Source organism: Rhinopithecus roxellana, chromosome 8 (genome assembly GCF_007565055.1).
Source record: "Rhinopithecus roxellana isolate Shanxi Qingling chromosome 8, ASM756505v1, whole genome shotgun sequence".
NCBI classification, from domain to species: domain Eukaryota; kingdom Metazoa; phylum Chordata; class Mammalia; order Primates; family Cercopithecidae; genus Rhinopithecus; species Rhinopithecus roxellana.
This window is the reverse complement of record NC_044556.1, coordinates 23348738-23637095: the sequence shown is the minus strand read 5'-3', so window position 1 is coordinate 23637095 and position 288358 is coordinate 23348738. Positions and strand designations below refer to the sequence as shown.

The 288358-nt window shown below is 38.9% G+C and overlaps 2 protein-coding genes and 2 long non-coding RNA genes across 16 annotated transcripts; 2 read left to right on the top strand and 2 right to left on the bottom strand.

Annotated features, from left to right (window-relative positions):
- The first annotated feature begins 85923 nt into the window (after positions 1–85923).
- On the top strand, positions 85924–93151 carry LOC104679538. The gene is made up of 2 exons (XR_750338.1): positions 85924–86039; positions 92968–93151. It is a non-coding gene; the product is annotated as an uncharacterized LOC104679538 (long non-coding RNA).
- Positions 93152–150373: 57222 nt separating this feature from the next.
- Positions 150374–167970, bottom strand: RWDD3 (RWD domain containing 3). Of its 5 annotated transcripts, XM_030936208.1 has the most exons (5): positions 164481–164561; positions 163749–163865; positions 152884–153371; positions 150947–151062; positions 150374–150848 (listed from the first exon to the last, which is right to left on the bottom strand). In XM_030936208.1, the coding sequence occupies exons 3-5, from the start codon at positions 153322–153324 to the stop codon at positions 150734–150736; spliced, it is 672 nt and encodes a 223-aa protein (XP_030792068.1). In that variant the 5' UTR covers positions 153325–153371; positions 163749–163865; positions 164481–164561; the 3' UTR covers positions 150374–150733. The 5 variants fall into 5 exon arrangements, 4 of the variants coding, with proteins under 4 accessions (XP_030792068.1, XP_030792067.1, XP_010383448.1 ...); XR_004058829.1 differs by lacking the exon at positions 163749–163865 and having other exon boundaries at positions 152867–153371; positions 164481–164636; XM_030936207.1 differs by lacking the exons at positions 163749–163865; positions 164481–164561 and adding an exon at positions 167783–167970.
- Positions 164865–194623, top strand: LOC115899154. Its single transcript, XR_004058830.1, has 3 exons — positions 164865–165096; positions 177735–177858; positions 194581–194623. It is a non-coding gene; the product is annotated as an uncharacterized LOC115899154 (long non-coding RNA).
- Positions 194624–202333: 7710 nt separating this feature from the next.
- On the bottom strand, positions 202334–285273 carry TLCD4 (TLC domain containing 4). 9 transcript variants are annotated; one of them, XM_030936210.1, is made up of 10 exons: positions 284566–284694; positions 283915–284033; positions 277742–277844; positions 255584–255688; positions 254858–255023; positions 248838–248927; positions 246250–246308; positions 244775–244869; positions 226402–226475; positions 202334–208380 (listed from the first exon to the last, which is right to left on the bottom strand). In XM_030936210.1, exons 5-10 carry the CDS (start codon positions 255010–255012, stop codon positions 208062–208064), a joined length of 792 nt encoding a protein of 263 aa, XP_030792070.1. In that variant the 5' UTR covers positions 255013–255023; positions 255584–255688; positions 277742–277844; positions 283915–284033; positions 284566–284694; the 3' UTR covers positions 202334–208061. The 9 variants fall into 9 exon arrangements, 8 of the variants coding, with proteins under 8 accessions (XP_030792070.1, XP_030792072.1, XP_030792075.1 ...); XM_030936212.1 differs by lacking the exons at positions 283915–284033; positions 284566–284694 and adding an exon at positions 278108–278142 and having other exon boundaries at positions 277742–277992; XR_750337.2 differs by lacking the exons at positions 255584–255688; positions 277742–277844; positions 283915–284033 and having other exon boundaries at positions 202334–204769; positions 205558–208380; positions 284566–284755.
- Positions 285274–288358: the final 3085 nt, after the last annotated feature.

Genomic DNA, 288358 nt, shown 5'->3' with positions numbered 1-288358 from the left:
ATTTGTTTATTTTTCTATGGTCATTTATCATTTGTGAAATTTAAATAAATATACATAACTAGATACATACAAATGTGTATGTGCACTGTGCATGTGCAGCCACCCATTCAGCAGAAATGAGATAAAGTGACCTAAAGCCATATGTGATAAAAGACAGGCGCAGCCTGTAACAGGTTGAACTTCATAAAGCAAGGAGAATACAGCCCACCCTTTACAAGACAAAGGTAAGTCTTGCCTGGCTGACACAAACAGGAACAGTCTCTGCTGATGGTTGCCATTTAAAAAGACTTATTTCCCTGGAAAGGCTCAAATGGGAGACAGTCTCTACTTGGGACTCCTTTAGTAATTTGTTTAAGTAACTCATGACCTGCCAAAAATTAGAGTGTCCACTTAGACATTTACATTTTAAATGGATAATAAGTCAAATCTTCCCAGTTCAAGAATGTGGTTCTACATACAAAGTGGGTTTTTGGGCTAGTTGGGAGGGAGGTTACATCAGATTTCAGAAAGAAACAAAAGGTTGGGAAAGGGAAGGCAGAGATGGAGGTGGGAATGGAGAGATAGAGGGGTAAGAATGGAGACAGTGAGGAGACAGCGATGTCCTTTCCTAATCATTGCCAGTGAAAAGTAAAGCCTCATTTCTGGCATTCTTGTTTGATGATGCTTTGAACAAATGCATTTTTTTCTTCACTCTCTTTAATTTTCTATTGATTCTCAATGGTTGGATACACAGTCACTAGAAATCTTTCTGCATTTTTCTCAGTGTATAGTTTTTACAATTCAGTGACTTAGAGTCTCCCTGGCCCTGTACAACCCATTTAAATAGCCTTGCCCCACCCTGATATTATGTATCACCTCTTTTCACCTTGTTTTCGGAACCTTGATGCCCTATCCAAGCCATAGCTTTATATTTTTATATAATTATTTTTCTTTGGAAACAAAAAAAACCCTTGAAAAGTATAGAGAAGTTGCAAGTACAAAAAACTTCTTCCATGCATAACTTGGAGTAAGGTACTGACCTGATGCTCATCACCCCAGAAAACTTTAGTATGTTTCAAACAAACACAGTCCCCTGTATAACCACAAAATCAGATTAACATTGATATATAACTATTGTCTATTTCTCAGAACCCCCTTCAAGTTCCACCAATTGTCTCAATAATGTCCTTTACATCAGAAGAGTTCAGTTAAGAATCATGCATGGCTTTTAATTTTCATGTCCCACTTGTCTCCTTCAGTCTAGAAAAACTATTCTTCTTTCCTTGATGCTTATGGCCTCAACATTTTTGAAGACTACTGGCAGTTACTTACTAAAGTGTCCCTCAGTTTAGATTTTTCTGGTGTTTCTCATAATACAGGTTAGGCATCTCTGGCAGGAATATCACAGAAGTGATGCATCCTACCAGGTGGCACAGAATCTTGATTTATCTTATTAATGATGTTCACTTTGATTGCTTGATTAAGGTGGTATATGCTAGGTTTCTCCACTGAAGTTACTCTTTCTCACTGTTTAATTAATAAATATTCTGTAGAGAGATACTTTGAGCCTATATAACTATCCATTTCCTCATCAAATTTTGAATTATTCATTTATTTATACATATATGAATCCATGGTTTCTTATTTTATACAATGGGTTATAACCTATTACCACCATAATTTATTTTGATGCTGAAATTGCCCTCAGGTTGGTCATTGAGGGCCCCTACAAGCAGGTGCCTGTGTTCTTGGCAAGTCTCCATCATCCTTTGATCATTTCCTCACTTTCTGGCACAAAATGTTCCGGCTCATCTTATATTTTCCCTCCCCAGACCTGGAATGAGTCGAGCTCTGGTTTCTCTTATTACAGAATGGTATTTAGAAACCAATATTTGGCTGCTAAGTGTGCTCATTGATATTAGAAGAGCTGCTGCTCCAAGATCTTTACAATGCACAGAGACAGGGAATATACAAATATATGTGTATTTGTGTGTATGTATATGCATGTGTGTATGTAGTACATGTGTACATGTAAGTAGTATATGTGTATACACATATGTCACAAATACATTTAATATTTATATTACTTTTATATCTGTTATCTATCTATAATCATAAGTTCACACTAATATCTCCAAACTAAATACAACACCACAGGGTTCATTTTAGTTTTCTCCCCGCTGCATGTGTATCTTTCTTCTCCAAAACTGAGAACTTGGATCCCATTAATGTTAATATATTTATTGCCTTGATCTATCACTGTAACCATTCCTCCATCTCTGCTGCCATCATCTCCTCTGCATGAAACACTCCTCACTCAGCTCAGACGTTGACACCCCACATGAGGCGTCTGTCCATGTGCATGCCTCCAACACTATGTAGACTCTGACACCACACTGTAGGCCTGTCTGATTTGACACCCTCTTCACTCTACTTGAGCTCTAACACCAAACATCGTCCCCTCTCCACATAGGCACCTGTTATGCTCTGCCTACCTGCTAGCTTTAAGAAACACTTGTTCAGGAATAGATAAGAAAGGAATGAAAGGGAAGGAAGGGACTGGGAGGGGAAGAAGAGTCATGAGTCATAGCTTAACCCATGTATTTTTCTCCTCATTCTTCCATTTCATACTTCAGTTTAAATGCATATTTTAACATTGCCTGAATATGACATAAGTTTGTCCCGTTTGAAATTCTGCTTTTAGATCTAGAAGCATGTCCCACAAATTGAAATTCCAGTTTTTATGAAAATCAAGTAAGTCTGCATGAGGTATAAAACTAATTTAATTGGAATTCAAGGGTTCAGTGATGAATGGTTATGTATATGATTCTGGGCAACAGAAGAGAAGTCTGGTTCCATACTAAGATTTTTGAGTTATAGACATGGATGTAGTAGTTGAAATCATGGGAATGAATGAAACTGTCCAGGAAAGATAAGTGTAAAGTTGGAAGAAAAGGAAGCCTAGGGTAAACTGGTATTTAAGGACAGTCAAAGGAAGAAAAAAAATTGAAAGCTTAATCAAAAATAATAAATAGGTGAATTAGAAGAAAATGGTGCCATAAAATCCAATGTAAATAAGAAATTTTTAAATGTTTAAAAATTTGTAAATGAGAAATTGATGATTTAATCAATCATGCAAAATGTTGTGAAATAAAAGATCTAAAGAATAGCCATTGGATTTAAAGATAAAAGTGTAAGAGTAACCAGAGATGTCAGAAAGGCCCAATGGCTATTGTTGATGGAAACAAGGCAGGGATGAGGTAGAAGCTTGAGAAGGGTGGTCAAGATGACGAAAGCCAACTATAGAGGTTGGAAGAAGGAACTCCCTAGGAAATTAGGCTGCACGTATGCTCTAGAGTAGATCTTTCTCTTTGGCCATTTGCTCCTAAAGATAAGCCTTTGGTCTCTAAGCCCCCTGAGCAATGTTTCTAAATTAAAATTTTAGTTCCAAAACCTGAATTCTCAACATTCTATGTCTTGGACCTCAAATGAAAAGCAGATGAAGGAAAGAATTGAGTCATAACCATAGTTACTGGTGAAGGTGGTGAAGAGAGATGTATATCATGTAGGAGAGATAAAAAACATGTCATGGAAGAGATGATTTTTTAAATATCCCTATGATATTAAATCAACTGCTAGTTTTAAGGAGCACCATGTTTAGCCATATTCTTAGTGGTCACAAATGCCTTTTGGGCCTTTCTGACATCTCTGGTTACTCTTACACTTTTATCTAGACATATACACTGCACAGACTCACCTCAGGCCAGTGCTGGCCTCAGATCAATTGCTGAACCAGAAGTCTGAGCTCTCTTCAGGGTATCCCACATTGCAGATTTCTGGGCTCTCTTTTCCCATCTGCTTATCTTTCACCATGGTTCTATGGAGAAAGGGACAGCTTTTAATCATTGTGCTCCTGGATAAGCAGAATCCTTCTCTATAGTGTTTTCTGTATTCAAACTTTAAATCCTCTTTCTTTTGGTCAGAATTGTTGTATTATGTCCATACATGTGGAAAGTCATGCTATTGGTAGCTATAAAAAAAACCTTACAATTTAAAAATTCACCAGCACTCTTTCCTGCCATCTATATCTCCATAAATATAGATATAGATATAGAGGATATAGAGATAGATATGTATGTATGCATGTGTATGTATGTATGCATGTATGTATTTATGTATGCATGTGTATTTGTGTATATAATACATATATGATATATATACCAACAAAGTTGGTAAGCAGATTATTCAGGAACAGCACAAATCTATCAGCAAGCTTGGAAAAAATGATCCAAAGTATTTTACACACATATATATGCATGAATATTATGTATATATAACATATCATATATAATTATGTTTATATTTATATATGTATACATAATTATATGTTATATATACAGGTATCATAATGTATGACTACATATTATATAATATATAATTATACACTATACATTAACATAATTATATATATACATTAAATATATGTAATATATTAAATACATATATAGTAAATATATTACATATTTAATATATATTTATGTATATTATATTTTATATATAATATATACACATAATTATATGTATATATTATATATATATGTATACATACATTTTTCCCAGGCTTGCTGATAGATTTGTGCTATTCCTGTCATGCTGAATAACCTGGTTACCAACTTTGTGTGTTCATAAGCAGTTAACAAGCCAGGAATTAGAACAGTATTAACCAGAGCAATTGATGATTAAATATATACAGTCTTAAACTAGTTACTATTGTGCTCTAAACACCTGAGTCCTTGGCCAGAGTGTCTGAGCACATTAGTTAACACACATTCAGGCCCATTTAGGCCACATTCCTTTGTGGCCTTTAAATGGTGCCTGAAAATGCTTATTAAACCTTGTCCTTACATAAAGATTTCTATATCCAGTGTCATAGTGGAAACACATTTGCATACATTGGACATCATTGGCCATCCATAGATTCTGGGGCATGGCTATTGCTCTCTCAGCAACTTTATGTTAGCCATAGATTCTTTATTTTACCCTGTGTGAGCCATAGATCCTTTATTTGTGGCAGAAACTAAAAACCTCTATAGGACAATGGGCCTGAAAATGAGCTTTAGAGCATAGTAATTTACACATATATCATCAAGGCAGGCTACAAACATAATCTATGGGAACCTTCGGGCCTCCAGCTTTTAATAAGGCAAGCAACAAGTCAAGTTTTACGTGAGAGATATTCAGTTTCAAAATGTTGATAAGAGACACTGTTCTGTATAGTAAGCATCCCACAGAAATACTGTGTGCAAAAGTGCCCACAGATTCCCAGCTGGCAGAACTGTGTCTGTAAGTTTTCTCTTTGCTATGTAGCACTCTGGGAATTAAAGTCCACCAGCCATAAAGCTTGCTCCTGTCACGGCCAACCACAACTGTCTCTAATTAGTTCTGGTTTGTAGCTTCCAGACACAAGTATCCAAACACACAAGCAGTCCAGTTTCCCCATCTGGTTCTGCAAAATGCAATGCATAATGTCTTTCTATGATGATAAGGGAAATAAATCACATATACACACACAAAAATACATACATACACACTTATCTGTTATAACACACATACATACACCATTTTCTTGGAAGGAGGGAGATGCATTTTTCCATATCAGTAAAGACTACTAAGTTTTATGACCACGAATCCCGAAGAAAATAGTAGATGAAGCACAAATTCCAGCAGAACAGAAAAAAGCTACTATTCTCATTATCAACACCATGAATTTTATGTTTTGTTCATCTCAATAAGTCTATATCATGATGTCACACTGGACAAATCTAAATAATGAGTAACTCCCAATGTGTGAGTCTCAACCACACTCACGCCCTCTAAGGTCACATCCCACCACCAAGGACATACTCTACCTCTGTGTTTCTCGTATACTCCATTCTACCTTATTGCTCTCACTACTCTATTCAGAGATATCACTTGGAGCTGATTAGCATTAGCATGCTACATTAGCATGATTCTCCAGGTCCTGCACTTCGGAGGGATTTAGAACCACAGCAGGAAGAAGCAGAGATAAAGAACTAGTGTCCGGTAGCTAAGATCTCAGCATGCAAAAATAACTTAACCTTGACTGTCTTTCATCCTTAGGAAGACCTATTCCTAACACCTCTGCCACCTACCAAAAGCTTTTCTTGATCGTCTTATATCTGTTGACTGAGAATGTTTCTGTGTTCATTTTAAACAAATTTTACCTTCCGAAAGATATGAAGGTAATGGGAATATTTTGCTATGTCCCAGTCTCCACACCTCCTAAACATGGACATGATCCTCCTCACTATCTCCTTCCCATCTCCCTTTTGTGGGGTTAACAGACAGGCTCTCTCAAATGTGCCTCCAACACTGTAAGCTCCCGGACCCACCCATTTGAAGTCTAAAAATCTAAGCATCCAAAGGAAAAGAAATCTAAAACAATACCAACTTTAATTGGTATAAATTAAATAAATTGATAAATGCCCTTTTTTCTCTTTCTTCTTATCAAATATAAGTATTTAATTATATGTCTGTACTTAGACTAGACTGAAGGCATAGTTCCTGCTGTGTAGACATGAAATAAATGTTAGGTGAAAGAAAATATACAGTAAATGAATAGCTGGTTCCATTAGCCATCATCGTGCATTTGCCAGTGTTAATAGCATCCACTCCTGGGTAGTACATTTTTCTTTGCACTTTGTACCTCATCCCAATGCCTCATCTTTTTCTTTGCAAATCTCTACTCTCTCTCCACTAACGTTTAACAATTAAAATTTTCAAAATCATCAAAATGTTCTTTCTCACTTGTCTGTCTCTTGATTAATATGGCTTAGTCAAGCTGACTTTTCTTTCAGCTCTCTGAGCATACCTGTTCACATATTGCCTATATTTGAACAATTTTAAAATGTTGATGAGAGACACTGTTCAGTTTTTAAATGTTAAGAGACACCATTATCTCTTATCAACATTTTAAAACTGAACAGTGTCTCCTATACTTGCACAATAGCATATACTTGAAATGCAATTTCTGCACCCCAATATCATTTATTCTAGCCAATCACTATTCACCATTCACCTGCAGGTCTCAGCTTAAAATTGCTTTCTTTAGGGATACCTAAAACAAGATTAGGAGCCTCAATTGCCATAGTATCTCCATAATACTTTTCATAATTATAATTGAATAATTATGATTGGGTTTATTATTAGTTTCTCTCATTGGACAGTAAGCTCTTTGAGGAACTTTAACAGCAGGGTTGAGTGAGATGATGTGGACAATTTCTACCAACTATAAACTACAGAATGGCTGGGTGGAATTTTAACTATATATTCAAACTCAAAAAAAAGGAAAATAGAAATCCGTGGGCATACAAAACAATGAGATGTTAAAGAGAAAAAAACATCAGAGCATTAAGCAAGAGTTAACCCCTCCAAGAAGAAGTAACGTGATGACAACAAAAGCATAAAGCCTCAGATGAAAGACATGGACAAAAACTGTTGTACGGTTGTTATTCTAGATATGAGTTAGTATAGTATCACTTAAAGGTAGACTAAGAGTTCCATAAGTTAAGAATGTATACTATAAATCCTGAAGCAATCATTAAAAAAAAAAAAACATCTAGTTCTAGATCCTTGAGGAATTGCCATACTGTTTTCCATAATGGTTGAACTAGTTTACAATCCCACCAACAGTGTAAAAGTGTTCCTATTTCTCCACATCCTCTCCAACACCTGTTGTTTCCTGACTTTTGAATGATTGCCATTCTAACTGGTGTGAGATGGTATCTCATTGTGGTTTTGATTTGCATTTCTCTGATGGCGAGTGATGATGAGCATTTTTTCATGTGTCTGTTGGCTGTATGAATATCTTCTTTTGAGAAATGTCTGTTCATATCCTTTGCCCACTTTTTGATGGGGTTGTTTGTTTTTTTCTCGTATATTTGTTTGAGTTCTTTGTAGATTCTGGATATTAGCCCTTTGTCAGATGAGTAGGTTGCAGATGTACCATATGACCCAGCCATCCCACTACTGGGTATATATCCAAAGGATTATAAATTATTCTACTACAAAGACACATGTACACGTATGTTTATTGCGGCACTATTCACAATAGCAAAGACTTGGAATCAACCCAAATGTCCATCTGTGACAGACTGGATTAAGAAAATGTGGCACATATACACCATGGAATACTATGCAGCCATAAAAAAGGATGGGTTTGCGTCCTTTGTAGGGACATGGATGCAGCTGGAAACCATCATTCTTAGCAAACTATCACAAGAACAGAAAACCAAACACCGCATGTTCTCACTCATAGGTGGGAACTGAACAATGAGATCACTTGGACTCGGGAAGGGAACATCACGCACTGGGGCCTATCATGGGGAGGGGGGAGGGGGGAGGAGGGAGGGATTGCATTGGGGAGTTATACATGATATAAATGATGAATTGATGGGTGCTGACGAGTTGATGGGTGCAGCACACCAACATGGCATAAGTATACATTTGTAACAAACCTGCACGTTATGCACATGTACCCTAGAACTTAAAGTATAATAAAAAAAAATAAAATAAAATAAAATAAAATAAAAATAAAAATAAATTAAAATTAAAAAAAAAAAAACAAAGTTGCAACTTTAACATGCTTCTTTACGCCAATAAATTCTACAGTTTAGATAAAATTAACATATTTCTTTTTTTTTTTTTTTTTTTTTTCCAGACAGGGTATCATTCTATTGTCCAGGCTGGAGTGTAGCAGTGCAATCTGGGCTGACTACAGCCTTGACTTCCCAGGTTCAAGCAATCCTCCCATCTCAGCCTCCCAAGTAGCTAGAACTAGAGGCACATGCCACCATGCCCAGTTAATTCTTGTATATTTTGTAGAGATTGGTTTTCATCATGTAGCCCAGGCTGGTCTCAAACTCCTGGGCTCAAACAATCTGTTTGTCTCGGCCTCCCAAAGTGCTTGGATTACAAGCACGAGCCACCATACATAGCCAAATGGATATTTCTTGAGAAACACAAGCTACCAAAGCTCATTGAAGAAAAAGACTAGATCATTTGAATAGAACTATGTCTATGATAGAATGTGAATTTGTTATTAAAAATCTTCCCATAATGAAAACTACAGGCCCCAAATCCTTCACTGGTGAATTATACCATGTATTTCAGGAGAAAAGAATAAAAGTTCTACATAAACTCCTCCAGAAAATTAAAGAAGACAGGATACTTTCCATCTTATTTTATCAGTATTAGCCTGATTACAAAACCCGGCAAAGACATCATGGAGAACATGATTATCCATGTGGAAAATCCAAAAAAATGATTTAAAAAGCTATCAAAACTAATAATTGAGCTTTTACAAGGTTATAGGATATAAGACCCATCTGAAAAATCAATTGCATTTCTATATACTGATGATACAGTAGTTTCTTAAAATATTAAACATATATGGCATATAACTCAGACTTCCCACTTCTGGGTATTAGAAATGTAATCATATAACTCTACAAAAACTTGTACTTGAAGGTGTGTAGCAGTTTTATTTGTAACAGCCAAATATTGGAAATAATCCAGAGCCTCATCAATAGGCAAACGGGTAAGCAAACTGTGGTACATCCATATAGCAGAATACTACTCAGCAATAAAAAGTGATAAGCTATTGTTACACTCAGAAACGTGAATTTCAAAATCACTTTACTGAAAGAAGCCACAAGAAAAGAATATACATTGTATTTTTATAATTCTATATATATTGAACTCTAGAAGATGAAAAGTTTTATATCATGACAAAAAGCAGATCAGTAGTTACTTAGGAATCAGGGGTGAGGAGAAGTAAGAGTGACAGAGAGGAATTACAAAGGAGCAGAAGGAAATTTTTGGAATTTGCAATGAATATGTCTACTATTTTGAGGTGATAGTTTAATGGATACATATATTTAGTAGTTTTATCAGAATGAATATTTTATATATATACAGCTTATTATAGGTAAATTACACTTGAATAAGCCTATAAAAATAATCAAAGGAATGGAAATGACAATTTTTTAAAAATTAGTAAATTTTAAAATACCTAGATGTGAACAAGTACCAAATAGAATTTTTTAAAATTAAAAACATAGTCATCAATTTTGAAAACTTAATGGATGAGTTACAAAGCAGACCAGCTCCATCAGAAAGCAAATTAACAAGGTGTAAAAAAGATATAAGTATATTATCCAAGTGGCAGCTCATATAGCTAAATATATGAAAAGTATAAAAGAATCATTAAATGATACGAAGGGAAAATGAGAAGATATGACATATATCTCAAGAATTCAGAAAAGAAGAGATATAATGGGTGAATTATAATATTTGAAGTCATAAGGCTGAAAATTTTCTAAGATTTGAGAAATAAGTAAATTTAAAATTGATGAATCACACCAATAACAAGAATTGCAAAGAGAAAATAAATGTCAATCTAGAAAATTCTATAGCTAGCTAACTAATCATTTAAAAATCAAGACTAATGAAAACCTTTCAGACCAAGATTGAGAGAAAGTCGTTGGTTAAAGAACTACTAAATAGTATCCTTCAATAAGAAGGAAATCAAATACAGACGAAATGAGTGTGTTGCAAGAAGCAATAGTGACCGAAGAAACTGGTAAATGTGTAGATAATTCTAAACAAGCATTGACTGAAATCGGGAGGAAAAAAAGGAAAACAATGACTGATATTAAGACAGTTAAAAACAATTGAAATAGTAGGTAATAATCACATGAAAATTAGGAGGGCAAAGGCCATCAGTAAACTATTACAAATTCCACATGCTGTTTTGGAGGACCACAAACATGTTTATGAATTTTGGGCTTTGCTAAGTGAAACATTCGTATTAATACTTAAAGATAACTGCCCAAAACTAAACAAGTAAAAGCAAAGTCTGGTATAGTTGACACAGATAACATTTTTGCTAAATAGGATTAAAAAATAGGTGAACTGAACTTCAATAAGGCTATAAAAATCATCAAAAGAATGAAAATAATAATTTTTTTAAGTTAGTAAATTGCTAATGACGGTTATTTACTTTTCGAAGTTAGTGAAGAAATACATTGCTTGTTATTTTCCATATTTCTCAAAGCATACCTGTATTTTCTTAATGTGATATTACTTCTGTTATTGAGCTTCTTAAGTACAAGGATTCCCAGAATCAGAACCACTAGGATATGCAGTTGGATTGTGTGATCTTGGGACTGTCCAGTAGAGGCAATGAGGCAGTACAGGATGATGCCTATTAGCACAGGCTTAGGAGTTGGAACTCCTGAAGGTAAATTCCAGCTCTTTCATTGATTAGTGGAATGGTCTTTAGCCAGTTACTTAACCTCTGATTATCATAGGTACCTTACCTAAAATGCTATTGTCCTTAAGTGTTGCCACTATTTAATGATATAATTCATTGAGACAGTGCTTAGTAAGGTATCTGGCATATTGTAGGCATTCAATTAATGGCAGTTTCTGTTATTTCTGCACCTCCAAGTCTTTCCCAGGACATGTTGATGATTTATGAGAACAAGTGTCTGATCACTTGGTGAGAAGTAAGTGCTAACTTGCCCAGGACTGATCTCTTTTATTCACGTCTCCCAGAAAAAGAAGCTAGCTCCCGCAAATTGCGTGGATGCTAACTATGGCTTAGGACTTAAGACAATCAATCCTGGCCAACCCAAATCTCCTATCCCACACACCATGTATCAAGGGAAGGACTGGCATCAAGGAAGCTGATGTAAATCTTTCTCCCAGATTGCCCTGACATACAGATTCAACTCCATGGCTCAGAACTCAGCTTTTTGACCACAGAAGGGACAGGCTGGTTCTCCATCTAACACTATCCCCAAACTGGCCAGACAGGACTGGAGTTAAGGTTCTGCCATGACATATTATCATGGCATCCACACCACTGAGCTCATCAAAGGAGAGCCCAATGCTTCCTTAACCATGTGGTTTGTAATCCTCAAAGCCCACAGCCTCACCCCTGGTCCTGCTAGATCCTTATGTGCCTCCCTGGGATGCAATGGACAATGATGAACCTGCACACTGCTACTGCCCTACCCTCAGAAAGTTTTTCCCAACGAACACTGCCCTAACAGGCTTTGTGTGAGTACTGCCTAGCCATTTGCCCCTGTCTATGTGACAATCCACTAACCAGACCTAAGACACAGATGTTGAATTATATGGATTCTACTCCTACTGGCTCTCACCTACCTTCCCTGAAACACTTCAGGCAATCACAACCCTGGATATCTCTTCAGGAATCAGCTCTGATGTCTTCTTTGTTCTGCCTTAGGCACAAACAAGTCTTTGCTCACCTTGCCCGTATCAGTTCTGTGGCTGCCTAGTCTGTCCTATGTCCTCTACTTCCTTTCCCTGGCTAATTACATTGATAACTTTATACTACAACTAAGGTCTTATTTGGTACTGAGCAAGGAAACCAAAGTCTTCCTCATTCATTGGGGAAGTTGGAAAGCAGGGATCAGATGGATTGTCTACTGCATAATCACAATACAGCTAGTTGAGGCAACTACCGTGAAAAGCAGGAAAAGGTCTATTAACCTCAACCTGCCAGTCTCTAAGTACCCAACATGGCATGATAGTGAACCAATTAATGAGCGATCAATAAGTATAAAGTGGTGTTGGAACAAATTAGATAGAAAATAGTCAGAAATGCAAGATTCATGATATTGGTCTGGGCAGTAATTTCTTGGATATGACACCAAAAGCATAGGCAAAAAAAGCAAAAATAGACAAATGAGATTGCATCAAACTAAAAAGCTTCTGCACAGCAAAGGAAGCAAACAACAGAGGGAAGAGACAATCCACAAAACAAGAGAAAACATTTACAAATCATACATCAGATAAGGGATTAATATCCAAAATATACAGGGAACTCAAACTACTCAATTACAAGAAAACCACCCTATTTAAAAATAGTCAAGGGACCTGACAGATAGTTCTCAAAAGAGACACATAAATGGCCAACAGATATATCTGAAAATGCTCAGCATCTCTAAGCACCAGAGAAGTGCAAATTAAAACTACAATGAGATATCACCTCACACCTGTTAGTTTGGCTATCTATCATAACATAAAAGAAACAAGTGTTAGTGAGAATGTGGGGAAAAGGGACTCTTGTCCACTGTTGGTGATATTGTCAATTAGTACAACAATTTTGGAAAATGATATGGAAGTTCCCCCAAAAATCTAAAAATAGAATTTCATATGATCCAGCAATCCCACCCACCTCTGGATATATATCCAAAGGAATTGAAGTCAGTATGCTGAAGCGATGTCTACGCTACCATATTTGTTGCAGCATTATTCACAATACCCAAGATATGAAAACAGTCAAAATGCCAATCAATTGATTAATGGATTTTTTTAATGTGGTATAAATTCACAACAGAATACTATTTGGCCTTTTAAAAGCAGAAAATTTGTGACAACATAGATAAACCTAGAGGACATTATGCTAAGGGAAATAAACCAGGCACAGAAAAATAAATACCATGTGATCTCATTATATGCTGAATCTAAATAAGTCCAATTTGTGGAAGTAGAAAGTAGAATGACGGTTACCAGAGGCTGAGGGAGTGGGATATGAAGGGGGAGATGCTGGTCAAAGGACACAAAGTTTCATTCAGACAGGAGAAATAGGTTCTGGAGATCTCTTGCACAGCATGGAGGCTATAGTTAATAATAAAATACTTTATATTTCAAAATAAATAAAAGAGAATTTTAAATGTTCTTGCCTCAAAGAAATGATAAATATTTGAAGTGATAAATATGTTAATTAGCCTGATTTGATTACTCCACAATGTATACATATATCAAAATATTATATTGTAACCATTAAGTATAAACAATTACTATATGCCAAATAAAAATAAAATAAAACATTTAAGAAAGAAATAGGAATTCTAAAAATGCAAGATTCATGTTTGCAACAAACTGAGTCATTCAAATAACAGGCTAATCAATCATTTATTTAACCCTGGATGGTATAGATTGTTTTCTTTTTAACCAAGAGGTCAAATGCATATAGCAGATTGGGGCCTTTCAAATGCAGAAATACAGAAACATCAGACATCATTACACAGACATGAGTTTAGTTCCTCTGCTTTCTACCTCCATCTTCTATTCATTTAACAAATATATATCATGCACTAGTCTAAACGACCCATAAAAATGGGGTGGAAATTCTGGGGTACTGTTTAAATCTTTGATGATTCCATATAAGAAACAATAAGCAATATCTGTATTACCACAAGAGAAACTCAGTCTGGAAATATTGACTTCAGAGAAGAATTTTGCATAAGTCATGTCCAGCGGGGTTTCATTAGTGATGTAGCAGAAGTTGCTCAACGTGGAGGGGTCTCTCCCTGAGGCAGCTTGGTGCTGCAGACCCCAAAGGCAGAGTTACAGCAGAGCTCTGCTGCAGAAGTGCCTGGAAGGTCACTTCTCGGCCCACCCAAACCTGTGTGCAAAGAAACCTGGTGGCTACTTTTTCAGCTTGGACAAACCTTTGACCTGATGGCCAGAGGAGCTCTTTCTGTAAATCTTTACACCCAAACAAAATTCACCTGTTGACTTGCAAGGAAACAAATATTTTTTAAGTGCTTTAAAAAAATGAACTATTTCATATCATGAGAAAAATCTCACCTTAATTCATCTGAGGGCTCATCTATTCAATTCCTCAACCCATTCTACGGTCCTTATTAATTATCAAAAATTATTTATGCACTGGTTATTTAGATAGTCGGCTAAGTTCTTATGGAAACAAGAAAACACATTTTTTAAAATTTGCCAAAATCTGCTGTTCCCTTTCCCTCAGAAGCACAGAAAGTGAGTTCTTGTGGTTTCTTAGATGGATGACAGATTTCTATCTAATTAATCCAGAGCCCTGTGTATAGAAATGACTGCAAAGCAAACATGTCTATTAACAAAAAGCAGTGATTACTGGTTGGCACTAGGCCAGCAACTCTACATAAGCAATGAACTGATGCGTACAACTGTCTCCGTGCCATATGGGTTCTGCTGTAGCAGTGAATTTGATCCAATGTAAGGTTAAGAGATGTCAAATTTAACTGGGTTTAATTGATACTGGTAAGAGGTTCTAAATAAAGAAACAGTGTGTGCACCATCAGAAACAGGCAACACGTCAGGCTCTATCCTCCCAGTTTGTTGGCAACTCAGTTACTGCCAGACATTCAAATTAGTTTTCAAATGCAACTTTCTCAAATACGATTTTTTGTGGAAGTTGGGTTAACAGGTTTCTCGGCAGCTAATTGGGGCTGAATATTATGTCATAATATAATTACATCTGCGGTTACTTCTCTCTTTATCACAAAGTTCTTGTTTACACAAACCATGTAGAAAACTCACATTCAGCATGCCCATTATGAACTCACTATTCTCTCCAAACTCACTCTTCCATCTGTATCTGCTGTTCAGACAAGGGTCCCTTGATAACCAAAGAGAAAGATTTTAAAGTCATCTTGACTCCTCTAACTTTCTTATCTTCCACTAATCCCCATAAATTCAACTTCACACATGTCCCTTACATGAGTCCATTTCTCCCCACTACCAACTGTCCCACCTTCACCATGTCTCCCCTGAGTTGTAATAGCTTCCTAGTGGAATGCCCACCTATCCTAACCATTCTTCCCAACTGCCAGACACTTCCCTGTTTAAAACCCCCAATATTTGTCTTCCGTATCTCCTAAGAAAAAAATCAGACTTTAGAGTCCTTTTTGCTATACCTGCACCTGCCCACTCACTGTCAACCTCCAGCATCCCCTTGATCCAGACACCCTGGCTTCTTATCCTACCCTCGGCATGTATGTGCAAGCATTTTTGCGCTGTTGCCTCTGCTTAAAACACCACCCTTACGTTTTTCCTGAAAATTAAGAGAGGAAAAGCTCAAACCTTACTTTTCTGAGAAGCTTTTTCCACCCCAAGCAGAACTCACCGCCCTTTTCTGTACTCCCACAGCTCATTGTTCATAACTTTATTATAGCACTGATGTGACGCATTAGAGCTGTGTTTATGTCTAACTATCCATCTCGATTATGAGTCCCTGTGACTCCTATCCATCTCCGTTATGGAAAATCATGCCGTTTATCTTCGTACAGCTGAGTTCCCCACAGTGTTGGGCCTGACTCTGTGATGGCGGAGTGAGGAATACACAGAAGGGCACATCCAAGCCATGTGGACAGGCTGATTGAACCCACATTAACAACTGTATCTCACCCGCAACATGACAGGAGATACCTCCTCTCATCTAGGGGATGGACTCCATTTCAACCAGGTGCATCTTACCAATTAACAATGACAACCACAAATGTTTATTGAGCACTACATTTTGCTCAGCACTTTACAATCATTGCTTCATTTATTATTCACGAGTGTCCCATAGGGTGAGGTTTTCTCTCTGCTTTTTTGTTCTTTTATCTAGGACCTGGCACATGTAAATATTGTTGATGAACAGACAAACTATGTAGTATATTATTACCTTCATTTCACTGAGAAAGAAACTGAGATGCAGAGATGTTAAACAACTTGCCCAAGTGCTGTGGACTGAATTGTGTCACCCAAAGATTCACATGTTAAATCCCTAACCCCAATGCCACTATATTTGGAGATAGGGCTTTTAGAGGAAAATTAAGGTTAAATGAGTCCTAGGGCTTGATAAGTTCGGTGATTTTATGAGAGATAAAGAGAGAGACACCTGTCTCCACTTGCATACACCAAGGACAGGTCATGTGACAACACAGCAATAAAGCAGCAAGTCACAAGCCAGGAAGAGCACCGCACCAGAGCCTGACCATGCTGGACTCCTGATCTCAGGTTTTCAGCACCTAGAAGAACACGAAAATAAATTTCTGATGTTTAAGCCACCTAGTCTATGCTATTTTCTGTAACAACCCAAGATGATTTAGACACTAGTTATTTAGAAAAATTAGGAAATAGAAAACTCAAAATTTTAACCTAGATTAACAGATTTCAGAAGCTTTATCCAGTCACTATGGAGTATTTATCAAAGTATGTGTTGTGACCCACTAGTGGTTCTGAATGCAATCTACTGGACTACAATCAGCAATTTTTCTAGAAGTTGAATAGACAGGTATAGAATACAATTAAAGAGATAGAAAATATCAGAGTGTGTCACTGTTTAAAGTAATATAAGTAATCCTTGAAAAACATGTCACTTTTTTCTGAGATGGAGTCTCACTCTGTCACCCAGGCTGGAGTGCAGTGATGCAATCTCAGCTCACTGCAACCTCTGCCGCCCAGGTTCAAGTGATTCTCCTGCCTCAGTCTCCCAAGTAGCTAGGATTACAGGTGTGCTCTACCACACCCGGCTAATTTTTGTATTTTTTTTTTTTTTTTTTTTTTTTTGAGATGGAGTCTCGCTCTATCACCCAGGCTGGAGTGCAGTGGCCGGATCTCAGCTCACTGCAAGCTCCGCCTCCCGGGTTCACGCCATTCTCCTGCCTCAGCCTCCGGAGTAGCTGGGACTACAGGCGCCCGCCACCTCGCCCGGCTAGATTTTTGTATTTTTTTAGTAGAGACGGGGTTTCACCGTGTTAGCCAGGATGGTCTCGATCTCCTGACCTCGTGATCCGCCCGTCTCGGCCTCCCAAAGTGCTGGGATTACAGGCTTGAGCCACCGCGCCCGGCCTAATTTTTGTATTTTTAGTAGAGATGGGGTTTCACCATGTTGGCAAGGCTGGTCTTGAACTCCTGACTTCAGGTGACCCGCCTGCCTTGACCTCCCAAAGTGCTGGGATTACAGGCATAAGCCACCGTGCCTGGCCCATAAGTCACTTTTCGAAGTAAGACTTTAAAAACATAAGTAAAACCTTTGTTCCAGAAATGTGGAGGGGAGGTGTAGAGGGCATATGCACCCCAATGTGATATGTATCTCTCACTGTGAGTTTTATCAAAAATATTTTTATAAACACTGTGTTTTTGCCATACTGTCTCACAAATAGCCCATCCATCCTATCTCTAGCCAGACCTCTTCTGATATAAGGAAATATCATGTACCCATAGGTGAGTCCTGATTTTCATACTGCTTACACAATTTTCCTCTTGGTCATAGCTCATTCCAGCATGACACGGTTTGACATTTAATCTCTACACATCACACATATATGCTCCCTTACTTATTTTGTGCCCATGTTTTTTTCTTGCAACAGTGGAAGCTGACCACAGCTTGACTGTCCATCCTTACTCCCCGTTTTCTACAATTCTTAACTTAGTCTGTATCCCTGCAGCACTCTTCTAAGGGCTTATCCATTACAAATGCACACTAAATGCATGTGCAATAATTCAACTAATTGATCCAATCAAGTAGATTATATCCATTTGAGAGCTTCTGTTCAGTCCCAAAAGAGCCCAGATTCAGTCATGGAGAAATCAAGCAGGCATTAGCTCTGATTCTGGAAAACTTGGGTTTTTGTTCCTAGAATCAAAACATCAGTAAGTTTCGTTTAATACTGAGACAATGTGAACATCTATAATTTTCTTTCTGGCTCAGTCGTGATCACTATATGGTAGTCAGGCTCATTGTGGTGGGGGAGGGTCTGGTATACTCACCCAAGTGATATAGGCACAAGTGACAGCCACCTCAAGGACCATATCTGGGTATGGGCCATTTGAGTAGCTGTCACCACAAAGACAATCTTGTCTGGGCCCTGAGTATCGAGACCAGACATTCTGCAGGACAGGCTTAAGGGGTGCCAGTCAGCACCATGGACAGTTCCAAGTGCACCTGACTGACTTCAGAATAGCAGGAATCCCTTTGATGTGTAGTCAGCCCCAGCATACTTGGCTTATTGCCTCTCCAATGTACAGCCCACTCCACACAGGTGCCTCAAACCACAATGGGCTTTTCAGTGTCAGAGACCATGTGGTACTAGGCCCAGGAGTCCCTTTTCCAAGATCTGGAGATAATACTTCCTCCTCTGGGTCTAGACAGGCCCCTCAAATGAGGAAGGGGAAGAAGTGGTGGGTTCAGCTCTCCCCCACCCCTTGATTTAACATCATCTTTTTGCAACGTCCTATATCTTCTGTCACCCAGGTCATTACCTAACACAGGTAGGAGTTAGGGGAGACAGTGTCTGGCCTATCTGTAAAGTATATTTATTAATTTTCTGATTGCCCAGCATCTCTTCCAACTTAATTCAGTAATATATCCCAACTTTTGGTGAGCTACTTCTCCCCTCACAGTATGCTATGTCTATTAATCAAAATGGCTCATCATCCCCAGGTAACTTGGCAGACATGTGACTCATCTTGGACAATCAGATGCTTCCTTCCTAGAATTAGAAGATAAGAATAATAGTAAAACAGTCAGAATTTCCTTATTACTGGTAAATTCTTGACCCTGAAAAGACAGCTGACTATTTCCTTCTATCAAGACCCTCTGAGGCTTCATGTTTCCTGTCTGTTCCAAATCTGGATCTTTAATCTCATAAGCAACTTCCCTATCTTTCTACAGATATCTCTTTTGCCTAAATTAGCCAGTATTAGTTTCTATTGCTTATAACCAAAAATTCCTAACAGTTTCATCTACTAAGGATAAAGGCTATGCCTGGAATCTTGAGATGGAAGGTAGAGAGGATAATAAATTTATAATTGGCAGTTAAGCCAACTAAGAGACTACAAGCCAAGACTATATGAAATTTATTTCTAAATCCTTACACACCTTAGAACATGCTTTATGGATAGTTGGTATTCAAAATGTACCTGTTAAGTTGGGGCATATATAAAAATCTATAAAGTGAGCATGACTAAGAGAGATAGATGGATGCTGGTTAAACATTATTGTGAATAGTGCATATTTTGGAGGCAAGAAACAGCTCTCAAAGAAGTTACCGTTACCTCTTCACCTCTCTCTCTTCCTCTTCATATCCCTCTCACTTTTAACAATAAATACAAATTTCAAAGCCTCATCTTAGCTCTCTCATTTGTTAGGGCATCTGTTATACCATGGAGTAAAGCATTGGAGCAAAGTAAAATAAAATTCATGTAAAATAAAGGCTTTTTCAAAGAATTCCTAAATTTTGATCCTTTCTGATATTCCCCTGACTCCAGTTAATAAAAATAGCTACAGTTAATAAAACATTCTATCCACTCCTTTTCAATGCTGCCTATTATTCTTGAATGCTCAAAAGCCCCAGGCTCCCAGCCAGGTCAAAAGGTTTCACAAAACATCCACGAATTATTTCGAAGCAGTGAGACTCCCACAGCATGCCTCCCCGGAAACTGTAAGGCAAGAAAATCCATCCTCTCTTTCTGAACGAAAGTCAGAATTCACAGGAGGAGATATAAAGAAACCACCAGATAAAGGTTTATTCTTATTTTGCACCTTTAGTCTGTAATCCCAGGTACGCCCCTCACCTAAGTAGGAGCATTCCTTCCCAGGAGAAGAATCCCAGCACACTGTCTATGACAATGTATTTTCAACATTTTCTATAACAACCACAAATTCTATTTTTAAAAACAATTCCATTCTTTGATATGCTGGAGGGCATTCATAGTTTTCTCTCCCAAACACTGAAGGGAGAAAATTCTCCCACCTTAGCCCTTTGGTCTTTTCTCTTTCAATCAGACTTGAGCAGGTTCAAGTTGAGCCTGCTAAAAAAGGAGCCTCTGTTCACTCCCCTGTCAAACCAAACCTTTCTGCACAGCCCTTTGGCTTTGCTGGATGTTGTTATAAGACCCAGTCCTTACAAGCAACACAGTATTTCCAGCCTGAGCTCTCCACAATTTGATTCCTCATCCAAAATGTAGTATACTATAAGAGACATACCATGGCTATAAGATTAATGATAACCATAGGGCCCACTCATCCATCTCACAGGGCCTACACTATGTGTTACTTAGCAGTATGATGTAACCTGGCCTGGGGAGCTCCAACTCTGGCCCAAAGATTACCCAGTCTCTGTGATAACGGGTTGCCCTAGAGACAAGGCCACCTCAGTACAGATGCAATTTTCACAAACCTTAAAACAAAGCTTACCCTTGCAAGAATAGTTTAAACTCCCTTTATGAAATAAGTACCTGGTAACTGGCCCAGACAGAATACAGGTATAAGAAAGGGGGAAGGAGGCCGGGCGCGGTGGCTCAAGCCTGTAATCCCAGCACTTTGGGAGGCCGAGACGGGCGGATCACGAGGTCAGGAGATCGAGACCATCCTGGTTAATACGGTGAAACCCTGTCTCTACTTAAAAATACAAAAACTAGCCGGGCAACGAGGCGGGCGCCTGTAGTCCCAGCTACTCGGGAGGCTGAGGCGGGAGAATGGCGTAAACCCGGGAGGCGGAGCTTGCAGTGAGCTGAGATCCGGCCACTGCACTCCAGCCTGGGTGGCAGAGCAAGACTCCGTCTCAAAAAAAAAAGAAAAAAAAAAAAAAAAAGAAAGGGGGAAGGATCCCGCAAACTCTGAGAATGGTATCCAAAGGAAAACCTCCCCTTCAGGGGGTCATCTGACCTCTGGCTATATCTGGTCCATGCCACCGTGAGAGTGTTACCAGAAGAAACTGCCTGAACACCAGATGGTGCCTGATTCTTATCTTTGATGCAAATTAGACCAAATAGGGAAAAGTCACCTCTGGGGAAGCTGGTTAACCAGGCCCACCTGACAGCCCCAAACACCACATAAAACTGATTCTTTGTGTGTGAATTGTGACTTTAGAGTGATACCCTTAAACCCCAAACTGCCCTATCTGCTAATGTATATAATTCCTCCCTGGTTTAGTCCTGACCCACTGGAAGAGTGGGCAGTAGATTCTTCACTGGCATTGCCAACAGCAAAAAGGTTATGAAACGAAAAAGATAACAAGTTGCAGGGAAGAACAACAGAGCTATGCAAACCACCCTGCTGTGATAGTTGCATTTTAAAACCAAATCAAGTTACTTAGCAAACAGAATCCACACTCTCCCATGAACTCAAAACACTAAATAACTAATTAATATTTTCATTGCTCTGGCTATGATGCCTTCAGCAAGTTTGTGATAGTTTTGCCAGATCAAGTATTCAGAACTATTTGCTTTATAGATTTTTTAGTCAAATTATTCTTTATCCTGGTCTGAAGAATCCTAAAAGTTGGGGGAAATGGTGGGATATTTTTCTTCTTTGTTGCTAACACATGTTTGTACATAACAATTTTTTAAAAAACAATTTTAAGCCAAGTAAATATTAGGAGCACTACTTCCCAAGTCCAGAACATTTCACATTCATTCATTTACAAGATATTTCTTGAGCACCTGCTTTCTGTCAGGAATGGTACTAGGCTCTATCCTGGAAACTGTAAAACAGACATAGGATGAATTTTTAAATATCTGTCTTTTTTAATGTGTTACTGGTCATCTTTGCCTTGCAAAATAATCTCTTTTATTAGCATAAAGTCTTTTTGTAGACATTGCTTTGCTGTCTTATTTATTTGCAAAATTAGAGCTTTGTGAGAGCCTGCACTTCTACTAAGGTTTCTATTAGACTTGGGTTTTTAAGAATTATGATCTTTTATAGCAGCACAATTGAGTCTCAAGGCCCAACTTTTCTACAGCAGTTTCAGTCACAACAAAAACTTTATTATAACCAAAAGCATGCCAAAGTCCTGCTGATGGCAGGTCCAGAGGCAGTGTTCAGTTGACCTCTAAATACCTTCCTGCTGGCTGTGACCAGGAGCCACAGGAACTGGTAAATCTCCATGGTAGGTTTTGCAGCTGTGGTCCCTCCCTGACTGTGATGGTTAATACTGAGTGTCAACTTGATCGGATGGAAGGATTCGAAGTACTGTTCCTGGGTGTGTCTGTGAGGGTGATGCCAAAGAGATTAACATTTGAGTCAGTGGACTGCAAGAAGCATAGCCACCCTCAATCTGGGTAGACACCATCTAACCAGCTGCCAGCAAGGCTAGAATAAAGCAGGCAGGAGGAGACGGAAGAGCAGATTTGCTGAGTCTTCCGGCTTTCATCTTTCTCTTGTGCTAGATGCTTCCTGCCCTGGAACATCAGATTCCAAGTTCTTCAGCTCTTGGAATCTTGGACTTATATCAGTAATTTGCCAGGGACTCTTGGGCCTTTGGCCACAGACTGAAGGCTGCACTGCTGGCTTCCCTACTTTTGAGGTTTTGACTCTCACTGATACACCACTGACTTCCTTGGCTCCTCGACTTGCAGCCGGCCTATCATGGGACTTACCTAGTGATCATGTAAGTCAGTCCTCCTTAATAAACACCTTTTAATATATACATATATCCTATTAGTTCTGTTCCTCTAGATGACCCTAACTACTACACCCACCATCACTGTTTGCAGGTTCTCTTCCAGGAGAGATATTTGCTGTGACCACCATCCTCTATAACCTCTCCTCCAGTTTCTTCCTCAGGATGATCCAAGACACCAGAGAGCTGAAAATTATCTTCCTTTCACCAACAATAAAGGGAGGGGAATTGTTCTCAATTCTCTAAGTACAGCTCAATCTCCTTCACTGGGGAATCAGAATTTGACTAAATCACGCCCCAACTTTCCTATTTCGTTTCCTTCCTGAGGGAATTCTGGTCAACTGCTCTGCTTACTACCTCCCAAATGGGCCCTAAGCTTTCTCATCATGATTTCTTTACTCAAAACATCCTTCCCACCTACAACACCCTTCAAAATTCTAACTTGCATTTAAACCTAACTAAAACCTCATCCCCTCAAAACAGTTTTTCCTTAACTGATTTAGACTGAAATCATCATACTTACCTTTTCACAAATTACAGTAATTTCATGGCTGAAAGATGTTGAGTGTCTGAATTGGGACAGTGGCAACAGGAATGCACATGCAAGAATAGACTCAAAATCTATAATGGTAGTCAAATAAATGGTCAGGGCTTGGTGGATGTTGGTGGATATTATTATGGATGCCTCTTGCCAAAACACTGTGAGGCTAGCACCACGGAAGGAATATAAGCCTTTCCTCTGCAATTTCTACTAGGCACAATATTTAGAATGGGAGGCAGAACTGACCACTGGTCAAAATTCTTAAGATTTTATATCTTCCCCCAAGGAAGTAGAAAGTAAACAAACATTTTAATAGCACAGCAATCTGTTGCCAACCCTAATTACAATAATCTCTCATTCTGAAATTACTTTTTTCCTCACTAGTTCTTTCATCACAGACGCCCAATTTGAAATCAAAGATAACTGACATCACCTCTAAAATTTTCATTACTCGAAGTATGGGAAACAGAGGATGTATGGTTCATGCCCCTTGAGCCACACGTGTGCATGTCTCAGTCTGTCTTGCCCGAAATAAATTTGCTACAATCACTGTTTTTACAATATGCTAAAGATATATTACCAAAATAAGCTTGTTCCTCCACAGAGTAAGTAAGCCGAAGGCATTGTGTTCCATCTTTACAATGAAATGCAGATTTCTCATTGAAAGACTAATCTCCAGTTTCAAAAGACCGAACAAAATGGTGCTTAAGAAGAATTAGAGCTGGTTAAATATAAGCTGCTAAAAACATCCAGGACAAGAATATTCTACGGGTACCAACGCGTTTTCATCTGCTTATGATTTAAACAAATTCCTTTCAGAGGAAGATCTTATCCCAGTATTTTCTTCTGAGATCAGCAAACAAAAATCAGGAAGTATACTGACCCAGAGCCTTCTTTACCTAAATGATCTTATTTCTCTACATTTGTATCAGTAAGAGATTGCCTCATATTAGCATGATTGACCCCTCCTCTGGTCTGAACCTACTCACAGCAGAATGGAAGAGAGACCCACAGAGCTCCCTATGCTCCTGGTGGGCCACACATGGTCACATTTGCTCAGCATCTCCTCTCAGACCTCTACTCACTGGCAGATACCAGTCCAAGGTCTGCCTAAAACTAGTGACCCATTCCTTCCTTAGAAGATGTAGGGACCAACTTCAGTACCTTCATCCCTGTCACCTTCACAGCCCCATATAGTTTTCTCTATCTGCCTATCTAACCCCATGTCCTTTCCTTTAACTGCCCTCCCAACCCTTTTCAGGGTCCTCTGGAAGTCATGGTCTGTTAGGAGTAAAAACACCTAGAGGCTGGGTGCAGTGGCTCATGCCTCTAATCCCAGCACTTTGGGAGGCCAAGGCGGGTGGATCATCTGAGATCAGGAGTTCAAGACCAACCTAGCCAACATGATGAAACTCCGTATCTATTAAAAATACAAAAATTAGCTGGACATGATGGTGGATGCCTGTAATCCCAGCTATTCAGGAGGCTGAGGCGGGAGAATCACTTGAACCCAGCAGGCGGACATTGCAGTGAGCTGAGATCCACCATTGCACTTCAGCCTGGGCGACAGAGCAAAACTCTGTCAAAAAAAAAAGAAAAAAAGAAAAAAAAAACCTAGAAACTCAATTTCTCTGAATACATCACCTTCTCATGCCAATGAAAATCTCCAGGAGATCCCAAAGGCACAGTTTTCCCCAGTCACTACACTGGTTGTGTTTTTCCTCTGATAACATTTTTCCTGAAGGAGCGGGGAGCTCTCCTCATTGCCTCTTCCAGACTAACACTCCTGACTCCATCCTGTAAACCCAGTCATACCATCTGATACTTCACATTGTTGTAAGAGTCTACCTTTCAACCTGTTGATGACTCTCATTAAATGAAAGAATGGGTCTTTGCTCACTGTCTTCCTCTCCACTTCTCTAACAATGGGGGGTGGTTAAATAATCACATAGATCTCACAGACTTTTGTTCTTTTTGCTGAATTTATCCTACATCCTGCCTCAGCCACTTATTTTCCTGGTCACACCCTGTCTCTTCTCATTGTCAATAACTTCACTCCTCCAAAATATTGGCTTTAAGTGTCCCTCTCATTACAACCTCTGAGCTTTCCATCTTGATCATTGTTTTTACCACAATTGCAGTAACCTCAGGATATAGAAATCTTGGACCTATCATCCTTTCACTTCCCTCCTTCCCCAGTTTAAATTCCCTGGTCCATCTCTGACATTGCCTCGCATCTACACTCTCAGCTCTCATCTGCTCATCTTGCCCTTTATGTATGTACTCAGTCAACAAAACCACAATCCTAATTACATTCAGCTGTCTGCCTACTCCATGCCTACACCCAAGCCAATTCTGAAGGCCAGAGGAAATCTCACAATCATTTGGACTAATCACACTTTAAAATCATGACCACAAACCTTAACAATGTCCTCAACCTTAACCAGGAATTCTAGCTTATTGTCCTTGCCAGTTCACTCTCCTGACCTCTGAGACAAGTTTTTCTCTCACACACTGACTCTTCTTCACTTGAACTTTCAACACGTCCTACACATTGGTCTCTCAAAGACATCATATCTTGTTTTACTAAGAAAGGAGGAACATCCCAAAGAGAAGTTTCTTATCTTGCAACCAAACCTGGCATCCTCTCTGCTGCTGTGCCTGCACCTTACCTGCCCTCCTATAACAGGGCTTGAACTGTCTGTCCTTTCTAAAGCCAGCCTCTCCATCTGTGCAGTGGATCCTGTCCCCTCTTGCCCATATGAGGACTTCGACACAGTCATTGTCTTCATTCTCTCCTGGCTTGTTACCTGATCACACACCTTCCTCCTTTTCCCATTAATTCCACTATCCATTTCTTGGCTTCCGTTTACAGTAAAACCACTCAAAACATTGCCATGCTCTCTGCATCCACTTACTCGCTACTCATTCTTTCTTGAACCCCTACCATTCAGGTTAATATCCCCCCATTTCACTAAAACTGTTTTTTCAAGGTCGTTAATGACCTCTGCATTGCCAAACTTAATAGTCTTTTCCTAATTTTTGTCTAATTTGACTTCCCAATATCATTTGATTATTTAATCATATCATCATTTGATAATTCTCACTTTTGGGAATATTCTTTCTTGGACTATAGAACATCATATGTGTCTGGTTTTCTTCTTACCTCACTGTCTGTTACTTTCCAATCTCATTTACTGGATTCCTCATGACCACTTGAGGCTCAGCCCTCAGCCCTCTTCTGTATCAGGATTCATATCCCTTAAGTCATCTTATCTCTTCCATTGCTTTCCACACCATCTGTGTGCTGATGGCCCCAAATTTCTATCTCCATCCCTGACTTCTCGCATAAACTCCATATATATCCAACTCCCTGTGTGACATCTTCACTTAGATGTCTAATAGGAATCTCTTTAGGTGTACTTCAAAACATGCTAAGAATCCCTGCCATGATGACCAAGAACCAAGAGAAGATTCAATATCAATAGTAGTCAGACAGTGACAAACCATAAACACAATGTGATTTTTCCATCACCTCATTATTACCAATTATATTGCTAGGAATATTCACAACCATGTCTTGTGTGCACATTGCACATACTTTTGTTTTTCGACTTAAGATGCCAAACTTTTCCAAAATAAATATATATTCTCAGCTGTGTTTGCAATTTTTTATTTTTAACATCACTACTGCCAGTCATTTAAGTTTTGTCATTCTGTTGTGTGTGTGGTGTTATTACATCATCCTTTTAATTTGCATTTTCTTGATTACTGGCAAAGTTGAACACCTTTTTATTACTGACCAAGCAAACTGAACTATGAGATTTAGGATGAAACTTAGGTGCCTAAACTATAAAGAAAGCCATGGAAGTGGTTACCATAAAAATCAGGGGAGTAGTTACCCTCCGGGGGCAAGGAAGGTAAAATCACCAGAAGAGGACATGCAGAGAGTAAGGGGTTTTCTGAGTACTGATGAATGTATTTTTTGTTCTGTGTCGTAGTTACACAGATGTTCACTTTGTGATAAAACACTGGGCTGTAAAGTCTTGTTTTGTACAATTTTCTACATGTGTTTTATTTCACAGCAAAAAAAATTAAACAGAAGGTTAAGTGAAGCAAACAAATACTATTTGAGTACTTACTACATGCTGGGCCATATGACAAATACTAGGGACCCAAAGATTAATGAGAAAGGTTGTTTCCCTCAGGGTCACCATGAATCATGCGATTAATTGGTGGCAGCCAGAATTGCACCTGGAGCACTGAGAACCCGTGAAAGATGTTAGGAAGGAGGGGGATTTGTGGCAGGCCTCGAAATGTGAGTGGTATTGGATAAGCAAAGAAAAGGAGGGGCATGATGGCCATCTTTAGATTTATGACCAGAGCAACTCCCAGTCTACACACACATTGACACTGACACTCAGATGCCCACAGTCACACACACACTCATGGTGTGCATTTGCTGGAGCTGCTGTAACAAAGTACCATGGACTGGGTGGCTTCCACAACAGAAATGTGCTGTCTCACATAGTTCTGGAGGCCAGAGTCTGAAATCAAGGTGTCGACCAGGTTGGTTCCTTGGAGGCTGTGAGGGAAGGATCTGTTCCAGGCCTCTCTGCTTGGCGTGTACATGGCTGTCTTCTGTCAGTGTCTCTTCACAAGCTCTTCCCTCTGTGAGTGGCTCTGTGTCCAAATTTCCCCTTTTATAAAGACAACAGCTTATGGGAGTACAGCCCACCCTAATGCCTCCTTTGAACTTGATTGTCTCTACAAATACCTCTCTCCAAACAACGTTGAATTCTGAGGTATTGGGGCTAAGATTTCAACATAAGAGTTTTAGGAGGACACAATTTTACACATAACACTCAACATACATACGTACTCACAAATGTACACACATCCATGTTCTCCCATACACAGTCACACATACACACACACAATCTCACAATACACATACGCACACCCCTTTACCCTTTCTCACTCATACCAACGCCCTCTCAGGCAGGCAGGCAGGCACACGGAGGGTCCCGCATCTGCAGGGGAGTTGCTTCCTCCCCCATGCTGCCACCCACAGCACCCTGTCTCCTTGGGTGGGAATGTGACCCAAGCCAAGGAAAACAGAGTCTCTCACCAAGCATGAGCCAAACTGGAAGTAAAGGAAGACAGCCCCCCAGTCTGGTGGCAAATTTGGGAAGATATACACTCAGTTGCTACTGGAAACACTGTTCCACTGTAGTACAGGCCAAGGCCTGTCTGCTGGACAACGAAGAAGAACCACAGGAGAAAAAAAAAGTGAATCTCGATTCCCATATCCCCGGGCCCCAGCCGTCCATTGGTCAGCTGCACCCTGACAGGCTCACAGTATGGTAACTCCCTTTCCCTGCTCAAGTTAGTTTGGTGTAGATTTCCGTCACCTGTCATTCAAAGAGGCTAGAGCTTTGCAATGGAAGTCTAGAAGGCCTGAAGAGACCATGAAGATACAGGGTGAGGGATCAAAACGAACTTGTCACCATGTCTGATGAAAAGCCTTCTCTTTTCTTTTGTTCTATTTTGTTTCACTGTCACAGTTGTATACTGTTCTCCAGCCACACCACGTTCTTTCAGTACTGCCCCAACCTCTCCACCCACGGCAAACTTTAAAATCCTCCCTGCTCCTTATAGATCTCTGTTTATATGTTAAGTCTGTCCAAAAAACATTTCCTGACCACCCTAAGAAAGGCAGTTTGCTCTCATACTACCTTCTAACTCAGAACTTTAATTGCTTTCTTCATAGTCCTTTATCACAGTTGGCAATTATTTTATTTGTATACTATTTACTTGGGTTTATCTCTCTTCCCCATTCTACTCTAAGCTCACTAAGGACAGAAACTGGGTGTGTATGTTCCCCATTTTATCCCCCCAAGCCCAGCACCCAGTGTGGCACTGATGGCTGATGCAAGAAAGTCAGGAAGGAAAGAGACAACGAGAGAGGCTGATGGGTTCTCCATCCCGCAGTAACTTCCCAGCTGTGCTCTCTAAAATCCCAGCATTCTGAGAAGACTGTTTCACTGGCAATTTCACCCTAGACTTCTGTGCCTATTGCTCACTGAATGCCATGCTGTTTTACCTGCTGGGTGATTCTTCTCTGTTAGTCTCCCAGGCCGCACACCCACAGGAATGCCCCTGCTGCGTGACCTGCTTGCTTTAACGGCGGGGCAGCTGTGCCTCTTATTTTTAGCATGGTCACAGGTGTCGTGTATTACCTTGTTTTGGTTTTAGCCAATGACAGAAACATGTTAAGAATTCTTAAGTGACTGTTACAAACGGTAATACTCCCCCACCTTCATTTTTGTAATTTCTTTACCCCAAAGGCTTTCCTCCGAAGGTATGCCATAGACAATGCTGGCTTTCTTGGGACAGAGCAGTGAAGAGCAGTATCATACTCAAGCACCGGGACATGCAGGCAACTTTCTGTCTGGAGAGCCCTCTTTGGGGCCAAGGATACAGGAGTACTTAAAAGTCTCTACTCACAGAATCCTGTTTGAAAAAAAAAAAAAAAAAAAAAAAACTGTTATTTGTTAACTTGTTTTTTGGGTTTTGTTTTTGTTTTTTTTGAGACAGGGTCTCACTCGGTCACCCAGTCTACAATGCAGTGGTGCCATCACAGCTCACTGCAGCCTCAACCTCCCAGCTGAAGCGATCCTTCCACCTGAGCCTCCCAAGTAGCTGGGATTACAGATACTGGCTACCACACCTGGCTAATCTTTGTATTTTTCACAGAGACCAAGTCTCACTATGTTGCCTAGACTGGTCTCTAACTTCTGGATTCCAGTGATCTGCCCACCTCGGCCTCCCAAAGTGCTGAGATTACAGGTGTGAGCCACCGCACCCAGCCAAAAAACCTTTCCAAAGTAAAACACGTGAAGGAAATGACTATGGTTTATTAACAGAGTCTTAGAAACCAAAGCCTTCATTTACCACAATGACTAGCCCAGGGGAAAAAAAGAGTTTCCTGTGGTGTTTGTAAGGTGCCTGAAAACCACATTTCCTCCTCCTTTTCCTTTCAGATACTCAATCTCTGGGAAACCCAATTGACAAGTTTCTGGCAATTCAACACCATGTAGTATCACACGTCAGAAATCGGTATGGAATGTTACACTCGCTTTTCCTGTAACTTCTTACAGCCTTTAAATTGTCATCTCTCTAACTACATTTCTTCAAACAATATTGCCATTTGAGTGGTATCAATCAGACAGGATTGCCCTTTGATGTCAAAACTCTCAGTCAGCCCACGTGAATAAATTCTGATTACTTCTGTATTCTGGAAAGAAAATGTATTTTTTCAGATCACAGTCATGAGCTGTGAGGGAACATTTAATAAAAAATAATATTGACTTCTCATCTGTAGGTGTCTGGTGCTAAATTTAGTGTCTTTTGCTAACAGAACCACCCTAGGCCTAGCTCCTTTTTAACCATGGTCTTAACACTCCACTGCTTTGCCTAATTCCTAATTCTAAGCAACTCCCATGGCCTAGTTTGTTTTGTTGATTTAAAAAATGCGCCAGTTTAAACTTCACATTTCAGGTTTGATTGCTGTGGGACAAACTGGCTCATAAATCTTTGCTCAGCTACTAGTAACTAGGGAGAAGTCGCTTTCTTCAGTAAACATCCCCTGCTTCTCAGTAATAGGGTGCCTTCCATCACCCAGAGGTTTTTTCCTTTTAATTGAGTGTTTGTTGAAGCATGACTCTGAGATAGGAGGCCTATTCAGGAACAGAAATTGCAGCCCAAAGTGCCCATTACTTACCTGAGACAGGGCCTGAGACCAGCTGCACCTTGCAGAGCCTGGACGCCGGGCGTGTGGATTCGGGCTGCTGGGCCGATTAGCGACGTTGCCAGAAATGACAGGGATGCAGGGAGATCAGGGGAGCCTAGGTCTTGGTATTCTCTCCATCACCTGCAAACCTGAGGGATAATAATAATAATAATAATAAAGTAGGCACTGCATCTTTGCTCCCTCCTCCCCACCAAAAAACAACCTCTCCCCAAAATGGAAAATTCAACTTCTCTGCATACCAGAAACACACTTCTGTGTTTCCCCGTTTTTTTGTTTTGTTTTGTTTTCTTCTCTAGCAGTCAGAAGTCTGCTTCCAAAGCTTCCCCTACCATCCTGATCTGAAAGGAGAAGAGAGCCAACATCTTTTCAATCTCCATTTTGAGCCAGACATTATATTAGCTGCTTCAGTATATCATTTCCCTAATTCTTCCAACAGGGCAATTAACTTGGTCCGCGTGTTATGGACAGCTACTGGGAAGACCTTTGCTCTGTCTTAGCTCTCCCAGTCCTGATCTCATGGGCCCCATTTTTCCTAGCCCAGAATTCTTCTTACACATCAATATGGATGAGGTTTTACTTTGAACTGTCCATTCTTCCAAGAGTGACAAATGTCGGATTAAACTGCAAAACTCCCCAACTTCACATTCACTGCATTCACCTCCAATCAATACATGCGTTCTGGTGCTTCCCAGCAGGAAGATCGTCCTCATTATGGCCCGCCTTGGCAATGTGGGGAACTGCTCCTCCCAGCCCCTCAGAGCTTACGCTATTTTGCACATGCCCTTCTCACCCCTGATGTGAAGCACTATAGTGTCTGCAAATGTGATTTATTTGAATTCTAGCAGAAACATTTGTGGTACGTCTGGGTGGTCCTCTGTCTTGAGCTGAACCTCGCAATGCTACAGAAATGGGTTATTACTGATACCTGGAAATAGCTACAGTTTCTTTCTTGGCTGGGATAAATTACCGTGTGACCTCTCAGTGGTATCCAGTATGTGGTGAGCCCTTAGCCTTCAGACAAAATGGCGCCACCATCACAAATATCTGTCCTGCAGAAATACCTAAAGTTTGCTGTCCCCTGTATTCTCTAACATAAACAAGCCTCTGTTTTGATCCTTCTCATTGCCCTGTTCCTGTACACACCCCTTCTCTGTTGCTTGGCTCCCATTACCCTCCCCTAACTGAAAGTCCCTCTGCTTCCTTACTATGAGCTATCTATTCTTCGATAAATAACTTGAAGCTCTCCACGGAAGGGGACTGACTGCTGAGCTGGGTTTTCAGAAATGAACAGAGAGAGCTGGAGAACAGAATGTGCAGAGTTACTGCAGGCAGGAGAAATGTGTGCACAGGAACAAAACACATTATATTAATATTTGGGAACACTCTGATCAGGCATTGTTTGTCTATGAGAAGAAGACACCAGCTCTAAGAAGCTCAAGTAAAAAGTAAGTTTACTGTTAGTATTGAAGGGAATAGTAAGGAAACCAATTTCAGGTAGTAAGGCCAAGAACTAGCACCACACAACCTCCCATGTCCACTTCAACCTGAACGTCTGCCCCATTCTCCTTTCTGATACTCCATTTCCTCTACCTGTCTATTCTCAAAATTGTGACTTTATGGATTGGGCTACCTGGAAATAGTGTTAGCCCTAATTTCACAGCCTTAACACTTCCACCTCTCCTAGTTCAAACTACCTAGAGGAAGGTCATGTGATTAGTTCGGCTCGGGTCAGGTGATCACTTCTGGCCCAATCAGCTGTGGCCAGAATAGTCCACTGTGAGCATGGCATTTGGACCTGTCTCTTCAGCATCTACTATGGTTGGAAGGCACCTCCTAACACAAAAAAAGTAGGCTGAGCTGGCAACCTGTGTCTGGACAAGAGAACCCTCAGCAGTTCAGTATTTCTGAAACTTAAAGAAAAAAGCAAAGAAGGATGGTGGAAATGAAATCTTGTTCTTTGCTGGCTGATGAGTGCCCCTAGACATGGCTCTATAAATTGTTGATTAGGTCATTTTAAAATATATATTTATGTGCTTTCAACATTTTTTAAAAATTAGATTTTACTAACCTTTTTCTCCCATTACTTAAAAACATTTTCAACTGTTGGTATCATAGGTGAGAGAAATACTTCAGTCAAGCCTTTCTCCTCAAGCGGTTCCCAATGACTCTACCAAGTCCTCTTTCCCTGTTCAAGATAGTTAGGTTCTATGCCAAATACCTAACAATTCCCCTGCAGTCTTTTTTTCTTTTTTTTTTTTTGTACCATGGATTCTGGCATTGGTTTATATAGTATTTATTTTCCAAACTAGATTATAAGCTTTTGAACATAAAAACCTGCTGTTTCTATATTCTTGCTTCTATATTTCCTTGACTGTCATATATACTTATTGGAGATGGACTATCTGGATATCTATCATGATGGACTTCAACACTATATTACAATACAATAAGTAGTCTCTTACGACATGTATTGGTCGTGACTCTTTTGGTCATGAATTGCAGAAACCAATCTAAACTAGCTTAGGCGACAAATGGGAATATATTGGAAAGTTATTAGGTCCTATCACATCTAAACCGTGGGAAGGGCAGAGAGATAACTGGACAAAAGGGCAAGAAGATTCAGAGACTCAAAAGGAAAATCTGTCTCTCTTCCTGCCCCTATTTCTCTTCTTTCCTGTCTTCCTCCTTCCTGCCCATCTCCTTTTTTCATCTTTACTTTCTCTCATTTTTAGACTGGTTCTCTTGATGGTTTCTAAGTTTAATATCTTACATATTCCAGTGCTAAAGAGAAACTGACTGTCTTTCTTGGTTAGAATTTTAAAATTCTATTTGGTTGGCTCAGCTTGGGTCAGTGAACCACCCTGAATCAATAAAGTATATGTGGGAATGGGGTTTAGACAGAGACTCTAAAAACACGGCTTTGCCTGCTGAATCTACAAGAATGGAGAAAAGCAGTTCCCAAAATAAAAGGTGTTTAAGTAAAGGTAATACTAATTACTGCAAATGGATAAATCCCTAGCTTTCTGTGGCTTAACATAGTCAAAATTTATTTTTCACTCATGACACAGTCCTGATCAGGTGGCTCGTCTCCACGTGATGCCCAGGAGGAAGAGAAAACAGGTTTTGGTGGACATGTACAGTCTCTGTCACAGAGGCATGCTGTCCCCTAATGAAGAGAATGGAAGAAAGGGAGTTCTTGGTCTCCCAAACATTAGATGCCCAGTATGCCAGACATAATACATCTGCTAATAACACAATCACCCAGCAACAATCATGAAAAGAACGCTACAGACAAACAAAAAAGTAGCGGATATAAAAATGTATTTGTTTCCACAATGCAAAACAAAGTTGAACATGAAATTATAAAGAACCTCAAAAAACATGCTAATAACTCAAAAACAGGAATCGTGGGGTTTTAAGAAACTGTTTCTTTGCATTTCATTCATTCAGAGGGACCACCCTGAGTGCTGTCCTTGTTTCATGAGATTCTGGTCTAACAAAGTAGTAGGTTCTTGCATCCTCCCCAACTACCCCAGAGAATGATAAAATTGTTTTATTTGGAGGCATGTTCTCTCCAAAGGCTTTTTGATTTAGTGCCAGAGATTACAGTACACTAATACAGTCAAAGCCGGAATCAAGACCTTTCTTCGTTCCAGTTCCTTGATGGCAGGCTTAAATACGCCTCCTCATAGGATCTTTATTTGCCACAAAGAGACTGCAGCTGATTCCTTCCATTTTCCAGGCCTACTCTTATCATTTCAATTAAACAAACTCTTGGAACAATGCATACTGCTGTCATGATCAGTCTCTTTTAGTTATCTCCAGGTCAGATAGATGCCTCCTCCAACTCTCACTTGCAGGTTTCTATGATGCCTTTGTGCCCTGTTCCCATTCATCCTCCTCCTTTCCTTCTCCTTATGGAAGAGCAAATAGCTGTACCATTTCTTCATGTTACTGGCTGAGAATCCACTCCATACCTCAGCCAGCCAGGTTCCTCTGACTGCCTTTATCACCTTTGTTATCTTAAACATTATAGCAAAGTAATTGTTAGTAGAGTCCTTGCAGGGGACGTGAGTAAACAAAGTAATTATAGAGGAAGCTAAAAATTGTAGGACAGAGAGAAAATCTACCTATGTACAATGACAGGTCCCAGGAAGTTTTCAAGACTGATGGATAGACACAAACATTTGCAATTTAGAAAAAAAAAATGTGCGTCAAACCTTTGAGCTTATGAAAGCATCCCAAGTCACTGCCTCTTAGTCATAGTTCACTGCTAGGACTCTTAAACTCTGAGCCCAACCTGAAATAGGGCACAATAGGTGTTGCGCAGAGTTCCTCCCGGAATCCTCTACATTCTCACAATGCCTTTATGAAAGTACCTGCCAGATATATCATCCACTTGCCTCTCCTTGATTGGAAACATTGAAGCATGGTAAAGGTGGAGTTAACCACCTGCCACGTGACAGAGTAGCAGAGAGAGTTCGGGGAATAAAACTTGGGATTTCATCCCTGGGTGCCTACCTTAGCATACAGCCATTCTGCTGCACATGTTTTTCATAATGTACCTCCGAGGGTTTGAATTATTGCTGGGTTTTGCTTTTTTAGGTGGATAGGGAGAATTCAGGTGGAGAAGACTAGTAAAATGCAAGAAGTTAAAGCATTATTGGTATAACAAATAGAGAATGTTTTGTTCCAGTCGAAAGAGCTCCAATATTTCATCCCAAAGTCATCTTCTGGGAAAACCGAAATGTAAGGAGGCTGACACATACTGAATAAGATTTAGTAGGCACATTTCCAGGGTATGCACAGAGCCTGAGTTTTGCTGATTTTACACTTCCTCTTTAACCTTAGGTCTACCTGCGCAAATATCTACAGTGTCTCATGCTAGTGAACTTTCAGGGCAATGTAGTCAATAGAGCACAACATTTTTATTCTACATTAGTTTCTCTTTTCAGATACTTATATTCGCAAGGCATACTCCCTGATCACAGTCAACTTTCTCTTTTAAAATCACGTTATGCAAAAAACAGTTTCCAGGATAGTTTTCCCATACAAAATAAAACCTGAGGAAAAATGCCCAGATATTAATAATGATTGCTACAAGAAGGTTATTATGAGTGATTCTGAAATCTCTGCTATGAATTCATACTTTTAAAATCAGAAATGAAAGATAAAATTAAAACCCCTAACTGTTTTAAAGGTTTAAAGACACACTGTGCAGCTCCACGTGAGTCCGTGTCACCTCTACAGGGCAAGGCAAAGCCCTTGAGTGAACGTGCGGAGCAGCTCAACTCTTTCAGCTGCTTTCTGAGGCTGTGACCAAGAGGCAGCGTGGTACAGTGGTCAACCTGAACACCTGGTTCTCAGTCCTACAATAGCTACTCTGTTGTTTGATCTTGAGCTCAATACATCATGCCTTAGTGCTGCAGATGTCTCATTTCTCATCTGTAAACTGGGGCAATTAAGCATAATGCCTACTTATAGGGTTCTATGAATCATAAGAATTAAGTGGGGTGATATAAAAAAATCCAGAGCACTGTCCGGTACATGCTAATAACTCGATAAACACCAGGTATTGTATCAGCCAAGATCCAATCAGAAAGAAGGTACTACTCTAGATTTTTTTTTTTCTTTTTCAACTTTTATTTTAGATTCATGAGGCACATGTGCAATTTGGTAACTGGGTATATTGTATGATGCTGAGGTTTGGGGTACATATGATCCCTCTCCTCAGGTACTGAGCATAATATTCAACAGTTAGTTTTTCAAGCCTTGCCACCCTCCCTGCCTACTCTAGTAGTCTCTAATGTCCGTTGTTGCCATCTTTATATCCATGAGTACCTGATGTTTAGCTCCCACTTATAAGTGAGAAAATGCAGTATTTGGTTTTCTGTTCCTGCGTTAATTCACTTAGGATAATGGCCCCCAGCTGCATTCATGTTGCTGCAAAGGACATGATTTCATCCTTGTTTATGGCTGCATAGTATTCCACAGTGTATATGTACATAGTTTTCTTTGTCCAAACCACCACTGATGGGCACCTAGATTGATTCCATGCCCTTCTATTGTGAGTAGTGCTGTGATGAACATGTGAGTGCATGTGTCTTCTTCATAGAATGATTTGTTTGCTTTTGAATATATACCCAGTAATGGGATTCCTGGGTCAAACAGTAGTTCTGTTTTAAGCTCTTTGAGAAATCTTCAAACTGCTTTACATAGTGGCTAAACTAATTTACATTCCCACCAACAGGGTATGTGTTCCCTTTTCTCTACAACCTCGCCAACATCTGTTGTTTTTTTGACTTTTTTATAGTAACCGTTCAGACTGGTGTGAGATGGTATCTCATTGTGGTTCTGATTTTCATTTCTCTGACGATTAGTGATGATGATTTTTTTTCATGTTTGTTGACCATTTGTATATCTTCTTTTAAAAGTACCTGTCCATGTCTTTTGCCTATTTTTTAATGAGGTTGCTTTTTGCTTATTCAATTATAATTATTTAGGTTACTTCTAGATTCTGGAGATCAGACCTTTGTCGGATGCATAGTTTACAAATATTTTCTTCCATTCTGTAGGCTGTCTGTTTGCTCTGTTGGTAATTTCTTTTGCTGTGCAGCAGCTCTTTCATTTAATTGAGTCCCACTTGTCAATTTTTGTTTTTGTTGCAATTACCTTTGAGGACTTAGTCATAAATTCTTTCCCAAGGCCCATGTTCAGAATGGTGTTTCCTAGGTTATCTTCTAGGATTCTTACAGTTTAAGGTTTTACATTTAAATCTTTAATCCATCTTGAGTTAATTTTTGTGTATGGTGAAAGGTAGGTGTCCAGTTTTATTCTGCGTATGGCTAGCTAGTTATCCCAGTACCACTTATTGAATAAGGAGTCCTCTCCCCATTGCTTATTTAATACAGGGAATTGATTATACAGATAATGGAAGAGATTAGGAGTCAACAGAGAAGGGCAGAGAAGCAACTCAGAGATTAGCAACAACCAGGAAGCTAGCATCACCCCTAAATTGAAGGGACAAAGGGAAGAGGTGGAACCACCTGGCAGAACCTGGAACCGTGATGCGTCTGTTGAGTGAGAGCTGAAGCCATGGCAGAGACTCGGTTGCTGCCAGAGGAGCTGCCCAAAGAAGAAAGACAGGAGAGATGCCCTGGACCCCCTCCTCCTGCCCTCTAGTCTTTTGCCAGTGCCACTCATTAGCCAAACCTCTTTTCAAACTGAAAGAGAAGGGAGCCTGGGAAATGTAGTTCCCTGCAACAGACAGCAAGGCAGAGAAGAGCAGGGAATGGAGTGGAGAGCAAATGCCCAAATAACTGGCATAACCATTATCCTTATTTTCCAAGAAGTATCTCTTTAAAGGAACTTTGCATTTGCCTAAAGGCATATTAAGCAGTTTTTCATAATGTCACTCTTTGTAGCTTCCTCCTAAGCAAATTTTGAGAATTTTTGCAGCCCAAGGTTCAAGTCTAGTGACTATCACCAAGCAAAAGGTGTATCTTCCATCCCCATGTGAGACCCATGCCTCTGTTTCTTTGACATGCTGTAAGTGAAGTGCACTGAGTCTCTCCTGAGTGTTCATCACAAGTTTCTAATTTCTCCATGCCCTCCACAGCATGCATAGCATAGACATTCTTATGCATACTCGAGCTTTCTGTACTTCAGTTTCCATATTTGTGACATGAAATGCTAATACCTACTATACCCTGAAGCCCAACCTTTTTTAAAAGCACCTTATAAACTGTAAAGCACTTTACACAAATGACTTGTCATTACCTTTTGATTTCTGGGCTGATGCTCTTTTTGCTACCCCATGCCAGTCCTCTTCCAGAAATAACTAATGATTCTGACATGTTAAAAGACATCATGAACCTGTGTACAAAAAAAAAGTGACTGCCAAATATAATAGGTTCTGCCAAATTTCAGATGTGGTCCCAAATCAAATCAGCCTCAGGGCAATGCTGACATAAAAAATGAACTTGTTCACATGTTAGAGAGCTCTTAGCCAGGCTTCCCTACACAACTACAGTCTTGTTTGGGATCATCTTCCAAAATATAACAACTGATGCAAGTAAAAGCATATTTAGCACATTTTACTATCTCAAAAGCATGTTTAGGCACATTTTAAAACACAAGGTATTGGACAAACAGAAAATCTGCCCAATCCTAAAAGAGAACCACAAACAGCTTCCCTCTTATGGATTGGCTGCTCTGTGGCAGGCACTGTACAAGGCACTTAACAGACCTCATCCTGCAAGATCAGTGTTATTAGTCGGGAAACTGAGGTTCAGAGGTCCAAAGCACCATTCTCGAGGCCATGCAGCCAGTAATCAGCAGAGTTAAAAGTTGGACCAACAACGTTCTGCCAAACATCTTTCTACTACATAATACTGCATCCCACAGTAGAATGTGTGTTTCTTCATTTCCCTTTTGGCTGCTCCAAACACATGCTATGACCCTGGCAGCTCAGTCTCACACCATGTGGCCCACACCTGGCAGGAGCTCCAAGCAGGCTTACCTTGTTTATAGAAAACACTGGCATGACAGTGCATCCCTCAGATCTCTGTTGGCAAGGTTCAAAATTGAGCAATAGGTCCAGCGTCTGCTCTCTGTAATCTATAACCACATTCACATGGAGGCCTCACTTTCTACCACCTGCTGCCAGTCAACAGCTGACCACAGCAGGAACATTAAGGTAGGGCCATCCCTGGAAGATAGTAGATTCTTCTGACAGGCACTTTCGACTCTCCTTCAGCTTAAGACTCTTCCATCCAGCTTTATTTCCTTCCCTCTCTTATTCACAAGGTCCAGACCTACATCATAGTCTGATGGCTGTCCCCACTTCCTACATTCCCTCATAGGCATTTCCTCTAATAAATCTCTTGTCTGTCTAATCCAGCCTGAGCATCTCCTCCTGAGAGCACCCAGACTAAACAGCATCTCCTACACTGTCCTTGTTCTTTCTCCTCACCTTCTATCTCCTGGTCTCAAGTTTCAGGTCGCAGGGCCCCAGCACCCAGCTGCAGTCTTAGTGGACCTGGCCAATCAATCTATTCCACCCACACCACTACTACTAGCCTCCAAATCAGAGGTGGGACTAAACTTTTTCCCCATCTTTAACACCTCCCACTTCAATACCTTTTTGCTGCTTGAATGTCCGCTTATTGGGGAAGAAAAAAATGTTATAAACCTCTTGTCTCTAGGGTGTAAATATTAGTAGTTTAATGGGCTTTCTCTCCAGGGAGTCTGCATTTTAAAGAGGTCAGATAAGGAGGACAATCCCTTGACCTAAAGAAATGAATAAATTTACAAATCTTTCTTGAGTACCCACATCAGGGAGCTCAAGACAAGTTGGATTCAAATTTAAAGAGTAGAGCTCCGGAGTGGGATTTAAACAGTGCTGCCCCTTGTCTGGAGAAATCTTTTCTCAGGGCAACTACGCTGCTCAATAACACTGAAGGCAATCCCAAATAAAGCCTTCCCTACCCTAAACATGCCATTCTTTTCAAGAGTGACCTGGAAATGCTCTTCTTCATGTGATGATAGAAGGGTTTCAATTCAACTTGCTGTGGCCTGGGTAGAGGAGGCCACTCAAAATCCAGCAGGTGGGGGAAGAGTTCCTTGATAAGTTTAACCTGGTCTTCTACCACCTTCTCTCAAGTTACAATCTCTTACCGTAATTACAAACAAGCCAGGAACTCTGTGGTGGCATGTATTATCACAGAGGTTACTCCCTCCTGGGCCTTACAAAACATTGGCCAGATGTTTCTTGGGCACTGAGCTCCTTGGGCAAGGTGATTTATTTACATGGGTTTGCTCCCCTATACATAAAAAGTAAGTAGTAGCACTTGGGAGATACTCCTCCATCTTCCTATAAAAGCCAAGAGTGGAGAATAAGGTACTATCTTCAAAGTACTTGATAAAGTAGTTCCCCCTTATCTTCCGGGGATACGTTCCAAGACCCCTATTGGATGACTGAAACCTGGATAGTACCAAACCCTATAGAAGTATGTTTTTTCTACACATAAATATCTATGATAAAGTGTAATTTATTAATTAGGCACAGTAAGAGATTAACAACAATAACTAATAAGATAGAACAATTATGACAATATGCCAGCATCACTACTCTTGCACTTGGAGCCATTGTTAAGTAAAATAAGGGTGACTTGAACGCAAGCACTGCCATGCCACCTAGACACTCTATCGACCTAATAACCAAGACAGCTACTAAGTGACTAGCAGGTGGGGGGTATAGGGTGGAAACCTGAACAAAGAAACGATTCACATTCCAGGCAGGACAGAGAAGGACAGCATGAGATTTCAGAACAGCACACAGTTAAAAACTTACAAATTATTTATCTCTGGAATTTTCCATTGAATATTTTCAGACTTCAGTAGACAGCAGATAACTGAAACCACCAAAGGGAAAACTGCGGATAAAGGGGAACTGCTGTATATAATAAAGTCAATAATTTCTTATTGTCAGCTGGAAGGTGTTATGAGTGCTCAAATGTTAAAACAAAGTAAAAACCTCTGAGCATTTAATAGAGGGAATAATTAGTCAATCATTCAAATGAGTGTGCTCAGTTTGTAGCCTCCAATTCAAGCTAATTACATACACTCAAATCTGTCATTTTGCACTCAAAAAAACCCTCACACATGTATACACACATACACACACATGCTTAAGCAACAAGAAAGTTAACCTTGTAATGCAAAGTTAATGCATCATTACTTTTCTGCATTTTAAGCACAAAAGTCTAAAAATGTGCAGTTACTATAAGCCATGGCCTTTGACTCCACACCAACTAGCACAGTCTGGCAGATAGCACTCCCAAGTTTTTTTTGTTTTTTTTTTTGAGAGGGAGTCTCGCTCTGTGGCCCAGGCTGGAGTGCAGTGGCGCGATCTCGGCTCACTGCAAGCTCCGCCTCCCGGGTTCACGCCATTCTCCTGCCTCAGCCTCCCGGGTAGCTGGGACTACAGGCGCCCGCCACCATGCCCGGCTAATTTTTTTTTTTTTTTTGTATTTTTAGTAGAGACGGGGTTTCACCGCGTGTGCCAGGATGGTCACGATCTTCTGACCTCGTAATCCACCCGCCTCGGCCTCCCAAAGTGTTGGGATTACGGGCGTGAGCCACTGCGCCCGGCCTAGCACTCCCAAATTATTAATACACAGATCTGCTTCCACTTTGGTCACCGACTTAATATATGATACTAAAAAGGCACTTATCCAAACCGTGCCTGCATTTTCCCATATGTAGAAGCAAAACAAGGCATTCAAGTAATTTCAGGTTTCCCAGTAGCTGCATGGGAAGGTCATAGATATTCATGAGTGTAGCTCATAACTCTTCCTAACCCTCAGAACAAAATCCCACTGCTAAGCAAAGACATCCCAAAACCTTAGGAATGTTGTGACTTCTGAGATAATTCACCCACCGGAGTCAGACTGCTTAAGAACATTGGATGGGTGGAAAAGGAACATCTCAACCAGGAGAGAAGGAACTGAGCCAACAAAGGGCTGCATCTGGTGACCTTGTGCCTCCCAGTGGTGGAACCCAGGGCTGCTGCAGCCAGAAGTCTCTAACAGTGGTAAGTAGCCTTATTCAAAGGCAGAGAGACTGTACCTTCTTTCCCCCAGAACCGTTATTCTTCACAGATATACAGAAAGTTCCTCCAGTGGCACAAGGTACAGATCTATGCCACAGGTGTTTCTTTTGTACTTGGAATCACCTCTTCATGGAGTCATCTCTGATCAGACCTGTCCATCCTCCGGTTCCCGTTCTCTCTATGCTTCCATAATATTTTTCATACTGTGCTATAAATACTGCTATGTTTGTGTGTCTTCCTGATAGTTGATTTCCTTGAGAGGAGAGGGTTATGATGTCTTTAATAAGGGCCTAGCCAAGTTCCTGGCACATAGTAAGTGTTCAATAAATTTCTAATGAATAAATGAATGAGTGAGATTATAAAGGACAATCAAGCACAGTTGTGCCCTTAAACAACTAATAATCCTATGAAGGTTAATAAGACTAGAAACCAAACATTTATGACAAAACAGAATATAAGAAGGTGTGACCAAATTCTATAGGAATTTAAATGAGGAAATCATCTCAAAAGTGAAGAAAAAGGATTTTAAACAAGGTCTGAAGTAGGGAATGACATCTAAGAAGAGGCAGGGCCTCCGCAGTCTGTATGATAACGCACAAAGCCCCTCTGACTTTATCTCCTACCAAATCCCTGGCTCCCTCTGCAGCAGCCACAAGAGCCTTTTATTATAATCTCCAACTCACCAGCAAATCTCTACCTCAGGGCCTTTGTACGTGATACTCCCTCTGTCTGGAATGCTCTTCTCCCAGATATTCACATGGTGAACTCCCTCACCATCGTCACATCTTTGCTTAAACATTACCTGCTCAATGAGGCTTACTCTAACCACTCCATGCTAAATTGCAACCCACTAACCCCCACCAAAGTTGCCAATTGCTCTTACCCTGCTCTGGGCTCTCTTGTTTGCTTTTTAGTAATAGATCTTATCTAACATGCATTAAAGGCATTTTTTAGACTAATTAATTGTAAAGTCCAGTCCAAGTTTTATTTCAAACTCGCCACAAGAAAAGGGGCTCCTGAGAACACCAATTCCGAGGTTTCTCTCTTGTTAGACATGTTTCTAGAAGGAGGGAAAGCGGTTAGATAACATTGTTAGACTAGGTACAATAAAGGAATGTCTGGTTAGAAGTTATTAGGCCTGTCACAAGACAGATGATTAGCTGGGCAGATAAATTTAACTTCCCAAAAGGGAATCTTAATCTCATTCAAGTTCAATGATGTAACTAGTGTATTTGACACTCAGAGCAGATCATTTTTTCTCTCTCCTCCTTAAAACAGAATTAGTTTTAGGAATAATCACAAAATTAATAATAAAAATGGCCAGAAAAGAATCAGAGACAGTGAAATTTTTCTGTAATTGAATTACATGTTCATAGCCTGCTAGTACTGAAATTTAACAATGAACAAAGAAAAAAATTAAAATAAATGTTACAGCACAAAAAAGGAAACAAAGCAGTGGATCAAAAATTTTCATCTCATTCATGGGGAGAAAACTTGCATCTACATATTGTTTGCCTCAGAAATGAACAACACTGCCATTTAATGTTAAATATTTAATTATTAAATAATTACATAAGACTTGTTTTAAAACAAATTTCTATTTCAGTAATATTATTCAAATTTAGTATATATCTTCTGTATGAACTAAAATTTTTACTTTCCAAACAAAAATATGACACTTGGCCATTCTCACTTTCATTTTTTTAAATTGCAAACAAATAAACATGGAGAATAATGGTGGTTATGTAGTGGCCATATAGAATAACAGAATTGAGCCAGCCGCTAGTGGCTCACACCTAGAATCCCAGCACTTTGGGAGGCCGAGGCGGACAGATCAGTTGAGGTCAGGAGTTCAAGATCAACCCGGCCAACATGGTGAAAACCCATCTTTACTAAAAATACAAAAACATTAGCTGGGCATGGTGACGTGCACCTGTAATGTCAGCTACTCAGGAGCCTGAGACAGGAGAATTGCTTGAACCCAGGAGGCGGAGGTTGCAGTGAGCTGAGATCATGCCACTGCACTCCAGCCTGGGCGACAGAGCGAGACTCCATCTCAAAAAAGAAAAAAAAAATGATGGAATTGATATAGCCCAAGTTCAGTTTCTGTGTCTCTACAATCACTCTGCTATTGTTGTTTATGTCAAAACTACTGTTTAAACTCAAGCACATCTACTAACCCGGGATAGGAGGCACATTCTGTTCCTGAAGCAAGCACTAGTGATTCTGAATGTGTGTGTGAAGGGCAAGTGTGGAGGGAGGGACTTTATAACTAAGAGTTGTCTGAATTAATTTTGATGTAGAATAAAGTGTTTATTAAAGAACAGATAATAAAAAGGTGCTAATTTGAAGTGTATGTGTGTATTAAAATGTAAGAGTAACCATAATAATTGTTTAAGACTTAGACCAACAAAAGAAAAGGAAATGAATGAATTTCCTTTATCAATGAAGTTGTCACTGGTTCATGGTGACAATAACAAGCAGACCACTTTTTGTTGGTTGTGTTGCGGTTTGGTAACTCCCTGCAGACAGCACACTCCTCATTGCTTGTGCCTGGAGGGGGTCCGCCCATTGTTCCACCCTTGGTAGGCTTCTGCTATAATCTGACAGCATTTTATTGAAACATTTTTTCAGAAATCTAACAATTCTGGCTTGGGATCATTTTCTTTCTCATATAACACATAGTTAACTATTTCATTGATTAACTCCTCCTTAAGGGCAGGGGTACATGTCGATTTTACACTCTGTTATCCCAAACACCTAGAACCGTGGCACATAGGAAGTGTTTATTAAACTGAAAATTTCTCAACTAATTCTCAACTATCATGACTTTATGGAGAGAGTCTCATCTACCTAAATTAACTATAGTTTTCTCCCAAGACCTATGCTAAAGATCCAGGAAACCGCTTCTTTAGTGTTTAGAGTATCAGAACTGAGAATCCCTTCCCCGTCCCCGCAAGCCCCATGTCCCCTCCAGACTCATGGGTGTGTGACACAGACTCAGACTGTGTCGGCTGATTCTCCAAGTCTGTTCTGAGGACCCTAATTCTGAATAATAATAGCTGTCTGGTAAAAGGAGGAAGAGGGGAAGATACCCTGTTATTAAATTATTTTAGGAAATTTTTCATTAACAAAATTAAGGAAGACTTATTTGGGTTTTTTTTTTTTCACTACAACAATTATCGGGGTTTGTTTTATATTGTCATTCCATATTGTATAATATGCAACATTTCCAACATTTTTATGACCATAGTTCTGAGAATTTCTGAGAAACTCTGTACTGCAGTGGAGTAATCTCCTGACCTCCTAGCCCTGCACACTCTTAATCTGAACATGAATACGATAAAAGTGCCTGCTTCATGGAGCTGTTGTGAGGACGAGATACATTAAGCCACCGGCAGCACATAGAACAGTCCCTGACACTTGACCAAGTCATTAAATGTTGGCTACTGTTCACAGAATTTTGTATGTGGTTACTTTAATCTGAGAAACTCAGGTTAACTATAGCATTTTTCTCATCCCACTTTGTAAATGGACAAATCAAGGCACAGATTTTTTTTAAAAAGTTAAAAATAAATGTGAGTCCTGTCTGTAATCCCAGCACTTTAGGAGGCTGAGGTGGGCGGGTCACTTTGAGCTCAGGAGTTCAAGACAAGCCTGGGCAACATAGCAAAATCCCCTCTCTATGAAAAAATACAAAACTTATCCAGGCATGTTGGCTCATGCCTGTTGTGCCAGATGTTCAGGAGGCCAAGGAGGTCAAGGCTGCAGTGAGCCAAGATCTCGCCGCTGCGTTCTAGCCTGAGCAACCCAGCAAGACCCTGGGAAAAAAAAAAAAACCTAAATCTATTGTCAGGAGGATAACTATAAGAATTACTAAGGCTACAAAATTATAATTTGTCCACAAATTTAGCATAATACCTTAAAGTACTGTTTATCACCCTATGTTCCCATTACCCCAGAGAAAAGTGACAAAATGCCAGAATAACCAGGGTCCATCTTCTCTGGGAAACCAATTTTGCTTCAAGGTTTTGGTATTAAAAAGTTAAATAATTTAACTCATAAGTAATTTAAACAACATATGTATATTCTTAAATGTAAATATCTCAGATTAGAATGCAAATCCTATGAAATTTGAATAAAAACATGAACATTTAGATAAATATTTTCTTCCTGCAGAAGACGCCTTGAGCAAAGCCCCAGAGCCCTTGAACTGTCTGTCCCCCTCCTCTGACATGATGGGTAATCTGATGGAAGCTCTGAGAGGCACTGCCTAGAATTAAGCCCTGTGTGTAAACGAAGCAAGGAAGAAAGAACATGTGCTATCAAATATGATTCATGATTCAAATATATTTTAATATCTTATTCTTTTCACACTCTGAGAAACCATTCTGATAATGTGATTGTTTTGTAAAAGAGTGTATCTTCAGATAATATACAGATTTTATAGCTATTGCACAGTTTTAATAAGCAAAAGACTTGCTAGGTTGAACTGGGTTCAGCCCAAACCACTGTACAATTTAATTCAACACAATATTCCTCTGTTTAAAGTGCATGTAATTGCCAATTTATACAGTCACCAAGACCAAAGGTTTGCTAAATAGAGTTCTGCAAACATAGTATGGAATGCTTTATCCCCAAGTACCGTAAACTAAAAATGAATGAAACTAATCATTAATCAATCATGTATCTAATTCATTTCAAGGGCTTCTTTCAACTGTACAATTATCCAATGAATAAATTCAAATCCACCTGTGTTAGTATTTTTCTAGATCTTATCACCATAAGTTTTAAAAAATCCTTAGAAACTCCAGGAAATGTGTAAAATGAAATTGACATTATCTTAAACAGTATTAGATTGTTATTCCCTCTTCTTTCATAAAGATTTTCTTTATGGAGAGTTATTCTTAAATAGCACTGATAGTTCTGAAAGTTTCCCCAAGTGCTCCATTCTTAAAGAAATTTTTATTTAAAGGATGAACAATGCATAACACTGCTTAGTGTGTGTGGGTTTCAGTGAAAGGCATTATACTGTAAAATCTCATTCTACAACTTTTTTTCCCTCTAAATTGTAATTTTTGAGACGTAGTCAATATATTGCTTTGTGTAAATAGATCTAATTCTACTAACTGGAAAAAACACTCAACACTCATGACAGAGGTTATTTCTAGGCACCTAGGGAGGGGAATGAGTCTTGGAATGGCAGACAAAAGGCCTGTGAACTTTATATATAATGTGTTATTTATTTTATTAAATATTGAAGTAAATCTGGCAGAATGGCAACAATCCTTGGATGTTTTCTTTGTGCTTTTCTGCAATTTTAATTTTTTTCTAAATTAAGTAAATATATTAAGGATTTGAAAATACAGTCTTATTTTCTCACTGAAGTAAACAAAGACAAATTTTCCTTTTATATGCAAACAACTTTTTACAAAATTCACAAAGAAAGATTTTGCTGGCTGTTTAATGTCTCCTTTGCTCTTTCCTCTGCTTTGGGGGCTCTGGCCCCTCATGCTCATGCGCACAGCAACACGGGTCCAGTTAGCTTCCCAGAAACCTGCACTGCACATTGATGCATATCTTACAGGCTCTTCAGGCACCCTATTCTGTTCTCTGCATCCTTGCATCCCACACAACCCCTCCTGAGTCACCCTGGGAAGAGGATGATCGTTCTGAAACTCGTGCCTATGGACATGCACTTTCTGGTATTATCCAGTGCTCTTTGTGGGCCCTTGATCAACAATTGACTTTGAATAAGATCTTCCCCTGTGAGGGATGAAACTCCAAAGTAAAAGCAAGAAATCTATGTTTACAAGATGGCAAAGCCCCTGATTCTATGTGCTGCTTCCCTCCATTCATTCAGTGACTCTTTTTTAAGAGGCTGCTCTATGACAGACACTGTCCTAGATTCTGGGGATACAGTGACAAGACGAAGATCTGTCCTTGGAGTTTCCCCCCTTGTTGAGGAGTTGGTAGATAGGCAATGGACAAATTAAGTAAGTAAGCATCTGATACATGAGAAGGTGGAAAATACTATGGACAGTAATCACAGATACAAAACACTTAGGGGTGGTGGAGGAAAGCCTCACTGCAAAGGCAACATGTGGGCATGTTGAAGGAAAAAAAGTTGTGATGCATGTGAATATCTAGGGCTAAAAACATTGCAGGCAGAAGAAAAAGCAAGAGCAAAGGGCCTGAGGTAGGAGTATGAATGGAATGCTCAAAAAACAGCACCCCCGTATATGAGGAATGCAGGGTGTGGCTAGAGAGATACCCAATTGCAAAGTTTGCTCTCCTCTCTGTGTGAATGCTACTCAGTGTAGTTATCAGAACAGCAGCATTGGTCTCACCTGAGAATCTGTTAGAAATGCAGATGCCTATATGTCACCCCGTACCTACTGAATCAGAACCTCTGGGTTTTTTGTGGTGTTTGTTTGTTTGTTTGTTTGTTTGTTTGTTTGTTTGTTTGTTTTGAGACGGAGTTCACTCTTATTGCCCAGGCTGGAGTGCCATGGCCCAATCTCTGCTCACGGCAACCTCCGCCTCCCAGGTTCGAGTGATTCTCCTGCCTCAGCCTCCCGAGTAGCTGGGATTACAGGCATGCGCCACCACGCCCGGATAATGTTTGTATCTTTAGTAGAGATGGGGTTTCTCCATGGTTGGTCAGGCTGGTCTCAAACTCCCGACCTCAGGTGATCCTCCCACCTTGGCCTCCCAAAGTGCTGGGATTACAGGCATGAGCCACCACGCCCGGCCCAGAATCTCTGGGGGTATTTTAACTCTCCACCTGATTCTTATTCATGCTAAAGTTCTCCAACACTCCTAATAACAAAAAGAAAAAAACATCAATTTTTGGCTTCAAAAATTCTAAGATGAAAATGTAATTCTGTCCCTTGCTAATACTCTAACATTGAATTCATTGCACAATTTATCTAGGCCTCAGCTTCCTTGTATATAAGGCAGAGAAATTCATGCCTGCTCATTTTAACCAAGAGAGTTACTTTTAAAAATTTAAATATCATTATATGACGAATTAATGGGTGCAGCACACCAACATGGCACATGTATACATATGTAACAAACCTGCACATTGTGCACATGTACCCTAGAACTTAAAGTATAATAAAACAAAAATTGAGAGATCCAAAAAAAAATGTAAATATCAAATGTGATGGCAAATATTAAAGGAATGTGGTGACTGTAAATCTCTTGACAAATGTGGGTTTTTACTATTATGAACATAAGCCCCCAAGTCCATCCACCCTCAGGCATTTGTACTTTTCTGTACCCCTTATCCTATACCCCCACCCCCTCATCCCCTACAACTACCGCCAATGCTATTGGGTTGGTCAAGACTTGCCCACGGAAAGCTTACAGTGAGTCTGATCTGGTTTTGTTCAATCTGGCACAGAGCCTTGGCATTGGAGACTGCAGCTGGTGTAGCGCTGTCATGATATATATCATACCTATCCTCGCTTTGGCAGGCAAGACTCTTGCCACCAAGCATTTCAGACTAGGATAATGGCACAACAGAGATGCTTGCCACACTTAGCCCAGAACACTTCCATCACTCTTTCTATCCCGAAGTATTTGTTATGTTTTATGCAAACAATACATGTTTGCTTGGTGTATGCAGTGGAGAGGACACTGGGTTTGGAGTCAAAAGAAAAGGGTTCCAGCCCCCAAGTTCACTAGATGACCCGGAGAGCTCACATTACCATTCTGAGCTTGCCTTTGCTATCTCCTTCCCAAGTAGGTGAGAGTTATGTAAAATAACATACATGAAAGCTCTTTGTAAAAAATAAAGCACTACGTAAGAGAATAGGACATTGTTATCATAATCCAGTTCCTCAATAGGTCAGTCGCTCAGTAAACAGCCGACAAATATTTACTGAGCCCACAAAGTACCTGGCTCTGTGCCAGTCTCTGGGACACAGCAGTAAATGACAGAATAAAACCACACCACATGTGGCACTTATATTCTAATAGAAGAACAGAGAAAACAAATAGCAGCAAAAGTGAGATATGTAGTCTGTCCAATAGTTATAAGTGCTTTCAAGAACAATAAAAAAGAGGAAGCTGGAATGTAGGAGGAAGGGGATTATAAGGTCAGAAAGGGTAGCTAGGAAAGGCACTGCTGAGAAGGTGCATTTAACCAAAGACCGAAAGAAGGGATCGAGTCCGCCTTAGTGTTCCAAGCTCAAATCATGCTCAGAACATGTTCAGACCAGTTCTAGGTCTGCTTGACCTTCTGGATCTGTGATCCCAGAATTTTCCTTATTTCTAGCCTTTTGTGACGTATTTGGGATAGTTCGCTGAATATCATCGGTGCCATGGATAACTCATACAAAGACACAAACCCAAGCCATGTGAACAGCCTATTTGAAAACTTTTTCTTTACTGAGGCACCTGGGACAGTGGCTGTTGAATGAACTCCTCTTCTACCAACCCCAGAGTCCAGTGACTTTTCACCAGTATGAAGATGGGAACCACTTGCTATACTTATAGACTAGAGATAAACTTCATGTCCATCTTATTTTTATTGTTAACATACTGTTTTGATTCTATCATTCACTCCTGTTTGCTGAGCATCTATTATGAGCTTAGTATTTTGCAGCTATATTGAGAAAAGGAATTTTAAAAAAAAAAATGACTATAGCACTCTCATATTGTAGAGGGACAGGATTCATATTTAGATATCTAGATGAATTTTTCATTTCTGCAAAGGTGGACTCCAGAACCTAGTGTGAAATGGGAATACTGAGTATGCTATGTAATCAACTAAGAGAATGCTTTTATTTTCCAGCGGCAGATGTGGGGGTTGGGGTTCAGGGAACCTGGAAATAGAAGAAGCTAAGAAAAGGTGACAGGGACTATGGGAGCAGGTCCCAAGACATGGAGGGCAGCCAGAGTTGAAACAGCATGAGAGTAATGAGAATTCCCTGGGGCTAGAATGGGCAAGAAGTTTAGGAACAGTAAAAGCTAACATTTTATTTTAAATGTATTTTCTATTTCATGCTGTAGAGCTCCTCCATCATCAAAACCCCCAGTAAAATCTGCTGTATACAATAACTTTCCTATTGTCTTTAGGGAATGAAGGAGAATGGAGCTGGATCTATAACAGGCGCTACAGAAAACAAGATGGCAAACAAGGTCCCAGCAGAAGCCAGAGTTGAAAACAAGAGAACCAGGCAAATGTAAGCACCCACCAGACCCACCCACAGAGAATCCTAGGGACTGAAGTCATTTTATGTTTGCCTTCAACTTAAGATAGGTCCCAGATAATTGGAGGATGTGGGGACCAGGATGCCTCATTGCACAACTCCAGCAGGCACATTACAGTCGGTGCGCAGGAGCATGACCCTCAAGTTACAAACACATCATCTCATTTAATCTTCACAACACTCCTGGAAGAAAGGCATTGTTACCCTTGTCCTACAGAGAAAGAAACCGAGACTCCAAGAATATGTCATATGTCAAAGTCATTATGTGTCTAACAATTAGGGGGAATCAGTGTTAAGACTCAGTTCATTCTAACCTCAAAATCGATTCCTATTTGTATATGACCTATTTCTATGAAGCGGTGAATGCAAGTGGGTGCCCCACAGACAGTTCTTCCCACAGTCCCTTCCCTCTTCTCTAAGATCCTCATGGTTCTAGGTTCCCCACACCTCTATCTCTGTATCTGCCACTAGAAAATGAAAACATTTTTTATTTTATTTTATTTTATGGCATATTCAACACTTCCATTTCACACAAGGTTCTGGAGTCCACCTTTGCAGAAATCAATGTAGTTCTGCGACTTCAGAACTATACTTCTCTACCTCAATTCAGGCAGCAAGAACCAACAGAAACTTAAAAGGACCCCAAAATCCAGTAATTTTGAAACACCACATCATAGCTTATCCAAAAACTTTGCCTGTTTTTTATTCAGACCTATGTGCATGCAAATATATACACATAGGTCTGAATAAAAAACAGGCAAGTTAGGCAGAAGTGTAGAGGAGTTCATAAGTGAAGGGAAATTATGTTGCATGAAATACTCTGCTTGCTTCTTTCTGCCTTAGTCTCAAATCCAAACCCCACTCCATTTTAAATATATAATTCCGTTTTCTAAGGCAACTCCAAAAGATCATTGTACTCTCCTGTTTCCCTTTCCCCTATGAAAGCTACAAATGCAATCAATTTAAATTATCACCAAGGCTGTAGATTGTAGCCAATCAACTCTCAGCACCAGAGAGTCCTGAAAGCAAATCTTATTTCCCTGGAGCCTTTCCACCTTCTCCATTATCTTCTTCTCTCCCCAATAACATCCTCAATATCTTCCATTCTGCTTGCAGTCAGTGCACGTGCTCCAGGCATCCAATACTAGCCTTCTCGACATTTTCATTTTCATGTTTATATCTTCATTTCCATTCAGTCCTTAGACCCCTCTCTATGTGACTCAACCTTCAATCAGGACAAGTGTTTCTTTGTTTCTTTGATGCTGTGAGTCCAGTGGAATCAAGTGGCTGCAAACAAGTGTTCTATGGCTTGTCACTCTGACCAACCAACAAAGAATCTATGCTTGTGACAAGCTAATTTGTTAAGATAAATCAAATCCCACCATGTGCCGGAGTACTCACTCTGAAGGACTCCCTGTCACTGCTTCCAGAGAAGCTTGTCCAGGCTTTAGTCATGATCCAAAAGACTCTTCATCAAGCAAAGACAGAGGATGCTATTAGTAGAAACTGAGAAGGTGGACACATCCTTCCTCTTGCTAGGCTAGCTGTTATTCTTAGACCACCCAAATAAAAGTACCAGATCTTATATAAGCCCTGATGCCTGTTCTCTGAAGGGAAATCTGTTTTTGATAGTTCAAGTTTCCCCAATTAAAATTTGCAACATAAAAATAAGCAAGTGGAAGGAGAAACGAATGCTTTTCTTTTCACACAATGCTGTTGACAATCTAGTTATTTCTCTGCTATAATAATCCAAACCATGATGTATCTCCCACCCCATGGTGGCATGACTGCAGGGACCCTCACCTTGATCACCTGCATAGATCTTTTCTATTTTATTTCAAGTTGACAGGGAAGTCATTGTACCACTTCTTTAAAGACGCTGCATAATGAAAGATACAAGAAGCACTTTGGAAGCTGAAAGAGTTCCTGTCTCCAAAATTTACTGGCCCTCTCTTCTGTGGACTGCAATCATCCCAGAGCTAATCAGAACTCGTGGGGAGTTGATCTGTTAGAAACCAAACCACTTAAGGCAAGAAGGAAATATATCCGTTCATGAGAGTGAAAAGCCTAGGGTAGCTCTAGACTGGCAAGGCTGGATTCAGGTGTTCCAACACTGCCGTCAGAAAGCTGTCTCTCTACAATTCCATCTCACCACTGCACAGTGAGAAGGCTGCCAACAGCTCCACATCCATTTTCATCATCTCATAAAGCCTACTGGAAAGACAGCCTATTCCCAGAAGTTCCAAAGAAAATCTTAGCATTGTGTGTCATTGCCATAGCTTGAGGAGGTGAAATGGCTAGACCTGTGCTTATCCAGGAGCTCACAGTGAGGTTGTAGACCGAATCACATCAGCTGAAAACCACAGAGAAATGTTCCCAAATGTAATTGAGTTGTTATGACCAGAAAAATGAGTGAACAGGTACTGGGCAAAGACATGAATGAAGGTGGACAACTGGCCAGCCAAGAGGCACTGGCTCATTTCAAGCTTACCCTAGAATTCGTCAAGTGTTCCATGTTCAGTGTTCCAGAGGCTCTGCAGAACCAGAATGCTGAAAAGAGGAGGGAAACAGTGTACACTACCAGCTGTGATAGAAAAGAATGGCATCTTTTATTGAGGAGCAAAATTGCACACCCAAACACCACCACCACCATAGCCCCAAACCCCACCACCATTCCACTGGCTTTTCTCCTCTTCCCTCCAGTCCACCCTCCAGCTCACCCTCATTCATCCCAAAGCTGCCAAGTCGGGGCTTTTTTTTTTTTGTTGCTCTTTTCTTTTTCCTCCCAATTTGTGCTGGAAAGTCATCTAAATCTAATATTCTTTTAAAGTAAGTAACCTCTTATGGATGACTGCTGGTGAGTTCAGCCATACCAATAACTAACAGAATTTTGCATTCCCAGGTATAAAACAACACATATCTGAAACCAGTCATGTCAAAATAAAATTTTACATGCAGCAACACCAGAACAAGGATCAAGAATCAATGGGATAAGCCAGAGTTCTAACTGTATAAAATTGGAGGAGGCAGGAAAAAAATGCAGCAATTTGCTTCAGATGCTCTATCTCCTTAAAGCAGACTCTAGATCTCACACTTCCTGGAGGATGATCCCAATGGCCTCCTGTGTTGGATACAAAAGAATCAGAATGTTCCTTCCTTCAAGGAAGGCAATCATATACTTATTGAATGGTTACTAAGAAAGTCCAAACCCTAAATGACAAAAAACAGAGTTGCCAATTATGGTGAAGAGTCTAGCTACCATAGGCAGTTAAAGAAGGAAGCTATATCACAGGACTGCTCAAAGTTATTCAGGAAGGTCTGTCTCACAATATGGGATAAATGTCAGTGTTATTAGTTATATCTGATAGGATTCTTTGAGAACAAACTACTGAGATCCACAATGGTTAACTTAACCATAAAGGGGGTTATCAAAAAAGCTACAGTGTGGCCCACAAAATTGAAAGAATAGCTAAAGAATGAATGAATGTAACAAGGTCAAGACCTCTCCAGGGATCAAGGCTGCAGCAGAAAATTGATATCCTAGCAGGGTGCAGCTTTTCCATCCAGATCTCACTGCTCAAGAGTTTAGTGTCCCTGAAGAGAAACTGATTGACCCAGAATGGGTCACATGCCACTACCTAGTTGTCAGGGGTGGTAGTATGTGGGGTGTGGAGAAGAAGACACTTAGACACCTTGATTGACTGTTCAACCAAGGCTGCACCCAATGTGGAGAAGGAATTCCAAATGACATTGGAGTACTATTACTTGAAGAAAAGGGCAATGGTGCTCAATAGAGAAGGAAGGAAGAGGGAAGGAAAGAAGAAGAAAGGGAGGGAGGGAGGGAGGAAGGAAGGAAGGAAGGAAGGAAGGAAGGAAGGAAGGAAGGAAGGAAGGAAGGAAGGAAGGAGGAGGGAGGGAGGGAGGGAGGGAGGGAGGGAGGGAGGAAGGGAATAAGAAAGGGGAGGAGAAAGGAAGGGAGGGAGGGAGGAAGGAATGGAGGGAGGGAGGGAGGGAGGGAGGGAAGGAAAATGGGAAAAAGGAAGAAAAAAGAAATAAAGAAGAGAGGGAGGAAGAGAAGAAGCAGGGAGAGACGAGAAGGATGAGAGGGAGGGAAGGAAGTTACTTAACCTCTTTATATTTTAGTTTTCTTTCTACAAAATGGATGTAATTACTGCGTATACTTCCTAGAAGTGTTGTGAATACCACATAAAGCACTTAGCACGGGGTTTGGAACGTAGGAAATGCTCGATAATTTTAAGCATTTATCCTAGATGGGAAGACACAGAAGGGACACTTGTCAAAAAGAAACAAACTACGTGCTGCTCTGAAATAATTGCTAATTTTTTTATTATTAACTTACTGAAAATCATCAAATGAATTAACTATCCAAGATATACAGCAGAGCAATAGAAAGAGATACAGAGTGCAGTGTGTCTCCAAACTGGAAAAACTCAGGAGCATCATGGCATATAAGAAATGTAAGTTGACAGAGCTGTCTACCCATGAAAGTGGGATTGTAATCTGAGTTTTCAGCAAGTATTTTAATGCAATGGTGAGTACTTAGTCCAGGGAGAAAGTCCTAGAAGCCAGACATCCCTGACATATCCAAAGAATAGCTGCACATTTAATCCCTCAGCCTCCTTGCATTGCCCATTAACATGCCTGCTCTGCTACTCAGCACAAGGTTCCAAGTCTGTCACACTTGGCTTCTGCTTAAGTCTGTTTGGAGTGATGACAATCAGGGTCCCATACTGGCTGGCAATCCCTTCCACACAGCTGCACTAAAGGAAACCTCCAACACAGTAGGAGTGTTATTAGAGGCAAACCAGCCCTTTGTTAGGTCCCAATTAGGCACAGGCAAGAGCCAACTATGATGGTGCGGGGAGGAGAGATATTTCAGGTAAGAACTCCGAATTACATATAACTTCAACTGAGGAAGCTGACCTTCTAGGAACAGTGTTCCTGTGCTGGTACCTAAGCCATGCAGACTGTCAACTAGCCAGTCCTTCCTATGCACAAACCTACACATGTACATGATATGCATCTGATGACCATTTCTCAGCAAACAAGTGTATTATTGAAAATGGAGAATTGGGTTGAGGTGAAATGAGAAAGGGGGAGGCATCCCCATCAGCCTGCTATGTTTCCATCACTGGTGTCGGCTGTTCTGTTCCATCCTAAAGGGGAACTGCTCTCTTCCGCATCATCATGTCATTTTTATTATGCTGGCAAATGATAAGGCAAAAACCCATCATCACAGACCAGCCTGTGAAAAACTAACTAACAATATGTAGTTGAAAATGAAGAAGAAAGTCTTGCATTTCCTTTCACCTGTAGGGGAAAAAAATGATGAAGCCCAAGGCAAGCTCCTCACCATTCAGCAGTCCATCTTACTTTAAAATATACGGCATACAGACTGAACAGGAAGATTTCTGCTATGCACGGCAATTGTTCCATTTTCTGTATTTCATAACCTGCAATTTTGAAGCCATGCTTGGTACACACGCTTGTAAAATAGTCATATCAGATAAAAGCAGAGGGATGCTAAACTATTGGAAAATAAATCAAATTCTCAGCAAGCCGTTATATCCATCATGTTGCAGCAAGTGCACGTATAGTTTAAGCTCTGCGCGCACAGTCTATCCATTGTAATGATTTGGGGTCAGGATCCTGCCACATGCATTTAGCATTCACTAAGAAGTAAACCCAGGAGTGTAGCAGGGAAAAGTACCGAGCTGTAGCTTTTGGTCCTGGAAGTTGCCCTCGTTGTATTTGTTTGAGTATAGCCATTGTATCTAAATAGCAAGGCAGAGAAGAATTAACACATGCATAGAATGTGACTGTTTACAAGGAGCTTGCATGAGCATTATCTCACTTGATCCCCCAAAGAAACTCAGAAGATGAATGGAGAAAAGCACTCGCATGTTACAGTAGCACAAAGACATTTGGAAACATCTGTGAAATGTTGAGTAAAAAATCTGAAAACCCATCCACACCCACCCCCATTCAAAACTAGGGTGGGAGTGTCAGAGTGATGTTTCAGCAATGTCTTCTCCTAGAGCCAACATATTCACATTTGACCACAACAAATATTCCATGTCTTTGATTTTTTTTCTTTTAACACAAACATAAGACTAGTTTATTAGATAATTGCACAAGACTTTGTGAAGCCTTATGTAAGCACCAAATACGAAAATTATTCAGAGAGAGAAACCAAAACTTATAAATACCGTTAAACAAAACTACACATTACACTGTATACTAATATGGAGTATTAAAAAATATTTCAAAATGTTCAATGTAAAAAAGTAGAAAAATATAAAAACCACAGATTTTACTTGAAAAAAAAACATAAAGCTTCAAATTTCATGTCTGAAAATCACAGAAAAGCCAATTTGTTCACAAGGCTACATAATAAGTCTTAACCACATCAATATAGCACTCTCCCAGAAATAAATGTCCAACAATTAGCCTCCAATTCCCTCAAACCTCCACTTCCTTTCAGGATGAATTCTTCCTGATTCTTTTCTTCCCTGCTTGCCAAGACCCCAGATTTGATCATCCAAAACATTTTCTTTCCCCTGCTTTCCACTTTGTAGTATTTGTTCTTCCCCTTTACCATTAATTGAAAACTCAACCCTGGAACCATGCTGTAAACCATGCGTTTCACCTCTGGAGAGGATCACAGGATGCCATAATCTGGCCCCTATATTATCAGCTTGACTGCTACAACAAAATATCATAGACTGGGTGGTTTAAATACCCTACATGTATTTCTCACAGTTCTGGAGGCTGGATGTCTGAGATTGAGGTGCCAGCATGACTGGGCTCCTGGCAAGGGATATCTTTCTGCCTTGCAGATGGCTGCCTGCTACCTGTGTCCTCATGGCCACAGAGAGGAAGCTCTGGTATCTCTTTCTTTTCTTACAAGGGCACTAATCCCATCATGGGGAAATCCACTCTTGTGACCCTATCTAAACCTAATTGTTTCCCAAAGGCCCCATATCCAAACACCATCACACTGTGGGTAGAGCTTTCAACAAATGAGCCTTGAGAGGACAGAATTCAGTCCTTAGCAGCCCCATTTCCAATTCCTGATGTCATCCGCTAAATGGCCTTCAATGCTAGACAGCAGTTCTTCTACTAATTCCTGAAATATACTCTCATATAGTCACTCTCCTAAATTTATATATGAAACCAAAGAATTGCCCTGGCCATAGCTAAGGTTATATAAATACAATGTTACTAATACACTTGTGTGAAAGAATAGAACATCAAAAGCGAATGTATTGAAGAGTCCACACAACAAACTCTTCTCATGATTCTGAAAATCCCTTCAGGGACTCTCCTAAAGTTCCAAAAATTCTCCTATAATTAAAAATTGTTTTTCTCCAAATCTAGCATTTAATATAAATAAACATTGACTTCCTTTTCTGTTTTTACAATTTTATTCTTGTTTGCTGTTTTAGCAACTGATTTTCTTTCTACCTTACAATATAAATGTAAAATATTTCAGGTACATTATGGATGAAAAAAATTGTTTAGAAATATAACCATATTCATAGTATTTCTTTGGATAAGTGCTTTCTGAGTTTCAAATCAGCAAGTTTTGAAATAAGCTTATAAGAAATAAATAATCTGTAAGTTGGGGACTATCCTATAGGAAGCATCATATTTTCCAAAATAATATTTAAGATTTGAGGCAATATAATTAAATTTAGAAAAAAATTCAAATTTCATACAGGGAAGGGAAATACATACATGGATCAGATGACAACAAATACCAATGTGTAATTACTGGTTCTTTATGAAAGTGGAAACTTTGCTGTAATACCAGGTTTCCATATATGAATTGAAGAATGAACCTGTTCAACTTATTAGAAAAGTTAACACTGGCTCAAAACAACTTTTTTAAAAGTGTGTTCTAAGAACAAACTATTAATATTTCTGTAGCATTTAGAACCAAGAAGGACAATCAATCAAAAGGAGAAGTATAACAAACATGCCAGAAAGATCTGGAGATGATGTTCCCTTAAAGCATAGATGTGACCTGGTGGAAAACTTCCAGTTATCAATCTGAAACTGTAAAATTCCAAGGAATTTTACTGTCTTGTAGACCTCCCATTGCCCAGAGCTAGCCAAGATAAGTCATGGGCTCACCTGTCACATTAACCTTAAGGGACACATCAGGTCCTGCTGAAGAGGATATTCAAATCAATCCACTACTGCTTCCCACACCCTGCTCCTTCCAACCCACTGTCAAGTTCTAAGAAACTACCAGAAGATCTAAAGTCATCTTGGGAGGAAGTGGCCTCAGACCTGGTTAACAAGTGATACCTGATCACCACTCACCTAGTCTTTTATTTCTACAAATTTTAACTCCAGTCCTTAGAAAGAAGCAGAACCAGGGGATGAGCACCATGAACTGAGTTTTTCTGAATCCTGAAAAATTTTCCTTCTCCATTTTGAAATCATTTAACCCCAAACCTCAGGTACATATCAAACAAGGAGACTGAACTGAGAAGGAGACGAATTGAAAGAAAAGGTCTGAGACACAGGGCAGGCAAGAGATGCCTGGACCCTTTCAGCTGCTCCATCCCTTGAAAGCTTTCGCCCCACTGGGCTAGCAGCACTCTTACCTTCCTGGAGAAAAGTGCTTTTGATCCATTATTTTAGAGAATAAGAATATCACTTGTCATTGCCCTTTTTAAAAAGTCATCTATAAGTTAATAAATTAGCAAGTAGTTTATATATCAACTTTAGTCAAATGGGCTTCACATCATATAACAAGTCTTTGAATTTAGAATTTGAGAATTTTTGAATATGTCTTCTTTGCGATTATTACAGTCAAATATGAAATATTTTGCCTACACACTTAAAAATATGCCATGTAAATTATGTTAAATGCTTATGGTAAATATCTGCACTGGAAGGAAAAATCTGGTCTCAAAGAAATTAGGGCCTGAAACTTCATACAGATTCAATAAATACATGCCAAATGAATAAAGTGAGAGTTAATGTGTATTAATTTGTGCTAAACCTAATGCTACGTCTGTACATATTCTCTCACTATGATATGATTTGGCTGTGTCTCCACCCAAAATCTCATCTTGAATTTTAATCCCCATAATCCCCATGTGTCAAAGGAGAGATCAGGTGGAGGTAATTGAATCATGAAGACGGTTTCCCCCTTGCTGTTCTCATGATAGTGAGTGAGTTCTCATGAGATCTAGTGGTTTTATATAGTTTTAGTAGTTCTTCCTGCATTCCTTCTCCTTCCTGCTGTCTTGTGAAGAAGGGGCCTTGCTTCCCCTTTGCATTCCGCCATGATTGTAAATTTCCTGAGGCCTCCCCAGCCGTACTGACCTGTGACTCAATTAAACCTCTTTCCTTTATAAATTACCCACCCTTGAGCAGCTCTTTATGGCATATGAAAATGGACTAATACAAATCATTTGGGTGCTGTTTTTATTTTATGAATGAGGAAAGAGCTACTTGTCCAAGGTTACAAAGCTGATCAATGATGTCACAAAAACTCAAGAAGAAACTATATGTAGTTGGGATGTTGACACAAGACCAATATCCAGGAACATAGGTTCTAGCTCTGGCTAGGCCACCAGTTTTCTATAACCTTGAATATGATTCTTGATTTTTTTTATCCTCACTTTCTTTATCTAAGGTTCTCTTCCAGTTCTAAAATTCTCTAATTCTATAAATCTATGGCATCTTGCACCTGAATTTCAGTTAAAGATCCTTTCAGACAAGTGGCTGGATGAAATCCTCCCAGATGTGGTGTAAAAACCACACAGTTCTTCTACCATGCAACACTCTCATATTAGTCATGCCTTGAGTGTACTACCTCAATTTTCTAATCCATGCAAGTGCTTAATTTGTTGTATGTAATTTGTTCTCTTTCAAGTTAATATCCCTGTATTATAAAAACCAATAAACACACATTGAAAATAATTACAAAGATATAAACCTCTTACTTTGCAAAAATACGTTGTAACTCACGCATTTTTCTACTCAGCAACATTTACTATGTGTTAAAAATGATGCTCTATGCAATCTTAGGCAGGAGAAAATGTTTCCTAGAGAAATTTTAAACATCCACATGAAAAAAAGAGAATACACATAATCAACATAATGATCTCAAGAATGGAATCAACAGAAATAAAATCACCTGCTTTGGTTCTTCTGGAAAATAGCTAAAGATAAAATCAATGCTAGCAAGAGGGGTGGCTTTGTTAGCCAGCATCAACTAACTGCTGTTCAGTGGGTGCATTTGTTTATGGCTTTACTACTAAAGCAATGCAGAATCAATAAAGTTGTTTGAGGGCCTTGAATTTCTTACTCTATATAACTACTGATGCCAACCCAGGGAGGGCTAGTAAGATGGGCAGTATGGCAAAACAGGCCCGTTTAACTGGAGCTTTTCTCAGAGGCTCTGACCACTGCCTCTAAGGAGACCTTAAAGCAAGACCTCAGTGGATTCAGGCATCCACATTACAAATTGTACTTCATGAGACACTCATTCAGGTCAATTAACTGTGAGAAATATTGCATATCTATCCTTTTCTGAATACGTACAAAGCAGATGAACTTATTAAAGTCTTTAAGAAGTCCTTCATAAAGATATATACTTAAATTTGTTTATATCACTTTCTCCAAATCTATTGTCCATAGGACCCCTCTTATCCAATATCTATTAACACCTCACAAAGTATTCTAGAGAACATGGTCTCTTTAGCCACTGCTAGGTCTACTGATTTCATAACATGAAGACTGAACAAGGGAAAGGAGAAAAGGGACTACCATTCATGGATCACTTACAAGGGGCCTCACTTTGCTCTCAGGGTTTTAAGTGCACACTTTCATATAATCCTCACAACAATCCTGTGAAATAATATCATATTATCTTCATTTGACAGTTAAGGGAACTGAAAATATATGTGAAATTGACTGGGAAAAGTACTTACAATTAAGTGAAAAAAAATCAGATTATAAATATGTTTATAAATATATGCATATATCTATTTTATATAGTCTAAATATTGTTAACTAGCAGCATGTAGGGATTTTTAATTAAAAGACATTGGTTTCTCACATTTAAAACTGAGGAAGTTTCCAATGTTTTTAAAAATCAGAAGCTTTAGCAATGAGGGGACCCTTCTTTTGGGGAACATCCCTCTAATACTAAACAGTAGCTGCCTCTTTAAGTGAGGTCTGAAATCTCCACTTGCCCAGATTCCATCTGGCTCACTTAACTCACACATGCCAGCTGTCTGGTCCACACAAACATTCAGGTGTCTGGTCTAAATAGAGATATGCCAAAATGCTCTAAGAAAAGCACTGTGGTTTTGCCCTAGGTTATAGCACATCAGAACAGCTCCTACCCTAACAGAACTCCGACTCTAGCAGGAAATACAGACAATTCAGCAAGCAATTTCATAATTGCTTGGAAAGTATTAAGTTGTAAAGTATTGAGAAAATGAAGGAATAACTTTGGAGCTCAGAATGGGAGCATCCAAAGAAAGTGATTTTTGAGCACAGACTTGAAAAATGAATAAGAATTGTCTAGGGAAATAAAGAGGGTAAAGAGTATTATAGGAGGTAAAGAGTATTGTCGATGGACCCCACAAATAAACATTTTTTGAGCACTGTTACACATAGGGAGTAAATGCAACCTCTACAAGCTTGTAATCATTTGGAGAGACAACGGGCCGTCAGAAATAGGGCACACAATGTCGTTGATGAGCATGGGGGTTCATAATTTCAACTTGGGACTCCGGCAAGGAGGTCTTCCATAGCAAAGTCACTCAGACCATCAAGAAAAAGGCTGAGAAAACAATATAATATGATAATAAGAGCAGATTGTCCCAAATGCATGGCAAATTCTGGTTCCCCTCACTCATGGCATTCTCGTGACTGAGGAAGTATGAGTGCCCAAGGCTCATACCCCTAAGGAGCGCACCCACAGGGTGAGCTTGAGGAGACAGAATGTGTTCAGTGAGGATGAGCGTGGGAAGTCACACAGCCCACAGGAACGACGGTTGGCCAGGGAGGTTTGATATGTTAGCAAGTGATGTATCCATCACACCACAGCTTCTGAGAAGTTGGATCACCTGGTCTTTTGCTTATGTCAGGATTTATCTTCCCAACTGAAAAGAAAGTTTGAATCCTTTTGATTTATGACCACTTAAGATGTTGCAAGAAACATGCCTGGCCATTTATGTTATTGTCCCATTTAATTTAACCACAAAATAATCATTAGGCAGAAATTAGTATCCCATGTTATAAAAGAAGTAACTGAGGCTCAGTGGTTATACATCTTGCTGAATATACATCTTACTGCCATGGCAGTAGTAAGTGGCAGAATCAGACTGAACTTAGGCATTCCAAAGCCAAAGCTCATACCCTTCGTCAGCGTTTTGCAAACTGTAGATAGAAAGACCCATTACTTAGTAATAACATCTACTGAGTAGCTTACAGTATAAGAATTTATAAATGAAAAATATAAGATAAAACAGAATAAAGTATCATGTTTCACATAAAATAACACTAAGTTCACTTGACCCTTGAAAAATATAGGTTTGATCCATGTGGGTCCATTAATACACAGACTTTTTTCAGTAAATATATTGGAAATTTTGGGGGAGATTTACACCAATTTGGAAAAACTTACAGATGAACTATGTAGCCTAAAAATATTTTGTAATTAAGAAAAAGTTAAGCGTGTAACAAGCAGATAAAATATATGTAGATACTAGCCTATTTTATCAAATAAAATAAAATACACACAAATCTATTATAAAAAGTTAAAAATTTGTCAAAATTTACAAGACTTCATGACCAAGAACCCAAAAGCAAATGCAGCAAAAACAAAGATAAATAGATGGGACTTAATTAAACTAAATGGCTTCTGCACAGCAAAAGAAACATAGCAAGCAGCTAAGTTAAAATCAGATTTATTTCTCAAAATCACTACATGCCCAGTGTTCTAACTCACACTCACTCAGGACACCTGGCTGATGGAGGCTCTGCGTTGAAAAGCACTTTTACAATCACTACAGTACTGAGGAAGACACATAGAGAATAAGACATAGTCTCTTAAAGCTTCCACATTGATATGACATCTATCACTTATATTTTAATAAGCAAAGCAAGCGATGTGGTCACATCTAATTTCAAAAGTATAGCAAGTACCACTGTTCCATGTGTCTGGAAAGCAGAAACCTGGAAGTATTGGTCAAACAGCACTGTATTAGTCCATTTTCACATTGCTGATAAAGACATACCTGAGACTGGGTAATTTATTTTAAAACAAGAGGTTTAATGGACTCCCAGTTCCACATGACTTGGGAGGCATCACCATCATGGTGGAAAGTGAAATGCACATCTTACATGGCGACAGGCAAGAGAGGGAATGAGAACCAAGCAATAGGGGTTTCCCCTTATAAAACCATCAGATCTTGTGAGACTTACTCCCTATCACGAGAACAGTATGGGGGAAACCGCCCCCATGATTCAATTATCTCCCACCAGGTCCCTCCCACAACACGTGGGAATTACAAGAGCTACAATTCAGGATGAGATTTGTGTGGGGACACAGGCAAACCGTATTAAACACTAATGACTATCAGAGGAATCACTGTCATGTGGCAATAGTTGAGGCCATGAAGATGAATTAGATCTTATTCTATTCCCAGGGAAGAAAATGCCAACACATATTTTAATAATATGGTGCCCATACTCACATTTCCAAATGTCCTACTGGCATCTTAAATACAAAATATTCTAAGCCAAACTACTTATCTTCCCTGCAAAAATGAGTTCCCTGTCCTCATTTGGATATAATTTTGATTAATATCATCTCGATTCGCTCAACTGTCCAGGTGAATCACTTTGGATTCATCTTTAACTCCTCCTTGGCCTTCACTGGCAGACCCAATCAATCACAGCTCTGTCCACCCAGTAAACAGCTCATGAATCCATCCTTACTTCTTCATTTCCACTCTCACTACCTTGGTGCCAGCCCACATCATCTCAACCAATGCCAACTATCCTAAATAAGGTTGTACTGCTTTTATACAATGAACAAACTCAGAGATCTGTCTTACGAAAATTGGCTGTTATTGTACCATAAATAGTTTCTATAATCTTTTTCTTAGTATCTTCTTGAGATTTGGCAAATATCTTTTCTTGAAAATGCCTCCTATTTTGGAAAAAATCTAGGTATAGTGATTGAAGAGGAAGAAAATATTTAGAGAACTCTTGAGAAGAAAAAACAGGAAGAGGGGCAAGAAGAATCGAGGATACTTATGACTGCCCTGTCTCATGAGAATAGTCACCTTTCAAAGTTCTCTCTGCCTCTAACTTAGAGGGTTTATAGTTTTATTTTAAAGAGAGAAACTGATTCCTTGTGAAAATCCTTTATAGTGCTGTAGGAGTTGAAATCACAAGACTGAGTAGAATCTCCAAGGAAGGTAATGAAAAAAAAAAAAAAAAAAAAAAAAACAGAAAGATGAGGAGTAAACTTGGAAGTGTGATGTACTGATGAGGGAGGAATAAGAAGAAAGCAGAGCCAGAGCCAGAGCAGGGCAGGAAAGGAACAGACAGGAAGGTGGGGGAAGCAGAACAGTGAGGTGTGTGTTACAAGAAGGGGTAATCGGCAGAGCTAAATGCAGGTGCTGTCCCGGAGAAAGAGCACCTCTAAAGCTTTTGATTCAGTCATTGGGTGGTTGCAACCTTGAAATCAACATTTACAATTGGAGGATGGGGTGCTGGAGTACAGGCAGCAAGGAATAAGTGAATGGTCCCATGGCAGCAAAGGTAACATACTCCGCCAAAAGTTTGGTAGTGTGTTAACAAGGAATGACAGCTCTATGAGGCAACAAGTTCTAAAAAAGATGTCCTCAAAGGCAAGGAATACAAGTAACATATGTTTCATGAAGGGGAAAGAAAGAGAAAATGGGTGAGAATGAAAATGGCAGAAAAAAAGATAATACCAATGAAAAAAGATTCATTTCCTCTCATCTAGACATTCTCCCCAGCCACAACATAACTCATTGGTATGACAGCAGCTAAGGATGGGTAAATTCATATTTTGACCATTTCATTTTTTTCTGCCATAGCCCTTTAAATGTTTCCATTACTTCACTTAAAATTATTGCATATAATAACTTAAAAAAGAAACCAGTTCACATTAACAAGAAAGATCTACAAGTGAAATTTTGGAAAAGATTCCAAACCTCCTTCTATCCCCCCTCAAAAAATTCTACTCTTTTATTAAGAGTAGAGTTGTGTACTATTAATGATAATAATAGCATCATTATATAATATTAATGATAATAATAGTAGCTAACATTTACTTTATTCTTATTATGTATCAAAACCTCTGCTAATTCTTAACACAAACTTATGAAGCAGGTGTTACTAGATGAGAAATCTGAGACTACCACCGCATGTTTTCTTCTAGTACTTTCATAACTTCCTGTTTTAGCTTAATTCATTGAACCCTTTGGAATGTACCCCACCATCATGGTTGAGAAGAAAATCTAACTATGTTTTTCAAATATCTACACAGGTGGTCCAAAACTAATTCCAAAACTAATTTTTGAATAGTCCACTTGCACCATATACTAAAAGTCCATATATATTTAGACCTATTTGTGTGTACACCTGATTATTTCTAGATTTTTCAATTTTGTTTAATAGATCTGTCTCCATTCATTTACACTGTTTTATCTACTTGATTTTTAAAATATGTTTTGATATATGGTAATGTTTTCCTCATTTCCTTACCATCATGATCAATATTGTTCTTTTTCAGAGTTTTGTTAGTCTTTATTTTTCATGTGAACGTTTTTTGTTTTTTCTTTTTTTTTTTTTTGAGTCAGGGTCTCACTCTGTCACCCAGGTTGGAGTGCAATGGCACAATCTCGGCTCACTGCAGCCTCTGCTTTCCAGGTTCAAACAATTCTCCAGCCTCAGCCTCTCAAGTAGCTGGGACTTCAGCTGCGAGCCATTAACATTTGGCTAATTTCTGTATTTTTTGTAGAGACGGGGTTTTGCCATGTTGCCCAGGCTGGTCTCAAACTCCTAGGCTCAAACGGATCTGCCCACCTTGGCCTCCCAAAGTGCAGGGATTACAGGCGTGAGCCACTGCGCCAGGCCTGAACTTTATAATTGAATTGTCTAGTTTCAAAAAACAAATTCTTATTTTTGTTGCAATTAACTTAGAAAAAAATTGACATCTTTATGATGACTTCTGTCTATCTGTTCAAAGTTTTTCAATACACTTATTTGGCATTCCGCGGAAGTGTTTTAAAGTTTATTTTGCTATTTTTTAATCGATCGCTCACATTTCTTCTAGCATGTACTCTTAGGCATTCAGTATTTTGGGTTGCTACTGTAAATAGCATATCTTCTCTTATTCTATCTACAAGCTATTAATTTATTTGTATTAATTTCTTCTCACTAATTACAAAATTCTCTCATTGTAGTGTTTTTTCAACTAATTCCCTTGGGAATTCCAGGTTAAACCTCACATTATCTACAAAAAATATTAATTTTATTCCCTCCTTTTCATGTATCTGCTTTGGCTCATATTTAAATAATGTAAAATAATACAAGTGATAATGGACATCCTTAACATTTTTTTTCCTTTGAAAGGAGTGTCACTATTGTGTGCCATTAAGCTCATGATTCTGGCTTTTCTACTGAGCCTGATATATTTTATCACATTAAGGAAAATTCATCGATTCCTATTTTATTAAATACATAGATATTAATAACTGCTTTTTAAACTATAATTTAGATTCCTTAGCATTGTGGCAGATCTAAAACATGGTCACAAATTATTTGACAAATTATTTGTCCCCTAGAAACGTGAGATGTTTGCCACCTCTCTTGAATCTCTGCCAGCCTGTGACTACTTCAACCAATAGAGCACATGTACAGTGATGCTATGTGATTCTGAGGCTGGGTCTGGTCTGAATGTTTGTGTCCCCTTTAAATTTATACATTAAAATCATAGCCCCCAAAGTGATGGTATTAGGAGATGGAGCCTTTGGAAGATAATGAGGTCATGAGGGTACAGCCCTCAGGAATAGGACTAGGAACCTTTTAAAAGAGGCCCTAGAGAGCTAGCTAGCCCCTTCCACCATGTGAGAACACAGTAGGAAAGCACCATCTCGGAACCAGAAAGTAGGCCCTCATCAGACACCAAATCTGCCAGCACCTGATCTGGGACTTCCCAGCCTTCAGAACTGTGAGAAGCCAATTTCTGTTGTTTATGGCCAGCCAGTTTACGTATTTTGTTATAGTAACCTGAATATACTAAGACTGAAAATTGGTACTGAGAAAATGGATATGGGGTGCCGCTATAACAAATAACTGAAATATAGAAGTGGCTTGAGTGGCCATGGAGGGTGGATCACGAGGTCAAGTGATCGAGACCATCCTGGCCCACATTGTGAAACCCTGTCTCTACTAAAAATACAAAAATTAGCCTAGCGTAGTGGTGGATGCCAATAGTCCCAGCTACTCGGGAGGCTGAGGCAGGAGAATCACTTGAACCCGGGAGGTGGAGGTTGCAGTGAGCCAAGAGCATGCCACTGCACTCCAGCCTGGGTGACAGAGTAAGACTCTGTATTGAAAAAAAAAAAAAAAAAAAAAAGAAGAAGAAGAAGAAGTGGCTTTGGAACTGGGTAAAGAGTAGAAGCTGGAAACATTTTGAGGTACATGCAAGAAAATGCCTGATTGCCATGAACAGACTATTAATGGCAACTCTATGAGGGCCCAGAAAGCAACAAGGAGAGCTGTAGAGAAAGCCTCAGTCTTCTTAGGGAATACTTAAGTAACCCTGAACAGAATGTTGTTGGAAACATGAACAGTTAAGATCCTTCTGATAAGTTCTCAGCTGGAAATAAGGAACATGTTTTTCGACAATGAAGGAAAGGTCATCCTTGTTATAAAGTGGTAAAGAACTCGACTGAATTGTGTTCACGTCCTAGTGTTTTCTGACGGTAGAACTTATGAGACTAATCTCTTTATCAGATGATTGTTTGGTCACACCTTTGGTGTTCTCTGTCACCATTCTATCTTATTCTTTACAATATGATACGCTGAGAATATTTCAAATCTTTAACTTTTGGCTTCCCTTTTGATTAATGTTAGGAGGGCAGTCTTATGTGCAGTCTTTTGACCCCCACTTGGCCACATAAGAATGGGAAACTGAAACACTTCCTTACAAGAGGTAAAGTGCTCACACAGCCTTTGTCAGGCACATCACCTTGTGTAGAAAGCTATTTTCCTGTTCCATACTCAGTAAGTATTCTTTTGTTCTGTTTCAGCATGTGCGTCCACGCTGTTGAAGCTGACCTTGCTCTGTATCTTGTCTATGTAAGTAAAGGATTGCTACATCCAGTGCTTGATTGCACTGTTCCTTCCTTAGCAATTCCTATAGCAAGATGCAAGAGGCAGAAGTGTTTACGGTCCTCCTCTAGGATGCACAGTGTTCTAACATGCACAGTGTTCTTGTCCCCTGGAATTGATAACCCGTACACAGTGTTCCGTACAGAGTGTTCTGCCCAGTGATTGACAATTCCATCTTAAATCATTTCTCTCATCTCAAATTTTACTAGAAACAGTCAAGAATAACCAGGCTACTCCTTCAGCATTTTGATTAAATATTTTCTCAACCAAATATCCAATCTTCCAGTGCCTTGATTTTGGACTTGCCAGTCTCCAGAACTATAAGTAATAAGTTTCTTTCTTTTATAAACTATTTCATTTATGGCATTTTGTTATAGCCACACAAATCAACTAAGGCGGTGTATTTGTTCTCACGCTGCTATAAATAACTGCCCAAGACTGGGTAATTTATAAAGGAAAGAGGTTTAATTGACTCACAGTTCCATATGGCTAGGGAGGCCTCAGGAAACTTATAATCATGATGGAAGGCACTACTTCACAGGGTATCAGGAGAGAGAATGAGTGCCAGCAGGGGAAATGCCAGATGCTTATAAAACCATCAGATCTTGGCAGGGCATGGTGGCTCACGCTTGCAATCCCATCACTTTGGGAGGCTGAGGTGGGCAGATCACAAGGTCAGGAGATCAAGACTATCCTGGCCAACATGGTGAAACCCCATCGCTACCAAAAATACAAAAATTAGCCGGGCATGGTGGCAGGTGCCTGTAATCCCAGCTACTCAAGAGGCTGAGGCAGGAGAATTGTTTGAACGCGGGAGGTGGAGGTTGCAGTGAGCCAAGACAGTGCCACTGAACTCCAGCCTGGGCAACAGAGCAAGACTTCGTCTCACAAAAAAAAAAAAAAAAAAAAAAAAAAAAAATCAGATCTCGTGACACTCACTGACTATCACAAGAACAACATGGAGGAAACTGCCCCCAAGACCTGATTACCTCTCCCTGTTCCTGCCCTTGACAAGTGGGGGTTATGGGAATTAAAATTCAATAATTCAAGATGAGATGTTGGGTAGGGACACAGCCAAACCATATCCAACAATTATAAAAGGTCATGAAGCTTCCTCCTTGTTCCCTGTGGACATTTGCTGTTGGATTGCCAATGTAAGAAGTCTGGCTGGGCACGGTGGCTCATGCCTGTAATCGCAGCACTTTGGGAGGGCAAGGTGGGTGGATCACTTGAGGCCAGGAGTTCAAGACCAGCTTGGCCAACAAGGCAAAACCCCATCTCTACTAAAAATACAGAAGCTGGGCATGATGGCACATACTTGTAATCTTAGCTACTCAGGTGGCTGAAGCAGAAGAACCACTTGAGCCCAGGAGACAGAGGTTGCAGTGAGCCAAGATCCACTCCACTGTACTCCAACCTGGGTGACAGAGTAAGACTCTGTCTCAAAAAATAAAAATTAAAAAAGGAAGTCTGACAATCCTGAAGCCAACATGCTGTGAAGAAGCCCAAGCCACATGAAGAAATCATGCTCAGGGGCTCTGGTTGACAGTCCCATATGAACCAAGACTTCAGTAATCCTAGCCTGTGCACAGGCCATGTGAGTGAAGCATCTACAAGATATTTCTAGTCCTCATCTATTTGTATCTTCCCAAAAGAGGTCTCAGATATTGTGCAGCAGAGACAAGTCATCTCTGCTATACCCTGTTTGAATTCCCACAAAATCTGATAATTTGATAAAATGGTTGTTATTTGTCACTGAGTTTACAACAGTTAGTTTTGAAGCAATTGAAAATCAGAACTGATGTAATAAAATGCTTTATTTGTCTCATTTAATGATTTTTGACCCGAATTCTACTTTGTCTGATATTTAGATTGCAATCCTTAATTTCTTTTGTTTGAATTTGCCTCTTTTGCCATTTACAACTTTTCTAAATCATTTTGTTTTAAGTCTTTGGAATACGGCTTACAGTTAGGTATTTCTTTAGAATCTAATCTGAAGGTCTTTCTCATGTAATAGTTGAGTCAGGCTCATTTATAATTTTTAATGTGATGGATATATTTTGTTTCAGTTCACTTGTATTATTTTATATTTTCTTAAGTTTAGTTTGGTCAACTTTGAGAAGGAAAAAAAGAGAAGGAGGGATGGTGTGCTTTATGTGTGTGTAGTCATTCTGCTCTTTGAGGAATTTTCTATTTTTATTCTATTGGTGCATTTATAGTTTTAACTTTTTAAAAAAATCCTCAGATTTTTAAATTTTTCGATAACATCTATTAGTTTCTTACTTTCTCTCTCTCCTCTCTTTCTTCTCATCATCTCTCTCTTTCTCCTCTACCACTCAATGACATATTATCTTTGTCCTTTGAAATAAGCATTTCACTTTTACTACCTCACTTATCAATAAAATAGTTTGATTGTCAGCTGTTGCCCATAAGAACTCGGCAAACTTAACCTACTTCCCAACTTCTTTGTCTCTTTCTTTTCTTCATTGTAGTTAGTTGTTCATGTAGGAATGACGTTCCTACATTGTCATTTATATAAGATTTATATTCTGTTCTGTTACCCTAATTTACCCAGTTGTCTTTCAAATATCAGTTAGCTTCGTGGTCATAAAAGAATAAAGCTGGATTCATATCTTATACCACATGGAAAAATTAACTTAAAACACATCAAAGACCTGAGTGTGAGAAGTGAAACCATGAAACTCTTAGTTAAAAACACAGGGGGAAAGTATCATGACATTGGCTTGGCAATGAGTTTTTGTACATGACACCAAAAGCACAAACAAGAAAAGACAAAACAGATAAATTGGACTCCATTAAAATTAAATATTTCTGTGCATCAAAGAGAACAATCAACAGAGTGAAAAGATAACCAAGATAGCCACAGAATAGGAGAAAATATTTGCTAATCATATCTCTGATGAGAGGCTAATATCCACAATATATAAAGAACTCCTACAACTCCACAACAGCAGAAAAAAATAAACCCAAATTTAAAATGGGCAAAGGATTTGAATAGACATTTCTTCTAAAAAGATATATAAATAGCCGATACTCACATGAAAAGATATTCAACATCACTAATCATTAGGGAAATGAAAATCAAAACCACAATGAGATGCCCCGTGACACCCATTAAGATGGCCACTATCAAAAAAATAAAATAAAACAAACAAAACAAAAAATGACAAGTGCTAGCATAGCAAGAATGTAGAGAAATTGGAATCCCTCTGCATTTGTTGGTGGAAATGTAAAGCTCTGCAATTGTTGTGGAAAAAAACAGTATGGTGATTCCTAAAAAAATTAAAAATAGAACTACCATATGATCCAGCAATTCCACTTGGTATATGCTTGAGTCTTGAAGAGATATTTGTACATCCATGTTTATAGCAGCATTATTCACAGTAGTTGAAAGGTAGAAGAAACCCAAGTGTCCATCGGTGGATAAATGGATAAGCAAAATTTTGGCATATACCTACAATGGAATATTATTCAGCCTTAAAAAGGAAAGAAATTCTAACACATATTACAACATGGATAAATCTTGAGGACATTTATGCTAAGTAAAATAAGTCACAAAATGATTCCACTCATATGAGGTACCTAGAGTAGTTAAATGTGTAGCGGCTGAAAGTAGAATGGTGGTTGCTAAGGGATAGAGAAAGGGGGATGAGGAGTTATTGTTAAATATAATCAAGTTTTAGTTTTGAAAGATGAAGAGCCCAAGAGATTGGTTGCATGACTATGTAAACATACTTAACACTACTGACCTGTACACTTAAAGATGATTAAGATCATACATTCTTTGCTATGTGTTGCTATGGTTTGACTGTGTCCCACAAAGTTCATATGTTGGGAGCTTAACTCCCAGGGCAACAGCATTGAGAAGTGGGAACTTTAAGAGATGAGTAGGTCATGATGGCTCTGCCCTCATCAATAAATCACCGTTCTTATCATGGGAGTGAGTTCATGATCACAGGAGTGGGTTACAAAAGTGACTTTGGCTTCCTCTTAGAGAGAGGAACTCACAACTGTTCTCTCTCTATGTGATGCCTTCTACCATGTGAAGATGCAGCAAGAAGGCCCTGATGGGGTGCAGCCCCTCAGTCTTGGACTGCCCAGCTTCCAGACAGTGAACCAAGTAAATTTCTGTTCGTTATCAATTATCATTATCATAACAGAATACCAGGCTGTGGTATTCTGTTATAGCAACACAAAATAGACTAAAACATGTATATTTTACCACAATTAAAAAGAAACTTTAAAAAGAGAGAGAAAAAACATATACACTAAAAGAAACTCAAAGATATAATCAATTGCAAGATATGGCCTTTATTTGTAGCTCTATTTAAACAAATTAACTATTTTTTAAAAAAATATATTTTTAAAAATTATTTTAAAAATTTTTTTTAATTTTGAGGCAATCACAGAAATACAACCACTAAATGGATGTTTTATGGTATTAAAGAATTGCTATCATTTATTTTTAGGTGTGATAATGGTATTGGCATTGTGTTTTAAAAAATATTTTTGTGTAATAGAGATACATACTAAAATAGTTATGGAAGAAATGAAATGAGGGATTACTATTCACTGGAGGATAGGGAGAGAATGATGAGATACAGATGAATCAAGATTGACCATCCAAACTGTTGAAGCTGAATAATGGGTACATGAGATTTTATTAGACTATTCTCTTTACTTTTGTATATTTTCATTTTTCTCCTAATAAAAATTTCAGTTCCAGAAAGAAAAATAAAAAGCTTACTGCTAGTTCTTTTGCCACGGTTATACAAGCCATCACTTGATGGCAGAACTTCTCCCTTGAGTTGCTTATTCACAAAAAGATCCTGGCAACAGAATTCCCTGAAATCTTCTGTACACATGGGTGGATATAACATCCTTGACTCACACTTTCTTTCTCTGAGAATTTGAAAGGTACCACTTTTCCACCCTCTAGTGTTGAATATGGCCATGGATATGAAGATGAACTTAGCTGATTGTTTTCCCTTTCCAAGTTACTTCATCCTTTTACTGCCCGAAGAATTCTTCCTTCATTTCTTAGAGTTCAATAATTTCACTAGGGTATTACTTGTTGATGATGATCTGGGTCACTTTTCCCTGGGGCATGCGGTGCCTTTTCAATGTGTAGAGTCACATATTTTATTATCAGAAATTTTTCCTGAATCATATCTTTAAACGTTTGGGTTTTGTTTCATTGATTGTGTTTCTCATCTACAACTTCAACTGCATGTGTCTGGGATCTCCTTTTCTTTTCTTTTATGTTCATTATTTCCATCACTGTGTTTTTATCACATCTCTCTTCATGTTTCTTCCAGTTGTGTCATCATTCTGGAATTACATATTTCCTGAATTTCAGCACATGTTTCATATTTTTCATCGACTACTTACTTCTCCTCTGTGTTCTTGTGTTTCTGCTTTGGGGTCTTCCTTCAAAAGTAATTGCTCAATTATGACCATTCTTGCAGGAGTAAGATGGTATTGCACTGTGGTTTTGATTTGCATTTCCCCCATCATTAATGATGCTGAGCATTTTTTATAATAGATGTTGGCAAGGATGCAGTGAAAAGGGAACATTCCTACACTGCCAGTGGGAATGTAAACTAGCACAAGCACCATGGAAAACAGTGTGGAGATTTCTTAAAGAACTAAAGAGTAGATCTGCCGTTTGATCCACCAATCCCACTACTGGGTATCTACCCAGAGGAAAATAAGTCATTCTACAAAAAAGATACTTGCACATGTATGTTTATAGCAGCACAGTTTGCAACTGCAAAAATATGGAACCAGCCCAAATGCCCCATATATATATACACATATATATATATATACACACACACACACACACACACATATATATATGCAATGTATGGCCTTTATCTGTAGCTCTATTTAAACAAATTAACTATTTTTAAAACATAGTTTTATATATTATATATATTTTTCTTTTATTTATTTATTAGTATATAAATATATTATATATTTATTATATATATATATATATATATATATATATATATATGATGGAATACTACTTAGCCATAAAAAGGAATGAATTAATGACATTCAGAGTAACCTGGATGGAACTGGAGACCAGTATTCTAAGTAAACTAACTCAGGAATGGAAACCCAAGCATTGTGTGTTCTCGCTCACAAATGGGAGCCAAGCTATGAGGATGCAAAGGCAAAAGAATGATACAATGGACTTTGGGGACTTGGGGGAAAGGGTAGGAGAGGGTTGATAAAAGACTACAAATTGGGTTCAGTGTATACTGCTCAGGTGATGGGTGCACCAAAATCTTACAAGTCACCACTAAAGAACATACTAATGTAACCAAATACCATCTGTTCCCCAAAAACCTCTGGAAATAAAAAAATTAAAAATAAATAAATAATGATGTCTCTAAAGTCTTATAAAGCACAGCACAGAGTGGATGATCAATAAATGAATACACTTTTTAAAAAGGAATTGCTCAAGGTAATTGCCTCATTGCATATGTTTTTATTTTAATTCATGGCAAATAGTTAGGACATGATTTTCATCCACTTATGAGTATTCTCCATCTGCCAGTGATTTTGCTGCTCTTTCCCACCATTTTCCATATAGGATATTTTTATCAATGCCCTTTTTAAAAAACTTTTCACCACTGAATGAGTTACATTTTCCCAAACAATTTTCAAGAGGTCTTTTACTGTGGAGGGGCCAGGTGGCCTTTCAGGCTTCATTCCCCTTCCTGTTGCCCCAGAAATAAACTGCTTCCTTCAAATACAGCTCATCTTTGGTTTCTTTGTTCAGCCTTCTCCTATATTTCTCAGAGCCAAACCAGGATAGGAACACTTTTGCATCGACCCTGCAAACCTCAATTCCAGAACACTGTGTTAACATTAGCACTTCAGGTGAGTCCTGCGCCTTCAGGATGAGTATTTTTGCTGGCACTTCCTCCAATCTGCCAACCCTGGACTCTCTCAGTGCTGCCTCCTTCTGCTTCCTCCTTGGCAGCCACCGCACAATTTCAGTGTCTCCTGGCAGCCTTTACAGATGTTGCAGAGTCTATGGTTTATATTTGCCTTTTGAGCTTTTCCTTTTCAGTTTGGTTTTTGGTTTTTCTTTTGCATAATTTCTAGGACAGGAAGGGGGAAATGCTGCCATGCATAGCCTGGTTTATATCAGAAATCTGACAACATTTTTAGGAATATACTCTTGAGAAGCTTTCTGCTTCCCATTTTATCATGGTTGACTTTAGTTTTGTTACTCTGATTTTAATGAATTTACCCTCTATAAAAATAGTTCGCTTTTTTCTCACATTATATGTGTATAAAACTTGCTTTGTCCATTGGAGGCTTTCTTAGAAAGAGTAAAGCATCTCATCTGGGAAAGCATAAAAATAATGTAAAGGGAATGATAAGCCCAGATGCAACAGAATTCTTCTACTCAGTCAATCCTGAAACGGGGGCAGGATTATTGCAAACCAACTTATGATGCCTTACCAGCTGCTGAATTGGATCTCGCTTTAACTCTGCAAGATGATGGGATGAACTTATTTTCTTTCATGTAATGAAACCAGGATCTTTCATGGTCAGTAAGAGTACGGAAGCATCTGGATTCATTGACTGCAAAAGACCTTAATAGTGCGTAATTCGCTGGGGGAAAATTGTGTGTATCATATTGTCATTTTGCATCTGTTACTCTGATTAGGATCACTGTAATACATTCAAATTCATTAATGGTGGCTACTTCGGATCCCTAAATAATTAATGGAATCATAGGTGTCTCCCTAAGCAACAACCCGATGGCACTGTGTATTAGGCAGCACTGTGAGCTCTGAATAAACAGCTCTGACACAGCGACATCTGTTTTGTCAGGCACCTCCTCTTGCACCAGCTTTCCTTAGCTGAGCTTGGGAAAATGGGCAGAAGCAAGAGTAGAAATCAAAGGAGATAGTCAAGTAGACTCTGTGTAGTGGTTTGATGTGAAATGCAGGATGCCAGGTCCCAATTCATGCCATGAATCGGAATCCCTGGATGGTGGAACCTGGGAATCAGCCTTTTAATAGACACCCCAATGATTCTTATGTGCCCTGTAGTCTGAGAAGCTCTGGCTAGAGACCTCTCTCCCAAGGGAAAAAAAAGACAGCAAGATAGGGAAAATGTTACGTTGTGGATCCTAGCCCACTGGGGTACTATAATAGAGTGTGTGAATTTTTCTTACCCTACATGCTTAATATGGTTCCAAGACTTGAAGGAAATAATTTCTCCTATTTCTGAAACATAAATAAAACGTCCCCACGCCCACCCAATTTTGTTGATTTCTGCATGTGCTCTGAGGATGAGCAGATGTCCCCAAGTGAAGCAAAAATGTTAGTATTCTGAGACTTCTCCCAGAGTAACTTAAAGAAATAAAAAGCCAATTTATTAGACTATGATTAAAAATGCACACACAATTAACTGTGGAAGTGTGCTTGTTTCCCAATATCCTGAGGACAACAATTTTTGGCAGATTTTTCAACTTATCTGCATTTCATCAAAGTAGGAGACTATACAAATAAATGGCAGTGGCGTATCCTAGGGCACTAAAGAGGTCATGAAAATATCTATAATCCACACACATTGCAAGTGTTAATAAAGATAATGTCCTAGTCAGGAACTGTGAAGTTAATGTGTATTTGTAAATGTCTAAAGAGTAGATGGAGAGAAGAGAAAGAGAGGGCGAAAAGAAAGTAGAAAGTGAAGGTTGTAGAGGGGACCAGGAGAAAAGATGGAAGAACTCTGATGCAGTTTACATCCCAGAAATCACTCTGCTGTGGTTGCAGAAAGCCAGCCTGGGTTGTCTTTCCTCCTGGCTGCTCCACAGAATGTCCTCCAGAAAATAGCCATGAATGAGCTCAGTAGCCTCCCACTACCACAATGAGAAAATCAAACTATCAGCAACATTTCAAAGTAAATGAAGGGAACCAGAGGATGAGTGCAAATTCCAGGTGTCTAAGTTTGTACTCACACAGCAAAATAATGCCGTGGACACAGTGGAGCTAATGTAGGGCAAGCAAGAGACATCACTTGCCAATGGAAGTGGGTATTAAAAGAGGAGCTAATTTTAGCACAATGTTATTAATAGCCACCATTTGTCAGGTCTTACTAAGTGTCAGCATTTATTTATTTAAATTTAATCCTCACTGCCGTCTTTACAGATTGCACTCGTTTTACTAACGAGAAAATTGCAATTGTAATAAGGATGCTCACCTAGTGAGCAGTGGAGCCAGGATATGACTCCTACATGTCTAACTCTGATGTCCATGCTTTTAACCACAATTTTACTGTGGAAGATGCTGTATCTCTTCAGTGATATAGGGTTGCCCTCCTGGTAAGATATGCAGGAGAGTCTGCATCTATGAGTCTACACTCAGTTTGGCTAAACGAGAGATGCCAAGCCATGTAGGACAACTCATCTGGCTTTGGACATATGGGCAGCACACTCTTTGGATGAGGGCTGAGACCAGAAGTCAAGAATTTCTGTTTCCATCAAACCATGAGTTACATGTAGACAATAAACATTCATTAAATACATGATTTAATTTTGCTTTTGTCTGTCTTTGTTCCCAGTGTTAAGCATAATATTGCCTGGTACATAGTAAGTGCCCCAAAAATGCATGATTAATGACTCAATAAATACACGAACTAGTGAATAAATCAATCAGTGTACAGAGAAATGAGAATTGCCACACTCATCTGTAGGAAATTATTGCACAAAGAGCAATACGCCAACCCTAGATCATCAATCTTTTCTTGCCATATGTGGGTCCCAACATTTTTTCACAAGTAAAGGGAATATGGCATTGTCATAGTTACTTGTATAACAGAATGTGTGCTAACAGCAGTAATGAACAAAGCCCAGGCCATGAGCAGTCCCAGGCTGATGACTCATACACCACCAGAGCCTTTTGTCCCCAGTCATTATTTTCCAGCATTTTCTTGCACTGCCCTTTTGCTACAAGAATCAATCTGGAGTTAATCATTTGCTCTTTGACCTGAAGCATACAGATTTACAGTGCACTTTTTAGGGCTATGAAATCTTTGTTTTGGATTTTCTATAGTTTAAAGATCAATTTTGACTAATCAGAGGTAATTAGAGATCAACATACCCTTCCAATCTCTATTTAGGGCCTGGACAGGTGTTAAAAACCTACGTGATTTCCAAGTCAACATTCATTTCACAGGCAAATATAGGAAGAACCCATGTTTGGCAAATATAATTTCTAGTTGTGCAGCTTTCAATTGACAAATGCCTTAATGATGGAAAAAACAAAGGACAGAAGTTAGACTTCCTACGTTTCCAACATGTTGGTTGTTATCACTATTAGATGTGTGACCTTAAACAAATCACTAAGCCACACTAAATCTCACTTTGCCCAACTGAGTAATGAAGTGTTGAACTCTCTGCTAGGTCTATAAACACACACATATCATCTTATTACAGTCTATCTTACTCTATTAGTTTGCTTTGTTTATAAACAAGCTGGTGAATTACTTGAGGATGTGTCATAAACTTTCCTTTTTGTTCTCTTCCATTGCTTCTAGAACCGTTAAATACAAAAAGCTGATCAGCAGTGAACTAGATAGAAGTAAATCAAGGTTCCTTGTGTTTCCCTACCAAGGTTTTCAAGAATATGAAAACCTTCCCAAATTTATGTAACAAAAACTCTTCAGGAATCAGAACAATGTGCTGCATTTCTATAGGGTTTTTCTTTTTTTGTTTTATTTCTCAGATATGTGTGATCCCTTAAATACTGTGTGTGTGCATGTATTTAAAACAATCTGTGCTTCTTTCACTCTTGGTTAAAAATTTTATTGGTTTCGTACATAAAATTCCCAAAGTAAAATTTTCATTGAAAATAGAAAATACTCAATTTCTGTTTGCACTAAGTGGCTGACAATTAACAAATGAGTCATGTGTATTCCCTTCCTGTAACTAATGTTCTGCAAGCCGAATTCATCAATTACAGCAAGGACACAATATTCACTTTACCAAACATCCAAGTTTCTTAGATGTTGCACCTTTTTGTGTATGTGTTTGCTTTCTCATTCTCTGCGTGTTCTATTCATAAATTGTGTCCAGCAAATTATGGCAAAGGTGTTTCTCTCCTCTATTGCCACATTGCAATCTATACTTAACTGCAGGGTAACAACAACGGAAGCCATAACTAAAAGAGCCAACTCTAGCCCTCTAAATCTGCAACTACAGCTTGGGAAAAATCTTGTATCAGGGTGTTACATGCTAGATTTAATGTGAATGTTGTAGTCTGAAATGAAAATTATTTGTACAGCTGGAATATAACATTTGCATAAGTTACAATTAAAAGGGAAAATATAATTACAAATTTTCAACTTAATTTGAATGGTTTTTAAAATGCTCATTTGGCATAGGCAACAGCTTGCAGGCAAACAGAACACACTCTCAGAGTTGCATCCCTTTGTCTGGGTAGCAGTAGTGAGCTCATTTTGAAGTGCTTGCTTTAACCCCTGAATCCCAACAGCAACCAGCATTGAGAACCTAAAGTACAAGGCAATGTTTGTTTTCAAAATAGGATCACAACATACACAGTGATTCATAAATATTTGCATCTTTTAATTGTTTCTAAAAATGAAGTGGCAAGTGGCATCGCACAGGAATGTTATTTCTCCCGTGGAGCGAATGAGCAGTGGAATTTTAACTAGTTTCATTCCCTTTCAGTTCTCAGATCTGAGATCGTCGGTCATATCTCCTGTACAATGTTTTCCTCATATCACAGTCTCTTTAATGGCTCCAGTTTCTGATTTTTTTTCCTCCTTAATTACATGTCCTTTTCTTGTAGCTACTTCATGCTGAAGGCATGTCATTCTTCTCAGAGACAGTCTTGGCTAGGTGTCCATGGACCAAGTCCATTTGTTCATTTGTTTTCAGGATTTCTTTTCTAAGAGGCAAAGGAATCCTTTTATTATCCTCAAGCTCAAAAATTGAAATTTTCATAAAATACTTTGTACAGCATGTTTACTTGAAACCCTGCTTCCCCAAAGTCATGATATTTGTGATTATTATGTAACATGCATTGTGTTGCATCAATGAGTTTTGTAAAAGAGAGGAAAAAGAGAATATTATTCCATTCTGTCTTTCCCAGAAAAAAAGCATCCAAACAGACATATAAACAAAAAAATTACTGTTACTGTGAATTACACAATGAACTGTGCCTTTCTATTTTCCCCTTTCTATTTTCCCAATCTTTCTTTTCACAGCTATCTCCAAATAATGAGACACCAGAAGATGCTCTTGAAAAAAAAATAAATTATAAAAACTGATCCTTTGTTCTATTTACCCTGGAATCTGAAAAGAAAACTCCATGCCAAAGAGAAAAACATAAAGTAATAATACAACCCAATTTTATCTTTTTCCTGAGAAACTACAAAGGTACTCAGTTGATCAAGAGTATTATTAAGTAGTGTGATTTTTTTAAATCACAGAAATCTTGCTTATTTTAGGAAGAAAAAATACATAGCAATGAGAGGACCACCACACCACCTTCAAGAAAATGCTCCTTACAATGACTTGCTGAAACCAGTGACAGAACCACATTTCCCATGCCCTTGTGGATAATCATCTTTTGGGCAATGGACTTAGAAAAACTTCATCACTCTTAACTGGGATGTAAATGTAATACATGTATCTGATAAGTGCATATAAATGTAATTTATCTTGAAAGGAATTCCAAGGTTTTAGTAAATACAATGCTGGGGTCTACAGCTTCCTTCCTAGTCCATTAGCTTTCCCATTTCTTTCCTCTTTGATGTTCATAGTGGACAATTGTATCAGCCCCAGCCAGTAGCAGACCATTTCCTCAAATCATATTTCCCAAACGGTGGAGATTTGTCACTGGTGAGATCATTTTAGTTGCCCATACCCCAATATTTAAGCTATCTGTTTTTTCAAAAATATAACACACTTGTGATTTCACCAATTTTATCAAATAGTAAGAATTTATCCAAGAATAAGGCTAAATTATTCCATTTTAAATTGATAGAAAGAAAATATTGAGAAAAAAGCGCAGATGGTATGCAGATAGAGCAAAGGTCATGAAAGAGGTATGCAGATGACTAAAGTTTAGGAAACTGTCCTAGAAAAATCACTTCTCCATCAAGAACTGCACTCTTAAGGAAAAAAAAGAAAGAAAGAAAGAAAGAAAAAAAGTACTTCTCAAAAAATTTTTGGAAGAAAATTAAAGACCCAGAAAAGAACCAAATATTTCTCATTTTTACTTTTCCCTTTGATTCATGAAAAACATTTTTCAAAAAGACCAAAAGCACCACAGCACAAGGACTTCCCTTGCATGCAAAGAGTAGATCTGGAGAAGGCATTCTGGGGAAGATGTAGACATTTTTTGACAAGGCTCCTCCCAAGAAGACAACTTGTCAAGGAGAGCCTCAGGCAAGTTGAGATGGCAAGGGTTGCCACTAGCAGCTCCAGCGGTCACACTAGGGTAGAACTAGAGTGATGCTGAGCACCAGGCGAGGACCGCCTACAAATGAGGGGCACTGCATGGGGCTCCCACAGAGGGAAGCAACCAAAGGTGCAGGGTTTCAGGAACAGCCAGCCACCCTGTCTCCCAAGCTCCCACCACTCCACATCTCGGGCTCCGTCTGTCTTCCCTTACCTTCCCTCCCTCCCTTCCCTTTCTTTTCTCCTCCACTGTCTTTCACCAACTGAACTGATTATAACTGTGTAAACTCTATTTTTATTATTGAATTTCTTTCTGTCAAGTTCTTTGTTTTCTCTTTTGAGTTTTAAATATATGGGTGACTTCAAAATTTTATATTCCCAGTTCCCCAAAAAGGTTAGAATTCAGCTAAAAATGGTGATATGTTGGCTTTTACTTGTATGTGGTTGTGAGATAGATACGTTGTGTGATTTTGTGTCCACTCCCACCCCCACCATTGAAAATAGAGCAAAAATTGGAGCTGAAGAAAAAGAATTATTTTCCCTTTTTGGTGGGAAGAGTATTGCATGCAATACGTTACAAGGGTAATTTTGAGAGTGAAAAATCACAAGGAAGATTCTCGAGAAGGATGTTTCCGAGAACCATTGTGTTTTGTTCTTTCTACTATCCTGAAGAAGTCATGCCATTTCCAGTGGTAACCAAAGGAAATCTAGAATTATTCACCATTAAGACAAAATAGGTCATTCTTCAAATGTTCCTTTACTTCCTTTTTTATATAAGCTGCACCTCCCAGAGTGAATGTCAGAATCAATCAGTTGGGTAGAACAGAGGTTTCCACCCTCATTTCCCCAGAGCCCTACCTTTGATGGGGGGCAGGGGTACTATAGGAGAGGGAAAGGGGCACTAGGAGGAGCGATCTCCAGGCTCCACACCTCCTTCAACCACCACAGCCCCACTTTTGTCTGTTTAATAGAGCAGTCATTGAAAATTTCCTTTGAAAAAAATGGGTCTCATGTTTTAAAAAATTGTAACATAATGGGAATAGAAAAACTAATGTGCTTGGATTAACCCTGGAAAAACAGGATATAAGTTATAAGGATGATGAATGTTTCTTCAGACTAATTGTTTCTTTCTAATTCCTCACAAGGTTCATGAAATTATATGCTGTTCTCCTGTGGGATCTACTAACCTTGCACCTTGCGAATCACTCTCCACTCCCCTCACTTTCTAGTCATTAAGCTGGGGTGGTCAGGGGTTAGGGAAGAAGGAGGTGCAGTGGGGAGGGCACATAAAATAGATGGATTGGCTGCTCTCCCCTACAGTTTTACATATACTTGCCAAATATGTAAGACCTCTGTTCTGATAAGAGTGAGATAAGCCTAAATGTTTCTTACAGACAAAGTTGACAAGATTCAAAAGTGGTTTGTGTAAAAGAGACTCAATCCCAAAGGGGCATTTGATTCCCAAAGGGAAGCAGATGTACTTCATCTGGAATATCGTGATGTTCCAGAAGAACTTCAGAAGTGTGCCGGTCGGAAGGGAGCCCTGTGAGTAAGTGAAATGAAGCGTGAATAACTGCCTAATTAGTGGACATGAAAACTGGACAGTCTCCAAAGTCGTCAGAGATGACCACGCTTGCCAGACAGCTTCCTAGACTAAGGGTGAGTCCATTCGTAATCATCCCAGCTGGGAGGTGGCTGGGAGATTTGGCACAGGGCTCGGAAGACTGGCTAACCTGGATAAAGTCATTCAAGGCAATCAGGCGTGACATCATCTCCATGGCTGAGGTCCTCTGGTGCAGGAGTTCTAGAACTTCTTGCGGCCACTCCAATATAACAACACTCAGGAATCACCTCCACTACTGCTGGGGCAGGCAGTGGGAACAGATGTAGAGAGGGTAAACTTTATTACAAGGAATGAGGAAAATGGAATTGATTCTGATATGGGGCATTGTCAACCATTAGCTCACATGACAGCCAAGAAGATAGAGTCCTGTCCCAATCAATATTATAAGAGGTGAGTCCACAGACCACCCACAGACCAAGGAGACATCAAGCCTCTGAACCATAGATTCAAAACCTCCATTCAACAGGAATATCAGGGAGTTCTTTGATATCTAGCTTTCACGTGTTAAAGCTAGTTGCCTCACCTTCCCACTCCTATTTTTGCCTAGAAAACAAAGTCCAAATTCCTTAGCATCAAGGCTCTTCAAAATCCAGTCCATTCTATTTTCTCAGTCTTCTCTCTTGCCATGCCTTGGCCTGTTCTCTGTTTTGCAGGGAATATAGATTGCACTAGCCCCTTGGTCTAGTTATGTCCATTTCTAAAGTCTCTGGTAAAAACACGTTCATATTTCAGGATGCAGTTCAAGTTTCACTTCCTTCTCTACATAGTTCATGACTCCTTTGTGTTAAAGACACAGTTCAAGCATCTACCTTAGCACCTTACTTGAAGACGAGTCTGGGGAGAACAGTCCTTGCTTCAGCTTCAGTTGAGACATAATTACACAATCTAGCAAGCCAGTGGTGTGCACCCAAGAATCACATGGCACTGAGAGACTTAACTGACTATGCTTATTTGCCCCAGGGTAACTGTGAAATAGGGCTTTGGAGTGTGGTATCAGTTTCTTGCATCTATCCCAAGCCTAGCCCCACGGACACCTGTCTAGGTCCTTGTAGATGGGTGATTAATAGCATGAATCTAAAGCCAGTTGCCTGAATTCAGATCTCAGTTCTGTTGCTTACTGGTCACCTTGAGTGAGTCAGTTAACCTCTCTGGCCTCAGTGGAGATGAAAATAATATGGGGCTGTTGTGAGCATTACACAAGTTAACGTATGTAAAGCTCTCCCAACACTGCCAGGCACAAAATGAGCCTCATGTAAGCATCAGGTACTACATTTAGGAAGAGAGACGATGGTAAGTAAAAGTTTATTCAATTTGGGAGCACAAGTCACACTAATTCAGAATCACTAAGTTGAGAGAAAATTCAAAGAGGGTGATCTTCCTAGTTCCATCATCAATTAGAAGCAGCTTAGCTCATTGAAGTGGTGGCATCGTGGTGGGGCTAGAAGCAAGGGTAGTCCCAGCAGAAGGCTTGGGCACATGACAGGGGCAGTGGTGCTCAGATAGAGGTGGCAGCAGGGGCAATGGCATCGCCAGGTGGTCTCTGTGACACCCACAGGTGGCATCTCAAGGTGCTCAGTGAGTGAAGACTATGTAGAAGTGACACAGAAGCCTGCTGGAAGCGATGACACCCAGTGGCCATGGGACTTTGTCAGCAAAGACAGTGATGAACAGCATGAGAGATCAATATTCCGGGACACCATGGGGCAGATGTCAGCCTTATTCACATGCCCATGAGAGAAATTCCCTGGGGTCGATCAGAAGTTCGTGGAGGTGAAGCTTTGCCAGGTCCTCATGAATCCAGTGTGACAAATTCCTCAAATTACCATTGGTGTGAGCTCATTCTTCCAGAAGAGGAATATCGGGAAATCGTAGAAAGCACAAGCTTTAGAGTCAGTCAAGCTTGTACTCCATTCAACTGAAAACACTTCCTGAGCACCTGTTTCATGCCACAGGCTCTGCTCTAGTTGGTAGAAACACTACAGTGAGTGAGGCAAAAAGTGTCCTCCTCACAGGACGTTCCCTTACAGAGGGAGACACAGTTGATAAACAAGTAAGCAAACACATTAATGAGATGTTTCATGTGATAAGGGCTGTGAAGACAATAAAGTAGGTAATGATGTAGGAGAGGAGTACAGCAAACCACTTAAATAGAGAAGCTGGGTCAGTCTCTCATTCACAGTGAGGATGCAGTGGCCAGAAGAGGCAGCCCAGGGAAAATCTGAGGTGAACCCTCTGGTAGGAAAGACTTGGCAAATTGGAGGAACAAAAAGAAAAAATAGTAAATCTAAAATAAGGATCAGCAAACTCCAGTCTACAGGCCAAATCCAGCCTGCCGCCTGTTTATGTCAATAAAGTTTTATTGGAATATAGCCACGCTCATCTGCTTATTTATTATCTATGGCTGCTTTCATGCTAGAATAGCAGAGTTGAGCAACCACAAAGGAGACTGTATGGCCTGCAGAGCCTAAAATATTTATCTGGCCCTGTGCTGAAAAGTGTGCTGATCCTGGTCTAAAGCATTGTAAACAAGCTAGAGGGAGAACAGTAGGAGATGAAGTTTAAGGGATCAGGGAAGGGTGGCAAACTGCAAGGCCTTGTAAGCCATGGGAAAGGGCTGGGATTCTGTTCTGCATGTAATGGGAAGTCACTGGAAAAGTCCAAGCGGGAAGTATGTGATCTGACTTATGTTCTTACAAGGCCACCCTGGGAGCTTAAGAAGAGTAGATTTCCAGTCTTTGGAAGATGGATCATAGGGCCAAGAGGCAACCAGAAAGTCTACCAGGTGGCTACTGCAGAGCCCAGTGAGAGACAAAGGTGCCAGGGATAGGGATGGTAGCAGTGCCAATGCAACAAGTGGTCAAGGTATATTATTTTAGGTAATATTTTAGGGGTTTAGCAAGCATGAGAACCCTTACTCCACTGTGTAACCTTAGGCAAGTTATTCAAACGCTTTAAGCCCAGTTTCTTGTCCAAAAAAAACCCTCGGAGCACTATTGTGTGGATTGAATTACAAAATACATCTGAGGTGCCTGTCAAAAAGTTAAGTGTTCAATAAATGTCGACTATGATTACTATGTGTTGTTGTTGTTGTTGACTGATGAGGACTGTGGAAAGATCAGGTTGCAGCATACAGCTCATTGTGTCAGTTAATGGTGCTCTTCTCTCCCTGATTAAATTTGTGAGTTCCCTGGAGACAGGGAAGCTCCGTTATTCATCTTTATATCCCCAAAAGTATGCCTGGCACATGGTAGATGTTTAATAAAAGGTTATTGATTAAACTATTATTTTTTAAGAAAGGAGGAGTATTATCTATTCTGCCATTTTTCACCAGAAGTGTTTTGTTTTCAGGATTGATATAGCACATTTCTGTGACACAGAACCATTCCGAAGATACGGAGGTAGCTGTCTCTAAGGAAACCTGGTACCCAGCAAAGGAAAACTCAGATGCTATTCTTTGGAAAACCTCTAACCTGATAAAATACGTCAATGTTTGCAATAATGTATTGAATCTGGGCTAAAAATTCACCATGCACTAGAAATCCAGTCTTATCAGATACATATCAAAAATCTCTACCATAGTGTGGATGAGAACAATGAGTCCAAAAATCATTGCTCTAATGTGTCAAGCTGTTTTCAGACTAATTTTAAAGCGGTTGGATATTCTGATCCCTTGCTCAGCCATATTGAAGGGTCCTCCATTTTGCATTATTACCTCCTTCCTTTTATTCATTCATGAGTCTGCCTTTAAAACTAAAAGGATTTGAATTAAAATTGAGACTTCAGAATTGTTTGTCAACTTTCTTATTCTGTGGCATTACCACTTACCAAAAAAGACTGGAAATCTACGCTTCTTTAGAAGTTAAATTTTGTCATTATATGATCATTTCAAATGAAATTAAATATGACACAAATTTTAAAATAAAAAATGACACCTGTAAAATACATACATACTCCTAGGTGACATTTTTATTTTTAAAAAGTGGTTAAATACCATAGTGGTCATACAATACAAAATCAAAAAATCTTCAAAGGGCCAGAAAATAAAAAGTTACCCGCTGCATTTACCTGTTATATTCAGAGTAACTAAATGTATCCTTAACACATATATGTTGCTATATCTGAAAGAGGAACTCTAATTACTTAAAAATTAATAAATTACCACTAGGTGAGAAATGTCTTCAAGGCAGTCAACCGAATCATAGCAGTATTACACAAACTTACCAATTTAGCTAACAAACCCTAAAAGAATGAGAAAATAAAAATAAGTAAAATACTCAAAATAACAGGACTCTATAAAAGAGGATCCATTATTATAGTAAAGAAAAAGCTGAAATGCTTGCAACACCAGGGAGCAGCCATGAGGAAGGATTTTTTTTTTTTTAAACACGAAGCCTGGCATCTCACAAATAACGTATGTTCTATATTATGTGGCAGTTGCTATGGTAACAACCTTTATTTTCTGAAACAGTACACAGATGTGTACAACATACTAACTTACTGGTTATAAATTACAGCTTTTCCCATAGTTCAATAACTTAAGAATTCTACGTTTTTGAAATCTCCGAAGTTCTGTTGTTATTACATTTCTTTTAGGAGATAATTTTCCTTGTTCTTTCAAAATGAGAGTGTTCCCAGACCAAGAGAGAGGAGCAATGAGAAAATGGGGTGTCTCAGAGAGTAGCAGTGGACTGAGTACTGTGGCTATAGAGTCTGTAGGAAACCCACTGAAAGAAGGAGAAAATTACTTTAATGAATTCATGAACAGTAGTCGTGAAAAACAAGTCGCCAGCAAAATGATGTCATAAATAAACTTATGAATTGATTTATTATTATAAGGTGCCATATTTGCAGTTTTAAAATAAATGAAGATTATTTCTTAGAAGTGTTACAAACACTAATATAATTTTACAAGGTACAATAGTGTGGTTGCATGAATTAACCCGATTTTTTGACTTCAAATGAAATGTTTTGAGTCTTGAAAAGACCCGAATCTGGGGGAAAACGTATACTACTATATTTAATAAGGGATTCGTATCCCTTTGTCAGGTTATAAAGCAAAATACAGATTTTTACTGATTGGGATATTTTTATATTCTAACCTTTATCAACAAATACTTGAAAAGTGCTTTCTGCATACGGGGAACTGGCTGTCCATGCTTAGATGCATACTGACATGTGTAGAAACATAAGCTATAGGAAAGGTTAGTTCTATAGATGATTTTTTACTATTATAAAAATTTATATTATATTTTCCATGTGGATCTGAATATTTTCTTTAAATAGGTAGCTCGCATCGTAGGTTTTTTAGAGTTATCAGAAAGAATCATCTCTGCTGCATTTATGAGGTGAGAGTTCATTACCTGGGAAACATTTGAAAAATAAGCTTGTATAGCTAGCATTTGCAGTTAAAAACCATCTATCTTAAATAAGAAAAAAGATTTCTAATTATAAGAAAATTGTAAGTACTCTTACATAAAAAGTAACAAAGCATCCCTGATTTAGAAAGTCCAGTAACTGCACTGCTAATGGCTTTTCCTAACAAACATAAAACACTGGGAACTGCTATTTCAAGTCACAATACGGTTACATTCAAATTCAAAATTGTCTTATAGCAGCAATGACAATGAGAAACAATTGAATACTGTGTAGATAAGACCAAACCATTTTGAAAAGCCTGCACCATTAAGTGGTTGTTAACATTTTTGCTAATGCTTTCCACACACACTCCTTTCTATATCTTTTAGAGATATATTAAAAACAGGACCATGACTAATCCATTCAAATCCTTGCGCTATCAGAGAGAGAGCGAGAGAGAAAGAGACAGAAAGAGAGAGAGTTAAGTTATCACCTAATGGGGGCTTAGTGGCTAGAACTCAGAACCCAGTAGAAAAAGAGTACTTCACTGCTAGGTGCATTTTAAAAGTATTACTTAAATTACATTTAAGTCATCAGATAATTATGAACTTTCTTCTCTTTTATATTTATATGGCATATTTATTGAATTGCACAGTATGCTTTTACAATAAAGTGCTTTTTACGTTGCCGCCTTTGTTCATCCAAAATAAAACTGACAGTTATCCTTTTATAAGCTATTCTGAGAACATTTTCTCTTCTTTGAAGCTGATTGATGCACTACTTTAAATGTTCCTGCAAATATCTTTTCAATTCAAGTTTTTGCATAATGTAATAAGAAGATAAAAGAATTCTATACTTCAACAAGAGACATTACAAAGCAAGTAGAGACATTATCAAGGGCATTAACATGCTCCTAATAGCAATAAAACCTTTTAACTGTCTGATGTAGAACATGCTCCCACCAAACCACCACATATTATGGTAATTGGCTCCAATTTCTGAATCTTACATTGTAAAGTTACAAAGAGTTAGGTAGAACTGAAAAACAAATCTCTAATACTCATCTTGTTACTGTTCCCATTATAAGATGTTTACTTTCTACCTCTAAGGAGAACTGGTCTGCTCTGTTGTGCTGCTCTTTACTGTGCTATCATATTTTTGTATCTTGTCTCATTTTTATTTCTACTCACTGATATCAAGACACTTTTTTTCCCAAATAACTCTTTTCTAACTCCAAAACATCACAGTAACACAAATAGCATTTTCCTCAGAATTTCAGTGTAACAAATGGGTTCTCTGTACATGCCTGTGTCACGTCTCATTCACTTTATGTGTTCTCTCATCACGGGCAGATACAACAGGGAAAAATAGTCCATGAGGACGCTTTGACTTTTCTTTACAACGCGTTACTAAATGACATGAGTAGCCTTTCCATCCTGGCCAAGAGGAAATATAATTTCAAACTAAAGTTGAGTTCAGATTCTGTTAAATTAAATAGCAAAGAAACAGTCACTCTTGGCTTTACTCCTCTTAGACAGGAAGCAGGGCAGTGGGGAATTGACATGAGCCATTCCTCGGTGATTAACCTGCAGTTTATGTTGTTTCTAGGTGACGTGTCCATCGTGCAGGAAGCGTCTCCGAGGCTGGCGAGAGCAACTTGTCTGCTTTGAGAAATGCAGATCTGTCAGGATCCAGAATCGGACTCTGAAAAAGCTGTCATTTCATGTCTCTAAAACAGCCTTTGATTTAATGTACAAGATGTCAAGAAGTAAAGGACAATAAAATAAAAACCAAAAAAGGAGAACTATTTCAATTAAGAAGCATTTCTATATCAATTCTTGGAAATCAGATAAAATAAAAGCTGTCAGAATCAATCTCTTTTAAAAGGTTGATTTTTTTGTGGTGCTTACATACAACATGCAAGACCGGAAAAAGCACAAATTACTAGCACAGAGCAGCCAAACTTAAAAATTCCTTTCTCATTAGAGAGATATCTGCTTATTAAATTTTCCTAATGGATCTAGGAAAAGTGTTTTTATGGCTGGGCTGAGAACTGAGGAGAGAAGGAAAGAAATAAACCCTCATACAGAAAAAAAGTCACAGATGTAATCTCCAGTTCTACATGAAGGAGTTTCATGCATTTCCAAAAATTTCATCTTTAATTGACGATAATTAAAAGCTTCATATAACATTCTAGAAATCTACCTTTTATTGCTATGGGTTTTCAATGATGTTTGAATGCCTTTTTCAGAGAAAGATAAATATTTCTTGAAAGATTGCCCTATCACCCCAGTAATCAAATATCCTAAAGGAGTATTGAGAAAAAAATCTTTACAAAATTTGAGGCAACCTTTTAGTTAAGAGTATAATAATATTAAATAAAGATACAAGCATTGCCAAAAGTAAATAAATAAAACTCTTCTAAATGTGACTTCTTATTATAGAAGACATCACTTTCATTTTCATTTAGGTTGTTTTGTTTTGTTTTGCTTAGAGTTTTTCTCAAATTTATTTATTTTTTAAATTGACAGATAAAATCGTATGTATTTACTGCATACAACATGATGTTTTGAAATCTATACACACGTCGTGGAATGGTTAAAGTTAGCTTATTAACATATGTTCATTTGTTGTTAAAATATGCTGTTTAAGAAACATGCGTTACACTTCCAGCTTTACTCCTGTCCTTAAAATTTTTATTATGCATTTTATTCCACATCTTTTATTGAAAAGGCTATTGGGCAGGGAAAGAAAAGATAAATTAATTTGCTGTCCCCCAAAAGGTTTGTCTATATCAGGGGTATACCCCTTTCAGTAGCCTATTTCTGGCACCTTTATTTTTTAAAAATCAACTTTTTTTTTTAAAGGGGACTATTTAAAGAAGAAAATTCACTCCTTGATCATCAAATCAAGAACTTTTCTTAAAGTAAGCCTTCCACAAGCAGTAAAGGAAACAGCCTAAGAACTTCCTCCAATCAAAAGAAGAAAAATAACAAAATCAGCTCACCCGTGATTTCCTTAATAAACTCAAAAGAGATAAAATCCCATTGATGCCTCTAAAAGTAAAAATGAGGAAAGGGCAACTTTATTGATTCCCTGCAAACCAACGAACGTGTAGCTTATTGATAACGCTAAACACCATCTAAGCCTTTAGTGATTTTCAACCAAAAGTCTGCCTCTGAATGATGGTTTAAATCATCGTATTAATATATTAGGGGAAAATTACCATGGGAGACACTTGGAAATTAATTAAAAACGCTGCACTCAGTTTGTTTGTGAGAGAAGATAAATATCACACATGGGAAAAGATGCCTGACAACCGCCATAGTTTTCAGATCCAAATTAGACCCTGACAGCTATGTCTTTGTATGACTCTCCTTGGGGTATGATAAGCAGAAATATAGAATATGAAGATTTCTGATAGAAGTATTTATTACTGACACTTCCGAAACATTCCATGTGTGGCATCAGCAAAGCATGCTTCACCTCAGACAGAAATGTCAGGTTTTCTTCCAAGATTTGTTTTTTTCTATTCCTCTTCCCCCATTCCCATCCCTCCCTCCCCATCCGCTACTACCCCCCTTCGCCTCCAAAAGATGATCTTTTTTTAGAAGTTCAACAGCAGCCCCTGGTGGAACTCAGCAGTTGTTTCAGCCTGAGCACAGTTGTTCAAGCAACTCCATTCATCTTGTCAATAAAAAGAAAAGTCTGTACATGTGTATATTACCCCATCAGTATGCTGTTCCTGCAGGTCAGGGATCAGAATACGACCCTGAATGTACAAAGGCAGTGCTTTATGATGGTAATTTCAGCCAATTTCGGTAGCTGGAGTTTTGAAAAAAATATATATATGTAACAAACAATAAACATCTGTCTCCAATGTCACATTCATTTTATGCATGAAGACCAATAATTAACTGCTCGTGAATAACGCTTACCACAGAGTGCGTCAAAGTGAAGAGGCCCCACACACGTGAGGGGGTGATCGCTATTTTGTTTGACTCATGTTGTGACAGATTCAGCTTTGTCACTTAGCAAAATGAGCTATACAAAGTGACAAAGAAGGGATTTCTCTGGGTCAGAGCTCAGAAAGCACCACAGTATGCTACTGCACCATCAGAATGGGAAGCTAGGCTTAACAAGAAATCCCACCAAAATGCTCTTCAGAGAGACCATCTCTATTCCTTTCAGGCTTAGTTGGCAGCCCCAGATTACCATGTGGGGCAAGGGGGAGATGTGGGGCTCTTTGTCTGCATTAGGCAGTGTCAGTCTCTACACTTCACAAAGCTGCCTGGGAGAGGGGCTCAAAGCCAACTCCACTCCCTCTGGAGCCATCTCCCTAGAGAACACTTTTTTCTTAGCACAAAGCACAGTCCTATTGCTAAGCCCCATGCCTTTGGGGCCACATCACACCAAAGGAGTTGCCTTCCCAATTCACACAGAGGTGCCATATAGGCTCCTGGAGGCTCTGATGCTAGGCAAGGAGAAGGAGACTTGCATAATGAAGAGGATGGCTCTCCTGACAGAGTTTCATGTGCCCCGGGGTTGAGGAACACAGCGGGCATTCGCCCTCCAGGAGGCTCACATTAGGACACAGTTGTAATGAGAAATTTACTCAAAGACTCAAAAGTCTACTTGAATAAATTTATTCGATGCTTATTTTGCTTGTGTATTTTGACTTCTCTTCTTAAATGATGAGTTTTTTAAGAGGAAAAGCAAACTGTACTTTTAAAGCTTAAAATAGCTTCATGATAAATGCTAGGATCGAATAAATATTATTTTATGTGAAAACATGGTTTTTAAATTTTGAAAGTATTGTACTTCACATTAGCCCTTCACATGACCCTGAAGCCATTTAAATCTCTGGACTGATCTCACGTGAAGCTGAGTCTCACGTGAGCCAAGGAGTCAGCAAAGGTTTTTTTTACAGGGAATGCACTTGCACTGACTTAAAGAAAGATTAGAAATTGGCTACAGAAAAGAGGGGGAGAAAACATTAGAGGGCAAAATAGGAGAAAAATTACTATATCCCAAGGAGTGAAGATGTAAAACTACATGGTATATCCAAAGAACTCCAGGAAGCTTGATATTGCCAGAGCACGAATTATAGTATGAGAAAGATGGGAGTGAGGTAGGAAAGACTTGGAAAACCTTCTCTGCCCTCCCAGAGAGATGGGATCTGTCCTATGGGTCATGGAGAACAATTAAAAGACATTATGTAAAGGAGTGACCATATAGGGAAGGAAGGAGACTGACAGTCAGAAGACTGACCAGGAGTGTTGTCAAAGAGGATAAGGACCTGAATTCTGATGGAGGATAAGGACCTGAACACTGAAAGGAGACAGTGATTTATTGAATATGGACCCTGAGGGATGGGATGGGTCTTAGATAACTCCTAGGTTTCCAGCATAGGAGACAACAGAGATTATGGTGCCATCAACAGGGTTAGAGGCTGCAGGGGTCGAAATAGGTTTAAGGGGAGAAGATGACACTCTGAAGAAGTACTTCTCAAAATATGTCCTCAAAAATCCTCCACTGGCCTCCAGGCAGCTCCTTGTAACACTGATTATTAACACTGCCCTTGAATGTCACAGCTGGAGAGGGACCTAACAGATCATTAAGCCTGGTCACTTTCAAGCTGTGTGCCATCAAGTTGAGGGGTGCTAGGGCAGGCAGGACTCCAGGCTGCCTCCCCAGATGCAACCCAGGAGGGTCCACTTTTACCTAGTGTGTACATTATAATTCTTCATAAGACTTAGATCACAAAAAGAAAATCACAGTTTGAAAACCACTGACAACTCTTCCTTTTACAGAGAGGAAACTGAGACCCATGGAGGTGAAATAATTTGTCCACAGATACAAGTCTATAGCAGAGGCTGAGCTAGATCCACGACACAGAGTTCACCACATGTCAGTTTCAAGTGTCCTCCATGCTGCAGTTTCCTCCATGAAGTCACTGCTTTTGCTGTGTTTTTTGGAGCTAGCTTCAAAAACTTCCTCATAAAAGAAACTCAGTTAGCAGCTTCTTCAGTTGTATGTATTTAATAAATATTCATTGAACATCTTCTGTATGCCAAGCCTTCTTTTATCAAGAACACCTGAGCATCTCTGTTTGGATTCCCAGTTGTAATTTTTGATTCTTTGGGAGTTCTGACAGGGTCCTCAACTAGTATTCAACTGTAACTGGATGTGGTTATGACACAGGAGGGGTTTTAGTCCCTAGTAAACAGGGTTATTACCAAAAGCATGGGTTTCCTAATTCCCTGGAAGATTATAGCTAATTTATATGTTTAAGGTAATTTTTGAAAATATGTTTTTAAAAATCTATAAATTTTCTAAAGTATTTTAAGATTCTATTCATAATTTTTTAAATAATTACTTTTTAGATGTTACATTAATTTTTTCACATATACATATAAGAACTCACTGGAAATAATGCCCCAAAACTCAATAAGCCTAACTTTACAAAACTTAGAACTGGTATCTGAAGTAATTACAGGATAGATTGTTTTCCAAAAACTGAGAATTCAAATAAAATAAAATAAAATAAAATGAATTTGATAAGCCCTTCCTCCCCATCATACTAACTCAACAGCTGCTTGTGCCAATAGAGTAATTCCTAAAACAAGGAAAAGCAAATCCTTGCTCAATCTAGAGAAATAGATACAAATGTAGCTAAGGGGTTACAACAACCTGTTGACCTTTTTCTAAAATATTACGCAGTCTTGAGAATCTTGTCCCAGGACTCCCAGAAGGGAGCAGCGGGCTTGCCTCATTGTAAAGTGTGTGAGTCAGGGTAGAAACAGGAGCCAGCCGGAGAGTCTTCCTGCTCGTGGACTGCCAGAGATGAGATTCGTACAGGCCCTTTCAGGGTCATTATCTAACATCTTGCTGCAGGAAGGAAAACCACTGCTCAGTCTGTCTTGCTGGGGAGTTCATTCTTCATCTTATGAAGCTCTTTAAAATACAGGACCAAGGAATCAGTCTTTCTTCCACTGCCTCTTTATACTTCACTACCCAACCCCACCCCGTTTTCTTTCTGTACTCCTCCCATCTGCAAATAGTTTTTAAAATCAGAAATTCTGCATATATCAACAAGTATAACATCCAGTTAGCAGGGGTGGGTTGCAAGAACAAAGAAGTGGGGAAAAAGGAGAAAATCCAAGATTATGGAGCAAATGGATTTCAAGACTCACTCATTACAGCCTCTTTCTTTCTTTCTTTCTTTCTTTTACAGGATCTCACTCTAATCATGCAGGCTGGAGTGCAGTGGCATAATCATGGCTCACTGCAGTCTTAACTTCCCAGGCTTAGGTGATCCTCCCACCTCAGCCTCCTGAGTAGCTGGGATCACAGGTGTGTGCCAACACACCTGGCTAATTTTTTAGTAGAGACATGGTTTTGCCATGTTGCCCACGCTGGTCTTGAACTCCTGGGCTCTAGAAATCCACCTGCCTTGGCCTCCAAAAGTGCTGAGATTGCAGACATGAGCCACCACACCCAGCCTAACCCATTTCTTTATAGGTGAGAAATCAAAGTGACTCATCTAAGATTACCCAACCCACTGTTCTCACATAGTGGTATTATTGAGTATAGGAGGCAAATAAGCAAACAGGAAAGTTTTAAAGATCAGGCAAAAGCTTTACTGGCTCCACAGGACTGCATTTCCATCAGTTTCGTTTACATAGGGAAGTATATTAGTGAATGGTCACAGTGAATCTTAGAGGGAACAAGCATATGGTTAGTGCTTATCCCCATAACCTATTGAGACCCAAGGAAATTCAGAGTTAATGTTCGTTTGAGATGATCATGTTTTGGATATTTTGATCTGGTGTCCTGGAAAATCTCATTTAACAGCAATTTTGTTGATTCACTCAACAAATGTTAATTAGAAGCTTACTCTACACCAGCCCTCCAAAGTCGTGAGCAAGAGAGCCCAGGTCTTTTACTCTCTTGCTTATCTGGTCTTAACCTTGTCACTGCATGGTCATGGTGCTGGAGCCATATTTCCTTCCCAAACCCAATAAATGTACCTATCAGCTTTTTCATACAAAGAAGTTGAAAATGACTTTAAAATCTCTTGAAGTTCATGTTCTGTGTCATAAATAACACTATTGGTTTATCATCTCTATTTCCCTCCTTCGGGTGTTCTGGCTTCCTTCTTTCTGAGAACTCGTCTGACTGCCATGTGGACTGGCCTTGTCTAGATGCAATGACACTGAGTTACACATTAATGGAACTCCACATAGCACATGAAGCTTCACTGGGAGCATTTAATGAAATGAAATGTTTTGGTGAGCTCTTCAAATTCATTAGAGTTCAATGATCAAAGACGTCCTGGAACAGATAACTAAATGTGGATTGGAAATAGGAGGTAGATAGGTCACAGAATCTTCTGGCAAGTCCTTGGAAGCATCTGATCAAATGCTAAAGATCTAAAACCTTTAGTATGACTATGAAATTAGTATAGACCCACATCCCTAGGAGTGAAAAAACTTACACTGGGTCTAAAACATAGTCTATTGACTATGAAAAAGCAAATTGTCAAATAAAAAAATGGAAAATGTGACCCAGGTCTGGGAGGCAATGGTCCTACAGATTAAAAAGGTGGCTCATCTGGTCCCTAGAGGAGTCAAATTCATAGAGACAGAAAGTTGAATGGGGGTTTCTCGGGCTGGGAGGAAAGGGGACTGGGGAGTTATGATGGGTACAGAGATTTGGTTTAGAAAGATGAAAAAGTTTTTGTAAATGGGTAGTGGTGATGGTTGCACAGCAATGGGAGTGTATTTAATACCACTGAACTGTATACTTAAAAAATAATTAAAGACCGGGTGCAGTGGCTCACGCCTGTAATCCCAACACTTTCGGAGGCCGAGATGGGTGGATTACCTGAGGTCAGGAGTTTGAAACCATCCTGGCCAACATGGTGAAAAAACATCTCTACCAAAAATACAAAAAATTAGCCAGGCATGGTGGTGGGTGCCTCTACTCCCAGCTACTTGGGAGGCTGAGGCAGAAGAATCACTTGAACCCAGAAGGCGGAGGTTGCAGTGAGCCGAGATGGTGCCATAGCACTCCAGCCTAGGCAACAAGAGCGAAACTCCATCTAAAATAATAATAATAATAATAGTAATAGGAAGTTTTATGTTATGTGTATTTTAACACAATTTAAAAAGTGGAAGCTGGGCAGGAAAGAAGAGTATAATGGATTGTCCATATTAGTTCATTCTGCCTAGTTCCTAAACCAGAATTTACCCACATGAACATTTTGAGCTTTGGCTTCTTCATATATAAATGTTAATCATGTTGCCAAATTCCCAGTTGTTTGAAAGGATCAAATTAATTTTTGAATGTGAAGGGGAAAAAAGCATGTGGCCCATCTAAGTATTCAACACATATTACCTCTTATTACTGTATCTCTTCTGGATATTTTAACTTGCTGCTTACTACTATGATTAAAAATATTACACAATGTCTTCAATAAGTGTGTGAAAAATTTCCTTTAATTTCCACATTAGATATAACTTTTTTGCAGATAACGAACCATATGGGAAAAAAAGTGATTTTGAAATATTGTTCTTGCTTTCTCTACTTTTATTTTATTAAATTTAGTTAGGATAGGGTTAAAAGTCAAAGCAAACATCCTATCAGCTAACAGTATTTGACTGACACCAAAAAAGTTCCATTGGTATGAGAAACTGATTGCAAGTAAAATGGTCTAAGGATTCCTTGAAACACATCCTATAACAACCCATGTCTTTCTCAATTACCAGAATGCTCTGTAATACCTGACAAGTATTTGTCAAGACAATATACATCAATAAATTTAATTACACATTTATTGAACTTATATTTCGTACAAAATATTGTGCATGGTGCTCCGAGAAAAGTTACGATGTAACATACATGTTCCTGTTCTCAAGGAGCTTGCTGTCATGAAGAAAAGTCAATTTCCTCAGCAAGTCTTGATGACATACTTCTCCCAAGACAATTCTGAATAAAGGTAAGAAAAACTGAAAATTTTTTCCAAACTGTAAGAAACCTTTGATTGAATCACTGTGTCTTATACCATAGCTTGGAGGATATATTTTCCTTTATGCATTCTGATATTTGAGAATAATGAATTCAAAAATTACTGGAAAAAGAAGATCTGTAATTGACTGCCTAGGGAAACTATAAAAATCCGTTCAAAATTCCCACCAAGAGTAGAAGAGAAGTGGATTCAGATATAGTCTGAAATCTTCCCAAGCTTTCTCCACTGGAATTGTAATTAGTGAGACCCCTTTAAGCAATTTTAAAACTGCTTAATTTAAATACAGGAAGTGTTTCCTTAGGCTCCATAATACTTCGGCAGAGCTGATCCTATTTCCTGAGATTAAATAGAAGAAAATTCTTTCCTCGGGAGACTGAACCACACACAATAAGATCATTCATTAGAATGTTCATATAAATTCAAAATATACCAGGGGAAGACCAAATGTCTTCTTCATAAAGGGTAACAGCCTAGAAATGCCAAGTGGAGCCATGACTGGTTTTACTCTTGAGTTTTGGCCTTTGTGGAATATGGGTTCCCCAGGAAGAATTATTGAAGTGATAACTCATTTTCACAGTGAAACCAAGTACAAGACAGCTAAGATAAATAAATTAATTATTAAATCTTTTATTCTAAATAAAAACCATCTGTCAATATTATTTGTTTTTTAACAGTATTTACTCATGAAAATAAAGCTTTTACTTCTATAATGTGATTCTTACTCTACTTTGCACCACTTAAGACTTAGCAATTGGAAAATCTCATAAACTTTAGGAAGTCTGCATTTTGACCTGTCAGGGAAAGGGAAAGCTTAAGACCAAAACCTACTACTCAAATGCCTGATTGGTAAGGGGAGTGCAAAAGGATACCTCTAAAACTTTTGCACTGTTCCATAAAAGAAAGGGGAACACTTTGCCATCTCTTGCCATCCTTCCGTAAATTTACATCACCTCTCTAAATTTGATAGCTAAATAGTATTCTGATGGTTGTTGAGACTTGTGTGTCAGATTTTAAAACATGATTGTTGAGGCTTACTTTGATGGTGAGATTTTAGAGGCCTATTTCCCTGCTTAACAAATGTATTATAGAGTGATAGATAACAGAGATTCTAAGGATTACAATGAGAGATCAAGGAGTTCACCTGCAATATCTATTGCATTGACAGCCGACTTTATTGAAGTTTCACAATATTAACTGCCTCTCTGTGGACTGGCTTAACCAGGTAGGTGATTATCAATTTATCACCAGTCAAAACACAGATTGCTTTATGTACGGTGTCTGTGGCATAATCATGTACCTTGAATCTCATCAAACTTGAATGATCCTACTAGGATGATTCTTATAAGACTGAGAAAGAAACATTAGTTGGGAACTTCTCTAATGAAATTGTGTCTAATTCTCAGTTTGACAGAACATGATTCCTGGAGCATAGATCAAGAATTCATCATTCCGAAAGAGGGTAAAGAAAGCCTGAGAGATAGAATGGAGGGAGAACTAAGGTTATTCACTTCCTCTTCTTGAGCCTTGCTTCCTTTAACAACTCCTCACTCCCATTCCAGGGACAGAAGGCAAGAAATTGATCAGTCCTCAAAATCCACTCCAGAGGGGAAGACTTGTGCCCTGAAACTCCATCTAGCAGTATACAAACGGACTGAATTACATATAGGAAATTATCTGGGATAACCATGGACCAGCACCGAGATGTCTGCATGACCTATTTGGCCCTATTTTCAATACAGCAAGAGGTTTTAAGTTTTATAATTCCACTCTATTTTCTGATTCTATCTTTTAACAAAGTCTGATCTTTCTCCACATATTGAATTCCGTTAGCTGCTATCCCAATTAATATTTGTTGAAGGCAGGCAATGAAAGAGAATATTTTGGCCTTAAGTTTTTGTCTGATTAGGGCACAAATAAATAGCTACACTAGGCAGGGCACAGTGTAGCCTGTAATCCTAGCACTTTGGGAGGCCGAGCAAGAGGATCACTTGAGGCTGGCCAGGAGTTTGAGATCAGCCTGAGCAACATAACAAGACACCATATCTACAAAAAAATTTAAAAATTAGCCTGGTGTAACGGCACACACCTGTGGTCCCAGCTATTTGGGAGGCTGAAATGGGAGAATCACTTGAGCCCAGGAGGTCGAGGTTGCAGTGAGCTATGATTGCGCCACTGCACTCCAGCCTGGGCAACAGAGCAAGATCCTGTCTCAAAAAAAAAAAAAAAAAAAAAACTACACTAGCAAACACTGATTGACCACTATGTTAACCAGGCACTATTCTAAGCACTTTTTCTATATTAATTTGTTTCATCTTCTAACCCTATGAGGAAAGTACTATTATTTTTCCTGTGTGATTCTTGATAAATTTGATGAATAGAAATATTAAGTAACTTGCCCAAGATTAGTCAGCCTGCAGATTGAGCCCCAGTGGATGACCCTGGAGTCTTATAAATTCTAAAACCCAATCTCTTTTCAGTCATACACTGATTAGATTGAGATTGAGTTTCTTTGCCCTTATTCTAGCTGCCTACCATTGTATAAGGTAGAACCTCTAGAGTAGTCATCTTTAGAGGTTTTCATACAAAATGTCTGGCACTCGATTAAAAAAAAATGCCAAACATACCAAGAAACAGGACAAAAAGTAAAAAGACAATAGAAACAGGGCCAGAGATGATCCAAATAACAGAGTTATCAAAATTGGATTCAAATGGTCAAAAAACAGAGGACAAGAAAGCTTCGCCAAATGGAACCTTAAAAAAATCAAGTGAAAATGCTAGAACTGAAAAAAATATAATAAAGCTAACAATTCAGTCGATGAGTTTAATAGTAGACTAAACACAGGTGAAAAGAAGATTAGTACTGTAAGATATCTCAGTAGAATATACTCAGACCAGAGCATGAAGAGAAAAAAATAAAAATACAGAGAAGAGTACAAGAGACACATGGGAGATGGCAGAATCCTAACATAAGTGTACTTGAGGCCCCGGAAGTCAATTAGAGAGGAAATGGTGGCAAAAACCAATATTTAAAGAGAAAATGTCTGCGAATTTTCCAAAACAGACAAAAGATGTTAAACCTCAGCAGGATAAATACATTACATTCACTTCACAGTAAAATTGCCAAATGACAAAGACAAATAATACACCATAAGAACAGCCAGATAAAAAAACAAATTACCTTCAAAGGAACTACAATGACAACTAAGTTCTCAGCAGAAACTGTGGAAGCCACAAGAAAATAGAGTAACATCTTGAAGTGCTGAAAGAAATTGTTGGCAACTTAGCAATCTATATCCAGCGAATACCTTTCCAATTTAATACAAGATGTTGTAGATAATACAGATTTCTGTCAGCAGATCCATACTAAAAGAAATACTTATGGGAGTTCTTTAGACAGAAAGGAAATGATCCCAGCTGGAAAGACAGAATTACAGAGAGGAATGAGGAGCAACAGAGAGGTAAATATGAGTATAAATATAAATGCCTATTGACTACAAGGTAATAATAATAGTTTATGGAGTTTAAAATACATGTATAATTAAAATGTATGACAGCAATAACTCAAACAGACAAAGGAAATAAATGAAGTTAATATGTTCTTAAATCCTAGCATTGTCTGAGAAGTGATAAAACTACTAATTTATATTAGACTCTATTAAGTAAAGAATGCATGTTATTATAGCCAATAAATATAATTCCAAATATAGCAGTAATTACATTAAATGTAATGGACTAAATGCTTCAATTGAAAGACAAAGTTTATCCAACTCAAAGAAAAAATAAAAATTCAACCTAAATAAGCATTATCTTAATTATAAGGACACAGAAAGGTTGATAGTAAAAGAATGGAAGGAGAGATGTGTAAACACTACTATCAAACATAAAAAAGGAGATTTGATAATGGTGTTTAAAAATTAATCTACCGGAAAGATAAGACAATTTCAAATTTGTATTCTCTCAAAAAATGTAAAGCAAATATTGACAGAGCTAAAGGTACGAAGAGATAAATCCACAATGATAGTGGATACTTTAACACATTTTTCTCACTTACTAAATGATCAACTAGATGGTATCATTAATAAACTTGACTTAGTTCATATATAAAAAATTCTGCATCTAATAAGGGAACATGGGACATTTATCAGGACTGATCATATGCCGGGCCATAAAACAAGTCCCCCAGTTCAAAAAAATTTCAAAATATTGAAACTTTTAATGTGTTTTCTGACCTCAGTAGAATTAAGCTGGAAACCAGTAACAAAAATGATAACTAGAACATTCCACAAATATCTGGAAATTGGTCAAAGAAGAAATCACGTTGGAAATTAGAAAATATTTTGAACCAAATGATAATAACATAACATATCAAAACTTGTGGATATAGGCCAAGTTGTCTTAGTGGAAAAAGCCAGTGGCAGTGGTTACTTGGGAAAAGAGGGATGATGACCAGGAGGCAGCATAGGCAGGGTCCCTTGGGAGTTGGCAATGTTCTATGTCTTGCAGGAGGAGGAGATTATATGAGTGGTTACCTTTGTGAAAAATTCCCCAAGTTGTGTATTTATGCTTTGGGCATTTTTCTGCATGCATGCTATATTTGAAGAAAAAGTTTACTTAAAAACAAACTAGAAATTATTCCTGACCCCTCTTTTTCTCACATCCCACATTTGGTTCATCAACATTTCCTGTTGCCTTTAATTCAAAGTACATCCAGAATCTGGCCATTTCCTGCTACCTCCCCAGCTACTAATCTTGTCTGAACCAACAGCATCTCTCTCTCTTCATTTCAATTTCATGACTGCTCTCCCTGCTTCTGCCCTTGTTCCCTATAGTCTTTGGTCAACACAGTGACCAGGTGAACTGTTAATGCTGAATCAGATCATGTCACCAATCTCCATCCACCAAATTGCCCAATTGGATTCTTATTTCATGCACAATAAAATCCAAAGGATTCTTACAATCTTTGTCTCTACATGATTTGAAACACCATCTCCTCTCCTATACCACCTCCTACCACAACCTTGTGTTTGCTCTGCTGTAGCCCTACTGCCACATCACTCTTCCCAGGCAGGCCAGGTACATTCCTGCACCATGACATTTGCACTTACCATTCCCTCTCCCTGTTTCTTTCCCTAGATTCACAAAGCAGGTCTCTCCAATATCACCTTCTTCTGTGACCATTATCTCTCATTGCAATTCCCTCCGCCCCAAACAGCCTCCAATCCCTCTTCAGTTTAATTCACCAAATATTAATCCAGCAACACAGTATGAGGCAAGTACTGTTCTAGGTGCTCAAGGCAAAACAGCAAACAAAACAAAGATTCCTGCATTCATGGGGTTTACAGTCTAGCAGGGGGAAACAAACAAACAATAAGCATAAATGCATTAATAATTATACAGTGTGTTAGACATATATAAATGCTATGCATAGAAAACTAGAACAGGGTAAGGGATATTAGTGACACTGTTCAGAGGGGATGAGAAAAGAGTTGTAATTGGAAATAGCATGTTCGGGGCAAGCTTTAGTGAGAATAACATCAGAACAAAATTTTGAAGGTAGTAAGGAAATTAGCCATGCAGATGCAGGGGAAGAGCTTTCCAAACGGGCAGAACAAATGCCAAGGCCAAAGATATGAGTGAGTGTGTCTGACATGCCTGAGGACCAGTAAAAAGGCATCCACGGCTACAGTGGTTTGTAGGGTGAGCAACTGTCCAAGTTTGCCAGGGATTCAGGGGTGTCCTTAGATGTGTGACTTTCAGTGATAAAGCAGGAGCATCCATGGCAAACTAAGACAGTTAGTTGGTCGTCTTAGATGGAGATACTTTTTGGAGGAGAGGTCAGAGAAGTAACAGGAGGAGGGTGGGGAATAGGGGTTGGAATAGGAATTCTCATGAAGAACCATGAGAACCATTTTAAGGATCTGGTCTTTTAGAATGAAAAAAGTGGGAAGCCACAGGAGAGTTTTAAAGAGAAAAATGGTATGATCTGACTTACATTTTAAAAGACTTGGTGTGATTGCAGTGTTGAAAATGGGATATAGAAGGACAAGGGCAGAAGAAAAGCCACCATCTTGAATGCTATTGCAATAACCCAGGCAAGAGATGATGCTGGCTTGGACCAAGGAGCTACCAGTAGAGGCAGTGATGAGTGGTCAGATTCTGGATATATTTTGAAGGTTTAAAAAAAAAAATTCCTAACAGGTTGGATGAGGGATAGAAGAGAAAGAGGAAGGATGACTTCCAGAGTTTTGATCCAAGCAACTGGGAAAATAGAATCGCCAGCAGCTGAGATGAGAACAAATGAACACAGAGCAAGTTTGGAGAGAAAAAAAATTAGTTCCATATTATGTCCTCTTTTCTCCTTTATTTTCCTCCATACCTCTTACCAACATTGACATACTATATATTTTACTTACTTATTTATCATCTGTATTCATCCACTAGAAGGTAATCTCCAAGAAGGCAAAGACTTTTGTTTTCATTCACTGCTATGTCACCAGCATCTAGAATAAATTTATTCATTCCATGAACATTTATGGAATACTTCCTAGATGATTGGAACTGTGCTAGGCTCCAGGAATACAATAAGCACAATATATGTTCGTAGAATTGCCAGATAAAATATAGAATGACTAGTTAAATTTGAATGGCATATAAACAATGAATAATTTTTAGTATCAGTATTTTCTATACTCAAATATTCAAATATGTATGTTCCATATTCAAATATCCAATTATGGGACTACTTATACTAAAAATTATTTGTTGTTTGTCTGGAAACTACATTTAACTAGGAGTCCTGTATTTTTATTTGCTAAATCTGACAACCCTATGTGCTTTCTGCCTTCAAGGAACTTAGAGTATGATAGGATATATAGACAAAGAAACAATCTGTATGTAATAACCTAGGAATCCAGGACGCCATCAGAACACACAGGAGGATAACAAATAAAGATTCTAAAGGGGCATCCAAGAAGCTTCCCGAAAGAAGTGATGTGGCAACCAAGAGTAGTATTATCTACTGGAAAAAGAGAAGAAAGAGCATGCTGGGAAGATGGAACAACATGAGCCGAGCTTGAAGGCAGGACAGACTATGCAACCCCAGGAAGTTGAAACTTGACCTGGTATCCTGAATGCACCTAGAGAGCATGGCTGTGTGAGATGGGAGTTGAAGGAGTTATATCACCACAAAATATTGCTGCAATACACACTTGACTGAACAATTACTTTACCAGATATCTAGACTGAGGCCAGAAAACATAAGCACCTACAGCCAAGAACAAGAGCGGTAATAGTGACTGTCTTCCCCACCCCACCAGGCCGTTGTGGCAGCAACCACAGAGGGTTCTGAGATTCACTGCCCACCAGCAGCACTTTGTCAGGCTGAACCATCATGACCAAGGGCAAAATGGAGGATGGCTTCATTCTGAAGGGTAATGTCCAGTCCCCAGCTCCCTACAGGTAGAAACAGGCAGACAGAACAGAGACTAATTTCCTAAAAACAGATAAACACCATGAGGAGTTTGGGGAGGGAGGAAATTCCATGGAAAAGACTAGAATTTACTTAACAAAATGGGCAAAGTTTGGAGCCCTTTGTGACCCTATTTTGAATCCACAGGATGGGGAAAGTCTTGTGACATTTGGGTTCTACTGGAGCACATGTTCTCAGCAAGGGTGATCTTACCCAAAGGAGGAGAAATTGGTTCTTGAGGGGGAAAAAATCTAGACATTATAATGGCTTGTTGCCTTCCAAAAGGTCACAATGCATAAAAAGATACACAAGTCTTTCTGTGTTATTAAAATTCCACCAGAGAATGGAGTAAGGGGAAAAGTGAGGAGAATTAAGCGGGGGGGAATGTTTAAAAAGGCTATTTGGGGGAAATAATGAGAAAAACTGAGAAACATTAAACTAAAACAAAGTTCTACTTGAGGGCTGGAGACCAGACAGCTTAAAAGATGTGATGTCCTGGGAGATGAGTAGGGGGCAATGATAGGAAGGAGTGGAATGGAGGGCATTCTGAGTGGCAGAAACAGCGTATGCACAGGCTTGGAGAAGGTAAACAACATAAAATGCAATCGCGTGGTCAAATAAGATAAGGTCTGAGAAAGGTTTATTGGATTTAGCAATTAGGAGGTCACTGGCCATTTAACCTCCTTGTGCTTCAGTTTCAATACTTGTTAAATTAAATTGAAAAATAATCTCTAAGGCAACTTACAGCTCTAAAGACTCTTTCGCCAGGTTGGATCTCTTTACACACAGAGACACACAAACACATCCACACACTTACACGTACTCCCAACACACATGCTCATCTTTTTTCTTAATCTGATGTTCCTAACTCTCTAAAACTATATATGTCTTCGGAGAGTTCCAGTTCTCTTCGTTTAATTATAACAATGCTTTGAAAAAAATCAGTTATGAGAATCTACAGTGTCCTGATAAAATGAGCTGCTGAACAATAAACTGGTGAACATTATTTCCTATAAATGTTTCTAATGCCTTCTAAATACTTTTTATAATGTAATAAACTCTTTAGAATGTGGACATCAAATTTTATTTCATTTGAAAAAAATGATTTTAAAGCTCAGATTTACTCAAACAGGGCAAAAAAATTACTTTCTCTTTAAGCTATCACTCATTTATTAAATATTTACAAAGTGCCTACTATGTGTCAAATAAGATATGAGTTGGGGAAATATCAGTGAGTAAAACAAACAGTTCATAGCTTCCAGAGCTTAGGAGGAGGAAAGGGGATGAGAGTAATTAAAAAGTTGATGATGTCTGCACAACTTAGTCATTGCTATCATTACAACATTGGTAACATATCTGAAGCTTGCATGTTCCTGAAAATAGAGCACTGAGGAACAGGTAAAGTATCACTAAGGGGCAGCACAGACAGCAGTCACTCAGGAAAGGGTGTTCTTAACCATTTTGGATCCATAAACCCCTTCTTGGATATTGGTTTTTAATATGTAAAATAAAATTACAAATGAAAGCAATTATATTGGAATACAGTCATTTTTTTAAAAAAATGAACAAGATAGTAACATATGTACTTCTTTATTACATTAAATAAGTCAGGCAGCTGTTCTCATACTTACTGTAATTCTGAGGTAGTGACAAGCACAAATGACATGGGGAGGTACTTGCACCTCTATAACATGTTCTGGAAATATTTGTGATTTCTAGAGATGACAAAGTCACAGATACAGCTAAGAATCCTATGGTTGTCACCTACATTCATAATTGAACAATGTTAAATTTCAGCTGGAGGTTAACTAAAGATTTTTTTCCAGTCGAAATTCACAGATTCCCCTGAATTCCATCCAGAGACCTCCGGAATTGGAGGTCTGTGGCCCCCTGTTCTAGGGCATTAAGCTAAATCAGGATTTTTTTTCTTTCAATAACATAGCTCCATGGTCACTTCTAGAGCTACAGCTCTATCACTGGGACTGCTCAAATGTGTAACTTGTTCATTACTTGGGACACACTGCCATCCCATGGCTCCTCTTGAAGAGTTGAGCATTAATAACCGACAACAAAGCAGCCTTTTAGGGCATTAGACCAAACCTGCAAATTAATGCACCGGTTCATCACAATTCATTAATCAAACTCAGACTGGGTTTAACAACAGATTATTAAAGACTCAAAATTATATCCACGGGAAAAAAAAAGCAGCTCCCAGAGGGTCAAATGTAATGTGAATGGTTTTGCATAAAACCATAAACCTGCTATTAAATTAAAAACAGAAAAAATTATGTCCACTCCTTATCTCCAGGCATTTTTTTTAAAGGAATGCTACACTAATTTATTTCTTCGCTGTTCCTGGTTACACGGTAAAAGACTAAAAGGTTAAAATGCAATGGTTCTTTGATGTTTGGTTGAGCAACTTTCACTAACATGTTCTGATTGAGGTGAAGAAATTAATAAAATTATTTCCATAATTCATTACTAATGGGAAGCTGTCGATGCTTTCAGCTGACAGTTCACACGAATTCTTCTCAGACACTGAGACCCCTCATGGTGACTGGCTGCTGGACTCACTCCTTCTGACTGTGTTCAGCAAAGCAGAGCCTGGCTCTCTGGTCCCACCGTTTCTTGATCTCTCACCTCTGTGTGTTTGTTCTTGACAAACAAGTCTATTCTCTCTGTGAACAAAAGCAGAAGGGGAAAACAATGATTTTAATTTTTCTTTCCCTTCAGGGAATTTAGGGAGCCCCTCTGGGGAAATCTCGATGACTTGTAAACATTCAGAATGCTATAATTTGGCAGATCACAGTGCTGCAACCAACTGTGCAATGAATTTTCTTAAAAGGTTAACATTTTAGTGCAGTAATCATAGATAAAGAGCATAACAATAATAAGATGTGTGGAACAAACAAATTTAAAGAACTGTATGGTGTTGCAACATCTTTCCTCTTTCCCCATTAGAATTGAATCATTAGTTCTTTCTGGTTTTGCAGAAACAGATGCAAAAATTACTAGCACACATGCTGATTAAGGTAGGTAAGGGACATTTCTGGAAACACAAAATGTTTTATTCAAATTATGTACCTGTTTGATATGTATAGGGTGTTTTGGTCTTAGTACTGCCTGTTGTAAACTCCAGACTCCTAAAGGACAAAGACCACATCTATGTTATGTATCTGAAGATAACTAATAACTTCTCTTTGAAGATAAGCTCCTATACATTGGTCATACCAAGATGGCATCAAATAATATTATGGGTGAGGCAAAATATACCAGAAATTACATATTTGATTAATACATTATTCTATTACATATGTGTGTGTATTTACATAAACATAAAATAGAATAGAAATAATCTAAGTCAGCATCTTCAAAGCACTTTATAAAAACAGTGAGATTCTAATACAACATGACTCAGGTTGAGATTTGGGTTATATTGTTGTGGTTACATCATGAACAGCAAATACAGAGTTTAATTTTGTCTCCTTTCCCAACCCCCAGTGCTCTTTCCTGCTGGCTCAGAATCATAATCCATTTTAACAAAACACAACAGACAGCCTTGCCTAATTGCTTAGTGATAACTTAAAATGAAATGTATTCACTCTATCCAGGTACAGAACCTGGAACATAGTAGATACTCCATAAAAATTTATTGAAATGAAAAATGAAACTTCCTCCCCTCTTTCCAAATGAAAACATACTGTGTTACGATTATTCTTCCAAAATTAACTTAGTCACTACTGATTCCCACAAAGTGTTATCATAGAGATTAACTGCAAATAAGTTCTTCATTAAAATATTTTGGATTAATGCAGTGAGCCCTGAATTTCATGCAGATGTTTATGACTCTAACAGGAGGGAGAATGTATATACCAGAAGAGAAAATTATACTTACTTGAAAACATGACTATAAAACTCTTATCATAGAAACTAGGGACATTGCAGGCCACCAAGATATCAAAAATGAGGTAAACCTTAACTTTTGAATGATGGCACCCTGTGTAAAAGAGTACTATTGAGATTCCTTACCTCTCTAAGGTGAAATAAGTGGACAAATAATAGTAATAGCTACAGTGTATAAAGCTCTTACTCTGGAACAGAAATCTACTACTTAGATGACATGAAACAGAAGCCCATGATGTAGATGGTGTGGGTATTAGCATGACCCTTCACAGACCAGGAACTTCAGAGAGCTCAACAGCTCACCTAAGGTCATACAAGGGAGTTGCAGAGCCAAAACGCAGTTACATCTGGCTGACTCCAATTACTCGCTTCTCCTCTCTGATCTTTTCCCATACATGCCCTCCACTAAAGCTACCTCAAATGGAAAAAAATAAATACTGAAGGAAAGATTTGGGCCCCATACATATTTTTGTGTCAGTTTTCCTTAGCCTACAAAATATAAGTGCCAAAATAGCAAAGTGCTCGACAGCTTGGGCCATGGCATCAGATTGTCTAGATCAGCTTCCCAGTTCCATGACTTCCTTGTGCAGACGATTTTCTTATCTTCTTTATGCCTCAGTTTCCTCATAAGTAAAATAGTTATGGCAATAATAGCAACATTGTGGGATTGTAGTGATAATTAAATGAATTAATAAAGAGCAAGTGCTCAATCCTGGACACATAGAAAGTGCTGAATAAGTGTTTAAATGTTGGGTGCTAGTTTTAGCTCTTATGGCTATATTAGAAGACAGATTTGGTCACCCACAAGTCAGCTCATTAGTTGATCAGCTTCCAATCATCAAGTTTTACTGAGCATCTAAAATATTGCAATCTAAGCAAAATAGCCTGAAAGTAGTCCTAATCTAAGACGTTGGGTCGTAAATTCTTTGACGTAACAGACAATTTGGCAATTCCTCACTAAGTAACCAAGAAGGGGTCATTAATGACCTTGGAAAGAATTTCGTTTAAATATGATTGGGAAAGAAAAGCTTATTACAGGGGCTAAGAAAACAGAATAATAAGGAAATTAAAATAGCAGTATAGGTGATTCTTCTTGGCATTTTGGTAGTGAGTGCAAGGAGGGAATTTACTCAAGGGCTTGAAAGTATACAGGAGCCGGGCGCGGTGGCTCAAGCCTGTAATCCCGGCACTTTGGGAGGCTGAGACGGGCGGATCACGAGGTCAGGAGATCGAGACCATCCTGGCTAACACGGTGAAACCCCGTCTCTACTAAAAAATACAAAAAATTAGACGGGTGAGGTGGCGGACGCCTGTAGTCCTAGCTACTCGGGAGGCTGAGGCAGGAGAATGGCGTAAACCCAGGAGGCGGAGCTTGCAGTGAGCTGAGATCCGGCCACTGCACTCCAGCCCGGGTGACAGAGCGAGACTCTGTCTCAACAAAAAAAAAAAAAAAAAAAAAAAAAAAGAAAGTATACAGGAAACAAGAAAGTAACTTCAACATCAGTGATATGCGGCAGTTGTAAGAGAGAGTAAGCAGTTGGGGATTACAGCAATACTTGATGCATTACCATGACTAAGTGACCCAGATGAGCTGATCTTTGCTACCCATTTTTATTTTTTAATTAATTAGTGTTTTACCCCAAATCAATCATTTTATCTTTCTGGGTTTCAGTTTTTCATCTCTTAAATAATAATGAGGGGTAAGGGTGAGTGAACAGTTAGCAAAAACATGACAGAGAAGGAACAGTTGCCATATATTTTGACCATGAAATCACTAGAGCTTCCAAATTAATATATTCTTTGATAGTGTACAAAAGAGAGAACCAAGATTTACCCTTGCAATGTGATTTCCAATGTTCAAATGTAGAAATTAAGGCCCTAGATCACCCAGCCAGGAATCACAATATTGAGATTTGAACCCACAGTGGAGTCTCTTCAGAAGTCTGTTATTTCCACAACTTCAACTTGCCCTTCTAATGAAAGGAGAATTCAAATAACATTTGATGACTATTATCTCTTAGGTGTAACTAGTTTTTATACATTGTAACTATTAGACACTTTTAGCCAATTATATATAAGAATAATAAATATATTGATAATGTTTCTTGTTTGTAAAAACTGCTTGAAATAACACCTTCTATACTGGCTCCAACATATGATAAAACTAAGTATCTGAATATTTTAGCATTGTTATTAGAACTGATGCAACACTAAATTAAAAATGACCACATATAGAGCACCCACACCCATATAACCTGAATTAGATCTTTGAAACATCATACTCATTGACTGAATATTAAACACTTGGATTCCCTGCTGTAGGGAATCTTTTAAACTACTACAAGCAAGGGGAGCCAATGAACTGTCTAGACACTGGGGGCAAACACTTTCTAGACCTTTTCCTCTTGGTTGGAAAGGCAAAGGGATTTTGTTAGTTTATGGGAGAAGATAATGAGAAGAAAGAACACACAGAAGTCTAAGGTAAGCTGAACGAGGTATAAATTCCTTCTTTGTAGGAAAGGAATCTTGCCCTTCATACCCTACCTAAGTTACTCCCAGGTAAAGATGTCTAAGTGACAGAGGTCTTCACCACAAGTCAAATCTACATGACCACAGGTAAACACAACTGTTGAGCTTTATTTCTAAGCTATATTTCATAAAATCGCTCTCTCTGGATCAATAAAATGCAAATGCTAAAATTATCCTGTTAACCATCAAAATAAAAAGGACCTTGAGAATAAAGTTGTCATTCTTAATTAAAATGGTCTCTTTAATTTCTTTGCTCTAACTAACTAAAGTAGATACTAATACTGTAAACACTTAATTGACTAAAGAAAGATTCTATCCATACCCCCAATTAGAGAACACTTAATTTATATATGATGCAGCTCATAACTATTTAGCAGTATGGTTGAGATAAGTCTCTTTGGCCTACTTTTTAAATGATTAAATACTCTCCATCCAACTGAATGGATGTCTTCCGAGTTGCATTTTGCATGCTAAAACATTCTTTAAACACATAGGCCATCACTCAGATTTAAGAGGAAAAAAACCTTAGTGACAGTACATTCATTATGTCTTTATTAACACAGGACTTTTCCATAGGGTTATGTGCAGCTGAAAATGAGGTTCAGTTTAATAACAAAGCAAGCATTCCTAGCACTACAAAAATTATAAAATTTTAATGTTTAATGTGTTGTTTAATTGTAGAAAACTCTGAAAAGAATAATATCCTTGAAATTTACTATGCAAATACTCTTAATTTATGACAAATAGTTCCTTAAAACACAAGTATTAAATCTCTATTAGATTTGTTGAGGTAATGTACTAATATGCATCACTAAGGTCTTAAATTTCTAAGTAGCAATGCTGCTTGTTAGATGCAAATAAGGATTACCTTAATTAAAATACACTATCTACAGCCTCTCAGCAGATTTAGCTCAGTCTTTATATAGGACAGGTTCATTATCTATCTCAAGTTAATAAAAGTATGACCTACTGTGGTTATGTCTTTTAAAATTTAATTTTAATTACTATTTTGTTAATGGAAACAAAGCACAAAAGAATTGTGAGTATGATCTGAAAGCAATTTTGAAAACTTAATTAAAATACCTCTTGAAAGCTTCAAAAGGAATTTAGCACTTACATGGTTTGATAATGATGGCCTTACAAATACAGCGTTAGATACCAACTCTCTAAAAAAAATGTTGAATGAAACGTACTTTAGAACTATAGAGCTTCCTTAGTCTGCATTTTGAACTAATGGGCCAACTAAATAGGTGTAAACATAAAACTTTTAATTCAAAATTTCAACATTAGACAAAAGCTCTTAACAAAGAAATGAAATGAATAACCATTACACAACGCCTTTACAATACATAAACCTTAAGTGCATTCAGAGTTTTTACATAAAACTATAATCGTTTAATCCAGAAAATTGCAGATGTGTTCAGTTTGCCTTCTAGTCCTTCGGGACCTGAATATAAAATTAAAAGACTAGTAATGTTGTATAAAATTCAGTACCAGAGTTTTATTAGGCAGCTTCCACTTCCATCTAAATTTCAAAGGTTTATACATATATTATTGATCTTATCTGTGAACATATTGGTTCAGTTAGGAGCCTTTAAACATAACACAATCCATAGATTTTATTGAGATTCACTACTCCTCATGAAAAAGATAAGAATATGAAACGGAGGGTATAACAAAGAGCATGCTCCAGGCCAGAAATACAGTCTTCGTGATATTCAAAATATATTTAGCAACTCTTACGTTACAAACCTAGCAATGTTATGGTTCATACTGCAATGTGCATTTTTGTATCAGACTACTTGACTACTTCTAGTAAGCAAAATCCCTGAATTCATTAGCAATAATAAATTTTTTTTATGATTATTTAATGGAAAAGGCATTTTGCCAGACACCACTCCCAACCATGTCCAAAAGAAAAACATATCCACTATGCCCTTCTATTTAGCATAGAGTCATGAATCTAATCTTTAAAACATTGGAATCCTAACTTCAGAAATAAAAGAAATTGAATTTAAAATGAAAAATGAGAACATATGACTAAAATAATGAGATATCAATTAAGTTGAGATACTACTGAATTTCAGTAATTCTATATTAAGCTAGAAATGTGATTTAAATTCACACCCACAAATTTGACCTAATCTAACTAACTAAACAAAGTCTGTAAATATAGAAGATTGTATCTTTTGGTATATCTTTTTATTCACCAACAGAAAATTGCCAATTTATAAGTGAGTTGTTTTCTCAGAGTTTATTTACATGTCATATTTTTGAAACTTATGATGAATATTACCCTAGAAGTAATAAATGAAGATTAGGTTTTCCTGAAAAAAAAATCTATAAAAGCTCAATTTAGGCTTATAGCATATCTGAAATATCTGCAATGAAATATAGCAGGAAGCAGGATTGTTTCATACTAGTAATTAAAGACAATGGAAAGTCAAATAGAATAAAAGATAGTTTATTATTCTTAAATGCTCTAGGAACAATAGATTTAACTGGATGACAAAACAACATGAAATGAGATGTCTGTGAGCATTCTGTAAAGGACTTCTGAGCTTTTTCAAGGTCTTTGGAAGTGGTTACCACCAGTTCTCTATTAGGGCCTAATTTCACATGACTACATAACAATATGTATTAGTTGTACAATTATGGTAAATTTTAAAACTAGTGCCCTTCCCTTCCCTCATTACTGGTATTCCCTAATATTAATGTTGTTTTCATCATAATGGTAAGAATAATCAATAATGATAAGAATAATTTTTAACTTATAGTTGAGGTGGAAAATGAGCAATAACAGAGAAAGATTTTTCTGGAGATAATTAAGCATGCATTGGAAGCGAGGAAAGGGGGAAGGAAGAAATAATGGAAAGGAAAAGAAGGGAGAAGGGGGTTAAGAAAAAAGTGTATACATGTGAAAAAATAGTAACTTGAGGTCCATTGGTGTATGGAGTTTTTTGTTTGTTTGGCTTTTATGTTTTTGTTTAGTGTGTGTGTGTGTGTGTATTGTGTGCGTAAAACAGAGAAGAAAAGGAAGCAGCAAGAATGGTATGGTTTCCTAACACCATCCTTCCATTTAAGTTAGTTTTTTCATTTCAATTGTTTCTTTTGAAGGCAAACATGCCAAAACAGTGAATGATCCATCTGATCCCTTAATACAAAATATAGTGGCTTATGTTTCTAAAGTGAGAAGCATTGAGAAGGGGTATAATAAATAATTCTTAGAATAATTCAGCAGAATTTTTCCATAAAACCACAGTGGTACATCTAGTTCTAGATCCTTGAGGAATTGCCATACTGTTTTCCATAATGGTTGAACTAGTTTACAGTTCCACCAACAGTGTAAGATGAATTGATGGGTGCTGACGAGTTGATGGGTGCAGCACACCAGCATGGCACAAGTATACATATGTAACAAACCTGCACGTTATGCACATGTACCCTAGAACTTAAAGTATAATAAAAAATAAATAAATAAATAAATAAATAAATAAATAAAAACCACAGTGGTTTAGCTATATTATTGCAAAACATTTTGTTTGTATTTTGGCCCTCCAGGACCCATGCAAATTATTGAACTGAAAATGTACTGCATAAAATTCATTACCAGAGCTATATTAGGCAAGGACAAAATAAAAGTCTCAGAGACTTTAACATGCTTATGTGCATTGAGACTCCTTAAGAGTGTGCAGTGCTTCCGCACAAGTCTGAACTTCTCTCAAGGGGTTAACTCTCTGTGGTAGTATTCTGTGAAACACATTCTGTGAAGAGCTGAGTTATAGTCACAAATGGGACAAAAATTCCCACTAGCACCCCTATTGCCCAATGATCCCCACTAACACCGCTATTGCCCAGTGATCCCCACTAACACCCCTATTGCCCAGTGATTCCCACTAACACCCCTATTGCCCAGTGATCCCCACTAACACCCCTATTGCCCAGTGATTCCCACTAACACCCCTATTGCCCAATGATTCCCATTAGCACCACTATTGTCCAACAGTATTTTGGAGGATCTAGCCAATGCAGTAAAACAAGATAAAGAAATGTGGCATAAATTGGAAGGAAGAGACAGTATTGTCATTCTTTGCAAATGATATTAGAAAATCCAAGAAAATCAACTAAAACCTATTAAAACTTATAAGAGTTCAGAAGAATACAGAAAAACACAAAATCAATAATTTTCACTTATACTAACAGCAATCAGCTGGAAAACATAATAGAAAAAATATTCCACTCATAATAGGAATTTAAGAGGGAGAGAGATCACCCAAAAGAAAAATGTGCAAAGAATATTAATAAGCAATTAACAAGAATATGCAAATAGCCAATTAACATATGAACAGATGTTCAAACTCAATAATAATCAAAAAAATAAATTAAAACAAGATGCCATTTTCCCCTTATGAGAACTGAAATGATTTAAAACGTGGTAATACCATATCTTGACATGAAATGTGGAGGGAAAAGATATTTATATAAGTAGTATTACTCAGAGTCCAGACAGAAAACAAAGATCACATTAAAATACGGTAATTTGAAGAGCGTTTAACAAAAGGATTATTAATATGGGTGAGGATAGGGTGGAGAGAACCTATAAAGGACGGTGCAGTCCCCAGGGCTACAAACAGAGGGACAAAGCTGAGCAGACAGGCTCAATGACCAGGAACTGTGACACTGGGTCAAGGGAGGCAGCCACAGCTCATCAACCCTGCAGACAAAGCCAGGAGAAGCAAACCTCAACTGAACTCTCCTCTTTCCTTCTCATCTCCTGCCAGTATCTCTCATTAATCCAGCACTACCATAAGGCAGAAGCCAAGGGACCTTTACTCTCAGGTCAGCCTCCCAGAGCACAAAACAGGCAGGAGTTGGTACAGATGGAAAGGAGTATGGGGTGCACCTGGAGAAGCAACAGAAGATATCCAGTGTGACAGTGTTGGGGCAAGTATAAATTAGTAAAGCCAAATTGGATGATAATTTGGCAATAAGTGACAAATTTAAGTATTCACATATACCACAATATTTGCACAGTCATTTTAAAAACCAAAAGTCAGTCATGAGAAAAATATCAAACCACTAGCAGTGGTTGTCTCTGAAGAGGAAAGGTAGAGAAACTCAAGGCTCTAGAGTCAGCCACATATGGGCTTACATCCTGATTCTAGCTGCTCAGTCAATAATCTTTTGACTGAAAACATACACACACACACACAGGAAAAATAAAACCAACCCAAGGAAAAAGTTTTGGTCAAGGCTTGCACCATCAAGCCATAGGGAATCCAGGGGCAGATCTGCCTTCAGAAATGCCTGGATCCGGGGAGTCAAACGTCATCAGGTTTTTTCTTTCTCCTTCCCAGAGCCTACCAGCACTGCTTCCTCATACTGGCGTCATTCTCCCAGGTCAGCTGTTCCCACAAGTTCAATCCATGGCTTCAGGTAATAGTAAACTTATGTTCTCCAAGACTCGTGGCTAAAGAGAAAAGAGGTTCCCTGGCACTTCAATTAAAATTATTTCCGGAAATGCTGCTGACTGGGCATGCCTGGATCACATGGTCAACCGTGGACAAATAATACAGCCGGCCAGGGCAGCAGGGCGTGGGGTTAGACCCTTTCTGACACACATGTCTACCCTGCAGCCACAGGGTGTGAGAATCTGATTACCCCCCACCACAATCACATTTGGGATAGAAAAAGCACAATTCCCCAAGAGAGAAATTTTTTTCTGAGCAGGAAAAGGTAAATAAACATTATATAAATGGTAATCTTAGGCAATACCTAACATCTCTAAGCCTCAGTCTCCTTATATGTGAAATGAAAGAGATGGTCATATCTATATACTAGGGTTGTTATGGGATTAACCCTGTGGGTTAATCTTATTCTTATCTTTATTCTTATTCTTTGTCTTATTATTCTTTTTTTTTTAACCTCCACCTCCTGGGTTCAAGCGATTCTCCTGCCTCAGCTTCCCGAGTAGCTGGGATTACAGGCATGCACCACCACGCCCGACTAATTTAGTATTTTTAGTAGAGATGGGTTTCCTCCTTGTTGGTCAGGCTGGTCTCGAACTCCTGACCTCAGGAGATCTGCCCACCTTGGCCTCCCAAAGTGCTGGGATTACAAGCGTGAGCCACTGTGCCTGGCTGTCATCTTTTTATTCTTATCTTTCTATTTCATATTATTTTTAACATAATACGTATTGTTTTAATCATGAATAAGAAAGATGTTTCCATTTGAGAAAAAAGAAGTTAACAGCATTAACTGAGGAAGAGTCATCAAGTAAGTTAATCATTTATGATTCAAAATTTGGATTGCCCTTATATTTGCTATTTACAAATTACTTACTATAACAATTACTGCACTAAGTGTTTTACATACATTATCTAGTTTAATCCTTACAAATATTTCATACAGAAATTCCAATTTTACTGACAAACCTGAAACTCAGAAAAGTAAACTAATGTACCCGAGAACATAAAGCCAACAATTAATGGAGCCGCTATGTAAAGCCAGGTCTGCCCAAAGCAAGGAGGGATCTGCAAACTACAACCCACATGCCAAATGCCAGCCACCCTTCATTTTTCCACGGCCTGTGAGCTAAGAATGACTTTTACTGTTTTGTTTTGTTTTGTTTTGTTTTGTTTTGAGACTAGGTTTCACTCTCTCACCCAGGCTGGAGTACAGTGGCATGATCTCAGTTCACTGCAACTTCCACCCCCAGGTTCAAGTGATTCTCCTGCCTCAGTCTTCCGAGTAGCTGTGATTACAGGTGCCCACCACCATGCCCGGCTAATTTTTGTTTTTTTAGTGGAGATGGTATTTCACTATGTTGGCCAGGCTGGTCTCCAACTCCTGATCTCTAGTGATCCCCCCACCTCGGCCTCCCAAAGTGCTGGAATTACAGGCGTGGGCCACCGGGCACCCAGCTGACTTTTATATTTTTTAGTTGTTGAAAAAATATAGAAAAAGACTTTGTGATGCATGAATTATTTGAAATTCAAGTTTCAGTGTTCATAAATAGCATTTACTGGAACACAGTCATGCTTAGTTGTTTAAATATTTCTTATACCTGCTTTAACGCTGCAGTGGCAGAGTGAAGTTGTTGTGACAGAGATCATATGGACCACAGTAACTAAAATATTTACTACCTGGTCTTTTGCAGAAAGTTTGCCAACACCTGGTCTAAATAAAAAACACATCATCTTTCAAATACATCTCACTGTCTCTCCAGGTACTGCCTAAAAATTATACATTGGTTGCTACCGTTGAGAGATCTCTAGGAGCCCTAGCAAGAATATTTCAGTGCAAAAAAGATAAAAGAGGATGAACAAATTCAACTTGTAAGAATGAAGAGAGTTCGATGATAATGTCTGCTCAGGACAAGGTAGAAGGATACAGGGTTATTGGTTCTTACGTGACATATGGACTGACCATTCAGTTACATGAAATGTTATCAAGTTGAATACCTGAACTCGATATCACACAACATTCACAAAACCTAATGAGTCAGGAAAACTTTTCTGAGAAAAGAAAGTTTAAAAGTAAACCCTACCTTACATTCTAAATTTATTCAATTCAAAAGCAACAAATAAAAGGGATAGAAGTAATGGCTTATTCAAATTCTTATAATGGAAAAAAAGAAATTTGAATTGGCTTGTAAATTTCAGAAATAGTCTGCTTTTTCACTATATACAAAATATATGAACTTCCAGATTCAAAGCAATCCTAGAGGTTTTCTTAGTGCATTGCCTGTTTTATTATACCATTACTACCTTAAAACATCCTTGGAAATTATCTACTATTTTCTCAAAAATCTCTTTAAGACTGAACAATCACATGTGTTCACATAATCTTTTCTTATAACCTTAATACCTAAGCAATGTTTTTGATATAATCAAAATATTAAGAACAATTTTTCATCAGACAGACTCGTAAATTCATGACTTCCTTTTATTTTATTACTGATGTACTGTGTAGCTTAGATATATATGGATTTTAGTAGGTTTTAATTGATACATAACAATTGTACATATTTATGGGGTACATAGTAATGTTTTGATACATACAATTAGAGTGACTGATTTAGGGTAATTAGCATATCTATCATCTCAAACATTTATTATTTCTTCATGTTGGGAACATTCAATATTCTCTTTCCAGCTATTTGAAACTATGTACTATTGTTAACAATAGTCATTCTCCAGTGGTATAGAATACTAGAACTTATTCCTTCTATCTAGCTATAATTTTGTATCCTTTAATACATTTCTCCCTATTCCTCCCTTTCCCCTCCCCTTCCAAACCACTAATATCCTTCATTCTACTTTTTACTTCTATGAGATCCGCTTTTTTTTTAACTTCTATATATGTGTGAAGGCATGCAGTATTGAATGTTCTGTTTCTGGCTTATTTCACTTAACAAAATGTCCTCCAGTTCCATCTATGTTTCCATGAATGACAGGATTTTACTTTTTTATTGCTGAATAGTATTTCATTGTGTATACATACCACATTTTCTTTACCCATTCATGGACACCTAGGTTGATTCCATATCTTGGCTATTATAAATAGTGTTGCAATAAACATGGGGATGCAGTCTCTTCAATATACTGATTTCCTTTCCTTTGAATAAATGCCCAGTAGCAGGACTGCTGAATCATATGGTACTTCTATTTGTGTTTTTTTGAGGAACTCCCATATTGTTCTCCATAGTAACTTCCCTAGTTTACATTCCCACTAACAGTGTATGAGTCCCCTTTCTCTGTATCTTCACCAGCATTTATTTTTTGTCTTTTTTATAATAGGCATCCAAACCATGGTAAGATATCTTACTGTTGTTTTTACTTGCATGTCCCTGATTATTGCTGATGTTGAGCATCTTTTTATACCTTTGTTGTTCGTTCGTATTTCTTCTTTTGAGAAATGTCTGTTCAGATCCTTTGCCCACTTTTTAATCAGATTTTTTTTTTTGCCTTTTTGTTATTGAGATGTTTGAGTTCTTTGTATATTCTAGATATAAGTCTCCTGTCAGATGAACAGTTTGCAAATATTTTCTCCTATTCTGTAGGCTGTCTTTTCACTCTATTGGTTGTTTCCTTTGCTGTGCAAAAACTTTTTGGTTTGATATAATCCCATTTGTTTATTTTTGCTTTTGCTGTGTGTGCTTTTGAGGTCTCATTCATAATAAGTCTCTTCCCAAGCCAATGTTTCCCATATGTTTTCTTCTAGTAATTTTATAGTTTGGGTGTTACATTTAGATCTTCAATCCATTTACAGTTGATTTTTGTATAGAGTGAGAGATAGGGATCTAGTTTCCTTCTTCTGTATATGGGTATCCAGTTTCCCTAGCATCATTATTAAAGAGATTGCTCTTTCCACAATAAGTGTTCTTGGCACCTTTGTCAAAAATCAGTTGACTGTAAATACGTGGATTAGTTTATGGGTTCTCTATTTTGTTCCATTGGTCTATGTGTCTGTTATTATGCCAGTACCATATTGTTTTGGTTACTACAGCATTGTATTACACTTCAAAGTCTGGTAATGTGATGCCTTTAGCTTTGTTCTTTTTGCTTAAGATTGTTTTGGCTCTTTGGGATTTGTGTGTGTGTGTGTGTGTGTGGTTCTGCACACATTTTAGGTTTTATTTTTCTATGTCTGTGAAGAATGTCATTGGTACTTTGATAGGGATTGTATTGAATCTGCAGATTGCTTTAATTGGTATGGTCTTTTTAATAATATTTTTAATTCTTCTGATATGTAATCATGGGATGTCTTCCATTTGTTTATATCCTCTTCAATTTCTTTCACCAGTGTTTTGTAGTTTTCCTTGTAGAGGTCTTTCACCTCCTTGGTTTAAATTTATTCCTAAGAATTTTATTTTATTTGTAGCTACTATAAGTAGGATTACTTTCTTGGTTTATTTTTCAGATTGTTCACTCTTGGCATATAGAAATGTTACTAATTTTTTATGTTGATTTTGCATCTGGCAACTTTATTGAATTTATCAGTTCAAAAATTGCATGGTAGAATCTTTAGGTTTTTCTATATATAAGATCACATCATCTGCAAATAGGGACAATTTGATTTTCTCTTTTCCAAACTGGATGCCCTTTATTTCTTTCTCTTGCCTAATTGCTCAAGGTAGAACTGCAGTACTATATTGAATGAGAATGGTAGAGCAGGTATCTTTGTCTTAGTCCAGTTCTTAGAGAAAAAGCTTTCAGCTTTTTTTCATTCAGTAAGATGTTAGCTGCAGGTTTCTCATACATGGCATTTATTATGTTGAAGTAATTTATACTTAATTTACTGAGATTTTTAATCATGAAGGGATGTTTAATTTTCCCAATGGTTTTTCTTCAACATTTAAAACAATTACATAATTATATGATCTTTTGACCTTCATTCTACTGATGTGATCCATGACATTTTATTGATTTGCCTGTGTTGCACTATCCTTGCATTCCTGGAATAAATTCCACTTGAGTATAGTGTGTTATCTTTTTTTTTTTTTGAGACGGAGTCTTGCTCTAGACAGTGGCATGATCTCGGCTTGCTGCAAGCTCTGCCTCCCGGGTTCACACCATTCTCCTGCCTCAGCCTCTGGAGTAGCTGGGACTACAAGCGACCACCACTACACCCGGCTAATTTTTTGTATTTTTAGTAGAGATGGGGTTTGTCCATGTTAGCCAGGATGGTCTCAATCTCCTGACCTCGTGATCTACCCGCCTCGGCCTCCCAAAGTACTGGGATTACAGGTGTGAGTCACCGTGCCCGGCCAGTGTGTTATCTTCTTGATGCGTTGTTGGATTTGCTTTGCTAGTATTTTCTTGAGAATTTTTGCACCTGTGTTCATCAGGGATGTTATTAACCTGTAGTTCTCTCTCTCTCTCTCTCTCTCTCTCTGTCTCTCTCTGTTATGTCCATATCTGACTTTTGCATCAGGGTTATACAGGCCTCACAGAAAGAGTTATCAAGAAGAATTCCCTTTGCTTTAATTTTTTTGAATAGTTTGAAAGAATTGTTATTCATTTTTCTTTAAAAGGTTTGATAGAATTCAGTAGTGAAGCCATCCAGTCCTGAACTTTTCTTTGTTGGGAGACTTTTTATTATTGGTTCACTCTTGTTATATGTTTTTAGTCTGTTCAGATTTTCTATTTCTTCTTGATTCAACCTTTTTAGGTTGATAAATTGTCCAGTAATTTATCTATTTTCTTTGTGTTTTCAAATTTGTTGGCATATAGTTGTTCATACTACTCTGTAGTGATTGTTTTTACTTATGTGGTATTCATTGTGATGTCTCCTTTTTCATTTATGCTTTTATTTATTTTGGTCTTCTCTCTTGTTTTTCTTAGTCTGTCTGACCATCTTTTATCTTTTCCAAAAAAGCATTTTTGTTCATTGATTTTTTTATGTGTATTTTTAGTCTCAATTTCCTTTATTTGTGCTCTAATCTTTATTATTTATTTCCATTGACTAACTTTGGATTTAGTTTATTTTTGCTTTTCTAGTTCCTTCAGATACATCATTAGGTTGTTTAAATATACGTAGTTTTTATGTAGGCATTTATTACTACAAACTTGCCTCTTAATACTGCTTTTCTAAACTTGTATAAAGTTAATAATTTTTTTAAATACTGCTTTTGCTGTATCTCAAATATTTTGGTAAGTTATATTTCTATTTTCATTTGTTTCAAGAAATTTTGTAAATTTTATTCTTAGTTTGTTTCTTCACTTATTGGTTATTCAAGAGTATGTTGTTTGTCATGTATTTGTATATTTTCAAATGTTCTTCCTCTTACTGATGTCTAGTATTATTCCATCATGGTTCAAATAAGAAACTTGATGTGATTTCACTTCTTAAAAAACTTTTGAGGTGTGCTTTGTGTCCTAACATATGGTCAGTACTGGAGAATGTCCCACATACTGATGAAAAAAATATATATATTCTGCATCAGTTGGGTGAAATGTTCTATAAATGTCTGTTAGGTCTATTGGGTCTGTGGTATGATTTAAATCCAAAGTTTCTATGTTGATTTTCTGTCTAGATGATCTGACCAATACTGAGAGTGGGATGTTGAAGTCCCCAGGTATTATTGTATTTCAGTCTATCTCTTTATTTGAATCTAATAATATTTGCTCTATAGATCTGAGTGCTCTGGTGTTTTGTGCATATATATTTACAATTGTAATATTCTCTTGCTGAATTAATCAGTTTATTATCATATAATGTCTGTCTTTGACTGTATAGCTTTTGACTTGGAGTCTGTTTTGTCTGATGTATGTATAGCTATTCCTGCTCATTTTTGGTTTCTAATCGCATGGAGTATCTTTTTCCATCCCTTCTCTTTTGGTGTATGTGTGTTTTTGCTGGTGAGGTGAGTTTTTTGCAGACAGCATATAGTTGAGTCTTAGGTGTTTTTTTAAATCCATTTAGCCAGTCTTATATTTTTTAAATAAGAAATTTAATCCATTTACATTCAAGGTTATACTTAAGATGTACATACATTTTATCTAAGCTTTAAGTTATTTATTTATAAACCTAAGATAACATGGAATATTTTAAGAATTTGACTAGAAACTTTATAAATTCCCTTATGGTTTCTGACACATGTCAAGTAAGTACAAGGCATTCTCCTCATGATATCTGCTACATACTTAATGTTCATGTCTCTCCCAAATTCATGTTGAAATTTAATCTCCATTGTGTAGTCTAAGAGGTGAGGTATTTTGGGGAGTGATTAAGGGTTTTGCCCTTATTAATGGTATTAATGCTATTAAAAAAGAAGCTTCAGAGAGCTGCCTTTTTTTTTCAATTCCTTCTACCATGTGAGGACACTGCATTTGTCCCTTCTAGAAGATGCAGCAACAAAGCACCATCTATGAAACAGAAAGCAAGCCCTCACTAGGCACCAAATATACCAGCCCCTTAATCTTGGGATTCCCAGCCTCCAAAACTGTAAGAAATAAACTTCCATTACTTATAAATTTCCTAGTCTAAGATACTTTGTTTTAACATTAGGAACAAACTAAGACAGAATCACTGACTCTATTTCTCAAAGTTAAAAATATGAGGTCCCCTAAAAGAACCACAAGGAGTGAGCCACTGGGCTACAGGAAAAGTTAGGTTAGCCTGAGGACAGAATGTTAGCACTTGTTAGCTTCATCATCTTGAGCAAGTTACTTAATATTTTAGCTTCTGCTTTCTCTATTATCTCAGCATTGGTGTATATTATGTGTATCAAAGCCCTCTGCAGATGGTGAAGTGTTATAAGAGATGTGAGTTTGTATATTGTCCTTAATAATTTTCCTTAGAAGCTCAAAGGAAACTGATTTAGAAACACAATACATTGCATAGATAGAATCAGATCTTTTTTTAAATTTTTTTATTTTTTATTATGATACTTTAAGTTCTAGGGTGCATGTGCACAATGTGCAGGTTTGTTACATATGTATACATGTGCCATGTTGGTGTACTGCACCCATTAACTCATCATTTACATTAGGTATATTGCCTAATGCTATCCCTTCCCCCTCTCTCCACCCCACAACAGGCCCTGGTGTGTCATGTTCCCCACCCTGTGTCCAACTGTTCTCATTGTTCAATTCCCACCTATGAGTGAGAAAATGCGGTGTTTGGTTTTCTGTCCTTGCGATAGCTTGCTCAGAATGATGGTTTCTAGCTTCATCCATGTCCCTACAAAGGACATGAACTCATCCATTTTTATGGCTGCATAGCATTCCATGGTGTATATGTGCCACATTTTCTTAATCCAGTCTATCATTGATGGACATTTGGGTTGGTTCCAAGTCTTTGCTTTTGTGAATAGTGCTGCAATAAAAATATGTGTGCATGTATCTTTATAGCAGCATGATTTATAATCCTTTGGGTATATGCCCAGTAATGGAATGACTGGGTCAAATGGTATTTCTAGTTTTAGATCCTTGAGGAATCACCACGCTGTCTTCCACAATGGTTGAACTAGTTTACAGTCTCACCAACAGTGTAAAAGTGTTCTTGTTTCTCCACATCCTCTCCAGCACTTGTTGTTTCCTGACTTTTTAATGATCGCCATTCTAACTGGTGTGAGATGGTATCTCATTGTGGTTTTGATTTGCATTTCTCCGATGGCCAGTGATGATGAGCATTTTTTCATGTGTCTATTGGTTGCATAAATGTCTTCTTTTGACAAGTGTCTGTTTATATCCTTTGCCCACTTTTTGATGGGGTTGTTTGATTTTTTTCTTGTAAATTTGTTTAAGTTCTTTGTAGATTCTGGATATTAGCCCTTTGTCAGATGGGTGGATTATAAAAATTTTCTCGCATTCTGTAGGTTTCCTGTTCACTCTGATGGTAGTTTCTTTTGCTGTGCAGAAGCTCTTTAGTTTAATTAGACCCCATTTCTCAATTTTGGCTTTTGTTGCCATTGCTTTTGGTGTTTTAGTCATGAAGTCCTTGCCCATGCCTATGTCCTGAATGGTATTGCCTACGTTTTCTTCTAGGGTTTTTATGGTTTAAGTCTAACATTTAAGTCTTTAATCCATCTTAAATTAATTTTTGTACAAAGTGTAAGGAAGGGATCCAGTTTCAACTTTCTACATATGGCTAGCCAGTTTTTCCAGCACCATTTGTTAAATAGGGAACTCTTTCCTCATTTCTTGTTTTTGTCAGGTTTGTGAAAGATCAGATGGTTGTAGATGTTTGGTGTTATTTCTGAGGGCTCTATTCTGTTCCGTTGGTCTGTATCTCTGTTTTGGTACCAGTGCCATACTGTTTTGGTTACTGTAGCCTTGTAGTATAGTTTGAAGTCTGGTAGTGTGATGCCTCCAGCTTTGTTCTTTTTGCTTTGGATTGTCTTGGCAATGTGGGCTCTTTTTTGGTTCCATATGAACTTTCAAGTAGTTTTTTCCAAGTCTGTGAAGAAAGTCATTGGTAGCTTGATGGGGATGGCATTGAATCTATAAATTATCTTGGGCAATATGGCCATTTTCCCCGATATTGATTCTTCCTATCCATGAGCATGGAATGTTCTTCCATTTGTTTGTGTCCTCTTTTATTTCGTTGAGCAGTGGTTTGTAGTTCTTGAAGAGGTCCTTCACATCCCCTGTAAGTTGGATTCCTAGGTATTTTCGTCTCTTTGAAGCAATTGTGAATGGGAGTTCACTCATGATTTGGCTCTCTGTTTGTCTGTTATTGGTATATAGGAATGCTTGTGAGTTTTGCACATTGATTTTGTATCCTGAGACTTTGCTGAAGTTGCTTATCAGCTTAAGGAGATTTTGGGCTGAGACCATGGGGTTTTCTGGATATACAATCATGTCATCTGCAAACAGGGACAGTTTTACTTCCTCTTTTCCTATTTAAATACACTTTATTTCTTTCTCTTGCCTGATTGCCCTGGCCAGAACTTCCAACACTATGTTGAATAGGAGTGGTGAGAGAGGGCATCCTTGTCTTGTGCCAGTTTTCAAATGGAATGCTTCCAGTTTTTGCCCATTCAGTATGATATTGAGAGCCAGATCATTTTTAAGCAAGTTTCCAATAACTACCTACGGTTAGAAAATTATGGTATCTATGTCACATGTAGCATTATAAGTAAGAATTAAATAGGAAAATGTTCATGGGTTGAGGGAAACAGGGTACATATTGCTCTAACTCACTCATATTTTCTTTGTCTCATTGGGCTTGATAAAACTACTACTCTTGATTGGAGATTGCATATCACCTGGCAGGTTAACTCTTCTATACTACAGGATTTGAGTTCAAAAGCTGATGACAAAACCACCGTGGGTCTAAAAACTCTTCTCAGTTTTACTGGGTAAGGCAGCTGATGTTACTATGCCTGTTAATTAACCCCTGAATCCCATCAAGGTATTTGAAGTATAAACTTAAGATGAAGACAGATAAAGTAAAGAATTTCAGAGTATGCATCTTCCTGCCCTATGCCCTGTTCCTATATTCGTTCAACAAAAAGCAGATTTCATAGCATTAGTCTAGATCCACTAAAAGGTGTAAAGTATGCACTTTGAGATCAAATAAAAACATAACACCTCAGACAATATTGTCAAATATACATTTTACACATGTCTGGTCTTACAGAATTTTCTTGTTCTCCTTGTAAGTGTGTATTTTTCATATAGGGAAAGGATAAATAGAATTCACTGTTGTCTTTTCTTATTTGGTTAAACATTGTAGTATTAGACCAATGATAAGATATCAACTACTGTTATTTAGAAATTATTTTAGTTATAGACAATGGTCTGTTTGTCTTTGTTGAAAATCAGCTCCAGGATCATCCTTCTTATATTTCCATTAACTATGAAATTAAATAGAGAAGGCAATTTTTAAAAAAAGAAATATTGCTTTTAGCCTGAAACTCTAAGTGTTGAATTTCTGCCTGCAGTGAGTTTTTTCAATTAAATTATAAACCATGGGTAATAGAGATTTATAATAGGAAAGCTGATACAATCTTAACTATAGGGAAACCATCCGACACGCTCTATGCAGTATATGGATGGATTATTTGCATTAAATTATCTTTAGAAAATGCAAACAAAACAAAGAAAAATGTAAAGCTTGTCACATTATTAGCATAAAATTAAAGTCCTTGAATGCATAATTGTTCCATACCCAAAGCATTAATGGATTTTATTCTTAGAGTTCAAAGACCTCCTAATTAACATGCAAAATGGCCTCATTTTATAAACAAAAATTTTCTTCCTACTCAGAAAAGACAGTTCTTTGCTGGAGGAAAATACTATGAAGTTTAAAAAACACTAACTAATATTGATATAAAAGCCCACACATCATATTGCCAAAAACAATAACCACTAGAAGCTATTAGAATATTTATAGCTCTTCAGCCTATTATGAGTATAAATTCTATGATTAGCCAAATAATACCTAGCTTAGGAAGATTTAAGTTCATAAACTAAAAGAAAACACAGTCTTTCTCTGGAAATGTTTACCTATTTGAATAACAATTTTTTAAACTATTAAAAAGAAAGTAAATTTAATAGAAAGGGAAATTGTGGACCTACCGGTATAAATTTAAATTACATGACTTCAAATCTAATTTTACAAAGCAAGTACCCTCTAATTTACATTGCCCTAGTTGCCAAGATTTGTAACAGGAAAAAAAAGTTTAAATTGCACAATTTTTTTAAAAGCATGCAAAAAAATGGATGATTCTCCAGAATTCTAATTTTTCTTATATTTCTAAATAAATTTTAGAATACTATATCCTTAGAAGTGATTTACTAGGTTTTTCTTAAATTTATTTCCAATGTAGCTAGTACTAAATGACTGATTTTATTCTGAGTATTTATGTAGTTTTAAAGAATTTATGCTTTTTAGAGTTTGACACACGTTACAAATCAAACTACAACCACCACAATATTGTCGTGTTTTAGAAAATACAGTAATTTCTTTCAACCAAGAAATAATGTTCCTCCAAAAGAGATATGAGGTCTTAAAATATAGTGCAGTCCCAAAATGTCTCACTTATTTGAACAATGGCAAAGAAATCTATAGGACTTAATCTCCCATTGTAACAACAGGTTCACTGCCAAGATTAGGAATAATATTCCCCTAATGTGTAATATTCATATGGCAAATATGAATATTAAGTAGTTAAGAATCTACTATGTGCCAGGGAGTGTGCTGGGCACTCATTATTATGATTATCCCATTGGGGCCACATATTTATATTTCACAATATTTTTTATACACATTCATATTCACATTTGTATTTGCCAACTATAACCTGCTGTTAGAATGTTAGAATCCTTAATCAGAATGTTCAGCATACAGATATATGCCAAACATCTTAGAAGAAAGTTATTCTTTTAAAAAACTTTTCTAGGGTTAATAATGAAAGAAAAATTAACAATTTATTTTTTTTCAAGTCCTTACCATGTAATCAATACTAAGTAAGCAACTGAGAATGAATGAATGGTCAAATGACAGTATTAAACCATATTCAGGTAAAATTCCCATTCTACTCTAAATTAGCTAAAATCAGAAAAGTCTAAATTTACTTTAAAATTGAAGAAATATAGGTTACATATTTAAAACTACTTCAAATGTAAAAGTGGTTCTACTTATTAAAAGGTCTTGTCAATAGAAGATTCTGCTATTATCTCATTAAATAAGCAGGTACAGGTAAAAAAAATGACGTTTATCATTTGTTTCAAAAAATCATGTTCTAAAAAAGACTATAAAATTTGTTCAACTCAAGAAAGGCCCAGTGACCCAGAATAATGGCTGAGATTTAAAGTGTTTTTCTACTTTTCCACAGGAAAAAAAAAAAAAAAAACAACTAACCCTTTTGCTAACTATGCAGACAATGGTTGAAATCAGCCCTGTGTAAAATGCTATAAAGAATGTGTTAAAAAATTACATTATTTGATTATTTGTTGTATTTTAAAGTCTTAAATGGGACATAGCAAATTATTTCATTTATAAAGCACTCTAGAATTTACAAAGTGTTTTTCTGCAAGCCGCTTTAAGGGTCTTAGTCTATCTCAAGGATGAGGCTTCCTTGAGAAATTACTACCCACACTACCTGTGACAGTTATATTGTATTTCTGGCTAGTTAAACCATGTCTATAACATAGAATTCAATTCTGGATGCCACATTTTAAGAGGGACATTGACCAATTAGAATGTAATGAAAGGCATATGTCCAGGTGAGTGGGAGAAGCTATAATTTTTGATAAATTATTCAAGAAACTTGGGAGGTGAAGAATAAGAAAAGACATAATAACTACTTTCAAATATTTGAAGAGCTGTCATAGAGAGAAGAGTATACTAATTCCGTGTTGCTCCAGAGGCCAGAACTAGAATAAAAAGCCATAGGTTAAGAAATGTAGATTTTGATTAAATGCAAGAAATAACTTTCTGTCTACTGTGCTGTGCAGTAACCACAGCTGCTTACAAGGGTGACACTAATCTCTGGAGTTTTTCAAGCAGGAGGTGGATGGCTAATCACAGTTACAATTTTTAACAATTACTGCACTGGTTGGAAAGTTGAACTAAAAATCTCTAAGCTTCTTCCCAGGTTTCAAATTCTATTTGTCTATATAAAATGAAATGCATAAATGTAGCTCAAAATGAGATTTTTATTGTATGCTCATTTATCTGACAGCAAAATATTTTAATTAGATTTTCAAAAAATAAATATAAGATTTTGTGATACATATAATGCTTACTCCCTAACAAAAAATCGTCTGGTCATTTGAAACTCCCAATATGTATGAAACAAGAAATATAGCAAATTTCAGGCATCAGGTACTATATGTTCTATTCATACATAAATAATTGCAATGTTAAGAAAAGAGATTTTATTTGTGAAGAAACTCTGGAATTCACTGTGAGTATAAATGTAAGGATAATTTTACAATTCAAGAATAAAGGAAATTGGCCAGGCGCAGTGGCTCATGCCTGTAATCCCAGCACTTTGGGAGGCCGAGGCAGGTGGATCACTTGAGGTCAGGAGTTCAAGACCATCCTGACCAACATGGAGAAACCCTGTCTCTACTAAAAACACAAAAATTAGCCAGGCGTGGTGGCACATGCCTATAGTTCCAACTACTAGGGAGGCTGAGGCATGAGAATCACTTGAACCCAGAAGGTGGAGGTTGCAGTGAGCGGAGGTTGCAGTGAGCCGAGATCACACCACGGCACTCCAACCTGGGTGACAGAGGGAGACTCTGTTGCAAAAAAAAAAAAGAAAGAAAGAAAGAAGGAAGGAAATCATCTCTCCTCTCTAAAGTACCAGAACAGAATGGAGCAGATATTTTCCCTAAAAGGCTGTAACTATTGGACAACAATTGTTCATTGGTTCCTTCGGTTCTCTTTGCATTATATACAGGACTAAAGAGCTAATTATCTCCCGAGTATAGTTTTATAGACCTATGTCCTAGTTGTGGTTTTGCTATCAGATATATGAGTGGCCTTGGGTAAGTTAACTTACCTCAGTAGCCTCACTTTTTAAAAAAAGCAGATTAGATGATCTTTTTAGTTCTTTCTAGTTCTCAGGTCTATGGATTCTACATATACAACACGCCACTTATGCAGTCAAGCACTGTCAACCTTCAGGAGCAAACCATAAACTTAAAACCAATTTCTAAAACCTGTAATTGTACCAAGGGAAATTTGTTGTGATCGGTTGTTGCACTGACTGAAAGAAGATCCACTCTCATTAATGATGATGACTATAAAAGCTAACCCCTGCTACCATAAAATAAAACCATAAAATTTGGAAGAAATGGCAAGAAAGGGAAAGAGAAGAGAGCAAAGAAGACAAAAGACAAAAAAGAGGGAAGAGGAAAGAAATCAGTAAGCAGCCAGTCATTACAATGGCAGAGATTAAAAGAAGCATCAAGAATGGCAAGTAGGGAAAAACAGAGAGAGAAATGAAACAGAGGTAGCAAAAGGAAGAGTGTCAAACACTTTCTGGAAGCTGAAGGCAATGGGGCCATTCAGAAAACGTGGAAGGTGAGGTTCTTCTCCCTCAATAGAACTGGAGAGCTTCCTGATATCACAACAGGATGGAATTGGGGCTGTTAGTGCCAACCCCCAGGTGCATTGTACTTAGTAAATTCAATCTACTCTGCTTATCAGATGACTGCAAAATATGGAAGCTGAGGTTCTTCTACTTCAATAGAACTGCAGAGAGCTCCTTCATATCACAACAGGGTGTAATTAAAGCTGTTAGTGCCAACCCCCGTTGCACCGTGCTTAGTATATTCAATCTACTTTGAATATACTGATTTGGTTTGGCTCTGTGTCCCCAACCAAATCTCATGTGGAATTGTAATCCCAGTGTTGGAGTAGGGGCCTGGTGTGAGGTGACTGAACCATGGAGGGCAGACTCCCCGCTTGCTGTTCTTGTGATAGTGAATACATTCTCATGAGATCTAGTTGTTATAAAGAGCATAGCTCTCTCTCTCTCTCTCTCTCTCTCTCTCTCTCTCTCTCTCTCTCTCTCTCTCTCTCTCTCTCTCTCTCTCTCTGTCTCTCATGCCGGTCATGTAAGACATGCCTACTTCCTCTTCACCTTCCACTATGATTGTAAGTTTCCTGAGGCCTCCCCAGAAGCAGAAGCCTATGTAGCCCACACAACTTAGAGCTGATTAAACCTCTTTTCTCTGTAAATTACCTAGTCTCAGGTAGTTCTCTATAGCAGTGTGAGAACAGACTAATGCACATGACTAAAACATTTTAAAATATTTCATCTCCAAAATGTTTCCAAAAAGGCCTTGCTAATTAAGGAACTGACCTTTGGATTGTGGGGAACTTCATTCATTCAAAGTTAACTGAGATGCTCCCTTGCACATGGAGTTGGTTTATGAATATAGATACATAGATGATTTATAAATAGATCTAAATAACTTCATACTTGAGGACCTAGAACAAAGCTCTAACTATAAAGAAATCAAATGTTTTCCACCCTTCTCTCTATTCTCTTTCTACTTGGGTTTTTTGGGAATTCATACTCTTGTGGCCTGATAATGTAAATCCAGCAGTGGGCCTAAAGAAAACCAAGAAGTGACCAGATATTAAATTCACAGCAGATTTTTCTCCCTTTTCCCCCACCCTGTGTGTTATTTTCATAGGAATCTGTGTCTTCAGGAGAAATAACAGCAAGAACTTTAGTGCCATTCTAAGTATACTATCTTAACACCATAGAAATTATGAATAATTATTAGTAATAATTCTAGGAAACAGACTATAATAACAAAAAAGCATGCCAAATTGTCTTGTACTTTATTAGAAACATAGGAACATAAACTGAGAATGTGCTAAGGTGATGGTTTGCTACAAATAGTCAAAGAAATATTTATTTAATATGATACAGGATGGTATTTTAAAATATTAACTTATTTGTCTTTTCCCCTTGCATTTTGTTTGTATCTTTTTCTCAGCCCAAATCACAAGGTCATCTCACCTTCACTGCAACAAAGAAGAGTTGTTAAAGCTGGACACAGGTAAAGAAAAATTAAATTCTTGGATATTATATTTCAAAAGCTTACTTTAAGAAAATCTAGGTTTCTAAGAACTGTAAACAAAAAGTTTAAGCCATAAATAATAGATTTGGAATGACTTAGCGTCAGTCACATTTTATACTCTGTCACTTGTAGTAGGTTCCAAATTTCGTATATGTACCTCAGGACTAGATTTGATGACATGTGATAGAAAACTTAAAATGTGGCTAAAAGCCACAGAGTTACATTCTTTCACATAAAAAAACATTTAGAGGGTAATTCCTATTGTCTGCTCCACTTTCACCCTCAAGCTCACCTCATCGTCCCAGACTGCCTTTAGAAGGTCTGGGACCGTGTCCACATGCCAGGGGGAGGAAGGGGGAGGGCAAAAGAGACAGCGCCCAGTGAACCAGCACCTTCAAGAAGCCTTCCTGGAAGTCACATTCAGGACCCAGAATTTCGTCTTATGGCCCTGCCTCGTTTAAAGGAAATCTAAAAAATACGGATTTTATTCTAAATGGCACTGTGCCTAGGTAGAAATTGGGGCTCATTACTATAAAGGAAGGTTAAAACGGAAACTATGTAAACACCTAGTGATCTCTACCATCACTAGCTTTTCTCCCACTAGAGAACATAATTTTCTCTGGGTTGCGGTTTAAGACCCTTTAGAGGAATTGTTTTGAGAGGGTGAGACAGTAGAGCCTGAAGTAAGGGGAACCAAACTGAAAGGACCAGGTGGACAAAGGCAAAGGTGATATTCATAGACCACCTAGGGTGAGCCCCAGGAAATGATCTGGGAACAGAGTCAGTGCCCTGCCACTACCCAGGCTCCATTTAAGTGAGCACCTTATCTCACTGTGCAGAAGACCTTCGTTAATCATCCTGACCACTAGTTTCCGGAAAGGGACCCCCAAAAGCACAGTGGCCTATTACTGCACCAGAAGTATTATAATATGTTCTGCTATGCTCTGAGACTTGGCATGGCCTGCATAGGCAATCCCCCTTACAATGGCTCTGGACATTCAGAAGACCACTGAAACAGAAATTATTACACCAACCATCAGGATGCATCCTGATTGTATAAAAAAGCACCAGCACACTTCACACCAGCACAGGACTAACTCAAGATTGCTCAGAACCAAAACTGGTGAACAATATCCTCTTTATAGATGTAATCCTGCCAGCATTGGTTCCTAAAATAGTTTATTCCAAGCTAATTACTTGTTTCAGACTATTTAAGGAAAACTACAGATAACCAAACGTAAACCTTGGTGTAATATCCCACCCACTAGAGTGATTAAAATGAAAAAGAATAGCAATACCTGTTTTTGGTGAAGGAATGGAACATAGGTAGGTTGGTGCAAAAGTGATCACGGTTTTTGACTGGGCACAGTGTCTCACATCTCTAATCTCAGCACTTTGGGAGGCTGAAGCAGGCGGATCACCTGAGGTCAGGAGCTCAAGACCAGCCTGGCCAACATGGCGAAACTCCGTCTCTACTAAAAATACAAAAATTAGCCAGATCTGGTGGTGGGCGCCTGTGATTCCAGCTACTCAGAAGGCTGAGACAGGAGAATTGCTTGAACCCGGGAGGCAGAGGTTACAGTGAGCTGAGACCATGCCATTGCACTCCAGCCTGGGTGACAAAAGCGAAACTCCGTCTCAAAAATAATAAAATAAAATAAAATAAAATAAAAATAAACACAGTTTTTGCATTCAAAGTAATGGCTAAAACCACATTTACTTTTGCACCAACCTAATACATTGCCAATGGAAGCATAAAATGGTGCAACCACTTTGGAAACAATTTGGCTATTTCTTATAAAATTAAACAGACATATCATAGAAATTCTACTAGATATTTACCAAAAGATGTGAAAATGTGTATCTATAAAAAGACTTATACCTAAATATTTATGCAGCTTTATTAATAATATCCATCAATAGGTGAATGGCTAAACAAATTTATACGGTGGACTACTGGCCACCAATAAAAGGGAACAAAGCACTGATACACAACATAATGTAGATGAAATCACAGACAGCGAAAGAAGCTGGACACAGAAGAGTACACATTATTCAATAACACCTTTATTCTAGAACAGGCAAAGCTAATCTACAGTGATAGAAATCAGAACAGTGATTACCTAAGGAGGGAGAGGGGAGGAGACTGACTGCAATGGGGCTGAGGGAAATTTCTGGGGAGGTGGAAAGATTCTGGGGAGGTGGAAAGGTGGAAAAGTTGTACGTGTAGATTGGTTTTCTCTCTGGCCAAACCCAGCAGCTGGAGTCACCCCAAGAACAGTGACAGGGGAATCCCTTCAAGGGACTATCCCAAAACTTCCTGAGATTGGGCTGGCTTGGGTTTCAGAGAAGGAAGCACTAAACTCCAGGGTGACCAATCTGAAGCATGTATTAGGGGAACTTACAAGTTACACAGGAGGAGGCTGCAGCAGGTCTGTCTGAGCGACAGTGAGGGGAGATGTTCTTCCTGGGTATGTCTGCAATGAGGGGTCCAGTTATGGAGTTTATGTGAGGGCTTAAAGAATTTTTCTGAGCCGCCTTCTACATGTATAGTAATATGATCAATCTCTGTGTTTCCAGCAACAACCTAAACAGCTTTATCAGTAGCTGGGAATGTTCAACATCCTAGCTCGGATTCAAGGATGCAGGAAAAAAAGGTAGCTGGCCAGGTCACAGAGTGGTCAAGGCACTCTGTTTTTCTTGGCCAGGACACAGGAAGAAAGCAGAGAGGATGTTGGCAGACCCAACAATTGAAGTAGTGGTTGATGATTACAGATGTGTGCATGAGTCAAAAGGCATCAAACTGTAACCTTAAAATGAGTGAATTTTATTTTTATAGTCATATTATTAAAAAAAAAAAAGAACTTCTGTTCATCAAAAGACACAAGGAAAAGGCAAACCACAGAGTGAGAGAAGCTAATTGCAATACATATATCCAACAAAGGGCTCATATCCAGAATGCATAATGTACACCCAATAAGAAAACAGTCTGCCCAGTAGAATAATGAATGAAGGATTTGAATATACAATTCACAAAAGAGGATCTCCAAATGGCTAACATATACTAGAATGTGCTCAATATTATTAATATCCAGCATCACTAGACACACACTCTAATGACTAAAATTAAAAAGACGGTCAGTACCAAGTATTGGCAGGAGTGTAAATTGCCCCAACCACTTGGGAGCACAGTTTAGCATCATCCAGTAAAGTTGAAGATAAGCAAACATTAAAACCTTGTACTCACACTATTAGTTATATACTCAACAATTATGCGTATTTACATGTACCAGGAGGTATCAAAACAATATTTATTGCACCGCCATTTGTGATAGCCAAAAATTTAAATATTTAGATAAATAACAATCTATAGTAGACTCGATAAATAAATTGTGCTATATAAATACGATGGAATACCATACAACAATGAAAATGAATGCCTTATAGCTATATACAATAAAATAGATGAATTTCACAAATGTAAGACTGAGCAGAAAAGATCAAACTTTATTATAAAGAGCTTTAAAAAGTTAAAAAACTAAATTATACTGTCAGTTTACTAAGGTACTAAAATAAAAAAACAAGGAAATGATTGCCATAAACATCCAAATAGTGGTCAATTCAGGGGGTTGAGACTGGGAAGTGTAAAGATGCTAGCAAAGTTCTATTTCTTGAACAGGTGGTATTTGTACAGATTTTACTTCATAATAATTTCTTTAGCTGTACAATTATATCTTATTCATTTATGTATGAGTGTTATATTTCACAACACAAACAATTTTTTAAAGAGGCATGGGAGGTGATGACATAATAACATAATAGATATCAGTTCAATGAACAAAACAAAGTGGGAATCAAAGAGAATGCTATTTATAAGAGGAAATATTTGAGCATTTTTATTATTGAAGGTTAAAAATGTAAGAGAAAATTAATGTTATGAAATCTCACAGAAGACAGAGGATGGAATCAAGTGTATAGGCAAGTGGTCTTACCTTACAAAAGACAACCATTCTGTCTATAGATTAGGAAGGAGAAGGGAATAATAATACAAAGAATATTTGAACCAGAGGAAGTATACAGAAGGTCATATTGGGTGATCTCTGGCAGTTAGAATGTTATTGATGGAGATTCTGAAGACTTAACTTATATTTGTGATCATAGGTTTTGTTTTGTTTGAAGTTTCAATGTACATTCATATATACACAAACCAGTGTCTTTCCAGAATCCAGAAGAGGAGTTTAACTTTCTCTAGTAACACTATTTGTTTTCATTTCACATAACTCAATATTTACTGTGCCTCCAATAAGTAAGGTCCTACGCTCAAAAACTTCCGATCCAGTAATGAGAAGAACAAAGTACATTTAAAATGATAACATATAGGCCGGGCGCGGTGGCTCAAGCCTGTAATCCCAGCACTTTGGGAGGCCGAGACGGGTGGATCACGAGGTCAGAAGATCGAGACCATCCTGGCGAACACGGTGAAACCCCGTCTCTACTAAAAAATACAAAAAACTAGCCGGGCGAGGTGGCGGCCGCCTGTGGTCCCAGCTACTCGGGAGGCTGAGGCAGGAGAATGGCGTGAACCCGGGAGGCGGAGCTTGCAGTGAGCTGAGATCTGGCCACTGCACTCCAGCCTGGGCGACAGAGCGAGACTCTATCTCATTTAAAAAAAAAAAAAAAAAAAAAAAAAATGATAACATATAGTATATATTAACAAAAGGAAAGGAAGGAGAAAGAGAGGGAAAGGGAATAATTAATGTCAATTTAGTTCCTACTATGTGTCAGACACCGTGCTAGAGGCATTTGTGCATTATTTAATGTAATGACAAGTCTAAGAGGTAAGAAAGGGGTATTATTCTGATTGATTGTACATATGTCAAAACTGAAGCTTGCTACAGGAATTCAGACCAGAGAACAATTATTGATCCCAAAATAGGGATCAAGCAGTTTATATAGGAAACAGCTCTGGAAATATAGAAAAGATGTCAACAGACAGTTTGTAGAAGAATGGACAAGAAAAAAATAACATTTCAAGAAGAAGGACAAATTTGATTATATGCAGAGGAAAGAAAAATAAGCAATATTTATATAGTTTGACTGAGGCAAAAGAAGCTACATAGAGAATGAGTGGAAAATAAACCCAGAAAATAATGATGTGGGGTCAAATTGAAAAGGCATTTGAAGATACCAGAGTGAAGAGTTTACAACTAATTCAGTGATACCATTACTTGAGGAAGATTTATCTAGTCCACGTCTGCCATCCCTAATTCACAATTCCAAAATCCAAAAAGTTCTAAAAAACCAAACATTTTAAGGTTTTTTTCTGAAACCTTAAAAAGTCAGTCTAATCTGAATTCATTCAGCATCCAAGTTTAACCTGAATCAAAGTGAGAATATTTATACTCTTTATTTATCTTAATGTGAATATTCACATGTTTCACTGAAGAAGTAACTGTGTTTGATTACAAGATGTTGCCCCAGCCTCATTGGGTAGATTTTAAAATATATGGTATAACCATATTACCTTTCTAAAACTGCAAAAATTAAAAAGGAAAATCTTCATTCTAAAAACAGATTTAATACCAACAGTTTTAGATGAGGGATTATCAACTGTAACAATGTATAGAATGGAATAAGTGGAATAACAGAGGTGAGAAGGCCAGTTTGGTGACCTCCAATAGTCCTGGTCACTTACATACAGTGGTGGCCATGAGAATGGAAAAGATGGGTGAATATAAGAATCACGGGACACTATACTTGGAAGCTAACTGGATATAAGGGAGTTAGGAAGAAGTCAAAGGAAAATCCAAGATTAATCCTGGAAGCCTAGTAGTAATTTCAACAGTCAACAATAACAAAAATGAGATCATTAATGGATTTACTTTAATCATAATGGATTTAAGGTGTTGGAAGGACATCTAGGTTGTAATGTGAGGCAGAGAGTTAGAAATGAGTGTTTAGAGGTCAGGTGAGAGGTCAGGACCTGAGGTGTAAATTTGAGACTCAACTACATAGAGGGGAACAATGAAAGTTATGAAAATGTATGGAATTCTCAAAGAATCAAGAAATTCATGCATGGAATTTTGGTAAATCGTGAGCACTTTACAGCATAGTTCTCTTGGCTGCATGAAAGATCTGTTGCTAAAGATTAATAAACGCTAACCATGCCTTAGTGATGGAGGGGCAGCGTTATCAGAAGCACCAGAAATGCACCAGGTAAAGGCTCACACAGATAAAAGTGCAATTCCTGGATTCCTTCCTTATAACTACTTCAGGGTGTCTTGCCAACAGTGAACTGAGCAAACACAAGTTTACAGCTTTGGAGAGATATCCCAACGCAGATGAGCTCAGTTAAAAAAAAAAAATCAAAATATATCCTTCAGTCAACATTTGTTATACTCCTAGGTTAGCAGAAATGTAGTTTTTTGTGGAATCTGTTATCATGGTTAGTTGTGACTCAAGAGGAGTCACTCAAGCCAAAGTAAACTATAGTTTGTCAAGTTGTTAACTTATTTTGTAAAAGGTATCTGTTTTACCGATGCTACTACAAATTCATATCAGCATTTAATGTTTTATAGCAATGAAACCATGGTAGGGAAGAGATGGCAATGAGTTAAGCTGATATGAACTGAAAGCCACATTCCTCACCTCTAAAAGCAAAGCAACTGACAGAGTATTTCTTGAGAGGTGTGATAGTTAATTTTATGTGGCAATTTGAATAGGCCCAGTTCTTGGTCAAACATTATTCTGTTTCTGTGAGGGTATTTTGGATGAGATTTACATTTAAATTGGTGAACTCTGAGTAAAACAGATTGACCTCTATAATGTGATCGGGCCTCTTCCAATCAGTGGAAAGCCTGAATCAAATTAAAGGCCGACCCCACCCTCCAACTCCACCCCCAAGCCAAAGGGAATTCTGCCAGCAGACTGTCTTCAGACATCAACTGCAACATTAACTCTTCCCTGGGTATCCATCTTCAGAGTCTTCAAACTTGAACTGCAACACGGGCTCTTTCTGAGTCCGCAGCCTATCAGCTCGCTCTGCAGATTTATGACTTGCTAGCCTCCACAAATGCATGAGCCAATTATTTGAAATAAATCTCTCTCTCCCTTTCTGTCATACACACACACACACACACACACACACACACACACACACATTGGTACTGTTTCTCTGGAGAACCCTTACTAATACAAAAGGGATGGAAGGAATAAAGCAACATAACCAACTGATCTAAAGAAATCGAAACCTATGATCCAGGTTACTTAGAAAAAAGCAATCTTCTCAAAAACAAAATGGTGGAAAGCAAACTGATTGAGATATTAAATTAGTTGAAATAATTAACTTATCAAACATGAAGATTCCATTCCCCAACTTTTTTCACTTCTTGGTAATTTTTATGCATCATTGGCAATTTTGCAAGTTTTAGGTATTTCTGTGTGTTTTTCATAGTATGGAGATTGCTCCTACTTTGAATCTTTTAATTTCAAATTCATTTTCTTGCCCTACACATTTTATAATAGTGAATACTTTAAAACTTTTTTTATTGCCCATAGTTAGACTTTTGTGCATCAACTAACAAACAAATTAAGCTACTTTGTGAAGGTTCCAAAATTTCAACAGCACTTCATCTTACATAGCTGTATTTGTACTATTATTTGAATGGTATGTGTTCCCTTTCGTATAAAAATAAGTGAAAAACAACAAATTGAAGGATCAAAAATAAGTGCTAACAAGAAAAATTCTCATAAAGTTAGCATAATTGAGATAAGATGGAGATCAGTTGTCATGCTAAGAAAAGTGGATGTACAACTCTATCATACAACAATCATTAATCTTTACTCACTTGAGTATTCAATCATGAGGAAAAGAACAAAATTTAAAATATGTAAGAATGCTAAAGCAATATGATCAATATTGTTTGATTGATAGACAAAGGGTAATTATGAATTTTATATATTTTTAGCTTTCTAGGACTGGAATGTCCTTTACAATATGTATGTCTATTTTCAACTTTCACATTCAATCTCCTCATATCTATTTACGAACATATAACTATAGGATAATGCTTCTCAAACTTTAATATGCACACAAACCACCTGGGAATCTTATTAAATTGTAGATTCAAATTTGTGGGTCTGGGATAGTGCATGGGATTCTGTATTTCTAACAACAGATGATGCTGGTCCATGAGCTACAGCTTGAGTAGTAAGGTTACAGGAGACTCAAAAGTGCAAACATTGCAAAATTACTTAGTCCATGATTCACCAAAATTACCAGTAGGAGGAAAAAACAGTGACTGATACTCCCCAATTCTACCAGTTGATTTTAAACCAAATTGTCTTCAACTTTGCTCATCTTCCTGTGGTTGGTCCCTTTTCATTCAGGTATTGGTTCAAATGCCATCTCCTTGGAGATTTCTCTAACTACTCTACTTATAATAGCCTACCCTTCAGCATCTATCTTACAATTTTGTCTGTGGCTAAGCCAAATTTTAGGATTGAAATATTATTGTTAATTACAAAGATTTAAGAATTATCTTTAATATTTTTATTTACTAAAAATATTGTAATAATTGGCACTTTTAAGCCAAGCTTACTTTTATTGGGGAAGAAATACAGAAATATATCTTAAAGTCATTGTATAGCTTAATGAATTATTATAACCAAAATGTCTGATAAACCAGCATCCTGGTCAGGAAACAGGAGGTCGCCATCTCCCAAAAAAATATCCTTGCATGCCTCTCTCCAGTCACAACCCCTTCCATGCCCCGATTTGTAACTGCCATCCTGACTTTTATTATAACAACTTCCTTGCTCATCTTTTAGTTTCACCACTTAAGTATGTGTCCCTCATAATTAAGCATCATTTTGCCTACTTTTGAATGTTTGGAATCAGATAGTATATATTCTTTCATGTTTACTTTACTTGGTTCAATGTTGATTTTTTAAAGATGGATCCATGTTGCCCCATGAGGCTGTAATTCGCTCATTTAGTTTGCTGTATAGTATCCCATTGTATATGTACACATTTTTGTTAGGTATGTACCTGGAAGTAGAATTGCTGGATTATAAGGTATAGAATCTTGAGTTTTTATGGATAATACCCAACTGCTTGTTCAAAACAGTTGGGTCAAAATATATACTCCCACCAATGGTATATCAGCATTGGCATTGCTCCACTTCTTTGCCAACTCTTGCTATTATCCATCTTTTTAAATATATATATATATATTTTTTTTAATTTTTATTTCTGTACTTCAATGGATGCAAATATTCATCTTTTACATTTTAATTGTTCTAGTGGGTGACTAGTGGTAACTTACTATAGTTTTATCTCTGCATTTCCCCTGATTACTAATAAAGTTGAGCCCCTTCACATATGTTTTTGTGGCTATTTGGATATTGTCACTTGTGAAACACTTGTTCAAAATTCTTGTGCCCATTTTTCTATTAGGTTGCTATTTCTTATTAATGTTCTAAATATTTGAACAATAGCAATTAAATGTGTTCAAATAACTTCTCCCATTCTGAGTTTTGTTTTTCTATTATCTTTAATGATATCTTTTGATGAGCAGTTGTTCCTAGTTTTGATATAGTACAATCTATCAGTCTTTTCTGTACGGATTATTGCTTTGTGTCCTGTTTAAGATTAGGATCCAAAAGTCAAGAAAATATTCTATATTCACACAGGACTGTAATCCATCTGAAATTAATCTAGAGTATATGAGATAGGGGCAAAATTTAGTTGTGCCAGGACCATGTGTTGAAAAGACTATTTTGCTGAGTGTGATTCCTGTAACATCCCCATTTAACTCACCTTTTGGGCTTGTCCAGAATCAAGTTGGTCTTAGAGGGTAACTGCAGATTATCAAATTTAAATAGCTGGTGGCTCTAATTACAGCTGTTCTTCCAAATATAGTCTTATACTGAAGCAAATCAACATACCTCTGGGTATTTGATATCTAGCTCTTGATTTGGCAAATACTTTTTACTCTATATTAATTTGCAAAGGCCACAAGAAGTAACCACAACCACGAACTTCCACTTTAGGACTGTATCTTACTTTAGGACTCTCTCAACCTTTCTGTGTCATAAACCAGTATTCAAGGACTTCATTCACTTTAACATCTCACCAAACTTGCTTATTGAACCTGGTGAAAAGAATGTAGCAAAAACCCTAAATGCCTTAGAAGACACTTATCAGCGGGAGAGAGATAAAACCCATGAAAATGTAGACGCCAATTACCTTAGTGAAGCTTTTAAGGGTCTAGTGTTTTAAGGTATATCCCAGAATATTCCAATGTGAAAGGTTACTTACTTTACCTTGTACTCCTACCATTAAGGTATGATGTTTCCTAGGTATCTTTGGATTTTGGTGGCAATATATCTCATATTTGAATGTATACTCTGACCTACTTACTGATTAATTCTTGGAGTTGCCTGTTTTGAGTGGGGCCCAGAGCAAAATAATAAGCTACAGATCCAGACTATAATGAAGCTGCCCTGCTACTTGGGCTTGATGACCCTTAAGATCCAATGGTGCTCAATATAGTTATGGCCTATAACGATGCTATATTAGAGAACTCACAAGCCCAACAGAGCCTTAAGATTTTAATCAAAGCCATGCACTCTTCTGCAAATAATTATCTTTTTTTTTTTTTTTTTTTTTTTGAGATGGAGTCTCACTCTGTTGCCCAGGCTGGAGTACAGTGGTGTGATCTCAGCTCACTGCAAGCTCCCCTCCTGGGTTCAGGCCATTCTCCTGCCTCAGTCTCCTGAGTAGCTGGGACTACAGGCACATGCCACCATGCCAGCTAACAGTTTATGTATTTTTTGCAGAGACATGTTTCACCACATTATCCAGGCTGGTTTTGAACTCCTGAGTTCAAGTGATCTACGCACCTCAGCCTCACAAGTTCCTGGGATTACAGACGTGAGCTACCACAATCATTTCTATTGCCTGTTTTTTCTGCTGTTTCTATCTTGTCTCTTCATGTATCCAGTTACCTCTGATCATTTGCTAGATACTAAATTTTAAAATAATTCATAGATATAATTTGAGGCCTTAGGAAGATGTTAGCTTCCTTCAAAGATGTGGAGGACTTGAGAGTATTAGAATCACAGAGACTTTCATCCAAGAATTCTCAAACCTTACCTATAGTCTAGGACAATTGGTTTATGTACAGTTCACCTTTATTAACACAGTGTAGTCCTTTGGGGGTCCTACCTCTTGGCCCCACCTGCTTTATCCTCCAGACCCCAAATTTACTCCCTAGATCTTCAAGCTGACAAAAATGAACTCAGCCCTTCAGCTGACTATTGCAGGGTGGCAAATGTACCCATAGGAAGAAACAGCCCTAAGTTCTAGGTTTACTTCTCTGAATTCCTCTCCCCTCCAGGATTTAGCCCAATTTTCACTGTCTTATTGACTTTGATTCTTTTTAAGAGGATGTGTTTTATATTTTGTTTTTAGTTTTCTTCAGTGAAAAGCTGGTCCGCCATCACTGAAGCAGAAGTCTTAATTATCTTTTCATAAGTATCTCAAGCTGAAAAGAAAGCAGTAGAGTTTGAGGCAAAAATATCAATGGAAATAATTAAGAGTCTCTTCCTCTAATACTAAAGAAATACCAAAGAGACTCCTAGCTTTTTGGTATATAATTTAAAATTTTCTTTTATCCAAAGGTCAAATTACATTTATATAAATCGCTAACTCTGTCAAGATTTAGTTTTCTATTCTGATGTGTGTGTATCTGTGAAAGACTTAGATGTAAACATCTAAGAAAGTAATAATAACCAATACTTTTTAAAAATAATTTTAGCAGATAGAAATATCACTAAGTTGGAGAAAGTCATTATAGCAAACATTCAAGTTGATCTGATTCAAGCTCTTCTGTAAAGAGTCCAATTTGAGGATGAAAGGCTAAAGGGGCACCAGAAAGCATAAGCAGAAAGATATTTTTGCAGAGAAGAGTCAAGGTAAAATATTGTATCATGATCCCCTCAATCCATCTCAACCACATGGCCAATATTCTCCACTCTTTTCTTTTTCATTATGTTAATTTTCACTGAAACTTCAGTAAATCAAATGAAGGGGTAATAATGAGCAACCCCAAATTTTCAAGCCTATTTTCTGCGTACCAGAAGGGTAGCTTCTCCTTGCTCTACATGCTCTTGCCATAGAATAATCTAACTACATTTACCAGTTCTCCAAAACACGCGCGCGCGCGCACACACACACACACACACACACACACACACACATCAACATACTAGAATGAGAGTAAATAAACTGAACATCTCCTCATTAAAGAAACCCATAAAATAATCAACAGATAGGTATAATTAAATTACAAAGGTACCTGAAAATAAGACAATCAGATTGAACTGACATCATCACAGAACACTACTATCAAGAAACACTGTTCAGCATGCCACATTCTCCTCACTTCCCTCCCCCATCAGTTATAATTGTACAATGATATCACTATACTTCATAGGTGGCAGTGAAAGGGATTCACTTGGCCTTTCTTCCATGACTCAGCCCCTTATTTTAGCAGCCCAGGTGGCTTCATGCGTACAAATATCCTTTCTGAGATATAAATGTCTACTTATATTTTATTAGAGATTTTAATATAAGTTTTATGACTTCTTCTCTCATCAGTTCATGATAAATATATTTTACCATGTTTTGACAGATTTCATAAGAAATAAAAATAGTATTTTTATATAATTTTCTCCATCCAGCAAGCCAGGTTCATTCTGTATGAACATTTCTCTTCGTATAAAACAAGAAGTTCAATTTTTCAAATAAGAATTTTAACTGGAATCAAACCTCTAGTCCTAAGGCTAGCAAGTATCATGCTATTCTAAAACACCCTCAAAAAGCAACTGTAAATCTGGTTCTATAGAACTTTGTATTTAAACTAACAATTTATGTAATTCCATAAAAAAAATCGGTGTTATATTTTTCTTAACATTTATTAAAACATTAGACATAAGCTGGATGGGGGAAAATGGTGATCAAATGCTAAAAATATAAACATAAAAAAAGTAAACATGAAAACAAATCTCTTTTTAAAAAATCATTTAGTTATAAGAAAATTAGCCAGAAAATTACATAGTTCCAAACAAATATTGTCTATAAAAACAAGTGCTCATTTACTGTATTTTTAAATGTGTCTTTTAAATAATGTCTCATCTACTGAACCTAGTCTTTCCTGGCAAACATTAGAATATACAAGTTTTCTTCATGTTTAATATTTCATAAAACAGAACTGGCTTTTGTTCCTGAAGTTAGAATGATGCCTATCATTTTGCTTCAGAGAAACTAAAATTGCTCCCTGGTGACTATTTCAATTAACCACTCCCAAAATCCAATGCAAAAACAACAAAAAACACTGCTATTTTACTAAAAGATTCCTGTCTTCCATTTCATTTTACCAGCGCAAGTACAAATTCGGAGAAAAGCTTCTTAAGTCCTGCAGTTTCAAATTCCTTTTGTAATTCATCCAACGCTGAATACTCTTTGACTTCAAATGCCAGAAACCTGCATTATACAAGAGAAACTCATGAATATGCCTAGATTTGTCAGAGTATAATTATCGATTCAGTTGCTTTTCCATCTGCAATAGTACTAAATTATACCTTTTGTGTTCTGTCTGTACTTTTGTTTCAAACAGCACACTAATCATTTTCTCTTTGCATTTCTTTCCACTTGAGTCCACATCTACTTTGGAGGTTTTCTGAAGAATCAGGTACTCCTAAATAATAAATCAGTACATTAAATACGTATCTTACTCTGAATCTCAAAGTCCTAGTTGTAAAGGAGTCATAAACCTGTAGGCTTATTTTCATGCTTAAAGAATACCCCCTTTTTAAATCAAGCAGTAAGAATTTTTACATACTTGTTTTTACGTACTTGGCAGAATAATGTAGTGGTGGATACAGGAGTAAAGAACAATATAATCCAACTCCCCAAGTTTAAATCTGGATTGAACTGCCTACCAGTTCTTACTCTGGGCTGGTTACTTAAATCCTCTGTGGCTCAGTTGCCTTCTCCATAAAATGGGAGGATCTACCTCATGGGGAAGTTGTACTGATTAAATGAAATAATACATGCAAAGTACTAGAGGAGTAACTGGATATAGCGCCACGGCACACTTGAAAGCACAAGCCACTGTTCTATTACAAATTCAGCAGCTAAATGACATTACCAGGCACACAGCACTTATCATTCCAAATTGATAGCATCTATAAATACGTACCTATACATCCTCAATCCTAGTATACAATCTTATAAAAATATGAGAAATTTATATAAAATGACATTTTAGAAAGAGCTGAAAAAAGATATCCTAAAAAAGTATTATTTCTCTACATTAGCAGGGTTCTAGTAAATATAAATAAATACTTGTTAATTAATTGATGTTTCAATCCGAGTAACAACATCTGCAAAATAGCTGTGTTTAGCTTAATATTCCTGAGCTGGCTTAAAGAGAAATCTGAGCCTTTTAGGTAAAGATGAGCAAGAAAATTAATTTGTATTTATTTTTTGTCAGCTATTATTCTACCCAAAAGGATCAAATGTTATAGATATACTACAAATCACTTTAAAACAAGAGGTTCCTCAGTCAGCTCCAATCCAAGATATGTATTAAATCTGAATTACTGTTGTATCTATATACTGTAACCCAGCATGAGTCTGGTTAACCAAATGCCAAAGTAGTTTTGTGGTAAGAGCCCATCATGAAAAAACTAGGTCATTATTCTACAAATCTTTAAGATTATAGGCTGTTCACACTAAATTTGTCTTAAATGAATTCAAATGTAATTATTCGTGACCTAACCTATCTGAAAGTATAAAACCTATTAAGTGATTTGTAGCTCTTCTAAGATTTAAAATATAAAAAAGTTTTCCTCATCTTGTCTCACCTAAAACAGGTCAGATGAGATAAGAATAAGAACTTGAAAAATCTGAAGATGATGATGATTTTGAAAGCAATTGCTGAGATAAGTCAGGTGGAAAGCAAAAGTTAGGTAGGAGGTGACAAGTTGACAGCCCTAATGATTCTACTTCTACTAACATGAAATCTCAGTTATAACAGACAAGCTCCTGTTTCCAGGTATTATAGATACCAAATTAAAGTGTCAGAATGTATTTTTAACAGCCAGAAAGTTACAAATCTTGCAGACTATCCACAAATACACACCTTGCTGTGCCAAAGTAAGGGAAGAAGTATTAATATGCACAAACTTTTCGTGCACATTTATAAAGTTCAAGCTCATAGCTAATTACAGAAACAAACACTCATGTGCCACAGAGCTTTTAAAATAACCTGTCACTTTATTAAGTAACATGATTTTTTAAATGTAATCTTATTCTTCAAGCTTTGCAAGTTTGTACTTGTAATTAGCAGTCAGACATTCTTTAAAAAGAAAAGGAACATCCATTAAGATGATAATAATGAAAGCAGAAACATCTTAATAATTAATCTATCCCATTGTTACAAAACACACTTAAAGACACACCATTTTAAGCAGAAAATAGCCAGATTCATACTCAACATTTAACTTTTTGGCACCTTGAGGTTGTTTCTGTCTCCCTGTAGTAAAATCAGTATTATTTTACCCATGAACATCAGTCTTCCTGTCAGCCTTAAATCTGAAGCCCACTTCTCCACAGTTTTGACATATTTAGTCTTTGCTCTCATGTGATCTAAATGCAAAAGAGTTATCCACAATCCATCATTCATGGTCGTGCTTGTTGAAAAAGTACACTTTTCATTGCCACTGCCAGTTTCTGGTTGGTTGAGGATATGCCTAAGATTCTGCTGAATCCAGAGAACCAGCTCATGAACCATAGGCTCCGACATAAGGCTCTCTGCTTGCTCAAGTAACTTCTCTTTCACAGTCACACACTGGGCCCTGGTCAACCGTTCAGAGTTAACCGAGATACCAGGCAGACATGAAGGATAATTGACTGGCAAATGGAACACCAATTCCAGAGGTATATCCGCATCCATAAATCCTTCAGCTTTTGTGTGAATTCTGAACACGGTCCCATCTGTCTCTGAAAGGCATCCAAAAATAATCATTAGCTGTACATTATTTAATTTGAATGGAACACTAGGAAGTTCAAACTTTTGTCTCAAATGTCTATTTTTCATGAGAAAACTTTGAGCTATTTTATGAAGGGACACATAATACTAGGAAAGCTATGATTCACAAATTATTTCCTTCAACCATACACATGTATTCATGTGTTCACACACACCAGCGCCCAGGACTTAACTGGCATTTACACTTGCTATCACCCCATTTTTATTAAGTTACCAGAAAGGTTTTTCATCAGATAATTTTTTTTCTAGCCAGACTTAGTTGATAATTCTGAAATCCCTAATAAACTCCTATGCGCTTTCAAAGATACAATACCATGTATATACAAAATCAGTAATTAATTTAAAAATTATACACTAAATCCAACGAAAGTCATTTTATGGGAAGTCCAAGTCAAAGCAAACAATGGAATCCCCTGTGGTTGTAGGGTTGCAGAGAAACTGATGACTGCATGTGACACAGTAACTGCCTGGAATGTTCTCTTCTTATTTCAAATACATTAGTATCAGTGTAACATAAAGGTGGCAAGATGAACTGAAATTGAGTGGACATCAATTCTGCTTCTTCCAGCTCCTAAGAAGGAAGGGAAAGCACACATAGGATATCATATGAAATCCTCTGCTGTCTTTCAGATTTGCTCGGCTTCACCCTCTGATGTGTTCCACACCACTTCACGCCACTTTTCAAAAAGATGATAAAACGTCAGGCTGAGTAGAACAGAACTGGGTGCAAATAAATCTCTCTGAAGCTAACTTGCCTCTCTCCACCCCTACTTCCCTCTGCATGTGCCTTTGCTTTATTCCTCTGCATGAGAGAAGCAGTCAAATCTTTCCCATTTTCATACCTGGACTGCTGCTCAACAGCCTCAGCAACTGAAACCTGAATGTATCCCCAATTTAAAGAACGGAACATTAAAATTGCTTCCTAGCCTTCTGATTCCACATATGTAAAAGCCATTGCTACAGACATTGATTCATACAGGACCAGATACATCTGTTATAGAGTTTTTCTTTCAGACACTCTTCAGTACCAGCTGCAAGGAACGACTATTTTAGGACATCATCTGGAAACACAGTTAACCGTTATAAATAGGTGTATTTCAGAAGAAAAATTTTCCAAATGTAACTTTGTACATTCCTCCAAAACCCATTATGTTTCTCAAAATCCCTTCTTCTTCTGTTACTTTTTTTTTTTTTTTTTTTTTTTTTTGAGACAGAGTCTCACTCTGTCGCCCAGACTGGAGTGCAGTGGCACGATCTCAGCTCACTGCTACCTCCACCTCCCAGGTTCAGGAGATTCTCCTGCCTCAGCCTCCAGAGTAGCTGGGATTACAGCCATGTGCCACCATGCCCAGCTAATTTTTGTATTTTTAGTAGAGACAGGATTTTTCTATGTTAGCTAGGCTGGTCTCAAACTCCTGACCTCAGGTGATCCGCCCACCTTGGCCTCCCAAAGTGGTGGGATTACAGGCATGAGCCACCACACCCAGCCTAAGTACTTATCCTTTTTAAAAATATATTTTATTGTTACAGCAGGCTGCCTATGTTAAAACAGTACATTTCAATACGTAAAACAGACATTACAAACAGAACTGCAGACAACACATGACCATTTAGGCTGAATAAACTCTCTAGTAATCATCTAGAGAGTTGACACTCTCTCTTCAAGGAGGAGGAGAACTTTTAAAGATCTTCAATCATTCATCATTCAACATTCACTGAACACCTACTAAGCTCAAGGCACTGTACTAGTCTCTGAGGGAAAATGATAGGTAAGACACGGATCCCATCATATTGACTCAATCCAGTGTTTCAGAACACGAGAGCGGGGATATATCCCAAGTGATCTTCCTTGACTTCTCTTCTACACCTAAACATTTCTTTATTCATCTTTATTCATAAATATGCATACATATACATGTACATATAATTTATATAAACATAAATGTCTGTGTTGGTAGATAATTCTCCAGGGATCTGGAGTGGGAGTTCAGTCAGGGTGGTGGGAAAAACTGTAGAAGAAAAATTAAAACACAGTTATAGGAAATAGTCACAAACCTTCTTGGAAGGCTGGGGTTTTGCATAGCTTCAGTAAAAGATTTGGCTGAAAGCAGCCTAATCCTCTTTACCTTGAGTTGATAGCAAAAGAGCAAATAACAAGGGAATGTGGGGGAGTTTACCTAAATAACTTGTTTACTCATGTGGTCCTAACACCAACCTTTTATTTTCCATGGGTGCATGACTGCTCTCTACTGGGGGTGGGTGAGGGGATGGCAATGTTAATTACCCACTAGTGGTGTTTACTCGTGGCCTTTGTCATTTAATCTGTACTAAATAAATGTGAACTTTGCCAGCTTATTGGGGCCCACACTGCAGATTCAGGAGCAGAACCCCCTTAGCCACACTGACAGGCAAAATATCTGTGTCAGTGTACATCTCTCATCCATCGCTAGGTCAGTGTGTGCAGGTCAGACGGCTACAATCTAGCATTTCTAAATGCCTTCTGAAAAAAGGACATCAACAGCTTTGTTCAAGGACATTTGTATAACCGACAGCCTTGGAAGCTAGAGTTTCTCCTCCAGGTCAGGGGGCAGATTTGTTTCCTAAGCAATATAAGGTAACATACTCCTTCAGGACAAAGATTGAGCAGGATCACTAGCAGCCCCCTCATAAGACCAGAGGGTTCCTAAGCTCACTGCCCCTCAGCTATAACAAAGACCCACTGAATGCATAGTATGCACCGCAGTCTACCTCCACATCACACCATTGAACTTGGGGGACAAGGAGAATCAATGTGAACACGAAGCTAATGCTGCCTGCTGTGCAGTAAGCAGTGACTGTTCAAATCCATCTGGGTTCACTGTCTCCTTACTGGCTGAATCCATGGAAGTGTGCTAGTGACCAAGGAACCTCAGTTGTCATTGCTACCTAGGAACTGCTGGGCTACTTGATTACACTTTTTTTATTTTTAATCATCTTGCCCTTTTTCACTATTTTATCTGAGAAAGAAGTGTCCTCCTCCCTTCCACAGGAAACCCTATCACTGGTCTTGTGCTTGTTTTTTTGTTTTTGTTTGCTTTTTGAGACTGGGTCTCACTCTGTCACCCAGACTAGAGTGTAGTGGGATGATCATGACTCACTGCAGTGTTGATCTCCTGGGCTCAAACAGTCCTCCCACCTCAGCCTCCTGAGTAGCTGAGATTACAGGCATGTAATCATGCCTGGCTAATTATTATTATTATTTTTTGTAGAGATGGGGGCCTTGCTATGTTGCCCAGGCTGGTGTTGAACTCCTGGCCTCAAGCAATCCTCCCATATTGGCCTCCCAAAGTGCTAGGGTTACAGTTGGTGTGCCACCACACCTGGGCAGTACTTGCATTTTCTAACCCTCCCTCTAATTATTCCTCTCCTCTACTAAGAAAATATTTATCTTCTTGTATGAAAAAAAAAATTCAGTGCTACTAATTTCCTTAAGCTACTGACCTATCATTCTCTATCCTTTCATCTGCAGTCTTCTTAAAATATAATTCTCTCATCCATTTTCCCACAAGCCACTCTCTACTCTCTTCGCAACTACTTGTACCGTGGCTTCCGACATACCTTGTCTCTGAAGCTCCTTTCTCAAATGTTACCAATGACCTCCTAATTACCATTGTGCAAGAAAGAGAAAACTCAGCAGGAGTAGGGTGCTCAAATTATGCACATTCCCACGAACAGCCTGTCTTCAGGACTGGCCCATGGCTGGCTCCTAAGAGCTGAGCTAAGAGTCCTGGTAACATTCTACCTGTTAAGAGTGTGGGTTCTATCAGGAGGTGAAGCTTAAAGTGAGCAGAGATCATGTCACTGCACTCTAGCCTGGGCGACAGAGTGAGACTCCATCTCAAAACAAAAGAGTGTGGGCTTTATTTTTTATTTATTCTTTTTTTTTTTTTTTTTTTTTGTATGCCTGAAGTGTTGGACCACACAGTCTGATTAAAGGATTTAGGCTAAAAATGTGATTTATGGTAAATCTTCTTGCTCTAGAGACTGGAGTCTGAGTAGCTGAAATGAGTCACGTAAGTATTACATGCTGACAAGATTGACCCCAATTAAAATTCTGACAAGGAGGCTCAAATGAGCTGTCCTGGTTGGGAACACAAGTCACATGTTGTTACACATGATTGCTAAGAAAATTCAGCATGTCTGTGTGACCCTACTGGAGGAGACGCCTGGACACTTGCTCCCAGTTTCTCCTGGACTTCATTCCATGCAACTCTTTCTTTGTTCATTTTAGTCTGTATTCTTATGCTGCAACAAACTGCAACCATGAATATAACAGTTTTTCCGGGTCCTATAAGTGCTTCTGGCAAATCACCGAGTGTGAGGGTGCTTTGGGCACCCCTGACATAGCCACATTCTGTGGCCCTTATCCAGTCCTACCCTTCTATAGCTTCTGAACCTGCTGAACCAGTCTCAAAATTCTCTTCCCTTACCTCCCAGACACCAGTGTCCTGGTTCTTTTCCTACATCCCTGCTCATCGCTGCACTGTTTTTCTACTTTTCCTAAACCCCTAAATGACAGGCATTCTCTAAAGCATAATTCCACAAACAACTTTCTTCTTCCAGTTTTCTAGACTTTTTTTTTTTTTTTTTTTTGAGATGGAGTCTTGCTCTGTTGCCCAGGCTGGAGTGCAGTGGTGTGATCTCGGCTCACTGCAACCTCCGCCTCCCAGGTCCAAGCAATTGGCCTGCCTCAGCCTCCCAAGTAGCCAGGATTACATGTGCCCGCCACCACACCTGGCTCATTTTTGTGTTTTTAGTAGAGATGGAGTTTCACCATGTTGGTCAGGCTGGTCTCAAACACCTGACATCAGGTGATCTGCCTGCCTTGGCCTCTCAAAGTGCTGGGATTACAGGTGTGACTCACAACACCTGGCCTAGGCATAAAATCTTAAAGCTGCCTTCCACTTTTTTTTCCCCTCCTTTCATACTTAGCATTCAACTGCCAAATCCCACAAGTCCTCCAGAATTTCTCTCCCTTCCATCCTCCTAATTCAGGCCTTTCTCTGGCTTCTGCAACAGTGGTCTCCTCGCCGCCTGCCTCTCCCCACACTAAATCATCCCAATACCACTCTCCCAGACTGAAATGAATTACAAATTCCTCCATGCAACGCCTAGGGCCAGCCTACCACTCTGACTTCCTCTCCCCTCACTCTTTGCTTCATTACCCGTTTTATACCATGTACTCAGTCTCAGGTGTCCCATCTCTGCCTCTTGCTCCTACTATCTCCAAGAAGGCCCTTAACTTTCTGTCTACTAAAATTTTGTCCAGTTCCACAGTTCCTCCCTAAGTCCTACCTAATGACTTCCACGGTATTTCAAACTTATTTCATGGTATTTTCATGCCCAGAATTATTGTGGTTAAACTAAATTAACATTTTTCCAGCACTGAAATATCTTGATTTTCTTTTTAAACAACAACCAAAATGGGGGGATACAAAAAACCTTTTAAACTTTACAGTCATATAGCTTTTGGAATTGTGCTAGTAGCTTGTAATCATGGATCTCACAGGTACAGAAATCCCTGGTACCTGTGTTAAATAATGGGCCCAAAGATGTGTACATTCTGTTCCCCAGAAGCTGTGAATATGTTCCCTCACATGGCAAGAGGGTCTCTGCAGACATGATTAAATTAAGGATTTTAATGGGGGGGATTATCCTGGATTACCCAGGTGAGCCCTGAATGTAATCATAAGGGTCCTTATAAGGAGGAGATAGAGATTTTACTACAGAAGAAGGCAATGTATCCACACTGAAGCAAGATGCTATGCTGCAAACTTTGAAGAATCCCTTTCTGATCAAGACCCTGAGACCACCCATAGTGTTCTCCAACCTGTGCCATATAAACACCCACTGGGTCCTCTCTAGTGCAGGAAACCACATGGAAGAAACATGTTGGTAGTCCAGGGGGAAAGTCTTGAAAAGCTATTGAACCAGCCATGTCAGTCCTTACCAATTTTCATTTTTCTCTGTGTTATTTTCTGGTCCTAGTCAGCAAACAGAATAGCAATGGGTGAAACTCCTGACTTTCACATTAGAAAACTGTGACCCCCATACTAGTTACATGTTTGGAAGAAAACTGCCTTAGTTCTTTTAAGAACTGGAAAGGATTAGCATTCTTCCTGATTGGTCTTGGTAAATCCCCCTACCCACCAGCTGCAAAATAAGATTATACAAAATGATACTGTCATCTCTACAAGAAACTGAAAAGCCCAATAACAGCCTCCATTCTTCTGGTATTTAATGTGGCAATAAAATTACATACTTTTAAAAACTCATTTTCTCCTGAAAACTCTAGAAGTATGTATTGTACTCTTCCATTTCTCATCTGCTTGACATTGTACAAGCAATTAAACTGGCTCCTTTTTGCCTCAGAATTTTTCATATAACACATGCACTGTAAGTCTGATTTTTGTTTTCTTTTTTTGCCATAATGAAAAAGAAAACAAAGTTGCCCCCATCTGCTTTAAGGTTTTTAACAGCTTAGAAACAGTGATTAGCAGAAAAATAATTATGCTCTAAATCTAACACTAATCTCTGCCCCTCCATAGCCCCCCAAAACTTTAGTTAATAAGCTTAATTCACAAACTGATCATTCTCAACAAACATCTATGCCCTAGAAAACTTAAGGCTTGCCCCCAGAAAACTAACATTTCCTAAGTCCAAGGCTATTTTCATGTATTCTAAAGGTATGCTCCTAACCACATTCCAAACAGAAATTCAAACTAGAGAAGCTGAACTTTTAGAACTCCAAATTCACACTAATGCTAGATTTAAGGTTTCATTCTACTTCATAAAATACAACACACAACAGAAACTCTATAAATGCAAATAACAGAAGATACTTTTTAAAAAGGTAAAACTGAAGAGAATGGGTTCTTCAGGATTCACTAAGAGCCCATTAAGAAATCATTTACATACCATATACATCTGACTTTCCCTACACTTGTATTTTTTTCTTTGCAATTGTTATATATCCTCAACATACAACTTTGAAGAAAACCACTAAGAAACCTCCAGCACCCTCTCATATTTGATAAGACAAGACTGTCTCCTCTTGCTCCCGGGCAGCTCCCAGGCAAGCATACACCAGTGCTTGTTTTATGCTTCAGCTGGATTTTTACATAAGTTTCAATGTAGCTTCAGAAGGAAAAAAAAAACCTAAAAATAAATGAAGCTAAAAGTAGCAATCTCATCGGTTTTACAGAAGTGAGCTCAATACCGACAATCAGCAGAAAACCGAGCTGAGCAGATTTAGAGGGGTCAATGTGTGACAGTCACGATTTATTTTATAAAAGGGTCCAAACTAATCTGAACATTAGTGTTGATAAAATACAAAAATTCACTCTGCAGCTTCTGTGAAAACATATTGCATGATATTGGATTCTCCCATCTTACAACTTTATCTGTTAGATTATTTCCAGAAGCACAACTGCCACATAAAATGAACATTGACTATGGCCACATAATCTGTGTCACTCAATTTCCCCATCAGGAAAATGGCGATACAACACCAATCTCACGCCTCTCATAGATCCACACATACATGCAGAAACACTCCCCTTTGGGACTGTTCTGAACATAAGTTGGCTCACACTCATGTCTTTTCTCTGGGTGCTCATTATCTCTTTCTCTGGACAAGTATTTCCTTGCTTTCCAAGAACTATTTTCCTGATGCAACAGCCCCATCTCTCTATTAAGGAGCATGATGCAGTGCAAAGGTCCATACACCTGGAGCCTGGTGGTTATTTAACCAGTCTAAGTATCAGTTATCTTCTCTGTGAAATAAGACCAATAGCCTCATCAAGTAACATGTATTTAAAGTATCACAGACATGGCAGGTCACCCCATCAAATCTGGCACCTGGACTGACTACAATGCATAGAAGAAAACAGAATATCCCTAATGGGGTCTATCCACAGCCCTCCCTTATAGATGAGAGTGTAGGGACTTACTTAATTTGCACCCCTAAGAGATGGTTATGCCTCTTACTATGAGCTTACTATAACCATTGTAAAGAGATCAAAAGGCAGATAAAATCCCCTGAAATTCTCAGCATAAAATTAGTCCAGCTAAATGGAATCCAATTATTCGGCTTCTTCAATCTTACGGCCTTAATAGTTGATCCTTGGGTTAGCAGTCTGAGTCTTGCTGGGTTATCGTGTTACCAGGAATGCAATTCCTCTGCAACATTCTCCTGATTCCAGCAGCAAAAGGGAGAACCTTATTTGGGGGAGGCCAGAAAAGAACTGGTGTTTAGAGTGTTCTGGTATCAGGTGTGTATCCTCCAACCCAAACTGACAGTGATGGTGAGTGGTAGCCAGCAGTCTACTGCATGTTTACTGTGGTCTGTTAAAGAAGTCCTTACTCTGTAAAAAGATGTTATGAAAACCATGGGAAAAAAAGAAAAAAAAAAGGCCTTACCTTACCCTTAATTCCAAGTTGTGAACATCAAACATCCCCATTTCAATCACTGAATTGTTCTACCTCTCAGCAACAAAATGTCCTAAGTTGTTACACTGAATTCTTTTATAATTCAATTACTTACTGATGCCAGAACACTGAATTAAATTAATTAGGAGGCATGGCTTGAAAGTCATGCTCAATTTAACAGCAGATAAAGGGTCCACAGTGTTCTCAAGATTAAGAAACTGTTTTCTTTCTATGCTTACATTTTTGGGTTTTCTCTGACCCTTCAGCAGTGTTTTATGCTCAGCTGTGTACTAATGACCCAGACCATTACCAGTTCTTTAAGGTGTGATGGGAAATTGCAGGTTCATTTTTCCAGGATATTCCCAACTGAGCCATAATAAAGGAATTTAGGAAAACTGATGATCTCTTCAAATAGCTGCCTCAGGCAGAAGTAATTATCACTAAAGAGAACAGTGGAGACAGAGAGGGAGAGGGTGAAGAATTATCCAATCAGAAGAGGGATGACAAGAAAACACTAAAAGTGAGTAAATCCCTTCACATGGATTTTAAACAATTGTTTCAAAAGACACAAGTCAGGCTGGGCACTAAAAAGAAAGCAACTCCATTACACTAATAAGTGCATAGTGCCTGGAATATAACAGTGCCCCATGAGTGGATGTAAGTGAATGAATGCAAGAAGGAATAAATGGAAGTCAACTCCCTGTCCTTCAGGGAATAACACATCCAATGGATACCATGAAGGATCTTAATCTTAGATGGTTTTCTCACAACATCCAGCCCATTTTCAGACTACCTTTTTTTTTTTTTTTTTTTTTCCTGAGACAAAGTTTCACTCTTGGTACCCAGGCTGCAGTGCAGTGGTGAGATCTTGGCTCCCTGCAACCTCCGCCTCCCGGGTTCAAGTGATTTTCCTGCCTCAGCCTCCTGAGTAGCGGGGATTACAGGCACATGCCACCACGCCCAGATAATTTTTGTACTTTTAGTAGAGACAGGGTTTCGCCTTGTTGGACAGGCTGGTCCCAAACTCCTGACCTCAGGTGATCCGCCAGCCTCAGCCTCCCAGAGTGCTGGGATTACAGGCTTGAGCCACCGCGCCCAGCCTAGACTACCTTCTTAAAGGTAACCTTCTTAAAGGTTAACCAATTTATGGTCAGAAAGTCAATTTTAATAGTAGCTACAATATAACATTAGAACGATAACTCTCATGCCCCAAACATGTACATAATGTATCTGAAAGCTAAGTGAAAGCTGAGTCACTGTACTTTCTCCTAAATGGCATTTTTTTTTTTACTCAATAGAAGCCACATACAGGGAAAGTTTCACCTATCATCAAAAAATAGTCAAAAGAACCTCTCTACACTGTAAGCTCCTAGAGGCCATGGGTAGCGGTGTCTTTGAAACCTTGACAAAGTCTGCAGGCAGCAGGGATTCAACAAATGTGGGCTAAATGACTAATAAAGCTCTCAAGAGCTTGTTTTTTAAAAAAAAGTGTCGGAAGACCCAGGCGCCGGTGGCTCACGCCTGTAATCCCAGCACTTTGGGAGGCCGAGGCGGGTGGATCACGAGGTCAGGAGATCCAGACCATCCTGGCTAACACGGTGAAACCCCGTCTCTACTAAAAATAAAAAAAATTAGCCGGGCGTGGTGGCGGGTGCCTGTAGTCCCAGCTACTCTGTAGTCTCAGTTACTCCGGAGGCTGAGGCAGGAGAATGGCGTGAACCCGGGAGGCGGAGCTTGCAGTGAGCCGAGATTGCGTCACTGCACTCCAGCCTGGGGGACAGAGGGAGACTCCACCTAAAAAAAAAAAAAAAAGTATATATATATATATATAAATTATTTTTAAAGTATTATATATATACAAATTAGCCAGGCATGGTGGCGCACGCCTGTGATCCCAGCTACTCGGGAGGCGGAGGCTGTAGTGACACGAGATGGATCCACGACACTCTAGCCAAGGCAACAGAACGAGACTCCACCTAAAAAAAAAAGTATCAGAAAAGCAAACAACTTGGAAATAGAATGCAGATAAAGCTGAGGTTGAGCACTGGATACATTAAAAAGTTCAGTCAACAAACATTTACCAACTACCTATCATGTGCCTGGCTGGCACCGTTCTAGGTACCTGGAGAATTACCAAACAGACCCTGCCCTCCTGCAACTTAAGACGTACAAATACCCGTGTAAAGTTAAAATCGGGGAGTGCTCTCGTGGGCCTAGGGCACAGTGCTTAGGAATGACAGAACAACGAGGAGGCCTCAGGACAGGCTTCTTTACAGGGTGAGATCTGAATAGTGGGAGGCTGGGGAAGGGCCTGGGGACGCGGACCGCAGGGGCCCGCGGCTCCGGGAGCAGGACTGGCGGCAGAGGCCCTAGTGGGCCGCACCGCTCTCTTAGTTTCTGGGGTCGCCTCAAACTCCCGCCCGCTGCGACACCACTCCGGCCTCCAGGACGCGTCACTCCATCATTCAACTAACCCGGTCCCCATACGTGGGCACAGGCGGGGTGCCCAGGCTCAGTGGTGGGGAGGAGCCGCAGAGAGAACGCGGGTGGCCCCTCAGGGCGCACTGTCCCTCCCGCGCGGGGGTAGTCACCTGAGCGGCTCAGCACCTCCCACTCGTGGGGCCCGCAAAAAATCGCGGCCAGTGCCGAGAGTTCCTCACGCACGGGCTCCGCCATGGCTGTGGGCCTCGCCGCCTCAGCGCTTCCCCTTCCGCTGTCGCCGCCGCCGCCTCCATCGGCCAGGAAACAGCACTGCCTGCGGCCACCTGGGGGCACCCCGCACCTCCGCAGCCGGGCAGCACGGGGGCGGAGCGAGATGGGGCGGGGGCGGAGCGAAACGAACGTGGGCGGGGCGAGACGGGGTGAGTGTGGGGGAGACTGGGCGGGCTGGACCCTTAGAAGTTCCGCCCAGAAGCTCTTGCTCACTAACTACAGACGCGAAGCTCAGGCCCTCGGTTTGGAGATTTTCTTGGAGGTCGAGGCCCTGCGCCTCTGTCTGCACCCGAGGCGACAGCCCAGCTTACCCCCGGCTCTTCTGAGCACAGGGAGGCCTCCCAGCAAAGCCTGAAACCCTCTAAGTTTAGCTGCAGGCTTCGAACCCCCACCGTCCCCGCCCAGCCTTGGGCTGCTGAGGTGGGGATGAACTGGGCGAAGGACACTTGGGAGTTAGGAAGAAACAAACAAGCAGGGAAGTGACCGGGAGATGAGGTGAGACCTTGCCCTGCTCAGGTTTGAACTGAGTGTTGGAGATAACCACAGTTAACAGAATAAAATTCTTCGCCCCCGTGGAGCTGTTAGCAACCCTGGTGTCTGGGAAGCCCGGAAGAGGCCCGGGTTAGTAACAACCTCCAGGATGCCCTCCGAACTGGTACTGGCGCAGGGACTCTAGACAAGGTCCGGATTCCCGAGCCCCTCCCCTTACGGGTGCAAAAAGGGAGGGTCAGGACCTGCCAGTCCTGGCTTCGGGATGTTGACTTGACGGACCAGGACTCATGGGAACTGTGCGCCAAAGTCCTGGGAGCAAAGTGTCCTAAGGCTCCTCGTTTGTCTCCTGCCTTCACAGGGGACAGCCCTGCTGCAGGTGGCCACTGGGACTCCTTGGCCGTTGGGGGTATGACCCAAGGGTGTAAACACTAGCTTTGCAGTGTTTTCCATTTCGTGATATTTGATGCCTACAATACAATGTGACTCTTGAAGCTTAATGAAATTATCATTCTTGAGTCCAGCACCTAAATTTTAAAATGTGAGCAATATCAATAGGGTAACAGAATAAGCAATCTATTCTGTTTTGATTATAGTGAACAAGATTACAATACTTATCTGCAGTAGGTCTGTCTCTCGGATGTTTGCCTGGTCTTTGCTTTTCCAGTAACAATTTAAAATTTGGCAGCCCCCAAAAGCAGCTGGTCTTGCTCATGGAGTTCTCACAACTTTTGTTTGTATGAGAAATCACATTTCATGAGATAAATATGAGAATTTAGGTCGTTATGCAGTGACTCCTGTCACTGACATACAGAAGTCAGAACAAAGTTGGCTGATTTTAAGACCCTGCATTCATTCACCATTACCATTCCTGCTATTGGTAAAAAAGGGATCTGATAAAGGAAAAGATACTGGCTTCCCGGAACAGAAAGGAAACCGAACAAGATGGACTGCAGGGAAAATGCTTTTCAGAAGATGTCATGGGATTTCAGTGACCCCAAGTAATTAGGAGCACATAATTGGGAAGATGAAGGCTTATTTAAACTCAGTTATCTCTGATATGGCCAATTGGCTTAAAGAAAAAAAAAAAAAAAAACTCCTTTATTTCCAAAATAACAGATGTTCCAGCAGTTCAGTAGGTTCAAATTAACTGCTAAAGAGATTGAACAGAAGAATACATTTTTAATTTAAAATATCACTGTCATTTTAATTCAAAATCCAGTGTTAACGATTAAAAGTCAAAACAATTTGGTTTTTGACTTATTTATTGAAAATAATCTATAAAATAGGCCGGGTGCAGTGGCTCACGCCTGTAATACCAGCACTTTGGGAGGCCAAGGAGGGTGGATCACATGAGGTCAGGAGTTCGGGACTAGCCTGACCAACATGGTGAAATGCCGTCTCTACTAAAAATACAAAACTTAGCTGGGTGTGGTGGCAGGCACCTATAATCCCAGCTACTCAGGAAGCTGAGGCAGGAGAATCGCTTGAACCTGGGAGGTGGAGGTTGCAGTGAGCCGAGATTGCACCTTTGCACCACTCCAGCCTAGGCGACCAAGTGAGACTTGTCTCAAAAGAAAAAAAAAAAATCTATAAAATATTCAAATAGTTTTTACTTATTTTTAATTTTCCAAATTTACTATATGTGAGATGAGTGAAATAACATGAAGAGCGAAATTTCAGCTGTAGGAAGGATTAGGAGGCAGTTGCTGAAGACCGCTGTCAGCAAGAGGTCTGTGAAAATTGATTAAAGAGTACATCAATCTATTATTAAAATTTTCTTGTCAACAGGTTTCTTCTTTGCTCTTCCTTTCTCAGTTGATTTCTTAACCTGCTTTTCATACCTCATTTAGCATGTTTAAATAAAAAAGAAGTCAATGTGAATGTCTTTTAAATTGACACTATCCTAGGGCACTGAAGTCCCATGAATAAGTTTCTGCACTCTGACATTTGGAAATAATCATCTCAGAGACTGCATAATGTCAGCTTGATATTTCTCACACTGTGAAAATATCAGCTACATGTCAAATCTCTAAAGTCTACCTTAATGTAATAAGTTTCCTCGTATTCACAGGCTACTGAAAATTCAAAATATTTAAATGTAGGATGAATGTCTACAGCTAGAGCATTGTCTATCTCCATCTCTATCTCTCTCCTCTCATCCTTGCACACACAAACGTGTATGATTTGCTAGAACAATTATTATTTTTACAAGCAAATTTTCTAAATAGTTGGTTCCCCAAGACCATAAGGGGGAAAAGTTTAAAACCTTTTGCCTTCAGTTAAAACTAATAACCCAGAAGATAGTTATTTTCATTTTGGGGGGAAACAGTTCTACTCACTTTCTCATGAGTAGTATGTAGACTTACTCAACTCTAAGTTTGAAATCTTAAGTCAAAACTCACATGAGCATAGAAATGAGAATGCACAATTTCAAGAATATTAGGAGAGTTAAGTGTTATGTCAAAAAATGGTGAGGATCCTAATGCTGGAGTGAAGTGTGATAAGAAAAAATATCAAATCAAAACTCATAAAGGTAAAAGTGCTTTCATGAACCAACAAAACAACCAAAAGAGGACTTAAATGCCAACTTCCTAAATAAATCTGAACTCCAAGAAACTGTGCTACTGGTTCTGTCTAAAGAGTTTCTGCAATCGCATACTCATTTCACAAAATGTTCTTAGATACTCACTGATTGTTGTCCGGGCTCTGCAGGCTGAGTGTGGAGAGGAGGAGAGAGTTAGAGATGAAAATAAGTCCATGTTTCCAATGACTACAGCCTTTGGTCTAGACAAGTAAACACAATATGCAACAATTACAAGTTCTTTCACCAAGCTGAGGGTACAAGAATTACCACATTTCCTTAGTGGTGTGAAGTTCAATATTATGGTATAGGTTAAAGTAACAGAGTAGGAGTAGCATATACCTCCCACAATTTCCCAGGGGAGAAATAATTTGGAAATGCTCAGGAACACAGTAGCCCTCCAAAAGTACACAAAGTCTGAGATGTTAACTGGTCATAGTTGTTTTGTTTTGTTACAGTATACAGATCATAAATTTATTTTTCATCATGATAAAAGAAAAGCAAATAAAATATATGAGAATTTGCTACTGGCTCTGTGATCATACCATTGTGTGGAAAGATCTGCCTCCATCATGTCCAAGTAATCTGCACTCCCTCCAAAATATTGGCTGCACTCTGCCATGCTTGATTTCTATGCGTGAATGATATCAAGACAGTTCCAGCTTGCTTTATGGGAACCCATCCATATGGCCCAAATTTACCAATATAAAAGCTCAATGCCTTCTCAATGTTATAACAACAAGTCACTGGTATCATTAGGGTTTTTGAGTTTTTCTAGTTAAAATAGTATCCAATATTTAATTTTGGTGATACTATAAATGGATTCTTCTTATTCATTATGTTTTCCCACTGTATTACTAGTGTAGCCAGTTTTTATTGTCTAAAAGAGGGTTGAGGATTGTGTGACTTTTTAAATATCCATTTCCCCAAACTCATAAAGGGACTATCCATGAGTAAACTCTGCCATTTTAGCAAAAGTGATTGCAAATGGAAAGATAGATGTATATCAAGGAACCACAGGTAAAACTGGGAAAATTAGAACTGGATTTCCTTTTTAAAAATTATAGTGGAAGGAAGGAAGAAGGTAGGAAGGGAAACAGAAAGAGAAAAAAGGTGGGAGGAACAGGGGAGGGGGGAAAAGGAGGAGAAATAGGGAAAGAAAAGGATGATTTTTATGAGGCAAAAGAAGTCATGAGTTAGGAATTTGTCTTTATGTCAGGAAAAAGTAAAAAAGATTGACTTGCCTGCTTCTTAAATAAAGAAGTCTGAATCTTGATTCAATAACAATCTGAGGTCTGAAATTTGATTCAAAATAATATAGGAGGGGGGAAGAGGCCATAGTGTGAGTGGGGCAGAAGCTGATCATAGGATAATGATTGATGGGGTGGAGCATGAAGATTCAGTATTTCATTCCCTCTACATTTGTGTATTTCATATTCTTTTTAATAAATGTTAATTTTTAAAACGTGTTCAGTAGATAATACATCAGGATATTTGACTTGTGCATAATGCTCAACTAAGGAAAAAAGGACAAAAATAAATCAGGAAAATAGGAGGGAAGAAAAAGGAAAACCAGAGCCAAATGGAGTGAATAGAGTTGGTGGATGATATTAAGAGACAGAAGATGACAAGTTCTAAAGTGATGTGTTTAACAGATGTATGATTTAGGATTAGTTCGGGTGTAAAAAGCACAGAGCCTAACAGTGCAGTGGCTTTAACAAGATACAATTGGTTTTCTCTTAAACGTTCAAGTCTGGAGGTAGGCAGAGCTTTGGTGCTCCCCAGTGTCAGGATACAAGTTCCATCTATTTTGTGGCTCTGCTCTGCACAGATTTGATTCCCATGGTCATGCTGTGGTCCAGGGTGGCTTTTGGAACTCCAGCTACCAGTTAGAAGAATGGGATTCAGTCCAATTTCATTGGCTAGAACTCAGTCCCCATGACTGCTGCCAGTTAAAAGGGAGCTTGAAAATGTTGGTTTTAATCTGAGAGGCCCTGTACTCATCAAGATGAGTTTGGGTCAGATGGATAGCTTGCAATTTTTTTTTTTCCATTCTGTAGGTTGCCTCTTCACTCTGTTGATTGCTTCCTTTGCTGTGCAGAAGCTTTTAGTTTGATGTAATCCCATTTGTCTATTATTCTTGTTGCCTCTGCTTTTGAGGTCTCACCAAAAAATCTTTGCCTACACCAATGTCCTGATGCATTTCCCCTATGTTTTCTTCTAGTAGTTTCATAGTTTCTAGTCTTAAATTTAAGTCTTTAATCTATTTTGAATTGACTTTTGTATATAGTGAAAGGTATCTAGTTTGTCTCCACTAGAATTTAAACTTCCATTAAGCTTCCAGGTGCCTTATCATGCTTGTTCACCTCTGTATCTAGATTTTAGGAATCTAAAAGAGTGCCTGGCAGATTAGGAATTCAATACATATTTATTGATACAAATAAACTCATCATAAAGTTCATAAATTCTTGATCAAATAACTTAGACTTATCAAGCACCTACCATATGCTAGTCATTTTATAAAATTTCAGGCATTTTTATGAGTGAATGAGACATAGTCACTGTCCTCCAGGCACTTGGAATCTAATCCCAGAAGAGCACCAGCATTTCCTGGGATGAAGGGATGAAGGTCCTGCCAAAGAAGTAAAAGACCATTGGAGAAGGCCTAGGGTGCCTGGTTTGGCCATTGTGATAGAGGTTCCCAATCATAGGGTTAGGGGAGGAGGAAGAAAGCTTAAGAAAATGTGTCTGGAAAGATAGATCTCTGACTTTATTAATTCAGCAAGCATTCACTGAGCACCTTACTATGTGCCAAATATTGCACCAGGTCCCAGGGAAACTGGTTTGCAACAGCAATCTCTTAGAAGTTATAGTGTAGTGGGAAGGGCAGATCTTAAAAGATCATACATGTGGTCATCTGCAGCCTGCAGAAATCATGGGAGTAGATGATTGCCGGTCTGAATCACAAGAATTTCACAATGACGGTGATGTACTTCCTGGCAATGAAACAAAGAAGCACTCTTTTGTTGGTGTTTCTAACACAATCTGGATCAAAACAATAACCCCTTTGTGGGAGTGTTGCTGCATTTCCCTGTTGTTTTTCACTTTTTAACATTACTTCCTTCTGTTTTTAGTTGAGGACAGAAGTCAAAATAGAAAAAAATCTCCCTTGTAGCACAATTGCCACCTGCTAATACCACACTGGCTTTTGTTTCTATTTGTCTGTCTGACTGCCTCTCTCTCTCTCCCTCTCTCTCTCTCTCTCTGTGTTTCTGTCTTTCTGCCTTAGTGATATAAAAGTTATCTAAGAATAAAAGGCTAGGCTATAATACTTTGTCATTTGTGGTTTTAGGTAAAATCTTTGTATATTTATGTGATTCTCATTGCCGTTCAAAACATTAATTAGCCAGAAATTTTTTCACTGATCGCTTCTTTAGTTTCAAAATGAACATTATACTTCCAGATGAAACACAGCCAGAGCTTCTACTATTGGGATCATATTACCACATACTTTGTCATTACCTCTTTCCCCTTTTTCCTAAGATAATTCCTTACTTCCCCCCCCCGGTGAACTCTTATTCTTTCAGATCTGAATCCCACTCCTCCTATACTTCCCCATCACTTATCATATGGAACTGTATTTGCTTATATGTCTATAATCCCAGTAGATTATGACTTTCATGAGATGAGGGTGCATTTCTATGTCATCTTGGGTGGTATTGTGTCCATAATTGGTGGGTTCTTGGTCTCGCTGACTTAAAAAATGAAGCCACAGACCCTCACTGTGAGTGTTACAGTTCTCAAAGATGGTGTGTCCGGAGTTTGTTCCTTCAGACATTCAGATGTGTCTGGAGGTTCTTCCTTCTGGTGGATTCGTGGTCTCGCTGACAAGAGTGAAGCTGTAGACCTTCGCGGTGAGTGGTACAGCTTTTTAAAAGGCAGCACATCTGGAGTTGTTTGTTCTTCCCAGTGGGTCCGTGGTCTTAATGGCTTCAGGAGTGAAGCTGCACACCTTCGTGGTGAGTGTTATAGTTTTTAAAGGCAGCAGGGGTCCAAAGTGTGAGCAGCAGCAAGATTTATTGTGAAGAGCGAAGGAACAAAGCTTCCACAATGCAGAAGGGAACCCCAGCCGTTGCCGCTGGCTGGTTCAGGCAGACTGCATTTATTCCCTTATCTGAGCCCACCCGCATCCTGCTGATTGGTCCATTTTACAGAGAGCCGATTGGTCCATTTTACAGAGAGCCGATTGGTCCATTTTGACAGAGTGCTGACTGGTGCCTTTGCAGTCCTTGAGCTAGACACAGAGTGCTGGACGGAAAAGTTCTCCCAGTCCCCACTAGGTTAGCTAGACACAGAGTACCAATTGGTGTATTTACAAACCCTGAGCTAGACAGAATACTGATTGGTGTATTTACAAACCCTGAGCTAGACACAGAGTGCTGATTGGTGTGTTTACAATCCTTGAGCTAGACACAGAGGGCTGATTGGTGTATTTACGATCCTCTGGCTAGATATAAAAGTTCTCCAAGTTCCCATCTGGCTCAGGAGCCCAGCTGGCTTCACCTAATGGATCCTGCACAGGGGCTGCAGGCAGAGCTGCCCAGCAGTGCTGAGCTGTGCCTGCACTCCTCAGCCCTTGAGCTGTCCATGGGACTGGGCGCCACAGAGCAGGGGGCGGTGCCCGTCGGGGAGGCTCGGAACCGCCGAGCCCACTGCAGGGGAGGAGCTCAGATGTGGCTGGCTGCAGGTCCCAAGCCCTGCCCCGCGGGGAGGCAGCTAAGGCCCAGCGAGAATTTGAGTGCAGCACAGGCGTGCCCGCACTGCTGGGGGACCCGGCGCAACCTCCGCAGCTGCTGGCCCTGGTGCTAAGCCCCTCACTGCCCTGGGCCTGCGGTGTAGGGGGGCCGAGCCGCGGAGCCCGCAAACACGCTTCCCGGACCTCGCGCTGGCCTGGACACACGCGACCCCGGTTCCTGCCCGCGCCTCTCCCTCCACACCTTCCTAGCAAGCAGAGGGAGTCGGCTCCAGCCTCGGCCAGCTCAGAGAGGGGCTCTCACAGTGCAGTGGTGGGCTGAAGGGCTCCTCGGGCACCGCCAGAGTGGATGCCAAAGCCTAGCAGGCGCCTAGAGTGAGGGCTGCTAGCACCTTGTCACCTCTCAGTATCTCCAACTCTTAGAACAGGGCCTGGCATGTAAAAGGCATTCAATATTTGTGAAATGACTCAAGAATGAATGAATGCATGGTTATAGTGTGTAAGTAAATATGTTATGGTTCACTTTTCTTATTACCTCCACTCTGATTTCTACCAGATTTTGTTAGATCTTGAACATGTTGACACACATCAGTGTTAAGCAGGTAGATTAATACTGATGTCTTTACTTGATTCACATTGAGAGTAGTGAAGAAAATACAAATGGGCAAATGAAACAATGGATTAATCCTAAGGAAGCCCCACAGTTTCATACAGGAGCCGAAAAGACGAGTGCATGCCACCTTTACAGTAACTTTTCACATTTGACTAATAGTTGCTTACAGTTACTACTTCACTTGATTGTATTATGTGCAAATAAAAATGGCTTTGAAAGTAATTTAAAGCTACTATACAATATAAACTTTTGACATTACTGGGTTGAGTCTGGAAGTCAGGTGGTAGGTAAATCTACACAGTTTTTATGTCCCAAACTGAAATGAGATACCCCATGGTACCTGATCCAGGCTAGCTAGAAATCTATCATATTTCCACCTGAATAAGTGAGTAGGGTATAATGTTTTGTTACTATACAAGTTACTATTAATCACTTTTAAAATAACTAAGTCACTCATAGATAGGCAAGTGATGTGTAACAATATAACCATAGTAATTAAAATTAAGAAGAGGCATTTAGATATCTTACTCTGTAAGTCATGATCTCTTAAGAAGCTTCTTTTTCTTTTGTATTTTTTTAAAATTTTTCTGATGCTTCTTTTATTTTTCTGATGCTTCAATATGTTGTTGACCATGGCTTAAATTAACAGATCAGATTATGTTGAAGGGGGTAGGGGATTCACTGGAGAGGGACCCAAGGGAACTTTTTATTGTTGATTAAAATGCTCTATTTCTTAATTGAGGTAGTAGTTACATGAGTTTAAGCCATTTAACTGTACCTTTAAGAGCTGTGCATTTTATTTTATGTGCATCTTGGTTTTTTAAAGTATTGGGGGAAAATAGACAGGTAAGCAAGTTCATATTTTCATAAGATTCCCTTTTTTCTGAATTTGAGCTGAGTATGCTCTCAGCTTAAAAATTGAAGGGAATTTATTCTTTTAAAAAATATGTAAGCTTTGCTACTGCTTGATTTTTATGTTATAACAACAAATCTTGGCAAGAAAAAAATACAGGTTTCAAGTGTCTTCAAATGGCACCAATCTGTCTCTGTGAATGAAATGATAACACAATTGAAGAAAACTAAATCTTCATTTAGGGAAAATTGTTTTTAGCCTAAAAGCTCAGCCTACCATTGTTTCTTTTGATCTGTTAATATTAACCAAAAGAAAAAAAATGATCGATTCAAGTACACCTTATTTTACACAGACTGTTATTCAAAAAAAATTTTTTTTTGAGACCAAGTCTCGCTGTCACCAAGTGGTGCGATCTCAGCTCACTGCAATCTCCACCTCCTGGGTTCAAGCGATTCTCTTGCCTCAGCCTCCTGAGTAGCTGGGACTACAGGCATGAGCCACCACACCTGGCTAATTTTTTGTATTTTTAATAGAGACAGGGTTTCACCATGTTGGACAGGTTGGTCTTGAACTCCTGACCTCAAGTGATCTGCCCACATCAGTCTTCCAAAATGCTGGGATTACAGACATAAGCCACTGCAGCCAGCCGTTATTCAAATATTTTTTAATGCATTAAACAAACTCACCATTTCAAATAATTTTATAATGATATTTATTTTTGGCAAAGTCAGGTACCTATAGTGATATGGGCAGTCTAGTATTCTTTATATATCACTTTTTATTTTATTATTATTATTTGTAGAAACAGGGTCTTGCTATGTTGTCCAGGTTGGTCTAAAACTCCTGACCTCAAATGATCCTTCTGCCTCAGCATCCCAAACTACTGGGATTACAGGTGTGAGCCACCATACCCAGACTGTATATCACTTTTTAGATGCATTATATATATATATATTTTTAACATCTCTGACATCAAGAAGCTCCGTACCGTCAATGGCATCTTGCCTTGGCATTAGCCAGGCAGCAGACAAGATGGCTTGTACATGCATTATTTTGTCATTTCCTTGATGACTTGATTTCTGAGATCATGAAATCTTACAGAATGACAGAATGACTATTAACATCTTGGAAAGAAGTCCTGGAGGTGTTAATGGAGTTTAGGGGGGAATTGTTTGTTTGTTTGTTTCTTAAGTAATGCAATTTCACCAATGCTGTCAAAGAAACAAAGGATAATACATATGGAAGAATACAGACACAAATGCCTCTGAGTTGAAATGTGGTTCACAGACATGGAATGTTAACAAGTTTTGGGAACACTGTAGCCAAGTTTTGACTGATATCTTCCTTTCTATGTATGAATAATACTGATATTTGATCATATACATCTAACTAAATCTAAAAGAGCTTTTTCAAGAAGTATAAAATAAAAATTTCAGGTGATACATAAGCCAGAGTATAATTGGCAGCTATTTTCTTTTGGTAGAGCTACATAAAATAGTGGCCCATCTCACAATTGGTGGCACCTTAGATTCTATGACAACTGATCTTTGTCAGTTAGCTTTGTGTCTGTTGGCTTTTCAGCCAGGGTTATGGTGGAAGAGTAGGGACAAAAGACCTGGAATCAAATAATATCTTAAATGTATAACAATAACTGTACCATTTATTGAGTAGCTACTATAGGCCAACAGTTATGCTAAGTGCATTATGTACATTATTGCATGTTATTCTTCCCAAAAACCCCGAAAGGCAGTTATTATTGAACTTTTATTCCTTCAGAGACATTAAATAACATGTCCAAGGTAAAATTGCAAAGCAGAATTTGAACCTAGTTTTGAGTGACCACACCTCAAAAAAAAGCTCTTACTTTCTGTACAGCAACTTCCCTCACCCCACCCCCAACATCCCTAGGAGTTCAAAGTGAAAGCTTAAAGAAGGTGCTGAGAGCTAGAAAGAGAGAGAATGAGAATCCCAGCAACATTCAGTCACTGTTCAGGTTGTTCTCAAAGCCAGCTTTACCTTTGATTTGGTGGTGCAGCTCTTTCTTCAATTATGTAAGATACCTTAGAATCCTAATATCAAATCATCCTCTTTTTTTACCTTAGCTAGTTCTATTTGGGATTTTATTCCTTGTAACCAAAACCATACCATTGTAATGTATACCATTTATACATTTTACTAGTAATAAGAAAATATTACTTTTCACACACCTCTAACAGCCAGATTTGAGCCCTGCTGTCTCGCTTCTTTAAAAGTGCAATGAATGAAGCTGGCTATTTCAGTTACAAGTCTGTGGCTTTGGAAGCATCTGATTCTCTGTAGGATTAAACTATGCCCTAATCAGCACTGGGTAAGAAGCAGTAAAATAAGCACAAAGAACTTAGGCCATGAGTCAGCTCAGTTTTCCTGAGCAGCTCTGTTTTAGTGCAAGTTGCTTAACTTTGATGAAAGTTTCCTCCACTGTAAAAAGATGCAAATTACACGATGATTTCTGAGAACCTTTCTGGTTTTTAAAATTCTTTCCTCTTGCACAGATTAAAGTCATCCAGACATTGCATGGATTACATGTGAGTATATCCAGTGGATTTCATGGCCCGTTTCACTCCCAGTTTCTTTGATATGTATTGTCTTCTTAATAGAATTTAAATTCAGTATTGTCAAGTGATATGCTTAACAAAATTAAATGAAGACAATGCCATTGTGCTCAGTAGTGAGAATTTCTAAGAACTATGAAATATCTATGGATGAAATAAAAGAATAAACTGATGTTATAAACCTTATCTCCAACTACCTCATGATAGTTTTTATACTATAAGACTTGTGACTGGGGAAAGGAAAAATCACTAAGTTCTGAAATGGGACAGAGAGTTTCCATTCTCCCTGCAGTTGAAGTCAGATCTTCAAAGCTAGATAATGAGAAGGAAATGGAAATGTTCTTGTTTTTCCTCATGGACTATTGATTTTATTTATTTTTTTCTTTTTTGAGACAGAGTCTTGTTCTGTTGCCCAGGCTGGAGTGCAGTGGCACAATCTAGGCATACTGCAACCTTCAACTTATGGGTTCAAGCGAGTCTCATCTCTCAGCCACCTGAGTAGCTGGGATTACAGGAGTACACCACCATGCCCAACTAATTTTTGTGTTTTTTGTAGCGACAACGTTTCGCCATGTTGGCCAGGCTGGTCTTGAATCCCTGGCCTCAAGTAATCCACCTGCCTTGACCTCCCAAAGTGCTGGGATTACAGGTGTGAGCCACTAGCACCTAGCTTGATTTTAACTTTTGTTACCAAAATTGAATGTGGGATTGCTTTTGTCACCAAAATCATGACCTTTGAAAAGCCCACCTTAATAAGTAACTTGCAATTATAAAAAAGTTTGTGTACTCAATCTTAGCCAATTGATACAGTTTTACAAATCAAAAACTAAACTCCTTACCCAAAATGTTGACTTGGAAAAACAAAGCATAGGATGCAATTTGGAAATCATTATATTATTGTTTCTCTCAAAAGCACAAATCATTTTTTTCCCAACAAAAGTAGAATTGATTCAATAAAGAGCGTTAAAGTTATAATGTATTTGAAAGGATGCGACTCAATATATTTTTATATTTAATGGTGTCATATGATTCACTGAAAGAACCATCTCCAAAGTCAGTAATATTTATGGCTTGGAATTTTTGATAGCTTTGTATTGATGCTTAACCTACTGATACTTAAGCAATTATTCAGGGTATGATTTCCATCATGTGTTCATTACTTTGAGTAACATTTTAAGAAAGGGAAAGCAAGGAAAGGAACAAAACTATATTTACTAAATACTAATTAGGTCCACTGTTTTCATCCACAGAATGAATATAGGAATGTCTGTCTGCCTGTCTGTGCATACTCTGTGAAGGAATACACCAGCATTACATGCTGACCCAAGGTACGCCTTCTGCAAGAGGAAAGTTTGTGTCTCAAAATCCATCAAGGTAAATCTTTGGCTGCCCACACTCATATTCCCAGACATCAGAGAATCTTAGTCATCCACATGTAGTGAGGTCCAGCTACGGTGCTAGTTCCAACAGTACATAAATGGCTGTGACTGCCAGGAGGAAGCTGACTCAGTATGGCTCCCCAGTCGCTAGCAGTGGTGATATTCACAATATTTAACAGCGAATGCAGCTTGAGGCCTGGCCGATCTAACAAACGCTGGGTATAAACATCTCTGCTGGCTGGCGCAGTGCACCCTGGCTGAGTGTCAGCCTCAGCAATTGAGTGTCAGCTTGAGCAACCAGTGCAACTTTAGAGTTTACAAATACACTTAAAATTATATTATCTCATTTAGTCCCCCCAAATTATGTTATGTAGGTATTATTACTTTTCTCAATGTATGGGTGAGAAAATTGAGGCTTACAGAGGTCAAGTAATTTTCCCTAGGTCACACAACTAGTAAGTGGTAGAATTTAGATGAACTGTGGCTGACCAGCACAACCAGTTTGCTTTCTTCTACGGTTTCTCTTCCATTCCCAATGCTAATTATAGAGAGCAGAAACTCTCTAATTTTTTACACCATACTACCTACTCAGAAGTCAGAAAATGAAAAGTGACAATTAGGCTAGGTGCAGTGGCTCATGCCTATAATTCCAGCATTTTGGGAGGCTGATGCAGGAGGATCACTTGAGCCCAGGAGTTCAAGACCAGCCTGAGCAACATAGCAAGACCCTGTCTCTACAAAAAAAAAAAAAATTAAAAACACACCTACACCTGTGGTCCCAGCTATTCAAGAGGCTGAGGTGCAAGAATGACTTGAGCTCAGAAGGTCGAGATTACAGTGAACTGTAATCATACCACTGCACTCCAGCTTGGCCGACAGAGCAAGACCCTGTTTCAAAAAATAAAAATTAACAAAAAAAATGTTGATCCAGTACTTCAGCTTTGTGTTATTCAAATCACTCAGTTACAAGTCATTTCCACTGTATGACTTTTTACTTGGCCTGTGGAAATGTTAATGACTGTGCAAAGAATCATGTGAATAAGACACATTCAATATTATTTTCATGAGGCCCTTCTTCACTGCTCTCAACTTCTGCTACCATCAGCATGTTAATCTGTATTGAAAAAAATGAACCAAATAGCTAGCTTCCTGGGTAAAATTTATCCTATGAGTTTAATCTTAGTAAGCAAGGCATGAAGTCATTCAGTGTTTTTTGTTTTTTTTTTTTTTTTTTTTTTTTTTTGAGATGGAGTCTCACTGTGTCACCCAGGCTGGAGTGCAGTGGTGTGATCTTGGCTCACTGCAACCTCTGCCTCCTGGGCTCAAACGATTCTCCTGCCTCAGCCTCCCAAGTAGCTGGGACTACAGGTGCACACCACCATGCCCAGGTAACATTTTGTATTGTTAGTAGAGACGGGGTTTCACTGTGTTAGCCAGGATGGTCTCAATCTCCTGACCTCATGATCCACCCGCCTCGACCTCTCAAAGTTACAGGTGTGAGCCACCGCAGCCGGCTGTCATTCAGTCTTTTTAAGGATTAAAAATCCATTTATCCTGGGGAGATGAGACAAAACTCTGATGCATAAAAATTCCAAATAATTTATGTAGAACCTCACCCTCAAGGAGGTGGAATACAATTGCCCACTCCTTGAGTACAGACCTCACATGGTGACTTCCATCCACAAGGACAGTACGAAAGGAGAGTGGGGAAGGGAGAGGAACTTAACAGTGGAGAAACCTGACAAACACTATGTTGGCCATGCGATCAAGGTCAACATCAACAGCAATGAGTAATGTTGGCAGTATGTACCCTTGATGTGAGGGGATTAAAGTGATACTTTACTTCTGTGGTCTTCCTCGCCCAAACCCACAACCCCAGTTTAATAGTGAGAAAAGCGTCAGACAAATTCCAGTTGAGGTACATTCTACAAAGTACCTGACCAGTACTCCTCCAAGCTGTCAAGGTCATCAAAAACAAGAAAAATCAGAAACTGTCACAGTCAAGCTGAGACCATGAAAAGATAAACTTTGGCACATGAAAATTTTAGAGTTAATTTGAGCAGTGAGCAACTCATGAATGGTTTGGGCTCCATAGAGGGGGTATAAGGGGGACGCTTTTATGAAGTGTTCATAGAAGCAATACAAAGAAAATGTTTGACTGGTTAAAGTGAGACAGTATCCTTCAAGTCTCTAGTTGGCAGTTTCTGATGAGTAAAGTTACTCTGAGATGGGTTTCAAGGTTTGCTTACACAGAAACCCAGAACACAGATCTCTCTCAGCCTGATGGTTCCCAGAAACCTCTCAGCCTAATGGCTTCCCAGTTACTTTTGTTTTTTTTTTAAACATAACTAAATGTTATGTATCCTGGATGGGATCCTGTAATAAGGAAAGGATATTAGGTAAAAACTAAGAAAATCTGAATACAGTATATATTTCAGTTAATAATAATGTATGAATATTGATTCATTAATTATAACAAATGTATCATATTAATGTTAAGACAATAGGAGGAGAAGTTGGGTGCAAGGTGTGTTAGAATTGTCTGTACTGACTGCAACTTTTCTGTAAATCTAAAATTGTTTTGAGATATGCGTTTATTTTTAAAATAATTCACTTAGCATTTTGGGATTTCAATAGTTGATCATGATATACCAACCAGTCCCTTGGTTAACTCAAAATTCCTAAAGAGACCGATAATAAAAGTGAGGCTGGAAATCCTCAAAGCCACACTTTCTTCTGAGGAAGCCTACCTGCAACATTGTCACTCCCCACCCTCCACCCTCCCCCAAGCCCCCAACCCCCCCACCCCAAACACACACAGCATCCCCTCACAGTATCCTTTCACAGCCAAGGTTCCTGCAAGACAAGTACAGCTGTCCCTCCCTATTCCTGGAAGACTGGTTCCAGGACCTTCCTGTGATACCAAACTCCAAGGGCGCTCAAATTCCTGATATAAAATGGCATAGTATTTGCATACAACCCATGTACATCCTCCAATATACTTTAAATCTTCTCTAGATTACTTATAATGCCTAATACAATGTAAATGCTCTGTAAGTAGTTGTTATACTGCATTGATTAGGGTATAATGAAAGAAAAAAAAGCTGTACATGTTCAGTATAGGCACAAGTTTTAAAATATTTTCCATCTGAGGTTGGTTGAATACCTGGATGCATAGTACATGGATACTGAGGGCCAACTGCAGTCTCTACTTCACCTCTCACTCACTCTTCAAACTACTGCAGTCATGTGTCTACCCAACAATGACTCAAAGTCCAAATCCAGTGGATTCTCCTCAGTCTTCATCTTACTTAGCCTGAGGAAGATTGAAAGTACTGATCACTCACTACTTTGAAACTTCCAGTTTCCTCACCACAGTCTCCTTGGTTCTCCTTTGATCACTCCTTCTCGTTTACTAATATAGCAAGATGCTCACCTTTCACCATTTTTTATTTTTGCCTTTTAAAAGGTGACAGAACTTGAGCTTCTTGTTCAGAAGGGTTATATGAATAAAATTCTAAGTTATGCAAATGTAGGGTGAGTGGCAGCTAGCATAAGAGGATGTTCCCCATGGAATGCCTTCTTCCTCACTGCCAGAGGAATAGATCTAACTTGTTCAATAACAAGTATGTTCCTGGTGGTCTTTGGCTAGAGAGCATTGGCAATTTTTGTCCTATATATAAGTAAAATACTAAACACATTTATAGTATTGCTTATGTGATTAAGTGACTTTAAGTAATGTAAAGAATGGGAGGAAGTCATACACACACCTGATGGTTGATCTGTACGTTGGCACAGAGCCAGTACTTACCAAGTAATTAAACATTGCTTTATGTTGTCTATTATCCTGTCTAATCATTTCAGCATGTTTTTTGATATGACTTACATTATTAGCTATTAAACATTTACACTAAACAAGAGATTTTTCCAGACAGAAGGAAGATTTTGCCTTACTTGTTTTAAAAGAGAGTTCAAATAGGGGTCTGATTAGATGTAGCTCAGGTGCTGCTCTCTTGCACACATTTGGGAAGCCCGAGCTTATGGATGGCAATTATAGTGTGTATTGCAGGATGGATACAGCACTTCAGACAGTGAGAAGATCAAGATACTGAGCTACTCTGTGGAAGCAAGAGCCCACCATTCCTTTCAGAGGGGTGTGCTCTGATTACATTAACTCTTCCTTTATCTTCTTCTACAACAGTCAGTCTACAAACAGATATAGACAGCTTCTCTGTGAAGGAAGTTTTCTGTCAAAATTAGAGAAGGACCAAGTTCTACCTCTGGGTTCTTTCAATAAACTGGGAAAGTCTGAATTTTTATAGGCTATCAAAACGGGGTTGTGTTTCTATCCAATTCTGTCTAGATCTTTAAAAAAGGGAGAAACTCTAGGTTGGCATCTGGGTTGTACATGTTATCTGAAAAATCAACGGAAACTTTTTGAATTCAAGTGAATAGTGGAAGTGGCTGCAAGTAGACTATGAACTCTTTGAGGAGGAACTCTTCTGATATGGTTTGGCTCTGTGTCCCCACCCAAATCTCATGTGGAATTGTAATCCCCATGTGTCAGGGGAGGCACCTGGTGGGAGGTAATTGGATTATGGGAGCAGACTTCCCCCATGGTGTTCTCATGACAGTGAGTTCTCACAAGATCTGATGGTTTAAAAGTGTGTGGCAGGAGGACTCTTCCAAGATGGCCAAATAGGAATAGCTCTGGTCTGCAGCTCCCAGTGAGACTGACAGAGAAGGTGGGTGATTTCTGCATTTCCAACCGAGACACCTGGTTCATCTCATTGAGACTGGTTGGACAGTGGGTGCAGCCCACAGAGTGTGAGCCGAAGCAGGGCGGGGCATTGCCTCACCCAGGAAGCACAAGGGGTCAGGGGATTTCCCTTTCTAGCCAAGGGAAGCCGTAAGAGAGACTGTACCAGGAGGAACAGTACACTCCTGCCCAAATACAGCACTTTTCCCACAGTCTTCACAACCAGCAGACCAGGAGATTCCCTCTGGTGCCTGGCACAGCAGACCCCATGCCCATGGAACCCAGCAAGCTAAGATCCATTGACTTGAAATTCTTGCTGCTAGTGCAGCAGTCTGAGATCGACCTGGGATGCTGGAGTTTTGGTGGGGGGAGGGGCATCTGCCAATGCTGAGGCGTGAGTAGGCAGTTTTATGCTCACAGTGTAAACAAAACTGCCAGGAAGCTCGAACTGGGTGGAGCCCACTGCAGTTCAGCAAGGCCGACTGCCTCTCTAGGTTGCACCTCTGTGGGCAGGGCATATCTGAAAAAAAGGCAGCAGCCCCAGTCAGGGACTTAGAGATAAAACCCTTATCCCCCTAGGACACAGCACCTGGGGGAAGGGACAGTGGTGGGCACAGCTTCTCCAGACTTAAACATCCCTGACTGACTGCTCTGAAGAGAGCAGTGGTTCTCCCAGCTCTGATAACGGACAGACTGCCTCCTCAAGTGGGTACCTGACCCCTGTGTAGCCTTACTGGGAGATACCTCCCAGTAGGGGCTGATGGACACCTCATACAAGAGAGCTCTGACTGGCATCTGGCAGGTGCCCCCCTGGGATGAAGTTTCCAGAGGAAGTATCAGGCAGCAATATTTGCTGTTCTATAGCCTCTGCTGGTGATACCCAGGCAAAGAGCGTCTGGAGTGGACCTCCAGCAAACTCCAACATACCTGCAGCTGAGGGGCCTGACTGTTAGAAGGAAAACTAACAAAGAGAAGAAGCATGAACATCAACAAAAAGGACATCCACACGAAAACTCCATCCGTAGGTCACCAACATCAAAGACCAAAGGTAGATAAAACCACAAAGATGGGGAGAAACCAGAGCAGAAAGGCTGAAAATTCCAAAATCCAGAATGCCTCTTCTCCTCCAAAGGATCACAACTCCTCGCCAGCAAGGGAACAAAACTGGACAGAGAATGAGTTTGATGAGTTGACAGAAGTAAGCTTCAGAAGGTGGATAATAAGAAACTTCTCCGAGCTAAAGGAGCATGTTCTAAGCCAACACAAGGAAGCTAAAAACCCTAAAAAAGATTACAGGAATGGCTAACTAGAATAACCAGTGTAGAGAAGAACATAAATGACCTGATGGAGCTGCAAAACACAGCACAAGAACTTCATGAAGCATACACAAGCTTCAATAGCCTATTCGATCAAGCAGAAGAAAGGATATCAATGATTGAAGTTCAAATTAATGAAATAAAGCAAGAAGACAAGATTAGAGAAAAAAGAGTGGAAAGAAACGAACAAAGTCTCCATGAAATATGGGACTATGTGAAAAGACCAAATCTACATTTGACTGGTGTACCTGAAAGTGACGGGGAGAATGGAACCAAGCTGGAAAACACTCTTCAGGGTAATATCCAGGAGAACTTCCCCAACCTAGCAAGCCAGGCCAACATTCAAATTCAGGAAATACAGTGAACATCACAAAGATATTCCTTGAGAAGAGCAATCCCAAGACACATAATCAACAGATTCACCGAGGTTGAAATGAAGGAAAAAATGTTAAGGGCAGCCAGAGAGAAATGTCGGGTTACCCACAAAGGGAAGCCCATCAGACTAACAGCGGATTTCTCAGCAGAAACCCAGAAGCCAGAAGACAGTGGGGGCCAATATTCAACATTTTTAAAGAAAAGAATCTTCAACCCAGAATTTCATATCCAGCCAAACTAAGCTTCATAAGTGAAGGAGAAATAAAATCCTTTACAGACAAGCAAATGCTGATAGATTTTGTCACCAGCAGGCCTGCCTTACAAGAGCTCCTGAAAGAAGCACTAAACATGGAAAGGAACAACCAGTAACAGCGACTGCAAAAATGTGCCAAATTGTAAAGACCATCGATGCTAGGAAGAAACTGCATCAATTAACAGGCAAAATAACCAGCTAGCATCATAATGACAGGATCAAATTCACACATAACAATATTAACCTTAAATGTAAATAGGCTAAATGCCCCAATTAAAAGACACAGACTAGCAAGTTGGATAAAGAGTCAAGTCCCATCAGTGTGCTGTATTCAGGAGACCCATCTCACATGCAAAGACACACATACACTCAAAATAAAGGGATGGAGGAAAATCTACCAAGCAAATGGAAAGCAAAAAAAAGCAGAGGTTGCAATCCTAGTCTCTGATAAAACAGACTTTAAACCAACAAAGATCAAAAGAGACAAAGAAGGCCATTACATAATGCTAAAGGGATCAATTCAACAAGAAGAGCTAACTATTCTAAATATATATGCACCCAATACAGGAGCACCTAGATTCATAAAGCAAGTTCTTAGAGACTTAGGACTTAGACTCTCGCACAATAATGGGAGACTTTAAAACCCCACTGTCAAAGACAGATCAACAAGACAGAAAATTGACAAGGATATATAGGACTTGAACTCAGCTCTAGACCAAGCAGACCTAATAGACATGTACAGAACTCTCCAGCCCAAATGAAAAGAAAATACATTATTCTCAGCACCACATTATACTTATTCTAAAATTGACCACATAATTGGAAGTAAAGCACTCCTCAGCAAATGTAAAAGAACGGAAATCATAACAAACTATCTCTCAGACAACAGTGCAATCAAATTAGAACTCAGGATTAAGAAACTCACTCAAAACCGCTCAACTATGTGGAAACTGAACAACCTGCTCTTGAATGACTACTGGGTACATAACAAAATGAAGGAAGAAATAAAGATGTTATTTAAAACCAATGAGAACTAAGACACAACATACCAGAATCTCTGGGACACATTTAAAGCAGTGTGTAAAGGGAAATTTATAGCACTTGATGCCCTCAAGAGAAAGCACAAAAGATCTAAAATCAATACCCTAACATCACAATTAAAAGAACTAGAGAAGCAAGAATAAACACCTTCAAAAGCCAGCAGAAGACAAGAAATAACTAAGATGAGAGCAGAACTGTAGGACCTAGAGACACAAAAAAACTCTTAAAAAAACTCAATGAATCAAGGAGATGGTTTTTTGAAAAGAGCAACAAAATAGATAGACTGCTAGCAAGACTAATAAAGAAGAAAAGAGAGAAGAATCAAATAGACGCAATAAAAAATGATAAAGGGGATATCACCACCAATCCCACAGAAATACAAACTACCATCAGAGAATACTATAAACACCTCTATGCACATAAATTAGAAAATCTAGAAGAAATGGACAAATTCCTGGACACATACACCCTCCCAAGACTAAACCAGGAAGAAGTCAAATCTCTGAATAGATCAATAACAGGTTCTGAAATTGAGGCAATAATTAATAGCCTACTAACCAAAAAAAGTCCAGGACCAGATGGATTTAGAGCCGAATTCTACCTCAGGTACAAAGAGGAGTTTGTACCATTCCTTCTGAAGCTATTCCATTCAATAGAAAAAGAAGGAATCCTCTCTAACTTATTTTATGAGGCCAGCATTATCCTGATACCAAAGCCTGGCAGAGACACAACAAAAAAAGAGAATTATAGGCCAATATCCCCGATGAACATTGATGCGAAAATTCTCAATAAAATGCTGGCAAACCGAATCCAGCAGCACATCAAAAAGCTTATCCACCACGATCAAGTCGGCTTCATCCCTGGGATGCAATGCTGGTTCAACATATGCAAATCAATAAACGTAATCCATCACATTAACAGAACCAATGACAAAACCACATGATTATCTCAATAGATGTGGAAAACACCTTTGACAAAATTCAACAGTCCTTCATGCTAAAAACTCTGAATAAACTAGGTATTGATGGACTGCATCTCAAAATAATAAGAACTATTTATGACAAACCCACAGCCAATGTCATACTGAATGGGCAAAAACTGGAAGCACTCCCTGTGAAAACTGGCACAAGACAAGGATGCCCTCTCTCACCACTCCTATTCAACATAGTGTTGGAAGTTCTGGTCAGGGCAATCAGGCAAGAGAAAGAAATAAAGGGTATTCAAATAGGAAAAGAGGAAGTAAAACTATCCCTGTTTGCAGATGACATGATCGTATATTTAGAAAATCCCATCATCTCAGCCCCAAATCTCCTTAAACTGATAAGCAACTTTAGCAAAGTCTCAGGATACAAAATCAATGTGCAAAAATCACAAGCATTCCTACACACCAATAACAGACAGAGAGCCAAATCATGAGTGAACTCCCATTCATAATAGCTTCAAAGAGAATAAAATATCTAGGAATCCAACTTACAAGGGACGGGAAGGACCTCTTCAAGGAGAACTAGAAACCACTGCTCAACAAAATAAAAGAGGACACAAACAAATGGAAGAACATTCCATGCTCATAGATACGAAGAATTAGTATCATGAAAATGCTATACTACCCAAAGTAATTTATAGATTCAATGCCATCCCCATCAAGCTACCAATGACTTTCTTCATAGAATTGGAAAAAGTACTTTAAAGTTCATATGGAACCAAAAAAGAGCCCACATAGCCAAGACAATACTAAGGCAAAAGTACAAAGCTGGAGGCATCATGCTACCTGACTTCAAACTATACTACAAGGCTACAGTAACCAAAACAGCATGGTACTGGTACCAAAACAGATATATAGACCAATGGAACAAAACAGAGGCCTCAGAAATAACACCACACATCTACAACCATCTGACTTTGACAAACCTGACAAAAACAAGCAATGGGGAAAGGATTCCCTATTTAATAAATGGTGCTGGGAAAACTGGCTAGCCATATGTAGAAAGCTGAAACTAGATCCCTTCCTTACACCTTATACAAAAATTAACTCAAGATGGATTAAAGGTTTAAATGTAAGACCTAAAATCATAAAAACCTTAGAAGAAAACCTAGGCAATACCATTCAGGACATAGGCATGGGCAAAGACTTCATGACTAAAACACTAAAAGCAATGGCAACAAAAGCCAAAATAGACAAATGGAATCTAATTAAACTAAAGTTTGCACAGCAAAAGAAACTATCAGCAGAGTGAACAGGCAACCTACAGAATGGGAGAAAATTTTTGCTATCTGTCCATCTGACAAAGGGCTAATATCCAGAATCTACAGAGAATTTAATCAAATTTACAAGAATAAAACAACACCATCAAAAAGTGGGCAAAGGATATGAACAGACACTTCTCAAAAGAAGACATTTATGCAGCCAACAGACTCATGAAAAAATGCTCATCATCACTTGTCATTAGCAAAATGCAAATCAAAACCACAATGAGATACCATCTCACGCCAGTTAGAATGGCGATCATTAAAGTCAGGAAAAACAGGTGCTGGAGAGGATGTGGAGAAATAGGAACACTTTTACACGTTGCGGGGAATGTAAATTAGTTCAACCATTGTGGAAGACATTGTGGTCATTCCTCAAGGATCTAGAACTAGAAATGCCATTTGACCCAGCAATCCCATTACTGGGTATATACCCAAAGGATTATAAATCATGCTACTATAAAGACACATGCACATGTATGTTTATTGCAGCACTATTCACAATGGCAAAGACTTGGAACCAACCCAAATGTCCATCAGTAATAGACTGGATAAAGAAAATGTGGCACATATACACCATGGAATACTATGCAGCCTAAAAAAAAGGATGAGTTCATGTCCTTTGCAGAGACATGAACTGGAAACCATCATTCTCAGCAAATTATCAGAGGACAGAAAACCAAACACTACATGTTTTCACTCATAAGAGGGAGCTGAACAATGAGAACACATGGACACAGGGCGGGGAACATCACACACTGGGGCCTGTCAGGGGTGGTGGGCTGGGGAAGGATAGCATTAGGAGAAATATCTAATGTAAACGACGAGTTGATGGGTGCAGCAAACTAACGTGGCACATATATACGTATGTAACAAACCTGTACATTGTGCACATGTACCCCAGAACTTAAAGTATAATTTTTAAAAAGTGCGTGGCAGTTCCCCCCTCACTCTCTCTCTCTCCTGCTCCTCCATGGTATGACGTGCCAGCTTACCCTTTGCCTTCTGCCATGATTGTAAGTCACCTGAGGCCTCCTAGCCATGCTTCCTGTACAGCCTGTGTGGAACTGTGAGTCAGTCAAACGTCTTTTCTTCATAAATTACTCGGTCTCAGGTCGTTCTTTATAGCAGTTTGAGAATGGACGAATACATCTTTCCAATCCTTGCTATTCAAATTCTAGTCCAAGGTCCAACAGCATCGGCATCCCCTGGCAGTGTATTACAAACACAGATTTCCAGGATCAACCACAGACCTACTGAATGAGAACCTACATTGAATAAACTCCTCAATGCACACTGAGAAGCACTGCAAGTCTGTCACTGATGGAGAGAAAGGACAGAAGTAAGGAGAGAGAAGAAAGGAGGCATCTTATTTTAAAAACTCTTACATTATAGTTGTAAATAAGTATTGTAAGTGTTATTATTTTAGTAAATAAGTACTGATTTTAACGAGTAGTCTGAGACTTCATAAACCAGAAAATATTTTAAAATAAAATTTAAAAAATTTTATGTAGTACATGATATGTTCCTTTTCTATTCATTTGTTCTTCAATATATCATTGTCCCAAAATTTCTCCCAACCGATTTTGTAACCTAAGTACTAGTATGGATAAAGTAGCATATAAAATTATTCTTTTTTTTTGTTACTTAAGTTGACATAAAAATCCTGTCAGCTTTGACCTAAAGATAAGAGCATTCATATTTTCTCTTGACTAGCTACTCAGCACTGCAGTGTTTACATATTATTTTCCTTTTATTTATGTTTTCAGGGGGTTTCTGTTATCGTTGTTGTTTTTAATATTCTCTACCAGAGCTGAGTGCTAACTTTAATTCATTTTGTTTGGTAGGAAATACGTTGTCAAAAATCAAACTGTGTTAAGTCAATATCCAACTTTCTAATTTGAGCTCCCTCAAAGTTCTAAAAAAAAAAAAAAAATTTAAGAATCCTCCAAAACTTTTTCAGCCTTAGGTAAGCTTAAAGAAAAACTAGAGGTCAGAATTAGATGTGATAATGAACCTTGTGAGGAAATAATCTGGTTGATGTAAGTACTTTGGGAATTCTAAGTACTGGGTTGGCCCTTATCCTTATTAGCAAATATAAGTGAATGTTTGTAGTGCTCACACACTTGTAGCCTCAAAAACACAATAAACAAAGAGCACAAACCTGGAAGGGTAGAGAACTTCCTTAAATTTAATTGAAGTTCTCCTTAATGTTTGCTGAAGAGCAAGAATTTCTCCAAGTTATTCAACTATTATCTACTCATTTTTACTTGCGAGAAATCAAAAATTATGTGAGGACTGAACAGCTTATAGAACATATTTGTCATAGAAAATTCTGTTTTTCATTGAAACTGTTGAATATTTTTATTTAAATACATATTATGTATTTAATCTTAATCTAGACACTTTTTAATATATAAATTGTTCAGCATTCTAAAAATGAATTCATCTGCTTTGTACAAATTACCCTGCCACAATATTTGGTGTGAAGGGTCTCATTAGTTAGGCTTTGGGCTTAGCTTTCCACTTGCATCCTGCTTAAAATAAGGAGTGCCCTTAGTAGAGACAATTCTAAACACACCAGAAAGCCTTGTTCTTCTACAGGATCATCACTAGGCAACTGTTATTTATCCTTAACTCATAAAGACTTCCTTTCCAACCTAGATTACTTACCCACAATTAAATAATATTTTTAAACACCAGCTTGAAAAATAATGTGTCCTGGAGGCAGAGAGGTTAATAAGTCGACACATAAAGCAAGTGTTTCAAATGTATTTTAGGACAAAATTTTATAGTCAATATTCTAAAGTCACGGAGGATTGTTGACTCTCCTTTTGGGCAGTGGATCCAGGAAGGACCCAGCAGGGGATTTTGCTCATTGCCTTCCTTCTAAAAGTTCATATTCTTTAGGTCAAGCTATTGTTAGAACCACCATTCGGATCAAACACATTCATCTAGTTTTAAGTCACCTTTTTATTACTATATAACATGCAGAAGTTTGTACAATTAATATGAATTTTCACAAAGTGAACTCACCCATATATCCAGCACAGATCAAGAAGCACAACATTGCCAGTGTCCCAAAGGTCTCCGTTCTGCCCTCTCCCAGTCCTTACTTAGCCTCCACCCCTATCCAAGATAACTTTTAACATCATAGATTAGTTTTGCCTATTTTTGAACTTTATGTAAATGCAATCATATGGTATTAACTCTTTTGTATCCAGCTTCTTTCCAGCAACAATGACATGAGTTCAAGCGATTCATCAACATTACTGCATGTAACTGTAGTTCATACATTCTCGTTGCTATGTAATATTGAAGAAATATGTAACAATTTCTTTTTCTACTCTATTATTGATGATATTTGGGCTGTTTCCAGTTTGGGGCTATCATGAATCATGCTGCTACATATATAGTTTCAAAATAAAAGTAACCTAATCAGTTTAAATAAGAAAAAGTTTGGCAGATACTTTTTTCATCATTAATTTCAACTAAAAAAATGAAGCTATTGGATTAGATAGAGCAGAGATGAACCTTTAAATCTAACATTCTGTACTCCTACAATATCTAAATACCATGTCTTTCTTTTCATAAAAAGTAGTCTCCACAGAGCCAGCTCACTAGTTTCCTATTTCTGCTGTAACGAATTACCACAAATTTAGCGGCTTCAAACAACACAAATTTGTTCTCTCATCGTTCTGGAGGTCTGAGGTCCAGAATTGGTCTTATGGACCAAAATCAAAGCGTTGGCAGGGCTGCATTCCTCCTCGAAGCTCTCGCAGAGAATCTGTGTCTTGCCTTTCCGAGCCTGTAGAGGCTGCCCACGTTTCTTGTTGCCTGGCCTGGCCTCCAGCCAACAATCCCATCAAACTGACAGCTGCATCTCCAGCCACATCTCCTCTGACTCTCCTGCCTCCCTCCTTCCGTTATAAGGACTCTTGTGATTACACTGGGCCAGCGTGGATAGTCCAAGATCATGAAGATCCTTAATCCCATCTTCAAGGTCCTTTTTGCCATGTAAAGTAACATATTCACAGATTCCAGGGATTAGGACATGGACATCTTTGGGGGCCATTATTCAGCCCACCACTCCAACCCTCTGAAATTATTCCACTCCCATTCCCCAGTACACTCTGCCCTTGACACCTCACCACAGTAAAACGGTAACTCAGTGTCCTTTTGTTCTGTGATCTCAACTCGCAGACATTTACAATGTAAGCTCCTTGAGGAGGGGGACTGGCCAGCTCCATGCTGTTTCCCTACCACCAGCACAATTGCTGATCCTCAGTGTGTACCCAGTAAATGTTGGTTGGTTGAGTGGAGAAGTAGCAGTCCCTACATCCTCATATCTTCTCCCTGGTAGATGAGAAGCAGCAGCATGTGACATTCAGAGACCTGAGACAGCTGCCTGCAAGTACGGTTTTATTCCATATTCTGGTTTTAACCAAAACACTTAAGACGTCTCTGTGCCTCAGTTTCCTCATCTGAAAAATGAGGTGGCTGGCAAAGGTAATATCTAGAGTTATCTGGATAGCATTAATATTCATTTTAAATGGAAACAATGCTTATGATACATTGTAAAGTAAAAAGGTCAGAATTCAAAATTCTGTAGGTTGTATGATTTAAACTGACTATAAAGTTATACACCAAACAAACCTAAGATGTTAACCAAAGGAGAAACTGAGGGCATATGGGGTATACTGGCACTCTGTACTAGCTTCACAATTTTTCTGTAACTTTAAAACTGCTCTAAAATAAAAAAGTTATCTTTTTAAAGTTGCTTGGCAACAAGCCTAGATTATAAACTCCTTGAGGGCTGGCCTCATGTTCTCCCTCATATTTGTTTACATAAAACCTACAACAATACTCCACACAAAGTGCCCAATAAGCATTGAAGTATAAAAAGAAACTGGTTATGTGGATTTCAGATTAGTACAGACACAGTCTCTAACACTCTTCTCAGAACTGTGAAATAAGCTTCACTATATGTAAAGGTAAAGGCCAACCAGGCTTGATGAAATCACTGGTCATCAAGGAATGAGATCATGGAGTAGGCTGTAAAAAGATACATCAGAAGAGGCGTGAAAGGGACCAGAAAGGGGACATGTAGTTTGTACAGGCATATTTCATCATTTTTTATATATTTGAAAAATGAAAAAAAAAATGTATTCATGATTCTCAGTGGGGATAAGGATGGATGTTGAAGGAGTGTATATATGGTGTTCATATGTACAAGTATGGGCACATATCCAAAACTGGTTGGAAATTTTGATGTTATTTGCATGGATTTTTAAAGTTTGAAAAACATTTCATTAAATTATTCAGTTCCTGAACAATGAGATCACTTGGACTCCGGAAGGGGAACATCACACACTGGGGCCTATCATGGGGAGGGGGGAGGGGGGAGGGATTGCACTGGGAGTTATACCTGATGTAAATGACGAGTTGATGGGTGCTGACGAGTTGATGGGTGCAGCACACCACCATGGCACAAGTATACATATGTAATAAACCTGCACATTATACACATGTACCCTAGAACTTAAAGTATAATAATAATAAAAAAAAATTATTCAGTTCCCCATTAAAACCACTTTATGATTTAAAAAATTAAGTTACCTATTAAGCATCAATGATTATTAACTTCACTGTCTCCAGATCCACTGATCATCTCTAAACTGCTTGCTACGGTCTGAATGTCAGTGTCCCCCCAAAAAATTCATATGTTGAAATTCTACCCCACAAGGTTGGTAGGATGGGATTAAGAAATAGGGCCTTTGGGAAGTGATGAGGGAGAAGACCTCATGAATAAGATTACTGCTCTTATAAAATAGGCCCAAGGAGGTTCATCCACCCCTTCTGCCATATGAGGTTGCAATAAGAAGATATCTTTAATGAACCAGGATATGAAACCTGGAAGCAGGTCTTCACCAGACAGTGAATCTGCCAGTCTGTAATCTTGGACTTCCCAACCTCCAGAACTGTGAGAAGTAAATTTCTGTGGTTTATAAACTACTCAGTAGAAGGTTATTTTGTTATATAAGTCCAAACAAACAGACTAGGACAGTGTTTATATGATCCCAGTCCTAATGAGTTCGTTTTATAAATGCTTAGGTAATGATTAAAGAATTATGCATAGAAAAAGTTACATTAAGAAGACATCAAACAACTAAGCATTGTCATATTTGTGTGGCAAGACCATGGATCACATTTCTTTCTTTTTTATTCCAGGAGGCAATTTGTATCTCTATGATGAAAATAAAAATAACATTTAAGATGTATTTAAGAGTCTATATAAAAAGGTTTTTTATAGTTGGCTTGCAATTTGAGCAATTAATATTACAAATCTGTATGTGTAATAACATATATAATCAGATTTTTAAAAAGTGTTTAGAAAAGATTTCTTGATTTCTCCTCCATCTCTCCCTTCAAACCTGCTTCTTCCTTAGTTTTCCCTATCTTAGGATCACCATTCTCCCATCTATTCAAGCCAAAATCATAAAAAAATCATCATTTATCGAGCCTTTTCCCTCACTTTCCTGTAAGCAGTTCATCAACAACTACTGTCAACTCTACCTGTAAAATATATCCTGAATCCACCCATTTCTCTTCATCTCTACTGTCACCACTTTAGTTTGAACCAATGTTTTACAAACTGTAAATTGCCACTCATTGCTGAGTTATCAAATCAGTTTTGTGGGTGACAACCAGCATTTCTTTCTTTTACAGTGAAAGAGAACAGAAAAATTCAGAGGGCATCATTCACGGTAAGGGTATTGTCTCATTAAATTTTTGCTTATGTATATATGTTGATGCGTGGAGTCACCACACAAAATATGTTTCCTCCTTTGGGTTATGGAACAAAATGTTTGAAACCCTAGATTTAGGCCCACATCATTTCTCACTTGGACTGCTTAAAACCTGGAATGCTTATGCTTGGCACAATAAGAAGCTAAATACTTTACAATGGCCTAACGACCCAGCATAGTCTTATGCCTCCTTCCTCTCCGACCACATCTTCGTCTCTCATCCTCCTCACTCATGCTTCAGTCACACTGCCTCCTTTTCACTGAACACACCAGTCTCCCCACCTCCAGGACACTGTACTTGCTATTTCCTCTGCATAGATTGTTCTTCACAATACTTGCAGATGCCTCCTGCCTGGTCTTAGCACAAGTGCCATCTCCACAAAGTAACCTGTTGAAAATGTCCCCAATTTCCATTTTCCTCTCTTTATTCCATGTTATTATTATATGGAATTATGTTTATTTCTTTTTTCAGACGTCTTTACTCCCCATCTCTCTTTGCTACAGTATTTAAGTTCTAAGAGAGCAAAGTCTTCCTTGTCTGCCTCCTTCACTGATAAATATTCAGAGCCTAAAATAAAGCCTGGTAAATAGTGCATACTGAATAAATATTTACTTTTTATTATTGAATCAATATTTTTTTGATTGACTTCCTGTCTGGTGACGTACTAAATGTGAAACACTATGCCAGACCTACGGGTTGAAGATGAAAGACACACGCTACACAGAATCACCTGATTTGCTTTCCCTTGTTCCTTATCTCTGTCTTAGTCCATTTGGGCTGCTATCATAAACTATCATTAAGTGGGTTCTCATAAATAATAGAAATAAGTGAAAGAAATTTTTTGCAGTTCTGGAGGTTGACAAGTCCAACATCAAACCTCCGGCCAATCTGTTGTCTGAGGACTCACTTCCTGGTTCACAGACAGCTGTCTTCTCACTGTAACCCCACAGCGCAAAGGAGTGAGGGATCTCTCTAATACAAACATTCAGTTAATTGCAACCTCTATTCCCTTCCAGAATCTAAGCTCCCTGTGGGCAAAGACCCTGACAGTTTTGTTCACTGTTTATACCCTTTCCCTTGCATGGTGCCTGGTACCTAGAGTGTTAATTTTGTTTTTTTTTTAAGTGAATGAGATCTTGAATTTGTGGTGGCCCCAATACACAGAGTTGAATAATGTTCCAGCAGGTCTCTGTTACCTGGGTTAAGTGTAGAAAATGTAAACATTTGGTTTGATCTAGGGTAAGGATATTTAGGAGTTGAAGCTAATGGCTAGAAAGTCATGAAAGGGGTAGACAATGGAATGTAGACTTCTGGCTTCACTTCTTAAATAAACAGCTTAGATTCCTTTTTTAAAAAAAATGGTTCAGGCCGGGCGCGGTGGCTCAAGCCTGTAATCCCAGCACTTTGGGAGGCCGAGACGGGCGGATCACGAGGTCAGGAGATCGAGACCATCCTGGCTAACACGGTGAAACCCCGTCTCTACTAAAAATACAAAAAAATAGCCGGGCGAGGTGGCGGGCGCCTGTAGTCCCAGCTACTCCGGAGGCTGAGGCAGGAGAATGGCATAAACCCGGGAGGCGGAGCTTGCAGTGAGCTGAGATCCGGCCACTGCACTCCAGCCTGGGCGACAGAGCAAGACTCCCTCTCAAAAAAAAAAAAAAAAAAAAAAAAAAAAAAAAAAAAGTGGTTCAGGCCAGGCGTGGTTGCTCACGCCTGTAATCCCAGCATTTTGGGAGACCGACGCGGGTGAATCACCTGAGGTCAGAAGTTCAACACCAGCCTGGCCAACATGGTGAAACCCCGTCTCTACTAAAAATACAAAAATTAGTCGGACATGGTGGTGGACGCCTGTAATCCCAGCTACTCGGGAGGCTGAGGCACAAGAATCACTTGAACCTGGGAGGTGGAGGTTGCAGTGAGCCAAGATCATGCCACTGCACTCCAGCCTGGGCGACAGAGTAAGACTCCATTTAAAAAAAAGAAAGAAAAAGAAAAAGAATGGTTCAAAGTTCTATGTTTTCATTTAGAGTAGTAATTTTTAAAGAAAAAAATTACAATACTATTACATCCATTTTCTCACTCCATTCTTTAGAATATAAATCCTAATTAGTATTTAGTTTTGCTTACTACAAAGCTTAGGAATCATCTACATTTTTCCCTAGAGCATGCGGATGTCTTACTTTCCTTCATGATATGGTGCCTTAAAACAGGGGTCCCCAAATACCAGGCCAGTCTGTGGCCTGTTGGGAACTAGACCACACAGCAGGAGATGAGTGGTGGGCCAATGAGCATTATCACTTGAGCTCCGCCTCCTGTCAGATCAGCAGGGCATTAGATTCTAATGGGAGCACCAACTCTACTGTGAACTGTACACGTGAGGGATTTAGGCTGCGTGTTCCTTATCAGAATCTAATGCCTGATGATCTCAGATGGAACAGTTTCATCCTGAAACCATCCTCCCTACCCTGTCCTGTGGAAAAATTGTCTTCCACGAAATTGGTCCCTGGTGCCAAAAAGGTTGAGAACTGCCACCTCAGAGAGTCAGTTGTAAAAATCAGGAATGGATCTGCTACAGATAATTATCACCAATCAGCTAAAGACCAATAATGTTGCAGGAAACAAGTATACCAGCAAAGTCACAGACAATAAGCATTGTCATAATAATGTCCCCATCTGATTTCATCCTGGCCTTGACTCTCCACAAAGCCCACCAAATAATCCCAGCAGCATACACATAGAGTCACAAAGAACACAGAAATGTTATAGAAAGTCCTGAACTCATGGCAAGTCCTAACACTGAGTCAATCAAGGTAATTGACCCATTAGTGATGGACTGGCTTCCCACAATAGAGGATTCAGATTGGTTTTGGTGAGAGGGGACTAAATAACTTACCATTTACATTTCTGTTAATCACCTATTTTCCTTTCTGATTATTATATTTAATTGTGGGAAACAAAGAAACTGAGTTCTGTATTTGGATACCATGATGAAAATGTTTACATCTTTTAAAGATTAATACCAGGAAGAATATTACAAAATTCAACTTGGCTGCAAGTACAGTGGGAAAGTACATCATTAAAACTTTATCTCTTTCCCCTTAAGAATGTTGAAGCACTCAGCAGATATTTATACTTAGCCTTTTTGGCTAGGTTCATTGATTGCAACTGATACTGTCTCCTCTTGCAAGTGAGGCAGATGGAGTCATAAACAAGGGGCCTCATTCAAGGACATAGTCACAATCAAAATTGGAATTTAGACCGCCTCCAAAAACTTACACACTTGAAACTAGTATCCTGGAATTGCTGTCTGATAGGAATTTGCTCATACCCTACCATACCCTGGGCTACATGCCCTAACCTTGATTCTAACTAGCATTTTTGTTTTTGTTGTTGTCGTTTTTGTTTTGAGATGGAGTCTCACTCTGTCACCCAGGCTGGAATGCAGTGGTGTGATCTCGGCTCACTGCAACCTCTGCCTCCCAGGTTCAAGCAATTCTCCTGCCTCAGCCTCCCGAATAGCTGGGATTACAGGTGCATGATGCCACACCCGGCTAATTTCTTGTGTTTTACTAGAGACAGGGTTTCACCGTGTTGCCCAGGTTGGTCGCGAACTCCTGAGCTCAGGCAATCTGCCCGCCTCAGCCTCCCAAAGTGCTGCTATTACAGGCATGAGCCACCGTGCCCAGCCCCTAATTACTGAATGATGGAATCTGAAAGAAAAGTGGCCTTCAATTCAACCAGTTCAACTTCTCACTTTCCAGATCAAAAAACAAAAGCCAGTAAGGTGACAGCACTTGCCTAAAATGCTTACTAGGAGGTAATAGGGCCAGAACTGGAATCCAGGTTTCTAGAGTCCCAGATGAAAAGACTTTCTATGTGTTATCCAAAATATCAAAGTCTGTTCTAAAGCCTGTAGTGGGCTCTGCACCGACTAGTTGCCCCATTCAATGGGGGTGGGAGGAACTAATTTCTTTGACCTCTCAGCTGAGAGAAAACACAGCAGCTTGGCCGTGGCCCCACTTATACAGGACAGGATGTTCTGAGATCCAGGTTGCCAATCAAGAATAAGTTTATTTATCCTGGTTGTTCCAGGAATTCATGTGACAATTTAACAAGTACTCAATAAATGTTAACATAATTTAATGAGGGCTTTTTTCTCTCAACTCTATCTGAACATTTTTGTTACATTTTTAGTGAAAAAAAATAAGAACCAATTCCCTTACTATATGGTCTTGAAGATGAATAGAATGTAGATCAGAAAGAAAGGGCCTCTAGGCCAAATCACAGCAAATGCAAGTGCCTGGAGCTGGATGAGCATGGGGGCGACAGTGGCACTCTTCTGGGAGAACTTTCAGGGGTACCGTGAGGTTGAATAGATAGGTTAGGGCCATAGATATCATCAAGAACCTTAGATCTGGCTTAAGGAATTTAGACTTGAGAGTGGAGTACTGGAAGTTTTGAGCAGAACTTTCAGATGGATTCTAAAGTGATGACTCCAAAGGTAGCATGTACAATGGAGGGGAGAGTGTGGATTTGAAGGCCAATTAAAACACTGCATGGGGCCAGGCGCAGTGGCTCACACCTGTAATCCCAGCATTTTGGGAGGTCGAGGCCAGATCACTTGAGGGCAGGAGTTCGAGACCAGACTGGCCAACATGACAAAGCCCCATCTCTACTAAAAGTAACAAAAATAGCTGGGTGTAGTGGTGTGCGCCTGTAGTTCCAGCTACTTGTTAGTTGAGGCAGGAGAATCGCATGAACCCAGGAAGCGGAGATTGCAGTGAGCCGAGACTGCGCCAGTCAACTCCAGCCTGGGAGACAGAGTGAGACCCTGACTCAAACAACAAAAACAAACAAACAAAAAAATAGCATGGTTGTCCAAGAGAGAATGTTTCAAAGTGCCTCTCCATTTCCCCTCTGAATTCATAAACTGAAACTGGGAGCCTAACACAGTCCCTGCAGCCTCCACCCCTGCTCCAGGATCCACAGCTGCTTCTGCTCCACCCTTTGAGCTTCTGCCCTTTCTTGCACCATCCGAAGACCACCTCATGCAGGGAGCCAATCCCACTGCAAGGCTGGGGTCTCCCCACTCCACAGTAGCCTCTAGCTAGAGGACTTCAGAGAAGGGCCTTATTCTTTAGGCCTCTTACTATCATCTCTGGACCTTTCCCAAGCTCCTTGACTTGACAGGGCTGAGCTGACCCCATGGGGAACAATGAATTATGGAGTCAGCTCATTGGAACCTTGAAAGGGTGGTGAGGAAACCTGGGTCAGTGACCACTCAGGAACCTGAAATATCCATATGCAAGGGATCAAGGCAAGACATTGCATCAGAAATCTGAAAAGTCATGAAAACCACAACTGTGTGGTACTTGGAGAGAGCTTTTTCTTCCAGATGCTCTCTGGGAGAAACTCTGCACAACACTGGCATTATGTTAAAAGTCTGTCACAGGCTCCACCACTCGTCCAATTACTATGCCTTCTCTTTTATCATTCATGGCAAATGACTGCAGCTCCCCACATTCTGACATCACAACCCAGTGGCATCTGTCCCCTCTTCATTCCACAGCCTTATTCCTGAGTTAGGTTGTTTGTCTAAATCCCTTCACCTCTCTGTCTGGTATTTATCAGGTCAGTGTCTTTATCTTCCTTGTCCCAGGCCAGCCATCAGGATTAACTACATTGCAGGTCCTTGGCCAGTTTCTCCATCGCTTAACCTCTTCTGTACTCTCATTCATCTAATTTGACACTGAGAATCTTCCTTGAATGTCATTTAAATCATATTACTAAGCCTTCAAAGCTACACTTGTTCCTTCCTAATTGCCTCGTTTCAAACTAAAGGTCTTGCTAATAGGATGGGAGAGTTGGAAGGAACGTCAGAGATTATTTTACAGATAACAAAACTAAGACTCAGATTAAGATGCTTCTTCATGGTTGCTGTAGGTTTTTAGGCACCTCACTCTTTCCAAGTTGCTCTTTTCTAATTGACCATTCAAACAAAATTCTACCCTCTTGCACCTCATCCATTCATACATCCTTTCTGTCCCCAACAGTGTACTTTATGTATGTATTTACATGTGTATATATGTACTTTATTATATATGTATATGTATGTACCCACCTACATACATCTAGAGAAGCATATATAATGAATATGTATGTATTCCATTTTAACACAGAAAAGTCATAAAACTTTTCTTTTTCCTTAGAGACAGGGTCTTGCTATGTAGCTCAGGCTGAACTGAAACTCCTGGGCTCAAGTGATGCTCCCACCTCAGCCTCCCCAAGTAACAGGGACTACAGGCATGTGCTACCATGCCTGTCTCTGAGAAAAGTTGTAACTTCTTATACTCTTGATACCATGTACAGGAATTTTACTATATTCATTTTTTTCCTTGATAAGTTCCTGTCACCCAAAATGCAATGTATATAAACATAACATTTTCTTATTTTTTCTGTTCTCTGAAGTCCCTTCCTCTTTCCTTGGTGTCATTCTTTCCAGATTTCCATCTTTCCATCTTTTATCCTCAACAGAAATACAGCCATCATCCAGCCTATCATCCCTATTGCCTTTCCTTTTCTGTACAAATCCCTTTCGAAAGTTCTCCACAGGTAATTTCTGCTGAAATAATCCATGATCTGGTAAGATGACAAGACTAGATATGGTCATTGAATTTAGTTAGAGGTAGGTGAAAAGAGAAAGGGACTATGTAGCAATGGCAGGGAGGATCTAGGAGCACTGTGCCAAAAATGACAATGGGCACAGCTACACAAGCAGAGGGTGGTGTGTACCACCCTTAGATGAAGAGTCCAGTTTGGGGGGAGCATCTAGGAACATCTGTCAGAAGAGCAGTTACTAGCATAGGGAACAGTTGCAAATTTGTCAAATCACTTGTTTTGTGCATGCTGAAGGACCATCAAAAAGGAGGGAAAGCAGTAAGTAGACTTTTAGAAAAAGACCAGAGGATAGAAGAACAAAACATGGATCACGTTTGAAACATCGTGAGGTGTGACAGAGACCCCATTTACACTTGCTTCTAGTAGCTCTGAATACTTGTAATATCACCTGTGGCCTATCTCCACTGACAGCTGTGACTGCTATTTTCATTCTGAAATTCAGCTGTTCCTTTGCCAGTCTGGACACAACATTTTAGGCATGTTCTGAAGCATGATTCATGGTACTCTCCATAGGCCAAACCTCTTCAGTATTCTATTTAATTAGTGCTCTGCTTCCTGACCTGCTGGATATTCTCAAACCAAGAAGCAGGATTAAGACCACAGGCAATTTGAGAAGGTAGGAATTCCAGCCAAGACATTTGGCAAAAAGCACTAGAGACCACATGAGAGGCCCTAGGGCCAAAGGTAAGGAGATTAAAAACACAACTGCCAAAGTTTTACTTAATCTAAAAGAACATATCGATTAGACAGCACCATTCCTTTCATCAACAAGCATGACTAAAATGTTTGCAACTCCTGCTGGTCTGCTACCAAGCTGGGAACTCAGTGGGGAGAAAGGGAGGGAAGGAAATAAGCAAGCTCCACCAGGATCCTGAGGAATACAAATTGACCTTGAGGATTAAGGTGCTAGAAGAGATTATTTGATTTGCAGAACATAATTTTATCATTAATCTATTCATTAATTACTATTAAAGTATACACCTTACAGACAAACTTTTGCACTAAATAATTGTGATTTTATTGGTTTTTTTTTTTTTTTCCACAAAATACAAAGCTTTGCACCACATTGTGGTAGTGTTCTAGCACAAGAAAATCCCAAGGTTTTCATGGAGGGGAAGGGGAGAGGGGGGTGATTTACAGGGTGTTCATTTTATCATTCTTAAAATGTTAATTAAAAATTTCATGACAAAGTATGTCAACCTTGTATAACATGCAGATTATTGCTTAGAACTTGCATATACTTTAAAATGGCACACATAAAGTACACGAACATTTCAAAATTTTAATGGAAATAACTTAGACATTTATTATCCCTCCAAATAAAACAACCAGGAAACAAAATAAAGAATGCTAAGTTGCTATTTTAAGTACTGATAAGTCCTAGCAACACTGATTCATAAATTATCTAGTCTTACATTTTGTAAATAAAAGTTCTTCAGCCTTATGGAAATAAATTAGAAGGTATGTTCTCAAAATATTATTAAGTGTATTTTGACAGACTTCTAAAAATCTTTGACAATTATATATTATACATTCTCAGAAAAAAAAGTATATATCTATGTATCTCTATATATCACTATACCTCTATTTACTGCTTTCCAAGTAGCTTTTTCAAATAAAATCTAAAAGTCATTATTATTACAAATTCTAATACCAAAAAATCTCGTAACTTATCCTATTTACAAGTTAGTGAGAGTATTATCTACACAAAATTCCTTAAGTAAAAAGTAGACACAGTCATACCAGAGACAAACCAAGCAGGAAACAGAAAAACAGAGCACATTCTATATACAGCTATACCTTTAGGCTTGTTAAGTAGCAAATAACCCTAATGTACACTTAATTACAGAAAGAATTACATAAAGATATAAAGAAAAAATATACAGAGGATGTTTAACGAGTTTTCAGCCAGAGGTACTGTACTTATAAATCTTTGAGATTTAGAAATATTTCTGGTTTTGGTCTTATGTATAGGGCCTGATGTGTCCACTGCTTAGAGTGAATAAGTGTAAACATTTTCAACGCAAACAAACCAATCTTTAGGAGCTGCTTTCAATTCTTCGCTGCTATCCAAAATATATTCCAATAAAGGTATGAATTATTATCAAAACTAGAAGCTGGCCTAGTGTGGCCTAGAAAGGGGTAGGGTTCAAGTCCTTGGATGTTGTACTTTGGAAAACACCAAGTAATGCAGTTGCTGATAAATTTCAAAGAAACATTACCCTAATAGCAAAGTTTCCCTAACGAGCAGGACTCTAAAATAATTTTGCCACAAGCCAGCACCCACCCTCTCATAACAATTCCTCTGTGCTCCTGTCATGGGGTCTAAAAAGAACATTTAGATAATTTACAAGCCTATAATAAATCTTCAGCTGAAACACATTACAAAGCTCTGATTGTTAAACCAGTTTGAGAAAGAGAGAGATGACAGATGTCTCTTAATAAAACCATAACATTATTAGCTTTGCCTCATGTTTTAAACAGGTATTATTAAATGCTGAATGGCTTCCTGTAGTCTCTTAATAAGTCATGATTTATCTGAGCTCCACTTTAAACTTGACTACAATGCATTTTTTCAATGAGAGAACCTATTTGTAAACTTTTAAATTTGCCGTAAAGACTGGGAAGCTTACAGATACAAGGGGAGGTCTCAAAAGTTGACAGTGAAAGGTGTTAGCATAAAAGAGGGAGATGCTGATGAAGTCATCTGGGGTATCAGGAGAAAGAGATGGAAGGACTCAAAAACTTCTAGATCGAGGGAGGACTATCACGGTGTTTAACGGAAAAGCACTCTCAATGCCTCCTCTAACTCCCGATCCTCTAGCTTTTCATTTTCCTACACACCTCACATGTATTTTGCATCAGAGCTCACTTTCAGTAGCTTTAATGTATTTCAAGGAGCTGTGTTTAAGGTTGGGAAGGTCTATGTGCATCCAGAGACAAGAAGGGTCTCGCTGTATGCCGGCTCGCACCTGAGAAACGCTGTGCTACTCTTGATAAAATTATCTAAGTTCAACTTCTTATGGAATCCAAACACATAAAAATACATAAACTTTTATGAAGTATTATTGATGATGTCAATATGTGAACTGTTCCATTTCAGCTAATAGACTAAACCACTTAAAGCCATTCAAATGCACATTTATTTAAATGTTTGGAATTAAGAGCAGCCTAGAAACAGAAAACGTGTTCAAATATTTATTTTAACAGCATCTTTTGGAACATGTTTATTTCCCTTAAAAAATGACACAGACAAAACATGTACACTGTAACAACACTTTCCCCTCTGTTTCTCCAGAAGAAAAATGTTTCTGCATGCCTGATAACAGATGGTGCAACCAATGGTAAACCTGGCTCTCAACACCAGTGAAGAACCATTCTCCAAATGCCCAGTGTGCCTCAGAGGAAGTATACAATTTAAAAGTTGACCCTGTAGCAAAAATTTTAAGTCAAATTATTAAAATTTAGAAAAGAAACTGGATGCAAATACTTACAAACTAGGCAGTTTTTAAAACTAGACCTTTAAGACAGTCCTGGGTCATCCATAATATATGAGAGTCACTCTTAGGGGTGGTAACAACATAACTATTATTTCACTTAACATAAGGCTAGTCCATGAAATAACAAAATCAAATAGTTGGGATAAAAATTTAATTCAACTTACTGTAGGGTATCAACACATATTTGAGCAGAAGTTAATTTCTTTGCACTCATATATAACTTCATTTTGAGTTTTACATAAATGCAAATAATCCTTTAAAAGACTTTAGACCTAAGAAGGCAAACTTTGTAAGTTAAAGCTTATAATTTTCAAATTTTCGCAAATAAAAATTTAATGCAGGATCTATGATCTTGCATGCTATTAGTTGGGTTTTATTCATTTTTAAGTTTCACAAGAACTTTTATTGTCTAGGATACTACACATTCAAAAAACATCTTTATAACTACAGGTTGTCATTTTTTTCTATAAAAATAGAATTGCTCAAAAATTTTTATCAATTTGCTTTTATTTTTCTATAAATATTTTAATAGAGTTGTTAAATATCAGAATGCCTGATAGAATCATTTAATCTGTGTAGTCAAAATACTGAATATTTAAAATGTCTAGCAAACGTTTTTCATTTAATAAATGAAAAATTCATTGTGTAGTAAATGATATGTTCTGTCTTCATTTGTATTTTAGGTAGGTGAATACAATCATAGAACAGCAAAGTGTACCTCCTGCAAAGGTCAGACTTAAAGTAGCAGGGCAGTTTCTAGTGGCACTTCCATTCCACGTCTGTTGTATGAGGAAATATAGAAGCTACTTTAGGGTATTTAATCCGGATGTTGAATTAACTGTCATGCAGCCAGCATAAGATAAGGATTGCTGAATAAGGGAATCACAAACTTTAGTTCAAAATTTTGATATTGTAAATATTTAGTGAGTGGCTATACCAGTGAAGGGTAACATTAATGAAAGTAAGAATGAAGTTTTAAGCATGGAATAGTAACTATAAAAACAAACTGCTACACAGAGACTCACTAATATTCTAGCTTTATACTGTCTTCATTTTGATAGTGGGTTTAAAATCTGTGTTCAGAACTAGAAAAATATCCAGAGTCAAAAAATATTTATCTCAAGGTATCTTTCTAAAAGAAAGAATTTCCAAAATATTTTTATTATATAAATTTTTTAAAGCCACTTTTCCTGCAAAAAGCAAGATAAAATCACTTGCTTTCCTACCCCCCTCTAGTTAACCAGTACATATTTAAGCACCTATGGTGTTGACAGCATTAAATTTAGCAACAAATTATCAGTGTAGTATTAGCTGCTTTAAAAATAACTATTATTTTACATTAATTCTTTCAAAAATAAATGTACCTAGTATAAGTCAATCAGTCTCATTTTATCACTTAGTTATTGACTGAGATTTCAATCTTATTTAAATGTTCTAAAACTTATCAGGCTCTATCTGCATTGAATAATCAAATCAAATCAAAAGTCTTGATTATATTCAGCTAGCATGAACAATGAAAGTGAGTCAAACATTCTCCTTCAAACCGCGAAACTGAATGGATTACATCTTTTGGCATGAGTTCAATTAATTTCAAGTATTCATCACTGGTAGAATTAAATTTCTTCCTTTCTCAGGTAAGAATAATCATTAAACTCAAGTGCTTAAAAAATAAATAAAGGCAATAATAGATAAATATATAATTCTATATTTGGATTGCAAGAATCAAAGTAAAAGCAAAACACATACACACACAACCAGAGTCGCCAGTCATCTATCTTCATATAATCAGACAATAATTTTGATGATAGAATACTTGGATTAAATTACCTTCTTTTTTTTCTGTGCTTTAAGACAGACAGAAATTCAAAGCATTAAAATGCCGACTAAGTAAGCACAGGTATGAATTGTGAGTAAAATATGAACACTGATTTTTTTGTAATAGTTTGGGTCTCATCAAGAAGAGGCCTATTTCAGGAGCATAATAAATACATATTGCATAAGACTTTGGTACTGATGGTGCTGGGTTCAGAACTCAGGGAAGATTTTGCAAACAGAAAATATTTTTCACAGAAAAAATACAAGGAAAGCAGATAGGGATAATAAAGCTTTTTTTCTTAATGATTCCTCCTATTAGCCTAAATAGTCCTCTATCGACATGCATTTTTAGAAGAAGAAATTCATCTCTTAAGGAGGTCTATAATCTGTCTTAAGCCTTACTATAAAATAAAAAAGCAATAATTTGATAAAATGCTAAAACAGAAATAAGACAGTGATATTTGAGAAATCTTAAAATGTGGGACGTATTCTCCATGACTAAACTAATTAAATATTCCCAAAGTGGTAAAATATTTCATCATTAATAGGTGATTGCATGTCTGAAATGAAAAATGTTGTTACTTCTGAATAGCCTGAGAAAAAGAACATGCCAACAATTTAGAAAGTAAACCCTACACAAGTGTTGACAGCCATAGTAAGAAAAGAGTGCATACAACAAATGTTAAGAGCTATTTACAGATTTAAAAGCAGTTCCCATTCTTTCAGCAAAATTGGTGACATAAAACCATTTGTACCAGATTATCATAGTCATCTTTCACAGAGAAAAATACCAATGCAGTTAAGAGATTTCTCAAAAGATTCACCATTATATTGACCATTTTTATTTAAACCTTTAAGATTTTTATCCATGCTTATAAATAAGGCAAAAGAAAGGCAGAAAAGACATCTTGGGATGAAAACTTAATTTTAATTTTAGTTTCTCTCTCTCTCTCTTTTTTTTTTTTTTTTTTTTTTTGAGACGGAGTCTTGCTCTGTCACTCAGATTGAGTGCAGTGGCACAATCTCGGCTCACTGCAACCTCCATCGCCCGGGTTCAAGCGATTCTCCTGCCTCAGCCTCCCAAGTAGCTGGGATTACAGGCACCAACCACCACGCCCAGCTAATTTTTTTGTATTTTTAGTAAAGATGGGGTTTCACCATGTTGGCCAAGCTAGTCTCGAACTCCTGACCTCAGTGATCCACCCACCTTGGCCTCCCAAAGTGCTGGGATTACAGGCATGAGCCACCGTGCCCAGCCTTCTCTTTTCTAAAGGTTAAAAAAAATGACACTGAAATCCTGAATAACAATTATAATTAATAAAGATACACAAGAACATGCCAAGAATTCACCCTATCAGCAGATATAATACTGGGTAGTAACAAAGTTTGCTTATCGGTAGCACTCCTTTAATCAAGTTTTCCATTCTGAAGACTATTTTTGGCTTTCTCTTGTTTGATGTGAGAGATGACTTTGATGCAACCTTTTGAAATTTTGATCATCCACATGACATTCATCACATCCAAAACAACACAACTAATGACCCAGGATAACTGGATTAAAACTCCAAGCCTTTTGTAGGGTTCTGTTCCATACACGGAATACATGAAGCCATAATGAGGAAGCATTGAGGCAATCCGCACGATGAAGAATACTACTGTCATGAGTATTCCATTGATAACGATAGCTTTAGAAAACTTGGGATACTTCAGAGCTTCAAAGAACCACCTGAAAAATGAATTAAAGAAACATCACATTTATACTGCCTCTCTGAGGATTAACCATTTTTATTTTAGTTTTAAAATTTTAAAATTCAGTGAAGGAGGAGCAAAGGGCCTAGAATAGCATACACAATGCTGAAAAAGAAAAAAGTTGGAGGACTCACACTACCCATTTCCAAGACTTACTATAAAGCGACAGTAATCAAGTCAGCATAGTGTTGGTGAAAGAATCAGTAAACCAATGGAAGAGAAAAGAGAGCTCAGAAATAGACCCACACAAATATACTCAACTGATTTTTGACAAAAGCATAAAGGTAATTCAGGGAGGAAACAAGTCTTTTCAACAAGCTGTGCAACATTGTATATCCACATGGAGAAAAATGAAGTTAAGCAGAGATCTCACACCTTACACAAAAATTAACTCAAAATGGATCATAGACCTAAATGTAAAATGCAAAACTATAAAACTTCCGTAAGAAAACAGGAGAAAAAACCTGCATGATCTTGCATTTGGTGGTGATATTTTAGATACAACACCAAAAGCATCATCCATGGAAGAAAAAGTTGGCAAGTTGGACTTCATTAAAATTAAAACTTGCTCTGTGAAAGACACTGTTAAAGAAAAGACAACCACACACTAGGAAAACATATTTCAAATATACATGTATGATAAAGTACATGTATACAAAGTACACAAAGAATTTTCTTAAAAGTCAACAATAAGAAACAACCCAATTAAAACACTGGTAAAAGAGCATAACAAACATCTCATCAGAAAATATATACAGATGAAAAATAAGCATATAAAAAGATGTTCACTATTGTCATTAGTAAGTGCAAATTTCAGTGGCTCACACCTGTAATCCCAGCACTTTGGGAGGCCGAGGCAGGTGGATCACCTGAGGTCAGGAGTTTGAAACCATCATGGCCAGTTGGGTGCAGTGGCTCACGCCTGTAATCCCAGCACTTTGGGAGGCTGAGGCAGGTGGATCATCAGGTCAGGAGTTCAAGACCAGCCTGGCCAAGATGGTGAAACCCCGTCTCTACTAAAAACACAAAAATTAGCCAGGCGTGGTAGCAGGCACCTGTAATCCCAGCTACTCAGAGGCTGAGGAAGAGAACTGCTTGAACCCAGGAGGCGGAGGTTGCAATGAGCCAAGATCACACCACTGCACTCCAGCCTGGGCGACAGAGCGAGACTCCATCTAAGGAAAGGAAAGGAAAGGAAAGGAAAGGAAAGGAAAGGAAAGGAAAGGAAAGGAAAGGGAAGGGGGGAGGGAAGGGGGGAGGGAAGGGGGGAGGGAAGGGGGGAGGGAAGGGGGGAGGGAAGGGGGGAGGGAAGGGGGAGGGAAGGGGGGAGGGAAGGGGGGAGGGAAGGAGGGAGGGAAGGAGGGAGGGAAAGAGGGGGGGGAGGGGAGGGGAGGGGAGGGGAGGGGAGGGAAGGGGAGGGGAGGGGAGGGAAGGGAAGGGAAGGGACGAAACCAGTGTGGCCAAAATAGCGAAACCCCATCTCTACTAAAAATACAAAATTAACTGGGTGTGGTGGCGCATGTCTGTAATTCCAGATACTTGAGAGGCTGAGGCAGGAGAATCTCTTGAACCTGGGAGGCAGAGGTTACAGTGAGCTGAAATCGTGCCACTGCACTCCAGCCTGGGCAACAAGAGTGAGACTCCGTCTCAAGATAAGAGAGAGAAAGAAAGAAAGGAAAAAAAGGAAAGAAAGAAAGAAAGGAGTGGAGGGGAGGGGAGGGAAGGGAAGGGAAGGGAGAAAGGAAAGAAAGAAAGAGAGCGAGAGCAAATTTTAGTAACAAGATACTATACTATACACCTATTAAAATAGCTAAAATCCCAAAAAGTGGACAATAACAATTGCTGGCAAGGGTGTGGAACAAGAGGAACACTCACTCATTGCTGCTAGGAATGCAAAATGGTACAACCACTTTAGAAGACAGTTTAGCAGGCATAAAACTAAACATATTCATAGTACACAAACCAGCAATCACATTCCTAGGTATTTTTCCACTGATTAAAAGATGTATGTCCACACAAAAGCTGCATACATGTTTACACCAGCTTTATTCATAACTGCCAACAACTACAAGCCATCAAGATGGACATTGTAGTATAACCATACAGTGGAATACTACTTAGCAATACAAATAAACTATCAATTCATGTAACAGCAAGAATGAATCTAAAGTGCTAAGTAAATGAAACCATTCTGAAAATCCTATATACTGTATGATTCCATTTGTAGACATTCTAGAAAAAGCAAAAGTATCAAGACAGAAAACAGAGCAGTGGTTTCCAGAGTTTCGGAAAGAGTAGAAGGGGATTGAGTAGGTAAAACAAAGGATATTTTAGGGTGGTGAAACTGTTGTGCATAACACTATAGTGTTGGATACATGACATTATGCACTTATCAAAACCCACAGAAGTGCACAAAAAGTGAACCTGATGTATGCAAAATTTTAAACAATCAGGAGGTTGGGGGGATGCCAGGATGCTATGCAAACAGTGACAAACGAATCTTAACTGTTACAAATGCATGATATAACATCCATGAAAGGACTAAGGTAGAAAGAGGTGCTGACCTAAGTGACTTCAAAGATGAATGGAGACAATAAGACAAAGGCAAAAGAAACTGTGTACAGGCAATGTACTCTAGCTCATGGCAAAAATGGTTGACAATTCTGAAACCATTATACATGTACATCAGGACTGAACAAATAAATAGATTTGTTTGATGAAAAATAGTGAGAACCAGGTCTCTCATTGTTGGAGTGAAAAGTTTCAGACAAGCAAGAAGAGGCTAGATTTTTGGCATGAGATACTGGATTAGATTTGGAAACAGTGAGCTATTTTAGCTTGATATAGCTATAAATGCATACATACAGAAATAATTATAGATACATGTATACACACAAGTCAGCATATTTCCAGGTTCTGTCAGCTAGGAGCCCATAGAAACCATGATGCCTCATTAACAATAAGCACACATGGCATCCACATGTTGGCTTCTAATACCACTCTCCATGAGAGAAACTAGGACTCCTTGAGAAATACCTGATTTGAGGGCTGGGAACACAGAATACACAATATACAATATGAACCTGTTAGACTATCATTTAGGGCCAGAGAACAAGAAAGTGCTCAAAAAACAAAATGATGTATCTTTATGTCAAAGGAACACAGAAACCAACCAAATGAGCTCTCCAAGTCCAAAACTCACAATATGAGCAACAAAATAAATAATGTTGTATTGGATTATAACCTAAAGTATAAATATCCAGAAATCAATATTGATATAAATGAATAGGGGAGAAGAAACAAATCTGTTCTGAATAACTGCAAATAATTTATGTAGAAATCACACCTTCAATGAGGTAAAGCATAAACCCCTACTCTTCAAGTGTGGGCTGTGTATAGTGTAATGTATTGAACTGTTTCCCACTAAATTCTTATGTTGAAGCCCTAAAGCCCCAAAGTGACTGTATTTCGAGACAGGTCCTTTAAGAAGGCAGTTAAGGTTAAATAAAGTCACAAGGGTCAGGCCCCAATCCAATAGGACCAGTGCCCTTAAAAGAAGAGCGAGACCAAAGTTCTCCCTCTCTCCCTCCATGCACACACAGTGAAGAGGCCATGTGAGGACACAGAGAGCAGTTGCCTTCTGCAAGAAAAGGAGAGGCACCTCACCAGGAACCAACCCTGCAGGCACCTTGATCCTGGACTTCCAGCTTCCAATGCTGTGCGAAAACACATTTCTGTTAAGTCACCCAGACTGTGGCATTTTTTATGGCAGCCCCAGCAAAGTAATACGCAGAGGGACTTCCTTCCAAAGTGTACAGTATAGAAGGGGCAGGGGAAGGGCAGGTGTAAGGAATAACTTTAAAATGGAGAAACCTGACAAACACTACCTCATGTGAACACGCTTAACATCAACAGTGATTAAATCATGTTCACAGCATGCAGTCCTAATATATGTGATGAGAATGGCACTGTCTCTCGGTGGTCTTCCTCCCCAAACCCCATAGCCCCAGTGTAATCATGAGAAAAACATCAGACAAACCCAAATTGAGGGACAGTCTACAAAACACCTGATCAGTACTCCTCAAAACCATCAAGGTCACCAAAGACAGGGGACATCTGAGAAACGATCACAGCCAACAGTAGCCTAAGCAAACATGAAACTAAATGTAGTGTGGCAGTGTGGAAGGGATCCTGGGACAGAAAAGGGGCACTGGGCAAAAACAAAAGAAATCCACACAAAGTGTGGACTTCAGTTAACAATAAGATACTAACATTGGTTCGCTAACTGTAACAACTGCACCCTACTGATCTATGATGCTAACAATAGGGAAAGCAGGGTGTGGGGTACATGGGGACCCTCTGTATCAGCCTTCTGATTTTTCTGTAAACATAAAACTATTCTAAAGATAAAAAGTTTTTTAAAAAGTTCAGCAAACATTCGCTCTATTCCACTTTTGCCTTCTTAAAAAAATTGCCTTGCCTAATTTTACATCATTTTAGAAATCAAATTGCAAAGGCAGTAAAACATCCGTGTATCTTAATATTCAATTTAACTGAATTAGTCATGATTAACCTAAAATTGTTCAACATAAGAAACCAAAAATTAATAGTTAAAAAGCCTGAAAATATTTTGAGTGATTAAAATATCAAATAATTTATATAGGATAAGAGATGTATTATGTTTTATAAGTTTATGTAGGATAAAAGGGCTAAATTATCCAAGACAATTAAGAGAGACATTTAGATAGCAATGGCTAAATTAATGAAATAATATTGCAAACAGGAAAAACACCACTAAAGCAATGACATCCACATTCTAATCCAGGTCTCTGATCCTCCAGCCTTCTCTTCTCCAAAGACTTCCCTTCTCCTTCAGCCATTCATTTCTTTGACTACATGGCAGCCTTGGAATTACTCAAGAAATATTATACCTCAACGAACCCATTCCTCTCTAATCATAAGCCTTCCATATTTATCTTTACCCAATCTCACCCAAACTACTTCTTTGACCTTCAAATCCTCAAATCTCTATCAGCCTCCATGCTTTCACTTCCTTTCCTACCTAATCCAAACTCCAAGTTAACTTCAGAACACACATCAGCACCCTCCGTTCTCTTGCCACTTAATCGATCTCACCCACTCTGCTGTTCTCCAGTGTTTCATCAAGCCAGCTTTCATTAGGCAATACAGAATGATGTGAAGAGTAGGTAGGGTGCTCTGCAGTCAGGCTGCCCGGGTTGAAAGCCTGGTTCTGCCATGGAGTAACTGTGTGGTCTTAGCTCTCTCTGCTATTGACCTCTATGTTTGTTCTCTCTCTATAAATGAGGATAAATGATAGTACCTCCTTTGTACTATGAAGCTGCCATGACACAGAGTAAGAACTCCCCCATACTGTAAATTCAATAAATATAATTACCCACCAATCTTGATATATTAAGATAAATGGCACAAATATAATTTTAAAAGATTTGAACTTCAGCAGAATTCTCAAATTGGCTTGACAATCGTTTCATTTAACTCCATAGTTCCCATATAGTTGCTTCCAAACATATCCTGCCATTCAAGTCAATTCCCTTCCTCACTCACTTTTGTCTCTCAATCCCATCAGAGTATCTAGTTTCTTCTATTACTGAGATACAGTTAATTCTTGAGCAATGCCAGGGTTAGAGGTGCTGACTTCCCACACAGTTGAAAATTCCTTGACTTTTGACTTGCTCACATTTATCTACTAGTAGCTGATTGTTGTCCAGAAGCCTTACCAATAACATACAAGTCAATTAACATTATTTTATGTTATTTGCATCATATACTATATTCTTACAATACAGTAAGCTAGAGAAAAATATTATTTTCTAGAGAAAAGAAAATCATAAAGAAAAGAAAATATATGTACTATTAAATGAAAGTGGATCTTTTAAAGGTCTTCACTCTTGTCGTCTTCACGTTAGCTAGCCTTGAGTAAGAGGAGGAGTTGGTCCTGCTGTCACAGGGGTGGCAGGGGTGGAAGAGGTGAAGAAGTTGGAGGAAAGGCAGGCACACTTAGTGCAAATTTTATTGAAAAAACTCCATGTGTCAGTGGACTCATGCAGTTCAAACCCATGTTGTTCGGGAGTCAACTGCATTAGAGTCCATCAACCATGAATTCCTTCCACTCTGACCCCAAGATCTCAAAAATTCTTCTCAGGCCCCTTTACCTTTCAACTCAGAGAAGAGTCCTCACCTTCTAGGATTTACTCAATGAACTATCCCGCTTTCCCTTGCTCTATCAAGTTCCCCTTCTATAAATTGATTCTTTCTTCTTTTACCAACATGCTCAATTCCTCCTAATCCAAAAACTTCCCCTCCACTGCTTCCCTTCTCTGCCAATTTTTTGAAAGGGAAGTCAGACATATTCACAGACATTCTTACTCCACTCCCAAACCCAATATGATATGACTGCAACTCTACAAAAGAAAGTGGTCACCCATAGCTTCCCCATAACCATAGTGTTAGCTTCTGCCAATTTTTCCATCTAACCAGTGCCTGGTCTTTAAACCAGTTTCTTTCAAAGGAAAGACCCCAAATATCAGTTCAAGGTGAAATAATATTTACATAACTGTCCTCCTTACCTTCCTCTTCCATGGCAGAAAGATCACTTATTTTGTTGGAATCCACCTCTTCTTACCTAATTAGAACATTCTTTCATTCTAGCAAATAAAGGCTAACAGTTTGTGAAAGTATGTACTGAATCTGAGAGCAAAGAGTGGAAGGGAGGAAAACACGCATGTGGGAAGGAAGGAAAGAAGGAGAACAACAATTTCTTTTACCCAACATTTACTGTTATTACTAAAACAGGCATAAAAGACAGCAAAATGTATGTATTTATTAATACAATCCTCCCTTGACTCCAGAGAGGAAATCCTAACTTTGGTCATTTAGCAATTATTCCTCCTCCTACCCTTCTAAAAGAACTTGAACCTTCCCATTAAGTTTACTGGGATTTAACTGTGTGGAGGTATTGTACTCCCTAAAAATTGTGTAAAAACTAGAAAAAGTGTAAAAACTAGGAATTATTTGCTCTAATTCACATTTGGAAAGAGGATGGAGGGCTATTTGCAGGTACAGAAAAAAGAGTGAGAAAAGAGGACAGGGACAAATAATTGATCCTTGATGGCACTGGTTTGTTGAGTTTTAGAGGAGTTGAGAGTTAGAAGTTTGAGAGAGCCTTGGGAAAGCTGTGGGGTCGAGATATTGTGAGTCCAAGAGGAATGAAGAGAATTTTAAGAAGTGCTGTTGTGAGTAACAAACTGGATCTTTGTTAACATCCTTGGAAAAACTCCAATAAGGATTTGGATGCTGTACTGTTTCCGGAACTCTGTGAAGGGACTGGGCTGTAAGCTGACTCTACTTACATCTAAGTTGCAAATATAATTTCTTCAGGCATGTAAACATTTGTATTTAATATTTAATAAATATTAACCCTGGAAGGTTAGGAATTTAAGAACTGAATTTTAGACAAGTTTCCCTCCAGCTCCATATTATGTTGGTTCCCCTACTACTCCTAAATTATTCCTTCATTATATCTACTCTTCTTTCTCTGATTTTCCAATCTTGTTTTTTTGTTTTGTTTTTGTTGTTGTTGTTGTTTTTTGGTCGATTTTTGAAACGGAGTCTCGCTCTGTCACCAGCTGGAGTGCAGTGGTGCGATCTCGGCTCACTGCAACCTCCGCCTCCCAGGTTCAAGCGATTCTCCTGTCTCAGTCTCCTGAGTAGCTGGGACTACAGGCGCCCGCCACCACACCCAGCTAATTTTTTTTTGTACTTTTAGTAGAGACGGGGTTTCACCATGTTGGCCAGGATGGTCTCGACCTCCTGATCTCATGATCCACTTGCCTCAGCCTCCCAAAGTGCTGGCATTACAGGCGTGAGCCACCATGCCTAGCAATCTTAAACATTTAACTATAATCTTCTAAATACCATCTTTTCTCACAGGTTAAAATATCACCTTATTCTGATCATCCCAACATTCCTCTCTTGAGCTCTCACTAAATTTCCACTCAGAGGCTGTGTTTGTCCTCTTATCCAATATCTTCGAACTAAATTCGTCACCTTCCCTCCAAGTCTTCCTAATTCTCTATCACTTTTGATGGGCACATTTCTCTGGGTCCAATATAGGATTTGTCTTAAGCTTGTCTGTATTCTCTAATTTATCCATTCATTGCCAATTTCATTTTATTTCTTCAAAATCTCTATTTTGTCATCTCTCTAGTCCCACAGCTTAATATGGACTCTCATTTACTTTCTGAACTAATAAAATTATACTGTTCATTCACACAACTAAGAACTGGATAACCTAACCCAAATTTTTGTCTCCAATGTTACAATCTATCCTACAGATATCAAAAGTTATAACCACTCAGTGCTCTTTCCAGAATGTCTTTCTCCACTATAATCTCACTGTCCTCTGGGTCAAGTTCAATCAGCTCGCCCATATACTTAATATCCTCTATGTCTATCACCCTCTTCTTAACACATACTCTTTGATCCTACCAGTCACTTTCTCTTTCCCATAGCATGTTTATTTCACTTTTCAAAATCCTATGTTCATTCTTTTCTTCTTGAATGAAGGCCCTTCCCTCTCCATCCACTTCTTTAAAAAAAAAGTCCTAAAACATTTAAGCGTGTATGCCACGTTCTCTGTGAAGCCTTACATGACAAATATCAATCAATGATAGGTCTTAAAATGTGGTTTATGTACCCCTGAGTCCTTTTTGGGAGGTCTTCTGGATAAAATTATTTTAATAATAGTATTAAAACATTATTTGCCTTTTTCATTGTGTTGACTTCTATACTGACAGTGCAAAGCGCTAATAAATAAAGTTGCTGGCATCTTAGGACAAATAAAGAAACGGTATTAGTGGCCACTGTATCCTTTCCCACCACACGCTTGCTTGCAGTTAAAAACAAAACCAGAGGCCGGGTGCGGTGGCTCAAGCCTGTAATCCCAGCACTTTGGGAGGCCGAGACGGGCGGATCACGAGGTCAGGAGATCGAGACCATCCTGGCTAACCCCGTGAAACCCCGTCTCTACTAAAAAATACAAAAAACTAGCCGGGCGAGGTGGCAGGCGCCTGTAGTCCCAGCTACTCGGGAGGCTGAGGCAGGAGAATGGCATAAACCCGGGAGGCGGAGCTTGCAGTGAGCTGTGATCCGGCCACTGCACTCCAGCCTGGGCGACAGAGCGAGACTTGTCTAAAAAAAAAAAACAGAAAAAAGAAGAGTTTCAGTTAGAAATGCCCTTAATGAAGCAGTAAGAATTATTTGTTATTTTTATCAAATGACCTCTGAGTATGTGTCTTTTGAATATTCCACATGATAAAATGGGAAGTACACATAAGGCATTTCTGCTGCAAAGTAAAATGGTTGTCTGGAGGAAAAACCCTCAAGTGATGGTTTGAATTGTAAGCTAAACCACCAGGTTCTTCCACAGAATGCCATTTTCACTTGGGAAAAAAACAAAAAAACAATAAACTATGATTGCTTGAGCCATCTGGCAGGCACTCTCTCTAAAAAATAAAAAATAATGGGCTTGTCACATAAAGAAAAGCAACTGACAGTTTTGATGCCAACAACAAAATGTGAACTTTCAAAGGAAAATCAGAATATTGGAAAATTTGTATCTGCAACTGTGAGCTTGACAGCCTCTCAATACTTAAAGACTTTCCTAATGAGATCTGTGGTGATATTTTAAATGTCATCTAATAAATGTTCAACACTTAGAAGACCTACATAACTCAATGAGCCAATATTTTCCCAATGACCAAGACATGATGAATCAAAATTATGCATATGTAAAAGATTGAAGGCCTGCCAGGTGCGGTGGCTCACACCTGTAATCCTAGCACTTTGGGAGGCTGAGGCAGGTGGATCATGAAGTCAGGAGTTGAAGACCAGCCTGGCCAACACATTGAAACCCCGTCACTACTAAAAATAGTAGCTGTAATCCCAGCTACTCAGGGGGCTGAGGCAGGAGAATTTTGCTTGAACCTGGGAGGCAGAGGTTGCAGTGAGCCGAGATCGCGCCATTGCACTCCAGCCCAGGCGACAATGTGAGACTCCATCTCAAAAAAAAAGAAAGAAAAAAAAAAAAAAGGTTAAAGCCGAAGAAAGCCTAATGAATTTGATTATAGCAGAGTATGAAAAGTTCATTGATATGGTTTCAGATTTCACATTTACTTACCCTTTAAGAAACTACCTCTTGGTATATTTTGATGACATATTAAGGAATATCCACAATTATTAGTATTTGAAAAGACCACTAAATACTTTTTTTCTATTGCATAATTAACTCTGAGAGTCCAGATATTTTTCATATGCTTTACACACTACATATCACAACAGACTGAAAACAGATGCCAATCTGAGAATCCAGCTGAACTCTATCATTCCAGATATTAAAAAGATTTGCAAAAATGTAAAACAATGACAGTGTTCCTACTAAAATGGTTTGTTGTTGTTGTTGTTTTGGCAATGCAGTTATTTTTCATACACACACACAAATACTGTGTTAACATGGAATATCATTGTTAATATTCAACAAGTTAATAATTTTTTGGTTTTTTTTTTTTTTTTTTTGAGACAGAGTCTCACTCTATCACCCAGGCTGGAGTGCAGGAGCATGATCTCGGCTCACTGCAACCTCTACCTCCTGGGTTCAAGTGATTCTCCTGCCTCAGTGTCCCGAGTAGTTGGGACTACAGGCATGCACCACCACACCAGCTAATTTTTGTGTTTTTAGTAGAAAAAAGAAAAAATTATATTTTATATTTTTAGGTATTATTTTCTCAAACACAGACACGAAGCTAGACGCTATAGCTGAAGCTCCTTGAAGTCACAGAACGGGACATTTAGGTACTGAAGAGGTATTTAATAAATATTGAATGAACATATTAAGAAGCATAGGTGCAAAGCTTTTACAAGGTATTCAGTTTCAATACCAATTCATGAAATATGTCCCCAAAAACAGTTAAAAGCATTTAGGCAAGAAAGAAGTTAGCACCATTAAATTACTTTATATAAAAGAAACCTGCGTGTGGGTGTCACTCAGCAGCAAAAATTTCACTGAAGCCCAGGTGTCTAAACTACTTCAGTACTTTTTCACTGTATACCCCAGCACATGCATGCCATGTGCCTTCTTATATACAAAGCTCTAAAATGGAGAGAAAATAAAAATACCACAAACTAAAAAAGAAAGCAACTAAACTATGGAAACTCTCACAGTGATTAAGAAGCTGTGCTCAATATTGTTATAATCTCCTTACTGCCAAATGATACCATTTCTTATTCATATTCTAACCCCAGTTCTCCTTTTCTTAACTTAGGAAGGATTCAAAGCTTTTAGAAAAAGGTACGGTATAACTTTTTACTATAAAATTATAAAATTAAACTATCTCTAATTTTATAATTTCTCTAAAAGAGTTTTAAACAAAAACAAATGGAGGTGCCTATTAGTGTCAAAGGTAGCTTTATCCTGCTTCAAAATCTCATAATCAGAATCATATTCAAGAGACAGAATTAGCTAAAGCTTAACTCATCACCTCTTGGGAGTCATTCATTCAAAAAGCAATCAAACGGCTACTACATGCCAGATAATGTGTGGACACTGGACCATGCAGAGTTTAACAAAATTTGGCCCTTGATCTAATGAAACATAAAGATAAATAGGAAACATAAAAAAGAGAGAACTTTGTAATAAAATACATTAAGTATAGTAATATAAACATATGTTACTATTATGAAAAGATATGTAAGAGGCACCCAACTCAGCCTGGAAAGAGATGGGGTTTAGTGATGGAAATGATCCCTGGGTTGAGTCCTAAATAACAAGTAAGAAGACAGGAGGCACTGCCAGCAGACGGACAAGTTGCTGTGAGACAAGAGTCTGATGGGCCATGTGGCAGAAGGAGATAAGACAGCTCTTCTTGCAGAGCTTTCTGTGTCACACTGAAGAGCTTACATTTTATCCTGTAAGCAGTCAGAGCCACTGAGGAGTTTTAACCAAGGAAGCTGCGTATTTTTTTCTCCTTAAGCTATGTTGTAGGCTCCTACAAAGTCATATATTATCTTTACTGTGGAAGATAATAATATAGAAGAGAGACGAAAGGGGCACAGGATGGGAGACAGGAGATGGTCTATAACAAGGGCTGGAAAACTATTTCCATAAAGGGCCAGATACTAAACATTAAAGCAGTAGCTGCTGGAGGCCATCTGTTCTCTGTCAGAACTACGCAATTCTGCCATGGTAGAGTTAAAGCAATCATGGCAGAAAAAGTGAACATGGCTGTGCTCCAGTATAACTTTGTTTACAAAAACAGGCAGAGGGTCTGGCCCATAAGCCGTGCATGGTTTGCCAACCTGGCCTAGAGCCCCACTGCCCAAAGGAACTTTCCACAATAATTAAAATGTTCTACTAAAGGTATGTTGCTCACACATACCTGTAGGTTCCGTGTATGGCCACATGGAGCCATAGAGCACTAGAAATGCCGAAAGTTAGACTAAGGAATTGAATTTTTAATTTTATTTCCTTTAAATGATTTAAATGCAAATATTCATATGTGGCTTGTGGTTACTCTACCAAACAGTACAGAGTTAGAAGTTGGTAAGGTAGCCAGCAAGAGATGGTGAACTCACTGAAGGCAGAGACAGAAAAGAGGTGGTAAAGGTGAGAAATATTTAGGAGGTAATATGGTAGGACCTAATGCTGGACCAAATATAGTGAGGGAGAAACAGTCAAAAACACTTCACCCATGCTGAGCAGCAGTAACCAAGTGGACAGCTGGGCCATGCACTGAATACAGAGGGAAATATGTTGTGCTACTTTAGACATGTTGATTCAATGTGCCACCTAAGAAAACACTTGACTATAATACAGAGAAGTAGGTAATATTAAATATGTTCTTTTCATAGATAAAATGACTGTAATACAGGGATATTAAGTAATTTGTCCAAGGTTTTTGCAACTTGAGTTTATCTGATCCCAAAACTAAGGTATAGCCCCTTATACCAAGATGAGTAAATACTTAAGAGCTGACACCTTGGGAGGGAAGAATTAACCGGGAGATAAGCAGGAAGAATATCAGTGAGACTCTGTCTCAAAAAAAAAAAAACAGAAAGAAAGAAAAGGGCTGGGCACGGTGGCTCATGCCTGTAATCCCAGCACTTCAGGAGGCTGAGGTGGGTGGATCACCTGAGGTCAGGAGTTCGAGACCAGGCTGGCCAACATGGTGAAACCCCGTCTCTACTAAAAATACAAAAATTAGCCAGGTGAGGTGGTGGTGGATGCCTGTAATCCCAGCTACTCAGGAGGCTGAGGCCAGAGAACCGTTTGAACCTGGGAGGTTGGGGTTGCAGTGGGCCGAGATCGCGCCACTGTACTCCAGCCAGAGTGACAGAGTGAAACTCCATCTCAAAACTAAATAAATAATAAAATAAAAATTAAACAGAGGCCGGGCACAGTGGCTCACGCCTGTAATCCTAGCACTTTCAGAGGCCGAGGTGAGCAGATTGCCTGAGCTCAGGAGTTCGAGACCAGCCTGGGCAACACCGTGAAACTCCATCTCCATTAAAATACAAAAAGTTAGACAGGTGTGGTGGCATGAGCCTGAAGTCCCAGCTACTCGGGAGGCTGAGGCAGGAGAATGGCTTGAATCCGGGAGGTGGAGGTTGCAGTGAGCCAAGATCACACCACTGCACTCCAGCCTGGATGACAGAGCAAGACTCTGTCTCCAAAAAACAACAAAAAAAAAAAAAAAAAGAAGAAGAAGAAACGAAAAAAGACAGCGGATCCAGGCTAATCAGCTGGTAAACACTAATGCCAGACCTCTTGATAAAGAGACTAATAAAATTTGTAGCAAGAGAGGCTTCATCTATGGGATGCTTTTAGCAGAACATACTTAGTCTAGGATTGCTTATGGTAAGTGACCCAGGAATTAATGGATTTATGACATCTGACCCCCTTGAGAATGCCACATAAGCTATGTAACTCAAGATTAAGTGGAGGTGTTTTATCACCAAGAGAGCTCCTTCTATGTAAATGATACGAACTGCACACATCACTTAGAGACCTCACAGGTTCCCAAGTGGTCTGGTGGAAAAAATAAAATTATTTTTTAAGAGACCTCACAGGTAATCTTGTTCCAGAGTATACCCTATGCACACAGACCTAGGGAGCCCTGTCAATCGTCCTGAACATCTTCCTGCTTTGCTTGTGCCTCCGATGGCCAGTATCTTCAAAATTATTCATGAGGCTTCATTCAGAGTGAGCGCTCTATCTTATGTGTCTCTGATGTGGAATACTCCCAACTTGCTGTGTTATCCTTGTACTAAATAACAAAAGACAACATATAATCATAGAAGCCTTTCCTAGGTTTTAGATTTTGACTGAGTCTTGAAGGATAAATTTCTCAAAGATGGGGAGAAAATGGAGGATATGAATAAGGGAAAAAATATGAGGAAAACCCAAAGGAGCATAAGACAGTAAGGATACAAAACTGATTCTAATGAATAATTTAAAAAAAGAGGCTGAAGACATATGGAGCACATCACAGAGAACTTCAGAAGTCAGAGAGATGTGTAAACACAATGCAGCTTTCAGTGAAAAAATCAGGTAGTGAAAGTGGAATGTAAGAAAGATGATTCTGGTAATACTGTGAGGAAAGGACTGAGAGAAGGTGTATCTGGAATGAGGGAAGTCAATTACAAGCTACTGTAGAAATTAAATCTTTGCATGTATGGCCAAATGACTTGACAAGGGTACCAAGACTACGCAATGGGAAAAGATAGTCTCTTCAACAAATGTGCTGAAAAAACTATATATCCACATTCTAAGAATGAAGTTGGACCCCTATACCATATACAAAAATTAATTCAAAATGAATTAAAGACCTACACATAAGACCAAACTATGAAACTCCTAGAAGGAAATATAGGGGGAAGGCTTCAGTATATTAGACTTGGCAATGCTTTTTTGGATATGATACAAAAAGCACAGGTAACAAAAACAAGAACAGACAAATGGGACTTCATCAACTTTAAAATCTTCTGCACATCAAAGGAAACAATCAGCAGAGTGAAAAAGCAACCTATGGAATAGATGAAAATATTTCCAAATCATATATTTGATAAAGTATTAATACTCAGAATATAGAAGAAACTACAACAACAAAATAAATAACCCAATTTAAAAATGGGCAAAGGGCTGGGCTCAGTGGCTCATGCCTGTAATCCCAGTACTTTGGGAGGCCGAGGTGGGAGGACTACTTGAGGTCAAGAGTTCGAGACCAGCCTGGCCAACATGGCAAAACCCCATCTCCACTAAAAATACAAAATTAGCTGGGCATGGTGTTGCATGCCTGTAATTCTAGCTACTTGGGAGACTGAGGCACAAGAATCACTGGAACCCAGGAGGTGGAGGTTGCAGTGAGCCAAGATCACACCACTGCATTCTAGACTGGGCGACAGAGCAAAACTGCATCAAAAAAAAAAAAAAAAAAAAAGGAAAAAATGGGCAATTAATGTCAACAGGCAATTCTTTAAAGATATACAAATGGCCAAAAAATGCATGAATCAAAGTAAAATGTGAATCAAAACCGCACGACCAGCCAGGCATGGTGGCTCACACCTGTAATCCAAACTTTTGGGAGGCCAAAGTGGGAGGATCGCTTGAGCCCAGGAGTTGGAGACCAGCCTGGGCAACATGGTGAAACTCCATCTCCACAACAAATACAAAAATTAGCCAGGTGTGGTGGCACATGCCTAAAGCCCCAGCTACTTAGAAAACTGAGGTGGGAGGATCCTTTGAGCCTGAGAGGTCAAGGCTGCAGTGAGCCAAGATCATGCCACTGCACTCCAGCCTGGGAACCAGAGTGACACCCTGTATCCAAAAAAAAAAAAAAAGAAAAAGAAAAACACATGAGATATCACCTCCACCCATTAGAATGGCTACTATCAGAAGATCAGAAAACAGCAAGTGTTGATGAAGACGTGAAGAAATCAGAACCCTTGTGCACTGTTAGTGGGAATGTAAAAAGATGTATGCATTATGGAAAACTGCATGAAGGTTCATCAAAAAATTAAAAGGACCATGATAGGATCTAGCAATCCCACTTCTAGAAATATATCCAAAAGAATGTGAAACAGGGTCTCAAAAATATATTTGTATGCCCATGTCCATTCCAGCATTATTCACAATAGCCAAGGGGTGCAAGTAATCTCAATGTCCATGGACAGATGAATGCATAAGGAAAATGTGTTACCCATGCAACAGGAATATTATGCAGCCTTTAAAAAGAAGAAAATCCTGTTATATGCTACAACATGATGCACTTCAAGGACATTATAGTAAGCAAAATAAGCCAGGCACAAAAGGATAAACACTGTATGATTCCATTCATACGAATTATGTAGTCAAAATCATAGAAACAGAAAGTAGAAAGGTGGTTGTCTAGTGCCTGCAGGAGAGGGAATTAGTGTTTAATGGGCATAGAGTTTCAATTTTGCAAAATGAAAAAGTTCTAAAGGTCTGTTGCACAATAATGTGAATATACTTAACACAACTGAACTGTATTCTTAAAAATGGTTGAGATGGGCCGGGCGCAGTGACTCACACCTGTAATCCCAGCACTTCAGGAGGCCGAAGCGGGTGGATCACTTGAGGTCAGGAGTTTGAAACCAGCCTGGCCAACATGGTGAAATCTCGTTTCTACTAAAAATAAAAAAATTAGCCAGGCATGGTGGTGGGCACCTGTAATCTCAGCTACTTGGGAAGCTGAGGCAGGAGACTCACCTGAACCTGGGAGGTGGAGGTTGCAGTGAGCTGAGATGGCGCCACTGCACTCCAGCCTGGGCGACAAAGCGAGACTCCATCTCAAAAATAATAATTCACTAGTGATGATTATCAGTATTATGAATTGTTAGTTTAGTTATTTACATTGTATGTATTTAAAATAAAAGTAGTCTTTAAAAAAAATTTTTTTTTTACAGACAGGGTTTCTCTGTTTTGCCCAGGCTGGATCTCAGCTCACTGGACTCACTGTGTAAACTCTTGGACTCATGCAATCCTTCCACCTTAGCCTCCCAAACAGCTAGAACTACAGGCAAGCACCATCACGCCCAGCTAATTTTTTCTTTTTTTTTTTTCTTTTTGTAGGGATGGGATCTCACAATGTTACCCAGGCTGGTCTCAAACTCCCGGCCTCAAGCGATCCTCCTCTGCCTCAACCTCCCAAAGTGCTGGGATTTATAGACGTGAGCCCCTGAGCCCAGGCAAAAGTAGCCTTTTAAATTAAAAAAAAATAAAAAAGATTATGTATTTCAATGAGTCACTAGGATAATGTCAATATAAGAATTTGGGGACAGGCAGAAGTTAGTGTCAGGAATATGAGCTAAACCCAAAATGAGTCAGAGTGATATTTGTCCTTTTCCATAAACAGCCCCACTGAATTCTAAGATTCAGTGAATACCATTCAGCTTGCATTATACAACATGAAGGGTGAAAGAATGAGCTGTCCTTGAAGTGCACACCATGTTGTAGCATATGACAGGATTTTCTTCTTTTTAAAGGCTGCATAATATTCCTGTTGTATCGGTAACACATTTTCCTTATGCATTCATCTGTCCATGGACATTGAGATTACTTGCACCCCTTGGCTATTGTGAATAATGCTGGAATGGACATGGGCATACAAATACATTTTTGAGACCCTGTTTCATCATAAAGCACCATCGTACTGCAAAGAGCAGGGTTTAAAAGTTAGCACCACCACTTGCTAGCTAGGGAAGCTTGGGTAAGTTACTCTAACCTTTCCAAGGCTCACTTTCCTCATTTGTATGATGGTGATAACAATTCATATCACAGATCCATATCTTTTATATACTAACTTTAGGATCACAGGAAAAGGTTTTGCCCAAACTAAGAATAAACAGCATGACTTTAAAATAATAAATGATATCAGTAACATACCGCTGATTCACAAAAGGGCTGGAAAGCTCTGCAAGCAGGCGATAATTCCCAATGTATACCAGCACTCCATTTTTCTGAATGATAAACATAAAACACAACGTCAAGGATAACATTCTTAACAAAATTCTCAAATACTGTAGAAATATCCAAATAGCTTCTCAGTATAATATAACAATCAATACCAAAACAGATCAAGAAGTTTTCTACCTTTTACTGTTAAACTGATTTTCTGGGTGAGAATATAGAAAGATCCTTGGAATTCTACAGTATTTTTAAAAAACAGTAAATTATACACTTATGTTCACTTATGTATATAGTGTCCCCTTAATGAAAATAGGCTTCAAGCAGTTGTCTCACGTTAAACAAGTGAACTCTGTAAATAACCATTAGTAATGGCATTTTCAAATGACGGTAGGAAAGGATGATCACAAAGTACTGTGAATTTCAGAAGGTGAGGAGTTTTATAACGATTTAACACCCGATAGGAACTCACTTTATATCCACTAAGTGGAAGCACCTTAAAAATCTCAAAAAAGCACTTATCCTAAATAACAACACATAAGCCTGTCAGTAGAGGTCTATTTGCACAGTATGACAACATAGGCCACCGTGTTTGTTCTGAAAAATATATTTGTGAATCAGAAGATCCTAGAGCTAAATTTAGGATCTTTGAGACCTTTTTAAGTTTAAACATAATACATAATACATTCTACCAATTAAATAATATGAAAAGTTTAGCAGAGTTAGTAAACATTGGAAAGAGAACCAAAAGTATACATTCTAAAAACTTTTAGAATATACTTTAAAAATTGCTACTAAGTAAATGGAGTCACTCCAGCACTTCCAATTAAATACGAATTATGATTACATGCCAAAGAAAATAGTCCTCCCCACCCCAATACATTAGATATACACAAAAGTTTGGAAACTATTTTTCTACTGGCTACACCATGCTACCTTCCAAATGAGAACAATATGAAGCATTAAAAAAAGGTGAACTTTTTATTTGATAATTTTTAGTATTTATTCATGAAAATTATTTTAGGGATTCAAAATTCTAAGCTAGATTATATGAACTATCTTTAACAAGGTTAATCTAAAACTTTTTATAATCACAAATTCATTATCCTTAGCAATACTTAGAATGTGTGATGAGGAAGAAGGAAGGAGAGATGGCCAAAGACACAGAAACAGCAGGCAAGAGGAGCACTGAATACATCGGGGGTGACCAACTTTTCAGAGAGTCAACCAGGGCACAGCCATACCAGTCCAGAGGCATAACAACGTATGAGAAAGAATTATGCAGAGGTTTTATTACTTTAACACACAAATATGAAGAATAGGTATTTATTTGAAATTATTATTCTATACTAGTTTTCTTTTATAATAAATGCTTTTATTTAAACAAGATGGAAGAAGTGCAGATTAATTTAGATGTGCTTGCCTGTCTTATCCCAGACTTGAGAGACACGGTCTCCTTAGGTGCTTGCACATCTCCTCCATCAAGCCTGTATTAGTCTGCTAGTGCTGTCATAACAAAGTACCAAAAACTGGGTGGCTTAAGCAACAGAAATGTATTGTCTCACACGGAGGCTAGAAGTCCAAGATCAAGGGGTTAACGGGATCATGTGCTCTCTGCAGGCACTAGGGAAGAATCTGTTCTGGGACTCTCAGCCAGCTTCCTGCAGTTCCTTGGCTTGTGGCAGCCTAACTCCAGTCTCCACGTGGCATTATCCTTGTGTGCATGTCTGTGCCCAAATTTCCCCTTTTCATAAGGAGACCAGTTATAGCGGATTAGGGGCCCACCATATTTTAATACAAACTCAACTAACTACATCTACGATGACCCTATTTCCAACTGAGGTTACATTCTAAGGTATTGGGAGTTAGGACTTCAACCTATGAATTCTGGAGGGGACACAATTCAACCCATAACAATGCCCGATCCCAAATTCTTTCCTGCCTATTGTGCAATATGTTCTGTATTATCTCCCTAATTAAATTTTATGTCTTTCCCTCTGTCTATAACATATCATTATATACTAATATATATAAAATACCACAGATTTCCATATACAATAATAACTTTCCTTCTCAGTGATGTCTGGGACACTCTGGTGTTGATATCATAACTGTTCTCATTTGCATTATCTGAACTCTCAGAAAATACACAGTATTCATTGTGTGGTAGGTTAAACTAACACTATGTCAATACAAATCACAACAGTTACTCCAATGGGCAAAGTCAATGACAGACTGTTACTGCTCACAATTACAACACACTTAAGTTGCATCAGTGGATGATCCATTACTGTGAACTGCAAATCATAGTTGCCATGATTTTGTTGTATCACAGGAAGGGGTTTCCCAGGCTGCAGGATTTTCAGTGGTAAAATGGTACGACTTGGACAGCTCTCAACAGGCCACTCTCATCTTTGTTTTATTATAAATGCATTTAGGCTGGGCATGGTGGCTCACACAGGTAATCCCAGCACATTGGGAGGCCGAGGCAGGAGGATCACTTGAGCCTAGAGGTTCGAGACCAGCCTGGGCAAACACAGCAAAACCCCATCTCTATACAAAAATTTAAAAAAACAAATAATTCATTTTAATGTATATTCAAAATCACATTTGCAGCTAAAAAAAAAAGCAAAGGGCTGAGAAAAGCACAAATGTCTGAGCCCCCTAATTTATTCAGCATAAAGAAGCACTTTAAAGATAATAAGGAACAAATTGCCATTTGCATTTCAAACTCCTGAAGTATTTTGTGTGCTTTTTTAATGAAAAAATTTGGTGCCTTGTTCAAAGTTGAGGTGAGTTTTCTCAAAAGAATTGCTTGGAATATTTAAGAAGAAGTTAAAATAACAAGTAAAGTAAAACAAGACAAATTAAATGTTCTGGTTTTTTTGCTACCTCTGTAGTTAAATTCTATAGTGAATTAGGGCAAGGGAGAACTTTGAAAATAGTACACAACTAAAATATCACTCGAGGGGACAAAAAAATGAAAGGAAAAAGTTATTTTAATGAGATTCTTACTTGAGCCAGACACAAACATCTTAGAAAGGTTTGTATTATGGCTGGGTCTGGTGGCTCATGCCTGTAATCCCAGGAGGAGGACAAAGCAGGCAGATTACGAGGTCAGGAGATCAAGACCATCCTGGCTAACACGGTGAAACCCCATCTCTACTAAAAATACAAAAAATTAGCCGGGCGTGGTGGCGGTCGCCTGTAGTCCCAGCTACTCGGGAGGCTGAGGCAGGAGAATGGCGTGAACCCAGGAGGCGGAGCTTGCAGTGAGCCGAGATCGTGCCACTGCACTCCAGTCTGGGTGACAGAGTGAGACTCTGTCTCAAAAAAAAAAAAAAAAGAAAGAAAGAAAGATTTGTATTATTATAATCCCTCACTAAGATAAATTCATGTATATAATAAACATGAAACATTAAAAAAATTATAGGTGAACTTTTTACTCCTTAAGGATAATTTCTCTCATTCATAACACTGACTTTCTCCCCTCAAAGGTGATTTTTCTTCTGATCTATTTTTCCTAACAATTCTCTTTAGTTGTTCTAAGTCTATGGCATTCTACATAACTACGTTCAATGTTTAGAGAACATGACAGACCAGACTGCTGCAAAATGTTACTAGTTAATGTGTTCCTAAGGTCAGCCAAAATTCTTGCTAAATTTCTTACTATATCCTTCAAATAAATAGTTTTTCCAAAGATGAGATCAAATACCAAAATTTATTTTTATACAACTTATAAAGTATTTTAAAGCAGACTCCCCAAAGTCATGTAAAATATCAAAATACTATAGCAGCAACAGCCTGAGCCTTAATTAAACTTTAAAAACTATTTTAGACTGGGCGCAATGGTGCACACCTGTAGTCTGACTCAGCTACTTAGCTAAGGCAGGAAGATCACCTGAACCCAGAAGTTTGAGGTTGTGGCTGTAAACTGTGATCACACTACTGCACACCAGCCTGGGTGACACGGCGAGACAGTTTCTTAAAACAAAATTTTAAAAGATTCTAAAAATTTCTCTCTAGTTAATATTAACTTTAAAAATTAAAAAAAATCACAAAATATACTATAAGACCTTTTTTGAGAGTTTAAAAGATTACTTTTTCCAACTCCTTTCATATTGGTAAAGAGTTAAAAGTATTAACCAAAGTACCAAATTAATATCAGATAAAACTTGACTTCATGATTTTCATTAAGTACTAAAAGAGTCACTGTAAAAATGGTAAATCTGGTGTTATGTTCATGTAAACAACTTTGACCAAAGTGCAAATTTTACTTTGAGGAAACTGTCTCTTGAATTTGAAAAAAATTGGGCATAACATCTTGGCCCTTCTCATTCCTCTCTCCTCTTCCCAAAGAGAATGGTTAGTTCCAGTATTTCTAGCCCAGTGGTTCTTGTGTAGTTCCCAGATAAGAGCATCAGCATGACCTGGGAACTTGCTAGATATGCATATTCCTGGGCCCCATCCAAGACATATTGAATGGGAAACCATGACGGGTGGGACCAGCAGCTGTGTTTTGCAGGCCCTCCAGGTGATTCCAAGGTATACTAAAGTGAGAGAAGTGCTTTCCTAGTCTAGAAATTGCCACCCATCTATATAAGCCCCAAGGAGCTAGCTCCCTATTTCTCAGAAACCGTGCTGAGCAAAGGTTTATAAACACCTACCCCAGACTGCACAGCTCTTAAGGTGGACCTGCTACATTCCTCTAGAACAGTTTTTCCTAACCCCTTAACTCTTAGCTGGGAGAACCCCCAGTCCACTGTCTCCACAGATGTCTCTGTTTATCTATTAAAGTACTTAGCTCCTTGCAAATATCTACATTTCCTGTTCCTTATTCACTACTATATCCATAAAGCCTCACACAGTGCCTGGTCCATGTTTACTGAGTTAAACCTTGCCTTCTCACTGCTGTTAAACAAGCACATCACCTCTAAAGTCAAAATCCCAAGAGTCCTTCAGGACTATTTCTGAGTGGGAGGGAGGATTATCAGAATATTAGCCTTTGGCTGGATGTGGTGGCTCATGCCTATAATCCCAGCCTTCAGGAGGCTGAGGCAGGAGGATCATTTGAGCCCAGCCAGGGCAACATTAGTGAGACCCTGTCTCTTAAAAAAAGGAAAAAAAAAAAACAACACCCACATTTCATTCCAAAAGAAAAGAAGAAAATCATCCAGATTTTAATCTCATAAAGATATCAGTGGAACAGAATTAGAAGTTATCAAACTTGTTATAAGAAAATAAAAATGTCTGAATCTCCAAACATTGATACATTTAGATTTAGTGAAGCAAGGCTGGTAAAAGTGGGTAAGCACGCAGAAGAAGTAGGGGAATGTAGGGCCCATGTAACAGAAGTAAAACATCTAGAAGCAGACGGTTAGTGGGCACACTAGCAAACTAAGGAGCAATAAGATGTAGTCTAAAAGAAAGACAAACCAGGGTTATAGCTCTGCCCTTACTAGCCGTGTGACCTTGTGCCTATTACTGAACTCCTCTGATCCTACTCCAAGAAATCTATAACAAAGGGTTAATACTTTTAAACTGGGTGGAGCCCACCACAGCTCAAGGAGGCCTGCCTGCCTCTGTAGACTCTACCTTTGGGGGCAGGGCATAGCTGAACAAAAGGCAGCAGAAACTTCTGCAGACTTAAACATCCCTGTCTAATAGCTTTGAAGAGAGTAGTGGTTCTCCCAGCACAGAGTTTGAGATCTGAGAACAAACAGACTGCCTCCTCAAGTGGGTCCCTGACCCCCGAGTAGCCTAACTGGGAGGCACCTCCTAGTAGGGGCTGACTGACACCTCATACGGCTGGGTGCCCCTCTGAGACAAAGCTTCCAGAGGAAGGATCAGGCAGCAACATCCGTCATTCTGCAATATTTGCTGTTCTGCAGCCTCTGCTGGTGATACCCAGGCAAACAGGTCTGGAGTGGACCTCCAGCAAACTCCAACAGACCCGCAGCTGAGGGTCCTGACTGTTAGAAGGAAAACTAACAGAAAGGCCATCCACACCAAAGCCCCATCTGTACATCACCATCATCAAAGACCAAAGATAGATAAAACCACAAAGATGGGAAAAAACTAGAGCAGAAAAGCTGAAAATTCTAAAAATCAGGGCAGTTATTCTCCCCCAAAAGAATGCAGCTCCTCGCCAGCAACAGAACAAAGCTGGATGGAGAATGACTTTGACAAGTTGAGAGTAGAAGGCTTCAGACTATCAGTAATAACAAACTTCTCCGAGCTAAAGGAGGATGTTCGAACCCATCGCAAAGAAGCTAAAAACCTTGAAAAAAGATTAGACGAATGGCTAACTAGAATAAACAGCATAGAGAAGACCTTAAATGACCTGATGGAGCTGAAAACCATGGCACAAGAACTACCTGACGCTTGCACAAGCTTCAGTAAGCAACTCAATCAAGTGGAAGAAACGGTATCAGTGATTAAAGATCAAATGAATGAAATGAAGTGAGAAAAGAACTTCAGAGAAAAAAGAGTAAAAAGAAACGAACAAAGCCTCCAAGAAATGTGGGACTATGTGAAAAGACCAAATCTACATCTGATTGGTATACCCGAAAGTGACGAGGAGAATGGAACCAAGTTGGAAAACACTCTTCAGGATATTATCCAGGAGAACTTCCCCAACCTAGCAAGGCAGCCAACATTCAAATTCAGGAAATACAGAGAATGTCACAAAGACATTTCCTCAAGAAGAGCCAAGTCCAAGACACATAATTGTCAGATTCACCAAAGTTGAAATGAAGGAAAAAAATGTTAAGGCAGCCAGAGAGACAGGTCGGGTTACCCACAAAGGGAAGCCCATCAGACTAACAGCGGATATCTCGGCACAAACTCTACAAACTAGAAGAGAGTGGGGGCCAATATTCAACATTCTTAAAGAAAGGAATCTTTATATCCTTCCTTTATAAAGAAAGGAATCTTTATATCCTTCCTTTATAAAGAAAGGAATCTTTATATCCCAGATTTTCATATCCAGCCAAACTAAGCTTCATAAGTGAAGGAGAAATAAAATCCTTTACTGACAAGCAAATGCTGACAGATTTCATCACCACCAGGCCTGCCTTACAAGAGCTCCTGAAGGAAGCACTAAACATAGAAAGGAACAACCAGTAACAACCACTGCAAATGCATGCCAAATTGTAAAGACCATCGATGCTAGGAAGAAACTGCATCAACTAATGGGCAAAACAACCAGCTAACATCATAATGACAGGATCAAATTCACATATAATAATATTAACCTTAAATGTAAATGGGCTAAATGCTCCAATTAAAAGACACAGACTGGCGAATTGGATAAAGAGTCAAGACCCATCAGTGTGCTGTATTCAGGAGACCCATCTCACATGCAAAGACACACATAGGCTCAAAATAAAGGGATGGAGGAAGATCTACCAAGCAAATGGAAAACAAAAAAAAAGCAGGGGTTGCAATCCTACTCTCTGATAAAACAGACTTTAAACCAACAAAGATCAAAAGAGACAAAGAAAGCTATTACATAATGGTAAAGGGATCAATTCAACAAGAAGAGCTAACTATCCTAAATATACACGCATCCAACACAGGAGCACCCAGATTCATTAAGCAAGTCCTTAGAGACCCACAAAGAGGTTTAGACTCTCACACCATAGTAATGGGAGACTTTAACACCCCACTGTCAACATTAGACAGATCAACGAGACAGAAGGTTAACAAGGATATCTAGGACTTGAACTCAGCTCTGCACCAAGCAGACCAAATAGACATCTACAGAACTCTCCACCCCAAATCAACAGAATATACATTCTTCTCAGCACCACATTGCACTTATTCCAAAATTGACCATACAGTTGGAAGTAAAGCACTCCTCAGCAAATGTAAAAGAACAGAAATTATAACAAACTGTCTTTCAGACCACAGTGCAATCAAACTAGAACTCAGGATTAAGAAACTCACTCAAAACTGCTCAACTACATGGAAACTGAACAACCTGCTCCTGAATGACTATTGGGTATGTAACGAAATGAAGGCAGAAATAAAGATGTTCTTTGAAACCAATGAGAACAAAGACACAACAGCAGAATATCTGGGACACATTTAAAGCAGTGTGTAGAGGGAAATTTATAGCACTAAATGCCCACAAGAGAAAGCAGGAAAGATCTAAAATTGACACCCTAACATCACAATTAAAAGAACTAGAGAAGCAAGAGCAAACACATTCAAAAGCTAGCAGAAGGCAAGAAACTAAGATCAGAGCAGAACTGAAGGAGATAGAGACACAAAAAAGCCTTCAAAAAAATCAATGAATCCAGGAGTTGGTTTTCTGAAAAGATCAACAGAATTGATAGACCGCTAGCAAGACTAATAAAGAAGAAAAGAGAGAAGAATCAGATCGACACAATAAAAAATGATAAAGGGGATATCACCACTGATCCCACAGAAATACAAACTACCATCAGAGAATACTATAAACACCTCTATGCAAATAAACTAGAAAATCTAGAAGAAATGGATAAATTCCTGGACACATACACTCTCCCAAGACTAAACCAGGAAGAAGTTGAATCCCTGAATAGACCAGTAACAGGCTCTGAAATTGAGGCAATAATTAATAGCCTACAAACCAAAAAAATTCCAGGACCAGAAGGATTCACAGCCGAATTCTACCAGAGGTACAAAGAGGAGCTGGTACCATTCCTTCTGAAACTATTCCAATCAACAGAAAAAGAGGGAATCCTCCCTAACTCATTTTATGAGGCCAGCATCATCCTGATACCAAAGCCTGGCAGACACACAACAAAAAAAGAGAATTTTAGACCAATATCCCTGATGAACATCAATGAAAAAATCCTCAAAAAAAATACTGGCAAACCGAACCCAGCAGCACATCAAAAAGCTTATACACCATGATCAAGTTGGCTTCATCCCTTGGATGCAAGGCTGGTTCAATATATGCAAATCAATAAACATAATCTATCATATAAACAGAACCAAAGACAAAAATCACATGATTATCTCAATAGATGCAGAAAAGGCCTTTCACAAAATTCAACAGCACTTCATGCTAAAAACTCTCAATAAACTAGGTATTGATGGAATGTATCTCAAAATAATAAGAGCTATTTATGACAAACCCACAGCCAATGTCATACTGAATGGGTAAAAACTGGAAGCATTCCTTTTGAAAACTGGCACAAGACAGTGATGCCCTCTCTCACCACTCCTATTCAACACAGTGTTGGAAGTTCTGGCCAGGACAATCGGGCAGGAGAAAGAAATAAAGGGTATTCGATTAGGAAAAGAGGAAGTTAAATTGTCTCTGTTTGCAGATGACATGATTGTATATCTAGAAAACCCCACCGTCTCAGCCCAAAATCTCCTTAAGCTGATAAGCAACTTCAGCAAAGTCTCAGAATACAAAATCAATGTGCAAAAATCACAAGCCTTCTTATACACCAATAACAAACAGAGAGCCAAATCATGAGTGAACTCCCATTCACAATTGCTTCAAAGAGAATAAAATACCTAGAAATCTAACTTACAAGGGACGTGAAGGACCTCTTCAAGGAGAACTACAAACCACTGCTCAACGAAATAAAAGAGGACACAAACAAATGGAAGAACATTCCATGCTCATGGATAGGAAGTATCAATATCATGAAAATGGCCATACTGCCCAAGGTAATTTATAGATTCAATGCCATCCCCATCAAGCTATCAATGACTTTCTTCACAGAATTGGAAAAAACTACTTTAAAGTTCATATGGAACCAAAAAAGAGCCTGCATTGCCAAGACAATCCTAAGCAAAAAGAACAAAGCTGGAGGCATTATGCTACCTGACTTCAAACTATACTATAAGGCTACAGTAACCAAAACAGCATGGTACTGGTACAAAAACAGATATATAGACCAAAGGAACAGAAAGAGCCCTCAGAAATAATACCATACATCTACAACCATCTGATCTTTGACAAACATGACAAAAACAAGCAATGGGGAAAGGATTCCCTATTTAATAAATGGTGCTGGGAAAACTGGCTAGCCACATGTAGAAAGCTGAAACTGGATCCCTTCCTTACACCTTATACAAAAATTAATTTAAGATGGATTAAAGACTTAAATGTTAGACCTAAAACAATAAGAAACCCTAGAAGAAAACCTAGGCAATACCATTCAGAACACAGGCATGGGCAAGGACTTCATGACTAAAACACCCAATTAAACTAAAGAGCTTCTGCACAGTAAAAGAAACTACCATCGGAGTGAACAGGCAACCTACAGAATGGGAGAAAATTTTTACAATCTACCCATCTGACAAAGGGCTAATATCCAGAATCTACAAAGAACTCAAATAAATTTACAAGAAAAAAATCAAACAGCCCCATCAAAAAGTGGGCAAAGGATATGAACAGACACTTCTCAAAAGAAGACATTAATCAGCCAACAGACACATGAAAAAATGCTCATCATCACTGACCATCAGAGAAATGCACATCAAAACCACAATGAGATACCATCTCACACCAGTTAGAATGGCGATCATAAAAAAGTCAGGAAACAACAGATGCTGGAGGACATGTTGAGAAATAGGAACACTTTTACACTGTTGGCAGGACTGTAAACTAGTTCAACCATTGTGGAAGACAGTGTGGCGATTTCTCAAGGATGTAGAACTAGAAATACCATCTGACCCAGCAATCCATTACCGGGTATATACCCAAAGGATTATAAATCATACTGCTATATAAGACACATGCACACATATGTTTATTGCGGCACTATTCACAATAGCAAAGACTTGGAACCAACCCAAATGTTCATCAATGACAGACTGGATTAAGAAAATGTGGCACATATACACCATGGAATACTATGCAGCCATAGAAAAGGATGAGTTAATGTCTTTTGTAGGGACATGGACGAAGCTGGAAACCATCATTCTCAGCAAACTATCGCAAGGACAGAAAACCAAACACCACACGTTCTCACTCATAGGTGCGAAGTGAACAGTGAGAACACTTGGACACAGGAAGGGGAACATCACACACCGGGGCCTGTTGTGGGGTCGGGGAAGGGGGAGGGACAGCATTAGGAGATATACCTAATGTAAATGACGAGTTAATGGGTGCGGCACACCAACATGGCACATGTACACATATGTAACAAATCTGCACATTGTGCACAAATACCCTAGAACTTAAAGTATAATTTAAAATATTAATTAATTAATTAATTTTTTTTTAAAAGTATCAAGAGGCCAGGGGTGGTGATTCATGCCTGTAATCCTAGCACTTTGGGAAGCAGGAGGATCACTTGAGCCCAGTGGTTTGAGAACAGCCTGGGCAACATAGGCTGACCCCATCTCTACAGAAAATTTTTAAAAATTAGCCAGGTATAGTGGTGAATGTCTGTGGTTCCCAACTACTCAGGAGGCTGAGGCAGGAGGATCACTTGGCCCTGGGAGGTCAAGGCTGCAGTGAGCCCTAACAGTGCCACTGCACTCCAGCCTAGGCAACAGAATGAGACTCTGTCTCAAATAAATAAATAAATAAATAAATAAATAAATAAATAAATAAATAAATAAATAAAATTAAATAAAAATTAAGTATCAAGGGCTGCTGTAGGACCAGAAATAAGAATACTTAAAGTTTTAAAAGGAACTGAGAGACAACTATCATTCCCTAACTACATTGGGAGGAAGAAGGGAAGACCAATAGAGGTATGAACATTAAATTCTTGTCCACCATAGCAAGAAAATACTATCTAACATTATTACCCAACATTGACAAATCAAGATGTGGACAGTCTCTGAACATGGCCACATAAATTCCTTCCCTCCCTGTATGTGCAACATGTTCCTCCTATCAAGAGGTGGTCTTATTTCCCACCCCTTAAATCTGAACTGCCGTTAGCAACTCACTTGATAAATAGAATATACTGGAATTACCTATGTAGTGAGTCTTCTGAAGCCACGTCCTAAGAAGCCTTGCAGCTTCCTCCGGGGTCTCTTGGAACAATCACTCTTGAAATGTTCTTCAGAACACAGTTAGGAGGCTGTGAGAAGCCCAAGCTACATGGAAGGCCCACATATAGATACTCTTCCACTGAACTCCTACCAATGAGCCTTTAGATAATTCCAGCCTTGGCTGCCATTTAACAGCACCCACATTAGACATCAAGCAAGACTGCCCAATTGGCTTGCTTTCTCCTTTCATTTTTTAAAAATATAATTAAGAACTCATGAGTCAATGGATTTCAATCAACCACAGTCATTATTCTAATTGATAATCAAAATGTCACATTTTAAGCCAAAAGAAGAGCCTTCATATTGGATCTTGTGTCCTTTTGACACAGTCCCATTAGTCTGTGATAGGCTCCTTGCTTTCTGACCCAAGATTGCCACTTCAATATGTAAAATGAAAATTTAAATTTTCACTTTGATCACATTTTTATAATATACATGTTATATATTTATATGAGAAATGCTGTTTTTGATATATGCATATACACGTATGCATATAGGAAAAAAGTACATTCCTCAATGTAACTGTTAAGTAAGTAAATAATATAATAGTTATATAGGTTGTGAGACTGGGGCATCATTTTTTCTTTTTGCTGGTCAATGTTTCCTAATCCTCAAATAAAAACGAATTACCTAAAATAACTTTTTTAAATAGACTCTGCTAAAAACATTATTTATCTCGGTTTTTTATTTACAATATTGTTTTTAGGGAATATTGCCTCCAATATTGCTTTTGGAAACCACTGATTTCCAAATGCATTCTTTTATGGTTCTCTTTCTACCTTCTGAGTTTTCCTTTGCCTGATCATCCTTCTTCTGGTCCCTGACCCTGACTGCACTGCCCTTTACACAAACCTTCATTTCTAATGGCATATCGGCCACTTTCTCCTGGGATAGCCATGCATCTCCAAAAACCTCTTAACATCTAGAAGTATCTCTCCAAACTGCTTCTCCCATTTCCTTCCATGGTGTCATCTTCCTCTAGTGCTCCGGATCATTTTGGTCTCTTCTTTCCCTTCCTTCTCTGAAATCCAAATTAGATACTGTGCTCTATTCACTGCAGAGTGACTCAGATTTGTTTCTTCCTCATTAACACAATCACCGCTATAACCATCAAAATTAGCTTCTTTGTAATCTGTCACCTATATTATTTCAATCACCTCCTAAAAGATACCCTCTCCCCCAATCAGATTTTTTTCTGCATATCACTATCAGCTTTATCTTTCTAACATGCCAATTATATCAAGTTATTTTCTGGCTAAAGATCCTGCAACTATTCCATGACAAGCAAAAATGCAAGGCTAGTGAGTTAGAATTTTCACTCCATCTATCAGCTGGCCCTATCTTACTCATCCAAATGTACAACCATCACCCATGTCTACGCAAATCCCATACCCTGGCAGCCTAAGTCCTCAAGATCACCCATGAAGATCTGACATCTCCTCAGAGACTTTCCTCAAAATGTTTTCTGACCTAGGAAGCCTTCCCTACTTTTTTCCCAACCTAAATATGCATATTTTTGAACGCTGAGTTTAAATCCCATCTATCTCAAAAGCTCTCTTAGAAAATTCAAAAAGGCATAAATATATATATGAACATTTATGCAAAACTTATATAAACTGCAAGAATATACATCAAGTACTACCAGTAGTTATCTCTGGAGAATCAGACCTAGAAAACATTCTACTTACTAAACCCTATATTTCTATAAACTCAATTTTTTTTAATAAACATCTATATTCAGAAAAAATATTAAGAGAAATTAACACGATGATCTTTCCATTCCTTAAATTACTACAGTATTACTGATTGATCCCTGGATGACATTTTCATTCTTAAATAGTATCTTATATTTAAATCTTACATCCCTAATTGAAACCACTGGTTCTATCCTATCATTATCCCCTCTCCCCCACCCTCCTTAGCTGAAAACCTCTGTAATACCTGGTTGATCCTGCCAGTAGGAAAAAAAGAAAAATAAAAAAAATCCTAAAAAAAAAAAAACCTCCGTGAGTCACACTGAGGTGTAGAACTATGCTTCAGTAATCTTGCATCTATATTTTCCGATCCTGTACACCATCAATATATCAATGACTCTGGGCCCATTTTAATCCAATACACCCATGACAGATAGCATCATAGGTGACACATAAGTCCATCAGCATAGGTGACCATTAGATAAGATTCAGGTTATGCGTAATTCCTCATTACTTTATCCTTTTCTCTCCTAGTCAAGAAAACCTACTAAAATACAAATGAGATAGATGCTATTAAAGGGATAGGATTAAATCTTTCTATAATATTTTTAAATAATTACAAATTCTGATACTTTCTTGTTGGTAAATTAGGGCAAAACTCACAACTGATTTATGGTTCGTGTGGTGTCTCCACTCTGTCATCTACCTTTAAGGAGATTTGCATAGAGTAAAATCCACATTTGCCATGGCCTCTGCATGACTGTGAGGGGAAACAAAACAGGATTTGTCTGATCCCTTCCGCAGCTTAAAAGAAAATTCTCCTTTTAGCAAGTGATTATGGAAGTCTGGATTTTCTTACTATGGGAAATTTTTCTACCAGCTAAGAGTGGCTAAGACCAGAGGTTTAAAAGGTAGGGGGGAAAGAGAACTAAATTATGCACCTACTACTGCTAATATGGCACTAAATACTGACTGTTCTACCACCAAAGGCCTGGACAGAAATGGGCACCCTTGCCCTACTATACTACACTACACTGCACTGCACTACACTACAACTATATGTTGGTAGGAAATAAGTTCTGGGCACCCCAAATTGGAATCCTGTGTAAAAATGTGACTGTGTTACTATAGTGGCAATGATGGGGCATTTTTTAATAGGCAACAGACTGACCCAGAGTCTCAAGCACAATTGAAATGGGCTTGAGACTCTGGGTCAGTCTATTACCTACTAATGGAAACCGTTTCAGGGTACAATCAACCTAGAATTGAGGTTTGGAAACAAAATCTATTACTATGTTTAATAACTATTTGCTTAATTGTAATCATTCAAGGTTTTTGATGATTTGCTTATAAGACAGAGATGAAGGTTTGAGCTAACACACAGGATTGGACTGCCAAATCAGACTCATGTGAAACAGTGTTCCTACCTAGCATTAAGCTCTACTAAATGTTACAAAGATAGAGACCATCAAACAATTCAAATGAAGCAGAGAGAGGTCTGGGACATCAAGGGCCACTGGCAACCCAGGTCTTTCTTTCCTTGCTGTGTGCCTACATGACCTTCTCCAAGGAGCTGTGCCTTCTAGATCCTGGGTTCTTTACTATAGGTAATCCTTACCCAGGGACACCCTGCTAAGGGCATTTCAGAGTTAATGTTTCTTCTTCCTAAGAAACATCAGTACTCTATTTATCCTAAGTCCTGTTGACAAGGAGATTAGACTGGGCCACATGCCTTCTTTTTCTCCTCTCCTGTCCCCCAAGGAAGTGAATGGACTGGCAGGCCAGATGCTTTCACCCCTTCCTCCTAGGGTTACTTAAGAACTTGGTGACATAACTTAACTTATTGTTCATTCCCCCACTGTCTAGTTCTCTTGCGTTAGAACTAAATCAAATCATTTCAACAAAACAGTTGCATCACAAAATCTCAGAATTAGAATAGAACCTTAAAGATTATTTAGTGCAAGCTCCTACCTAAAGCTTCTGCTGATTGTACCTACTTTTGTATCTATCTGATTGAAGCTATCTTACGGTAGAATAGCCACTTTAAAAGGTCTTTCCATTGTGATAAACTTCCAATCACTGAGGATGTCTTTCTTCCATAAAAGAGAAGTCTCCCCTACCTCTCTTTACCACCCCATTGGTCCTAGTCCCAACATCAGAATCAATCCAGAATAAGTCTACTCCCCTTTCCACTAAGTAGTCCTTTCCCATTTCCAGGGACATTTCAAGGCCATCATGTCCTTCTAGTTCTTCGTTTTTCTAGGCTGACATCTCTAGGTCCTTCAATTGTTTGTTATAATACAATAGCTACCTAATCTAGTATCTCCTCTCTACAGTTAACTAGCAGCTCTGTTCCAGATAAATGCAAGTTTAGGGACTTCAGATGATGATGGTCTTGGATGTGGTCTGACCGGGCAAACTATGTGTGAATTGGATACCATGCCTCCCCTAATAGAATCTAAATTTGAAAAAGCTTTCTGTTTTAGCAGATGTGATATAGTATTGGCATAACTGAGATACAGTCATCTACCACCTCCAGGTCATTCTGTATCCTTATGCATTGTTGAACCTAAATGCAAAACTTAACATTTATCACTATTAAGTTCCACCCATTTGTTTCAGTTTATAGTTCCAGGATGAAGCCTTTCTAAAAATGTAATACATTGTCCAATATGTTATCAGTTCTCCTTCCTAACTGTGTTTCAGTTATCTGATAAGCTTGCTTTAACTTTTTTATTATGGTAAAATATATATGACATAAAATTTACCCTTTTGACAATTTTTAAGTGTACCATTCAGTGGCATTAAGTACATTCATTTTGTTTTACAACCATCACCACCATCCATCTCCAGAACTTCCCATATTCCCAAATGGAAACTCTGTACCATTAAACAATAATTCCCCATTATCCCTTCTGCCCAGCCAGGATCACGCCACTGCACTCCAGCCTGGTGACAGAGTGAGACTCCATCTCAAAAAAAAAAAGAAAAGAAAAGAAATAATAATAATACAATGGGCTTGGAAATGGATGCATATGGAATGATTTTCACGTTTAAATGTTTTCCAAATATATTCTAACTCATTATCTAAAGTCATGGTTTAATTGGAGATAGAAGGTGATTCACAAGGAACACACAAAAAAACGAAGGCTATCAAAGTAATCAGAAAGGGTGTACAAAGGATGGTAGTTTGTCCTTAAAAATTGGGGATTAAAGCCTAAATGTGTTCATTTCTCTTAGAATAAGAGATCAGTTTGTCATGTTTTCCTTGATAATTAGTATCCTGCTCCGGGGTGAAAGATGAGTATCAGGAAAAAATGTTGTAGGATTTGTACCTCTCTATATAGACAGAAGAGGATTCATTAAGCTCTAAATTACTCTGCCAGAGAATTTTAAAACTTCAGTAAATATAGCAGGAAGATACAAAAATAGCAGTCAAGACATTACATAACCTATAATACCTTAAATTCCAAAGAATCTTACTTTTCAACTATTTCTTCAATAGGGATACATTTTAAACCTACAAGGAACTTGCTTCTATTTATCACTTTAAGTTAGACTTTGTTCTAATAACAAAATCATTTAAGAAAAAAAGCTTACTGCAAATAGCTTAAATGGTTACATAAGTATTAAGTCAAAGTGCTTTCCAAATACAAGTTCTCATTATTACATAAGTGATAAGAATTTCATGACCATTTACCCCCCCAAATTATAATTATTATTATTTTTGTTAGCTTTACTTAGAATAACAAAATGCACAAAATGACCTGGGAATTCACTGCATAGAAAAAAACCTTCTTATAGTCAGTGAGTAACTACTGTAAGATTGGTAATAACATAGGATCCTCGTAGCATCTGTTAAGATTCATCATTTCATCAAACTTTCCCTATTTTGTGTCCCTATGAATAGATTCACTTTAAAAGATAAATTTTATACTATAACAATAGAAGACAGACATACAAAAAAGCAACCATCTTTAGGGAAAAAAATTGCAGTTGCAATATATATCTTGAGTTCATTGGTATATTTATGTTGAAAACCAAATGATTCTAGAGAAACCTAACAAACATGCAAGGAATATAAAATTGCTAGTTTACAAATGTATAAGTAGAAATTTTAGATATATAATTTAATATGCTTTACTGCCTGAGATCTGTTGGAAGAATCCTCTATTAACCTTGGTCTTTGAATTCTGATAAAGTCTGAGCAAGATTTCTCCACTGCTCCAAACTACTTAAATGTAATTATGGATGTATATGTAATTGCACATGGAATTAAACAGAAAAGAAATATTTTCGCTGGCTCATACCCTTTGCTGTTAAATCATAAATGCATTTAGAAATACAGACAAATATCTATAGCTACACAGTCCTGAAGGTTTTAAATGGAAATTCAAAGAATTAGGGTCATCTGCGTGTCTCAAAATCTATGAATACAAACAGACACACCAACACAGACACACAAAAAGTTATTATTTTAGTTAATACACGAGACAGCATATCACAAAAGCAATCCCTGAATGCATCTGGAGATGGTCTTTAAAAACTAAGAATTGTATGTTTAATTTATGTTCACCCTTACATCACTATTCCCAATCTTGTCTACTAGTTAGGCTACAGAAAATCCTGCAACTCACCAGTACAAGGTAGTATGCATACAGGGACGCACAATGATGTATTATAAAAAATTTGTCACCAATCACTTTCCAATACAAAATCATAATGGACAAATCTGTAAGAAAGACAAGTGAGTAAGGTATTAGATAAGAAGACAGTTGCACTGTTTTTTTAAGTGTATTGAACTCTTTCTCCTGCCAACTCATCACTGTCCACTCTGAGCCCACAGCACTTTGTTCATCCCTCAGTTAGTCTGATTATCTACTTTACCATAAAATCTCTGCTCCTATATGCCTGTCTCACCCACTCTCCTGTGGCTCCTCTAAGATAAGGGCCAGGTTATGAGCATCTTTATACCCTCAGAATCTAGCACAAGGCCTGGCATATAGGTTGGTGCAGAAGTAACTGTGATTTTTGCCATTATTTTTAATCACAAAAACTGCAATTACTTTTGTACCAACCTAATCATATGTAATATAATACTTGTTGAAAGCATAAATGAATAACTTGTTTCCAGAGTTAAAATAAACAAAAAATATTATTGAATAGAAATAACTTTAAATAAGCTTAAGTGACTGATTCTTGTCACTACAATAATTCGAACAGAGATAAGATGGTCATAGGGAAGGTTCAAAATGACCAACTCATTTATAAAACAAATTGTACAAAAAATATTTTAAAAATAAAAAAGAGGCCGGGCGCAGTGGCTCACGCCTGTAATCCCAGTACGTTGGGAGGCCGAGGCAGGTGGATCACAAGGTCAGGAGATCAAGACCATCCTGGCTGACATAGTGAAACCCCGTCTCTACCAAAAATACAAAAAATTAGCTGGGTGTGGTGGCGGGCGCCTGTAGTCCCAGCGAATCCGGAGGCTGAGGCGGGAGAATGGTGTGAACCCGGGAGGTGGAGCTTGCAGTGAGCTGAGATTGCGCCCCTGCACTCCAGCCTGGGTGACAGAGCGAGACTCCGTCTCAAAAAATAAATAAATTAATAAAATAAAATAAAATAATGCAATTAAATACTAATTCAAAATAGTGACACCACCAAAAAAAAATAACTATTAAAAAGAAAAACAAAGAAAAAAAACTTACTTCTGCAAATTTTACAAAAACAACACAAAACCATGACTATTGGAACACATTTCAAGAACTCCTGCAAGTGAGGGACCCTAAAAGTTAAACTTCGTTAGTTTCACAGTCATTACACTTAAGAGTCTCATTAGGACAAAGAGGGACCATATCCTTGCTGATAAAAAATGTCCAGTCCAGTCCAGGTCTCAGTTGTCTGAGGCATCACTCTGTAACTCTGATCTTAAGTGAGAACCCGAAAGCCATTTCATGAAAAGACATTTCATTTTCTACCATTATGGCAGGTACATTTTTCCTCTGTATGCGTCCTAAAGGCTGTCTCAAATAAACCAAAAGTATAGACTATGTATTCTTTGCATAATTCTGTGAGTAGTCTACAAAGAATTAGACAATAACATCTCACATACCAGAAATGAGGTAGCCTGAGGCAATAGCAATATTCACGTTTGCAAGTGATGGACCACCCCTGAGAAAAAAAAGGTTCCTTTTTAAAGTATATAGGTTATAGGTAACTGCTACTTCTTTTCTCTATAGAAACTGAAACATAATGAAATTGCTTTCTATAGATTCTCCAATGGTAAGTTGTCATCTTCGAATAAAATTGCAAAACACACAATGACAGTTTAGCCGAACTGTGACGCATCATGTGGTACTGGTGTTAGCAGAAAGATGCTATTCCCAGGATAATCTGAACCCACAGGGAATTTAGTAGCCTTCCTGTTCAAAATGAATTGTTTTCATCAAGAGATCTTCTAGAGCCCATACCTTTCATGAATTTTACTCTACCTTCCCTGAAGTTTACAAAATTTCCTTGAGGGTAAATCGACTCTTAGAATTCAAACTAGTCTGAAATCTTCTAAAGCACCTAAAGCCAAACTATATTGAGGTCCCCAGTGTTCGGAACAGACCTCCTGGGGATGACTGAGTACCCAGTGCATTTTCCAAACTTAAGTTTTTAGAACTACTCCCAGAATCCCACAATCCAGGGGCACAGCATAGCATCTGTTTTGTTTTAAATTGGAGAGTCATCCTTCATACTACCAGTGGCATTTATAATGGATTTAGAGTATACCTAAGGGCCAACTACAAGACACTCCAATGTATTAAGTTACCTACATGAATACCATAATTTCTTACATATATTAGCTAAAAGTTTTGCTAAAATAATTTTACCAAAACATAATGAAATGTATAAATGTGTTTACATGATTTGTTTGCAAAAAGCCTTAAGTGGAATCCCAGATGCTAATTTTTAAAAATTCCTTATTCTGAATCAGAGACTCAATATCAAAAAATCATCTAGTCAGGAGGCTGGATATGGTGGCTCATGTCTGTAATTTTAGCACTTTGGGAGGCCAAGGTGGGCAGATCACTTGAGGCCAAGAGTTTGAGAACCGTCTGGCATAACATGGTGAAACCCCATTTCTACTAAGAATAGAAAAATTAGCCGGGCATGGTAGCACACACATGTAGTCCCACCTACTCAAGAGGCTGAGGCAGGAGAATCACCTGTACCTGGGAGGCAGAGGTTGCAGTGAGCTGAGATTGTGCCACTGCACCTCAGCCTGGGTAACAGGGTGAGACTCTATCTCAACAACAACAACAATCATCTAGTCCACTTCTGATTTTGAGGCAATATAGTATCACCATCATTCTACTGGGGACTGGAAGGATTTGCCTATCATTCCATGATAAGGAAATAATCATAACAGGGCAGTTTAATTCTACTGTTTCAACCCCTATACATACCAAGGTCCTACAATTTATACTTTTGCTTCAAGAAACAAATACAAATTATCAGTCCTTTATCTGGTTTATAATGTGAACTACTAGTGAAATTAACACAAACTAAAATAGCTGAACTACAAATATTTAACAGAAAGATTTAGCACAAGTTGTGCCTTCTTTACAAATTTTGATCTATAAATACAACCAGGAAAATTAGACCTGGAATAAATCATGACATAAAATACAAAAATATGAAAAATTATGTTAAAGTTTGATAAGGCAAAATTTGAACAATGAATCAAATCTTTGTTATGAAATTTACTTCCCAAAAGAACTGGTTTTATTTTGCTGATGGTCATGTTAGTAAAATTAAAATTAAAATTTTTAAAAAGCTAGAAATTTTGTAGGTAGACTATATAAAAACCTAGTCATGGAATTAAATTCACTAAATTAATTCTCTTTGAAAAACAGCATCCCCTTGAAAATGTATCAATACTGATATTATTCTTATGGGAATAATTTTGTATTTCTGAATAGAAAAACGTCCTTGCAGTCAAATGGTGGTAGTCAAAAGACCAGGCTAAATCGCCCTACCTCCCCCGGAGCCCACAACCACTACATCTCAATGCATCACTTCTTCAAACATGCCTGCTCTCTCAAACTGAGCTAAACTAAGCCTTCTCATATAACACCAGGAAACAGTTTGCAAAATTTCTGCCATTGGAATGACATTTAAATTTTTCTAAAAGAACCATCTTACACGTTATCTATTACTGCTGAACATAGTTATTACTAGCGCATTAGCGCTTCAAATCCTGTGATACTAAATTCCCATCACATGGCCATCTGTAACTTTCATTTCATCTCTTTGATATCAAACAATGAGTCAAACATAAATTGGAGACAAAAAAGTCTTAAGTAGATATTATCCAAGTTGACCACCCTATCTCAATAATGATTTATTTTTCTTCAGAATCGTGATTACAATAACTTGGCTTTACTCATTAACAGAGTAAAAATGTTTAAATTATCATCATATTCTCCTTGTTTGGGATAACAATTGCTACACTAAGGCAAAATGGCCTTCATTTATATTCAAATCTAAAATAAATCATTTACATGCACTTTGCTGAAATGTCTGAGCACAAGCATTTTAATAAAGCATACACCATCAATGTTTTCTGTTTTAAAGTAAGTGATGTTCTTATAAATAATTGATATCAAAACATAAATGAAATTGGCAATCTTAGAAAAAGAAACAGCTTACCAAAGTGGATCAGTTTTAGTAGGTTCATCAAATAAGAAAATGTACAGGCCAAAAATACCAACCACCAAAGAATGGCATGTGGATACTACCCTGAAATTAAACAAAATACACACAAAGATTTTAGATTCTTTGCAATAAAATTTAATTCTGACAAGACACAGAACATTCCTTTTTTTTTTTTTTTTTTTTGAGACGGAGTCTCGCTTTGTTGCCCAGGCTGGAGTGCAGTGGCGCGATCTTGGCTCACTGCAAGCTCCACCTCCTGGGTTTATGCCATTCTCCTGCCTCAGCCTCTCGATTCGCTGGGACTACAGGCGCCCGCCACCACACCTGGCTAATTTTTTGTATTTTTAGTAGCGACGGGGTTTCACCGTGTTAGCCAGGATGGTCTCGATCCCCTGACCTCATGATCCGCCTGCCTCAGCCTCCCAAAGTGCTGGGATTACAGGCGTGAGCCACCGCGCCCGGCCTACACAGAACATTCTTCACAAGTTACCTGGAAGCATTTATCTATAGGGGTGGAGTATAACGAAGAGTATAATGCAAAATTGCCCATTTAGAAATCCAAAGGCCACAGCTTTAATTTGGAATAAAGAAGGAGGAAGATACCAAGGCCTGCAATTTCCTGCTGGAGAACTGGTGAAGAACTTCTTGATTAAAAGTTCTAAGACAGATAGATTATACATGACAATAGCTGACAGACTTTTGTGCAGACAGATGGCAACCGGCAAGGCCACTACCCTGTACTCTGGCTCCAACCTCCAGCCCCAACAGCATCAATACAAGGTAAGTTCACTGCTCCAATCAGCTGAGAATGACTTCCAGATCTACTGGCTTTAACAAACTCCATATCCTTAAAACAATTCGAATGGATCATGATATGAAGATGTATTATCTTGAGAGACTTCAGTTTTTTTTTTTTTTTTTTTTTTTTTTTTGAGACGGAGTCTCACTCTGTCGCCCAGGCTGGAGTGCAGTGGCCGGATCTCAGCTCACTGCAAGCTCCGCCTCCCGGGTTTACGTCACTCTCCTGCCTCAGCCTCCCGAGTAGCTAGGACTACAGGCACCCGCCACCTCGCCCGGCTAGTTTTTTGTATTTTTTTTTTAGTAGAGACGGGGTTTCACCGTGTTAGCCAGGATGGTCTCGATCTCCTGACCTCGTGGTCCGCCCGTCTCGGCCTCCCAAAGTGCTGGGATTACAGGCGTGAGCCACCGCGCCGGGCCGAGACTTCAGTTTTTAAAGTACATTGACATGCACTGTTGCACTTGATTCTTGTAACAAATTTGTAAGAAAGCAAGGGTAGCTATTATTAGTCCCTCATTATCATCATCATGAAAGCACTTCTAAATAGAAAAATTGAGGACCATAAATTTATACAGAAAATTTGTTTTTAAAAGAAACACCCAAGTGAAAGCACAATGTTCTCAAGATCCAGGTCAAGTTTTCTTTTACAGAAGGAGTAAGTTTAACATAAAAATATTCATAAAGTTTCTATGAATATATCTTGTTAATAAGATTAATGATTTGACTAATTCCCAAGCTCTATGTTAGTTAAAGAACTCTATTTAGGATACTTTGTATTTATCTATACAATAAAGTTTTTTTACCCAACAATTTCAGATTTCTCACATCTTTATCGAGCAGTTCACAAGTAATGAAGCTTCTTTTCATTAGGATAAAAAATGAGAGTACAGCAAAGTTTTCTCTCTAAAAATTACTGGTGTGTAATACATTTTTCTCTACAATATGATCCCAAATCTTTAAAAGTAAATAAAATATATCAACTAACATTAGGTTTGGTATCAGAAAATTTCATTGTAACTTGAGAAACCAATATACTTGACCTAATAGTGTGTTACAAAATAGATATATCATGCTAAATCAAGCCGTATTTTAAATAAGCAAAGATTCTCACTAATTTAAAGGCATTGACCAAGTATCATTTATAATATCTAAGAATCATTTTGAAATGTGATTAATCAAATTTATCTGGTTTACAAGTCTAATTTAATTTTCATGCCAAGCACACCTGTATTCCATTTGAGCACATGCTAAAAATGTAAATTCCTTGGCTGGACATGGTGGCTCACGCATGTAATCCCAGCACTTTGGGAGGCCAAGGTGGGCAGGTCACCTGAGGTCAGGAGTTTTGAGACCAGCCTAGTCAACATGGTGAAATTCTGTCTCTACCAAAAATACAAAAATTAGCTTGGTATGGTGGTACACGCCTGTAATCCCAGCTACTCGAGAGGCTGAGGCACAAGAATCGCTTGAACCTGGGAGGCAAAGGTTTCAGTGAGTGGAGATCGCACCACTGTACTCCAGCCTGGGTGACGGAGCAAAACTGTCTCAAAAAAAAAAAAAAAATTAAATTCCTTGGTATCAAATAAAATACTCCATCTAAATGGTCACACAGCCAGCTCTCTATTGCTATTCAAAAATTCTATACAATAAAAAATATATATAATCTCACTAACTTGTTTTACTGTTTGGTAACCATAGTCGGAAAGCTGCCTTTTGAAAAAACCTAACTTTTTATTTCTGACTCTCAGGCCTCAGATTCACTTCTCTTTTGAGATGTTCTGTGGTAAATTCTAAGCCCTCAGCTGATGGAAATGGTGTATGATTCAGTATAGAAATGTTAAATGTTACTTGGTCCGGTCAAATATCTCCCTCTGTAATGAAGAGGATTAACAAATACCCTGCCCTTACTCATACACTATTCTGTATTAAAAGTCTATACTATATTTTCAGAAACTTCTGTTAATAAAAATTTTGTATTTTATTATTTAAAATTAGATTCCTAGCAAAGGAAAATTTAGATTCTTTAGTATCGAAAAAGAAACTCCAAGATGATACCCAAGATAAAATATTTCAATTTATTTTCAAAGAGGGTGGAAAAGAAATGTTTGTGCATGTAGAGAAATAGCACTCTAAGGAAATGATTAATGGCCATTTTATAATAGCAATTTTAATTTAATCATAAGTAGTGCAAATATTGCCAACAGAAATTATATAGCTCAGTCAAAATGAGCTAAATTTTAGAGAAACATTTAAAAATTAGTAGTATTTTAACACAATAAGACTTTTGATGTGATAGGCAAGAAACTGAATTAAGAAAATTTTTTACAAGATGTAACACCTGTAAGTATATACGTTTTCAGAAAAAGTAGTAATTGAGTACAACAATTTCTCACTTTTAATTAAACTGCTGTCTCTCAAGTGGGCATTTCCAGTAATTTTTTTTCCTCCATTTCTTTTTATACTAGATGGCTCAGACCATTCATTGTTTAGAGACTCTTTCCTGATTACTAGAAAGAATTATGTGTGTTTATCTGTATGTTTCAAACTGGAGGCTGAATTTTAAGACATTTATACATACTTTACTCAAAATACAGCCTCCTTTTCCTACTTTGCACTTCTCCACCACACAGCTTAAGTCCTATGTAAACAACGCTGGAGTGACAAGCAGGAGCAAACTTGAAAGAAAAACACCATTGAACACCTAAATGAATTTTATATAATCCCAGACTCCTTTTTCAAACAGAAACTCAGTTTCCCAAATGGTATTTCCTATGTCACAGAATGGCAGTGATAAGACTAGATAATGCAAAATATTTTTCAATTTCATTTCATTTTCACCTTGGCTTCTATCTCTCTGTACCCTTCCCTATTTCTTTGACTTGCAGCTACCTAACATTCAAATGCCTTTACCTATCCTAACCAGAGTAAAGAGGAAATGAAAATAGCTCAAAATTTACTCAGAGAATGTACGTACCCCCTTCTCTTTCCTCCCATTCCATCTATCTTCATAAGTTAGAAAAGATTTTTTAAAGTAATGGTATCTCTAGTATAACACATTTGAACAATATTTTTGTGCTAGTCTTAAGACAAAATAATCATACTGCTTATTTTTTGAAAATATGTGAAGAAATAAATCTTGCTTTTTGGGTGAAAACAACTTTGGCATGTATGAACCTGATACATCATTGTAAAGTGCAAAAGAAAACAACTAGAGTCTTATTAAATTCACAGTCTGGGCCGGGCGCGGTGGCTCAAGCCTGTAATCCCAGCACTTTGGGAGGCCGAGACGGGCGGATCACGAGGTCAGGAGATCGAGACCATCCTGGCTAACATGGTGAAACCCCGTCTCTACTAAAAATACAAAAAACTAGCCGGGCGACGTGGCGGGCGCCTGTAGTCCCAGCTACTTGGGAGGCTGAGGCAGGAGAATGGCGTGAACCCGGGAGGTGGAGCTTGCAGTGAGCTGAGATCCGGCCACTGCACTCCAGCCTGGGCGGCAGAGCGAGACTCCGTCTCAAAAAAAAAAAAAAAAAAAAATACACAGTCTGAATCATAAAAGTAGATGCCTGCAAAACAATTTGGTTCGAAGAAAGACAGGGAATTTCAAATCAGATATGACCATTCTCGAACACTCAATCCTGACAGAATTTCTTGACTTTTAAAAGAAAATTTCAATGAAAGATAATTATAGCAAACTTTAGAGACTTGCTGAATCCATTTTATGGTAAGTGTATTAACTTCAACTAAATAGCAACAACAAAAAATATGGCCATGGCTACTCTGACTCACTGAGGTTTACAAATGCACAGCGACGTTTGGGGACATAAAATGCTCTAAAGCAAGTGAAGCAGTCATCAGAGCCATTTTGTGTTTGAAATCTTGTGAGATTAATACGTTGTACACATACAAAAAAAATTGCAACCAACTTTTTAAAACTCTGACAGGGTGCAGTGGCTCCCAGCACTTTGGGAGGGCAAGGTGGGTGGATCACCTGAGGTAAGGAGTTTAAGACCAGCCTGGCCAATATAGTGAAACCCCGTCTCTACAAAAAACACAAAAATTAGCTTGGCGTGGTGGGGCATGCCTGTAATCCCAGCTACTCGGGAGACTGAGGCAAGAGAATCGCTTGAACCCAGGAGGCAGAGGTTGCAGCGAGCCAAGATTGCGCCACTGCACTCCAGCCTGGGCAACAGAATGAGACTCTGTCTCAAAAAAATAAACAAATAAAATAAAAATAAAAATAAAAAATAAAACTTCAGATTTCTATATCAACAGATGTCTAATTCTTTCTCCATTCACTTTAAAAAAAAAAAAAAACTAAAAAGAAATTTTTACTTTAAAATTATATAACAAAGGCCGGGCGCGGTGGCTCAAGCCTGTAATCCCAGCACTTTGGGAGGCCGAGACGGGCGGATCACGAGGTCAGGAGATCGAGACCATCCTGGCTAACACGGTGAAACCCCGTCTCTACTAAAAAAAAATACAAAAAACTAGCCGAGCGAGGTGGCGGGTGCCTGTAGTCCCAGCTACTCAGGAGGCTGAGGCAGGAGAATGGCGTGAACCCGGGAGGCGGAGCTTGCAGTGAGCTGAGATCCGGCCACTGCACTCCAGCCTGGGCCACAGAGTGAGACTCCGTCTCAAAAAAATAATAATAATAAAATAAAATAAAATAAAATAAAATTATATAACAAAATAATAAATGCTGGAGGGTTCTAAATTATAATGCAATGTTCATTAAAAGATTCATATGCACTGACTGTACACTGTGTTCCCTGGTGTATAGCATTTAACTGCCACAGGTCTGGCTAAGTTGGCCAAGAAAGAAAAGTTGGTACTTTTGAGTAGCTGTATGGTATAAGCTACTCAAAAGTACAACTAATTTCTTCTTCCATCTTCATTTCCAAAGAATATTTTTCTTATAAATATTTCAAAGAACATGAAAGTACTAGTACTCATCCACAGTCAGCTGGAGTCTACTTCATCTTCATACACTTCCTCAGAAACTTAAATTTATCCTAACATCTTTCAATATATGAATTCTTAAAAAAAATTTTTTTGCATGAGATCATCTACTTGTTTTTCCTTTTATTCCTAAGATCAAATAAAAATTTGGCCTTACATTAGATCCTAAATGAAATACTTTTTTGAAATATTTTAAATAATTTTATCTCATAAACTAGTTTCTTTTCATCAATTACATTTTCATATGCTTTACCTTGAGTTCCATTCAATCTTCTTTTCGAAGCTGAGATTATTGAAACCTGGAGAAACTTTTGCTGAAAACCAGTAACTTACAAAGTAGAAAAGAAGTTGAAAGGTGAAAAAGCTGGTACAAATAACACTGATGAACAGTTTTGTGTTGATCTCCATATTTCTTCAACCTGTTAAGATAAATGACAGCTATAAATTGTTATCTCATAATAAACCTAGAGTAAATTTTTTTATTTTAAGAAATATGTCTTATAATTTTAGTAATTTTTAAAATTTAGAACAAATGTAAGAATATAAAGAAACTAAGAATTTTTGGCCTTTTGTATATTTCTTCACCTTTACCATCTATTTGTCATGTATCTTATGTTTGTATTCAGAAAAGAAAAAAATCTATTATCTTAAAGATCTCAATATTATACGTGTCATTTATAATTTTAACATAATGATATTCAAAATTATCTAAGTCTTAACATTAACAGGGAATTTCAAGTACTATCAGTAAAAAGTATTCTTTTAATAATATTTCAATTAAATGTAGGACAAATCATCTGATTTCTTTATCCCTCAATTTCTCATCGATGATATGAAAGAGTTGGTTACATAATTTCTAAGAAACAATCAAGTCAAATATCATAGAATTAACACTGCCTGCAATAACAAAACAAAAAATAATTCCGTAATAAAAAAACTCATGTTGCAGCAGGACAAATAACATTTAAAACAAAATTACCATCTTAAGATCACCGTCTTAGAAAAGAGCCATAGCACTGTTGAGGCAAGACTACAGGGTCTCCAGGCAGGGAACCTAAGGCTGATTCATACTGACTTCCTAGAACTAAATCAAACAGAAAGGCCCAACTTTACACACCTAGGTAACAATATAACTGGAGGTTACCCCCTTTGCAAGCCCCTCCCCCACTTTTCTGAGTGGCAAATGGAAAATTGAAAGTACCTCCGATTGCTTTCCACAACCAATCGGATGTTTACATAGGAGTGTAACTTTATAACTTGGTTTCAGCCTCTGATTGGTTGCTTTCCCCAACCAATCTGACTAACTGCCAGCCAAGTCTTCCTTTGCACAGAAGTATAACTTCCCCTCCCCCCCACCCCCCATTCCCTTCCCCAGATGGAGTCATGTTTTGCCCCCAGGGTAGAGTGCAGTAGTGCTATCGATCTCAGCTCACTGCAACCTCCGCCTCCCAGGTTCAAGCAATTCTCCTGTCTCAGCCTCCCTAGTAGCTGAGATTACAGGCACACACCACCACACTTGGCTAATTTTTGTATTTTTAGTAGAGACCGGGTTTCACCATGTTGGCCAGACTGGTCTTGAACTCCTGACCTCGTGATCCGCCCACCTCAGCCCCCTAAAGTGCTGGGATTACAGGCCTGAATCACCACACCCGGCCTAGAAGTGTAACTTTGTAATTTCACTTCAGCCTCTGATTGGTTGTTTTCCTCAACCAATCAGTCTGGTTGTGGGCCACTACTTCATTTGCATGGGGTGTACAAGAAGTGGCCAATGGGAAACCTGTAGTGGGTATTTAAACCCCAGAAAATTCTGTAACTGGGCTCTTGAGCCTCTATGGTAGGACCCACTCCCACCCTGTGAGTGTACTTTCATTTTTAATAAATGTCTACTTTTGTTGCTTCATTCCTTCCTTGCTTTGTTTGTGCATTTTGTCCAATACTTTGTTCAAAATGCCAAGAACCTGAACACCCTCCACCGCTAACACTGTCACTGCACAAATGAGAATTTAACTTTAAAAACATGCTCTTCAATCACACACGTTCTTGGAACAAAAGGCCTACAGTGCTTTTTATCCCTTTAAAAAAATTTTTTTTTATAAAAGAGCTTCAGGTCTTAACGATCAAGTTAGCAGAAAGAACAGTACTATGCATATATGCACACTCAAAGTGTGTTTTCTATCTCATTGAGCTGTATTGAACAATACAGCTCTCATTGAACAATAAAGTTCACTTTATTTGGCTCCTAAAAATCTTAGGAATATTCAGACCAAAAAAAAAGGCACTAAAGCATTTGCTCATATCCAGCAAATATAGCATTTCTATGGCTCCATCTTTGATAGAGCTGATCCTCAAATGAAAAGGAAATAAATCAATACACATTTCCAGCTGCCTAATGCAAAGACATAAAGTCACCTACTGAAGTCAATTCACCAGAGAAAAGCCAAGTCATTGACTGCACTAGCAATAAGCCCACTTCATAATCCCTTCCGACCAGGATATCGTAATAAGAATCAGTCTCCCACAGGGCCCCTTCCGACAGAATTCATATGCCTATAATGAATTCTTTCATCATTCTTTGTGTGTGTGTGTGTGCGCACGTGCACGTGGTTGGTAAAAATATTGATATTACAATTCTTCTCTAGGAGACTCTATTAACTTTACTGCTCTTTTACTTCTTTTTAATTCAACATATGTTTATTGGGTATTAAATTTTTAATTTGTGGCCTTTTATCCTAGGTTTAATATTAACCAAACAATACATAAAAGTTTTGTACATAAATTAAGCAGCACCATAATTTGCTAAGTGGGATGTAAGGAGAATAATGCTTGTCTAAGATTAAAGCAAATAGGTATCTGGAGGCCAGATGGACACAAAATTGGAAAAAAAATATAATCAGTAATCAGAAGAGAATGGAGAATCTAATCTTAAATGTGAGGAGGTTTGCCCTGAAGACTTTTGTATGCTCTCTGCTGGTCCTACAGCAGCAGGTGGACATGGGCTGCTCGTTTAGTTTGTTAAAATTCAATGTATACAAAGCATTTATTTCATGAATGTTAAAAGGTGTCATAAAACATATCATATCTTATCCATTTTATGAATTGTTCGTTTAACTAATGTATTTAAAAGCACTCAAATAATTCACCATTAAAAAATGTATCATCCCCTCTCCCCCACAAAATTGAGTTTTTAAGTCTTTGTTATACTGGATGAATATTATATTTTGAACAGAATTATTTTCAGGTAAGACTTTGGGATATATGTTGAGAGTCTCCCTTTGAAAAAATGTTTCATTTAAAAACAAAGAGCTCCATATATTCAAGCTGTGACTTCCATTAAAAGCTCAACAGATAGAAGCCAATTAAATTGTTCTACTCTCAGCTTTGCCTCTTAGTAAACAGCTGCTTGCTTAATCAGTCATGCCAAATCAAGAACTAATCTAGAGATCTTTACAAATTTCCCTAGAAAATCAAGGCTTCTGTTAAGAAGCAGCTACCCCTGTTCATTCACTTTAATGCATGAATCAGGCAAGAAAAATGGTAAAAAGTGATAAAACCAAAGGATGTTCATTACTAACATATATTAAAGGCCTGTAAGAGTTTGGTGATTATTAGGTACAGGAATACACAGTAATACTGGAAAAGCAGACCTACTTCATATACCTCTACAGGTAGCTAGAAGCTGGCAGAAGGCTGGGATACTATTTGGCCTAGAGAAGAGCAGTTCAAACAGATAAGGGAAATACTTCTGTAAGCAATTTACAAGAGTGTCTAGACATGAACTCTACAATATAATTAGTCCATCTTGATTCACAGGAATTGTGGACATCAAAGAAACTTTTCCAGAGACCTGTCGAATGAAATAATGTTTATACTTTTCATTCAAGATGGTTTACATAAACTTTAATTGACACTGATTTCTTAGAAGGGAAAAACATGAAAAGGTCTGAAGTATAGTCATGCACTGCATAACAATGTTTCAGTCAATGACAGACCACATATACAACGGTGGTCTCATAAGATTACAATGGAGCCCAGCGCGGTGGCTCACGCCTGTAATCCCAGCACTTTGGGAGGCCGAGGCGGGCAGATCACGAGGTCAGGAAATCGAGACCACAGTGAAACCCCGTCTCTACTAAATATACAAAAAATTCGCCGGGTGTGGTGGCAGGCGCCTATAGTCCCAGCTACTCGGGAGGCTGAGACAGGAGAATGGCGCGAACCCAGGAGGCGGAGCTTGCAGTGAGCCGAGATCGCGCCACTGCACTCCAGCCTGGGCGACAGAGCGAGACTCCGTCTCAAAAAAAAAAAAAAAAAAAAGATTACAATGGAGCTGAAAATTCCTATTACCTAGAGACGCTATAGCCATCATAACACCCTAGTGCAACACATTACTCACGTGTTTGGGGTGATGCTGGTGTAAATAAACCTACTGCACTGACGGTCATATAAAAGTCTAGCATATACAATTATGTGCAGTACATAATAGTTGATAATGATAATAAATGACTATGTTACTGGCTTATGCATTTACTACACTATACTTATCATGATTTTACAGTGTATTCCTTCTATTTATTAAAACACACACACACACCATTAACTGTAAAACAGCCTCAGGAAAGTCCTTCAGGAGGTAGTCCAGAAGGAGGCATTGTTCTCTTAGGAGATGACAGCTCCATGTGTGTTATTGCCCCTGAAGACCTTCCAGTGGGACAAGATGTGGAGGTGGACGATAGTGATATTGATCGTTCTGACCCTCTGCAGACCTAGGCTAATGTGTGTGTCTGAGTCTTAGACTTTTAACAAAAAAGTAATAAAATAATAATTTAATTTTAAAAATAGAAGGAAGCTTATAAAATAAGGATATAAAGAAAATCTTTTTCTACAGCTGTACAATGGGTTTGTTTTCAGATAAGTGTTATTAAAAAGAATCAAAGGCTGGGCGCAGTGGCTCACGCCTGTAATCCCAACACTTTGAGAGGCCGAGGCTGCTGGATCACCTGAGCTCAGGGGTTCGAGACCAGCCTGGACAACATGGTGAAACCCCATCTCTACAAAATATACAATTAGCTGGGCGTGGTGGCACGCGCCTGTTGTCTCAACAACTCAGAGGCTGAGGCAGGAGAACCGCTTGAACCTGGGAAGCGGAGATTGGAGTGAGCCAAGATCACACCACTGCACTCCAGCCTAGGTGACAAAAGCGAAAACTTTGTCTCAAAAAAACAAAAAAAATCAAAGGTTTAAATTAAAAAGTTTATAAAATAAAAAAGAAACTAAGCTAGGGTTTATTGGAGAAATAAATATTTAAAATCAATTTAATGTAGCCTAAATGTACAGTGCTTATAAAGCCTACAGTAGTGTTCAGTAATGTCCTAGCCCTCCACATTCACTCACCACTCACTGATTCACCTAAAGCAACTTCTAGTCCTGCAAGCTCCATTCACAGTAATTGCTCCACAGAGGTGGTGTACCATTTTTTATCTTTTTTCTTTTTTTTGGACACAGGTTCTCACTCTGTCATCCAGGCTAGAGTGCAGTGGCACAATCATAGCTTGTTGTAACCTCAAACTTCTAGGCTCAAGTGATCCTCCCACCTCAGCCTCCCACGTAGCCACCACACCCAGCTCTTTTTTTTTTTTTTTTTTTTTGTAGAGACTGGGTCTCACTATGTTGCCCAGAATGGTCTCTAAGTCCTGGCCTCAAGTGATCCTCCCACCTCAGCCTCCCAAACCACTGGGATTACAGGTATGAGCCACTGTGCCTGGTCCAATTTTTAATCTTTTATACTACATTTTTAACTGTACCTTTTCTATGTTTAGATACACAATACTTGCCATTGTGTAGCAACTGTCTACAGTATTCAGTACAGTAAATGCTGTACAGGCTTGCAGCCTAGGAGCAACAGGTTATGTCATATAGCCATGGGTGTGGTAGGCTGTTCTGTCTAGGTTTGTGTTAAGTGCACTCTATGATGTTCACACAATGATAAAATTGTGTTAAGGACACATTTCTTAGAATGTATCCCCATTGTTAAGCAATGCGTGACTGTACATTTCTTAACTATCAGCTATGAGAGCTCTTCCCTTCCAGCAGGAGGACTCCCAGAGACAGGGCCCTGGGAAACAACACTGCCAGGGCTGATTCAGTCTTCACATCAAAAAACAGTCCATCCATCTGTCTCTGGTCTACCATGAGTCAGGCACTGTGCTGGAATACAATATAGGGAGACATGCTTACAGTCAGTAGGGATACAAAGAAATTGATCCTCACCACATAAAGTGGTAAGTGCAGGGTGCTAAGGGAATGCTTAGAATAAATACCCAGGAGAGATGACACATAACAGTGAGAAGGTATCCAAAAGTATTCGAGGTAAACTAAGAGAACATCTTCTCTTCTATGAAAATCCCAATAAGATGCTTTGAGGCTGGAGCCCAAAAGAGTCAGCTCTCAGCCAGGCTCATGCCTGTAATTCCAGCAGTTTGGGAGGCCCAGGTAGAAGGACTGCTTCAAGCCAGGAGTTCAAGACCAGCCTGGACAACATTAATGAGACCTCGTCCCTACAAAAAATAGAAAAATTAGCTGGGTGTGGTAGCACATTCCTGTAGTTCCAGCTACTCTGGAGGCAGAGATGGGAGGATCACTTGAGCCCAGGAGATCGAGGTTACAGTGAGCTATGATTGCGTACCATGGCACTCCGGCCTGGGTGTCCACGCAAGACCCTGTTTCAAAAAGAAAGAGAAGGAAGAAAGGGAGGGAGAGAGGGAAAGAGAAAAGGAGAGGAGGACGGAAAGCAGGAAGGAGAGGAGGAGGGAAGAGGGGATGAGGGGAGGAAGGGAGAAAGGGGCAATTTTAAAGGAAATTGACTTTAAAAAAAAAAAAGACTCAGTTCTACTAAGTGAGGTTAGGATTACCAGCCCCTCCCCACCAAAACACGATCACTCACTCATTTCCCCCATTTGTGATTCCTTTGTAAATTCCTTAGAGAATATGTCAAAATACCAATGCCACTTCCATGCACATACATAACCCCACTCCTTCATTTTCTGATATAATCCCCCAGTGAGAACCACTGCTGGAGTGTTTTGCAGTAAAAATCCCCAAAAAGAAGGGGGAAGGGTCTGTGTGTTTGTCTTTAAGGGCAGCAAAGAAGGGGGAAGGTGGGAAGAATGCCCCACTTAGGCTTAGCATTCCTTTACCCATCCCTGGTAAGCTCCCTCTCCTATTTCCCACATTGATTCCAAATATTCACTGCTCTCAAATCTCTAGTTCTCCCTCTTAAAATAGATGAGGTTTCTTCCCATTTGACCAAGAAAATGAAGGTGATCAGGCATAAACACCTTTAACTTGGCAATGTTTACTACCTCCCCACAACTCCCACTACCTGAACCTTTTCTCTGCATACTATAGGTTCTGCCTGGCTATGTGCCCTGCACCTTCAACACTGCTTATACTGTGTGCAACTAGATTTCACCACCCCCCATGCACCAGCCCTGATTAGTCAGCCATCCTCTGGATGGGCTCCATTTGGGCATCCGAAGGTGCCACAGGTTCTACTTGGCCCAAGCTGAACTTAACCCCAAGCAGCCCTTCTCCATGGTGCCATACCTCAATGAATGACACGGACACCCACAACATTGCCCCATCTTCCAACCTGGAACAGCTCAGTCATCCTTGATTCCTTCCTATACCTTACCACTACAAATAACTGATCAAGAAATCCTAGCAGATTGGAGAATACCAAGTGAAGGATACCTTGATTCCAGCAAAGTTCTGAAAGTTTCTCATGATAGCCTTATGATTAATACCAAAAAAAATAAAAAGTGGCTAGATTAACAAAGTTAGTGAGCCCAAGAGCTAGCTGAAAACTAGAAGCAGCATGTAAATTAATGATCCAAAGTAGAATTGAGAAATATCTCCTGATATTTTATATGATTTTCTCTATTTTGGTCCTTTTTTAGTAAATACTTTTTGTAAATATTTGTATGTTTACTTAAGCTGCATATAACAGAGGTGGGAAAGACAGCTAATACATTAAGTTAACAGAATCAGGTTTGAAATTATCTTTATTAGCTGAAATAATGAATCCCAATCATAAAGGCAAAATATAATAAAACTTTTAAAGGCAATACCAAAGTATAGGACTTGACATAATAGCCATACACACAAGACCTTAGCATTGTAAGTGACACAAATCAATGAAAGACAACAGTAAAACGAAGATACTAAACACACACACACAAAAAGAAGCAAATTTCAGGCTCATTTATACTCAGAAAGAATGGACGTGCATCTTTTGATCAAGTATCAGTCCCATATACTCCCAATTAATTACATACCAAAGTACCTTTAGAATGGTATAAAGATGGTAATCTTTAGAAATAGTATCATATCGTAAAGAGCTAAGAAGCTGAATAACGTTAGCTTGGGAACAAGATTTCTTAAAAAAAAACACAAAACAAAACTTGAAAACTGAGAGCAGGCTGGGCTCAGTGGGTCATGCCTATAATCCCAGCACTTTGGGAGGTCAAGGCCAGTGGATCACCTGACCCCAAGAGTTCAAGTTCAGTCTTTTGCAACATGGTGAAACCCCATCTCTACAAAAAAATACAAAAATTAGCCAGATGTGGTGGTGCACGCCTGTAATCCCAGCTACCCAGAGGCTGAGGTAGGAGAATCACTTGAGCCCAGGAGGTGGAGATCACATTACTGCATTCCAGCCTGGGTGACAGAGTGAGACCCTGTCTCAAAAACAAAACAAAACAAACTTGAGAGCATTCCTTGAACATTTAAAGAAGTGTTGTGGCTGGGCGTGGTAGCTCACACCTGTAATCCCAGTACTTTGGGAGGCCAAGGCGGGCGGATGACTTGAGGTCAGGAGTTCAAGACCAGTCTCACCAACATGGTGAAATCCCATCTCTACTAAAAATACAAAAATTAGCCGGATGTGGTGGTGGTATGCGGCGGTTGTCCCAGCTACTCGGGAGGCTAAGGCAAAAGAATCACCTGAACCTGAAAGACGGAGGTTGCAATGAGCCAAGATCAGGCCACTGCACTCCAGCCTAGGCAACAGAGGAAGACTCTATGTCAAAAAAAAAAGTGTACAAAAAAATAAGAGCGGGAACTTACTCTGCATTACTCAAAATTGCACAAGTGGGCAGTTTAACTTAACCACCCTCTAACCCTTCAGAAGTGTCCAAGTGTCTATCACGGAAGTGGTAAAAGAACAGCTGGGAGATAGGTCTGCAGAAGGCGGGGGCCCTAGCCTAACCTTTAGAGGACTCTGGAAACAAGATTTGGGGTCTAGAATTGAACTTAATTTTGGTAATCAGAAAGACAATTCCTATTCCATTAACTTCCCAACATTCTCTCAGTTATGTTAAAAATCATAATTTCAGAGAAGGAAATGTTAAGTAGGTACACCATGATGGGAAGTACATAGGCCCAAAGTCTTGATTTTGAGGCTCAGTTCTACCACTTGCTAGCTGCGTAGCCTTAGAAAAATTACTAAACTTGCCTTAACAGAACCTCAGTTTCCTCATCTGTAAGACAGAGATATCAACAGTACCAGCCTGACATGGTTGTAATAAGAAATAAATGATATAATGTTTCTTGGGCACTTAGAACATTACTCAGCATATGGTGTGCACCCAGTCTCTGCTTCTACTGTCATCCACCTCCAGCAGCACACAGGACATACAACCTCTGGGCCTGTTGTCACTCTAGTCAAGGAAAACAAAACCATCCTACAGCCACCAGGTCCTAGACCCCTAACTCATGCCTTTTTTCATCAATCAACACTTAAAATGTAGGCAGTGCCCACTGCAGAGATCTATCCTCTACCACTTGAGTACCTCTGTTTTGCTTCAAAGTTCCTTCCCAGTCCATCACCCTCTCCACCTCCCACAACCTTCTACTAGGTCCCTTGGAACTGCTGCTGTACACCCAGAAAGTAGTGTCATATCCTCGGCCTCTCCTCTGAGCATGCTGAAGACACCCCTCTTCTCCTGCAACCCTCTCAAGTAGCAGTCTCTCACACTCTGGAGTCAGGAGATGGCCTTGGTACCTGTCCCGCTTCAGGCCTTATTCCTCCATTCCCCTGCCCACTCAAACCCCCCTATCCTTTTTAGGATCCTGCCATTCAGTTACACCACCTCTTCCTTTCCTCACTGTTATATTCTAATCTCCCAATCACTTCTGCTTACTCAAAGACAGTAGCCCTGGCTCACTGATGTCATCAAGCCCTGCCATCTTCCTGCTCATTTGATGGCTCCACATCTCCTAGACAACTCAGTCCATTATCTTCACCTGGAATGGCATTTCTTCCATGCCACCTTACCCACCCATGAACCTTTATTGTCCCCTACGCATCATTTTCTGCCTCCAAAATAACACTTCAAGTATTCCCTTTGTTGACCAGGGCCTTCTTTCCTTTAAGCTTGTGCAGTATTACAACATTATCAGTCCACTGACCTCTCAACTTTTGCCCAACCCATTAGCCCTATCCTGCTTGTACATCCCTCTTTAATCCGCTTACTTTCCAAAGTCCATCATTTCCACAGCACTCTAATACCCAAATTCCCTTTCCATTGCCAACAGCTGACAAAATCCTAATCCTGAATATGCCCAACTATTTACTCAGCAATCAGTCCAGAACAATCAGAGCTCTGTTGCAGAAAGTCACACACCAGAAGAGATTGAAGCCAGTGTGTGAGAATTACAGAGGGATCAGACAGCCCTCAACACTACCCTGCACTCCAACCATTTGCCACTCCAACCAACCCTCTCAGAGTCCACAATAAAATTCCCAAATTGTCCCTATTCTTTTCAAAACACCATCCATCTACCCCATTCTCAGCAGATGACCCCCATCCTACTTCACAAAACAGTAGAAGCCAATGTATGAAAACATTCACTATCCCACACTACAATCTACCTCCACCTGTAACTATCTGTCTTCCCACCTAAGGTCAACCTCTCTAACTTGTGCACTTTAGATCCATCCTTTCTGGCCTTCTTGGGAATCTTTTGCTCCACGTTATCCTTTACTGTCTCCCTCTCAAATGGCTCTTTCTATTGGCTCTTAAACAGGCTCAAGTTCTCAGCAAAAACAAAAATCAACAGATTTACAACCTCTTCTTCAATCCTCTTTTTCCATAAAGTTTCTCTCTCTTGCTTGAACTTTTACATGTGTTCTCTCTCTCTCCACTCCTTTACAAAGTTCTAGAAATATTTGCCTGTATTTTGTCATCATTTTTCATCTGACATTTCACCACTCCACTCCTGTCCCCATCCACATCACTCTCCTGGAATAGCTGTTGCTAAGGTTAACAATGACTTCTATGTGCAGCTTTCATGTTACCTGACCTCTCCGCAACATCAGATGCTGATCATTTTCTCCTTGAAATGCTTTCTTCCTGTACTTCCATAACACCACACTTCCTCTACCCGGCCACTAAATAATAACAGAGTTAAGACTCCAGACCATCTTCTATCTATTTGTTTCCTATGTGATATAACCTATACCTGCGGCTTCAGTTACCACTTAGATGTAGAAAAATCTAAAGTTTAAATATTCATCCTAGATCTCTCCTCTGAGCTAATGTATATAGCCTACTGCTACTTGATATTACTACACAGTGTCTCAAAGGCATCTCACACCAAGCTCATAACCTGACCCCTAAACTTGGTCCTCAGCTAGGTTCTTCATCTCAAATGAATGGTTCTCACCAAATGTCTTAGTCGGTTTTGTGTTGCTATAACAGAACATCTGAGACTGCATAATTTATTTTTTCTTTTTTTTTCTTTTTTGAGACGGAGTCTCACTCTGTCACCCAGGCTGGAGTGCAATGCTGCAATCTCGGCTCACTGCAACCTCCGCCACCTGGGTTCAAGTGATTCTTGTGCCACAGCCTCCAGCAGAGCTGGGATTACAGATGTGTGCCACCATGCCCAGCTAATTCTTTGGATTTTTGGTAGAGACAGGGTTTCACTATGTTGGCCAGGCTGGTCTCGAACTCCTGGCTTCTAGTGATCCAACCACCTTGGCTTCCCAAAGTGCTGGGATTACAGGTGTGAGTCACCACACCCATCCAGGACTGCATAATTTATACAGAAAATAGGTTTATTTAGCTCACGATTCTGCAAGTTGAGAAGTTCAAGGGGCATGGCTTCTGGCAAAAACTTTTGTGCTAAGTCATAATATAGTGGAGAAGGTCAAAGAGGGAAGCAGGTATGTGTGAAGAGACAAGACCTGGGTGGCATCCCAGCTTTATAATAACTCACTCTCAAAGGAACTAATCCACTCTTGCCAGAATGAGAACTCACTACTATAAGAATGGCACCAAGCTACTCATGACGGATCTGCCCCCAGGATTCTAACACCTCTCACTAGGCCCTACCTCCCAACATCAATACACTGCAGATCAAATTTCAACATGAATTTTGATGGGGACAAACCATAGCCAACCCATTGTACCATACATTCAGATCTGACAGCCAGAAACCCAGGAGTCACCCTTGATAACTTGCTTTCTGCACCTTCCAACTCTGCTACTATATCCAATCTACCACTAAGTCCAATGGATTATACTTCTTAAATAACTATCAAAAAGGCATTTTCTTCTCAAGCTACTACCATCACATTTCTGGACTGTCTCTAAACTGGTCTCCTTTGAGTGAAGAACAGACTGGAGGGTTCCGGAGGAATCTTTTCTAAAAGTCATCTCTGATCATGTCACTTCCTTACCTACCCTCAACTTAAAACCTTCATTTGTTTCTCAATGCTCTTATGAGAAGGACTCTACCTTCTCCAGCCTCAGTTGGCACCTGCCCTCACTTACTGCACTCCAGCTAACATGGCCTTTTTTCTCTTCCTTTAAGATGCCATGTTCCCTTCTTCCACAAGGCCTGTGCACATCCTATTCCCTAACTCCCATCCATACCCCTCCACTCCCAAGTTCACACCCATGCTTCTTCAGCTCTCTTCTCTGAGCTCTGTCAACAGGTTAATTCCCCCATTATCGGCCCTCACGCTGCATGTCCCTCTCCTTTACAGCTGAGACTTAAACAGATGTTTCCTTCTCACAGTGGAATGTATGCCCCATAAGGGTGGGAAATATGGCCATTTTTCCCCTCACCATTAAATCTCCATGCTCAACACAATGTCTTCCACGTAATTTACGCTCAATAAATATGTTAAATAACACAGTTATAACAGCAGACATACTCTTACATGTGTTTTCCATTCTGCAAGTGTTATAGATTCCTTGTTTTACCAGGGTAATCACAATACTAGAAAAAGAATTTTATGAACTGACAACCGTAGTATTACAGCATGAAAGTATATTGACTTCAAAAGTATCTTACTTCCAAATATGTCCAAAAGCAAAAAGTACCATCATAAATGGAGTATATTTATCTACTGTAAACTCCTTGTAACATGATATACGTTCAAAAGTTCCATGTATAACCTGTAATTATACTTTAATATTCTTATCAACTGCAGAAGTACCGATTGATTATTTACCATGATCAGTAGCCCTAACACTCTAGCAAGTAAAAGGCTCTATCTGCAAACTCTAAGTCATTTGTAAATAAGCATATCACTGCAGAAGATGTGCTATTTACCAAGCCAAAGAAACAAATAAAAAGAACTAGAGACACAAGAGCAAACACATTCAAAAGCTAGCAGAAGGCAAGAAATAACTAAGATCAGAGCAGAACAGAAGAGATAGAGACGCAAAAAACCCTTCAAAAAATCAATGAATCCAGTAGCTGGTTTTTTGAAAAGATCAAAAAATTGATAGACTGCGAGCAAGAATAATAAAGAAGAAAAGAGAGAGGAATCTAATTGACACAATAAAAAATAATAAAGGGGATATCACCACCGATCCCACAGAAATACAAACTACCATCAGAGAATACTATAAATATCTTTATGCAAATAAACTAGAAAATCTAGAAGAAATGGATAAAATCTTGGACTTATACACCCTCCCAAGACTAAATCAGGAAGAAGTTGAATCTCTGAATAGACCAATAACAGGCTCTGAAATTGAGGCAATAATTAATAGCTTACCAACCAAAACAAGTCCAGGACCAGACGGATTCACAGCCGAATTCTACCAGAGGTACAAACAGGAGCTGGTACCATTCCTTCTGAAACTATTCCAATCAATAGAAAAGAGAGATTCCTCCCTAACTCATTTTATGAGGCCAGCATCATCCTGATACCAAAGCCTGGCAGACACACAACAAAAAAAAGAGAATTTTAGACCAATATCCCTGATGAACATTGATGCAAAAATCCTCAATAAAATAATGGCAAACCAAATCCAGCAGCACATCAAAAAGCTTATCCACCATGACCGAGTTGGCTTCATCCCTGAGATGCAGAGCTGGTTCAACATATGCAAATCAATCAACGTAATCCAGCATATACACAGAACCAAAGACAAAAATCACATGATTATCTCAATAGATGCAGAAAAGGCCTTCGACAAAATTCAACAGCCCTTCATGCTAAAAACTCTCAACAAATTAGGTATTGATGGGATGTATCTCAAAATAATAAGAGCTACTTATGACAAACCCACAGCCAATATCATACTGAATGGGCAAAAACTGGAAGCATTCCCTTTGAAAACCGGCACAAGACAGGGATGCCCTCTCTCACCGCTCCTATTCAACATTGTGTTGGAAGTTCTGGCTAGGGCAATCAGGCAGGAGAAAGAAATAAAGGGTATTAAGTTAGGAAAAGAGGAAGTTAAATTGTCTCTGTTTGCAGATGACAAGATTGTATATCCAGAAAACCCCATCATTTCAGCCCAAAATCTCCTTAAGCTGATAAGCAACTTCAGCAAAGTCTCAGAATACAAAATCAATGTGCAAAACTTACAAGCATTCTTATACACCAATAACAAACAGAGAGCCAAATCATGAGTGAACTCCCATTCACAATTGCTTCAAAGAGAATAAAATACATAGGAATCAAACTTACAAGGGACGTGAAGAACCTCTTCAAGGAGAACTACAAACCACTGCTCAATGAAATAAAAGAGGACACAAACAAATGGAAGAACATTCCATGCTCATGGATAGGAAGAATCAATATCGTGAAAATGGCCATACTGCCCAAGGTAATTTATAGATTCAATGCCATCCCCATCAAGCTACCAATGACTTTCTTCACAGAATTGGAAAAAACTACTTTAAAGTTCATATGGAACCAAAAAAGAGCCCGCATTGCCAAGTCAATGCTAAGCCAAAAGAACAAAGCTGGAGGCATCACACTACCTGACTTCAAACTATGCTACAAGGCTACAGTAACCAAAACAGCATGGTACTGGTACCAAAACAGAGATACAGACCAATGGAACAGAACAGAGCCCTCAGAAATAATACTACACATCTACAACCATCTGATCTTTGACAAACCTGACAAATCAAGAAATGGGGAAAGGATTCCCTATTTAATAAATGGTACTGGGAAAAGTGGCTAGCTATATGTAGAAAGCTGAAACTGGATCCCTTCCTTACACCTTACACAAAAATTAATTCAAGATGGATTAGAGACTTAAACGTTAGATCTAAAACCATAAAAACCCTAGAAGAAAACCTAGGCAATACCATTCAGGACACAGGCATGGGCAAGGACTTCATGACTAAAACACCAAAAGCAAAGGCAACAAAAGCCAAAATAGACAAATGGGATCTAATCAAACCAAAGAGCTTCTTCACAGCAAAAGAAACTACCATCAGAGTGAACAGGCAACCTACAGAATGGGAAAAAAATTTTTAAATCTACCCATCTGACAAAGGGCTAATATCCAGAATCTACAAAAAACTCAAATAAATTTACAAGAAAAAATGAAACAACCCCATCAAAAAGTGGGCAAAGGATATGAACAGACACTTCTCAAAAGAAGACATTTATGCAGCCAACAGATACATGAAAAAATGCTCATCATCACTGGTCATCAGAGAAGTGCACATCAAAACCACAATGAGATACCATCTCACACCAGTTAGAATGGCAATCATTAAAAAAATCAGGAAACAACAGGTGCTAGAGAGGATGTGGAGAAATAGGAACACTTTTACACTGTTGGCAGGACTGTAAACTAGTTCAACCATTGTGGAAGACAGTGTGGCAATTCCTCAAGGATCTAGAACTAGAAATACCATTTGACCCAGCCATCCCATTACTGGGCATATACCCAAAGGATTATAAATCACGCTACTCTAAAGACACATGCACACGTATGTTTATTGCAGCGCTATTCACAATAGCAAAGACTTGGAAACAACCCAAATGTCCATCAATGATAGACTAGATTAAGAAAATGTGGCACATATACACCATGGAATACTATGCAGCCATAAAAATAGATGAGTTCATGTCCTTTGTAGGGACATGGATGAAGCTGGAAACCATCATTCTCAGCAAACTATCGCAAGGACAAAAAACCAAATACCGCATGTTCTCACTCATAGGTGGGAATTGAACAGTGAGAACACTTGGACACAGGAAGGGGAACATCACACACTGGGGCCTGTTGTGGGGTGGGGTAAGGGGGAGGGACAGCATTAGGAGATATACCTAATGTAACTGACGAGTTAATGGGTGCAGCACACCAACATGGCACATGTATACATATGTAACAAACCTGCATGTTGTGCACATGTACCCTAGAACTAATTAAAAAAAAAAAAGAAAAAATGCAACATTGTAGAAATAAACACAGTGAATACCAAAAAAAAAAAAAAAGAAAAGAAAAGAAACAAATAAAAAACCCTAGCCAAAAAAGGCATACCATCCTGCACCCATTCTGAGTTTTGTTTGCATTTTCATATAGGTGGTACACTGTAATTATCTATCTCAAAGTTGATAAAACGTCAAAAAATGACCAAAGACATTGAAATCTTAGTAAAGAATAATTGTCAGGCCAGGCACGGTAGCTCATGCCTGTAATCTTAGCACTTTGGGAGGCCAAGGCTGGTGGATCACAACGTCAGGAGTTCGAGACCAGCCTGGCCAATATGGTAAAACCCCATCTCTACTAAAATTACAAAAAATTAGCTGCATGTGGTGGCATGCGCCTGTAGTCCCAGCTGCTTGGGAGGCTGAGGCAGGAGAATTGCTTGAACCCGGCAGGCGGAGGTTGCTATGAGCCAAGATCGCACCACTGCACTCCAGCCTGGCAACAGACTGAGATTCCATCTCAAAAAACAATAAATGAAATTAAAGAAAGAAAAAGAATGTCACACCACTGACTTTCAACTTTCAATCATGTAAAAATTGTTAAGCATCTAAAAGAATGTATATAAAGCTCTCAGTTAACTGCAATTATAGCTTTTGCTTTTGGTTGCTTTAATTGTATGTGAAGAGACATATAGGGAAAAAGACTTAAGAGGATGATATGAAGAAAACGTTCCACCTCTTTTTCTTTTCTGAGCATCAAGTTGAAGAACCATTAGCATGAGTGTAAAAGTCTACAGGAAGCCAGCTGCATAAAAGTCAACCCAACTTCTATAAATCCTCTAATATTCATGGTACTGCTTTTTAAACTGAACCAAATGGGAGGAAAAGAAGACCAAGCCAGGAAAGGTGAAGAAGCCCTATGTTCATATAATTAAGTTACACTCCTTTCTTGAGACAGAATCTCACTCTGTCGCCCAGACCAGGGTGCAATCGCGCGATCTCAGTTCGGCGCGATCTCAGTTCACCGCAACCTCCGCCTCCTGGGTTCAAGCTATTCTCATGTCTCAGCGTCCCAAGTAGCTGGGATTATAGATGCCGACCACCACTCCTGGCTAACTTTTGTATTTTTAGTAGAGGCAGGGTTTCACCATGTTGGTCTCGAACTCCTGACCTCAGGTGATCCACTGGTCTTGGCCTCCCAAAGTGCTGGGATTACAGGCGTGAGCCACCGCGCCTGGCCTGTTACACTCCCTTTCTAAGATAAATGATGTAGCCTATAATCCCAGCACTTTGGGAGGCCGAGACAGGCGGATCACAAGGTCAGGAGATCGAGACCATCCTGGCTAACACGGTGAAACCCCGTCTCTATAAAAAATACAAAAAACTAGCCGGGCGAGGTGGCGGGCGCCTGTAGTCCCAGCTACTCGGGAGGCTGAGGCAGTAGAATGGCGTGAACCCAGGAGGCGGAGCTTGCAGTGAGCCGAGATTGTGCCACTGCACTCCAGCCTAGGCGACAGAGCAAGACTCTGTCTCAAAAAAAAAAAAAAAGATAAATGATGTTACTTAAGGTTTAACAAGGAATTGTTCATGGCTATAGAAAATATTTCTCTATAGTTCCTCTCTGTCGACTAAAATACTGAACTTTGAAAAAGGGTATCCTTTGTATTTTTATTCTCTATTTCCTATTTCTTCAGCCCCCTACTCCTCCAAGAGTATATAACAGAGTCCAAGTTAAAGAGAAACTGATCAATTCTGCCTGCTAGAGACCCTGGCAATTGATGTCTCCTTGAAACAATCTTTTTGGATGACAGATTGTTTTAACAAAGAACAAAATATTTAAGCTTAACTTTTCACACATTTCTAATAGGCCTTTATTTTTCTCATAATTGTATATAATAATTACAACCACAGTACATCAGACTAGGAAGGAGGCTAAACCCTGTTCTCTAAACTAAGCTCTGTAAGTGTCATCCACTCTCAGCAAAAAAGTCTCCATACTCAAAGGCTGGGGATGGCCCCCACCTTGCTACCAAAGCTCAGAAAACCACTCTGACAGTTGAGTTACAACTCTGCTACATATTTCTTTAATCTAAGACTTTTCTGTGCCTGTCATAATCCTGTCTTCCCTTGTACATCGTATACTAAATGCCTTCGAGGAATCTTTCTCTGATCCAGTACAGTGCCTTTCAAATTTTCATATCCCAGGCTCCCCTGCCACCCCCACCACACACACACACATACAATTCTGCTTATTCCTACAAGAAGACTTTGTAGTCTTTCTATAGTTTGTTTTGTGGGGGCAAAAGAGTTCTGTTGATATAGATTTTTCAAATAACCCAGAGTCCCCACGCCAAGATATTCTGACACAGCAAGTAGGAGGCTATCCCACCTCCTTAACCCCTCCCTGAAAGTCCCTGCTCTCCTAAGAAATCACTTCTCCCACTGGTGTCCACAACTCCTAACTAGTTCTCCCTTCCATTATAGGTACAGTAATTTTAACTGGATTTTAACAAAACTTTTATTTCTATTTTCCTAGCTTACATTTACATGTTCTAGCTTTTAACTTAAAAATAAATGAAATCTAATATAATTCGTCTATTTTACATCAACTTTGTATCTTTTGTCTTATGTTAAATTTTTTATTTCATTTACATTTATTTATTTCTTTACTTAGGGTTTGTTTTTATAATGCTTAACAAGCAGAGTGAAGCCAAAAGGAAAAAAGCCTTCTCCATCTCTTCCTTCAGCTCCTCTGCTTCTCAACTCCCAACTTATTGAAGAATTCTACCCTTAGGAAATTCAGGTCATTTTCTAGGCCTAATGCCTCAGAGTACACATGTGATTTACGTGACAAATGTTGCTTCCTAGCATCTCACTCCACTTTTTTTTTTTTTTTTTTTTTTTGGAGGCAGAGTGTTGCTCTGTCGCTCAGGCTAGAGGAGAGTGGCACCATCTCGGCTCACTACAACCTCCATTTCCCAGGTTCAAGCAATTCTCTTGCCTCAGCCTCCCTAGTAGTTGGGATTATAGGCTCACTTGAAACTTTTATAAAGAAGTCTTTGTTTTTAAACCTATGAGTTACAATTACAGCCATTGGATTTTGGATCAATCAGAATGCCTTCAGCCAGGAGACAATAGTAATTGGGAGGTCATATTAATATAGTAGCTGGCACAAATAAAAAGTAAAGGTTTTGAAGCTTATACAACTTGAGAGCCCACCTTCAAGGAAATCAACATTTCAAACAAGACTCCAGCCTTGGAAGAAGTCTATGCTAGGAAGAGTCCCTGAAGCTGAAGCAGAGACCAGGTGACTCTCTACTGTCTGGGAAGACTCTTGGGAAAAAAGAGAGAGGTTCTGCGGACTGCCTTTTCCACCTGGCATCTAATGTACTTATTTCCATATCACTGCTCTTCCCTCCCTGGAGGGATCACAAAAGGAGCTCTTGGCTTGGAACATCTCTTGGCTTTTTTACCAACTCTGTGAAATCAAGGAAAAACTGGACAAAGTGTGATTTTCCCCAAATTAATTTTGTTCTTTTTTTAAATGGATCACTCAGTCACCCACCAAGCTACCTAGGAAGTCAGAACCTATGGAGTCAGGGAAGTTCTTCTCACCTCCAAATCATGGATCTCATTACCTCTGGAAAGTCCTTAGGTTAAGGGAAGTGGCTAAGGTATGGCTTTGCCTGCTGCCTTCTTTTTTGCTTCTTGTGTCTGTTCCCCACAGGAAAGGAAGTGGTATTAAATGAGTTAGAGGGGCTGAAGAACAAGTAGCATATTTCTCCCACTTGTTGGGTTCTTAAGATGAATTCTGCTCAGCTAGAGAGATACCTAGAATCAAAGCCTAGTTCCAATACTTATCAAGTAGCCTTAGGCAAGAACAACACAACCTCTGTGACCTGCAGGTTCTTTAAAATGGGGATGAGAACGCCTAATGGCAAGATAGTTATGTGGCTTAAGTGAGATAATCTGTTAAATGCACCTAGCACAGTTCCTGGTACATGTAGTCACTCGTGGTAAACCATTTAGTGGCCATAAATTCCTTTGCAACAATGACACTGCCATTCCAGTCCCCCAATCTAGAGTTGGAGTCTATGTCTCTGTCCTGTGAGTCTGGGCTGGCCTTGCCAACTGCTGACAAAGAGAATACAACAGAAGAGAGGCTCTGAGGGTTCTAGAGCCTAGGTAAGACTTAAAAAACACTATCTTGGAAAATTGCCCTGAGACCATCATGTCAAGAGCCTGTCTAGTCTACCGGAGGATGAAGGCCACAGTAAGAAAACTGAGGTTGCCCAGCTGACAGCGAACACTCAATATCAACTACTAGCCATACTGGCAAGCCAACTTGGATCCTTCAGCCCAGCTAACCCTCTAGCTGAAGGCACCCAGTTGAGTGAACCTGTAACCAACACAGTAACTACCCAGCCAACCCACAGAATCACAGAAAATAATAAATCACTGTTTTAAGCTACTAGGGTCTAGGAATGGTTTATTTGGCAACAGATTAAAAGACCACCCAATAAAGAATAGTTCTTGGTATTACCAGCCTTTAACAGCCTTTTTTTTTTTTTTTTTTTTTTTTTTTTTTTTTTTTTTTTTTTTTTTTTTTTGAGACAGTGTCTCGTTCTGTCACCTAGGCTGGAGTGCAGTGGAGCAATCTTGGCTCACTGCAACTCAACTGCTACCTCCTGAGTTCAAGCAATTCTCCTGCCTGTGCCTCCCAAGTAGCTGGAATCACAGGCCTCCACCTCCCAAGTAGCTGGTCAACTACAGGCATGCACTACCATGCCTGGCTAATTTTTGTATTTTTTGGTGGAGATGGTGTTTTGCCATGTTGGCCACACTGGTCTTGAACTCCTGACCTCAAATGCTCCACCCACCTCGGCCTCCCAAAGTGCTGGGATTAGAGGCTTGGCCTCTTTTTTTTTTTTTTAATAGCGATGGGATCTCACTATGTTGTCCAGGCTGGTCTCAAACTACTGAACTCAAGTGATCCTCCTGCCTCGGACTCCCAAAGTGCTAGGATCAGAGGTGTGAATCATTGCATCTGGCCTCTTTTTCTTTTTTCTTTTTTTAATAGAGATGGGGTGTCACTATGTTGTCCAGGCTGGTCTCAAACTACTGAACTCAAGTGATCCTCCTGCCTCAGCCTCCCAAAATGCTGGGATTGCAGGTCTGAACCACCATGGCCGGCCTACCAGGCCTTTCTTAACCAAGAAATGTTACATCTATTTAATATTTCTTCAACGATGCCAAGTCATACAGGAATATTATAGTCTGTATTTGAAGGAATGTGATCATTTCCTTCTTGATTTAACCCTTGGCCTAAGGGCCCTGCAGCTTGTTTATGCCTATGATCTGACTGGATAATCTGGTGGCCAAAATAAGAAGACAACCAAGGAGTTTCTAAATTCTCTAGGTGGCTTTTTATATTATTACCTAAGGTCCACTCTACCCAAGGGCTAGTCTGAAGGTAGTGAGTTGTCTCCATTGATTGTTCACAGTTACAAATGGAACTCCTTGATCTATTGTACTCCTTGATGTGCCTTCATCACACCACAAACGTCAGGTAGCCTCAACCTCATGTTTAAATTCAGGTGTAGTAAGTCACATAAAAAAAACCTAAGCTTGACCCACAGACTTGATAATGAAGAACTGTTTTAAGGCAACGTTCCCAAGGCAAGAATTTGGTGAATGTGGTCATGGAAGTTCAGATCCAGACAACTCATGGGAAGTGAACTCTTCCTGGCTTTATGAAACAGGGTCAAGCTAACCCAACTGGTAGACCTCCAAGCCCTGGTACCATTCTCACACTGTATAACCTATTAACAAGTTTAATCTTGAAGATGCTATCAAGACTTCTTAGCATGGTGGCTTTGATCCTTTCTAACTTATGGGATTGATCGATGTGAACAAGTACCATCCTTGTTGTGTGGACCAAGTATAGGGTGGTGGTGTTTTTTGTTTTGTTTTGTTTTGTTTTTGGAAAATATTTTGCCCAGCCATTGTTATAATTCCATTAAGTTAACGCCATCTAAAACATCCTCATTTCTGATTTCAAAAGTTACAGACCTAGTATTCTATAGGTTTTACTCATAGCAATTCCACTAAAATTGTATATGCTATACCACTTTGTGGAAAAATTATCCAGAAACAAGATCACATAGATGTTTTTCTTTGTCCATGTGTCCCTTTAGGTCTTCTTAAAGCTATTTCTGGATTAAACTCATGAGTCTACACCTCTCCCTATTGACTTTTCAGTGAACAGTGTCATGGGATGATACCCCTGGCTAGCACTGGGCAACATGATATGAGGTGGCATCGTAAGGCAAAGTCACTAGGTTCTACTGTAAGATACTGGGAAGGTTGTTCAGGATGCTGGCCATTGCAAATGTAGTGTTTTCTTAATGTAAACCCAAAGGAGACATTTTTTCTCACCTCCTGGAATCAGGAATAGGTGGGCTTCTCTGATTTGGTTTCTCTTCTGGACACCCTGAAGCTTGTTATAGATCATCTGCCTCTTCTCTTTGCTGCTGGAAAGCTTATAGCCAGAACTTTTAGTAAGGAAAGAATAGGACTTCGAAATACACTAACCAGCCTCACTTACACTTCCATCTTCTTTTCCTTCTTTATACTAAATATACTTTATCTTGTCATATCATATGCATCTTTGTAAAAAATCCCAAATCCTGTTTGAAACAAAGGGGAATATAAATAAAACTAAAGATACTATAGTCAATGTGCATGCCTAATCCCCCTATCAGACAGTGACCTCTTGTAGGTAAGGAGGATGCATTGCCTCACCTTGAAATCCCCAAAACATCCACCGCTGTGCTTTCACTGCTGAGTGAATATCTGGGGAATTAAATAGCAGACTATGTAAATGTTGGTAACACTGTGTTATCTGAATTATAAAATAAGCAGTATACTAATGAATTGGTCTTTTACCCTCAAAAATTCACACAGGTTTGAAAACATGTACAGTATTTACAAAAGTGTTTATCAAAACATTATTAGAAGTAACTTTAAGGTCCACCAACAGAAATATGGTTATATGTATACTATCACGTTATTAACATTTAAATGAAAAAGGTGATAAAAGAAGCAAGCTGCAAAATAATAAATTTTTCATAACTAAATAACTCTGGGCACATTTTGCCATTTGTAGAGAAAATATCTGGAGGGCCTCACCTCCAAAACTGATAACTAGGTGTGTTTAGGAGTGAAACTAGCCAGGATGGGAGCTGGAGGAGGAAGCAGAGGTGAATTTTCATTCTCTTAAATACTGATCATTTATCATTTTTTCATAATAAGCTAGTTTTACTTTTGCAATTAAAAAAACACTAACCATTTAGAGGCCTGTGGCTATAAAGTGTTCTCAAATCTTCAAAATGCTAATTGTCTGAAGGGTTTGGTTCTTTCTTCCGGCTCCAGGTGATCACGCCTTCCTCTTGGCCTCACCCTTTCACCCTTATGTTGCCCTGGATTCCTCCACTTTTCCATAGGGCACGTAAGAAATTGATCAGTTTGGGAGCACTCACACAGGTTTAAAAAACATGAAAAGGGAAGGAAACCTCATTCTAAACAAAGCTATAGTCTTTTTAAGTCCTTACATGTAACAAATTATAAAGCATTTAATTAAATTCCTAACTGTCTCAGTATTTTCACATGTAATGGAGCAAAACATGTTAACTGAGCAAGACTAGTTTTAAGACTCATGTCCCAGGTTGGGCGCAGTGGCTCAGGCCTGTAATCCCAGCACTTGGAGATGCCAAGGCAGGAGAATCACTTAAGCCCAGGAGTTCAAGACCAGCCTGGGGCAACATAAGACCCTCTCTCTTTTTTATTAAAAAAAAAAAAAAAAAAAAAGAAGAAGAAGAAGAAGAAGAAGAATCTTGTCCCTAAAGTAACACTTTATAAAGAGAACTTTTAAATTTTTCAAAAATTTTCACCAAATGAAAATTTCTTCTTCCTCCCATTCCACTAAATACAGATATACCAAATAGAGAGAAGTTTAATTTTCAAAGATTTTTAAGCCTATTTGGAGAACATTAATTGAAATTAATTTGACCAAGAAAGTTTCTTCAGGTCCCCAAAATTTTAAAATTAAATTAATAAATGCATAAACTCATCAATGTGCAGTTTTTTTCTATAGTTTGCCATGGCAGAATTCAATGAATAGTAACACGACACAAGCCAGGACCCAGAACTGAGCTCCATGGAGTCAGGTGGACACCACAAGGCACCTGGTGGGGGATTGGGGGAGAGTTATCAGAGATACCAGAGAAACCAGAGTTGAAAGCATTAGATAAATACCAGACAGCTGAGGAAGGGTGAAGTCAAACACTGAAAACATCAACTAAGGTAAGAAAATCTGACAAGGCAGAGTCAGGTCAAGGGGAGGCTGCAACTAGGTTAGAATATCAATGATAAGAGCAAGCAGTCACTAAGCAACGTGCGGGGTTGAACTCTGATACCTGTGTACTTTTGTTTTGTTTTGTTTGTTTTGTTTTAGACAGAGTCCCACTCTATTGACCAGGCTGGAGTGCAGTGGGACAACCTCGGCTCACTACAACCTCTGCCCCCGGATTCAAGCGATTCTCTGGCCTCAGCCTCCCAAATAGCTGGGACTACAGGTGCATGCCACCATGTCTGGCTAATTTTTGTATTTTGTTTCAGTAGAGATGGGGTTTCACCATGTGGGTGGGCCAGGCTGGTCTCAAACTCTTCACCTCAGGTGATCTGCCCATCTCCATGCTGGGATTATAGGCATGAGCCACCGCGCCAGCCACCTGTGTACTTTTCCTCCAGGCTTTTACTTGCTGCTAGGAGTGTTCGGTGTTGTAGCCAGATGTTGACAGTCATGAAAAGGAAATCAAAAGCCTACAGATAGACTCTGCCCTTGATTAGCTCCAGGGCAAATACTGGAATTAACTCACAATTGCTGGTTGCCTCATCAATTTCTCCAAGAAGCTCTTTAGGTGACCCCCAAAGGCTATGAACGATGATTGGAATTTGATCACAGATCTATACTTCTAAGGAAGTCCTGACAGTCTAGCCCTTTTGTAAAATTTAATAAGAATACTTTTCAGGCTGAGCACGGTGGCTCACGCCTGTAATCCCAACACTTTGGGAGACTGAGTTGGGCAGATCACTTGAGGCCAGGAGTTGAGACCAGCCTGGCCAACATGGTGAAACCAAACCATCTCTACCAAAAATACAAAAATTAGCCGGGGGTGGTGGCAGGTGCTTGTAATCCCAGCTACTTGGGAGGCTGAGGCAGGAGAATCACTTGAAGCCAGGAGGTGGAAGTTGCAGTGAGCCAAGACCACACCATTGCACTCCATCCTGGGCGACAAAGCAAGACCCTGTCTCAAAAAGAAAAAAAGAATACTTTTCAAATTCTCTGTGAGGCAAGCAGCCAACTTCCTAACAAGTTTGATCAGCAAAGGGGGTTTCAAAACACATTCCAGCCGCTGCTTCTGCTCAAACTTCTCAAAGCCGTAAAGGGAGGTGTGAACCTCCTACTCACCCTCCCTGCACTATGAGCCCCTCTGCTCCCTATCTGGCCATGAAAGTGGACATGACCTAAATTCATCAGCCAGTTTGTTCTGGGTCCATTTGTCTCCTCATTAAGCCTACAGAGGAAAATCTTACTGCTCTAAAGAAATCTGCTTACAAATCCAAGTTCACTCCTTGCACATTGCCTCTTCCTTAAAGCCAATCATTTTGCTTTGAAGCGAGTAGAACTGGTGGAAAGTCCCTCTTCTGCATCTGTTCCATCATTTCATCTATGTGAGTTCTGCACCTGTCAGACACAAGATGAGTCTCCACACTCCCTTCTGTCCCACCAACAGGGATCCAGGTAGTGCTCAATCAATTCTGTATTCCCCACACCTCCCCCAGTATCTCCAATCCCCCCACCCAGCCTGCTCCACTGCAACCTGTTTTTCTACCCATTGGATAAGTGGTTTCCAAATAGTGGACTGTGATCCACTAACACGTTATGAGTTTTTAAGAACACAGACTAGAAACAGAAATAGAATAAAAATAGAAACTAGTTTCACAAACACATATACTTGCTATGTCCTGGGTCTAAGTGTAAAAATGCATTTTGTACTGTTGTAGTCTGAAAATGTTTGAAACACTGCTTTAGACAAGCCTTTGTCCACCTAGTCAAACTCCACCCATGATATTGGTCCCACTATCTGGGACTCCCTTCCTCCAGTGCTGGCTCAAGCTCTGAACAGCTTTCCACATGTCTTCTTCATTGACTGTTTTCAAAAGCTTTGGCCTTTTACACCGGTTCAGAAGCTCCTTCTTATGTATCTACAGGATTGCCTTCTCCTTGAACAGACCAATGTTCTGAACAAAGAAACACCTTTCGCTATTCCTGCCTTATCCTGCCCGATCAGGTTTGGGATCTGCTTGCAGCACATCCAACTGTCTCACCAGGAATAACAAGCCTCAGAGCGGTAGGCCTCCATTTCTTTGTGTGCAACCTTTCATCCTCAACAAGAAAAAATACCACCAAAGTCACTCTGGAAATACCTAGACTCTCTTACAAAATTAGCCTTACTTTCCTGATGTAATGTATTCTCTGGTGTAATCCATCCAGCGCCTGATACCAATGCCAGGTGAATACAGCTCATTCCTAATGTTCAGTTAAAGTCTGTTTCCCATCCTTGAGAACAGATGGTGACTCCACCTCCATACTGCTATCTTCTTCTTCTCACAAGGCAAATGGAAGAAGAAAAAGCACAACAAGGTGACTACACTAGTTTGGTGGTATCCTTTCCTCTCTCAAGGACAAGGGCACAAGCTGTCCAGCACAACTCCACCCCCAGTCTGGCCCTCCCTTATCCAAATGCCCACAATTCTCACCCAGACAATTAATTCATTATCTTCCTCAACAGAAAAGCTGGCTTTTCATATCTTAGTGTAGACTGTTCAGTTTACTCTTCCTAGCCAAACTGAGTATCCCAGTTTGAAATATTGAAGCCTAAATGAATCCTTAATCTGTAGGATGTAGGACTAATTTGGAAAGAAGGGTGGGGAGAGACATTGAGGTCTAAAGAGTTCCTTACAAACTAAACTGCCCATTTTCCTCTAATACATGTAAGGCCAGCTTTGAGAGAGGAACATGAATGCTGGGCCTCCTTTAGAGCACCAAGGAGGAGAGTGAACAGGTCTGAAAACTGTTAAGACAGCTGTGCTTGACTCTGAGGCGCCAGAAACCTCTCAAAGAGGGAGAAGGGCCCATCAAACCTCAGGAACATTCCCAAACCTGCCTAGAAGCTGTGCCACTTCCCTTTTGAAACCCAGCCCCCTTTCCATTTCTCAATTGGGAATCTAGGGATCCTGTACTTCCTACTAGTTATCTGGTTACAGGGAGGACTCTCCAACACCTACAAAGCCACTACTTCTTTCTCCCCACTCTTTTGCAGGGAACGCGCTTAATCAGTCTAACACTAAGATTTCTGATAGCTGCCCGCTCCCAAGACTTCCCTTGGCAATCAAATGAATTTGCCCAGTGGAGATTTCAGAAAATCAAGGAAAAGACAGGCCAACTCTTGCATCTGTATTCCAGGACCTATTCAGAAGACTCCAGTGAAGACCTAGCTTCCCTGGGGTTTGCATTAGTCTCAGCACCTTGAGAATGCCATTCCTGGTCACCTCCAAGTATATAACATTAGTAGCAAAGACCCATTATTCTTTCCACCAGGGTAAAGGCGGCTTAGAGTGGAATGAATAGAAATGGAAATCTAATACTGTAAATAAATAATGACCAACTGGGCAGCTGGGTCAGAGGCAACCAGCCTAAACAGATAAAACTCGTCTCAAGGATGAGGACAGTAAAGATTCAAACTCCAGAGGGAGGCAATGGGACAAAAGGAGTTGCAGGTGTAGGAAAAAAAAGAAGCACCCTCAAAATATTCTCTGGGTCATCATATGGCACAGGAGGGGCATCGCAAATAAACTAAAATCCATGGTTCTTCACCCATTCTTTCATATTTTCTAACACGGTGGGAATACACTTTCCTAATTTCGTTTCACCCGTACAATTTAAGGAAAAGATAAGCAAGGATAAAAATTCCTTATATATAACACACTTAAAAGGGAGCTGGGATTCTCTAAATTATCTTAATCTGCTACACAAAGCTGAAGCTACATTGCAATCCACACCGTGTGCTGGCACGGGAGTAACTCACTGAAAACACCGCAATCCAAGGTCCATTTTTCTCAACTCCATTTATGACTGCGTAAAGATTTTATTAAAATGATAGCTTTTTTCCTATTTCACACCTCAATTCCTAACGTCCACACAAACTCTTCCATCTTCTCCAAACTGGTATTTGGATTAAACGTTATCCAAGTTCAGTCTTTAAAGTAAATTTCATAATTTCATATAAAAGTGTGCACCACATTAACACTCAAATGTGTGTACAATTAAAAATATACAGACCAGCAACAGTGACCCTTAAATGAACTTAGACCCAAAGTGTTTTCACAGAGGTTTTCCTGCCGTCTTGGAGGGGCAGGAAATTGCTGGCATTACGAATCCCATTTCATGGCTGGGTAAACCGAGGCACTTAGTTTAATAAACTTACCAGGGGTTACAGTGGTAGAGATGGAAATAGAAACGAATTTCTCCCTCTGACTCTCCGCCTGGTCCCTTCCCACTAGACTTTTCAGCACTCGGTGGCTAAAAATGGGACCCACTTGAGAACTGCAAGGGTAAATAAGAGCTACTTGTTTCAGAGGGTGGCGGCGGGGGAGGGGACTTACCCACTTGATGCGCCTGATTGTGTGTGGGCTCTAACAAGAGAGCTCTCCCTGGATGCCCAAAAGTCTGCACCCACCCGCTTTAAGCTCAGACCCGAGAGACACCGCCAGGCAGGCAGGGCAGCCCGAATCCTGCAGCCCGAGAAACGCGAGAGGAACGCGGGGCGCCCGGGCGGCGCGGGGGCCGCGGGCCCCGGGACACCATCTGCTCCCGGAGAGACGCCGTGGCCCGCCGGGCGGGGACGATGCTGCGTCTGCCGCACACACCTGCCGGAGCCCGCCCGGGAGCCCCGGGCCGCCTCCTGCGCGCCGGACGCCCACCCAGCCTCCAGGCGCAGGAGCCCTCGGCCGCGCTAGGCCAGGGGCGGGAAGCCGCGGCGCCCCTCTCCGCGGGCTGCGCTCGGCGGCCGCCGCGGGGGAGCTGCGGGGCGAGGCAAGCCCGCCTTCCTCCCCAACCCCCCTCCAAACGGCGTCACCTGTGCCGTGTCCCGGGGCGAGTCGCGCGCGGGCGGCGGCTGCGCCGAGCCGGGAGAGGGCGGCGGGTATCTACAGGCTTCTGGTCATCCGGGCCGGCCCGAGGGCTGGCGCTGGCCAGTGCCGCCCCGTGAGATGCTCGCGGGAGCCAGGGAAGCCGCGGGTTCTGGGCCGCTTGGAGGTGCAGTCGCGGAGGCTCCAGCTACCGCCGCGGCCGTCGCGCCCGCCCGGACTGCGGGCTCGGGTTACCGCAGAGTGGCTCCTTAAAGGGGCCGCGGCCGCTCGGGCTCCGGCTCTGGCTCCGGCTCCGGGTGGCTCCAACCCTGGCCAAAGTGGGCGGGGCCCCGAGGCCGGCCGCGGGGCAGACCTTCTTGTGCTGGAACTTGGGTCCCGGAAAGAGCCCAAAAACCCTAACACTCGAAGTCGCAGCGTAGAGATCCTGGATGCTCACACCTTGCCAAGGGCAGAGGGTGCAGTTCCCGGGTTTTCCAAAGCAAGTCATAAAACTTGCCAGTGGGGGAACTGTGAGAGCCCCCCCGCCTCAGCGGTCAGTACCTGGGCTAGCCACGTAACAAAAAATCTTCTTAGATTATGAATTTACATTCTGCCTTAAATGCTGGAATACTGGGGACTTCATGGTAAGATCATCAGAAAAGAGATGAAAAAGCAACTGCTGGTTTTTCTTGCCGCGTCTGACACGGCACACACGAGTCCCGCCAGTTCTTCTTTGGGGCTGCAGGTGCATACCAAACTGGGTAGGGGGCGTGTGTAGAAGAAGTATGTTCTCTCGAGCACCACCTCCGGAATTCCTGAAAAACACCCTCATGGGTGCACCAGCACTCCACCTACACCCGGAACCCCTCTGCTGTCGGGGTGTGGAAGTTGGATTTGAATATTTGGTGCTGGCTGAGAATTCCAAGTTGTCTAGTAAAGTTTGACGTTAAATAGATCTTCTGACCTGTTATATACAGCCTCAAAAGCTTCCAAGTGATCTGCATCAACCAGAGATAATTGTCTGAAACAAAACAAAATAATGAAGAGGTATATTCAGGCTATTATAATTCGCAGAGAGCAATCACAAGGCCTTTTCTTGAAAAGAGGTAAGTTCTAAATAATTTGTAAACACTATCATTGATAACAGGATATTTATTTGTAAGAAATGTCAATAGAGGTAACATATTTGATCTACTATATACATGCACAGAAAGACACGCATATCTGCCACAGATTTAGACCAGAAAATACACACACAAAAGCTTATATAAGCTGTCCATGTTTATTTTCAAGGGAGAGCAATAGAATTTAAATCAGAACCTGGAATTCTGTCAGTTTATTAGAGTTGTGTGCCTTTAGCTAACTGAACCTCACTAAGGCTCAATTTCCTCATCTATAAAACAGGAATAATAATTCGCAGTGAATCTGAAGACCTGGACTGATGTGGAAAAGACAAAATCTATACCACGGAACAGGGAGGGACAGAAACCTGCCCTGCAGTCAAGCAGAGAGAAAGATTCTGCAGGCCCCCAAATGCATGTTCCCCTTTTTCTCCCCAAGACTCTCAGGACGTACCAAGGCACCAGTGCTCTTTGACCACACCGTGTCCCATCATAGTTCCTTCACAATATGTGTAGTACCTGACAACTTTGGTTTGTGCGATAGCTACCTTGTGCACTCACACAGCTATTCCATAACTCTGTGGGCAGGGTTATATGTGAACATCTGTGGAGCTAGCCCAGAAAATACCGATTTCACAGTGTCATCTCAAGACTCTGTATCAACACTGCCTCCTGCAGAAACTCTCCCATGCTTGTCTCTGGTGGCCGATAGTAGTCCTGTTCTTTCCTGATAAATGCACCATCATTATCTTTGATATGCATAATTCTCTAACACCAACAGCAGTAACCAAGGCCAGGTAAACCCACAGAAATCCACTATACTCTATGTCCCACCATATTCTTTCATGTTAGGCCTCTACAAATGCATCATGAAATCTGCAAGATTGTTTTTGAGATTATACAGAACATGTAAGTGAATATTTCAAGGACAAAGCCTGAGCTATGAGAGGAATTCAGTAAATAGTAGTTGAATGTTGCAAGTTGTAAGCTAATTAAAACTCAGTGACCTTAGGAGGTAGAATAATACATCAACTGTATTTTTTCCTGAAAAATTCAGGGTAGCTTAATCTCTTTAAAAATATCCAGTTATTTTTTTAAGTGGCTCACGCCTGTAATCCCAGCACTTTGGGAGGCTGAGGCCAGCAGATCACCTGAGGTTGGGAGTTCGAGACCAGCCTAACCAACAGGGAGAAACCCTGTCTCCACTAAAAATACAAAAAATTAGCCAGGCTAATTTTTTACAGGCATGGTGGCGCATGCTTATAATCTCAGCTACTCAAGAGGCTGAGGTAGGAAAATCACTTGAACCCGGGAGGCAGAGGTTGTGGTGAGACGAGATCGTACCATTGCACTCCAGCCTGGGCAACAAGAGCAAAACTCTGTCTCAAAAACAAGCGAATACACACACACACACACACACACACACACACACACACATCCAGTTCATTAAATCTTTATTATTAATTGTTTCACCAATATTCCCTTTCCAAGGATACTTTCTCAGAATTCTGTATTTACCATATGAAATTTTTCTTCCTTTTAAATGGGATGTATAAAGACTGAATTGTACTTTTTATATTTTTATTCACTGAAACAGTTCAAGTAAACAGATCAGATGAAAGTATCCACACTTGAAATGGGAAACAAATACAAAAACTCTTTTTTTTTTTTTTTTTTGAGACAGAGTCTTGCTCTGTTGCCCAGGTTGGAGTGCCATGGCACCATCTCGGCTCACTGCAACCTCTGACTTCCAAATTCAGATCTCGTGCTTCAGCCTCCCGAGTAGCTGGGATTACAGGCACGTACCACCATGCACGGCTAATTTTTGCATTTCTAGTAGAGACAGGGTTTCACCATGTTGGTTAGGCTGGTCTCAAACTACTAACCTCAAGTGATCTGACCACCTCAGGCTCCCAAAGTGCCGGGATTACAGGCCACCACGCCCAGCCAAAAACTCTTTTAAATGAAGTAAGTTTTCCTGATGAATTTATTTTCCGAAATTCTTAGTCTTCTGAATAGAACCAATTGTTTGAAAAACTAAGACCAAAAGCTGTTTTTTTCTAAAATAATATAAAGCAAAACTATTTTGAAAAATTGCCTTAATTCTCCACTCTACTCTGTTAGTGAAGATATAAACTAAATGACACCAAACATTTTGATCAGAAAGGTTAAGTTACTAAAAAATGAATAACCCCAAGCACTACTTTTTCTGTGTTGGTAGTTTTAGTGTATTAAGAGTGTTCGTAAGATTTTATAAGTGTTTAAAAATACTTTCACCAGGCACACTGGCTTATGTCTGTAATCCCAAGTGCTTTGGAAGGCTGAGGCAGGAGGATTGCTTGAGGCCAGGAGTTGGAGGCTGCAGTGAGCTGATACTGCACCACTGCACTCCAGCCTGGGTAACAGAGTGAGACCCTGTCTCTAAACAAACAAACAAACAAACAAAAAACCAAAAGTTTTTTTTAAAAAGTACTTTCATTTTTCAGGTGAAACTATTTCAAGATATTAACAGTGGTTATCTCTGGGTGGGTGAGATTTTTTTTTTTTTTTAAGAGATAGGATCTGCTATGCTGCCCATGCTGGAGTACAGGAGTACAGTGGCCAGTCACAGATACCGTATCACCTGACAGCCTGTAACTCCCCAACATCTATGGACGCAGCCTGTAAAATACAAAAACAA

Excerpts from the sequence above, each read along its gene's own strand:
- RWDD3 (XM_010385145.2), bottom strand. The coding sequence starts at position 164,565 with ATGGCGGAGCCCGTGCGTGAGGAACTCTCGGCACTGGCCGCGATTTTT. Across the intron at positions 153,372-164,480 it reads GGAGGTGCTGAGCCGCTCAG|AGACAGATGGGACCGTGTTC; the intron begins GTGACTACCCCC and ends GATGCCTTTCAG. Across the intron at positions 150,849-150,946 it reads GTACAGACAGAACACAAAAG|GTTTCTGGCATTTGAAGTCA; the intron begins GTATAATTTAGT and ends TGTATAATGCAG.
- TLCD4 (XM_030936214.1), bottom strand. The coding sequence starts at position 255,012 with ATGGAGATCAACACAAAACTGTTCATCAGTGTTATTTGTACCAGCTTT. Across the intron at positions 244,870-246,249 it reads CTCAGGCTACCTCATTTCTG|ATTTGTCCATTATGATTTTG; the intron begins GTATGTGAGATG and ends TCTTTCTTACAG. Across the intron at positions 208,381-226,401 it reads AGCCCTTTTGTGAATCAGCG|GTGGTTCTTTGAAGCTCTGA; the intron begins GTATGTTACTGA and ends TTCATTTTTCAG.